At 41.1% G+C, this 243,793-nt stretch overlaps 16 protein-coding genes and 1 long non-coding RNA gene across 26 annotated transcripts; 8 read left to right on the top strand and 9 right to left on the bottom strand.

Moving 5' to 3' along the window:
• Positions 1-259: 259 nt before the first annotated feature.
• Positions 260-22,805, bottom strand: nol4la (nucleolar protein 4-like a). The gene is made up of 11 exons (XM_020637216.3): positions 21,726-22,805; positions 11,874-12,029; positions 8,793-8,904; positions 7,340-7,449; positions 4,470-4,611; positions 3,335-3,627; positions 3,016-3,201; positions 2,322-2,510; positions 2,102-2,221; positions 1,761-1,950; positions 260-1,023 (listed from the first exon to the last, which is right to left on the bottom strand). The coding sequence occupies exons 1-11, from the start codon at positions 22,065-22,067 to the stop codon at positions 806-808; spliced, it is 2,058 nt and encodes a 685-aa protein (XP_020492872.1). The 5' UTR covers positions 22,068-22,805; the 3' UTR covers positions 260-805.
• Positions 22,806-35,227: 12,422 nt separating this feature from the next.
• Positions 35,228-50,388, top strand: dnmt3ba (DNA (cytosine-5-)-methyltransferase 3 beta, duplicate a). Its single transcript, XM_020635811.3, has 26 exons — positions 35,228-35,337; positions 36,631-36,765; positions 37,445-37,590; positions 38,021-38,204; positions 38,312-40,029; positions 40,121-40,223; positions 40,391-40,450; positions 40,657-40,712; positions 41,872-42,000; positions 42,383-42,445; positions 42,580-42,729; positions 42,820-42,927; positions 43,433-43,559; positions 44,142-44,267; positions 44,382-44,426; positions 44,515-44,594; positions 44,746-44,858; positions 45,114-45,297; positions 45,669-45,753; positions 45,920-46,065; positions 46,209-46,299; positions 46,453-46,601; positions 46,698-46,783; positions 46,874-46,943; positions 47,298-47,416; positions 47,720-50,388. Exons 2-26 carry the CDS (start codon positions 36,642-36,644, stop codon positions 47,859-47,861), a joined length of 4,404 nt encoding a protein of 1,467 aa, XP_020491467.2. The 5' UTR covers positions 35,228-35,337; positions 36,631-36,641; the 3' UTR covers positions 47,862-50,388.
• Positions 50,389-58,267: 7,879 nt separating this feature from the next.
• si:ch211-197l9.2 (uncharacterized) lies at positions 58,268-73,720 on the bottom strand. The gene is made up of 9 exons (XM_020636008.3): positions 71,089-73,720; positions 69,910-70,134; positions 68,194-68,352; positions 65,201-65,272; positions 63,909-65,099; positions 63,398-63,517; positions 61,809-61,858; positions 60,561-61,725; positions 58,268-59,077 (listed from the first exon to the last, which is right to left on the bottom strand). Exons 1-9 carry the CDS (start codon positions 71,701-71,703, stop codon positions 58,922-58,924), a joined length of 3,753 nt encoding a protein of 1,250 aa, XP_020491664.2. The 5' UTR covers positions 71,704-73,720; the 3' UTR covers positions 58,268-58,921.
• LOC109986314 (oxysterol-binding protein-related protein 2) lies at positions 73,715-81,633 on the top strand. The gene is made up of 13 exons (XM_029277863.2): positions 73,715-73,854; positions 73,938-74,049; positions 74,420-74,495; positions 74,823-74,957; positions 75,395-75,492; positions 75,583-75,765; positions 76,564-76,671; positions 76,760-76,849; positions 76,932-77,049; positions 77,507-77,626; positions 77,732-77,855; positions 78,389-78,479; positions 79,472-81,633. The coding sequence occupies exons 1-13, from the start codon at positions 73,818-73,820 to the stop codon at positions 79,572-79,574; spliced, it is 1,395 nt and encodes a 464-aa protein (XP_029133696.1). The 5' UTR covers positions 73,715-73,817; the 3' UTR covers positions 79,575-81,633.
• Positions 81,634-82,232: 599 nt separating this feature from the next.
• Positions 82,233-87,963, top strand: LOC109985396 (proteasomal ubiquitin receptor ADRM1). Its single transcript, XM_020635712.3, has 10 exons — positions 82,233-82,370; positions 83,193-83,420; positions 83,505-83,621; positions 84,208-84,331; positions 84,448-84,534; positions 84,666-84,768; positions 85,152-85,393; positions 86,220-86,377; positions 86,662-86,764; positions 87,614-87,963. The coding sequence occupies exons 2-10, from the start codon at positions 83,211-83,213 to the stop codon at positions 87,715-87,717; spliced, it is 1,248 nt and encodes a 415-aa protein (XP_020491368.1). The 5' UTR covers positions 82,233-82,370; positions 83,193-83,210; the 3' UTR covers positions 87,718-87,963.
• A 280-nt stretch (positions 87,964-88,243) lies between these two features.
• LOC109985387 (CDK5 and ABL1 enzyme substrate 2-like) lies at positions 88,244-97,925 on the bottom strand. 2 transcript variants are annotated; one of them, XM_020635700.3, is made up of 9 exons: positions 97,348-97,925; positions 96,121-96,213; positions 93,242-93,319; positions 92,987-93,086; positions 92,732-92,903; positions 92,543-92,640; positions 91,478-91,584; positions 91,085-91,289; positions 88,244-90,468 (listed from the first exon to the last, which is right to left on the bottom strand). In XM_020635700.3, exons 1-9 carry the CDS (start codon positions 97,896-97,898, stop codon positions 90,328-90,330), a joined length of 1,545 nt encoding a protein of 514 aa, XP_020491356.3. In that variant the 5' UTR covers positions 97,899-97,925; the 3' UTR covers positions 88,244-90,327. The 2 variants fall into 2 exon arrangements, with proteins under 2 accessions (XP_020491356.3, XP_065817833.1); XM_065961761.1 differs by lacking the exon at positions 93,242-93,319.
• Positions 97,926-99,458: 1,533 nt separating this feature from the next.
• On the bottom strand, positions 99,459-106,753 carry xkr7a (XK related 7a). 2 transcript variants are annotated; one of them, XM_020635688.3, is made up of 3 exons: positions 106,218-106,753; positions 102,783-102,982; positions 99,459-102,579 (listed from the first exon to the last, which is right to left on the bottom strand). In XM_020635688.3, the coding sequence occupies exons 1-3, from the start codon at positions 106,751-106,753 to the stop codon at positions 101,630-101,632; spliced, it is 1,686 nt and encodes a 561-aa protein (XP_020491344.2). In that variant the 3' UTR covers positions 99,459-101,629. The 2 variants fall into 2 exon arrangements, with proteins under 2 accessions (XP_020491344.2, XP_065817141.1); XM_065961069.1 differs by lacking the exon at positions 106,218-106,753 and adding an exon at positions 105,208-105,827.
• Positions 106,633-107,576, top strand: LOC114920397 (uncharacterized). The gene is made up of 2 exons (XR_003808723.2): positions 106,633-106,772; positions 107,054-107,576. It is a non-coding gene; the product is annotated as an uncharacterized lncRNA (long non-coding RNA).
• Positions 107,577-108,286: 710 nt separating this feature from the next.
• Positions 108,287-120,587, bottom strand: LOC109985667 (ras-related protein Rap-1A). Its single transcript, XM_020636058.3, has 9 exons — positions 120,546-120,587; positions 118,113-118,272; positions 115,392-115,479; positions 114,018-114,086; positions 113,820-113,876; positions 113,581-113,721; positions 112,685-112,828; positions 111,132-111,251; positions 108,287-109,031 (listed from the first exon to the last, which is right to left on the bottom strand). Exons 3-8 carry the CDS (start codon positions 115,446-115,448, stop codon positions 111,162-111,164), a joined length of 558 nt encoding a protein of 185 aa, XP_020491714.1. The 5' UTR covers positions 115,449-115,479; positions 118,113-118,272; positions 120,546-120,587; the 3' UTR covers positions 108,287-109,031; positions 111,132-111,161.
• Positions 120,588-127,086: 6,499 nt separating this feature from the next.
• On the bottom strand, positions 127,087-146,008 carry kdm5bb (lysine demethylase 5Bb). Of its 3 annotated transcripts, none has more exons than XM_065961087.1 (29): positions 145,593-146,008; positions 144,035-144,112; positions 143,466-143,588; positions 142,277-142,447; positions 141,699-141,755; positions 140,733-140,888; positions 140,484-140,577; positions 140,032-140,153; positions 139,286-139,336; positions 138,858-139,016; positions 138,595-138,714; positions 138,338-138,496; positions 137,454-137,635; positions 137,184-137,346; positions 136,927-137,046; positions 136,629-136,823; positions 136,269-136,450; positions 135,999-136,123; positions 134,293-134,443; positions 134,040-134,154; positions 133,161-133,516; positions 132,328-132,466; positions 132,056-132,235; positions 130,585-130,746; positions 129,978-130,463; positions 129,800-129,884; positions 128,714-128,922; positions 128,371-128,625; positions 127,087-128,001 (listed from the first exon to the last, which is right to left on the bottom strand). In XM_065961087.1, the coding sequence occupies exons 1-29, from the start codon at positions 145,743-145,745 to the stop codon at positions 127,870-127,872; spliced, it is 4,680 nt and encodes a 1,559-aa protein (XP_065817159.1). In that variant the 5' UTR covers positions 145,746-146,008; the 3' UTR covers positions 127,087-127,869. The 3 variants fall into 3 exon arrangements, with proteins under 3 accessions (XP_065817159.1, XP_020491673.2, XP_065817160.1); XM_020636017.3 differs by having other exon boundaries at positions 140,032-140,150; XM_065961088.1 differs by lacking the exon at positions 141,699-141,755.
• A 1,699-nt stretch (positions 146,009-147,707) lies between these two features.
• tuba5 (tubulin alpha 5) lies at positions 147,708-153,398 on the bottom strand. The gene is made up of 5 exons (XM_020637835.3): positions 153,210-153,398; positions 151,820-152,045; positions 151,049-151,197; positions 149,250-149,930; positions 147,708-148,741 (listed from the first exon to the last, which is right to left on the bottom strand). The coding sequence occupies exons 1-5, from the start codon at positions 153,210-153,212 to the stop codon at positions 148,439-148,441; spliced, it is 1,362 nt and encodes a 453-aa protein (XP_020493491.1). The 5' UTR covers positions 153,213-153,398; the 3' UTR covers positions 147,708-148,438.
• A 1,632-nt stretch (positions 153,399-155,030) lies between these two features.
• On the bottom strand, positions 155,031-163,861 carry LOC109986854 (kelch-like protein 12). Of its 4 annotated transcripts, none has more exons than XR_002278090.3 (13): positions 163,277-163,861; positions 162,561-162,787; positions 162,155-162,308; positions 160,610-160,827; positions 159,641-159,790; positions 159,413-159,527; positions 159,202-159,308; positions 158,914-159,109; positions 158,652-158,810; positions 157,298-157,396; positions 157,030-157,216; positions 155,355-155,997; positions 155,031-155,180 (listed from the first exon to the last, which is right to left on the bottom strand). XR_002278090.3 is itself a non-coding variant. In XM_020637705.3 (12 exons), exons 1-12 carry the CDS (start codon positions 163,335-163,337, stop codon positions 155,871-155,873), a joined length of 1,800 nt encoding a protein of 599 aa, XP_020493361.1. In that variant the 5' UTR covers positions 163,338-163,861; the 3' UTR covers positions 155,031-155,870. The 4 variants fall into 4 exon arrangements, 2 of the variants coding, with proteins under 2 accessions (XP_020493361.1, XP_020493380.1); XR_010667552.1 differs by having other exon boundaries at positions 155,366-155,997; XM_020637705.3 differs by having other exon boundaries at positions 155,031-155,997.
• A 1,840-nt stretch (positions 163,862-165,701) lies between these two features.
• Positions 165,702-173,480, top strand: ptpn1 (protein tyrosine phosphatase non-receptor type 1). Of its 2 annotated transcripts, XM_020637295.3 has the most exons (9): positions 166,105-166,261; positions 166,897-166,987; positions 168,082-168,182; positions 169,824-169,922; positions 170,050-170,187; positions 170,278-170,487; positions 170,578-170,739; positions 170,885-171,045; positions 171,440-173,480. In XM_020637295.3, the coding sequence occupies exons 1-9, from the start codon at positions 166,205-166,207 to the stop codon at positions 171,738-171,740; spliced, it is 1,320 nt and encodes a 439-aa protein (XP_020492951.2). In that variant the 5' UTR covers positions 166,105-166,204; the 3' UTR covers positions 171,741-173,480. The 2 variants fall into 2 exon arrangements, with proteins under 2 accessions (XP_065817553.1, XP_020492951.2); XM_065961481.1 differs by having other exon boundaries at positions 165,702-166,261; positions 170,050-170,487.
• A 10,228-nt stretch (positions 173,481-183,708) lies between these two features.
• On the bottom strand, positions 183,709-185,230 carry cebpb (CCAAT enhancer binding protein beta). The gene has a single exon (XM_020637046.3). The coding sequence runs from the start codon at positions 185,027-185,029 to the stop codon at positions 184,145-184,147; it is 885 nt and encodes a 294-aa protein (XP_020492702.1). The 5' UTR covers positions 185,030-185,230; the 3' UTR covers positions 183,709-184,144.
• A 2,456-nt stretch (positions 185,231-187,686) lies between these two features.
• peds1 (plasmanylethanolamine desaturase 1) lies at positions 187,687-194,250 on the top strand. Its single transcript, XM_020660553.2, has 6 exons — positions 187,687-187,939; positions 188,866-188,985; positions 189,112-189,203; positions 189,349-189,493; positions 189,617-189,829; positions 190,798-194,250. The coding sequence occupies exons 1-6, from the start codon at positions 187,804-187,806 to the stop codon at positions 190,917-190,919; spliced, it is 828 nt and encodes a 275-aa protein (XP_020516209.1). The 5' UTR covers positions 187,687-187,803; the 3' UTR covers positions 190,920-194,250.
• A 2,394-nt stretch (positions 194,251-196,644) lies between these two features.
• LOC109985825 (ubiquitin-conjugating enzyme E2 variant 1-like) lies at positions 196,645-200,705 on the top strand. 2 transcript variants are annotated; one of them, XM_065960838.1, is made up of 4 exons: positions 196,645-196,729; positions 197,749-197,897; positions 198,363-198,488; positions 199,789-200,705. In XM_065960838.1, exons 1-4 carry the CDS (start codon positions 196,708-196,710, stop codon positions 199,933-199,935), a joined length of 444 nt encoding a protein of 147 aa, XP_065816910.1. In that variant the 5' UTR covers positions 196,645-196,707; the 3' UTR covers positions 199,936-200,705. The 2 variants fall into 2 exon arrangements, with proteins under 2 accessions (XP_065816910.1, XP_065816908.1); XM_065960836.1 differs by having other exon boundaries at positions 196,650-196,735.
• A 1,796-nt stretch (positions 200,706-202,501) lies between these two features.
• slc52a3-1 (solute carrier family 52 member 3-1) lies at positions 202,502-211,819 on the top strand. The gene is made up of 4 exons (XM_020635917.3): positions 202,502-202,791; positions 206,823-207,909; positions 209,486-209,609; positions 209,933-211,819. The coding sequence occupies exons 2-4, from the start codon at positions 206,906-206,908 to the stop codon at positions 210,140-210,142; spliced, it is 1,338 nt and encodes a 445-aa protein (XP_020491573.1). The 5' UTR covers positions 202,502-202,791; positions 206,823-206,905; the 3' UTR covers positions 210,143-211,819.
• The last annotated feature ends 31,974 nt before the right edge of the window (positions 211,820-243,793 follow it).

The following is a 243,793-nucleotide window of genomic DNA, read 5'->3' as shown; positions in this document are numbered from 1 at the left end:
GAAAATAAACTCACGTAGGATAATGAGTCTGTGCCTCTTCATCACCTCATGCCAAAACAATCTGGAAACCACTCCAACAGAGCAGGGCCGAGGTAAAGTTTTGACCACATCAATTGATTTCTTTGTAAGAATTTACAGGTGAAAACTGTTCAGTGTTGTCCTGTTTTTCTTTTGTTCTCTCTCATGGATTTGATTTTCTGCATCCTTCAGTATCTTTTTGAGGTGAACAGGTCAGTGGATTTAGCAGCGATTTCTGTCAGAAAACAACGCTCCAGGTTTTCCATGAAGCAGAAGTTAATTTGGAGAAAGGAGCCAATCAGATTGTGCCACTGTACAGCATATTTTACATCGTTAAAAAAAAAAGTAAGAACAAGGAGATAAGAAAGGCCTGCTGCTTTTTGACTCTTAATTTATCCAAAAGATCTACACAAATGAGCCAAATCTGGTGTTTTAGTCACAGCGAACACCTCTGAAACTCCCCTGCGTATCGATGCAGATCACTTTTTTTTTCACATTTATCATCACTTCCTGAGACGAATGGAGGTTGAGGTGTTAAGATGAACTGAATGGTGAATGAATGGCTACGGATAACAGGGCACTAAGGTCAAAGTGAACCGAATGCATAAAGAAACAGCCTGGGACACGTTCTTGCCCGTCAGAATACATATACATGTGGGAATAAGTAAAGGTATCATACCTAAAGGACCCACAGTGCACTGCAGTATCACTCGTGTTCTTTTTGTGTCTTTGAATGCAAGTCGGCCCCCAAATGTGTGACGGAGAGATGATTATCAGGCTTTAGGGCTCAGTTCTGCTGCAGGATCAGGTTTTCCAGCTCGTCTGCAGAGCGGAGCAGGAAGGCGGCTGACTCCCGGTATCCGGCGATGAGCTGCCTCACCGCTGTGACCTCGGGCGGGCTGAGCTGAGCCGAAGCTCCTCCACCGCCGCCGCCCTGACCGTGACTGTTGGAGCTGGCGGAGGTGGAGTTGGGAACAACGGACTTCATACTCAGATCTGTGGGACCTGCGGACACAATTATGAAGAAATATGTACATTAGGGAAAGGAAAGGAAACATCAGGAGTGCACAAAATAATGATAAAATGTGCTTAATCTGTACATTTCTTTATGCCACATATTAAACTATTTCTGGGCAAAAACACGTCAACTGGCAGAACGTTTTTTAGAAAAGAATCAAAGAGGATTTTAAAATCTAACAAAAAAAGAGATCCCTGAATGCTTATTTTTGCAGATCAGCCATTAAAGATAGAATATGTAGATTCTGCCGCCAGGGGGCTCTCAATATCAATATTTCAATAACAAAAGATGACGTTGAGGCTAGCGGGGAATCGCGGGAGTGCTCTTTGCTACTAACACAAATGACAAAAAAAAATGAACCTTATGTCCTTTAGTTCCTCTTTTGGTTTCTTGCCACATTGAGATGCAGATACAAAATGATGTGAGCATGCTAACACGTTCATAATATCGCTGGAAATACAGTACATTGGGTTTTAAAAGTTAAGGTAATGTCAACCCTCTAAATTCTAAGTTCAGCATTTTAGCATGCTCTTGTTGTTGGTTTTGCGTAAATTCAGCGTAGGGGAGAGACTGATGCGTTTCGTTTTTCAAAGTGTATGTTTTTAAACCCGGCTAGTGAACAATGGGAATAGCTGCACAAACATATCCGTCTTATCGTTGTTGGGATATTTGACTAAACATATTTGGTCTTGCTTGTGGCTCCAGATTAGGTCAAGCTCCTCACCGTTAGTTTGTGCAGCACCAGAGTTCTGCTGGTTGCTGCCGACTGTCCCATACCCTCGCAGGTTGTAGTTGAGGCCTCCGTTGGTGTAGAGCTGGTCTTGGGCAAAAGCTGCGCTGGAGATGGAGAACGCTGACGGAGCCACGGGGGCCGGGTCCCTCCCGTTGGGCTTGTCAACAGACGAGGGCTCATCCTACAGGAAATGAAATGTTTTCAGTTTGGGGGGTGGGGGGGGTATTCTAGTTTATGTTGTGCAGTTTGGTGTTAATGATGCGTAGCGTTATAAGCAGATTCCTGAATCCGTGCTGGGCAAATTCCAAAGCATCATCTGCCAAACTATTTACCGTCGCTGGGTAGACATCAAGCCGCATCCTCTTGGCAGCGTTTCTGGTTTCGCTCTCGCAGGCAGCAGCGAGGATGTTCTCAGCCATGGCAGAGGTGAGGTGAGGAGGTGTGGGTCGTATCTGGCCGAGGGGGAAGCGAGAGTTTTTGCACATTATGATTCTGAAACATTTTTTTTATTTTTTTATTAATGACTTAATCTTAAATTGGGGCACTTTGTACCTCAATACCGCCTTTTTTCATGCGGCGGCAGGATTTGAGGTAGGTGCGGATGCGCTTGCGGGAGCGCTCCTGGAACTCAGGGAACTGGCGGCTACAGGACTCGATGATGGCCTGGATCTTCTCCTTGGGCTGTTTGGAGATGGGCACCATGCGGTCCAGATTCTCATCCACGAACAGACGCACAAACATCTGACAGAGACAGGCAGAGGGGGAGGGGAGAGAGGGGATGTAGAGCAGAAAAATGAAGAGGGGGTGCGGAGTGTGGAGAGGGAGAGGGGTGTGAGAGGCGAAAACAAAAGAGAGGGAAGGGAAGGGGAGGCAGGGGATGGGGGAGCATTAGAGGAAGAGTGGGGGAGATAAAGAGGGAGGGGGAGGAGATAGAAACAGGAGATTGGAAATAGAGTCATTGCTCACATGCAGGACAATATTTTTTCAGTTTGCTTATTCACTCGTGTTTGCATTTTTGCAACTCTCCCGTTTTATTCATTTCCATTCAAATCAGAATCACACAGACTGTGGTTTCCATATGATGAACAGAGATGATTGAGTTCTTGCCTTTGTTGGCTTTTGATATGAGAATTTAAGTGAAAGTGAAATATCTCTGAATAATAACAGCACTCCTCCCGTCCTGGCCTGCATTGGATTCTCTCGATGTGAATGTAATGATACGGCATCAGTCAGACAGGTTACTTACATTGAAGGCTTTAAGTCTCTCGGGGTCCATCCCCTCAGCGTCATTGATCTTGTCACTGTCATCGTGGTCGTCATGATCGTCATCGTCGTCGTCGATTATCTGTGCCCGACCAGAGGTCAAGTCCTCAGCGCTCATGCTCAGTTCAGTTTTCACAGAGTCATAGCTTCCTGAGCTGTACGGAGGGGACTAAAGACACAGAAACACAAAAACGTCTTCATTACACATTGTGCAGGCTTCATTTCTTAACTGATTATTGAGAAAGACAACATTGTAACTTCATAAGAAACAAATATTTTTGGGTATTTCAGTCTATTCCTACCTTGTTGGCGAACTCTGTTTTGACGGGGTACTTCCGATTGGCTTCCGCCGGGTACGAGTTCGTCGGCGAGCTTCCTGCGGGCTGCAGTCTGTCGCTCAGATTGACCGGCTGCTGATCCTCTGAGGAGGACGAGGGCGAGGTGGTGCTGAAGTCCAGGGGAGCGCTGAGCCCGTTCTCTGTCACCTCCCCGTAAGGGGCCCCACCATCTGGGGGGTTCCCACCCACAGCCAGCACCTCCGGGGAGGTCAGGGCCGGCAGCCCGTTGGCACTGCCGCTCTCTGAGGAGTCGTCATCTGGGACGAGGAGGAGGAGGAGGAGGAGGAGGAGGAGAGGGTGAAGAAGCAGATACAGAGATGAGATTCAGCATTAATGTGAGTTTGTTTACTACTAAAGAGGGGATGTTGGAGCTCAGGGGGGTGGGACTTCCTGTCTCATGTTGGGTATTCGGGTCAACTGTCAGGATAAATGAAAGTTAGGGCAGAAGGAGGAATCTGGGGAGTTTATTAGCAAAGAGGAAGAGATGAGGATGAGGAGAGACTAGTGGGGGAAGGGCCACTTATGTATATATGTATTGAACTTATTGAACGAGGGCAGTAATCATCAGTCAACATATCAACAACAGGGCTCCGTGTAAATATGCCAGAATGTCCACTATCGCTTAATTTCCTCCACAGTCCTCAGGCGGCTTCTAACACCTCACAGGACAGCACACTACAAAGCTCACAGTTTACACACACATTTTATAACCACGTTTGTGGCCATGTGCCGGCTCTTCCTATTCCTGCACGTTTTCTGTGCACACCTGGAAAACTCCGATTTGCCCCTCTCGGTTGATAATAACAGATATACGACATTTTTCTAAAGTGCTACATAATCTGTGTAGGTTAACATCGGCCTTTGTCCTACTTCACTAAGCCTGCACCCAGAGAGAGAGGGGTGCACTGTGGATTGGGGCTGCGGCAGCGTGTCCACCCCCTGTAAGAGTGGATTTATTTGGATTAGTTCACTAAGAACGAAGCAAGCTGTTTCCTGTGTAACGCTGAACTGCTGCCGTCCTCTGTAAAGCGCGTACGTTCAAGAACCAAAACATAAACAACACAAGAACTCTGATAACCACACGGCCGTGATGTCTTACCGTCCTCTTCTTTCACGCTGGCTGCCGGGTTGCTGACTCTCTCCCCGTTAGGTGGGCTGGGCTCAGGCACTGGGGGCTGCTCAGCTGCGACCCATGTGGGCTCAGCGCTGTTCATGTCCTCGCTGCTCATCGAACTGTCATCCTGAGGGGAGCCGAAAGGGAAAGCAACATCAAAGTTTACATTATAACAAAGAGATACGGACACGGAGAAGGAAAAGAAGAGACCGTGTTTATGTGCCAGCTTCAGACTTTCCTACTATACATGGAAAGCCACATTTTTAGCTGTCATTGTTCTTTTTTTAAACCGCTGCCAATGCGAGTGCAAGGAAACAAATCCGTACAAAATAATTAAAAACACCAAGCAGTCACTTTCCAAAGTTATAATGATTTTAGCAGGGAATTCCCTCTTCATGCTCCAAAAGAAAGTCTTTCCTTTGTATGCTACAGTGGAGAACTATTTCCACAAGTCTCCGTTTAGCTTGAGCTGAATTAATTTAAGACAATATTTTTGCACCAAAGAAACACTGAAATAGTTTTGACTCTTAGAAGCAGTTTTAGACAGGACACAAAACCAAAACACACTCTATATCTTTATTCCTTAATGAGTGAAATTACACTTCAACTCTTCTGAAGTCTGGGAGGGGGAAAAAAAAGAAGAAAACAAGCGGAGGAGCCTCCCTGCTCAGTAATATGTTTCTTAAAGCGTTGCTATTTTTAGCTGTGTTACGTAGAGGCCCTAAAGATGCTTGTTGTAGCGTAACACCAGTGTGAGTAAACCACGGGGGTAAGGATTAGCAACAGAGAAACAGAATAATCTCACAAACTATTCAAAGAGCTTTGGCTTCAAACTATAGACATTACATCATCCGGCTGAAAGGCCCGTGAACACATTTCAGACCAACAGGCCATTTGAAATCATGCTAACATAAAGAGGCGCCTCCATTTGGCCTGCGTGCACGTCGTCGTGTGTCAGCTGGCAGAAGGGGGGCAAAAACTATGAGTGTGTGGTGGAAACAGAGCAGAAATACATCTTGTCATCTCATCATTCCCCCCACACGAGCACACAAATAGGCCTAAACTCCTGGGAATATGTCCGTCCCTCTGCAAGAGGGGTTTTGAGGAGGACCAAAATGCTCAGTGACAGCTCCATTAGGTACCAAGTGAGCGATGGAGCATTGAAGAGAGAGAGAGAGAGAGAGAGAGAGAGAGAGAGGGAGGGAGAGTCTCTAAATACAGTTTCTAAGTAGTTGGAAATGTAGCATCAATAATGATAAAGAAAAGAATTTCTTTAAAACGTTTCTTTCTTTTAAAAAAATGTTTATAAGAGGTCACCAAACATTTAGTTCAAACACTTAGTGTCCGTCCTCAGGTGTTTAAGGGTTCAAATTAAATCAACTTTATTGTCCCATCAGTTCAGACAACTTAAAACATAATCTAAAGTATTATTAACATCCCAAAGAATGGAGGTATGTTTGTAAAGAGCTACTGAACAACAAAAACACTCGACTTTTTAAATCATCTTTTTAACTTTTTTGGGTCATTTATGTGACAAAACATTGTAACATTTAGTGATTCTGGTCATTTAAAGAGCACAAACAGAAGATGCAGTCCTATATTTGATCGATTTGTAAGCCCAAAACAGTCTTACAAGACACTATACAAAGAGGCCACAAACCAAAAGTAGACACTGACCAATAATAATGCGATCAAAACAAAGCATCCTGACATTTCCTCCAAGCTAGACAAAAGTGTCCGGCTTTACAAGCACTGAAAGTTAAACAACTCATCATCAGTGCTCCACAACGTTTCAGGATTGTGAACGTACATTTAATTTAGCAAATGTTAAATTAACTCATCATAAAAGGGACAAATCAAAATAAATTTAGATTAATTCTCAACTAGTACAGACAGTCTGAGTTCGTGCAGGATGTTTTTAATATTTGCCGACTTCATGAGCTTTATAAGTGTTGGTTCTTTTTTAAATGCAATCCAAGTGACCAAACTTAGGAGCAAAAAGAAATTAAAAAACATTGAATGGGGTGGATCTCAGGCTTGTTTTCATCACCCCATATATGAAGTTTTTCTCTAAAGCCAAAGAGATAGATAGCTTGTAGAGTGAGTAGCAGCAAACTCATGCAGGCAGCATGTAAACAGCTGCTGCAACAGACCGGATACTCATTCTAAAACTCTGATCTGCTTTTAAAACAAACCGACCTAATCTGCTGATTTTGACCGTTCTCTAAACCGGTGCAGTAGATATCCTGTAACAAATCTCTACAAATGTCCTACAACAGTTTAACAACCCTCTGTGATGGTTAATAATTAAATAATGGCTCCTGCTCATTCTCAGTCTGCACACAGACGCGACAAACACTCTGAGCATTTGTTAATTTGTACTCACCCGTAAATCAGACCCCGGGTCATTGTTCCAGATAATCCTAATTATGTGCGAGTGAGGTCGACATTATCATCATCAAGGAGCGCTCCCTGCACTTTAGTGACAGTGCTTCCTGAGTGTTTCTGTCACAGCCACACATGGGAGGGGTCTATAAGTGACGTCAGCGTGCACAGAGGATTTACTAATCCTCATTTCACACAGAGCCCCTCCTCCAAACACGACTGGGATTGTTAAAAGTTAAAGGAGGGACGTCTTATTCTGCCTGCCCTAAGGTTTTTCCTAAAGCCTCAAAGAAAGAAGAAAATGAAATAAACAGAGGATTTGTGTTCAGCCAAAAGGTTTATAATTGTAGTTAAATAATAAGAGATCTCAACAGCTGATTTTCTCATTAGTCCATTAGGACCGTTTGTATCTATCCTCCAGCTTTGATTCACAAACAGTCATGGTGCACAAGCAGTAAAGAGACACTCACCCTCTCAGTGGCCGTCATGCACTGCAGTTTCATCTGCTTCAAGTAGGTGGCAGTCAGAGGCATGTTGTAATCAATGAGGTCCGGGACCAGAGAGGTGGGCCGGTCATTTTCTGACATGGGAAGAAAAAAACAACAACAAAACAATTACAAAATAGATATAAATGCTTCAATAATGATGATTCACACCAAGTAAAATAAAAGTAGGTCGATTATTTGGTACTTATACTTCCTTTGAGTATTACCACCAAACTTTCACATATACAAATTATTTTATAATAATACTGGTTATACTAAAATATGAGACATTTCAACTTTGATTCTTGAAGAACATTGTAGCCTATCTCTTAATCTAAATTTTGAAGAATGACAACATTATTTTGAATTTGTCAAATAATAATAAGTGATAAAAAGTTAACAGATACATGTTAACACACATCTTGAGTACCCGTTAATGTTTGAAATGGACACATACTGGAGTTTATAGGCAAGGAGAATTTATTTTCTTACTTTTCAGGCAAATTTAGATATATTTCTGTGATATTTTCAAGTGGAATTATTAGATGTCATTATGAAAAAAATACAAGAAAAGTGTGAGCCGTAAAGACCCAGAAGATATTTGTATCATGCCTGTGGGTTTTCATATGACTGGGTTAAGAAGCTATAAGTGATGCCATTTGTATTTTAATTACATCAAATCAAATACAGTTGTTTTAAGAGCAGCAGCTTTAACCTGTCCAGCAACCTCAGTTTGAAAACCTCAATAGCACCTGTTTCAAGAGTACAACTCAAGCTAGAAAGTACATCAGTAAATACAAATCCAACATAATAGATTTTAGTGGATTCTCTTCACTGAATGCCTTCGTAAAACTGTTCTGGAAGTAGTTTTTATGTGGTGAAATATCCTACCAAAGTTTGAAATCCAGGCAGAAGCGTTGACTGTATGAAGCACCTCAAATAAAACAATGTGGCTAAGAGCTGACTGCAGTACCAAAACTGACCACAAGAGGGAGCCTGTGATCATTTCTGTAGAATCCAAGAGATGTGGTCCTCTTGAGTCTTTGTTACATCATGCCGGTGATGGATACATACAGGATGTTTTATTTATGAGGGTTCGATTCAAAAACTCCAAAGTACAAACACCTAAGTTCACTTTTGCTCATAGTGAGTGTGAAACTGTTTTTGACATCAAGAATCCAACAACAACACCTCTGTGAAACATCTTCATAAATCTTATGATGAAATTATTCCTGAAAATCCAATAATTACTCCAGAAAAAAAGCAACAGTCCAGGTTGCTTTTAACCATCTCAGCATGCATTTCAACACAATAATTAACCCTCTCCTAAGCCAGAAGGATCTGAACACTTTAAAGGTTAAACTCAAAAATGGCGCATCAATTAATGATGCCTCCAGAATAAGCGAGACATCCACAGGTCGTATGTGTGTGGTTTTACCTTTGAACTCGGCTGTGCTGGGGTTGATGTGCATCCTCTTCTGACACTCTCCGCAGCTCATTAGGAAGCGAGTCACCGCCTCTCTGGGCAGGAAGGCGTAGGTCTCTGCTATCTGTGCCGAGGGAGAGAGCAGAGGAGACCGGGTTATGGCAACGGTGGAAAAAAAAAAATGGAAAAAAAGGAAAAAGAAAAAAGCAGAAGATTTGGCTCAGGCTGGGGCTGGAGCCAAACTTGGTGCAGGTGTTTTTGGGTCAGTGGTTATGTGTTATCTCGATGTGACATGAGGAGGTATCCTCCCTGTAGGTGCTCTTTTAAGCCTTCAGGTGGCCTAATTCCAGATGAAACCCTACAAATATTTCTAGAGATGTTCAGATTCCCTTTGCTTCTCACCAATACAACTTCTAATACCTTAACTTGAGTGTTGTACTTTAAAAAAAAAAACCTCTTTTACAATATTCAGTGTTAAGGTTTACCAGGCTGTTAATTGTTCCAAAACTATTTTAGATATGTATATGAATGCATGGACTCAGATCTGTTGACGTATGTATTATTAATTAACTTTTTTAAAGTGTCTGGGCTGGCTGAGAGTCATTAGCTCCCTTGGCACATGCATCACACCCTTCAAACTATCCGGAGAAACGTTATCTTGATGCATGTAATGAAACTGCTACGTCCTCTTTTTTGCTCTCCAGTATGTTCTTCTCCACACTGTCGTTTATACCGTGAATATGCTACACATATGTCATGTATGTGTATCACTGATATGAAGGGAAAAAAACTGACATCAAACTGTGGGACTCCATCTTGGATATGTTGTATGGTAAATATCACATTGTGACTTCAGCAGCATCCTTTTTGCTCCCCCCCCAGTTGACAAGAAAATTCACTAAAGGGCAACTTTAAAGAAGTCAGGAGAGGCTGTGCTGAAATCTTCTAGACATTTTCTGCAGTGCATGTGTGAAAGGGGCTGATGTGTTACAGTGCCATGTTGTTATGATCAGTGATAATTTACCTGCTGCAACCAGTCTATTTTTATTTCTTACGGGCTTAGTGATTCAAGTGTTGGATCCGGGCATTGACTGACATAATCGTTGATACCTGATACCCCTTTTTGTGCTGTACCGGCTGATACCAAACTACTCTATTTATTTGTTTTGATTTCCAAACACCAGAGTGATTTTTGTCGTCTTTATCCCTCCTCTCCCATCCCTCTCTCAGGTGCAGCTGACTCACGTCTCTACCTCTCCTTCATTCTTCCTCTTCTGTTTGTCTCCGCTGCGATGCCACCATCCCCTCCTCACCCCCTCTGGCGTTTCCCTGTAAAATGCGACCTTCACGTGACCATGGAGAGGCAGCAGGGGGGGGGAGCACCCCCACCGGCCCACAACCAACCAACCACCATCATAACCATCCCCAATGCCCGAACCTCCCCATCCCCTTTGCCCCTGACCCCCCCCCCCCTTCTCTACCCCTTATGCCCCCTTGAGGCAGCGAGAGAGGGAAAGGCCACCCAGAGGAACGTGCACCTCCCAGAAGGCCACAGTGACAGCTCCATATTATGCCCTGCCCCACTGATGCTGCCTCCTCAAAAGGGTACACTCTATGAGACGTGACAGGACCTCTCTACAGGGCAGGAGGAGCTTGATCTATTTTTATTTTTTTTCAATCCTGGGGGTTTGTGGGGAGGAGGGGTGCCAAAGTCCTGCCAACAACCCCCCCCCCCCCCCCCCCCCCCCACTAAACAAGGCACAGAAGCTGCATACAAAGACCCTTGTTGAGTCAGGACACCACACCCGACTACGAGCAGACCACACCTCATACAAGCTTTTGTTCTTCAAACATCTTGTGAGATGAAAAAAAAAAAAAACACAAGAACACTTTGTTTGCCTGGTGAAGGTGGATCGTTGTTCCCTTGGTAACTTATGATGCTAAAAATGAAACATTATGTTGTCAGGGATAAAAATTAAAGTCTATTGTCTCGCAGGAAAAGCTAATCATGATGGTCATGGGGTGTGTAACATGCCTTCAGTTGAGATGCTTTGAGGTTTGAGTCACTCAAAGGGAAACACACCTCACTCTAGATCCATCAAATACAATCAAACTGTGATTTTTTTTTAAACTCCAGTTGTGGAACAAATTTCACACAAAGGAAAATGAGAAGATTTCATCACGCTGTGTTTTGCAAACTTAAATTTATGAGGCGAGAGTCCACGTAACAAATCTATGTATTTTGTTATAATTGTTATATTTCTACTGAGAAATGTATCTGTTTTCTTTTTCTATTTTAATTTTTTGTTAAAAACATTCAAAATGTTTTACACGTGTGTGTGTGTTTGAACACAACTAAACCTAAACTTGCACATGGGGGAAAATGTTGCTGTGTGAAACAATGCTTTTTACTAAATACTAAAGCTAGCATGCTAAGATGCTCACAATGTTTAGCAGGTATTGAGTTAACCATTTTTCACCACTTTTACTATAATATAAGTGTTTGCCATCATGTTAACTTTTTTTTAAACACCTATGTCAGGACAGAGTTTGAATTTGTCTGAAGCTTCACTTTATAAACAATACCTGCAAAGCTAAGAATACTCCTATTAGCCTCATCAGCCTTGCTAGTTAGCAAATTCATGCTAAACCACCACAAAAAAACAGTAAACACTGGAACCTGTTGCTACATGTTGGTACTTTTGTTGTAAGCTGTTGATAGTATTTAAAGTCTTTTTTTTGAGCATGCTAATGTTAGCATTTCACAGAAATGCAAAGCTGCTTGCTCGTCTATGGTATAAAAGTGTACTATGCTATGTTTGCATGGATTTTTTTTCTTTGAAAAAGTAAGACAGATATTTTTAAACGCTGTCTTGGGGAGATTTTAAATAACAGGATGTGGGCAATACTTCCTGTGTCTTTGTTAGTATGTTTTTGTCCTGTCTTTGGTACAGATTCTGATGAAACAGCACAGATCAGAGGGTAATGTTGACTTCACTGTTAACATACTCCATATTGACAAGTATAAAGAGACAAAGATCTGTGTTGGCGGTGTTTGTTGCAGTGTTGAGCTACATTGTTGGATCTGCTCACCGCTTTATAGGTCTTCTTCTGTCCTGCATGTTTGGGCGCTCTGCCGGGGTCTGCACCCATCTCTACATGCATGGCATAAATGATGTCGAAGAAGTCTTCCACCACGGCTACACGCTTCAGGGAAGAGTTGTCCTGGGCTGAATTCCCATCTGAACACTGAAACAAAAAGAGAGAAGGGGGGCTTAGCTTAATGTCCCACCTCGGTTACACAGAGAAAACATGTTTGTGTCATCTTCAGCAGAGGAAATTTCGTAGCTGCAGATGGAGATTCCTGCAAACATGTGACGTGAGACAGATCTTTTAGGCACATGAGTCATGGATCATATGGAAACATACACACCGCACAAGGTTTCCAAATCATCACTTAATTCAAAGAAAAATTAGCTTTCTGTCCAGCCGTCACTCAGTCTTTAAATATATGTCTCAGGTGGAGAAGTCTCGGCCCGGCTCGGTCTCCAACCATCACCTCACATCTGCAATGTTTAAAAATAACACCACAGACACAGTGCAGGCCCAACACTCCCCCCTACCCCCACCTCTATACGCTGCTGACCCTGTCACCATAGAAACTGCCACTGATTTCTCCCGGGCAGGTGTGCTGGGCAAGGGGTCATGTGACACGGCGTACAAGTGGGATCGCTAGGACAACAGCCTCCATCCACAACACCACATGGGGCTTTCCTACCATTTTTGCATCCATCTTTTTTCTCCAAGTAGTTCCTTCTTTATAAAAACATTAACACTACCATCAGTTTTTGTTTTCAGTTTCCTGCACCTGCTGATATTTGAAAGTGCCTCTGCAAACTTATAATGGAAAAAAAAAAAGGATTTAGGTAATTCATTTTTTTCACCTCTTCCATGCAGATATGACACCGGCTCTGACATTTACTGGAGATGGTGTTTGAGTTGGGGTGTGATCTTTCTCTTGTTTGAGTGAGAGGAGGGTCCCAAGATCAAAAAAGTTGTCCCCCTGGCATTGAGAAATCACACACCCCTCCTCCCTCCTTTTCTTCTTCATGACATTTCTGCACTGTTCCTGGGATCTGACATTTGAATTTCTCTTGTTTTCCCCCCACATGCTCCCTCTCTCCTGCTTCCCTGCATGTCTTCATCCCGTACCTCCGTCCCGTCTTTCTTTCTTTCCTTCCTGCCTTCCTCTAACCCCCCCCCCCTCCTCCTTTTCTCTCTCCTTGCTCCTGCTCTCCCAAGTGCGAGGTAATGATCGTTGCCATGGCAACTAAAACCAGCTCACAGAGCGGGTTTGTTTTAATCCGGCCCTCTCTCCCTCTCTTTCTCCCTCTCCTCTCTCTCTCTCCATTCATCCTCTCTCTCCTGTCAGCGGGCTAAATGTAATGATAATAAATGAAATAATAGTGATCTTTCACCTCATCATCACAGCTGTAATCTATCGCACCCCCAGTGACATCATCACCACCTCTGCTGCTGCTGCTGCTGCTGCTGCTGCTGCTGCTGTTGGGACAATGGTGTCAGGTCCATTCACGCTGGATTTAGATAATCTCATACAACTGTGGGGTGTGCAGTGCAGTCACACCGCTGCTGCATCCTCCGCTGAATTCAACCCCAACATAATATCCAAACACACACAAAATATTCTGCAGGGAGTGCATTCTCCCACCTCAAGGAAACCCTCATGTTTTTAACCCAGCAGTGTTCAACCTGGAGGTAGGGCTGCAGCTATTCATTTTTTCTTACAGATTTTTTTTTCTGAATCGATATCAGAAAAACGTCACATTCAATCTCATAACTGCTTGTTTAGAGAAAAATAGTTCTCCGTAATCTGACTTTCAGCTCCAATGCAAACTTTCTCAACTTTTGTGAACTTGTATAATTAAGTTAACAAATAATTAGGAATGAGGATATTTGGCTCCAACAAGTTATTTTTAGTGTGCATATTTCTAGCCTTAAAATAACAAAACCCTAACCCTGTAAAAAGTATTTAACCCCAACACAATTTAACAAATAAAGACATAAGCTTTAGAGAAAAAAAACTGTTTTAAGAACCAGTCTGTATATATATTTATTTCTGCTTTAAAAATTGATATTTTGATATTGGACCTAATGGGATTTGTTTGCTTTTGGAGCCAGCCTCAAGTGGACACTCCAGGAACTGCAGTAGTTTTGCACTACCACATTGGCTTCATCTTTTGAATCTTTAAACATCAGAGTTTGCTGCTTGGGTTCTAGCAGAGAGTTTAATGCATGTCAAAGCTAGCAAAATGACAGCTTTCAGAGTTTTTCCCACCATTTTAAGATTTTTTTTTGAAGTTTGACATTAAATGTTGAGATATCAGACTCAGGATTGGGGAGAAAAATGGAATTGTAACATCTCTATTGCTTCACACAACACTTTGTGGGAGATTTCAAGGCCAGTATATAGTTTATTAAAATAATAACATGTAGACTACACTAAAATTGTAATTGGTTTAATTTAGTGCGTAAATTTGGACATAGCAAAACAAAAACAGACATAAATACAAACCTACAGCTTCAAGACACTGAAACAAAGGAACAGTTTGCATTTTTGCTTTCAAAATGACTCTAATGAGGGATAAAGGAGCCAAAAAAAAAGCTGATTGATATAAAAATCAATTAATTATTCTCCTCTATTGTGTTCTACAACTCCTCAAGTGAAAACTTTGAGGGATGGCAGCATTTCTTCCAACGTCCCACCTTCCACCTGAGGCCTTCTTGAGCTCCTCAGCACAGATAAGCTCTTTACTTTCCAAACACAACTCAACAGGGAGTTAAATATTCACCCCCAAAACACCACATGCTCCGAGTGTGTGTGTGTGTGTGTGTGTGTGTGTGTGTGTTTGTGTGTGCCTTGTGTGTTTAAGTGCACTACATGTCTACCGGGCAGAGCTTGTATAGCTGAAGCATCTCGGAGGAGAACAGCTGTTGAACTGCGCGTTACATATTTGGTCTCATCAGCTGCAGCGTGTCATTTTAAAGAGCAAAAGGAGACATGTCAGCATCCCTAATCGGCAACAACACAGAAAACTCTCTCCTTTCCTCCTCCTTCTTGTCCTCCTTTCCTCCTTCTCTCTATCTTTTTAATCCTGGAGGACTTTGCTCTCCCCTGCCACTGTACAACCAGCCCCCATCCCCTGTGTGCTCTCCCTGTCCCGCACCAAACCGCTCTGTTGCTAGGAGACTGGAGGGGTTGAGTCGGCTGCCCCCACCCCCGCTGGCAGTCTCACACACACACACCGAAACACACACAGACACACAGTGTAGCAGAGAGTCGCTGAGGGGAGAGAGGAGCAGTCCTGCACACAGGCAGGTCATAAGGAGGAGGGGGTTCATGGGAGAAGCAGCTGGGTCACAAAGACAGGCCGGCGAAGATGGAAAAAGATGCATCCTGCAAGAAATCACCACTGATGGAGAAATATTTGTCCAAAATTTCAATATAGCTTTGCACGTTACTGTAAAAGTCAAAGGTGCAACGTACAAGAAGATGGTGTGCATTTTTTTTTTTTTTTTGGAAGGTGGCTGCACATAAGTAGCTTAAGTTGTGCCAGGATATTTTATGTGTGTGCATGTGTGTGCGCAGCGGCAACTGTGGCTGTGTCAACAGTACTCATGACTCAGATTATCTCACTGCAGATGTGACAACAGGTCATCTTTTAAAGCCCCATCTCCCCTCTGTAAATCTATCAACTGGCTAATGGACACATAAATGGGGCAATCCCTGTGTCTTGAGTGTATGTGTGTGTGTGAAAGAGTGTGCGTGTGTGTGAGTGTGTGTGTGTGTGCGCGTGCTCCAAGGGGAAGACAGCGACAAAAGAAAAACTGGGATGAGAAAGACTATTACCTCCAGTGTCCCCATTCTTTTAAATAAAATCCATCCCCTCCTATTTCTTCTCTTTTCATGATCATCCTCCTCTCTGCCTCAATTATAAAACCCTGTCATTAAACCCACATTAGGTGCTCTGAGCTCTTCCTCTCTGTCCCATGTCCCTTAATGTGTGTGTGTGTGTGTGTGTGTGTGTGTGTGCGTGTGTCGTCTCTCTGCTGCTCCCCATGATGAGCTTTATTTGATAGAGTGTGTGACATCCCCAATATCCCACCGAGCCGGAGACACAGACGGTCCCAGTGGCCCGGCGGCCTAGCACTGTTGACGTTCCAGTCACTGACTCAAATGACAGGGTAAATGACACACACACACACACACACACACACACACACACACACACACACACACACACATAAAACACACAAGGACTCGCACATACATCATCACGTCCTAGAGTCCATTTTGCCATTTTCAGGCTATTATCATACTGTCCCACTTCGTTAAACGTCGGCCTCGGAAAGGTATTAAAAATTACTGTAGTGGTGTGGTAGGAAGATTATCATAGTCTTAAAGAGTCTGCGTGTGTGCGTGTGTGCGTGTGTGCGTGTGTGCGTGTGTGCACAGCAGCAGAACTCAGACTATCTCCCACACAGGGGGGAGGCCCCCGGGCCAGTTAAAAATGGTGTTAATTTCTCCTCCTATGGGAAAGCAAAGAACGGTCTCTCCATGGCAACAGAGAGGGTGCTGAAGGGAGGAAACACAGAGCATGCGATCAGCGACCCCCTCTTTCAACGAGCACACACACACACAATTATGCACAAAACTACCACATGCATGCAATTTGGCGGATTTCATCACCCGTTTATAAGAAATGAACACACATTGACTCAAACTAATTTCTTTATGAGTTTCCGTTTGACTCTCGTTTAACAAAGATTTGTGCTCTGGGATCAAACACACACACACACACACACGCACACATCTCCACCTTTACACACTTGATGAACGTGTCAATTACAGCCAAACACACACACACGCACACACACGCGCACACACACACACACAGGTAAATTCTTGTCCGGACTGGTGAGTATTTGCAGTTTTAACCCATGAGTGTGAGCACATGTTTGGCTCAGTGCAGGAGGGGGGTGGTTGAACAAAATAATAACCCAAACAGGACAAAAAGCAGGAAGCTCCACTGTGCTTTAGTAGCATTAATGCAAATGTAGCAGAATAATAGGGCCCGTATTCTTTTGACTCTGTGGCCCTTCCACCCAAGAGGAGCTCTCAGGGGAAATGTGGACTAATTAATCAGATAATAATGATGATGTTCCTCTTCCCAGCTGACCGTGACACACAAACATTAAGGTCCCATTTTACCAAAAAAGCAGAGTATAAAGGGTACTTTGTGATTTCTGTCAGAGGAGAGGACGTCCTGAGTCAAACCTGTGTTTAGAAGAATGAAAGCACAATTGAATCCTCTATTTCTTCAGCAGTCATGTTTCATGTGTTTCTGTCCTGTCACTTTAAGGCTGCAACTAACCATTATATTCATCATTAATTTATCTGCCAATTATAGTCATTAATCAATTATTCATTCTGTTGATAAATATCAGAATACACAGCGAGAAAAAAACGTGGTTTCATCTCAGAAATTCTAATTTGATATGATGAACAGTCAAAAGTCAAAGAATCCAGTTCACTATCATACTGTACAAGGCGAAGAAAAGAATCGAATGCTCACATTTAGGATGCTGGAACGATTCATTTTGCTGGGAGAAAAATGCCTCAAATGATTGTGAAATCTACAAAATAGTTGACAATGGAGCCGCAATAAAAGTTGATGGATCATAAATCGAAAATAATCTACATTTATTATGATTAACTTTACAATGTTTTGAGTATGTTTTATTACATTTCTTTGGTTCTGCTCTACAAGAGATTGATTCTTTCTTGTACCATCAGTCCTCTATGATCGTCAAATAAATATCTTTGCATGCTGTCAAGCTCTGAACTAAAATCTGCTATCATCATATGCAGAAGCCTCTGGTGCTCAGACAGTATTTATGAGCATACATAACAGATAACCGATATCCAGAATGAGACTTCCTTTTTTAGTTCTCTGGTCATTGTTCACAGTCTGACAAGCAATTTGCATTGCAAGAATAGAGAAACGACAATCCACAACTGGACTATTAAGTGTGTTCATACTTCCATGTTGTTTGTTTAAGGAGATTAGAAAAAGCAAAGTCATCAGTTGACGATAGCTCACGGCTTCCAGGATTTCCTCCTTTCCTTTTTTTAACAGAAATATTTTCTTCTATTGCTCCATGTATTATCATCCATCTATCCGTACTATTTTTATGATTTTTTTGATTGATTTTACACATGCTCTCCTGAAAAGTTCTAGAAATGGCTGATAGAAAATTAGAGACCGAGCTATGGTGACAGTTAGTGCCTTTACATGTATATATCAATGCTCTCTGTTATTGGACGTATTGACAGTATTAAGGAATGAGCGGTTAATACATACTGGAGGGCAGAAAATATAAAACAGTATAAACGTCACCCCCCCCCCCCCCCTCAAACTTGCCTGCTGTGAATTTTCTTGAACATTACCTGCTGCGTTTACTGAGGCAGAAGTTTTAACGATCCTGATAAAATCAGAGGGAAATTGAGTTTGTGTTCACACATGCAGCTCACCCGTTAAAGTTCCGGAAAATTGAGGAAGTTTTGTGCATGTGTGAATAGGGTTATACACACTGTTTTCCTTTTCCAAATGTGATTGGTCAAAACTACAGAGAACAAACAAAAACCAGAAATCTTCCCATAAATATTTTCTGTCTCCTACAGATGTTGCATTCAAATGCTAAGATCAACTTTGAGAAATTAAGTTCTTGCTAGTTGACTTTGGAACCTTAAATTTCAGCTTTAAGATACGTATTGAATTTTGGTCTAATGGTATGTAAATATTAGTTGTTTTTTTTACCAATCAGTGGAGTTGAAATATAAACCTTTGCACAAGCTGATGTGGATGCAGTAGCACCTGCTGCATGGTTGAATCCACTCTCACTTTTTAGGCATCATATGAAATGAACTGTTACATGTATATATATATATCTATACATAAATGTGTATGTGAGAGCACCAAGTCCACCAAACTCTGTTGGGAGAAAGGAACAGAGATATTTACAGATTTCAGTTGGCATGGTAACAAAAAGCAACAGCCCACAGTACTTCAATTTTTTTCAGTACAATGCTCATGTCAGCCAAGGGGAAACACACTGGGCGTTTAAGCGTCTCTTTAAAAAAAATGGGATGCACTCGTCAAAGGGAAGACTTGTGTTCGATTCTGAGTCTGTTTGTGGTGCTGCTTTCCTCCTCCTCTGTGGTGTCCTCTAATCAGGACATAATGAAGGCTAAACGAGGCAGCATCTCCAACACTGAGGGCTGCTGGATTCTCTGAGCAGCAGAAAAAAGAGGGCGAGACAACACGAGCGGGAGGACTGAAAAACATAAACGGAAAACAAATCTCTGTACTGCTTGAAAAAAAGATCGACACTGAGTCAGTGTGTCTGTGCCCTGCCTGTCTGTCCCGTCACACACTGAAGCCGCCTTGTGTGCTTTACTGACACACAGAAGAGACCTTCTCTGTCTGCACATCATCCTCCATCCACTCCTCCCCCACCCAGCCGCCCGGCATTTAGCCCCCTGCCTGCCCCCGTACACAAACTTGGCACACCCTGGGAGCAGCTGCAGGAGGATCCAATGCTTCAGAGACACGCCCCCCCCCCCCCCCCCCACCCTGCAGCCGCTCGAGGAGCCACTGACCATTATATGTGTATGTCTGCCCGTGTGTGTGTCACTTCTCCACTGGCCCAGGACGGCCTATTTATAAAACCTGTGATAGTGAATCTTGCTTTCTAATAGTCACATGCATATAGTTTGATTTGTTTCCTCTGACTCATCATTAGAAGCTGCTTGTGTTGCCTGATTATTTGTTTGTTGTTTAAATTTCCCAAGTGGAGCTGAGTCAAGGGGAGGTTCCCCCCCCCCACCCCAAGCTACAAAGTGAGTGTGCACTCCTCTGCGATAAACAAATTAGACTTTTTCAGCCTCTCTGATGGTTCAATCAGACCTCGGAGAATAATTTTAGTTTATTTCTTAGAGATAAATAAAACTAACTGGAGACAAAAGAACACCTAAGACGTTAAATTCAGAAATCAATGACAACAAATGCAGAAAAAAGCTAATCAACAAAGCGTTCAGGCAGCATCTGCACCTGCAGACACACATCACACCTGCCCTCTTGCCCAGAGGGAAACCTAATATTGAGTAGAGATTAGAGGAGTTTTGTAAAGGCTCAGGGCCTGAATCTAAATTGAGTATTCACACAGGTACAGCACCTGTGGAGGGATCAGCGCTATTCAACCTAAATCAAAGGATTTCATCTGCAATCGGTGCCAAAAACTCCTCCAGTTAGTTATAAACAAAAAAAGGGTCTCCACTCTTTAAGGGTCCAGAGAGACTCTATCCCAGCAAGGCGGTGAGCCGGGTGGGGGTGGGGGTGGGGGGTGGGTGGGGGGGTTATTCCCTGAAGGCACTTCTTTAAAATGGTGGTTTTCTCCCCACTGTCACAGCAGGCTCTGTACACTGTGGACACCCGTGCACAGAGACAGCTACTGGTTGCACTGCTGACAGTTCACCATGTTCATGTTTATCTTCACAAACCGTTAAAAAAAAAGCAGAGTGTGTGGTTTAACCCTCAATGCACCTGCAGCTGAGTGACGTTCAGCGGCTCGTGCGGTCACCTCACTTCCATCACCCCCCCCCCCCCCACCCAGATACATGCAGAAGTGAAGTCTGAGCTCCAACTGTGGGCGTATGTCGCTATCAGTCCCGTGCAAACCCTTTTGTTTCCGCCACAGCCCCTCACGTGGTCACCAATTACGCACAGCTGCTTCCTCCCTCATCAAATGTAGAAAATCGTTTTGAGATATTTATCTTGCAAAAACAGATTTAAAAGAGCTCATAGGGCTTAATGTCTGAAGGTGCACAATGAAATGCGGCAGAGGCAGACTATCCTGGACCACACAGGTGTTGCCAGAGCAACCATCAGCGAGTGCCTGCGAGCCGATCCGCATCCCGCCCAGGACAATGAAAAGTGGGGTGCGAACACTAAGACTCAGACTGTCTGACACACAATCATATTCTCAATTAAAACACGGATATTTGAGTATTTTTAGACCCTTTGTGTTGTATCTCAAGGAAAGACAAATGATTCTTGTCGACGCACGGACACGCTCCGTTTTGCTCGGTTCAGATGGGACAGTGAGGGCGCGTGCCCTTTGACAAATTCGCTTACAATCAATCCTGCTGATCCCACCACAGACAGGAGGGCCTGCCGCCGTCTTTGTTGGCGTTAATAGACCGAGGTCCATCAAAGAGCACGCGGGAGTAGCCTGACATACCCGACCCACCACGAACATGCCGTTGCATCCACGTGCGCGCGCACAGCATCACCATATCGGTCTCCACGAGACCTGAACAGTATACTGTTCAAACTAAATGTTGTCAATAGTCAATTATCTCATGTTTTGCGGCCGGCCGCGTGCCGCTGACAGGACTTCAACCTCACTGGCGAGATGTCTGATCATGATAGTCTACCTTTTACAATCGCGATTGCCAGGAGGCACCGGCGTTGCTATGGCAGCAAGGGATGAGAGTAGGGCTGCTCGGGGTTGGGATGTGGACAAAGTGAAGCTTTATGAGGAGAGTCGAGGGCGAGCCGGGACCACAAAACATTCATAAGTTATTGTTGTAATTCACGTGACTGATGCGTGTGCGAGCTGAGATAATGAGAGAACTTATAGGCGGTAACGGGACATCTCATGCGCGTGAACTTCACGCACGTTCTGTCTCTCTCACACACACACACACACACACACACACACACACACACACACACACACACACACACACACACACACACACACACACACACACATACATACATATGCACGCAGACACTTTACCGTTGACTTGACCGGGACATATAGCACGGGTTTCCCTGGAGCTCCTTTCTTGTTGTGCTCTCCTAACACGTTGGTCCCGACCTGAAATCCTTTGGACTTCACCCAGAATTTGAATTTGGCGTTAATGTGGCTGTTGTCGATATACACGCCGTCCGTCTCGTCGTTCTGCAACAGTGTCTGCATGATTTTGTTGTATTTTCTCCGGGTGACGGTCTTTGTTTTACCGGAGTCTCCATAAGTCCGGAGACACCAGTCCTGAAATTCACTGAACATCTCCGCCTCCAACACGACCGGGCTCCGGCTCCTTTTGGTCGCATCCACGCACGCCTTTTTCGTTGCCATCGCTCCCTCTCCCCCACTCTTGCTCTCCCCCACTCTTGCTCTCGCTCTCTCTCTCTCTCTCTCTCTCTCCTTCTCTCTCTCTGCCTCTCTCTCTGTTTAAATAGCCCAGGCTAATAAAGAAAATACTTGAACGGGCTGATTCGCCTCCGCTGGTCCCCGCTGTCCCGCGTCCTGGATATTTTCTGGTTCTGGTTCTGGGACGCTGCCTCTCCGTGATGCTTTCCCCCAGCCGAAGTGACCCGGACGGCAGCACACCTGTTTGCAGAGGAGCAGTGCTGTCCCGAACCGCAGCGCTGAAAAATGTCACTTCCTCACATCCTCAGCTGAGGAGCAGAGAGGGGGGCTGTCCTACAGTACGCCGAGCGGGTATCTCCCACCTGTGCGTAAAAGGGTAGAGGAAAAAAAAAAAACACACAGTCCTCGCTAAACAACAAAGAACAGACAAAAGCGTGGAAACAAACGTCGCTCTCAGTTCCGACCGACCTACTTTCCAACAGTATACACTATTTTCAGATGCAGGTTGCTCAACCCTTTAAAAAAAAAGGCTCACAATGAGCTCCAGCACAGCCACATATCCGATCAACATGCGCCACCTGGGATTGTTTCTGCTCCTCACACCTGTTTGAATGTGATCCGCACCGCACTCACTCTGTCTGTGCGTATCCCATAAAAACACACAAAGCACATCTGCATCATTACAGTCTTAATTTACAGCAGAGCGTGCGCTTTGCAAGTAGCAGCCGTAGAGAGAAAATGTCCGATTTGGAGACGTGGAGGGTGAGAGAGGGTGGGGGCAGAAATTTGTTTGATGCTGTCTGAAGAAAATGCTAGAAAAACACGGACAACAGTTTCCCCCTTTACCACGCAACACTTTGTTTTTACCCTTTTCTATTTTTTCCTTTTTAAAATGATGATGTGTCCCATTGATTAACCTTATGTTGGTAATGTATAACCTAGTTAGTCTCATGAGACAAATAAAAGATATCTTCAAAATAAGATATCCTCAAAGACATTTCTACTATGTCTTCCTGCTGTTATCTAATCCTGTAGCTCAGATTCATTTTGTTTAAAGGGAAACTATCTTTACAATGATTGTGTAACTGCAAAGTTAATGTAAAAATTATATAAAAAATAGTTGAACAAAAGTTAACATGCTTTAAGAGCAATATTATGATGCAACTCGTTTCTTGGTTTAAGATTAAGGAGATCTTTAAAGGCTACAACTATACAACTGTCCCAGTAGCCTTAAGGGAAAAAAAGAGAAACAGGATAAAAAAAAATAAACCTGAATGGTTCATATTTGTTTCCTTTGTTAATCTTATCCCAACTTTCATCAGTTAAGAAAATGAAAAAATGCACACGTGCAGACAAAGATCTGTATTTTTAGTTTTCTGCTTGTGATATGTCGTGCTCTCATTGTGTGCATGTGCGTGTGTGACTCCTCCTGGCCTGTGCATTATAGGCCCATGCTGGCAGTGGTGACTGCTGCTGTTGCCATGACAGCAGCGCAGCAGTGTCTCCGGCCGTGCAGAGGGTGAGTGGGATGCCCCGTCCTCATCTCTCCATCCTGACTCAGACAACCAAGCGACGCGCTGGACAAAAAAGAACAAGACCCACCCTGACTGATAGATTAGCAGCTCGTCAGTCAAAAGAAGAAAAAAAACTGAACATACTGTTTTTGTTTGTATGTTTGTTTGTGTGGTGAATGGCCGAGGAGCTTTGTAAGCCATTTCATTTAATTTCATCATTTGGTTTGGGGTTGTGTCTTCTCTTAGGACATCCATCCCCCGAGGGAGGGAACTCCTTAAAAAAATAGTCTTATTTTGAAAGGTTTAACTGTGGACATGGATTTGCATTTGGTTGAGTTTTCTTCTACATAGTATATCACTTCAGGGAAAAAATCTTGTGGAAAGTATATTACCTGATAATATAATACTTGTGTACATTTAAGGTACTTTTACTTATATTTGTTCTTCAGTTGGCCTGGATTTCAGCTGAAAATAAATTGTTGTACTCTACTGCATTTAGGCCTACCTGAAACCTTAATTACCTTAGTTAATTATTGCCTTTCGGATGATGATTTTATGAAAACCAAAAAAAAAAATTTAAGGGCCAGACTAAATGTTAAATGTTCCGACTCTGAAATAAAAGAAAATCCCAATAAAATTACATGGTAACACACTTTTGAGAACTGGGACAACATTTAATCAGTTTGGGTCAAAGAAAACCCAATACGAGGTTAACTTGATTCTGCACAAATCTCAGATGGATTCTGTGTTTTTTTCTGTTCTTCTATTAGTGTTTTTCTTTTTTTTTTACCCAAAACATTAAATTATTTTGTTTTGATCTTGTGATAAGGTAATAAAGCTATTTGTCTGTTTCCTGTGGAGTTTTAGATATCTGTGATTTCCTCTGCTGTTTTGGATTCCACATGATTTTGTAAGAATTCATTTGTTAAGGCAGTTTCCGGTCAACCTTGAGCTTTTAGTGATTTTTTATTATTGGATTTGTCAGAAAGAATCGTAGAACTTTAACAGGTTGAAAGTGTGAAAGTATTTTATATTTTTATGTATTTTAATCTAAAGAAGGTAAAGTCGTCTCATATTGAATTATTTTTTGTCATTTTAGAGGATTAAGAGATTAATGTGTCAAATACGTCACAAATAATGAATTTGATAGAGAAAAGCAAAAAATTATGAACATTTAAGAAAACATATTTTAAGTAAATACCTTAGATCATCTTTTGACCCATCTGATTTATCCGTGGGCTGTGCTATTCAGATTTGATGTCCTGCTCCCCATGAATTAATAATCAAATAATAATATCTAAACACACAAAACTCACAGGGGACAAGTGTCTTGTTAATAAATACCTTTGAGGCAAGTACACTTCTGTACTAGAATAAGATAGTGTTGGGTAGTTTTACACTGTGGTATCACTACTTTAGTCACATAAAAAATAATTCTAAATAGATCTACAACCATAGGACACAACTAATCAAACAGGCCTCATACTGCTCTCCTCTAACACTTAGAACCCCCTCCTCCTCTGAGTGGAGATCATCTCTCAGCACCACCATGGTGTGGTTCAGCTGTCAGACCTGCAGGCAGGGTCACGCCTCCTCACTCCTAATGAGGCAAAAGTGCTGTAATTATGCTCACAATCCCCCACTGAGCGCTTTCCTTTCACCACAAGGTGGACAAGTCCTGTCCTGGAGGCCCACAGCAAGGGTGGTGTCGCACTGAGATACCCCACGCTATAAAATAAAACCTATCACTTAAAACCTCACACCAGCCTGATGACAACAGTTTCACACCCATCTATTTACACTCTGACCTGCACCACTAAACTCTGGATAACAGGAAAATAATATCATCCTCTCTGTCTATGCACTGTCTACATCCCACATGTTCTAGAGCACATGATATCCAGTGGTGGAAGAAGTGTTTAGATTCTTCACCCAAAGGGGCACTAAACTGATTTTAGTGCACTCCACACTGCTCAAGCAGCCTACCTCTCCTCCATTTGGATTCTGCTGGACATTTTGGCGGCTTTTGACACACTGAACCACCAGATCATCCTCTCATCCCTCCAAAAACAAACAGTCTATCTCAGGCTCTGCACTCTCCCATCGTCATCCTACCTCAAGTACCACATGTACAGTGTAACCCCAAGAGTTTCTTTGTCTGAATTTTCTAACATCACTACTGGCATTCCTCAGGGTTCTATTCTGGGCCCTTGTTTTTTTTTTCTCACAGCAAGTCAACCAGTTCAGTCCATTATATGCTTGTTATCAGTTGTTATTAGGAGCATATTTATGTGGCAGTATGGCAATATACCTCCTAGCTGGCTGCTCTGCCTCTGTCATGCATATCAGGCTGGAACAGCCCAAACAAGCCGCGTACAGATTGCTGTTTCGCAACAGCGCCGTGAGTATGCCTTTGTTCTTAACACATTGCATCCAATAGTGCATAATATTGGTGTCCTAGTGTGTGAATTCACATTGCATGATGGTGTTGCAGAAGCGCGAGAGACACAGCTTGTAAGCACACAGCGGGAGCTCCACATACACATACACTCATGCATGTACAAAGACACAGTGCCGTTCCGCCTCACTAGTTCTGACGTTACACAAAGCCAGCTCGTTCCCCAGATTACACCTCTGTTGACCTATACCTTATGACCTATACTGCAGCCAGTCAGTAGGTGGAGCTCTAAATGTGCTTTGTGTGATTTGGCTTCACTTTCAGGGAGCTGTGGTGTCATCCGTCTTTTATACAATCAATTATTGAAACTACAAAATCAAAGTACACCTCAAACACGATTTCTGTCATTTTAGTTCATTCTTATTATGTATTTTGGCTTCACTTTTGTATAATGTGAGAAGGTGGAGACATGCTGTCAAGCCTTAGAGGAAATGTACATTACAGCAGCTAGCCTAGTGGCTGAAGAAACAAAGACAGGAGCAAAGCATAGAGGGGAGTCAGAAGCGATAGTAACAGCCAGAATGTTCACATCAGGATTAGGTTGGGGTGGATGTACAGTACGTATTAAACCAACACTTTCATCCAAGACACATGAATCCATGATGATTTATTTTATCTGGATAAAGTCACAAAACTTAACTTCCTTCTGTTATATCTATAATATATATATAGTACTTTTTTTTCCGACATCACTTTCTTTATTTCTTAACCTTAGTTTTGATGCCACAATTAAACTGCCACTATTTCACAATATTAAACATGTTTGTTATTCTTGTAACAAAAATAATCAAGGAAGGTCCAGTTAAGTTTCATCTGTTGTTAAAGACATTTGAATAGATAACAATCATGCAACTTCTGTCAACTATACTTCTTCCGTAGGGGCAGTTGGCCCCATCTAAATCTAGTGTTGTTGTCAATACCACACTAACCAATACCAAGTCAAGACCAAGACCAAAATCTATTTATGAAAAAACCCAACATGAGTGTAAACAAAGTACAAGAGCTCTCTTTTTTAAGTAAAGTTTGCTTTTAAATTAAAGCGTCAGCGAAACAGCACCATAACATACTTTTTAAGACTTCCAAAGATTAGTCAAAACATTCAGTGACCTAATGGTAGGTGTCTCATTCATAAAATGACTGTGAGCTGTACACTGACATGTGATTTATTTTGCCTGACTTTTTGCAGATGAGTTCCTAATGGTTCAACCAAACTATAAATTCATTGAAGCTATTTGTTGTTTAAGGAAGGGGCGTTTTTCGTTCTAGTCATTGTAATGACCTGAGTGGTGACATACTGTATCAGTGGTGGTCTTTACCGGTCTTGATTTAAAATCTGGAGTCCGCTTAGACTGAGACCAAGACAAGATTGAGTAAAAATGCTTTTGATTTCGAGACGAAAACTAGACCTTCAAATAGTGGTCTCGAGACCGGTCTTGAAACCAAGACCACTCTCGAGTACTACAACATTAGGAACTGAGGACCCAATTTTTGTCATTTTGAAATGGAATGTTTTCCCATTCATGCTGAGGGTTTCAGCTGTTCAACAATTCAGGGTCTCCCTGTCTTAAATTATCCTTCATAATACCCCCAACATTTTAAATAGGAGACAAGACAGCACAGGAAGGCCAATTTATCATCCAGACTCTTTTACTACAAAGCCATGCTTCTGTAGTACGTGCAGAATGTGGTTTGGTAACGTCTTGCTGAAATAAGCAAGGTCTTCCCTGACACAGAAGTAGGCAACATATGTTGCTCCAAAACCTGCATATATTTTTCAGCATTTATGGTGCCTTCACAAATAAGCAGGTTACACATGCCCTATGCACTAATCCACCCCCATACCGGATGTTGGCTTTTGAATTGTGCACTGAAGACTAGCAGGATGGTCTCTCTGCTCTTTGGCACAGAGAACAGGGCGTCCAAAATTTCCAAACAGAATTATGATTATTTTTTAACATTTTTTCAATTTCTCATTTAGAATTTTCCAAAAACAATTACATTTCTCTGTGTCAACATTTGACATGTTGTCTTTCTGTTTTCTAATCATAATCAAATAGAGAGTCTCAGTTGATTACATTTTGCACAGCCTCCAAGCTTTTTGGCAACTGGGGTTCTACATTTTTTTTTTTTTTTTACAACTTTATAGTAAGTGAGTTAATAAAAATAATGCATCATTTTTTAAAATAATTATTTACATCCTTCTATGAACAAAATCTATAGCACACCATCTGATAAATGTGGACTTTAAAGTCAAATTTTTGCCTAAAATGCAGAGGAGTATAAGAACAAAGTAATATAACATTTTAAAGGGCATCAAAGTTGTGCCTATACTTGAGTTTCCCCGAAGTTTCCACCTCTGATGGTATCACAGCGCTCAGCTGTCACATTGAAGGTTTTTTTTTTTTTTTCTTCAGGGCTGTTTAAACTGCTAACAAAAACGATGTCTGCAGATCTAGTTGTAAAGAGAATTCTTGTGTAGCTGTAGTGTAAACAAACAAAATCTGTCTTGGAGGAGGGTGCAACAACCTCAGCAGAGCTTAAGGGGGGACAGAGACAGTAAACAGAGAGACAGCCAGTGACACAGAGCTACAAGTGTTAGACTGAAGACGAGTATGAGAGGCAGACACACAGTGAGGGGGAGTGATGGTGAATCAGTTTACCCTGCTCTGCCCGGTGTCGATCTCACAGCGTGATACAGCCTGACTGACAATTTGAGCACTACTGCCTCCTGATGGTAGAGATGAAAACTGCACCTCCTTTGTGTGGTAACATCCTCAACTGGACCCGTCCTGCTCACGACCAACGTGACAATAAAACACACTTGTGTTTTAATAGTTCGACAGTAAAGTTATTCCATTTTGAAATATTCTTATGAATTAATGTTAGGCTATATGAGCCGATTTAAAAGTCGGTTCTCCTAAATCACAGGCATACTCACCATTGGTTGTACTGGGCCATAAAAATGGTTTCATTTGCTGATATTTCGGGATGCCCATTTCAAGGCACTGTTGCTGCCACCTATTACAAAGAAAGACAATGGAGTTAGAATTTGTTCCGTTTTTTATTCACTCATTTTTTAATGACTCATATCATTGAAAAATGTCTCTCTGAATCTAGATGGCATTAAGTCTTTCCAAATATTTGCCTACTTCTTACTCAAGGTTTATTCAAACATTTCAAATGTTTTCAACGGGAACAATTTTGTCTTTTCATAACCGGCCTACACTTTAATCACACAGCCTGCAATATGCAACGTTATCTCATTGAACAAAACAAGACTATGGGGAACAAAGGAGTAACAACTGGGTATAAAACAAAAGTGAGATGTTCGTGTAATCTTATCATCTTCCACTGAACCGCCATCTAATTACCGGATGGACTAGCAAAGTACATTATACTTTATTCAATTAAACAGCAAATCCCTATAACAGCTTTTTTTTCAAACTAACATTACTGTCGCTACTGTCTGATACTTTTCTTAAATAAATGTAACTGTCTACATTAAGGTCAGTGGAATATCATGTGCAGGACATGGTTTCTGCATAAATTTGGTATCTGGGAAATATTTCCATTTCCATTCACATTCAAAAGTTTTCCATTCACAACCCATCATTTTCAGTAAAAGCTTTCAAAAATGAAATTGTGAAGTAGGTTTCATAGAAGTAGGCCTTTAGCTGGGAGGGGGGGGGGGGGTTAACAATATGATCATACATTTTAGACTCTTTTTTTTATTGTGATGGTTAAGTTGCCGAGTTAAACTTTCTATAAGGATTACAGCTGCGTCTGCTCATTAAACAACACCAACAGAGAGAAAAACATATAGGCTACAATACGATTTCAGAAAGAAAAAGTCTAAATGATTGTATTAAATGCCTTAAGGACTTTTTTAACTGAAGAAATGAGTCTTTCTTTTGTTCTTTTTTGCAGGATCTGGGTGACCTCCCCCTTTCAGAATCAGACAGTTTCTGTTCTCCTCATACTGATGCTGTGTTTGATGTGAGATGAAGTGAAGCCATGTAAAGGAGACAGGGAGCGTGCTGACTGCATATTTAGTGTCATTTTTTACATCAACACTATCTCTCTCTCTTTTTGTCTGTTCAGTCAGACCAGCCAGAAGTTAGACACACCAGTCTGGCATGGTGATGGGGCTGCACAGCGACGTGAACACACACTGACAGCCTTATGGGACCATGAGGGAGGGGGGTGGAGGGACTTGTGGTGTGGGTCAGGGCCCGGGGTGGATACAGGCCATCGGGACAGCGCAGCCAGGAGACGACAGAATGGGCACAGTCGCCATGGAAACACAAGCGGCCCAGGCAAATCATGGCAACTGGTAACTTAGTAACAGGAAACGACGGACCATAGAGGGCGATGAGTGTGGTTAATCATGGGGGGTGGGGGAGATAAGGGCCTCAGCTCCGGCTCTCACTCCTCCAAAGTGTGAGCTTGTTTCTCCACACGTGCACTGCTTTGACTCAGGATTATAGAGCTGAAGAGGAGGCCTCCACCCTTCTCCTTTCACCCTCATTTTCTTTGTGAATCCATGAGGGGGCGTAAATGAGCACACAGCATGAGGAGCGGAGACTCAAGGCGGTGTACAGCCTTAAATTGAGCAAAAATGAGCTCTAAAAGAGTGCACATTTGATTACATTCATTAGATGGCCAACAAACTGAACACAGTTCATGATATTTTTGCCCTGTGACCTGCTAAATGTGTAAATAATTCACTTTGTGCAAGCACATTAACCATTCTCGCTGCATTCAAGTGTCAAACAACTACACAATATCATTTAGTGTCTGTACATTCATGTTTGTTCATTGCTTCCTCAAACAGAGCTTTTAAGGAGCCATCTCTTAAATGTCAGCCGTCATCGTTGAATTTACCAACGAGAAACTAAACAGTAAATGCTCTCAAAAGTGTTTCTTACACAACTAAAAGTGACCGAACACAAACTTGACTGTGGTCTCCTGAGAGAAGTTCAAGTCTCTGCAAGTTGATTCTGACAGCTTACTGACATTTACATAGCAAGCCACGGGGTTTTTTGAATAAACAGAATCATGCAAAAACTTTCTTTGACAATTTGTTTGTATTCATGCGATGTGAACCTCCCATTTTATAGCTAGTGTGTAAAAACAAGTTCCTCCATGAAAATGAGCTAAATTCACTGCACGATAGTGAGCTACATGTGACAGAACACGTCGTATTTCCAGAGCAATTCATATAGCAGTTTTCAAAATTGTGATAAACATGTTGAAATTTATGCAGAAATGTCAAACCAGTTTCCTCCACACCTCTCTTGGAGAAGTTACATGTCAGTAAGCCCAAACTCGAACACCCCTCTGTGGTCTGCCAGGCTTTGGGGGGCCCAGAGGAAGCCAGTTTCTTCGACACAAAGGCAGATTGTATTTGTGACCCCTGTGACCGAACCACAGCTCATAACTGAAGCGTTATCTTGGACACAACATCTGCATTTCACACGACGTGCATGAATGAGTTAAGTGGTCAGACATTCTGCTGGTCAAGTCACGCACAAGTTGTCAAAAGGCGACTGAAACTGCTGTGACAGCAACCAGACTACTTCCTGATCATTTAAAAACAGCTGATTTGCATGTTTGATCAACCCCAACTTCTCTCTCTCTCACGTTCAGGATCAGTCAGAGCCACCTGTGCCCAAACACTCTACAGCTCTCATTCTGCCCTCCTGATTGGCTGTGACGTGCTCATAGCGGCACCCCATGGCTGCATTGGCAGCCACTTTACCACAGCTGTGTGACACATCTGATTGCACCTGTCAGGCTTTGTCTTCTAATCCGTATCCCTTGAATGCTCCCCCTGACCTTTGTCAGTCTTTTTTCTTCCCTTTACAGACTTTCCTTTCCCTGTTTTCAGACCACTGTTTGTTTTGTCAATACCACACGACAGTCTAGTGCAGCGTGGTTTAGTTGAGATTTTGTAGCTATGAGCCCATTAGTTTAAAACAGAGGACTATTTTGTTATAGTCATTGACTGTGTCATGTTCAAAGTTTTCGTTTGTCTTATTTTAATCACATAAAGCATGGGTTGCACTTATTTAAAAGTGCAAATAGTATTTTTCTGAGCTTGTCTTTCAGTCAAGAAATCCCAATAAAACCCCAAACCAACGATGTGTCAGTTCTTCTCTTACTACTCCAACTTTAACTCTGTTTCAAGACTTAGGCCGATACACCAAAGAGACCCAGTCTTGATGAATTGCCGGTTAACAAGGTTTAGCATTTGGCAGCTAAAAAGCTAGAAAATTCCCTTGGTAAAGTTTTTGTTTGTTTTCCTTATTTTACTTAAAATCTTTCTAAATCTAAATTAATAAAGACTTAGTTTACAATGAAGAATATTAAAATGTACAGATTGAAATGTTATGGGCATGCAGGGTCCATAATTTATTGCAGATTCTACTTGTCTTCACCTCACCACTCTCAGCTTGATACACCAATCAGATGTCCTTATATTAAGCGATGGGGGTGTGGGAGTATAGTGATTGCAGGTTGCAATTGAGCCCGTCAATTTAGAACGATTCTGAATCACTTGCATACGGAAGGTGGTGAGCACAAAATTGACCAGTGTCATGCTCCAACGGGGATTCTGTGCATGCACTTATTCAATATGAAGAGTAACAACATTTCTACACATATATTAGTGAATGAGCCCTATTGTCTTTACGTGCTATTTTGACAAAAACTAAAATATCACAAGCAGTCTCAGAGTCAAATACACAATCAGAAAAACAAATAATCAACAAGCATTGAAGATTTTTACAGTGCAAAACTACTTTTCAAGACTTCAAACACTCCTCTACAATCACACCTAAAGCTAAAGACTGTATGAAAGGATGGCCAAGTACCGGTAGTTCAATTGTCCTGAGAAGCCACCACTTTAGTGCCTCTAACAGCTGAGCTTTTCCAAATGATACCCATTCATTTAAGTGTCAAACAGCCATTTCCCCAGAGTGCTCCCCATTTCATACCTTTCTACCCTGTTCTCAGACCTTTATGCTTTTCTTTTCCCTCCACACAGCATGACACTCATGGAAGGTGCAGTTAAGGGAACTTGTACACTGAGGGCCTGAAAAAAAAAATGGATTAATACAATTTAGACATTTAGACAAGGTCAAATGGTACACGAAATGATGAAAGTGCTTGAATGTTTTGAGATTGAGGTTCTCTATAGTTAATCATTTACAACAATGGCTAAACCCCAAGAGCTTGCAATCCTTGACTAATGCCAGATTAAATACTATTCAGATAAGAGCTGCTATCAGTGATAAGCCTAATTGAATATTTTCTTAGGGAATGCATATGGGAGCAACCATCTACCATCTATCATCTACCTTATTGCCATCTATACTCCACTTGAAAAAAGGCTTCTTGACTTGTTAAACTTTGCTGGACCCGTCATTCAAGCTTTTCGACCAGTAGAATTTATGGTGGGCTTTTCTCCTCCTTTTGTAAGCGTGGTCACAATTGAGACTCCTGAATTCCTATGCTGGACCTCTTAACCTATCAAATGATGACACTTTACAGAGAACTCCAAATTACCGATCCCTTTTTGGACATTTTGACTCTTGACGAGAACAAAAACAAGCATCCACACATTTTCTACCGTTCCACCGTCTCTGAACATCAGTCAAATGAAGGAAAGTGAAAATCCAATACTTTTCTCTTTCTCTATTCTTTGATTATCCCGTCCTTTGGGAGGAAGGGCCGAAGGAGATGTGGTCATACAAACAAAGCCCACCCTGACCCCTTTGACCCCGCTGTAGGCTACCACTAGAGCAGACCACCATGGGCAGCAGATGATCTCAGAAAGGCCTGGAGTTATCCTTATAATGACATCATGAGGACATTCAGGAACAATTTGTTGTTTTTCAGTATTAAAGCAGTATTTCACACTGTAGGAGTAGTTTCACATGAAGGGTTATACACCTCAGTATCATTCCATAAATATTGCAACATGGATGTCTGCGCAGACAAACTCACTCAGACAAACACATTAAACTCCCGACCTCCTCTCTTCCCCGTTCCTGTGATAGCACATACATAATACGTTTGAGTTTGAAGTTCAAAGCTGGTTGTAAATTGTGGCATCCCTCTTGGTTTTTCCGTCTCCATCGTTGGACGGATGAAGCTACTTTACATTAAGTCTTCTCTGTTGGAATGAAAATTAAACAGAGACTATGCAACATTTTAGCCGAGGCTACCAGTTTTTGTTGTTCTTGTTAAGAAGCCTATGAAGTAATTTCCCAATCAATCCAAGAAAAGACTTAATCGGGATGTTTGTTGATCATGTGTTAGTTACTTTTTTCCATGTCTATTGTTAGCCATTTTGGTACCAGTGTTTACGATTTTGAATATTACACCAAACTCAATGCAACCACCATATTATAACCAAGATATTTGTTAATGTGACCACAGTGTCAGCGTTACGCTTTTTACATGAGGCTATACTCAAAATGGCCTATAGGCGCCATGATGTCTGCACCTTGTCCATTGCGATAATCATTTATATTTTGGTTTTACAACTGAAGCGAGATACAGACAGTCTTTTTTTTTTTGATTGACCAATGCTTAAAAATGCATCCCACTGATAAAGTTACAAAGTATGATCAAGCAGGAAGAGGGAATGATGGTCTTGGACATACAATGTAACCACAGCGATACAACAGCCGCCATTACGGGTCCAACATGAAACCTTTAACCTATGTAATTACTGTTTCAGTGTTAAACATTTGGCCTTGTATGGCTTTAATTTGGTGACGAAAACTAATTAAATATTGACATTAAAAAGGGTTTAGCCTGAAGTGCGACGCAAACATTTTATTGCCCGAATATTTGGTTCCACTGTGCGAAAGTTGTGGGCTCGGTGTTTTGCTCATGCCGTGAAAGTAAATGGACTTATTCGTTTACAACCAAAGAGCTAGTGATGTTGGGCATATTATTCTACTACCTGATATATTCATCGGGTTGGTATGCACATTTTAATTGCGATGCTATGCAATGACTTGTTTAGTGCTCCACTGTGGGAGGGGGGGGGGGGTGGCCTATAGAAACTAATGGGGTGTTTCGCAATAATACCGTCACTATTCAAGAGGGGAACAGGCAGTTTGTTACTACAGGACAGCCCCCCCCCCCCTCCCCAGTATCGTTCCTCCAATGGATCCTTCCGTATAACGCGGACGTCACCCGGGCCGGTTTGTGCTGTAGGCAAGCAAGAGTCTGGAGGTTCGACTATTTCTATAGGGGAACGACCAAGGTAAGTTACTGACTATGGATCAAATGAAACGCTTGTTTTCTAACGAGGCTTCCTACCTATAGAAACAGGCTTTACAGATGATACACACACGGGTCGATTGCAATACGCTTTATTGTCCCGGCTTGATGTTAATTCAACCTCCTGCTTGCTCGCAACAAAGACCGGTGAGCTCGTACAAACAGCAGATGGGCTGGTGAACCGGAGAGGGGTTTTTCTTTTGACTTCCAGATAATGACTTGTATTAGTTTATATTTACTAGTTGCTGTACACTCAAACAATGAGTGCATGCACAGGTAGTCAGTTGTTATTACGCCTTAGTAAACGGCTGTTGGAGTGTATCTTTTTTTGTGGTTTAATCTTGAATCTTAAAACATAAATGCTCTCATGTGAAACCAGACTGAAGCTACTTCACGATGCGTGTAATGTGAAATCATGAAGACAAGCATTAACAATGGAAGTTAAAACGCCGGTCAGCGTGGAAGCACTTGCCCTTATTTTGACACGTTGTTTTTTTCACATTGTATCCTTTGGTAGTGAAAAGTGGAAGTTGTGCTGGGACGTTCGCGGCAAAATATGGACAACGCGAGATTTCATTATCACTTTCTATACATTGTGAAGGAAGGGGAGGAGACAGAGGAGGCAGCAGCAGCAGCAGCGTGGGCCACAGCCTTAGCACAGATCAGTGTCATGATGTACACAGAAGCAGAAAATGGTCCGATACAAGCTGAATTTGCAAATGCAAAGACTGACAGCCTTCGCCCTTTCTCCTCAATAGTCAGACAATAGAGATTAGAAACCACTCTTGGCCCAGTCTGATCTCCCACCCCCTCCACCTCGATGGTGCCAGCCATGGCAGTGCATGACAGCCATGTTTTCCTTATGGGAAAATGTTGGAAAGTTGCCATTTTAAAGGGGTTCAGTATGAATCACTGAAAAACTAAGCTGTTTATCACAGATTGTGTTGGCAGCATTACACTGATAGTGGTGGCACCAGAACCAAGATAATCTGATGTGGGCTTCTTTTTTTAAGCACAGAATCCAACAAGGCTCTGATTTAAAACATAATAATATAAAAATATATTTAACTTGCAATACACTAATGAATGAAGTTGTTCTCTCTTACATCATCAAACTTTCAATGATTGCTAAAAATGCAATTCAAAATAATGCATTCAAAATTTCGATTAAGATTATTTGGGTAAAACGCCCATATTGTTATAAGCATGGGTTGTTAGTTTGTCCAGCGCATTGTAAAAATCAAAATGGTTAACAGTTGTTTTTTTCTTCTTTTAGATTGCTGCAAGATGACAAGTCCAGCGGTTGTGTCTCCAGACTCCTCCAGCGATAAATCCAGTCGCCTTTACGTCTTGACCTGGGCCAACAATCAGCTGAAGACAAGCTTCAGAGATGTGCGGCACATGGGCTCAGGTAATTCGTCAGTACGACCAGAACTTATGAAGTTGTTCTTTCGCACCTGAACAGTGAACAGTGTGAATGTCAATAACAGATGTGATTTCAGTTTTCACTGGTGCACAGAGATCTAAAACTATGCTGATCTGTGAAGTCCGGATCATGTAAAGATACCCAAGATGTTCTTTTCTTTCATACCAAATTGAGTGTTGTGTTTAACTGCTGGCTCAATGTCTGTGGTGGTGACAGGAGAGAAAGAACTGGTTTTAAAAAATGTTTTTATGCTGTCTGTCAGTTCTTGTATAACCTGTTTCCAAAGAGTTTTGTTTTCAGTTTCATTACACTGCCATATTTCCGTTATACTTTAAGATATAAACCGTATATAACTGATGATTGAACAGTTTTATAGTTTTATTACAGTTCTGGGGTTGAGCTGTGTTGAGCTACTGCTGTATTTTAGTGGTTGCTTCTAAATCATTTCTCTGCAGGCAAACAAGCACGATTTCATCCTGAATCTGTTGTAGCAAATGCAAACAGAAAAGTACAGAGTGCAACAGGGAGCTGTCATATAAGTGTCAGTATTGTGCCGTGGAAAAATCATGCATCATGCTCATCATGGTTTCTCACAACAACAACAAAAAACCCCTCTCCCCTCCATCAACACTTTCTGTTTTCTTCATCATGTTTGATCCTATAGGGGCCTCTCACTGTCAGATCATGGACTGGGTTATTCCTGGATCTGTTGACCTGACCAAGGTGAAGTTTGATGCTAAAGATGAGGATGACTATAGGCACAACTTCAGGCTGCTCAGTGAGGCCTTAAGCAAGAACAGCATCGTAAAGGTATGCACTCCATTTCTCTAATCGGGTAGCATTGTAAATTATATAAATAATGATAAGGTGTTAGTGGGGGACTCAATAATAATGTTGAGCAGGCAGCTGTACATACAATTGTTTATTGTTCTAAACTATTATTTTGTTTTCTATTGTTCTCCAGAAAAATGTCCAAGTTTATTATCCCTCATAAATCTATGAAATGTCATCTTTATACCTTCATGTAAGAATAAACAAAACTGATATAACATGTCAAGTTGGAGATTTAAAGGTGCTGATAGGTGAAAGGTGTCTGTTAATATAAATCTCAGAATGCGTTCAATGTTTGCACAAGTGTACAGTATGTGCAATATATCAAATGAAGTACGCTGTTACCCTTGTTTACTATGAAAGAGATTGAATTGTGTTTGATGGTTTGTTTGTTTTGGTCGTAATTTAGGCCATTCCAGTTGAGGAGCTCATAAAAGGGGAGGTTCGAAGCAGCTTTGAGATCCTGAAGTGGTTCAAAGCTTTCTTCGTGGCAAATGTGAAAAGTGAAGACTACGACCCTGTGAAAGCTCGAGACGGCCGTGATATCAGCCCCATCCTGGAACATACCATTATACGTCCCAGGCAACGTAAATGTAAGTCTGTTGTTTTTTTTTTACCTTGTGCTATCAAAACAAAATCAGTGTGTTTTAATATCACCACATTCAGTCATTGTGAATTAATATTTTCTCTCCTTTGGCAGCGAAACCTAAAATGGAGTCAGACACGGAGGAGAATGGCACAGGGACAAAAACTAAGTTCTCTTTCTCTGACAAGTGGAAGGAAATGTTTGACTGGGCTGAGCAGAGTGCTCAGGGAGAGCACTACACATACTGCCGCTTTTGTGATAAGAACCTGGTGACATATCATAGAGGCCTTATTGAACTCAAGCGACATGTGGACACCAAAAAACACAACAAAAGCGCTGCAGCCTCCGCGAGTGTGAGACTAAGCCAACTGCCTGAGCCACTGCCTTGCAGCAAAGCAGCCATTCGATTTATTTACAAACAGTTTTATTCTGGCTCTGCTGAAGGCGAACAGGTGTCAAGCGATTTTGCACGCTTTAAACTGGGGCCGCAGTACCCCAAAGATATTGCATCCGTTTGCCAGCACACGCCTTACTGTGTATACATTTATGGAGGGGTAACACTGGAAAAGGACGACACTGTCTCTGTGGTCCTTGTTGGGTTTTTTGATGTCGAGGCCTCCAGGCACTGTGTCCGATTTGTGGATGCTCTTCAGTCAGTGGGTGGTGAGGAAGATCAGACGGCGGCAGCAGTGGTTGAAACCTTGGAGAAATTCAAGTTACCCTCAGATAATCTTGTGGCTGTTTACTGTGATGGTAACGGAGCGGCCTTGGAGCAGATCTGCTCGCAGCTCAGGGAACTCAACCCCAACTTAATAGCCTTGAGAGGGCTGTACACCGTCGCTGATGCTGCTTGCCATGCAGTCATTAAAGCGCTTTCCAATCAGGTTCAAGAGCTGATAGGAGATATTCATGCTCACCACTCGTCCTGCACTACTGAGAACAACAACCTCACAGCCCTTTTTGGTTCAGACAGTGTGCAAAGTCCATTGTTTCATGTCAACACCAGCTGCCTTCAGTTTTGCCTTTTTGTCAAAAAAATGCAGGAAATATGGACAGATCTTGTATTATACTTTGAGTCTTGCAACAAGGAAGACAACAAAGCCAAGTCAATCCACTCCCGGCTGCTGGATCCTAAACTCAGGGCAACATTTATGTGTCTGGAGCAGTCACTGAAACCTCTGCACAGTTTCCAGAGGCATCTACAGACAAAAAAGGAAGGTGCCAGAGCAGACATGCTGCTTATCCTAGAGGAGGCCAGTAGCCTGCTGGGGACCTACACCTCCTTCTTCCTTCATCCGCAAGCTGCTGCTCGCTTCCTCAAAGAACACGATCCTCAAATCCTTAAGAACAAGAAATTCCACTTGTTGAGCCCTGAGCTCAATCTGGGTGGTAAAGCTGTGGAAGACTCCCTGAAAGAGTCGAAAGCTGCAGACGCACTGCCACTGCTAACAGAGGAGGTTTTGTCCCTCTGCATTGCGCTCACAGGTTGCATTGCAGAAGAGCTGCCCTTGAGTGATGGGGTGCTAAGGAGTGTTGCGCAGCTGCTGAATCCCCAGAGCCGGGAGGAGGTGACAGGGAAATCTGTTGAGGAACTTGGGACCAAGCTGGGAATCTGCAGTTCCCCTGCTGAGGTCAACCAGCTATCAAGGGAATTCCTTAAGTATCAGCTGGCAGAGGAGGGAGAGAAGGAAAACCCAGAAGTGGCGTCACTAGAGAAACACTGGGCCAGTGTGCTGAAAGACACCAAACCAACCTCTATCTTCAGGAAGCTTGTCTTGACCCTGATGTCTTTCCCCTGTCCTCCACTTCAAGCTCGGCAGCTTTTTACTCAGGTATGCAGGTGATGGAGCTCATCAACATGTTTGGCTGTGTCTGTGTTAAACTTCCTTATGTTTAATTAATGTTTTTTTTTTTTTACATCAGGCTCTGGAGAGTGAAGACTTTGCATTGTTCTCGGAGAGTGAATGTGACATCACGTCTGACAGTATTCTCTCTGATAGCACCAGCTACAAGGACTCCCCAGAAGGTATGAAGAATAAAAGTCCATCAGGGGAAATTGAAGAAGGAAGTTGATCGTCCTGCATGGGATGATGACAATGATTTGTGAGCTGCACATGTGATACAGTTAAAGCAGAAATTCAGAAGCCAGTGCATTGGATCCAACTTACTTACACTTTAAACCCTGTTTTCTAGATTCAAATGGACATTCTCTGACAGTGAAACCATGTGAAGTCCGTCTTAGAAAGATAAATGGTAAGAAAAACATTTATTTGCCTCAAATCAACATTACCAGCATGCACTACTTGAAGAAAATGTCATACACAACATACTGTCTGGTTTTTGACAGGGAAAGTGTCATTTTACTCCTTTTAAAAGTTGAACTAAACTAATCATAATTTAGCTCATTGGTTGAGTATCTGTGATCCTAATATTTAAATATTCTTTGTTCCCTTCCCTAGAATTAAAAGATGATGGTGACCGTATTCTTGGAGAGAAGGGCGTCATTTGGAAAGAGGTAACCGTTTATTTTCTGTTCGACGTCTGTTTCCTAATCTACTTCGTCTACTTACAACTAATTGAACAAAGGGAAGGTTTAAATGACAGAAAAAAAAAACTTGATTGAGTTCAATGTAAAGACAACAGTAATGTCTTTTATTTGTTCTTAATTACTGTCAGCTGTACTTTATAGAAGAAACCAGAAAGCAGCAAAACTTACTTCTGCTGCATGAGAAATTACGTCCTATAAGACTCTTAACCCCAATTCACACATACGGTTTTGCTCAGTCGGACGGTTCGCGCCCATTCACACTAGATCCGTTTCTGGGACGTCAGCGCACCCATGACACATCACAGGAGAACTACAAGATCCCGCGGGAATGAAGAGAAAAACATGCAAACAACATGTTGCTTTGTCTTTCTGAGGATACATTGTTGTTCATTCGGTGCCTGTTTTGACGTCATGTTGATAAAGTGATGAAAAATACAATCGCGAGTCCTTATATTGTGTTTTATTTTGAAATTGACCGGATGTTCTGTGCATTTTCCTTGTCTGACTTCCTGTCCGGGCTGTCATATTCTGTCCAGCTTGACGCGTGCCTGCAGCGCACTCCGGCGAAAATAGACTCGCTGCGTATTTGAAACGGAGCAGAGCGCAGTGCCGCCGGTGGCTCGCTCCGGAGACGGACCGCAGCGCGCCCTGTGCGAACACAATGATTGACTAGAGTGGCAGCTAAGTACAACGTAGTGCGCGGCGCTGACGGACCGTGGCGAGCACGGAGTATGTGTGAATTGGGCTTTAAGCCGTTATCACATAAACACTCCTGAAAATATCTAGATCATTTCAGGAGGACTGCTCTGGATATAAACGACAGAGAAACTCAGAGTGAAGTCCAAGCGAAGAATTGGGCTGTTTGCATTCACACATATTGCTCCTCCTGGAAAGATCAGATTTTTTTCAGGAGTTTTCTGCAAGTGTGATAGCCCTATTAGTTTCCACTTCTTTCTCATGAATCTTTGACGTTTTATTGTTTTTTTTCTAACAGCCCTATGCACTTTTCAATCCTATTTCTTCTTTCACTAAAAGAAGGCATGAGTGTGTGAGAGTTGGCATTCATTTGCATTTGCATGTGCTTGAATTTACATCTTTGGTGTAATGGGAGTGTGTTGTCTCTCAGGGGAACGTTAGGGGGAGTTATGGCTGGGAGAGCAGCTTGCGCCAGAAGCCACAGGCCCGTACAGTGTTTCAGGCTGGTGAAACCAACGGGTCCAAACTTGATAAGGGTCCGGAGTCCAAAGATGAGGTGGTAGGTATACTCAAGTATACTACCAGAATACCCCTGGGCAATGAAAGGCCTCTGACCTCTGAGAACAGCTAGATCAATAAGAACAACTTAATGCAAAAACTGAGCATCCTGAACAAAGATCAAATATAACTGATGGCATGATTACAATGAGGAATGGGGCGGTAACACTATAAGCTACAAGTGAGACTGCTGAGACAGAGGCTCTTAAATCCTTTTTTGCAGAGCTTCTGTCAGATTCATCTCATTTATCTTCAAACTTTTTGCAGATGCAAGGTATCAAATTGTGAATCATAAAAATGAAATTATATTAAGGAGGAGTTGTGATTTTTCTTTAAATTACTTTTCGCTCTTACCTTTTTGTTTTAAATATCTCCAACTTTAGACTGAAGAGGAATCATCACCAATTAAATCAACTCCAAGAGCACGACGGAAACAAGCCTACCAGGTAACGTACAACATCAGCAGAAAAAGAGCTAAACAACATGTTTTTATAGAATTAGTGTTTCTGTGTTCGATTTTTATCTCGTCTTTACATTTCTTTTAATTTTCTTTCTTACTGTTTTTTGGGTTTTTTTGCAGGATGGAAAAGGCTTTCCGATAGGAGAGCTGGTGTGGGGAAAAGTGAAGGGGTTTTCCTGGTGGCCTGGGATGGTGATGCCTTGGAAAACAAAGTCCTCTCCTCCCAGTATGCGGCGTGTGGAGTGGTTCGGAGACGGGATGTTCTCAGAGGTCAGAAAGTGCAGTTAATGATCTCAAGCGGTAGAAACACTTCCCATGTGATGAAACAGATTCTAACAACTTTGTCACTTTTGGTTGCAGATGTACACAGAGAGTCTTCTACCATTAGGTCACTTCACAAAGTGCTTCTGTAAAAACTCCTTTGCCAGCTTGCCCGTCTACAAACAAGCCATCTTCCAAATCATTGAGGTGAGTGATAATACATGAAATCAAGTCTGCTGTTCCTCAAGTGTCGGTTACACACAGTTATACCACGTTTAGCTTCTGAAGAACTTGGACAACTACAACTAAATCACCCTCATGACTGGAGTTTGAGAGCAAGTTGTCTTCCCCTGCCTCTGTGGCCGGAGGACGGTTGGACAGTTCCACCCGTCCTTTATAAGCTTTAGAAAACAAATGTTGATTGACTTGTAGGAAAAAGACAAGTGGACAGTTAGCCACAGCAGCTATTTGGCTGAAACGAGAAGGTTAGAAACTACCAGTGAGAACAACTAAACTGTAATCTTGATTTTGTTCTATTTAATAATACTTATCATTTAATGTAAATAGAGTTATAAACCTCATTTGTTTCCTGGCTTTCAATCAACCAATGGCCTCTTAATAAGGACATATCTTACATATATATTATTTTTAAGCTGACTACTCAGACGTTATTGTTGTTAACTGTTTGTCATGTAATATGAATTATTTGCAGCTGGCAGGTGAGCGATGTGAAAAGACTTTTGCATCGGCAGAGGATAAAGAAAAAGAGCTGTCGCTGATGGTGGAATGGGCTCTTGGAGGATTTTTGCCTACAGGACCAGATGGATTCGCACCTCCTGGTGGGCATTTACTTATTAACTGATGACTAGATTATGAAAAAGGCCTCATAGAGCAGACTCAAAATATCAGACACTTGATTGTGTTTTAAAATGATCCGATCTCTGCCATTTGTATCGATGGAATCCAAAAGTACTGAAGCTTTGACAAAATGTGGATCCTTAGTTCTAAATTCAACCTAAATAAATCACTTCCTGTTTGTGATTTTGTGTGCAGGAGCAGATAGATGAACTGTGTGTATACGTTACATGTTCAACATTGTCAAAGCTCATACGGGGGGAAAAAAGTTTTTGGTATACCCACAAAGCTTTCAGGGTTGTATTTGTAATGTTGAAGAACTTTGTTGGGAGGTAAAAAAAAAAAAAAAGAAAGATATCAGTCCCCAGATTCTTAAATATATTGTAAACTTCTACATTCATGATCCGTTGCACCCCTAAAAGAAATCTGGTTTTGTAACAACTCTACACATCCACATCTGTCTGGATGTTTACGCAGTTTCACTTTAACATTGTTTTCTTTTTGATGTGTTAAACGTGCATCTTAAGTGACATTTCTCTTAATTTAATCTTTTTCTGCTCTTAAAGATTCTGCCCCAAATAATGGACTGCAGGACTCTTCTGACTCCAATCTGTCCGACTACCAGCCTCCAGCAAAAAGGAAATATGTTTACAAAAATAAGGCGAACACACAAGCCATCATCTTCAACAGAGGTACATTGACATCATTTATTTATGTCTGCTCTTCAAACTCTCATGAGAGGAAATATTGGGGCTTTAAGTATATGGTTTTATGTTATCATCATTATGTTCCCCTTGTCTTCCCAGAATCGATACCTGAAAAGGTCAAACAGAATGGGAAAACAATCGAAGGTACGTTTTAGGGAGGGAGAAGATATTATTTAAAAACTGTTCCATCAAAGTAAAATTCTCATTCTGACGTTGTGGTTTGTTGTTTCAGATGTTTGTTTGTGTTGTGGATCTTCTGAGATTGAAGTGGTGCACCCGTTGTTTGAAGGTGGCCTTTGTCTAAAATGCAAGGTAATCTAATGACCCAATGATCCATCCCTGTTTACTTTTCTGATCCGCTTCACTCCATCCCAGCCCTGTGTGTGAATGTCTAACCTCCATCTGAAACACAGCTGCTGTTAACATCCAAAATGCTGCAACACCATCTTGTCACTGTCTGCAGATGAACTTCACAGAGACGCTGTATCGCTACGATGAAGACGGCTACCAGTCGTACTGCACCGTGTGCTGTGCCGGCTTGGAGGTCATTCTGTGCGGCAACGCCAGCTGCTGCAGGTAAACACTGCTCGATGTTGACTCCTATTTAACTTAAATATTTATTTATTCTGAATCTTATCACACAAATATAAGATATCATCAAATCTAAGGTAGGGGGGGGTGAGGGTACTCTGAGGGGGGAAGTCACTCATTTGCAAATTTAGCCAGCACAAAAGCTGCGCAATCCTTTTGTCAAGTCAGGCCCAATGTTTTAAAAGATGTTAACCAGCTGACTGTCACATGTATGTTAACCGTTTTCTCTGCCTCTCCTAGATGTTTCTGTAAGGACTGCCTGGAAATCCTGGTGGGTCCAGGAACCTTTGACAAAATGAAAGATATTGACCCCTGGAGCTGCTACTTTTGCAAGCCAGCACAGTGCGAGGGGAACCTCAAACTCAGACCGGACTGGAGTGTCAAGGTTCAAGACCTCTTTGTCAACAACAGCGCCATGGAGTTTGTACGTACAACTCTTTCCTCTCTCTTTGGTCGTTTCCAGTTCACACGTTACAGTTTGTCATGTTAACCAGCTAATCCTCTGATGAAGCGGACACATCACCTCGTCAACATCCAGTGCCATCCAATGCAACAATGATAAAACCACTGTAGAGCTGTCTGTTATAAGGTGTTGTTCCCTCTGCTTTCTGGGAAAACGTAGCTCTATAGGAAAGATAAAGTCAACACTGATTAGAAGCCTGATGGGGAAGTTGTAAGGCTATAACTCAGAGTCTTTAAACCTGACTGGTTAACACAAAACACTGCTATGTAAGAGTTGAGTTACTGATAAGAGTTGTCGCTGAATATTCTTTGTTTCCTTTTTTGAAATCGCAGGAGCCTCACAGAATTTATCCCTCCATCTCTGCCGACCTGCGCAGGCCAATCAGGGTGCTTTCTCTTTTTGACGGCATTGCAACAGGTTGGTTAATTATTCATCTTATAAACTAAAAGTAAACTTGTGCATTCTGCTAACATTTGGCATTATTGCACTAAAGCAGTAACATTTTCATGGACAAACATGCATGGAGATTGCAGTGTATTCATCTCATGTTGACCTTCTTTTAACTACTGCGTCGTCATGACAGGATACCTGGTGCTCAAAGACCTCGGCCTTAAAGTCGAGCGATACATCGCTTCAGAGATTTGTGAGGATTCTATCGCTGTGGGGATGATCAAGCACGAGGGGAAGATAGAATATGTCAATGATGTTCGTACCATCACCAGGAAACACGTGAGTACAGGCTGGACGGTTTATTTTTCTCTTGTTTTCTGTTTACTCCCAAACCATCAATGAAAATAAATGTGATGCTTTACTCGTTTCTTTGTGTTAGTGTTCCACTGAAAAGCCTAAAAACCAAACAAAATGTGTTGCAGCTGGCTGAATGGGGTCCATTTGACCTTCTGATTGGAGGAAGTCCTTGTAACGACCTGTCCATGGTCAATCCTCTTCGAAAAGGATTATTTGGTATGCAGCTTCCACACTTGTATTAAAGGCTTTTTTGCCATTTAACAAGAAGAATCTGATAATGTGTTTAATGGGAAAAAATATCTGAGCTGAAGGCAGCATCTTCTGCTCACTTAAATCTTTTTTTAAATGAAATCTCTGTTTGTCCTGCAGAGGGCACTGGAAGGCTTTTCTTTGAGTTCTACCGCATCTTGACCCTGTTGAAGCCGAAGGAGGGCGACGACCGGCCGTTCTTCTGGTTGTTTGAGAATGTGGTTTTCATGAGTGCAAACGACAAGTCAGATATCTGCCGATTCCTTGAGGTGAGGTTATATTTCATGACCAGTGAAAGCATTGCTCTGTCCCATGAAAATGCCCACACAGACTATATAAAACCCTTCCTCCCTCTTTTTTTCCAGTGTAATCCGATTCTCATAGACGCTGTGAAGGTCAGTCCTGCTCACAGAGCACGCTACTTCTGGGGAAACCTCCCCGGCATGAACAGGTGCGTACTAATGATATTTCTCTTTTAATGCATGTTCTAACACTGGAACTGAAAAAGAAGAGTGGAGTTTACAAATCTGTTTCTTTTCAGGCCTCTTGCCACGTCTCTAGATGACAAAGTAAGCCTTCAGGACTGTTTGGAAGTCGGACGCACGGCAACGGTAAATGTTTTATTTTTCTCTCACTCTAGAAAGATGAAGTGCTGAAGTCTGTTGAAGTCTATTGTTGTTGAATTGTTGTTACTGAACGATGTGTCTGCACGTAATGAAAAGTCACATGTTAATTATACTTTGGAGAATGTTTGTGATAAATTGTTGTAAAGCCTTGAAAATGTAACATAATGAATAATGTGCTTTGTGCTGGTAACTTTGGTCAGTATGGTGTTTGAAAGGAAGCTGAACTATAATGTCTAAAACATCCTGCAGAACAATCTGCAGAACTCTCCTCTCCAAAACAAGTTATTCAACAGCTTTTGGAAAAAAAAAACGATTCTGATTCTTCTTCTCTTCCTTTAGTTTGACAAAGTCCGCACCATCACAACAAAGAGTAACTCTATAAGGCAGGGCAAGACGGGGCCACTTCCTGTCAACATGAACGGCAAGGAAGACTACCTGTGGTGCACCGAGATGGAGCAGTAAGCATTTCTAAAATCACATATATGTCTCTGTGAAATTAAATTCATACTGTCTAAAATGTAATCTATATACACCATTGTGTTGGTAAAGGATTTCTAATCTCAGAAAGAGTTTTAAGTTGAAGGGCATGTTCAAGAAAAGTAACAAACTGAGCTCTGAGCTGAAAGATGAGGCCAAAAAAACAACACGCCATGAAACCTCTTCCTTCTTAGGAGTGATGCTGACAATGTGTTGGGTCGTTATTGCAAAGGGACATTTTTCTTCATCAGCACTAAAACAGATGTAAATGCATTTGTTTGCAGGATCTTTGGCTTCCCCAAACATTACACAGACGTGAACAACATGGGTCGGAGTCACAGGCAGAAGGTCCTGGGTCGCTCCTGGAGTGTTCCTGTGATTCGTCACCTCTTCGCTCCGCTGAAGGATTATTATGAATGTGAATAACCACTGTGAACTGACTCTCCACACTCTGGTTGGAGAAGCAGCAGTAAACCTACTGCCTTATCCTGCCCTGCATGTCAAGGTATTTCAACCCCCGCTCTGTATCAGAAAGACCTCATTTTGTTTTTTTTACTGACTCTCTATGTTTTCTATTTTTTTTTAAACTGTGATTCGTAAATCATACACGGTCCACCAGCAGGCACCGACACTTTTTTAAAAGGTTCCCTCTGATAAATGATGGTGCTGTTATACAAACAATACTGTTGTTCAGGGTCTGGATCAGGAAGCAAGTTTCCATGGTGCGCCAGCTATCTTTGGGCTTGTCTCAGGTTTTTTCAGTGTCATGAAACTGGTTCATTTTTAACAGATCACCACGTTATCTCTCAGCAACAGTAACATGAAATGAGGAGATATCACTCCTGAAACAATGAGTTCAAAATCAAGCTACAAAGTTGCAATAGAGACAAAATATGATATATCTGTAGAGTCACAATGCCTTCCAGGATCATCATAAACATGCTGGCTTTTAATAAACAAACAAAACTATTAGCCAAATATGTATGTTAATTTTAGCTACATATAAGTTGGATACACTTTTTTATTGCAATAAAATATTAATGCTAAAATGTTATTCTGATAGACCTCAGAGCGCCACAGCTCTGCAGTGTTTTAGCCTCTTTCAGCTTATTGTTTCAGTTTTCTGGCCCTCAACGCTTCATGTTCTGGTTCATCATTTAAGGCTTTGGTAGATAAAACAACGGCCTGTTTACTGCATGACCAGCATCAGAAGACACAGACACAATCAGGGTCTTTCTAGTAAACACAGTGGACATATTTATCCCTCAGGACTTGTTGGAGTCCAAGAACAGAGCTCAAAGATCATGAATATTTGGTCAAAGTTGACATAAATCAAAACACCAAGTGTCTGTTCAAATGGCTTCTCTCAGTGGAGCTTGCAGGTTTAACATTTAAAGTTTTTTAATGTTTCATAAAGTTGTTCATCACGAGACAAAAGCAGCTAAATGCTGGTTTTCTAGACTCCTGCACATATGGTAGAAACCTTCAAAGTGAAACCAACATGGACTACAGCCTTTTATATCTGAATGATGAGAGACACATGCCAGCCTCATGATGCATTCAGGATCACTCAGTGAAACCAGGTGACCCAAAGAGAGCTGATGAATTTGCATCATGGTCCAGACCTTAGCTCTCTACCTCAACACTTTTTTATTGGTTAAAAATCTGCAGTTTGACTTTTTATATCCTGTATTTATTTAAGAATCGAATAGATTTGTTGACTTTGTTTTCTCTCTAGATTATTTGTTATTGTTTTACTGTATAATCTTTACAGGGATTTTGAGACTGATCTAATCATGTTCACTGTTAGCTGTAATTCATTTGATTGTTTGGACTTTTATGAGCTAATTCACCAATCTTTCTATCCAAATAACATTTTTCTTACTGTGGTGCACCAGCGACTTTAGTCCAGAACAACCTCACTGGGTTTGCACATTTGACCTCTTTTGAATGAAAACTGTTTAACCAAACCAAAAACATTTTGTGAACTGATGATGAGTTTTTTTTTATTATATATATTTTAACTCCAGTGTGTTAAGAACATCATGCAGAGGTTGGACTTTGACATGTTGCACAGTGTCTAATGTGGGAGACTTGTTTCCTTTAAAAGCTTCAAAGGTGATAAAAGGAAACAGTTTTGATCATTTCTTTGCCAGTTGCTGTCGTTCAGTGTCCTCGATGAAATAATTTGTTGCTTTACATTGAAACTAAATGTTTTAAATGTTGATTGTGGTCGATAAAAAAAAAACTGTTGCCTTTTTGAGACGGCACTTTGACAGATTGTGGTGAGCATTTTTCACATTTGTTGGACATATTAGAGACTAAATGATTGATCAATTAATTATGAGAATAATCACAAATTCATCTATGAATTCAGCACTAAAATAATAATAAGTAAACAAAGACAACCATACATCACAGTAATAAGAACATTTGCTTTGTGAAGCAGTCATGATGAAGCATACATCACTGGTGTGCTGGATTAAATCAGTTTGCATGAGTGTCTGTTATTCCCTAAACCTTACTGATTCTAGTTTTCTCTTACTGTTCACATGTCTCTAGATGATGATTGTACAAACATGTTTTTTTTATATCTCTGTTCAAATGGATCATGTTAACTTGCCTGGAGGTTGCTGAATCTTATTGTCTGTGTCTGACCACATGTTACTGTCAGATCATTTACCTCATTGGTTGATTGTTTAGGATTCCTGATGGTGCTAAGCTAACGGTGCTAACTTTGCATGTACATTTCGGTTTTGGTTTCTTAAGACCTAAGCAAACTTTTCTCCTAGGATGTGTTTGTGTTTGTGTGATTGTTCAGACTGTTAGTGTGTTTGTTTCTTATGAAATGACGAAGTGATGTCTGGAAATATAAAGGCGATGCATTGGACATTTCTTCTGTGGAAACAACTAATGTCATGTTAGAATGAATTAAATAAAATGTTTGACTCAGGTGGATGGGTTTTTTTTGTATAACTATTTATTTTATTTCTGTCAGGTCCTGTTGCCTAAGCACAATTAATTACACATAAATCAAGACAAAGAGTGTCTATGGCCACTTCTTAAAATCACTATATGCATTAAGTTCAATTTAAGGTTAATAATCAAGGACGTGTGCAATATCAGGAGTTAAATGACCTACTGTAGCCAATCAGAATCAATAATTCAACCAAACTCCTGTATATGTAAATGTAGTAATGAGCTCAGTGTTGATGCAACTTCAGCTGATGGAAATAGAATCTGGAGTGCTTGTCAAGGTTTTACATCAGGGTATTTAGCATGCCAATAATACATTTCACCACAAGGGGTCAGTATTGTTCTCCAATTTAATTCAGTAAAAGGCTGAATGATGGGATGGACGGCGGCTCACAGCTGCAGATGTTTGAGATGATCGGGTCCATATGGAGGAAACTTGACTGTTTGATCTCTTCATCATAATCTGATAGACAGTGACAATGACACTTCCCAAGAAAATCTGGTTCATGAGATGAAACAACCAAAACATATCAAACAACTGGATCCAGTGCTTGTTGTCCACATTTGAGCCCTTATTTAAATCATGTAGTTAAACTGGCCTCAGATGCATTAACTATGATACAGCCGGCTGCTCTTGAACGCTGCATTTCAGGGATTTCCTGCACATCTCTCAAAATCATTTTTAACTAAAGGTTTGTTGTGAAACATATCTTAACAGACCTTTGAGGTTAAAAACATAATGCAGGTCATTACTTAGATTCTGTCCACTGTGCCGTTAATACAGGACAAAATTGGACGCTCAAGAGGGTGGATGAGGTACTCAGAAGTACTCAATCTAGTTAAAGTAGCTGTACAGTGTAAAAATACTCCTGATCCCGTTTAAGAAAACAAACTCAACAGTATTTCAGCAATCGCAAAACAGCTTTAGGTTCTTGCAGGACATTTGAACTGTTAATGTAATAAACTGGGTCGTTAAATTGCTCATGATCAAAACAGCATTAGTTGTTTATTAGAATTAAATTCTGAGTTTGTATACAATTCAACCAGCTCCAATGATAACAAACACATTTTCACTGATGAAGTTAAACTTGATGCATTCATTGGAGCAGGTTAAAGTGTAATGATTTCAACAACATGCTACAAACATTTCAGAAGAAGGTTTTATTTTAAAATGTTCATGGCACATTTTCATGAAGTTTTCTTATATTAAAAAAAAATGAGCTGTTCATTAATGTAGAGCGGTATAAAGCACAATATGTTCCTATGAAGTGTTCTGTAGAGTAATAAAAATTGAAAATATTGAAATAAATGGCAGACACCTTCAACTCTATTAAAGAATATCTGATGTTTTGACTCATCATATGTCAGGTGAAGTTTACCTGTGGTATATTTGAGAACGTTTTGCTTCTCCATTACTTTACCGAACCAAACCTCAATCATAGTTTTGATAATACCACGTAATGTAGACTGATTTTTTATTTATGAAAAGGTGATTTTTAAGTTCACAGTATTATAAAGAGTGAAACGTTCATTTGGAAACAGATGATAATTCCCACGGCTTTAGTATCCTGTCCATGTGAGAAGGTGTGGGACTCTGATTGGTCGGTTTTACGTCCAGTTGTTTCACTCCGGGGACTTCTTTACCCTCCTGCACCAGTTTCATCACCTCTGCAAAGGAAAGCGGCTTCACCTCCATCTCAGCTGTCTGGTTCTCACTGATATCAGAGTCCGGATCTGAAAAAGTCCCCTGGTCCAGCTGCTGAAGCCTGCAGTCCACTGGGGTTACAAGACGTGAAGGAGAGCTCCGCTGTTTGTAGCTGGTCGGGTCTATCGGCTCCACAAACCTGGTGACGACAGAGAGGGCAGAAAGGGTCATCTTCTGTGGTGCAATGTTGTATTCGAAAAAATCAAACCTGACACTTAAATGTCAACATGTGTAGTAAAGATCACTATTTGTTTCCTTTCACTTCCTCTCTTTTCCTACTGCACCTCCTTTAGTACACTTCCTGGTTTCTCACTCTCTCCTCGCCCCCTTGATTGGTTGTCGTTTGCACTCTGTCACTAATTAATTAGATTGAATTCACCTGCCTGCTCCTTATTGAAGACTCCCTTACACTCATGTTTTCATCCTCACATGGGGCGACAGTTCAGCAATGGTAAGGTGGCTTTTACTCCTATTTTTAGTGACTATCTAGTCCATTTTAATTTGTCCTAAGCACTTTATTTCCTTCAGGAAGTTATGTAATTTGACTTGTTTATTGTATTTATATTATTTTGTCTTTCAGCCTAGATGTTCAATCCCATGTGTGTCTTCTGTTACCCCTTTTGATTCACTTAACTTGAAAAGAAATAAACCTGTTGCATAAAAATCAAGTCTTGTTGGATTCCTGCATCCTGACCCGATGCCCCCCATGGTGATAGTACCTCAGATTTGAACCCTTCTTAACATGTTTACATTTTTTTTTTTTTTAAGTTAATACAAAACCATTAAAATAATTAAGTGTGAAGAAGATTGCCCTGAGATCTTTTTAGCTTTGGCTCGTCCATCTGATTTGTTTCTTTTAAAGAAGGTCTATTAAACGCTCAGAATATGAACAACTCTTTTAGGTGTTGATATAAATAAAAACTTCTCGTGTAAGGTCATCCACAGTGCTAATGCTGCCTTCATGTGCCCCTCGGATAGTCCAGAGTTGTGAAATCGTTCGTTTGACTTCAGTGTGTTCACGTGATTTCAGTCCGGAAAGTTGTAACAACTACAAATAAAGCGTGAATGCCAAGACTGAGTTTTATTTTAGCAAAACATGTTATGTGCAATACGTGAATTCATAAAGTATCTTAACATTAATAAAACATATTTGCCCCCTCTATGTTATGACAAGTCAGGCACCTCATCTTTTGTTGTTCGGACTTGAGCAGGCGATCATGTGCATGTGTCCGACACCACGTGAATGCACCATGAAAAAACACCTGATTTATAAACACATTAAGCTCAAGCTGCGGAGAAACTGACTTTACATACCTGCTGTAGAAGAACAGTTTCATATCCAGCAGTTTGCTTTCCTCAGTGTTGTTTAAACTCTTCAGTCCGTCCTGAAACCTCCGATCAGACTCAAAATCATAAGAGTCAAACCTGGAGAAAACAGACTCCATCTAAACTCCCATTTATGATCAAATTATCCCTCTTACATCCGACATACAGGGCGGAGGAGCAGCTCCATATGTGGCTTTGTTATGAGTCAACAAATGTCGCTAAAGAAGGAACACGCCTGGCAGAGCTGTGGCTACAGCGCCCCCTCAGGTGAGACTATGTACTGCATGATTTTGTGCACGATCCTATGAGCAGTTAATATCGGGCAAGTGACTATTTTTGGTAATTTCCGGACAGATTACATATGGCCACCTCGGTAAGGTCGAGAAGCATGCGGTCCTCACTCAGCCAATCAGAAAAGATCACCCTACGTCACAGATCCCGCTACTGTGGCATTTGACCAATCAGCAGAGACTTGAATAGTTGTGCTAAGTGATTTGATCTTACGCCCGGTTCACTTAAAAACCAGAGTTAACTAGGTTTGTCCATTTTTGGACATATGCCTGATGCACTGAACAATTCTTACTTACAGCATTTTCTTGACAAAAAAAAGCAACACAACTCAGGTCATTATGTTTTAGTGTTGCCAAAGGTTTTTATAACACTACACGGTGATTCAGAGAGAATTTTAACCCATTTCTAGAAATATTAACGCTTGTGTGGTGTTCATATTTTAGCTATGCAGCCAGTGTTCGTGGGTTTGGTGGGCCTGCTGCACTTTCGGGTTTTTAATTCTACACAATCAAACAATTTTATGTTAAAATACTCAAGAGATGTTTACTTCATCCCAATTACAAGCAATATAAACAACATATATGGTTAATATTTGCCCTTTACATCCTCTTCTTCAGAGTCACTGTCAGACATGTGATCCTCACACACACTCTTCTCTCTTTACCAAAATCAATTGCAAGGCCCTCTGAGAAGATAATCTTTGGCCATCTTGATCAGTTGTGATAAGGAACCACACTGATAAAGCTATATTTATTTATATACAGTATATTATATTTATACATTTTAATTAGCCTCCTCCGGTGGACCCGAACATCCTGTATGTAATATAAATGTTTAGGGGGGTGTACAGTGTGTGGTCATTGAAAATGTTTTCTGATATATGTTCTTCACAGAGAATGAGCCAAGGCCAATGAGTCAGAGTTTGAAAATAATGAATCGTATCATTTTTCTTTAAATAAAACATGAAAATGGGTCCCACAGACCCGAACACCATACAAGGGTTAAAGCTATAAATAGTGAATATGAGTGATTTTTGTCAGTTTGTGACCTTTTAACGGTTGTTATGTTGTGTGTCATTTTTAGGCAATGTCTGCACGGGTGTTTTACACCAAGAGGAGGGAGACTGTTGTCAATGCCGGCCCACCCTGCCATCAGTGATGATGACGAGGAGGAAGGTGGCGATGTGGCAGACCCTGATTTTTGTCCAACCCGCCCACAACCAGGACATTCCAGGCCCAAGTGACATTGGCCCCTCTGCCAAGAAGAAATGCACCCAGCCTGCAGTGGAGGTGCTCCAGGACAGTGACAGTGAGGACGACGATGATGATGATGATGATGATGATGATAATGTGCAGCCAGCACCACAAGCCCAGAGGCCAAGCAAATCCAGTAAGTCAGCAGCCAGGCCAACCACCTGGCACAAAGTTGACCTGAACAACACAGCCCTTCCTGAATACAAGCACTCCCCCCGACTACTTAAAAATGCCTTTTCAGTACTTTATGAGGTACTTTGATGCCCAAATCATCAGTCATATCATTTACCAAACCAACTTCTATGCCGCTCGGATGGACATCCCTATTTTCAACACCAATGACAATGAAATAATGACCTTTCTGGCCATACTCACCTATATGAGATTACTGGGCCATGGAGACCAGGGTCCCTCAAGTTGCCAACCTGATGTTCAGGCTGCTGAGAAGGGTTATCCACTTCTATGACAACACTCAGATCCCTGGCACCAGTGACCGTTTCTTCAAAGTCCGGCCACTGTTCAACTTCCTCACTACTGCCTTCAGGCGTGAGCCACAGACCCCCAAACAGTCTGTAGAGGAGGTGGTGGTTGCCTACAAAGGGAAGACAGCTGGCAACCTGAGGCAGTATATCAAAAACAAGCCAGACAAGTGGGGGTTGTAAGTTGTTGGCCAGGGCCTCTGAGGATGGCCTCATCCATGACATGGTGCTATACCAGGGCAAGACTACCCTGGAGGCCCATGATGTCCCCCAGACGCCTGAACAAAAAGTCTTGGGTGCCACCACCAGCCAGATTGTCGCTGTCCTGGCCAGTACCATGTCCTGCCCCACCACCACAGCCATCTTTGCTGACAACTTCTTCACCACCCTTGAGCTAGTGCGATACCTCCGAGATCAGAATTGCAGGTACACGGGGACAGCCAGGGACAATAGAATCAGAAATCCTCCACTCAAGTCCATCAAGGAGATGGGGGAAAAAGGCTGTCCCTCATGGTACTTGTGACTACGTTACCAGTGATGATGGTATACTGGCCGTCAGGTGGAAGGACAACAAAGCGGTCACTCTGCTGTCAACAGACATGGGGGTGGAGCCGATGTCCTCAGTCATCAGGTACTTCAGTGAGACCGAGAAGAAGGAGCCTATGAGCTGTCCAGCTGTCATCAGGAGTTATAATGCGAACATGGGGGGCATTGATAAGAGTGACATGCTGGTACACCTCTACCGCACCCCCATGAAGTCCAAGAGGTGGTACCTGCGTCTGTTTGCATATGTCATTGACGTCAGTATCACAAATACCCGGGTTGTGTACAGGCGGGACTGTAAGGCCCTTGGAGTGAATGGCCAGCCTCTGAAAGACTTCAGAATCCAGGTGTTCAGGGGTGCCAGCGGCCAGATGCCTGCCACATCTAGCTCCAGAAGAAGCTCATCTTCATCTGTCGAAAGCCTGACCACCAGTTCTGATGTCCCTAAGCCTGTCCGGGGACACCACAGCCACACACCAAATGAGGCTGTGCACTTTGATCTGTCCCTCTTCCATGCCCCTGTACATGCCAAACGCCAGACCTGCAAGTACTGCAGCAGCAAAGGCAACATTTTAAGGTCACATGTGGCCTGCAGGGTCTGCAAGGTCCACCTTTGCATGAACAGTGAGCGTAACTGCTTTATTAGGGACCTTGACAAACTAGCCTAATGGTGTCTAAAGTGATACTGCGTATGTTGACAGGTGTCTGTATCAACACTTGTGTTGTAATGTTCTTAAAGTGATGTTCTAATGTTGAAACATACATGTTCCTTTCACCTTATAGGTGTTTTTCTTGTATTTTGTATATATACACTTCTTGGATTTTTTTTTTTACCACTAAAGGGCAAGGAACCAAATATGGTAACTTTGTTCACGTTGATTTTCTACATGACATTGAAACATTTAAAAAAATGTCTATAACAGAAATAAAGTTTTGTTATCTCCCCCAATAACACTCTAAGGTTGAATTTTTGAATTTCAAAGTATTTCAATGAGTGCCCTATAAAGGGTTAACTCAAGTAGTACTTTACAAACTCGTCACGTACTTTAGTCGAATATTTTCTTTTTGACGTACTCTATACTCCATTATATTTTTTACACTATTCAGTAACGGTTCACTATATTTTCCGCGAAGTTGTACTGTACATAAGTTATTTTTCAGTTAATTTCAAATATATTTCTTGAGAAGTACAAGTTTTATATTTTTTCTTTATAACCTTGAAGGGTTAAGTGCTTCGTTATTGCGTGACAAAATTCTTCTGCTTCTTAAAGTAAAATTAGAAGTAGAATTATTTCAGATAATCTCCTGCCTGGATTATCTGAAATAAATCTCGTCACAAATCTGAAAAACAGGTCAGCTATCTGAAGCACACCAAAACTGAACACAGGTCATTTGACTTTCTTGCTTTTTAAAAACTTTGCAGATAATAATCTTAACAAAAGATGTGCTCAGATGAGACCAGAAATTCCTAAACATGTCTCATTACGTATTTATTATTGCAACGTATTGTTGAAGAACAAATCCAGTTTGTTTTATGAAGTATAAGAGCCTCATAATATTCCAGTACCATTAAATCTACATATCATTGTAAACATCAAACCATTTATGTGTACAGCAACATGTTAGATCAATTTATAAATATTCAACAATGTCCTTAGAACAATGGAAGATGATCATTTTACCTGTAAGATTTACATCTATGTTTGTGAATGTGCAGTGCAGAAATGTGTTCCCTCCATAGACTGTAAAAAAAAAACTTTGTTTCATCTCACAATGAGTCATGATCTTGCCCTTGTTCTAAATTTTCATCTTTTAACTGTGAACACACTGTGGCTTAGTCACTTACATATTTTTATTCAGCCCAGAATTAAAAAAAAAACTTGAGAATGAAGAATATATTATATTTGAATTGTATTATATTTAAATTGTATGTTTAGAAATAAAACCAGTGGAGAGTTTCTATCTCTTTTCTGCACGTTTTATTTGTTCACCTTTTCACTTACTATGCGAAACTGATGATTGAAAACAGGACTGTCCACAGGGAGGTAACCCACAGTGTGTGTGTAACGTTAGAGGATGACCACGTGTTGCAGCAGAAACATGACCCCACGTGATAGTGTGACCCCCCCCCCCCTTCGTCCTTGAGCACTGTGAGGAGAGACAAAGTGTTTTCAGTTGATCTGCTCAAAGATAATCTGTGCCGTCTTCTCAAACTGTGAGTCAAAACTGTATATCCAGGTTTATTCAAATATAGAAATAACAAAGTGCTGTTCTCTGATGTGCTGGCTGCTGTCGTGCAGCGACGGTGAAAGTGAAGACAATTAGACAGACAGGCACGGGGATGATGCTCCTGACACGCGAGGAAATCTGATCTTATTAACTACTTAGCCGTTACTTTTTCCTCTTAGAGCATGTGACGCAACAAGCAGAAACCCCGTCCATGCTGATCCTGCAGAGTAAACATGTTTCTGCAGCTACAGACTTCAAAGAAAGAGGTCAGACTGAAGAACAACAGAGCAATTTGATCCGATTTGAGAAGTTTAATCAACAAAACATTATTTAACACGTTATTCACTACAAAAAACTACAAAGATAATATAAAATCTGCAATTCACAATATAAGTGCATAATCAGTTTTACATAAAGTTTGAACATTGTAAATATAGGATTTGGTTTGATAGAAATTAAGAGAATGCTAGTTTGTGAAAGAGGAGTTTGAATTGCACCATAAGAAAGCATCAAGTTTTAAAGCTCTCCTAAAAAAAATCCTACAAACAGTCCACCAGTTCTCCCAGTTCAACCATCCTGCATCACAGCAGTGTTTACATTTGAAGATTAGATTTTAAATTCCTCCTCTGGCCGCTCTCTCAGCTGTCATGAAAGGATCATTGTGGCTGCTGATTCGCCGCCCGCTCACTCACAGGTGGAGTCTCCAGCCACACTCGCTGGAGGTGAGTATTTGTGATGGGGGAGTTTGCTCTGGTTTGATGTTTGTCTCTGGACGGAGCGAGATGGACGAGCAAAGCAGAAGGTCAAAGTGCTGCCGGAGCTGCAGTCGTCGTTTCTGTCCTGGTTAAAGAGATGGACGAGATAAGAGATAATGGTATCAGTGTGTGAGGCTTACTGGGCCTATTACAAAAAAAGCTGATTTAACGATCAATTTGCAATATTTTTCAGGTAACCAAGCAAACAGTTAGTGTGGAAGTTATCAGAAAACACCCGTACAAGTTTCTAGTTCCCAACTAGGCATCATTAGATTTTTTGTTTTTGTCCAGCAAGCGGTCCAAAACCAGCCACATATTACATTTTTAAACAATAAAAAGCATTTAAGAACTACTGGCCAGCAAATGTTTTGTATCAATCATACATAAATAGCTAGTTGTGGATTAAAGTTATCATGCTGGAGCTCATGCTCAAGTGTATCATCTCGCCTTTCTGTTGCCATGTTCGATTTCTGGTAGTTAAGGAGACTGTTACATCTCATGACCAAACTCATGATGACTCGTGATTTTTTCCCAAGTTCTATTTTCAGGCGTATTTTTTTTAATATTTGTTTTTGGGCTTTTTGGGCCTTTAATGGAGAGCTAGGACAGTGGATAGAGTTGGAACTCAGGGAGAGAGAGAGAGGGGAATAACATGGGGGGAAAGGAGCCACAGGTGGGATCCGAATCTGGGCCGCCCTCTTTGAGGACTATAGCCTCCATACATGAGGCGTGCGCAACCACTGCGCCACCAGCGCCCCCACACTTTTTCCTTTATTGATAGGAGAGCTGAAGAGAGACAGGAAATGATGGGGGGGGGGGGGGGGGATTATTCCATAATAATGGCCGAAGTCAGATTCAAATCCATGGCCTCTGAGCTTAGGGTTTTCTAGGGGTGTCTGTGGCTCAGAGGTGGAGTTGGTCGTCTTACTTTCAGAAGGTTGGTTTGTCAATCCAAGCTCTTCTGGAAGACACCAAACAAGTTGGTGGCGTTTAAATGTGAATGTAGTAAGTTAATACTGAAGGGCACTTTGTTTTAACACTATATAGCCTCCTCAGCATCAGTAAATGTGTGTGTAAATGGGGTGAATGTGACATGTAGTGTAAAAGCGCTTTAAGAGGTCAGAAGACTAGAAAGGCGCCCTCTAAGTAAAGTCCATTTAGAGCATTTACCAATTTTACTGCACATTTGAACTATAGGCTACAGAGGGAGTAGTCGAACCCTGATACATCGCCTTGTGTGATGTCACTTAAGTCGGTATATTCAACTTGTCATAGCAGGAAAAGCCGGGGACTCACTTCTTACTTTAACATCGTCTCAGTTCTGGAAAGTTGTCTAAGTAAATGCATGACGTTGACGTTGACATAAAAGGCACACTACCATGGTCTTGAAACTAGCACAGCTAAATGGAGTTCAGCTGACATGAATGTATTCGTTTATAGATGTGTTTTCCTCCTAAAGTTGGTGTTTCTGTCAGTTAATCCACTGTTGAAAACATGTTGTTTTAGTAGTTGGTTTGTTTTTAAGGTATCAGAACTGTGTGACAGACGTACACATTTGTTCCACTGACCTCTGAGGCGGAGCTACTCTGGCTGTGTCGGACACTCGGGCCCAGACCGCCCCCTTTCTCCTCCCTCTGCTTCATGAACCTCTGGTTGACGATCCTGGTCACGCTGTCGTTCCTGTGCAGCGGAGCGGCAGGGGGTCTCGCTGGAACACGTTCCAGGTTCTTCGGCCCGCTCTTTGTCTTCTGCGCGGACCCCGGAGCCGGTTTGTCCACCCGGCCGCTCACCCGACGCAAGAACTCTGTGACCATGCCGTAACGGTTCGCTCCTGCGGATTTGCTGGGAGGCTTGGTGCTGCCGACAGAGATCTGGCTCTGACCTCTGAGGCTGCTCTGTCGGGACCATGAGAGGCCGGTCTGGCTTTGATGAGTCATGTTCCAAAGTGCTCTGTCTCTTGAGGTAGACTGAGTTGAGGAGGAGGAGGAGGAGCTATAGTTTGTGGATGAGGACGGAGAGGATACACTGGACGCAGAGTGTCTCCTGTACAGCTTGGGTGAGGAGGCCGAGGTTCTGGACCGCTCCCCTCTGCTTGGTGACCCATCTAGTGACTTGGAGATGTGGTGAGAGCGGGCGGAGAGCAGGGAGGGGCTGAGGACTCTGGATGGACTGCTTCTTGAAGTAGCTAACCCGTGTGTCCTGTCTGTCTGCAGCCCCACGCTGACCATCTGAGGCTTCATGTGGGTCTGAGAGCACGAGCAGGCCCCCTCCTGCCTACGCCCCTGTAGTCTCCCTCTCACCTCCTGTGAGCTGCTCTGCACCGCCTGCTTCCAGCTCGCCGTCATCTCCTTCATGTCGTCACTCAAGTTATTAGCCGAGCCCAGGCAGAGCTGGGAGAAGGAGGTTAGCGGCGTGCACCAGGGAGAGGCTGAGTTGAAAGACTCTCCGTCTGTGACCGGGCTTTGCTTCTGCTGAGCCAGCTGGACCCTGCGAGCTGACGGGGGGCTGTAGTAGATTCTGAAGGCCGACTTTTCTGGGGCAGTGTGGCTCCTCTCCAGGGACATCTGCTCAAAGTCGAGATCAGGGAAGCTGAGCGGCATGATTAGATGGTCCCACGTCTTAACCGGGTCCTCTCGGTCCAGATGGGCGGCCTCCTGGCACACATAGCACCAGTTCTTCTTCCTACAGCTGAGTGGAGGAAACTGTCTCCTCCTCCATGTCGAGCTGTAAGTCCTGTGAAAACAGCAGGTGGTACATGAAATATGACCAAAGAGACCAAGAGATCAAAGTAAATAAGACATAAAGAATACACTGACCTGTCAGCCTCAGAGTGTTGTTTATCATGAAAGATATTGCTGATGGTCTTCTGGACAAAGAGAACAGCACACACATTTTTGTCATGACATGTTAATGAACTTGACATATAGAGCCAAAACTTTATGCAGAATCTCAAGAAACATCTAGTGAAATGATTTTTATGACTAAACACTCCCCAGATGATCCATCCAATTATATTCAGTGATACTCTTATTCAGTTTTTACTACAAACATGAGGTTTATATTTGAAATATCTCAGTCTATTGGCTAAATAATGACTAAATGTGACACTTGTGTGAATAGTAATAACCTAGGTGACTCCTTAACTGTTGCTATAGCACCATTATCAGGTCGAAATATGTCTAATGCTTCATTCTTTTTAAGGAGGAAATATAGCATGCCAATATAGTAACAGAGATGGTGTACATACTCCGCATTCTGCTGTGTTTACGTCTTAAAAGAAAAGGAAACCCATCTGTACAGCTTTCTACTTGCTGATGTAATTGTCTGAGGTTTAAGATATTTGCATTGATATAAGAGACCTTAACCATTAATTAATTAACATTGAACAATACTTTTCAGTTTATTTGAGGCGTCATTATTGGATTGGTTCGTCTGGCACTTAGACGTAAAACCAACTCAGATCATTTGAACAAACAGAAACCTCTGTGGAAAAAAACCCAATGCCAACATTGAAGATGCTAAAAATGAATTTCCATGAATGGCCACTTGAAGCTGGCTGCAAAAGCCAAGGCAGTCCGTTTAACAGCCTTATTAAAAATGCCCATTTTGACAGCAAAAATAAATATACAAAAACAACTTGGGTTCAGCAGTTTGGTACGGTTTGGTGCTGTAAACCCTGATCTTGCTCGAGTTTCCGCAGCTAACTGTACTCTTACTTGGTTGGCAAGGTGTAAGCTGGATGGTGATAGCTGCATGTGTAGCCCGCAAAAGAAGAAGAACGTGACGCAGCAAACAAAGGGCAACAATGGAGGACATCCAGCAAAGAAAAATACAGTTTTGGAAATGATACTATGGAGTCTTGATTTTTCAAGGCAAACTAGTCATGCCTCTGAGGAAAGGAGGGATTACTGTCTAGCCAGTGGGATAAGGAGTAAAAACAACCATTAAATAAATTAATCCTTTTCTTCAAAGCAGATCTTGAGCCGTGCTGTGCAAAAGGCGCACAAACACTTTAATGGCAAAGACTCAAATGACAGATTACATGTCTTATCTGACGTGCAATGAAACTTCCTTTTTTAATTTTCATCTGAGCAACAAAGTGAAGTAGCAGTATATGGAGCTACAACTCTGAACCATGAACCGTGATGTATTAAAAGTCTGGACAATGCAGTGGATCAGCTGCGTGTTTTCATGCAGTACATCTGAACATGCGTGTCCTGTTTGGCTGCAGCCCCTTCAAGAGATTAGCCTAAATACTTTGGCATGAGTCTTTTCATGATGCCTGTTGAAGCGAGAGTCACGACCACTTGTGGCCAGGGAGACAGATCATCGTCAGGACATCCCACTGTATCACACAGACTCCCACACAGCAGGGAGGATCTGGACGGGTAAACACTATCCTTACCTCAGCTGTCTTGCCTTGAGTGGCCTTGGCCTGACTGCCAAAGTCTGTTGGATCATCCTGGAGCTCTGTGCTGAGGTCCTGCAACAATCCCCGCAGCACAGACATGCTTTTGTCTTTACCCTGAATGGAAACAAACAGATATATTTAGTGATTAAAAGCTCATATGAGAAGTTTTTACCAGGTTATGAAACAGACAACCAGCCATGAGATAAATTACTTCTTCATTGTTATTATAAGTGCCAGAAACCACTGCAGTGGTGTAGGTGTCAGACACAGAGATTACCATAACTGATACATTTGACAGTTAATATAAGCAGTATGAGATCTTTTGTTTAAAAAAGAAAAAACACGTGTATATGCTTACACATGAAAAAGTACAAAATAAGCAAAGAGAAAAGAGGTATCATTTTGTCCACAGGGGGCGCCAAAATCGACGCACACCAAAAGTTCCTTACAGGAGCTTTAAGTTAAGAAACTCTTAGACTACAAACACAACTTGTGATGAGAATACCTCTTTTCCCTCGATTCCAGGACCTTTGACTTGACACCACTGATGGACGATCCACAGAATCTGCAACGAAAGGCGCATTTTTGGGTCCCTGCAGCTGAGGTCTGACTGGAGGGAAGATGCCGGTCCCGTTTGATTGTCTCGCTCTTTAACCTCTGTGGTGCGTAGATCGTCAACCCACGCCTGCTTACTCATTGCATCCGCGTCACAATCTCGGCTTTCTCCAGAAAGAAAGGAGAAGGAGTTGGATTCCAAAGCTTGTCTCTCCTTGTGAACAGAGAGTTTCCCTGAATCTTCTCCTGTAAGAAGCATCTCCAGTCTCCCTATGAATCCCATCAGCATGGCCTGTAGAAGCTCCAAAGCCTCGTTCAAAGGCCCCGGGTAGAACATATTCTGAGCTTTGCCGGTCAAGTCCATCTCTGTTGGAGAGCTAAACGCACTTGAAGGCGATGAGGAGTGGCCATTTTTAGTTGGTGGCATCAGGAGCTGGATGGCCGAACTCAAAATGCAGGAATGATCTCTGAGAGCCAGAAGAGTTTCAAAGTCATTTACCGTCATACCTTTGAGATCTCCGTCAAGTTTCTTGTTTTCAATATCAGGAGTGTCTGAAGGGTCCCACTCACCACCCACAGGACCTTCTCGGGTTATGTGACAAGCAGCCGTCATCCTTTCAGTCCGTGATTTGTTACTACGCAAAGATTTCTCGTTACTTTTACTTTTCTCAGTATCCTTCTCGTACGTTTTGCATCCTTTTTTCAAACTTTGATCCCTTCCTTCTCTGTTTTTCGCCTGTGTGGAAGCTGACATGTTTTCCTCCCCCACATCCCGGTTCTCTTCTTCTTCCTCTTCGCAACCTCCTCCTGCTTTTACTATTTTCTCTCTCAGGTCACACATTTCAGCTCGCAGTCCCCGGTTCTCCACCTCAAGTTCAACAATCCGCCGGCTCAGGAGTGTCGCCTCCTCTTCCACCAGTTTTAGGTGAACTTTGACTTCGGCCTCCCAGGCACGGGCCGAGTGTCGTTTGCCTTCGGGCAACGCGTTGGCATCTACGTCACCGAAGGCTGAGCGGTATTTGGCCAGCTCCTCCCGCATTGCCTCACTCTCTGATACCAGCTTGGTGAGCTTCTTGCACATGAGAGCTAATTCCTCTTTGGCAAAGTGGAGTTGGCACCTGAGATCGGCGCTGTCATCCGGCTTGAAAACAAACAAATAAATGAATATTATTCTGACAAAGATAAATTGCATGTAAATGTGTTCATAGGTGCTACATTCGAAATCGAACATGAACAACATACCTCAATCTGTTGAGAGAGTCTTTTCTCAGCCCTGCTGACCGCTGAGCGGATGCTCTTCTTTTTCAGAGTGCCCTGAAAAGTAAAAATATGACAAAGAGGTGAATCAACTGAGCAACTTGTTATTGATGAGCCATTTTCTCAAAGCAAATGAACTGTCTGGATTAAGCAATGTACAAGTCCTGCTACAGCTTCGGAGACATTTTTGTAGCCAACACTGGACAACTTTGACTTAATAGAGACTTTAATGAAATCATGCCAAAATCTCAGCAGGATACATTTCTCTCTATGTGTATTATTTCAGTTATTTTGTGGGGATTTTTGCCTTTATTAGGTAGGACTGATCCAGAGAGGGAGGAAATATTGGGATCGGCCGCTGCGACGAGGACTATAGCCTCCGTACACAAAGACACAACATAACCACTGCTAGGCTATTTGACAACCTATATTTTGACTTCCAAATGAAGAAAGGTAAAAATGTCTTGCTGATGGATCACCACTCTTGTGACTGTCCGTTAAGTATAAAGAAAGTATGAAGCTACAGCATCAGACACTTTCATTGACTTACAGTACACTCCAGATATAGCTAACCTGGAGCAGCTGAGTTCTGATAAAGCATGATCATTATTATTTTACTTTACAAGCTTATATGGCTGGATTAGTGTTTAGCAGAGATCAGTTACTACCTGGAAATTAGTTCACTTCAGTTTTTTTAACTTCAACAAACAACATACAAAAACACATTTAATTAACTTCAGGAAAGCCTGATGAGCTCTTCCCCCAATTTTCATTCTTTATGCAAACTAAGCTAACCTGCTGCTGCCATTAGCGTCACATTGAAAGACATTGGGCTATACTGAACAACTTTAGCTAAACAGAGACATAAATTAAATCATGTCTCAAGCTCACTAAGATACATGTCTATATCTTTTTGCTGAGACATCATTGGGAATATAGACTTTTATATCTGCCTGGTCAGTATGAAGCTAAAGCAAGGAGACACTTAGCTTAGCATAAACACCACCTACAGCTAGCCTGAACCTGTTGAAGGAAACCAAATCATCCAGCTCCTGTAGAGCTCTCTAATAAGACTGTGACACCTTCTGTGTTAAAACATTTTTTTATAACTCCATAAGGTTATGTGCAGGTTTATATTTGACAGGGAGCTGAGACTTTCTGAAGTTTAGTTCCCTTCAAATGTTGTTGTTATTTGGTGAGGCTCAAACAAGCGAGATATAATGTGCTAATTTTAACATTTAAAATGATAAAACTTCTGTTTATTAAATATTATTTGAATGTTTTGGACAGAGCCAGGCTAGTTGTTTGCACCTGCTTCCAATCTTAAAGCTAATCTATGCTAAATTAAGCTAAACTAAGCGGCTGCTGCATTTGGCTTCATATTAATGGGACAGGCTAGATAATGGTAGGCTATAGAACTGTAAAGAGACAGTTGCATTTCACTCAAAGTAAAACATTATGTTTTTGTTCCTGAGAATAAACAGAATGTGAAATGTCCATCGTGCAAGTCTGCTTCTTTCTGAGATGCCTGAATCTTCTCTTCTCTACATGGCCGAGTTTCTTTGTTGAGTCTGAGCATGAGAGGAATGTTAGCTGCTGTCTGGCAGCATTGTCTCGCTCATATAAACACTAGACAGGATGTCACTTTGTTAATAATAGCCATCTTCTGCAGGCTAGAGTCTTTTCACTTCAAGGTCAGTGGGCCTGTAGGCTGCAGAGAATCTCAATACTGTGACCTGAACTGTAAAAAAAATAGGTATGATCAAAATGAAAAGGGTATTTGAAATAAATGGTGTCGCTAATCATAATAAGATTTTATTAAACTGTTTACTTTCCTAAGTGTTGAAGCATCGTCAGGCATTTTGTGTTTCGAACAGCTTCACAGAAAATCCAGTTTTATTTCCTGCAGTGCCTGAAAGGGTTCTCTCTTCTTCACATGGATCTACACTGTTTGTGCTCCTAGATTAGGTAATCTAAGTGGATTTCCCTGTTGGGATCAAAGGGACTAGCAGCTGTCTCTGATGAGTAGCCCAGACTGAGATCATGCCAAAGCGCCGAAACCTGGATTAGAAGAGCACAATCGTTATCACGGGAGCCTCCTGAGGCACGAGGAGGCCGCACGAACAAAAGATGGACTAGAAACTCAACCTGTCAGGGTGTGGTGTTCACTGATCGATAAAAGCTTCAAAAGGGGATGGTTGTAGGTCAGTATGTTGACGCTCAAACAGCCGCCTTTATGAATGCCATAATACACACTGATCCAGATTTAGCTTAGCTTAATAAAAGCAGAAAGGGGGACAGCATGAGAGAGAGAGAGAGAGAGTCTATTTTTGTAATCTCTCGCACCCTCACTCCCTTTTCTCTGTAGACTCAGCTGAGGATATCAGCTGCGCCTGGAGTTCAGGCTTCAGCATACCAGGCTGCTTCACCCTTGCCGTGGCACCAGGCAGCTGCTGGCCGTGCCCTCTTCCTCTCGTATCGCTGAGCCTCACCAGGGTCGTGTGTCACCTGACTTTACAAGGGGACAACTGGCCGGGATGGGTGCAGCTGTGTGGCAGCAGAAATGTGGTGAAGGATTCCTGAGCAGAGGGATGGCGGCAGCTTGTGTTTCTGTCAAGATTTCATCCATTATAAAAGTGGAACTGCTGGACGAAGATGTCGCCTACTTTACTTGAAAGATACTTTTTCAGCAGAAGTGCACTGGGAAAAACGTTCCTGTCTAATAAAGGATTTTTATACGACATCAGAGTGACTTTCAGTTAAGACCGCCTCTGCACACTTCAAACTTTGTTTGTCATCAGGACAGTCTAACTTTTTTATAAGCTATTTGACTTTTGTCCCCACCTGATTCCTCTATTTTTTGACCCAGTGCAGCACTCACTTCTAACCGTTTTCCTGACATTAAACTAAGTGTGATCATTTTTGACTGAAGGGCAGGGACGCTTCATATGTTGAGATGTTCTGCTTTTATATCTCACCTCTCTGGCTTTCTCCACCTCGGCCTGTAACACCTGTTTGGCCACTTCTAGTTCCTGTGTCTTCTCCCGCAGCGCCTCGTTTTCCCACTCCAGCTGAGAGTTCTTCTTCTGCACGGCGTCCAGCTCATTGTACAGCCGCAGAGAGACGCTCTTTGCAACCTGAAAACAAAGCAAAATTCCGCAGGTTATTGTAGCTCCAATAATGGACACATTATGAGACAGTGGGCCCCCTGAGAACAGAAACATAAAGGTCCCAAACCCCTCCTACATGACACCAAGACTCTTTGTAGTCTTCCTCTGTCTCTTTGTAGTTTGTCTTTTTCATCATCTTTTGTCCCATTACATGGTGTAGTCATTTTTGTCACACAATACAAGATGAGAGTCTCTTACTGTTAATATTGGTTGTCTTTTTAAATACTTTCTAGTTATTGTTTTTTTACTGAAACTACAAAACTTAACTTTTGTTTTTTTACTCTTTGGAGTATATAATTTTTTTTATTTGTATTGGATCTGTCTGTGGTCATTTTACACCTCTTTTGTAGTTTCATCCCTTTGTGGACTTTTTGCTTGTGTTGCTTCTTTATGGCAGTTTTTAAAAAAAATGTTTTAACCTAATACCACATGGTTATTGTCACTTTTTATCTCTCAGTTGTCATCTTTGTGGTCTTTCTTTATCTGAAGTAGTTTAGCATCTTGTGTAATATTGCCCATTGATATTCATTTAGAGTCTCTTTGTGCTAAAACAATGTCTCCTGGTGATAGTTTTGTGTGTTCTTTCAGTTGGTTCAGTTGGTTTTTGCATCTCTATATGGTTTGTATCTTTTAGCGGTCATCCTGTTTGTCTTTGTGGCAATATCATGTCTCTTTGACATCAATAGGAGCCTTTTTTGTGTGGCTTGAGTCTAGCTGTGCAGTAATAGTTTTGTAGCCTTTAAATGAATTTCTATGAAGAATTCATTTCAGAAGCAACTAGCACATGTTCAGGGACCCCTTGCCCCCCCCCCGATCAGGCAAAGTGCTGTGAAGAAATCTTCTGGTCCTTGATATATTCATAAACATGATGTTATGACCGCAGCATGTTTGTTTTACAGCAGTTGGTTTGTGAAAAAAAAAAAACCGGAAGACTTAACAAGGAAAAGCTTGTGACAGGAATTCATGACTGGATTGGGGTTAGAGGGGGAGAGGTGGGAAAGTTTTGGGAATTTAACACCACCACACACAGCCGCGCTCTCACTGCCACCACACAGTCTCATTATTGACCTAATTAGGTTTATTGTGCTTGTGTGCTTTCTACTCATGGTGAACAACTCACCACATAATTACACCGTCTCAGGACAAAAATACAAATGGGAAGCATGATGAAGACATTTCAAACTAATGAAATTGTTGTGGCCCTGAAAAAAGCAGCAGGGAGGTTTTTACGGCATGCAGGCGGATCTGACTCAGGCTGCTGTCAAATGATTAAAGTCCTTCAGCGTTTAAGAACAATCCAATCACTGTTCAGAGAGCTGAAGAGAAAAAGCTAAGTGGGACTGACACAAAATCTTCACTTTGATGTTGGAAACTGGAACTGCTGTGATTCAGGCAAAAGCCAATTTTCGAGAAGGAGCTTTTATTGGTTGTGGTTGGTTAGTGAGTTTTTATTTTTATACCACCACATAATCACTCACACACACAGACAGAGGGACTGTGATGAAAGTGAAGATGACGTCTGACCTTAATATCATGCTCCAGGCTCCTGACCAGTTCCCCGTCCACCTGACCGGTCTGAGCTACCCGGATGCTGCGGCGCTCGGCCTTGCGGAGTCGGTACTGCAGGATGCGACAGGTCTTGTTGGCCTGCTCGAGCTGCAGCCTCAGCTCCTGCAGCTGGTACACCTCCTCCTCCTGGAACATGTCGCGGATTTCCAGCATCTCACAGCGGAGCTCCTCCACCTCATCCTACGCACACACAAAAAAAAACAACAGCACATAGTAATTCTTATCTTTGTAGGAAATTCAAATGCATAACACTATCTTTGGAACACAAGGTAAGTGAAAACCAATGGCAGAAACAGTTTTTTTTTTTGCTTTCTATGTTAATGATATTCTGAATGAGCGCTACATTTGACTTTTAAAATGAACCAAGACTTTCACTGAAGTCAGACATGTGCAGGACAAAATCAGCAAAAGATAACAGGGTACCACTTTGTCCATAGGGAGCGCTAAAATCATTGCAAACATAAAAGTCTATAGAAAAGGGTCCAACTTTGAGTCCTGACATAAAAAGGATTCCTCTAATAATTCTTCACATCCAGCATGTTACAGGTGTTTGGTTTTACTAATACACCAATGAAAAGGTGAAGCAAATTGAATGTTGATAATATCACAGGTGTTATGAGTCACTGATGCTTAAGACTACAAATCTGAGTATTGCCCTGATGATGTCAAAGTGATGTCATCATGGGGGGGGGGACTAAAACTATCATGCATCCTCATAGAAAATAAATTGTGAAAACAGTAAAATAATACTCAATTGACATAATGAATATAATAAACAAAACAAATCTAAACCTGTTGAAGGGAGTCTGCCCATTTCTGTCTGTTTTTTTTGTGTGACAGTGACAAAGGCAATGATTCCCGTCTTGTTTTAATCGTTTTTCTCCCCATTTCAACATAACAAAGTGAAAATGTTGACTACTGATTCGTGCCTCAGAGCTTCCCTTCCCTTGTCCTGGCTTCTCTAATGAAGAGTGACAGGAGCATTTACAGAAAATCCCTCTGCAGTTCAGTCTGAAGGCCTTTTATAGATCGCACAGAGAAACAACACACAAGCCATCATACAAATATGTGCGAAACTGAATAATCATGCAAACGTCATGCAACTTGAGTTTTAGAAAGTAAAGTTATACTTACTTTTAAATACTCGTTCTCTGATCTCAAATCGTCCACCTCCCGGACAAGATCATCGGTTGTCTCTCCCATCATGAGCTCCAGAAATGTCCCTGAGGAGTCAAACAAACCGAGTCCTCCTCCAGCATGCGGCTGGAGGGCGCACGGATCTCCTGCTGCCTTTACGCACGGGTTTGCGTCTCCTGTGTTCTCGCTGTCCGGCCTCACATAAGCTCTCCCGTCTACCCAGCTTAATTCGTTGTTGCAGCGCGGAGATTCCTGCTTGTTGCCCTCGGAGGTGCAGTCTGAGATCTCTGAGCTGCTGTCGGAGGAGGAGAGTTTCCCGGACAAGCAGCCGGAGTCTTTGCTAAGGTCCTCTGAAGCGTTACTGGCGTCGGAGAGTTTCCTCTGCGCAGCAGGTCTCTGCTGACCATCCACCGTGGCACCTGTCGACACTTTCCCTGCTCGTTTCCCCAGCGATCCCGCTGATTTAATCTCCTTTCCAATGTCGTTCCCTGACTGTGAGTCTTTGGAGAGTTCATCCTTCTTCTTCTTCTGGACAGAAACCTGCTGCTGCGTCCGGGGTTGTTTTTGGCTACGGAGAGAAGTCTTTGCGCTCTTGTCTCCGTCTCTACTCATTTTCACAGATTCAAACAATTTCAAAGAATATCACTGTAGGTTACAGACTTTTCAGCCCAAAAAAAAAAAGATCACACAAACTCCACAGATGCGTTAAGAGGTTTTTAGTTCTGCAGCTCACAGCGCACTGACGAGATCCGACTGGTTCCTCTCCTCCATCCTGAAAACTGAAACTCCTCCAAAAAAACCCACAGAGGAGAGGAGGAGGCAGCTGAGCAGGCAGACACGAGGACTAATTCAGTTTGTTAATGACTTCCGGTCATCATTTCCAAAATAAAATCACCCTATTGACCGTTAGAAATTACTCGACGATTTATTTTCTTCTCAGAAAATAAAGTATTTGTTTCCCACGTAGTTTATATAAGGTCTAGGAATGACGTCTTAAATATATATATTTTTTAAAACTACAACAATGTTTAGCCGAGCTAGCCTGAATAAATAATTAAACTATAAGTTACTGAGGAAAATGAATTGGCTATATTTCAAGAAGGCTATTCATCCATTTTCATCAGATCGTTCTACAACTACTCTGGTCTCCTTATAACAGCATCATGTAAATCCTCCCCGCTTGATGAATGTATTTTAGAGTTAATTGTGAGTATTTCAGTTGTTTTCTAATCAGTGCTGGCTGTAAAGCAAATTGCCCCTCAGGGATAATAAAGTTGACCTTGAACCTTGAACATCCATCCATCTCCCATCCAGGCCCATGTTTTTTTACACAGTCAGAGCTGTGTTCAGAGTGTAGTGCTCATTGTCCTCATCTATTGCCTTTCTGTTGGCTGTGTATCTGTCACATGTGGAGCCTTGCTTTTTATTTCATCACAGGGGCTTTTTATCCTCAAGCTTTTTATATTGTTGGTTTGTAGAGTTTGTTCTTTCGAGGTCTGAAAGAATCAAGTGTGGAGGCTTTTAGTCACATTTTATTGTGCCAATATTTTGCATGCAGCGATGTAATAACTGCGAGATTCATTATGGTGCAAATATGAAAATATAAATAAATACACGAGTCCTAAAATATCAATAAACACAGGCTACATTAAAATACAAGGAGTGCAAAAATGGAAACATGAATGGCCGAATAAACAAGTTGAGTATTTACAAATCACTTCAAGTCACTTCAAATCAAAGTCATTGAGGTTTTAGATATTTCATGTATTTAGCCTAGTTCAGATTTAATGTTACATCTCTAATGTTAATGCATTTTTAGGTGAGTTGGTGTATAAAGATGCCACCTTGTGGAATATTTGTAGCACCACAGGCTGAACTTCATGTATTGTTGTATTGTGTGCGTTTCAGTTCATTTGTCGATCAACAAACTCGGATAATCACATTTGTTGTTCATACAGAATTATTGAATAACACCACAAACATCTTCACAGGGCGGGTTTCAATATTTTTTTTTTATATTTCAAACTTCAATTAAAACATAATCTTAACCTAAGGGAAGATTGATGTCCACCCAGCTTCTATTCTAATGAGATTTTTGTAACCTCACTCACACTGTTAAATAAATCTGTGCTTCAAAAGAGACGCTCCACTGATCTGTTGTTTTTGTTTTCAGGTTTATTTCCAGACCTCTGTCCATGCTGGGATGTGACTGGCTGGCGGACCTGTCAATCACGGTGTCCTTACCGCCCACTTCCGCCCCTGTTCCAGTGGCAGTTACACCTCGTATTGTATAGGCTATCAATAGAGCATTAACTTAACTCAACTCGCAGGTATACATAATGAAACGTGTTTTAATCTTCGTGTCGTTGTTTGTGTTGGTAACTTCGTCTAATATCTTCTCTTTACCCTCCAAATGACGTTTTAACTCAGTCCAGCACCAAACGCTAACGGCTAGGTAGCTTACTAGTCAGCTAGGTTGCTAACTATCAGCAGATGCTCTTTAAGGAAACAGGACTTCTGGTCGTGAGCTAGAATGCTGTTGTTTTGATATTCACAGCATGGACAAGATAATGTAGTGGCACGATTGCTCTGCTTGGTGGTAACGAGTCCGTGCTGTTGCAGGTTGGCAGCCTGTGATGGTTGCAGAGAGGCTGGAGCTGCAGGGACAGGCCGACGGTGGAAACATGACTTCTGAATAACGCTCAGTTACTTTTCTCTGCTCCAGAATGAACAGCGAGGAAGAGTTTTACGACGCCGAGACAGGTGAGAGAGTCACAGAGACGTTGTCTTGGAGTGAAATACGCGCGCGTCGTGGGTCCTGACCCTCCCCCTCTTGTCTCCTTCAGGGCTGGAGTCAGATGATTCCTGTGAAGTCAGTTTCAAAGATGCCCTGGTGTTTGACAACAAGCAGGTGACTGGTGGCTGCTGCTCACAGGAGAATGGAGTGTGGGAGCGCAGGTAAGGAATCCTGCACATGTGTGGTATGCATGTGTTCATGTGTGTGTGTGTGTGGCTGTGTGCATGTTAACACAAGACCACACATGTATTTGGGTGGGGGGGGGGGGTTATCATGCTTGCACTCACATGTGGAAGCAGATGAAGCCAGTGCAACTGCATTTTTTTATTCTGAGCACCTCCTCTGCAAAACTACTACTGTTGGAGTGTTTTTTTTTTTTACCTTTTCTAGATTTCTAGATGTAGTACATTGTGTTCTCTAAAGACTTGCTTTCACACTTTTGTGCCACACTTTGAGCCAGAAATACTGTCATACTTTTCTTTTTTGTCCCACATCATCTTTTTAACCTTGCTTGGTCCAAATGTGCCCCAGGAAAACTCTACCTGCTGACATGATCTCCAAGAACAATTTCAGTGTTTGGAGTATACTGAAGAAATGCATTGGCATGGTAAGTCCTGCACAACTAATCAAACTAAAATATGACTTATAGTTATATTCAGCTATTCAGAAAAGTGTCATCTGAATTTCTGACGTCAAATTAGAAGATTTTGGGTCTGACATCTGTGTGAAAGAACCCAAAATATCCTTAAATTAAAATTAAATCAATAGAATACACATTATTTGTTACTTCTTCAGCTCTTAGGATGTGCCGTTTTGATTGATGATTGGAAACATTTTGCACAACATTGTCACACTGTGAATGTGACTTTTGAGAGCTTACCTCTGTATTTCTCCTGCTAATCTATCCTCCCTTTTGATCATGTTTGTCATGCAGGAGCTGTCTAAAATAGCGATGCCAGTCGTGTTCAACGAGCCGCTGAGCTTTCTCCAGAGAATCTCTGAGTACATGGAGCACACTCACCTCATCCACAAAGCCTGCAGTTTGTCTGACTCAATAGACCGCATGCAGGTAGAGATAACATATCACTCTTGGGTTCTGTTTTTTCTTTAGTCACAAAATGAGCTTACTGTTATTTGTTTTTCATCTCAGTCTTCTTCTGTGTGCATACTGTTGTAATTACACCTGGACAGACGAATGTCCCGGATACTCAAGTTTCATCTTTTAACAAAAAAATATTCCATTTGATCAAATATCTCATTATTTAGCCTATTCAATGTTAGAAAAAAATTGCAGTTTTGCTCATTAAACTTTCTATGCTCCAAAGTGATGCTTCAGAAAGGTTGTTTTGTCCAGCAACCGTCTAGAACTGAAATGTATTCAGTCCTGTTTTCACATGTAAAAAAGAAAGTCAGCAAAAAAAAGCTAGAAGATGAGATTGTTTCATGATTAAAAAGTGAGTTGAACTTCACATATTCAGTCCTCTGAACTTCATATCTCTGTGACAGGTTGTTGCTGCATTCGCTGTGTCAGCTGTAGCATCTCAATGGGAAAGAACCGGAAAGCCGTTTAATCCTTTACTAGGGGAAACATATGAACTCACAAGGTATTGGAGGTGAAACAGCACTGGACAGTTGTGATTTCAGGAGGACATAAATGAACCTGATGATTTTATTTCATTTTGTTTTTTTTAAAGAGAGGACGAAGGATACAGATTGATCTCGGAGCAAGTGAGCCACCACCCTCCTGTAAGTGCCTTCCACGCTCAGTCTCTGAAGCAAGAGTTCGAGTTTCATGGCACCATCTACCCCAAACTCAAGTTCTGGGGCAAAAGTGTGGAAGCGGAGCCCAGAGGAACCATGACGCTAGAGCTACTGAAGTGAGTGTTATATGTAGACATCTGCACGCTCACATGCTCTTTGATAAGTTATGTTGTAGTTGTGAGGTTTTGTTTTAGCTTCCTTTGATTTGTTTAACATGATCTGTCAGTCACTGTTTTATTTATGAAGCTGGCCCTAAAAGTTTTTGATACCTTCTAACATGATCACATATTTACACCATCACTATATTTAAGTCTAACTTTGTTTGAAAATGTGAGAACTCAAGAAGTCATTATGCCAAGCATCTTTTAATAAAATTACTTATTTCTATTTTGCAGACGATAGTAGAGAAGAAGCACCTCTAAAGTTCACAAATTAGAATCACAAGTGTCTGATAAACATGAGATAGAACTACAACTCTGAAGTAGAAGCTTTAGACCTCTCTGTGGAAACGTTTGGTTTCATTTGGACAGAATCAGGAGAGCTGTTTCACTGTGTTTCAAGTCTGTAGCTTATCAAACTAATAAGCTGCTCTGTGTTCAAACTTAAAGGGAAATTTCGCACATTTCTAACGCTCATTCACGCCAAAGAATGCGTCTAAAGAAATGCAGGGAATCTACTTGTACAATTCATCTTAACTTGGCACATGTAGGCGCTTCCAGCAGATAACCTCGTCTTTCTTGTTTAATTCAGCACGCAGCGAGAAGTTTATTGCTTTCACTAAATATTCTACAAATATTTACCCAGGGGCAAACATTCCCTTTGAAGACAGACATAGAGGTGATATCAGTCTTCTCATCTAGATTGAAAAAAAGAAACCATTACTTTAAGATTGTGTTGTTTTCTTTTTCTCACAGACATAAAGAGGTGTACACCTGGACAAACCCCTTGTGTTGTGTTCATAACATTATCCTGGGGAAACTCTGGATTGAGCAGTACGGAACTGTGGAGATCGTCAACCACAGGTATGATGAGAAATGTTAAACTCCAAGATCTAACCGGGTCAGTGTAGCAAATACTGACAGAATTTTTTTTGTTTGTTTGATTTATCAGTACGGGAGATAAGTGCGTGCTAAACTTCAAACCGTGCGGCATGTTTGGGAAAGAGTTGCACAAAGTAGAAGGTCACATCCAAGACAAAAGGTAAGATGAGCACAACAACGATGTTCAGCTGTTTGGATTCATTTTATCTTTAGTAAATTTGACTTCTTAACTGTTTAACCAGTAAGAAGAAGCGGAGAGTGATCTATGGGAAGTGGACCGAGTGCATGTACAGCATGGACCCCAAGCTTTACGAAGCAAACAGAAAGAAGACGGGGGCGGACACTAAAAAGCTGAAACAGGTGCGAGACGCTCAGATGGACGGTACATTCTGTTCGGACTGAACTGTTGTTTCGAGTCTGTTCTCTCGTTTGTCTTTGACTTTGTTTTTTTCTGTCTCACTTACGTGAAGTAATCTGTGAACGCTCCTCCTCACTCTAAATTCTTTTCTCAAACAACATCTTTTCCTTTCACAATAACATGCAGTGGCTTTAGTAGAAGGTAAGGTAATCATGTATGTGATCTTCGTAGTGTGCTACTGCTGTTGTCTAGTTCCAGTGTAGTGTATGATTAGATCATTGCCAGCACTGATCCATTATGTCTTGCAATGACATGCATTGTTGCTTGAGAGACGTCTTGAATTTGTGGCAACTGTAGTTCTGTGAATCACCTGTTTGCATAAGAACCATACGTACTGCAGGCTTTAGGAAGCTAGTCCATGTCTGATAACGTCATTTATATGTGTGTGTGTGTGTATAGGAACAAAGCTGTGAAGGTGACGAGGCAGATGAGATGCCGGACGTTCAAGAGACTGTGACTGTGATACCAGGAAGTGCCTTACTGTGGAGGATAACGCCGCGGCCTGCTCACTCCGCACAGGTCAATATCACACAGACAAACTGAAGAAATATACTTCATAAATTGGTTTAAGATTTCCATAAAACTGTCATTGAACTATCCTGTGCTGTGTTTCCTTCTGTGTAGATGTATAACTTTACAAGCTTTGCCATGACACTAAATGAACTGGAGCCCGCCATGGAGAGACTCCTGGCGCCAACAGACTGCCGGCTGAGGCCCGACATCAGAGCCATGGAAAATGGAGACATAGGTAATGTTAGCCTTTGACTTCAGACATACAGAGAGGAGTCAAAGACAGAATTGGTCAAATCGACGGTATATAGCGGGCATAGAGAGGATCAAAATACTGTTTCCTCTCAGACCCCAGTGTTGACATTCAAGTAGGAGTGATCGATATAAATCGTTTAAGATAATATCTTAATTGTTGTTTTGACAATGTGCAAAATGACATAATGGAGTATGTCACTAATTCAGTAAAAAAAACAATCAAAACATGCCTTGAGGGGTTCACACATATCCATCTATTAACAAGAGCGAGATACAAAATGCTGTCAAGCCTGCACAAGGCTGTGAAGGAGAATTTCCCTTTTGAACAATAAGTTTAAGAAGTCTGATTTGCAAAACCTTTCCAGACATTTTTTTTCAAGATGTATTTCCCCCACATTTTAGTGGATTAAAGCGCTGATGAGAATGGAAGCTGAAACTGTCTCCTGCCTGCATGATTTCATGAGCAGGATCCTTTTTGATTGTGGAATGACTTCTTCATTCATGTTTCTTTTTTAGACGCAGCAAATACAGAGAAAGAGCGATTAGAGGAGAAACAAAGAGCATCACGCAGGGAACGCTCCAAAGACAAGGAGGAGTGGTCAACACGGTCTGTTTCTTTTTCTTTCTTTTTAACTCTAATGTTTATTTTCAAGGTAACTCACTTTTTTTTCACTTCCACCTAAAGACTCTCTGAGACATGTTCAGAGTGACATAAATTCTATGGCAGCATAATGTGTTGTTCAAATGGTCAAACTACTTCCTTTTACTTAACACATAAGTTCCTGTTTTACTTGTTTGATTTTTATGCTGTAGAACAACTAAAGGCTACATCAATACATCACTAAATACAGAGTCAAATAAATGAAAAAAGATTACTTGAGATTTAATTGAGACAGTTGCATGTTGAGGAGATTTGTCTCATGTCCGATCAGTCATTTATAATTAGTGCCCGACCGATATAGCTTTTTGGTGCAGATACCGATATTAGGAATATCTTACTTTGATCTATCTTTGATCTTTAGATATATATATAAATATACACATTTATTGCATTTATCCCTCAAATGCAGTTTATCAAACACTTGTGGGAAATATATACAGTATGAAGACAAGACGATCACTCAAACAGAAAGTAACAACGTGTGTACGTGCATCACTGCTCGACACTCTGGAGAGTGATAATGCTTTTTGTAATCCAAATTGCACACTCTGCTGGTGAAAGAGGATTGCTAGTGTAATTCAATGATACTCAAATTAAATACTATTTGACTGGTGAATAAATCTAGTAATATCAGCTTATACGTGATCAAATTAGGCGACACTGATAGTCACTGAATATTTTAATATCGGCCGGTAAGTCAGTCGGGGTCTATTAAGGATGTGAAAAAAACAGAACAGAAAGACGTGCTCTTTTAAATAAACCTATCTTAGAGTCTACGTCTGTTGTCATCACAAAATAATACAGTTTGTATTTGTAATCACTTTAGCAAGTTCTCAAATGTAGCCTAAGGATAACAAACTGTTGGATGGTGTTTTATCATTTGATGCAGTTTTTGCCTGTAGCTATCAACAAGTGCTGAATGTTTAATGTCTTTGCAGGTGGTTCAAGATGGCAACAAACCCTCACACCGGAGCTGAGGATTGGCTGTACACAGGTGGATACTTTGACAGGAATTATACCGACTGCCCCAACATCTATTGACGCAGGAGGTGCTCAGAATGAAGATCTCCTCTCTGATAGGATTCCCTTTACTTCTCAGCATCTTAAACTGTGTCTGCGACGCTCACTGGTACTGTGTCTTTGTGTGAATCAATGAAAAACTTACATCAGAGTGTTTACCAGATTATGACTGTGAAACTCGTCCACAGAAAGAGAATTGTTATATAAAGAAGATTTTTTTTTAGAGTTTACTTACTGTAAATGTTGACATCTTTCATCTTTATAGGCCCTAATTATAATAATAGTCCATATGTGTTACTCACCTGCTGAGGGCTCACCTGTATGCTTGGGATCATGCAACTGCAGGACACAAAGCTCTGACCTCTAAAGGGTATTTTAGTTCAGGTAATAGGCCATAACCTCACCTGTAGATGCTCCACACACTTCAGTCCAGTTGCATTCAAATATCAGGGGATATTTCAACACATCTGTTACTTTTATATACATTTATAAATATCACCTATTTGAATTTTAGATGTCTATTTTAGTTAGCTGCGTACATCCCTAACATGTCACAACTGTGATTATTTTCTGTGAATGGAGACTCACAATAGAGACAAAAGCTGCTTATAACCTCATTTACCTGCACAGTAAACAGATATCGTTGGTACATTATAGCGTCTTCAGCTGTAACATAAGTCATGTGTATAATTATTGGTGCATGCATGCTAACCAAGAAGATTATTTACACAAGTTAAAGCCATAAGAAACCTTTTGTGCACTAAATATGATGGTGTAAATGCATTCACATAAAACAGTAAAGCGAAGGGACGCAGACTGATTGGTTAAAAGCCGGAGGTTTTAAGAGATATAACGTACTTACATTGTGAGCCTTTTAACAGTCAAAACAATAATAATGCTGTTATTGTTCGTATTTGTTTGTTTCTAACTGAGGCGTAATTATGTTTAAGTTCTGGATCTACACATCCCATCGTTGTGGGGGCGTAAACAGGAAGTATAATGTTGCCACCAGTTAGCTCCCTAGTTAGCTGTAGTCTTCTATTTGAGCCGTGTTTGTTTTTTAAGCCTGTATTTGTGAAAGTTTTTTTCTATAGGCACCTTAAAAAGTGCCAAAATTAGCTGTCTTCAGTTCCTGTTGGTTATGTACCAATGGACATACACCTACCATTCAATAGTTTTATTCTGAAACTTTAGTTTTTCTTTGTTTTTTTTGTTTTTCTGAGACGTTTGTAGTAGGATTTGTTAGAGGCTTTCTTTGGACATTTGTTTTTAATGCGATAATGTTACCAGGATGTTTAAGTCAGATCAGATGGTATGTGCTTTTATTTCTGTAAGATTTATAGTTCATGGAAGGAGAAAATTTGAGGCAAATTTTGACTTAATTCTCTCTGTGACAGTTGAAAAACATTTGGTTTGAAGAGAAAGCTGTTCCATTCTGACTCCTGGCATTTATAAAGTACTCTGACTGTTTTCAGAAGTCCCAGGTTGATGCCCTTGCACCATTTTCCAGCAGTCAAAGCTGCAAGCAGCATATAAGACTGACCAGGACATTGCAGCCATCATGAACCTATGCAAACTGCTCCATCCGCCCTTCTACAATGTGAAAAAAAACAAATAGAAATCCTTCATCCTCCTTAGCTAGTGGCCATTGTGTGCTTCAAACACTACAAAGGCAGCCGTTAATGAATGTGTTGCACCTACATCATACAGGGCGTTTGTCTGGTGGTATTTAGATGTTCCTCTTTGTTTCTAAGCACTTACCTTTGCGTAAACTGCACATGTGAACGCTCACAGTCCAATGCACATATTGCGTTGTGAAAAATCCTTCATGTCTTCCTTCCACTGCTCTAGACTTTACTCTGAGTTCAAAGCACTTTGTGAGGCCTGCAGACACTCAGGGCCGCAGGTTTTAGTCTCAGTCTCGTACTCTTCATTCTCATGTTCTGTATAGCATCAGATTGACAATGTTTACATCGTAAGTTCATTGATCTCCTGTTTTTATCTCCACATACGGTTATTCACATTCAACCATATGTAAACATGGCATATTTGAGAAATAAATTATGGACTATTAAAGTTACCAGCCTTGTCATTGTCTGAAAAAAGATCGGTTTTATTTGTAGTGTGAATTTTGATTCAGACACCAGTGTGGCCGACATTAATGCTGTGTTTAGCTTTGTCTTTGTAATGCTTGTAGAAATGTTGTATATTTGTATTTATGTATTAGCACACATAAGAATACATCAAAATAGGATTAACAAAAAAATAACAAAATATAATATATTTTTATAGCTCCTTTTCACAAGGTGAGATTGGATAGTCCTAAAATAAAAGTCATTATTGGGTAAATACCTCCAATATAGTGTCCAAAAATATTAGTTAACATTTAGGATCATAGATGTGAGTTGTATCTTGCTTTGTTAGCTTTGTTAAATATTAAACTTCATCTCCCACAATGTAAAATAAACTTCACCTATTTTTAAAAACATAAATTAAGGTGTGTTTTACAATAATTAATTACTGATCCTTACCATCAATATTTATTAATCACTGATAAGTAATTTTATAATTTATAAAGCCTTTTATAATGTGTTTATTTGTATTGAAAGACTAACCATACAGCTTCAGTGTAATGGTAATGATACGTATGACACACATTGTGACGTCTCTACCGAGCATGCGCAGCACATTTAAAGCCTTCACTATTGACACATGGATCGACCAATCACACCAAAGCACCGGCGGAAACCAGCCAATCAGGATTATCGTCTGTTTGTGAGACTGCTCTCAGGCTAAACGGAATTTCAGTGAGAACATGTAAGTAAAAAAACAAACATATTTTTTAACGATATAATTGAACATTTGTAACGTGGAGTTGGTGTGTGTTTATTTCACCAATGTGAACGTTTAAAACTGCATCTCGGTCGTGACCACCATCAGCTGAATATTAGCTGCTAGCTCGATGATGCAGAGTCATCTGTGGCTACAGTGGCTGCTCCAGTAGCCTGGTTATTATGGGAGCACTGGGATGACTTGTTTATGTCGTTTTGTTCGTCCGTAACAAATCTGATTATTTATCTTTTTATCTCGTATACTAGATAGTTTAATTTAATCTACAAGATCCGTTTTATTAAATTTAGGAAAAAAAAAACAGAAGCTGTTGATTGAATGTTATAGTAGGTTAGAGATATGTCCAGAATTAACTAGCAATAAAAATGATTATTTTAAACATGCATACGTGACTCTTAACTGGATAACACTCATAAGCAGTGACACAGAAAAATAAAGACAGCCTCATACCTTGAAAAGTCTTCTGTGTGGACCACCATTAATCTCATTTTGTCATCCTACAAAGAGACACAACCCCAAATGCATAAAGTCAGATAAATAGTCTTTCTATTATTCAGACATTTATCGGCAATCTTAAACAAAGTCCCTGTTATATTGAGTTATTTTGCAAATTTGGAATTTATATTTAAACACGTCAGTAATAAAAAAAAAAAAACCTTTGCATGTCACCTATTGATTTAAATTTAAATTACTTTTCAGAATGAGGTGAACAAATCGTGTATGAATATATATTTTCCTACATGACGTGTTTCTGTGCATCGCTGACCTTCCTCCTCTCTGTCCCCGCAGTGGTCTGTCCTTCTCATCATGGCTTCTGGAGCTCTCTTCCCCAGCATGGTGTCTGGGTCCCGCGGCTCCTCCAGCAAGTATCTGGTGGAGTTTCGTGCGGGCAAGATGACCATGAAGGGCAGCACGGTGACCCCCGACAAGCGTAAAGGTCAGGTCTACATCCAGCAGACCGACGACTCCCTCATCCACTTCTGCTGGAAGGATCGGACCACGGGGAACGTGGATGACGTATGTTACTGTGAATGTCAGCATGTCTGACTAGTTAGACCAGTGTTCTGACTTTGCTAACAATTTTACATGATTTGGTTTTAGGACCTGATCATCTTCCCTGATGACTGTGAGTTCAAACGGGTGAACCAGTGCACCACTGGGAGGGTCTTCGTGTTGAAGTTCAAAGCAGGCTCCAAAAGACTTTTCTTCTGGATGCAGGTAGGCAGCAGCATTGTTTTACAGGATAATTTAGTCTCTTATTAAAGCTAAATCTACCTGAACGTGGGAAAAACAAAGAGAAAGTGGCAGAAATCTTTCATTTTATATCATAAATTAAAACACAAGGCTGTGATGATTCAAAGTTTTTCATAGAAAGACTAAAACAACAGTACGTTGATTCTAATGAGCATCACATGTGAAGCCAAAGCTTGATCCTTTGTATCATAGAGCTCCAAAACTATGAAATCACGGTTATACTGGTCTATATGTTTCTGAACATGAACAAGAGCACCATAGTTTTAACTTGATATCCCAAATACTGAGTAGGGCTACTTGAATTTGCTGCTTTAAATTGTCCACAGAAAATAAACAATTGACATCTCTGTGTGAAAATGTTGTACTTTTTTCTTTTGGTAACACAGAGACTTTAAAGGGAGCATCGTCAGTGTTGACTAAAAAGGTCTAAGAAATTGTATTTTATCCTTTCTGTTAGTTTTCAGGAAGATACGAGCACTAATTGTTAATCCAGTTTTGTTTTTCATCAACCTAGCACAACACAAAACCTTTTTTTTTTTTTAAATCTCAGGAGCCAAAGACGGACAAGGATGAGGAAAACTGCCGTAAAGTGAACGAGTACCTCAACAACCCACCCATGCCCGGGGCTCTGGGTAGTGGTGGCAGTGGAGGACATGATCTGTCCGCTCTAGGAGGTAACAAATGCTCACCACCTAATAATGTGCGACCACCTGAAATATGATTTAAGAAAAAGCGTCTTTGAAATCTCATTATGATGCTGGATGCCCCTTTTTGTTTTTCTCATGTACAGGTGAGGGAGGTCTGCAGAGCCTTCTGGGTAACATGAGCCACAACCAGCTTATGCAGCTCATTGGACCAACAGGACTGGGCGGGATCGGTGAGTAACTTCTTCCCTTAAGTCTCAAGCTGCACATCTGATGGTGTGACCAGATGCTAATCAGAGAAAAGAGAATATCTTTGTAAACACAGCTTCATGCTGATTATGGCGGTTTTGTTTTTGACAAACAGGAGGTCTCGGAGCGCTTGCTGGTCCCGGCTTGGCCAACCTCCTGGGCAGCAGCAGTAGCAGCAGCAGCAGCAGTGTTCCTGCAGCAAGCAACTCCTCCACAAGGTGTTTTATACATCTTAAAAATATCAAAGAAACATCTCTTATACTTTCTGTTTAATATTTTTAATTCAGCAGGTTGACAAAGAAGGCACGATGCTGATGCTATGAGGGGCAGATATGACGTGAGGCTGAAGAGAGTAACAAAATCAGCTGTCTGAAACAGCTTTTCAAAAAGAACGGCATAAAATAAAAAATCTTTGATACATTTTTTTGTAGGTAAAGGATTTCCAAAATACTACCTTATTCTGTTTCTGATGGTCCCCCACTCAATCAATGGAATTGGAATGAAGGAGGCAGTGAATAATTTGCTCTCTTCTTGCTATTTTATCTGGTACGTTATAAACGGTTCACATCATAAAATCAATTTTCCCCTTCTCTCCTCTCAGTCCCTCCACAGCCGTCACCCCTACCTCTACCTCTACCGCCAGCCGGCTCGGCTCCTCCCAGGTGCCCACCACCCCCATAACTCCCTCAGCCACCTCAGCAGCCTCCCCCACGGCCACCACCCCCACCACCCCAGCGGTGTCTGCTCTTGCTGCGGGGGGAGCAAACCCCACACAGCCTATCCAGCTGAGAGACCTGCAGAGCATCCTCGCCACCATGAACGTGCCGGCCGGCGGACAGGGCGGTGAGAGACCAACTATAGACGTGTTGCTTCATGTGAACTGAAAACTGAGCTCCCCCAAAGTGTGATTAGAGAAAAACTTTTACAACCACCTGAGGGGCAATACATAATTATGACCCAATTAGTGTCGTTTTAAGTAATTATGCAGCAGATAATACGAATTGTGTATGCAACAGTCCCTGTAATGACATGTAATTTTAACTTAATACAATCAGTCTATTGCAGGAGCAGGAAGCCCCAGCAAACACTGCAGTCTGCCACTGTTTTGATTAAATGTTATTGTGCTACACTACATTAGGCACAGCGCTCCTTCCTGCTTCATGGATATTATTTATCACCCTCACCTCATATAAAACTAGAGAGAGCAGAAGGTGTAGGGACAGTAAATAAAAGAGTCTAAATTAGCTGTGGGGCTACGAAAGGAGCAACTTTAATCAATATTCTGTGACATGACTACCTGCAAGTGAAAGGGTGAATGTACTCTGTAGAGAAATATCAACTGAATCAGCAGCTGCAACCAGAGTCAGCTCTTTGTTTCTTAGGTCATTTTATGCTGCAGCCAGGAGAAACAAAAAGCCCTAAAACTTAAAAGTACTGCACCCAACAGCATGTAGACAACACTTAGTGACAGCCTATTAACATATTTGGCAGCAGAGGTGCCAGAAATGTTCAGGAGTTGGTAAAGAGCACAAACAAAACAGCACTCAAAGACTTACATTTAGATGGAAAGAAAACAGACTCAAACTGAAAGTGAATGTGGCTCAATAACAGCTGGCTGTGTAAATAGTAATCTGTTTGTTCGACTAACCGTGGTGTTTGTTACCTGCAGTGGATCTGGCGAGCGTCCTGACACCTGAAGTCATGGCGCCAATCCTGGTGAACCCGGAGGTGCAGCAGAGGTTGATGCCCTACCTGCCGTCAGGAGAGTCTCTGCCTCAGAGCTCAGAGGAGCTCCACAACACGCTCAGCTCGCCGCAGTTTCAGCAGGTCCCTGTTCACTCTTCGTTGTCCTATTAGTTTGTAAACATCAGCCTTTTTGTGCGTATTGTAGACATAATGTTAGTACATAAATAGTTAAACATTTCTATCAGATAACCTTTTCAGTTTTTGCCAGGGTAAACAGTTTCAGGCTGCACATGTGATGAACACATAAACCACTCTTGGGTCATATTTACAGCTTTGGGGTAAATTTGACATTTAACCATTTGTCCGTCCTAAGGGCACAGTGAAGTGCTTAGTCCTTATTGTTGATATTTTTCTCCTCTCTGCAGGCTATGAGCATGTTCAGCAGTGCTCTGGCGTCGGGGCAGTTAGGGCCTCTAATGAACCAGTTTGGTTTGCCTGCAGAGGCTGTCGACGCTGCGAACAAAGGAGGTCAGTGTTGAATCACACAGAGACACTGTTAACCGTGTAGGTTCTCCATTAATGCGAGAAAACTCTCTTCAAAATGTCAAGTAAAGAGCGTCATAATGTTTAACACTGATGAAATGTAATCAAATACATTTCACCAAAAACTATTTAGAAACCGCTGTTTTCACAAACGGGCACTAAACCAATGGTTCTCTAAATGATTCTACCATACAGTCCTTTTTATGATACTTTTTAAACATCTGTATTAATGGAACAGCTACAGTGCGGGGTTCAGTACAGTACACACAAAGATATATAAAACTTTCTTTAGGTTAAAGGTTAGATGCATTGTTTCAGTTAGATGCGTTGGGGTTTTATATTCTGTAAAGCACTGTGTGACATTGGTTTATAAATTAACTTTATTATAATTGTTTCAAAGTAATCTGTAGTAAGTAAATTAAATACTTTTACACAAGTGTTGATGAGACATGGACGGGGGACATTTTTCTCAAAATGTTGGATGGGGAAAAAAAGGAAAGCTTTAAAGCTTGACCCTCACCTGTATTTGAGCTCAAGCAATTAAGCCAGTATTAACATATGTCTGTTAGATCTTAAATTATTAATTTATTGAATTATTACAAAAGGTATAGATTAAATATTGAAGCCAACAAATGATTATTTTTAAGACTTTTTTTTTTCCTGTTGTCTTTGTGTATCGAGTCTCTTCGGTTATAGGGAGTTATAATGGCAATTGTTTTTTTTTTATATACACTTAAAGGTTGCATTTGAATGTATATTACATAGACTAAATAAAAAAAATCGGACAGTTGTGTGCAGTACCTGATATTCACTTCTTCACATCTTTCTCTGCAGATGTGGAGGCTTTTGCCAAAGCCATGGAAACAGAGACAAAGTCTGACCAGGAGGGAGACTCCAAAGACAAGAAAGATGACGATGAAGACATGAGTTTGGACTAAAAAAAAAAAAAAAAACTCTTGAGCATTTCTATTTAACATATTTATTTTGCTGCTGTTTTGTAACTATTAAACACTAAGGATAAATATTATGTTTAATATAGTAGAAACAGTCACTCAGACTCTCGATTGCTGATAATGCTTTGTTCATCCTCCAACAGTGTGTTCAATAATATAAACTGAACATGTGTTCTTCCTGCATGTCAGCGACTAGTCTGTGCTGTCAGTAAAATCATGGAAAGAATAATACTCATCTGTCCTGTCTTTGTTTCATGCTGTTTGTTGAACACTCACTTCTTGCTGTGCAGACTTTTATTTATTACCTTCAGAACCCTGAAGAGAAGAAATCAGCTGCATGCAGACGATACATTATTTATTGAGTGGGAGAAAAAAAAAAAAAACGCACACACTTTAATGGCTTTTCACTGTCGGAAAATATATTTCAAAAACATCCATTTAACAGTATGAAAACAATGAACATTCACCATTTGACACCAACCATACAAGTAGAACACTTTGTGCACTTACATAGATCTGTATGGACTTTTATTGCAACACAATTTTCACGACTGCAGATGCACACATTAAACAATCACCATCCACACCTGATCATCTTTCACAGACAAGAACGTTTATAGATCTCGACAGCAGCAAGACTGAGAAAAGTCAACAATAAATATCACATGGTTAACTCTTTCACTGCCACTGTAGTTACAGGCCAAGAGTGAGTACACAGGTGTAAAACAATGTGGCACTTGTAGAAGCAACTCGGACATCAAAAGTTTTTTCATCAAAGCTCTACACTCTGTACTGGTTATTGATGACAATGGCCCACAGATGATTTCAGTAACATGAGAGCTACAATAACATTTTTTTTAAACTAGTGATGCACCAATCCCATACTGGTAACTAACTGGTTATCAGTTCTAGCATTTGATAGTATTCAGAAGCTGGATATGGTAATGTGAGGGCCATTTCTGGGCTGATCTATTCAATTCAATTGATGATTGTCAACATTACTACGTCATGCATCATTAGCCTTGTTCAGAGTGCGATTCCACAACAGCGCTGAAACGAAACTAAACAACGTCTAGAGAAAAGGCGGGGGCTCGACACACACACACACACACAGCCGATCCTGTCTAACCCCTGTAACGCCTCTATAACTATCTTCAACAGCTAATGTAGGATCAATTCATCCCCCCATAAGGCTCTGTAACCTTCATACTGAAGGTGAGACGTCACAGGGTTGTGTGTATATATAATACATTACACTGAATAGGCAGTCAGAACAGGGCTTTTGTTTTATGCTGAAGTTTGTGGCTGATCAGTTTGTTCAATCAATTTCAAAGCTTTACACTGACAGATTTCTTTAGCACTTTGCTGTTGCACAATTATATTAACAAATAATTAAGTTAACATGAAAAATGGCACGTCTTTATCTGCTTATGTTTTGCATGTTACTTCACAATTTTAGGAAAATTATGGAGCTTATTATCTAAATACTCCTAGTCATATTCAGCATCAACAGCCCAGAGCTCGCCATTTAGAGAGAATATTTTGAGATCGGTGCATCCCTATTTTAAACATCTCTTTGGGTTAGATACGATATGATGAGACATTCAAAGATAAGTAGAAAGTAAAATTCCTGAGAACTGAATATTTGACAAACAGCGTGACCAGTGCATTTTTCCTAAGAAGACAAATCCCTGGGTATTATCACAAAACAAAAACAAAACATGTACTGTAATCACATGCCTCCTCAAGCCTGTTCATCACAACAACACAGTAGTAATTCTGTAGATCTGTAAAGTCAGAACACAGAGCTGGCACAGGAGTGGGAACTCTCTAAAATGCAAGAACAGGATAAATATATGAATGTGGCTCCATTATTGTGGCACAACAGTAGAAAAATAAAATCAGCATAAATTAAAAGGCCTCCTCAATTTCCAATTACAACCAAATATTACATTTCACCCATAATCAACCTACAGTGTCGTGTTTCAGTTGAATGGCTAAAAACACTTCAGTATCACAGTGAATTAAAAAAAGGCATACACAAAAATCAACAGTGAGTTCTTTGTTATAATAAATACTATACAGGCTGGCTGTGTATAGTAAAGAGAAAGGTGCAGGTGAAGTGTTTTCAAACACAAATATCACAGCGCCCATGTCATTTATGGTAAATACAAAGTGAGAGTACAAAAAAAAAAAAAGGTCGAGAGTTAAAGAAATAAAAGCACCATTAATGTGCTCATTGACCATCTCTAACATAGAGCTCATGGATCAACATCAGAATGGCACACATAAAACACACATCCCATCTTGTCCACTATATTTGCCAACAAGTGTAAACCAGTCATTCTTCATATACAGTGAGTGGCTCGAGTCTCAAATGACAGACATAAATAGTACCAGAAGAAACACCACAGCTTATTAACTGGTCCATCCACACATGCACACACGCAAGGTCATATTTAATTTAAAGTTCTACCGACTTTACCACACACACACACACACACACACACACAGACACACACAGACACACACAGACACACACCTGCTGATGTTGGTAATGAAACCACTGGAGTGTCAGACTTCCCCGGATCCGGTCTAACCCTGCTGCACCAGCCTGCGGTAGTGCGGCATGACCTTGCTCTCGGGGAGGTAAAGTCCCATCTCCAAGGCAACCAGCACGGGGAACTCGAGAGGAATCAACTCTCGTCGGTTTATACGGAAACGCTCCTCAAGCTTCTGCTCGTCCACAGGGAGAGAAACAAGAGAGGGTTTAAAGAAAGCCATGTTATGATGTGATTCTAGACTAAAAGGATACAGAGGATTATAAACACCACAAAACAAATGTGTGTTTTCAGTCTGTTTGATTCTCAGGCATCCAATAAAGCGTTTGTTTTCTGAATACTGATGTGATGAATGGTTTGTTTTGAATTTGATTTTAAAGCTAGGATGATCAAAATGAACATATTCAGTCCCTGTGAGGCGTTTTAAGAGGTTATAAAACAGAAACTTATATTGAGGTCTCTATATGAGCTACAAAAGCAAATGAAACTATTATTTCTTTAGTCAATTCTAATGTTTTGTAGCCACTGGGTCAGTGTCAGGCAGGTGGGTGACAGCATGCTTAAGAAACTGTGAATATTTATCACAGAATATATCAGCAAAAGCACAGAGTGACGCATTTGATGGTTAAGAGACAGCAGGATGAGATTGTCGAGAAAAACAATGACTTTGTCTTCTCCGCTCCTTTAACAAGAAGGGTGTTGGTTGGGATTTGGGGTAAACAGTTTACAGGTCAACATCTGTGTGTTATGATTTTACTCTGAGATCTGTTTGTGTGGAAAACTTTACTCACATCAATCAGCTGTTTAACTTCTGGTTTCCGCAGATCGCTGCTGATCTTTGCAGCCAGCAACACGCACGCCGCCGCCACCAGCTTCCTGTTCTGCTTATTGAGGCGGCCCTGCAGCACCAGCTTCTCAAAGTAAACAAAAGCCATCGCTGTGGTAACCGGCTGCAGACCGAACTCCTCGCTCACGGCCCGCATCTCCCTCTTCAGACTAGTGGTGGAGGTGGGAGGTGGGGGGAGGGGGGAGGAGGGGGGGGGGGGCGCAGTAACTTGTTAGTTTCATAAGAAGAATCACACGGTGTGACTTGTTTTTCAGCAGATAAAAAAACCACGAGGAGGAACAGAAAGGTTCCTAAAGGACAGTTTGTGAATTGAAGTAGAAATGAAATGTATCTGTACCTTCTTATCTTGCTCAGAGTAAGTTTGATGTGAGGAAACTTCTCTTTGAAAGTCTCATTCATGTCCTTCTTCAGGTCAGATGGTTTCACGTACTCCACCACAGTTGTCTGCAGCAATAAAGAGCAGCCGTACGTCATTTTTAGCTCAAATAAAACTTTACAGTTCTGCTTATGAACAGCCCCTGTAAGGATCATTTCCACTCGCCCTTATGGTACAAGTTACAATCTAATGACAACATCAGCTCAGCAGCTATAAAAGCATGTGAATGGGACATAATAGATGTTTTCTCTATCACTAACCACTGTAGGTTTAGAACAGGAGAACTGCTTCATTTATCCATCAGAACAACTTACAAGTAAAATGAAACAGCCTATGCTTAATAAAGTATCTAGAAGGAGAAAGGAGAATCCGTTGGGGATATTGTGTTTTTTACTTTTCCAAATCAATTTGTATTCCTTCCCAGCAGTATGAAACAATATTTTTTTATTAGTTCTGCCCTGAGGCACGAACATGATAGCAGGATTAACTCATTCTTAACCTTTTTTTGCTTGAATCTTCTGAATTTGTCCATCATAAGAACTTCTACCTACAGTAGCGAGACTTAAGAGTGGTTGCCACATGTCTGATGGTGACGAACGATTACGGTACGGTGTAATGTCCTTTTAAACAACCTCCATTACAGTAAACAAGAGTGTTTTGGCTCAAAAAACTATCAATATTGACAACAATAGGGAAGAGAAAATATTCTCTTAATAAACATTTAAGCCACCTTTTTGGATCTGCAGATACCCTGTAGTTTCATTTGTTAAATTTATTATTAAAAATACAAAGAGACATTTTCCTATCACTTCATTTAGCTGTTCTGTTGTTACTTTCACATTAAAAGCAGTTACCAGTTTATATAATGGCACAGAAATACACATTCACCGGCAGAAACCCTCCATGAAAACCTAAGTTGCCTTTGTCTCATCTATTTTTGAATCAGCCGGCTTCAAGAAAAGATACATTATGAAAAGCTTTATTTGAGTCCATGGTAACGTATGAATGAAATGTACAAACTCTCACCACGTATGATGCAAATATCAGAACCCTCTTGTGTCTGCCACAGGGCCACTGAGGGTCACTGAGCACGTTGGGATCGTACTCCACCACCTCCTCTGTACCTGAAATCACAAACGATTGCACTGTTTTATATATCTGAGGCCAGTTCAAAGAAAGAGAAGCAGGCATGTGGCTGTGTGTGTGTCTTCATACATGGGTCTTGAGCAATGCCGTTGTTCGGGCGAGCAGGAGTGAAGTTCCTCTGCCCGTTGCCACGGAAACGTGGCTGAGGGGTCTGAGCTGTGCAGCTCTCTGCTGTTCCGTTGTTGTTTTTCTGCCTTACCAAGGCATTGGTCGGATAAAGAAACTGGGCATACGACACTGTCTGAGGAGGGGAACAAAATAGTTGCAAACTTCAAATAAAGCAGATCTATAATTAATTCCAGCATATATCAGAGAGACATTCACCTTGCCATAGGCCCCCAGCTCCAATCCCTCCAGGGAAGGCAGCAGGTCAACCACCACCACGGACGACAATCTTTGTCTCTGAGCCTCCAGCTTTGCTTCACTGTTCAGAAAGAGTCACATGTATTTTACTGTAACAACACTGTACAAACACTGTCCTGTCTTGAGATTAATGATCAAATGGATGAAAAAGAAGGATGTGGAGGGGGAAAAGCAAGGGATGGGTGCTCTCTGCTTGGGATGGTGCCTTCTGTGTACCTGAGGTGAGCACTCTCTCCATAGGGCAGCACTGAGAAAACAGCATAAAGCGACCGCTTGGCACAAATCAGCGCAATCCTGCAGGACACAGCAATCACAGCAGACAAAACAGATGGTGTGTGAGTCTACAAGCAACTACCACAGTGAAAGCTACTATAAAGCTCCTGTACACAGAGAAATCAGTCACTGAGCCATTTATACATTGACCTACGTCACTACCAAAGCCAAACATCCATCAACTAAAATCTAAAGCTTAGAGCGGGAGTGGGACGGGAGAGACCTTGGAGATGGATGTGCAAGTGTGTGATTTGTTAATAATATTTGAGAGTCACATAGGTTAGTAAAGCTAAACTTGACTGGGGATTCATTGTTAAAATAAAATCAGTTGAAAATCATTTTTTTCAACTGGGGTCAGGTCAGGTCGGATATAAAGAGACAGGACATGTAGGTAGTATCAGGAGAACTGAGAGTCAAACCAGCACCCAACGCAACAAGGACTGTAATCTCTGTACATGTTGTGCCTCCTCTAGTAAATACTACAACTCTCTAAAATATGAAGAGATACATCAGTACATCTCAAATGAACAAGGAAATGTGTCACATATTCCCATTGTCAATCCATTAGCCTGTTTCAAATTACATGAAAAGTTTTAAAAGTCTATTTTTGGTTTCCATGAGAAAATATTTCAACAGGAAATTCTGACCTACCAAAGCCCACAAGGTCAATTTTTACTATTGTTTGAATACAGACCAAAATCAAAATGTATTTTATTGAGTTACATGAATATTGATAAACCCCGATCCACCAACTTGAAAAATGTTTCATTTTTGTATATAAAACAAACACTAACAATTTAGTAATCTAGGTGGATTCTTGTGGTTTTATATTTTTTTTTATACAGAGATCTTTTTTCCACCTACTGGTACTTACATTAAGCTTCTCCGGTCTGTTCTGTTAATATTTTCTATTAATTTTCCTGGTACTTTTGTTTATTACAGAAAAAATAACCAGAGTTTTCTTCCTTGTATCTGTTCACAAACTTCAAATCTGATTGTGATTAATCAATTCACCCGTCAACAGATTTATTAAGGAGATTATTGAAACTCTTAACTTGCAAATTATGTTTTCATTTAGTTATTTTTTATTTATAATTATCATATAAAAAGTGGATGATCCACCCTAAGAGCACTACATGGCAACACAACCACTGAAGACAACAGTGCTTCAGGCGACTCAGAAAACTGCCCAATCACCAGAGACTCCTCACAAAATAGAAATCTATAACATACAGTCAGCAGTCAGTGGGTCTCAGGGAGAGATATCACATCTCTTCTAGGTGACAATATTGCAATACTGAAATCTACCCCGGTTAGTCCCAGTTATATAACCAATACACCTAAGCCTCAACTTAGTAACATGAACCAACTTTGTGCTTTATACAGAAGTAGAGAGTCAAACCTGTCACAAAACCTATGATTGCCTAATTCCTGTGTTGCACACACCAGCAGAAAACACATGACACAATAAAAACAAATATGAGGCTCAGGCCATGAAATGTTGGAAAAAGTGAAATGTAAAAATGGGAATAAAACCACATGATATTGGCAAATAGAAATATTATGGCATGTTTTTCAACTGTGTTCATAAAAAATAAATCCAAACAAAGACATGATCAAGCTCTTCTTTTCTAACACTTGAACAGCTGAACAGACTGGTGTCCCTGTACCAGTTTAACTGGTGTTGAATCCACTGGTTAAGGCTCAGGTTACTTTATTTGAATCTGTGGGTAAATTTGGTTGCAGGGAGAGCCACATATACTTAATAAAGCACAGACAACACAAAACAATATGCAAATGCATTGTACATTGGAACAAGTGCTGTGCCTTTGGGCTGTTGTTCATCACATCAGTCAGACTGTTTGTGTATGTTTTGGACTGTGTGGAATTACAAACACCCCCATTTCCATCTGGCAACAACGACTGATAAACACATGTGATATTCAGTCCTGTCCAGCATTGGGGATACTTTACTGTTGGTTTAATAGGGTCTTAGATTTCCATACTGCAACTCTTCTGGCTTTTGCAAAGCATAAAGGAGTTATTCAATTCACAGCAACAAAACCCCATAAGCAGCTGTACTGCTGTTATTGTTCTGTATAAACCATGTTACTGTGCCAGAGTTAAGCAGCTTATTTCAATCCAAGCAAGAGGTGTGTAACACTGCTCATGAGTTAAAGTCCTGTTTCAGATAAAACAGCCTTTGTTTTTTGTTGTTCTTTTACTAGGCCTGTCCCTGACTAAGGGTTTACGTTGTCGAACCTGATTCATCAGACTTTGCTTATCGTCGGCTGATTGTCTAATGTTCCATTGTTGTTATTTTTCACCCATTGCTCCATATTCTCACTTGAGTTGAACCACGTCATGAAACTATTTGTCTTCTAGACTTGGAATAACATTTAACTTACTCATTAAGTCTACATTAAGGTGGCCTTATAACCATAAAACACACAGAAGGCACAACACTGACAGCCCAGTGTGTGCAGATTCAATTACCACAGTAGACCCAATCTACGCATCTATCAGACCACCACCAACCAAGAAACAACATCTTTAAACTTACCATTTACCAAGATTTACTGTATTCTCCTGATTGTAGTATTCCAATGAAATCCTCAAAACATAGTTCTTTTACCAATACTTCAGGGGGATTTTTTTCATGCACACACCGAGGAGACATTGATGTCCTGAATGGAAAGATGCTTGTGCCCACCTATTTTATTTTTTACACTTTTCTCACAGGAAATACTGCTTGCAGATTTATGCCACTGTATATAGTATGTAAATGTATTTGCATATGCAAATTACTTCCAGGGACTTACCTGCATCCCCTGGTATCATACTGCCTCATGCTCTTGATGAAGTGGACCTTCTTTGGCACCTTGGGCCCAGGAGAACCAGAGACATTCCTCAATCTGTGTAAAGGTCACGATAACGCACAAAAGACTTAATTAATGCTGGTGTAGCATAAACCTCACAAAAAGCCTTCACAAGACAAGGCGCACTTTGTAAACTGAAATGAATGTAAACCGCTTTGCATCTCAAATGAGGTGAAGCCACCGAGGTTAACATTCCACCCAGCTTAAGGAGGATTAAAAATGTGTAAGTCACTTTACACACAATAACTTGCATCAGGTCACATCTGACAGACTTTTGGTTATTGTATAGAACATTGGAGAAAAAAATTATTGTTAGAAATCTACATGAGACACAATCAATAATGGACACCAACCAACAGAAGTCAATATTAAAAAACAATACAATAAAACAACCCCTGTTTTTCAATCAATCAGTATATCCATTATAGTTGTTTTTTGTTGTTCTTTGACTAGGCCTGTCCCCGACTAAGGGTTTACATTGTCGAACCTGATTCATCAGACTTTGCTTATCGTCGGCTGGTTGTCTAATGTTCCATTGTTGTTATTTTTCTCCCATTGATCCATATTCTCACTTGAGTTGAACCACATCATGAAACACATCATATTTGTCTTCTAGGCTTGGAATAACATTTAACTCTATGATAGGACTTGATTCATCGGTTTCCTTACTCATTAAGTCCACATTAATCAATATATCCATTATAGCTATAGCTGACATACAGCTTATAGCCTACATCAGGGGTGGGCAACTGGCGGGCCCCATCAACCCTCAAAGTGGCCCTCAGGTCAATTTTGACATATCAATTAATTGGAAACATGAAGAAAACTTGACAAAATCTGCCATGAAATCATGAGAACCAGAAATATGTCCATAATAATATTTGCTCACTGGTATATGTTGAGTTAAATTTGAGACATAATTGACTTTAATCTTTTTTGTATTCTACAATTTGGCCCCTGTGGCAGTGAGAATCAAATGAATGTGGCTCCTTGCTGTGACCAAAGTTGCCCAATCCCTGCCCTACACCTTTATAGGTAGAAGATAATACACAATAAATGCCGGAACACTAGTCAGAGCTACTTAGAAATGAAAGTGAATGTGTCTCTTTATAGCAGAAAGCACTCCGTTCAAAGGCCCAAGAAGAGACACAGTCCTTAAAAGATGCTCACCTCTGCCGTGTATCCTGAGGATTCCCGGAAGGTACCGGGCTCAGCGCGATGGGTGTTGACCTGACCCGAGAGCACGGCTGGTGTACAGTGGGCAAAGGGGACAGTGGGGTGTCCGGCGTTAGCGCCTCGGCCACACTGCCTACCTCCAAAAATACCTCGTTAGCCCCCACAGCAGTTGCCCCGACTTGCCCGGGGGACATTACCAAAGAAGGTCGGGAAGGACTAACCACCCCCTGAAAACTGGAGGACGAGCCACTGCCCGCTACGGCGAGCTCTGTCACCTGGGAGACCGATGGCTGGCTGACCGCCGGTAGAGGTACGTCAGTTGTGCCGCCGACGTCTCTCTCCCTGAGTCGGAGCTCCTCGCCGGCGTTCTGGTCGGTATTTCCATCGCTGGTTTGACAAAGGGGGCGTCCGTCGAGTGAGATATTGGTAAGAAACAAGAGGGCCGCCTGCCGCCGTCTTGAGTCCTTCGCCTTTCTTCGGTGCTCTCGGTGTAGCTTCGCTGGTTTGCTGCCGGTAGATTGTAGACTGCATAAGGCCGTCGCCATTCTAGTTTGAAATGTGGCAGTTGAACGCAACGAGAGAGCGATACCAGTACATAAGCCCCGCCCCTCTGGACGGTGATTTGCTGTAGGGAACCATGTGAGAACTTGTATTTGATTGGATAAAATAAATTATTATGCGGGGAATGTTCGTGGTTCTCTTTGTTGATTGGTTAAAGTAAAACGGGGGGGGGGTTCAACTGAGACAAAGGAATAAACACCAAATTAATAGATTAACTATAATTTTTTTTATACCCACATGATCTAATCTAAACTAATGTTTTTCTCCTAAAACTAGTTAGCACTAAATATTATCACTTAATTGATCAATTAGAAAATAATTTGTTTTTTCCAAGTAGTGAAAAAGTTATTTAGTTGTTGGTTATACAATTTGTTAATCTGTAAATGGTAATTTATCATGGATTAATCATATTCTAATATGCCAACAATACTGTTTAACTTAAATATTAAATGATACTCAGTGCTTCTTAAATAATCTAAATCAGCAAATTATGATAATACATGCGTAATAATTGGATTTCCATTGGCAGAGTTGACTAACTATAAATAAAAAGTATTTTTGAGTATTGACAAGACCCAGACAGTTTCAGATCATCAAAACCTTCACACATCAGAGTGTTGGTTCCTGGGAGAAACAGGCACAAGCTTTCTATTCAGCATTTCTAAACAGGTCAGCAGAATGTGAAACTGAGATCGTGAGCTCAAAGATGAGCTCCAACAAACAGGCTGCTTGTTCTCTCATTTCCCACCAGCAATAAGAGTTGATGTGACAGTTTGCTAAGATTTCAGATTTTGGTTTCACACCCCATTGATTTGCAATGAAGCTCGAATGACTGTATTTTCTCTGAGATGGAAGTGTGAAAGCTTTTCCATCTCCTGAGTGAAGTGAAAATAGAATGGGCTAATGGAAATACTGAATCTTTAATCATTCCCTGTTTAGTAGAATTACAATGATAACAGCATGCCAAAGAGTGTGTACAGCTTATTGACCTCTATATGAATATACAGCACGTATAGTGGCAAATTCTGTGCTGCTAATCCATCTATCTATCTATCTATCTATCTATCTATCTATCTATCCATCTATCTATCTATCTATCGCAATTTAAGCTTGTTGGTATCTCAACAATAAGGAGAATATCAATTAACTTGTGTGCAGCGTTCATCATTCATGGATCCAAGATGATCAGTCAAGTGACTATATTATTCCTGCAATTCTTTCCTAAAGCGTCATAATGAGATTCACATTGACACTAATTAGGGAAATTGACAACTGTTGGATGGTTTTCTATGATGTTTAGCAGAGGCAAAATCCTTTCCCCCTGTAGATGAATAGTAACTAAAGACTATAAACACCTGAATAAAGATGGCATTCACATCAGCCGCAGTTTGTGTTCGGTGGAAATCAGCAACTATTAGCACATTAACATGCTAAACTAAGAGGTTAAAAAAACAATCCACCTGTTTAACATCAGCATGATAGTATTAGCACTGTGAGATAGCTACAGTAGCTTGCTATGTATAAAAAGGCACCAACAGCAAAGGTCAGGTAAACACATTGCTCTTTATTTTAGCAACAACAACTTAATGACATTTTCTTCACCTTCTTGTTAGTCCTTTTTTCTTCCTTGGAACAGCAACAGTCTGGTATGACCAGTTTAAGGCTTTTTGATTCTAGCTTTATGTTTGAGGTACAGCCTCGCCCATCTCCTGCCACAACAAGCCCATTTGATGGTACACTGTGTGGTTGTTACATGGTGGTTTTAAACAGTTAGCACCATAGCTGAAGCCGCTCTGGCTTTGTGTTGTAACAGTGCTATTTGGGCTCTTCATTTATTCCAGTGTCATCTGGGGAAAAAACAACAACAAGCAGACTGGACAGTGTTTATAACAAAACTGTCTCAGTGTCACAATTTCTAAATAACTTAAAAGCACATGGCAGGACTCCCCCCTCCTCTCCAACATACACCCAAACACATGCTAGTGTGTGAGCTCACACACACACACACACACACACACACACACACACACACACACACACACACACACACACACACACACACACACACACACACACACACACACACACACACACACACAGTTAAGAAATTTCCCTTTTGTGAGTTTTCTATAGAAAAGCAACCCTGACAGCAGAAAGAATGGTAACACTGAATTTTACTGGTCGTTTTATTCTACAAAATGTTCCTTCTTTGACACGAATAAACTTCAAATACAGACACTGCTCAATCAGTAGACCACCTAATAATCTATTTTAATTAATGCTCAGTTGTTGTAACCTTGTGCACACATTTGGAATGTGTCCACATGCATGTATGTAATTTACCTTTATGAAGTATAAAAATTGAAATAAAAAGTTTATAATGAATTAATTATTTCTTGGGTTTATATTAACAGATCTTTTTTAATCTAAAGAAACCAATGATTTATATAACTATTAAAACTAAATGGGGATTTTATCTGTTTCCTTCAATGCAGGATTTGAAATAATGATAAGAAAATAGCAGACCTGTAAAATAAAGTGTTACCTAATGAACCACATGCCTTCACCATCAATAATATCAAAGCTTTCTGTACAGACTGAAGTCTGGAGCTAATCTTTTTTTTTAAACATTTTTCATACAACATCGTATGGACACAGTACAATTACAGACGGTGCTGTCCTCAGTTAATCCCACTCAATTGTACAACTAAATTCACATGGAAATGCATGTCTGTCCTGTTTCTTTTCATGTGAAAAATGGGCGCGTTATGAAAATACAACTGTTGAGTCCTATCAGTAGAGATCATCCTGGAAATGCAAATCATAATGTAGCGGTTTTTCCATTACATACACATTCTGCAGAAGATGTACTTTATTTCAAATGTGATTGCATGTCCCAAATACAACAGGCTGCTTGTAAACACACACAAATCTCTTTTGTTTTGTTCTAGCTTACCTAAAAAAACAAATACCACAGGAATGTTGGAAATCCCACTAACAGGGTAAAAATGCTTGAAGCCTTGTCACAAGTAATCACATTTTTCAACTGTTTTTACATTCAACTCAAATGTTGCTTTTGAACCACCATTTAGACCTGAAGCAGCATTCTCAGAGACTTCTTCAACATGAGTGAATAGATATGGAAAATTATGATCGTGATCCTCAGTACCTGTACTGTATTTATTGTAGACGTGTTAAAATGACACTGTGACTCTTTAAATATTAACCATGATGTGTTGGCTCTAGCTGCCATAAGTAATCATGCATGTTGAAGGCTTGTCTCTGTTGTCCACCCCCTTAAGAGGATGTGCTGAAGCACCGTCACTGAGGAGGACTTTGTGCCTCTGATTGAAAATTGTGCAGCTCAACTTGTCTGCCTTTCTGTGCTTCTCTCTAAATTCACTCAACAGCGAGCAATGCAGCTAACACCAACCTCCTCCTGTACCACAACCTGACCTGAGAAATGATACAGAAACTGAAATATGCACCATCATTAGACAACATCCCAGCACTTTGCCTTGTGTGAAAAACAAAGACACCACACCTCCATTTTTTCTTTGCCTGTTTGTCCCCACCGCCTCAGAGTACAGAGCGCAATCAAGTGGGCGTGGAACTGAAACAGGCTGCTTGGTGGGAGTCACCCACCTGCCTTTTTTTTTTATTTTAGGCAAGGTGTCAACATGGCAGCGAGCCGAGTCAAAGCACTGTCAGCACATCACACGGTGGTCTCGTACTCCATCACTTCTTTGGGTGTGCTCAGACAGCGGTACTGAATCCTTGGCGTGACCGGGGCGGCGCTTTCCAGCACGAGGATGGTTTTGCGCAGCCGGCGGTCGATGAAGTGAGCGTCCCAGGCGGGGTACTTCTTCCTTGGCAGGTCTATCCGAATGACAGGCCCCTCAGTCCTGGGTGTGAGGTTGGTCACTGGGGCCTGAGCTCCCCGAGAGGGTCGTACCTGAAACACATCTCCATCCACCCCTGGCCCCTGCTCAGACCCTTTAGTTCTCTGAAGGGTCCTGGGGGGGCTGCTCACTACATCAGGTGGGAGGCTGGAAGCTGGGGACACTAAAGCCTCCAAAGGCACCTCCTTCTCCACAATGGAACTCCACCCTGAGACTGGGCCATCAGGGTGCAGCAGACAGTAATAAACAAACATGAAGAAGGTGCCCAGAGCGTAGCTGCTGGCCACCACACACACCATGGTGACAGCGTAGAAGTCTGAGGTAAGAGGGCCGCGGTACAGGTACCAGGCTGTGGTGAGCGCCACGTTCTCAACAAAAACAGTCAAAATGTAGATGAGCATCCTGCAGCGAGTGCGGCCCTCCTTCACACTGAACCAGCAGAACACATACACAATGCCCACCATCATGTTGTAGATGATCTCCTCCCATTTGGACATGCAGAAGTCTGTTTCGCCCTGAATGATCCAAAATGTCATGATGCACCAGTGAGATACGATGAAGATGCCAAAGTAAAGCTGGAACACTGAGGCGAACAGGGCGAAGGCCAGAGTGCGAGCCCCTATGGTGAAGAGGTGCCACAGAATCTGAACTATGACGGCCTTGTAGGTCATCGGTAGCTTATCGTCTCGGGAGTCCCTTAGGACTTTCTGATAGGAGGCGATCATCCAGGCGAGGGAGATCAGCGAGGCAGAAGCTGAAAGGCCTGCCGGACAGAGGGAAGGGGAGGAGAGGGAATATGCAAGAGAAGTTAGACAGGGTAGAAAAGGCTGTGGGGGAACTGTCTTCCCACTTACCACAGCAAAAGGACACACTTCCCTGTTCTGACAAGTGACTCAGAATAGCAGCATGGGCTACAGAAGTGTGACTGACAGATGTGGTGATGGGTCATTTTTTTTGGGCACTCACCCTGAAGGGGCAGCACCTCTTTGGCCTGGACCATGATGCTGAGCTGCAGCACCAACTGAGGGGCGCTCTTCAGGAAGGACTCCAGCAGACGCAGCATGCTGATATCAGCGCTCTCGAACATCATGCGCCAGTAGTAGTGACGGCGCTCGGCATCTCTGTGCCAGCGGCTCTGCACGCCCAGGTAGAGGGCGTGGACATACCTGTAGGTGAGAAATCAAGTAGTTTATTGTCAAATGCACATCGGTTACAACCAGCAGCTGTGTGATGAAATCTTCAGGACTTGGGCTCCTCATCACAATGCATGTGCAAATATATTGGAGGTTCAAATCCTACAGTTGTTACTTTTACAATGAGGAAATGATTCAAAACAAGTGGGGATAAACGTTTTGCATCACAGCTTTAATTTCTTCTGAACAAACTCAAATCACGATGATGTGACATCCCTTGTGATGTTTCCTTTTCTTACATAGGAGATCAGACTTTGTAGGCCAGAGAATCTGTGCAGTATGACGTTCTTATCATGCTGTTTGTCGCACACATAACCTTTGAATGAAAAGACTGAAGAGGAAAACAGGCTTTAACCTGATAAGTAAACAGGTGAAGCCTGCAATATATGAGGATATTACAGTTAAGTTGAGTGAGGCAGCAGTATTACCAGTGAGTATAAAGTGAATTAAATGGATCATGAGTGCAGTTGAAAAAGACTGAAATAAAAAGAGGCAGACAGGTTTATCATTGGCTTAAATTTTGCTTAAAAAGAAGAAGAGAGATTGGACAGATTTTACGTCTTAAGCTTCAAAAACTTTTGGACATCAAACACCAACTCTCAGAAGTCATAACTCATTATTCCAAACTCTGTGAGCTGTCAGTAGTTCCTGCCAAAGAGCTGGTTTCGTCTCCTCTAGGATTTAGATTAAACTGAAACTGAACTAAGCAGCTCTGTGGTTTTAATTTTAGCGCTGGCGTCGGAGGGGGGTGAATGTGGAGCTTGTCTTCAATCACTTTTCTCATAAAATCAGTGAGAAACAGGGATATATGAGCGGAGGCAGAAAGAAAAGAAATCCCAATAAAATCCTTCAATCCAGATTTCAGATTGTAGGTTACGGAGGGGGGGGGGGGGGGGGGGCGGGCGGCTGGGCTGGGCTGTAAATCCCTTCCTGAGCTTTGCTAACATCTAGTCCCACCCCTGTCCAAGCAGTGATAACATACATTGATTTTCTCAGCAAATTGTTTCTCAGAAGATTTTTCTTTTTATGATTAGTCCATTTGACTCATCAATAATGCTATTCTTCAGTTAAGCACTGAGCTGCATACTTTTAAAAAAATCCTCGTCTGGTTTAGCAGAGGTGAGTCAAACTGAGAGAAGATATGTTGAATGCAGCATTGTGTTTATTAAAGCAACCAACTTTTCTTTATTATATTGCTAACCTTACAGGTCTGCCATAGGAAATGTTTGTTTGTGACCCCTCGGTGCCTCACTTTAATAAGTAAAGCCGTTTCAAGAAAAAGTAATTGAAAAGGTCTGATATAAACCTTTACCTTCATCATTACACAACACCTAAGCTTTTGAAAAAGAGTGCCATGGAAGACTGAAGCTATAAATGTCTCAGTAATAGCCTCAGGGAGAAGGGTCGGAGGAGCCCTATGTCAACAAGCCCAGTGAACCATGAGGGAATTTGTGTAACCTTTTTTCTTGTTCTGGTTCCTGCTATACAAAGTGTGCCTTGGGATGTAACACAGTGAGAAAATAGAGCACGTATATACGAGCAGTAATGAGGGTCAAAGATACACACACACACCCGACACAAACACACACACACACACACACACACACACACACACACACACACACACACATGCAGAGTTTCATGGTGTGTCTGTATCTGTAACACAGCACCACCTCCCTTGTCCTGTGCTGATATTTAATTCTAGTAGCCGGCATGAATTGATCCCGGTTCAACCTGACTATCAGTGTATCAGTGACAGATCATTCCTGAGTTAACAGCTGAGGGTAAAACACACAGCAGTAATCCTCTTAATGTGCAGACACCCCTGGTCAGAGGGCAGCACCAACGACGAATGGAGCACATGCACACACACACACACACACAACAGCTTTAATGGCATTACCGGTAATTCTGTGCCGCCACAACATTTTAATGTGCTCCTGGACACACTCTCACACACACATACATACACGAAGAAGACTCCAGGAGGAAATAAGGGATCAATATATATTACCCATAGGGCCGTCTAAAGAGGCAGGAAGAGAGAGAGCGACCACAGAGAAAGACACAGAAGCCTACAGATAAATCAAACAATTGATTTGCATCCGATTTCATCATTACACATGATTCATCTTTCTGTAACATCCCAGTGTGTCTATAAAATGTCTTTTGAGTATTTTGTCTAACCCTCCTCCCACCTCAGTTCAGCTGGATGACTCGCCCTGACTGGCAGCAGTTCAACCCTGTCAAAACCCATCAGAGCACTGGAGGCTTGAGCACCACTGCCTCACCATCACTGAGTGAGCAGCTGACCCACAGACCTACTAGCATCCATGTGAGAGTAATGCCACAGAGTGTGCACTTTGCTTTGTTTTTCTCTCTCAGAGCACACGCTGGCTAATTAAACATGTTTGGGCTCAGCTGAGAGACACAGGCGTACAGTCTCAGGAGCTGCTGGGAGATTTGAGAATATGGATTTTTTTTTTTTTTTACGAACATGAAGAGAGGGAGCCCCAAGCCAAGCACTGAAAATACTCTACACAGCGATGGGGAGGTGGTGCACACACATCAGGAAGCAACTCTCATGACATTTGTTCATTTTCTCCCGTTGTCAGACTGCTTCTCGCCTAAAGCCCAACACACACACACACACACACACACACACACACACACACACACACACACACACACACACACACACACACACACACACACACACACACACACACACACACACACACACACACACACACACACACACACACACACACACACACACACACACACACACACACACACAGAGAGAGAGATTGGTGTTGATGATTTTTCCGGGGGATGATTGACCTAAAAGCGCGTCAGGGGGCTATAGTAAGGGGGGGGGGGGGGGGGGGGGGGATGGGTGGAGTCTACTTCTCCCGGTTTCCAGGCTGGGCAGAGATGTCAAACAATACAAAAAGACATTCTGACACTCTGGGCACAGCTTTGCCTTAAAGATTAGGTCTCACAATCGTTGAGCTACAGGAAGGGGCGTCGGGCTTTGGTTATGCATGTGCACAGATATATATACACACACACACACACACACACACACACACACACACACACACACACACACACACACACACACACACACACACACACAAAGGCAGAAGCATATTGTGTAGTTTCCCACTCCACAGTTATATCGCTATGGGTGTCCCAGACTTACCTCCAGACCTGTGCCAGCTGAAAAATGTGAATGATGGCCTGGAGGAGCCAGATGAATACCCTGCAGCAGCCCCGGGCTCCTCCCCCGGTGCCCGGCCCAGGCAGCACCCCGGCCGCGGCGTTGCGGCCAGCGCCCCGCTCGCCGCTGTCCTTGGTGCTGAAGTCGCTCTCCTCCGCTCCCGACGCGGCCACCACGGCCGCCGCAGCCGTGCCGCTCTCCACGGTCTGCGTGAAATCGTAAGCGAACCATCGGAAGCTCAACACCTGCACGACCAAAGACGGGACTATCACAAAGACCAGAGTCAGTGCAAAGTACCAGTAGTCCCTCCTAAGGTAGTAGTCCGCGGCCAGCCACAGGTCTGAGGCCCCGTCCGAGAAGAAAACCAAAAGGGCGCACAGCGTCCAGCAGCAGTCCGGGAGAGAGTAGCGCTGCTCGGGGTGATCGCGCAGCGGAGGCCGTGGGTCTGACCTGGGAGGACACTCGGGTGGGATTTCGTTTCGCAGGGAGACGGGAGCACCATCAGATTTCGCGGCCATGTTTGTTGTAGGGAAGAGAGTGAGTAAGAGATGGGAAAATGATGGAAGGGGGGGAGGGGGGTCGCGTAGCCTGTCGGTCTGTATGCATGCGTGCGGGAGAGAGGGAGGGGAAGGAGGCGGGGAGGAGGGCCGAGGTAGGTGGGAGAGATGGGAGTCACCGCCGCTAATCGATCAGCGGAGGGAGAAAAAAAGGATTTTAACAGCGATATAAAAGCGGCAGGTTTGAAGCTTCCTCCATCTTAAGGGGTGCTTCAGGTGTTTGGTTACAGCTGAGGTTAATATCGGTCATTTTCTGCACAGGTAGCACGAACGGCGAAGACACAGCAGGACCAGCTGAGACACCGTCCATTTGGTATTTCCAACCAGGAACCATCATGCTGTTGCCCGGCAATGAAAGTACACAGGATTTACTGAAGTAAAAGTACCAGAACTATAATTACTTTAAGAGAATTGTATCTAGTGGAGATGGAGCTGTTGTTTAATGATTTACAAAGTTAGTTGGATCACAAGGCACGTAAGGTCTGGTCAGTGGTCACATATCTGTATTGGAGTACAATCTTTTCAACAACTGGTTGTACTGCTGTAGCCCCATAAACATCTGAAATGTGACAACACCAACACACCAACTGTGCTTGGCTTCTTTTAAATCTCTTCTTCAAATCTTTTTGTGTGAAAGCTCCTGGAAATGTTTGACTTCTTTAAAAATCTTATCCAATTCACATTCTTCACTTCCTCTGTTCCTAGATGTGTCCCATGTCTGGTTTTATTTTATACAAGACTTTGAAACATTGTAGTGCAAAATAAATAATTATTTTTTACTGTGGTTTGAATCTTGAGCATATACTTTCCATATTTCAATGCTCTTTTGATATATTCTTTTAAAAATAGTAAGTGGTCAATAAAAATGATCAAGACTCAGTATAAAACAAACTGAGTATAACTGGATACCTAATAATTGTCCTTCAGTTCAGTAATGGAGTAAACTTTAGTTACAGGCTGCTTTGGCAAATTAGTTATTTTTCAAGTCAAGTGTTGGGATACCTTAAAGAGGCAGTCGTGTCTCCCCATCTTACTCAAGTGGAGCAGCTGAGTCTCTTCTGCCTCCATCATGTGATCACAGTTTCTATTCTGCCCTCAGTTTCTATTCTGCCCTCAGTTTCCTCTTTCTCTTTGCTCCTTCCTGTCTCGACTCAAACCTGCAAAACTCCCCCTCTTAAGCTCTGGTGACTCCAGCCACGGCTTTTCATTTCTGCCGACAGGAAACACTACAGTTACACTTAAAGCCTGTCGATGCTCTCCTGGAGGTATTGATCCTCAGACTGCTGAGAGTCCGGAGCAATACATTACCAAGTTAAGCCCCTGCCTGCTGTGGAGCAAAACATGAATGACAGTGAGAGCGGATCTGTGATTAAACTTTGATTAAAAAGAAACTGCAAATATCTAGAAAATCATATCAAAATCTTTAAATTCATTCATAAAAACCCCCAATATGAAACGTATAAAAATGTGCAATAAAGGGAAACAAGACAAAAATAATGAAAATGTACTAAAATTTAATCATTCATAAAAGCTGGAAAATCATCTGTGACAGCAATATTAGAGTTGGTTTAGTACAATATATTTCAGCCTCAAGACAAATCAGAACCATTTCCCCCATCAGTCTATAAAATACTAATTTTCTTAGCTTTATTATGCAAAAATGGAAGTAGAATATATTATGGGAAATATGGAAGGCTTGCAGCTTTCAATAAAAAACAAAGTCACTTAGGAAAGATGTTATCTCATCAATACACATCCTGGTAAGTAGGAGCGAGTAACTTATGGACAATGACGCATCTTTGTTGACACGGTTAGTGCAGAAATGTACGAGAAGGCCAACATTTCACATGGTTTCTTTTGCAAAACGTATCGTCACAAATATGCCAAAGATCGATGTTACTTTGAATAAAACATTTTAGTTCCCATATATGGATTTAATAAACCCATGGTCTCTTCTTTCACACTGATATTCCCAAAAGAAAGACACCACGGAGAAGAGAAAAAAAAAAGAAGAAACCAAACAAAAACAGAATTGTCACCAGGCTGACAGTAAAACAACAAAAAAAAAAAGGTTTGATTTCTTTGCCGTTAAAAAGAAGAGTCGAGTATCTTGAGTATGTGCCGTCTCCTGCTGTTTTGCGAGTGGTACAGTATCTCTGTCAGCCTTTTTCAAAACGCTCTGGAGAGGACTTGGAATGCTGGCACGATCCACTGGGAAACTGTTAATCATTACACGTTTCTGCAAGCAGGACAAAAACAATGTCAGTACATATCAAACTAGATTTACTGCCTTGTGGTCGTTTGTTTCTGCCGACCAGTCAAGTTGGATTTTGCATCTATGAGTATTTCCCACAGACTGACGCTGGATACGGGATACATTTGGATGTATGTATAAGAAAGTACCCTAACATAAAATTAACAAGATTTAGTAGTGACCTAAATTAAATGGAGGTAGCACCCACTTCTTAAATGAAGGACATACAGCTAGATAAAATCTCCCTTTATCTGTCTCTCTGCAAAGCATGTGTTTATCAGTAGACCCTTCTGGCAACAGCAAAAATATATATATACATGAAAAGATAAAGAAGGGGGATAGCTCAGGGACATTAATTGATTCCTGATCTTGACCTTCTCTTACATAGATAAAATACAAATAAACCAGATGGAATAAATATCCACTCAAGGCGTTGCTGAATCATCACCTTCACAGAAATGGAACAGACTTCAGTTCACAGTGACCACATAAATCGAATCAGTCTATCTCTGAGTCCAAGTGGACTAAAGATATTCCCTCTAAGGGTTCCTGAGATATCACATCAAGCAGCATAAGAGAGATGTACGTACAGAAAGAAGGAAATAAATGCCTTCTGCTACAGTATCAGAGAGGCATAAAAATGTGTTGAACACGAGCTGTTTGAGTAACAGGAGCCTCATATTAGAGCAGAGGTTTTGAGTGACATGACAGCCACTGGTCAGGTTGGTCTCGAGTAAGGGTACCACTTATAACTTGTTATAGCATGTTAGTAGCTACTGTTTTTTTCCCCACACATGACAGCTGTAGCTCTGGCAACTATCATCTTCAAAAACCAAAGTAAACGCAAGTACATAAGCCTTAAAAGATGGACCAAAGGAGTGCCGGTTTTGCATAGCAGTTAGAGTGTGTGCTGCATTTACAGAGGCTACAGTCAGCCTGTGCTCCAGTCCGACCCTTGACATTTGCTGCATGTCATCCCCTACTCTCTTCTCCCAACAATTCATATCTGTCTTCTCCATCCCATCCAAATTAAGACAAAAATGCCCCAAAACATATCTTTAAAAAAAAAAGGACGTAAGTGCAGAGAATAGACAGACAGTGAAGTCTTAATTCAAACATCTCTTCTCCAGTTCTTGTCTTGAGATTAAAGCAACATGCAAGAAACTGGAGCAATTTCTGGTGCCAGGTTAATGGGCGCAGTTGGAACGAGTTTAAGTGCTTTTATTGCAGCTTGCTTCTTAATGAATACTGTATTAGTCGGATATAAAAGGCCGTTTTATAAGAAGCCTTGCTAGACTAGTCTAAAATAAGTGCAAAGAAGAAAAGAGTTGTGTGCCAGTTATAACAATTATACTCAATGTTTGAGGGGATAAATACATTCTTAAAGAAACTCTCCCCTCCGGTAGTTACATGCCAGTAGAAAAACACTATGACATATTATATACTCGTCCTGTTTCTTTATATAGTTTGTTAGTTATTGGATTGTTGTGAATATATGTTTCTTTACATTTCTTATATCGTACATGCGCTGACATACTTGTCATCTAAAATGGGAGAAACTGTGGTGTGAGCCAATTTCCCCCCTCAGGGATCAATGAAGCATTTTTAATTCTTCCATTTACACTTACAAAGCTCAAACAGCAGGTGGAGCCACAACGTGCATGAAAAGCTTATATTAAACTATTATATTAAAGATGCGTCACTTGAAAAGGTGAAGGTCTACATTTTATCAGCTTGCTTTCTATAATGTCTTCCTTTAATTTCCTAGAAGGTGGGAGAAATATTGCTTGTATAAAGGGATGGCAGCACAAAGCAGAAAGAAACTAATTCAATTTCCTTCCCTAAAGGTTTACTTATAAACCTGCTGACGTGCTTTAATGAGTCATCATGCTTCAAGGATATCAGTGAGGCTTTCTACATCCATTTGCTGAGATCATCTTTGGAGTGCGACACAAAAACATGCTTGTGTGTTACTTGAATAATTGCTGCAATCAAGCTCTAAACCTTCAGTGACAATCCAGAGCTCAGTAAGCAGCAGGAGCCCTTCACATGTCTGGAATAAATTTGGTTTCAGCACCCACTCACCTGGCCCGGAGCTACTGTGGGAGGGCGTTTTTAGAGCAGTGTGCAACCCGACTTCTTTTTTGTCTTCTTCTTTTCCATCGGCGTTTTCCTGTTGATCTGTCTCACCAGATCATAGAAAATCTACAACAGAGGAAGTTCAGACATGTCAACGCTTGGTTTGAGCAAAGAGTCGAGAAATAAAGTCTTGCAGTGAAAAGACCCAGGTGGTATATTTTTCCAGTGGAATTTATGTTAAATATGGCATGTTTTAATTTCAAACATGTTTTTAACCAAATCTCTCAGGACAGAGGATGTTTCCCATCAATCAAAGTATTTTATGTAGAAGTGCAGACATTTTAAATCAGAAACTGAATGAGATGATTCACTGATCAACACCGGATTTAACTGAAATCTTTAGTTTTGTTTATTTTCAGTCCGCAGTATAACAGAAACAACACGGGCCAGAGTACCTTGAAACCTGGTAGACAGATGAAGAATGGACCAAGAAAGTACCAACTTCATTTTTTATTGTTCAGACTTAAAAGTAAGTTTTTCCCATCACAGCTGTTTTGAACGTCACTTGTGTGTTTTCTGCTTTTCATAACTTTAGTTATTTGAAACATTTCCAACTTCAAATTAAATTATTATAAAGATTGCACCGCTGAAATGAAGACGCTTTAGTCGGGTACTTCCATATGTTGTTATTACTCATATCTTTATGAAAACATATCCCGACATATGAAACAAGGAAATCATTTCAAGTGAATGGACTCTCCCCAATCTACTGCCCGGATGTGAATCTGTGCAGTGGACGTACGGCATCTTGAAGGAGCGGCCCAGGTAAACTAGCGTATAACCACCCGACTCTGGTCTTAATCTAAACCTGTGTTTGAAGCTCCTGGGAGGAATTCTAGTTTTGTGTCTATCTTAGCGACCCCTGTGAACAAACCAGTGCATCTTATATCTTTACTGATGCACTAGTTTTGTTTCTTTAACAAATCACACCACACTTCATTTTAACAGTCAAATGTAGGGGTGTTGAAATCAAGAGTTCTAGGATACCCTAACCCTATCACGATGCGGACAATTCTGGACCAAATAAGTTATTTATTTTGGTTAAAAATGTAGACATTTTTGTTGATTTCTAAATAATACTTATATTATACTAATATTTATCTGACCACTCATCTTCATTGATGATAAAAAGTAGCCATGTGCAGTAACATAGGAAATTGAGGATGCAACCCGTGGTGATGCATTGTGATATTGAATTGAATCATTGAGAGGATAAGCTAATCGAATCGTGACACCAGTGAAGATGCACAGCCCTAGTCAAATGGATCACATCGAGAATCTTTGCGGTGAAAATTTTAAAAATAAAAAGGCTGTTTCTGCAGCACAGTGTGACACCAACCCAACAGCAGCAGAAGAAGTATTACCAATTTAGAAAGAATGAATATTTATGCTGTGGTGTGGTTTCATCAGTATTAGTTTCATAACCAGCCATAAACTCCTCATAGGAGCTTTAACCAACCAGGGACATCAGTCGCCGTAGGAACATCCCCAGTTCTTACCTCATTAACATTGATCTTTGATTTAGCTGAAGTCTCTAAAAAGGCACAGTTGTTCCACTGACGAGCCAGGTTCTGACCCTGCTCCTTGCCAACCACACGCTCATCCTCCAGGTCACATTTGTTTCCCACCAGGATCATGGGAACCTGATCGATTAACACAAAGGTCACGGATTAGAGTCTGAAAATAACATCTTGCATTGAACAGCATTCATTCATTCATTCTCACACGGGCTATTATATAAAGAAATCCCTCGTGGCTTTATCACATGGTTCTGTTCTTATATATTTATCAGCAGAATATTTTCACAGAGAGAGACCTTAAAGAAGAGCAGCGCAACAAAGACACGCACTGTGAATAAATAAAGCGCACACTCAGCATGCTGTACATCCTCCCTCTAAATTAAGAGATGAAGAAACCAAGACTGATAGTGGCAGATAGCGTCTAACTGGTGCTCTGACATTTCCACCCTGTCACAAAGTTCCTGCCCCCCTCCCTCACTCTGTCCTCTCTCCCACAGAGCAGACTCTAATGAGGAAGTGATGAGCCTGAGAAGAGACACCGAAAGATTATAAAAGACACACCAAAAGGTTATCACAGGAGAGACAAACTCCCCAAGCTGACGAGGTGCCTCATGCTACAGAGGCAGTAGTAACACAGTGCACCATATTTCTTATTAGTGCAACAGTTTAAGTCACTATGTATTCATGTCTCATTGAATCTTTAACATGTATGCATGTTGAAGACCTAGGTGTTCTTGATGTATCCTTCAGATTCACCTCAAGTAGGCTCACTTTGATAACAAAACAGGTCTGAAATATTCACAGATCTTTGATGCTCTTCATTAAATGCCCTGCTCTAAACTTTCTGTTGAAGATCATAGATTGATAACACTCACGTCCTCGGTGTCCTTTACTCGCAGGATCTGTTCCCGGAGGTCCTGTAAGTCGTTAAATGTCGACTGCGCTGTAATGGAGTACACCAAAGCAAAGCCTTGGCCGTTCTTCATGTACAGGTCCCTCATCGCTGTGAACTGTTCCTACAGGAGCAAGAACAGAGGAGGGGAAACATCAGCAGCCTGTTTGAATTTATCTTATGAGACCCCACCATCTGAAAACCCTCTGAGACTGGACTTACTGTTCCAGCTGTGTCCAGGATTTCAAGCATACACTGCTGCCCGTCCACCTCCACTTGCTGTTGGACAAAAGAAACCATAATTATTTTTTATTTTTTTAAATGATGCAAGTTAATGCATATTAACAGATAACCATTATGGGTTGTTTGACAAATTTTGAGGAGTGGAGCGAGGTGTGTGAAGTCTTTTTCTGAGCTCACCTTTCTGTAGGAGTCTTCTATTGTGGGGTCATACTTCTCCACAAAAATGCCTTGCACAAATTGGACTGTCTGAGGAGGACAAATGAGACAAAGGAAAAAACATTAAGACAGTGCATGATCACCAATTACTCATCCAAAATCTAGCTCTCACAACAGAACACACACTTCAAATACTCATCTTCCTTTATATTCGACTAGAAACCCCTTTAATCTTTTAACAAGGATCATCCATATTCTTCAAGCTGGACATCACATGACTCAGGCTTCTTAAGTCCTCCCACTCTCTTTTATCCTTTGTTGTCTTTAAGAACATCACACCCACCAATATTTAGCCCACAGGATGAAAGCTCTGCAACATAATGTGTATTTTGCAGCGCTAAGACTCAATCTGAACCCTCACAGAATACATGTACGTTTTCAGGGTTCTTGCAGCTTTTTAAAAGAACAATCACTTATAGGGTAACTAAAACAAAACAAAAAGCTTCATAGTCTGCCTGCACAATATGATAAAAATATGTGATGTGCGTTAACATGGTTCAATATGAAGAGTTATTAAGTTGCTATGTCAATCTGTAGTAAACTATAACACAATCCATCTGGTCTCTGACATCTACTTCATATAATTGAAATGAATTCTTCTATGCAACATAAACATCTAATTATCTCCTTGTTGTGGTGAAATCTCATGTGTGTTGGGTTTGGCTGTTGGAGTGTTAAAACAGGAATCAGAATTCTCTCATGAGTTTTTTGATTTATAATAAACTAATCAGTTTTAAAAGGAACATATAACTAACGATTAAAATCATGCAACAACATGAGCTTCATGCGTGAAGTAGATTATTTTCTTTTTTGGTTAATCATTATTTAATACTTCAGCGTTTTCATCTTACATGTTTGAATTTTCATCACAACATGTTGCATAAATATTCACCAGAATGCAGGGATTACATGTTAGTTGCTCAAAATTTCCTGGGGGAGGAGCCCCAGACCCCCGTGTGCGTCACAGTTAATACGTTTATTTAAATAAACCCTGCATGGTGTGGACCTGCTGGGCTACCTACAGCTCACCTAAAATGTTTTACCAGCCCACCCTTACTTGAGAAAGAGCTTAATTCTCCTTTGCAATAATTCCTTAACTGATAAGAATTGGGTAAGTGAACAAACTTAATAAATACAATATATTATAAAGAAACAGAGTATAAAAGATGCTTTAAAATGTGCATGCTTCCAGACCACCCTAGCTGGCTCCTTTTACCCCACTGGCTGATTACTCCATATGTCCCTGGAAATCCCTGATTTGTTGTTAATTCTATGATAACTATACACAATTATTGACCCCGCTCAGTCCCAGCCATGGCAGCAGCCGTCACTCACCAGTGCAGATTTTCCCACGCCTCCCGATCCCAGCACCACTAGCTTGTACTCACGCATGGTGGGCAACTTCACTGGACAGCACAAAGGTCTGTGGAAGGACAGAGGACGTGAGACAGAGGATCTTTGTCTCTTTTTCAGCATACAGAACAAAAAAAACCTACAGCTCGAGCTTAGTCTAAAGAAGCTTTAAGTTCTTAAAACTTTCCTTTTTCTAAGACGAATCTCTCAGTTTACCGAAATCAAAAAAATAATCATAAATAATAATCACTGAAAAACTTCTATATCCTTTCCATTTACAAATAAAGACTTAGACACTAAATCAACAGCGACAAAAGTAGTGAGGCTAAGTCAACTAAGCTGATGTAAGTGTGAACACCCTGTCAGTACAGTAAAAAAAAATGACTGGTGACATCACAAGATTAAAACGCTGTTCCTCTGCCAAAATAATGAGCTCCCTTTCCCACCCACCACCAAGGGATTTCAGCTGTCATGACAATAGGGGCGTCGCCTTTAAAAAATACTTAAACAAAAAGAAAAGAGAAGAGCAGGGAGAAACCAAAGACCAGCTCCTTCAGTCCAGAAATGTAAGACCAGTGTTTCACCCGATAGTAAAACTCGGATCACAGAATAATTAAGCGATCTCATTGTAACATTAATTAGCATAATTAGACTAGTGTGATGTAACGGGGAGCCGTGGACTCACAATAGATCCTGAAAATGAAAGAACAGTCAGAAGGTAATAGCTGCAGTGCCCTAAATAACTTCATCTCATTATGATTCAGAGGAGAAAGGCCACAGAGAATGACCTATCATCAGCTCCATCAGCCTGACACAGATTAAACAGAGTAGATGGCCTAGAAAATGACGGCAGCCGAGGGAAGTTTCACAGACTTGAAAATGTTTCACATCATAGGAAACTATTGTTACCAAAAAAAAAATCTATTATCAGTCATAGATTATCCAGTAAATAAAATAGGACTAACTTGTTGACACTTTTTCCTCTGTTATTTTTTTTTAAATGAAGCATCAAGCCATTAACCGACAGAGAAGCCTGCTCATTTATTTAGATTATTTTTTAGCATTTATTTGAGAGACAGGACAGTGGACAGAGTCAGAAATCACAGAGAGAGTGTGGGGAATGAAATGTAGGAAGAGGAGCTACAGACCGGGTTTTAACCTGGGATGCCCGCTTCCAGGACATCAGCCTCTGTACTTGTGGCACGCAAACTAACCACTAGGCCACCGGCGCCCCAGCCTGCTGTTTAATGGTGTCATCTTCCACCTCAGCTTAACGTCATTTTCATGTCTTGATTCCTTTCTGCAGATTTTGTGTAACACTTTGGATTACTTGTGAAAATAATGTCAGCCTATCTGCCTCATTTGCTTAATACTTTAAGAGTAGGACGGAGTGGGTATGTAGAATTGGAAGATGTTAAACTGGAGTAGCACTCTCAATGAGGGGTTAAAAATGTCAATACAGCATTGTGATTCTATGTTGTGATAATTTTAAAGATTCTCAGAAATAAAAAACTTTGAATAGTTCCTCGGTCAAGAAAATGTCTTCACTGATAAGCAGATGCAAATGTCCTCGCTCAGAGAGAACAAGTCGTGCTTTCATGTCAGATGTTACAGACTGTGGTCAATGGAAATCTAGATGCCACTGTTCTGATTTAATGAAGTGCACTTTTTAGTTCAGATATTGAGTATATGATGCACTTTATGCCTCCAGTTTGTCCTGAAACTGGATTTTTTTTTTAAATCCCAATATATCAGTATGAACACTGTACATCCCATAAAGCCTGTAACATCAGGAGTAGTTTTGTATTGCCTTATTCTTGCCAATAATACACAGCACTTTTTACTTAATTTATTTAGAATTGAATCAATCTGTAGCTGATAATCACATATCAAAAACATTAACCAGCATGTAGAGAGACACACGTGGTGAAGAGCGCTTTCAAAGTGCTGTGTTTTTTTATACTATTCTGAAATGCAAATGTGGTCTCATTTGATGTTCAAATGTCAAAGAGGGGGTGATGCTCAGTAAAATCTCATTTAAGAACCTCTTTGAATCTAGTGATCATACTGTGGGACATTTGTCGAATGTTGCAACAAACAATACAAAAACCACTCTGTCACACTCGGCTGGCATTTGCAATTCTAACTACAACGTATGAAGCACCAACAGAAACCCACAGTGTGAGAAAGGCACACGAGGCTCTCCACAAAGAGCCATTGTGATGACCCTCGTCTACTCAAGCACACCATACAAACAGAAAATGGAGATCAGAGGATGCATACATGACCACAACACTGAAATAATTACCGAGGCGAGGGAGTGCACCCAAGGGTGAGGCCAACATGTGCCTGACGCATTAAATATCTTGCATGAAGGCAAACCGCTTTGTGTCTGAGATGTAAGTTCATGTGGGTGTCGCAAAACTTACTCCAACGCGGGGCCATCAGATAAGAAATCGGTTCTTTCCCTTGATTAGATATGAGCTCGAGCTTTTCAAGTATCAAGCATCTGCCGACATCGTTCTCATGAATGTTGTTTGTGAAATCTCCCCTTGTTCAGAGTCCATTATGCTAACAGGTAATAAACACCTAAAAGTATATGACTGTAAAATGTCAACAGCTACTTCATTTTAGAAACTGACAAAGCCTTGCAAAAAAAGTATGGGGGAAAAAAATTGATGTTGTGAAAGCAGATTAACCTACTGTGTACACGGCTGCTGCAGATAACTTCCTCTACATCTGGGGAGGGTGAAGGGGGGGCCGGCAGATCCACAGGTACTCCGATGTCAGCGGGCGAGTGCTGAGAGTCTGCAGGGAGCCACAAAGCTAGGGTTCACCAAAATGTTCACACACGAAGCTTGTCCTGAATCAAACCAAACAATGAAATTATTATACTAACATTATCCTACATTAATGGTCAAGATAATACTGGATTCATTAAACCAGAAAACTCAATGTTATGCTTGTAAATGATAAAAAAAAAAAACAAGGCTTTTTTGAGAGGCAAATTTTACACAACAAACACGTGGAAAAACAGGAGAGAACTAATAAGCTGTCACACATCATGTTGAGGATTCTTTTCAAGCTCTGTGTGGGTTTACTTTATGGAGTGAGGAGATGAGTTGTAACATGTTACATAACAAACTAGATCAGGGATGGGCAACTTTGATCACAGCAAGGAGCCAAATTCATTTAATTCTCACTGCCAGAGGGCCAAATTGTAGAATACAAAAACAATTACAGTCAATTACATCTCAAATTTAACTCAACATATACCAGTGATCAAATATTATTATGGACATATTTCTGGTTTTCATGATGAAGCAAAGTCTATCTTGTCCAGCTCTGACCATCCTCTCTTAAGAGGAATTTGTTCTTCTCCACTCAGGTCGGAGGTAAAGGCTGCCCAGGGCTAAGGCAAACAGATTCAAATTTTCACATGTTCCTCGTGAAATTAACACTCTGAATCTTCTTTAAATCCTTGACTGCACTTTCAAGCAGAGCTATTGCACTTTATATTTATTTATACCATTTGAGTGAAACTTCTTAACGAACATGGAGTTTTTATATTTTATATTTCTTGGTTGTATTTCATCAGGTTGTGCTGCACTGTCCTTTGTCTGTTTATCTGTTGTGTTTTTGTGTCCAGGGACAATAAAGATCTGAACTTCATGGCAGATTTTGTCACGTTTTCTTCACGTTTCCAATTAATCGATGTGTTAAAATTGACCCGAGGGCCACTTCAAGGGGCCCGCATGTGACCCCTGAGCCGCCAGTTGCCCACCCCCTGAACTAAACTGTCAACTTACTTCTTCAAACACCTGTTGCTGATAGGACAGAAAATAAAACAAAACAAGAAGTATGCAACAACATGAGCTTCATGCGTGAAGTAGATTATTTCCTTTTTTTGGATAATCATTATTTAATACTTCAGCGTTTTCCTCTTTACATGTTTGAATTTCCATCACAACATGTTGCATAAATATTCACCAGAATGCAGGGATTACATGTTAGTTGCTCAAAATTGCCCCCCTCTAAAGTATGACAAAGCTAGAAGATCTGTAAGTTAAGATGCAGAAATTAAAACCTCAGTCAGAAGTTAATAAAATAATCAGAAAGTGTGTCAGAGCCAGAACAACACAAACATGACCTCCTTTCAACAAAACCTATTAAAAAGTCCCTCTTAGTCGGTTGCAACGTCACAAGATGAACGAATACCCCGATGTCGTCGTTTAATAATTAAAAAACGAAACTAACTTCTTCTTCTTCTTCTTCTGGTCTTTAACGTGAGTCGGTTTCGACATGAAGGGTGTGGCTTTAGTTTCCCAACACACCGTTTAAACCAACCAGTCAAAAGCTCGGTACAAGAAAACCAATCAACACAACTTTAAAAAAAAATGTTGAATTTAAACGTCAGAGTTTGAGTTATCGTAATCCGTGAGAGGTGGGGAAGAAAAAACACAAAAAAGTTGCTTAATTATCTTGTCAACAGACACGTTAGCATGAAGCTAGCAGCCACTCCGCAAGGATCCAGGCTCCGGGTGTTAGCATGCTACAGACACGACAACAAACATCACAGCTCGACACACAAGAGGGGAACAAAACATGTGTCACATTTTCTTTTCTTTTTTACCGTTAATTCTTTCCTATGAAACGTGAAAGAGCAGTCACGGGTAGTAGAAGTTTTGTTGACGCCGGGGATGAGAAGTTTAAAGTTAGCCCAGTTAGCATCGAGCTGAAGTCTACTCGGTTTGTGTTTTCTGTCGCTTCAGTTTGGAGACGGAAACGTTGATGAACTACTTCAAATGTATGTGAAAACGAAAAGAGACACACTCGGAGGATTAAAACCTGCCCTGTGTTTGCGTCGACAACCCTTTAATAAAGTCATTATCTGACTTTACGTTCACGCTGCTCTCCGTTAGCTTCTAAGCTAAGCTAGTTTTTCTGCTCACCATAATTATTTCGCTGCAGTGGAGCTAAAAGTCTTTTTTTTTTCAGTGTCTCACCGGAGACAACTGCCTGTTTTATGGACTTGTCGTTGAACTAATTAAGTCAAATGCTGGATAATTAGGTGTTTAATTGCTAATTTTACACAAGAAGGAGGGGGGGGGAAGAAAAGCTCCTGAAGACACTTACCGTGTTCCGCTATGTGTGCGCTAAATCACACTGGGTGAATGTACGGAAGGGGTCGGGACGGCGGCTCCTGATTGGACCAGGATCAGCCAATCACAGCGGTCCGGGTTAAGGGTACAATTTAAACCTGTTAAATTTAAACACATTTTAATTCTCTCTCTTTTTAATCGTATATTGACTGTACAGCGAATAAAGCTACATAATAATAATAATAATAATAAAGTTTATTTCTAAAGCACTTATCAAAAGCAACGTCACAAAGTGCTTTACAGAAAAAAGAAAAAATCCCAACAAATACACAACAATAAAATCATGAAAAATAAAACAACAGTGCAGCAATCATTCAGTTAACAGAGAGAAAGAGAAACAACCGAGACAAAGATTGGCTGAAGTTGACAGTAAAACAAATAAAACATCCTGGATGAAACAAGGATTATAAGAAGGCCTTACGATAAAAAAATTTGTTTTTAAAAGTGATTTAAAAGAAGATACTGATGCAGCTAGTCTGAGCTCCTCAGGCAGGATAGTTTATTGTACTGCCAACACGTCATAAAGACAATAACTTCTTCATTCAGCGCCTGTTGATAGCCTACTGATAAAATACCTGTGGAAAAAAGACCAATTTGCCAATTTTGTCACAGCTTGCCTGATTTATTGGATTTGATTTATGTATTATATAATTATCTCTCTCTCTCTCTCTCTATATATATATATATATATATATAAACACTTACACACCACAGATACTTACAATATATATGTACATATTTCTCACATAAATTCTCACTTAAAGGGGGCTTTATTTTAGTAATGACAGTGGGAATATTATTAATATTATTTATCCTATAGGGACAGTACAATCAACATTTCTGTAAATATGCCATTGTTAACCAAAAGGATAGTTTCCATCTGTAGCTCCTGGCCAGATTTAAGATCAACACAATAAAACAAGAAAGAGTCAGAAAAAAACACATAATTAGGGAGCAAGCAACATGTTGAGATGAAGCATTGCAAAAAAAACTGCAAATATAAATAAGATGACAGTATTGGAGTGATCAGGTAAGTAACCACAGCCATAAAATACACGAAGCATGCAGAACAAACATGGAGCAGCATTAGGCGAATCATTAAATTAAAAACAACTAGTCTTACGTTTTCTTGAAAATATAATTTAGGTGTGGATATTCCTGAAAAAAAAAACAACAATGTGTAATCCTACAACATATAATGTGTGTCAGGTACATTCTTCGATTTTCTCTTTCTTCTTCTCCATGTTCAAGAAGCTGAGGAAATCGTAATATCTCCAAAGTCTAAATCAGCCAAACGAAGAAAGTAACATTCACAGCAGCAGAGAGGAAGAGCCTGGATTCAGAAAGTAGCACAGCTGCACTGAGAGCTGATGTTTGGCAAGTGAATTTTTCAGGTGAAGTTTGAAGTTGGATCCAATAACAAGTGCTTTGAAGCCCCCCATGTGATTTAAACAGTTCCTGTGTTTGTAATTCTTTGGCATTTGGATTTGTATTGTGCTGGGATTTGTTTCTACATCTATAACATAACCCAAATACAAGATGGTTTGTCTGGCGTCTATACAGTCTTATCATACGTTTACTTTGGAAAGATGTTGTGAGTCTGTTTTTTGTTGTTGTAATTTTACATAGAATTTAAAAGATGAATGTAGCAACCTTTAGTTTCACGCACCTTCTTAGGCTGAAAATGGATATTCTGTTAATACAGTAAAATACAGATATAAGGCAGAATAAATCAAACATTCAGATCACCTTGTGCCTGTCAGTCGTCAGTGGACTCTGCGATGATGTCATCAGTTTTGCACATGTAAGCTGTGCTAACTTTGTGTTGAAGAGTCATTGGTTTGTCTGTTCTGGTTTCATTGTTTCTTTAATAAGCAACAAAGCGCAGCAGAGTTGAGCCATCTTCCATATTATTTCCAGTTTACTCACATGACAGTTTCATGTGTGCACAACACTTGACTCACTGAAGAACAACATATAACTCATTCATTTCAACACCCTGATGGGTGGAGAGATGAAGTAGAGTTCATGTGAGACTGAAGCAACCCAGAAATATGAGTCTTAATTTCCATAACGCCTATTAAAAACTTTAAACACTAAATTTGAACCAATGTGTCATCAACATTTTATGGGTTGTGTCTTTAACACGGTTTATGGATAATAATTTTCCTAGAAGATAAATCCTACTGATTTAATTCATCTTTTGACATTTGACCTTTTCTTTAGTGCCACCACCAGCAGATCGTTTGTTTGTTTTTTCGTTTATTATGATAACTCAACATATAAATAATTCATGAGCATAAAAATTGAGACTTAAATTTCATGGTAATAAAACATGGTCATAATTATAAAACACATTGTAACTTTAGTTTGAAGGATGCTAAATAATTATTAATTATTATTACATACTATTATTTTATTTATCTATGTTTTGTGACAGATTATGACCACAAGGTGATGGCCTGACTTTTCCCCGATAGCACCACCATGACATAGTTCCAGTTTTAGTGAAATGTACAGATATATGTTGGATGGATTGCCATGAAACTTCAGACTTCAGCTGGATGGAATTGTAATCACTTTGATTAAGCACCTCAATATATATATGTAAATAAAAAAATGTCACAAAACATAAATGTATGACCTTATATCTGCGAGGCTTATTCCCCTTCCAGCAGTGTCATGGTGGCAGCGTGTCTGTGCTCCCTATCTTAACATCCTTCCAGTATAAAACATTAAGGTTAATACTTAATACTTTAGTGTTTATTTTTCCACAGCAACAGATGTTGGGGGTATACTTTCCTGTGTCAATATGCTGAACAAACCCTCCTAAGTAACAGGTAGCATGAGTTACCATTCAAAAGCCCATACTTAAACTGCAAATATAATCCTCCTCCCAGTGTCTCATACTGCCAGTAAACAAGCGTCCTACCTATTAGCCACGTGAGTTATATTTGACATGTTCGTTTTATTGACCGAGATCTTGAAAAAGATGAACGTTACACATTCAAGCACATACTGTAAGCACATTAGCAGTTAATACAAAGCACCCGTGCACTGCTAACATGATTTAGACTCTCAGTTTGATCATATTTTAAATACACAGCACTGTTTTGCTTTCAGCTGTGGAGTTTGTCCTCGTCCTGCTTGAATAGCTAACTGAACTTTTGTTCCTGAGTTTCATGTAATCATAGGTGTGTCACATTATTGACAGTATCCAAATAGCTGCCTTCAGTTGATCATCCACTTTTATGTTGACATATTTCCTCTGTCATTGTTTTTTTGTGTGTGTGTGTGTGTGTGTGTGTGTGTGTGTGTGTGTGTAGGGCCTCTGTTGGCCACATGAAAGGCACCCAGCTGGTCACAGCACAATGACTGAATGGATTATATGAGTTACTCAACCTGCATTTCTTCCTCATTACGCCCGCTAAATATGGAGTTCATGACAGACCAAAGGCTGTCCACCATCAGATGACTTTATGACAGTAAATATCACTTAATGTCCTGCATACATGAGGACAATGTTGCTCGGGTTACTCCATAATATGTGCCGCCCTGTTTATCAAAACAAACTAATTAAATAGTTATTACCACAGCCGTAAATTTGATATGGAGGTAATAAATGACAGCCTTTAAATCATTGTTGTGTAAAGTAAACATAAATATATGCAGTATCCTTCTGGAGACTGATCCTTTGTACGCTGACCTCATCAAACAATCTTAAGAGTACCATAAAAGTACACAAACACATCCATGCATCATTGGCGACTTAGCCTAATGTAAAAGTTATTAAATACAAGAAGCACCACCATCAGTAGATCTAATATATAGTATATGATATGATGAGTATTCAGCAGTCTTTAGCTCTAAGAGGCAACAAATTACACAAATCAATTAAAGATTCAGACTCATTTCTAATTCTTTCTCTTTTTCTTTCAAACTTAAATTGTGGTTATGAAAAGAAATCCCCCTCTATAGTGTATTCTAAAAGTTAGCCCTTGAGCCTTTGAGATAGTTCTAAATGTACACTACGGGCTTTAAATAACCTGCAATATTATCATATCAAGCCTAGCAACAATCTCACATATAAAACGAGTTATATCCCACATAGTGTTTGGAGCTGTGTCACAGTAAAATACTTTTGCCTAATTTTATTTTCTTACCCATTCCCCTCCATTGTAGATCCTTAGTTCCCTTTCTTTTCTTTTTTTTTTTTTTTTTTTTTACGTCTTCCTTTTTTTAAATTTTTGTTCCAAAGTTTTTTCTTCCTCTGTGACCTCATCATGTTCTCTTTTGTATTTTGGACACATTAGAAATGTAATTCCTATCTTTGGAGAAGAGCAGGGGTTACATCATAAGCAATGAAATATATAATTACACATTCAGGTTGTACCAGTAAGTTATGACAGTGTTACAGTGAGTCAGCATGCAAAACACCAGGGCCAGTATTCACAAATATTCTGACAGTCCTCTCAGAGACATACTTACTCAGAGCAACTGAGCGAGGAAGGGATTGAAACTTTTATCTTAATGAGGAGGTGTGTTCGACACCATTGGTACATTTTTCAGAAGCTGTGATTGGTTAATCCCAAAAAATAGAGAAAATAAAATGCTCTCTTAGTGATAATAGACCATAGTATCTAGTCAGATGTATTTATGAGCACTATGACATTAACATCTATGCTGAATAAATTGTAAGCTGTACTTGCCCAGTGACATAGTTACATCAGCATGTAAAGAGCCCTTAACCTGAGGTCAGAAACACCTGTGGAGTAAACCACATTTACTCTGCATGTCTCACTTTGCACTGACAACAGTCTGAGATGGACTGAATCATTTGCAGAAATATGTTGTGTCTGTTTAGCCCAACTTTGATTCAATAAGAATATTCTTCATTCTTCATTTTCTCCTCATCTTGAGAAACTCTTCAGCCTCCTGAAAGTCCTCCTCACTCCTCCTAACAGTTTAACACCTTAGGAGCTCTCTTTAGGGTTAAGTTGCCTTTTCAATTACTTTTGTCTTTACAAGGATCTAAGTCTTAGAAAATGTCTTGACCCTTAGAATTTTGTCACTAGGAGCAGCTCTTCAGGAAGCTTTGTGAATACGGCCCCAGGAGCCTTAAACTGAAGCAGCTCATCTGCATTCAGCCATCATTACTTTTACCTTTAAACATCTTACCTCCATGAAAAAGCCACTCCAGAATTATTGTTAATGTTATTTAATGATGTTATGTTTTTGCCCCTTACGCTCTTGTACAATCAAATCAGTGTTGTCAGTATTTAGTGGCTGTAGTCTCAGCAGCCATAACCTCCATGTTTATCTTATTGTGAGCTCATCTTGTCATTCTGCTGGTTTTTGGCTCCCCCCCTCTGTGAGAAGCAGATTAGAGCGGGCCATCACACTGCCAATGCATCCGAACATAAAGCTTAATTACCGATGATTCGGGCTCCACACTGGTCAAACTGCAGGTGGATGATGAATAAATGCTGTGCACATTTACAATACTGTGTTTCTCTGTGGCCTGCAGAGTGAGTAGAGAAGGGAGTCATTATGTCATGAGCACGTGGCTCACTGGCTCTGAGCGGAAATATGCAAAACCAATCAGGACAACCTGAGGGTTGTTAAATGAGGAACCACATATATCTGTTGTGAGGGCCTTCATGAGAAGTTGCTTCAGATCACTAATTAAGTTGGAGGAGAAATACTTCTTTAAAGACTCTGGTTTGATAGACGCAGCTCTCTGTAGACGCCAATATCTTCATATTTAACTTCAGGTGTGGGGGTTAAAAACAAGACTTAAAGGAAATATGAGTACGGTACTTTGAATGAAGTTCTACATATTTTAAACAGCAGGATTCTTTTTTTCACAGTTTTAGTTACGACAAAAAGCACACAAATTTACCTCTCCCAGCTGAAGAAGTCCTGCTGAGCTCTAAAGTTATCTAAGGGAAGTCAAGAACAGCAGCGCTTGTTTTTAGATGCAGTCATCTCAGACACTGAAGTTTTGTGTTGTTAAAAAAAAAAGCTGGTTCACTCGTAAAAACAGGTTTATTCGTTTTCATTGTCTCGTTAAAAACAAAGGTGGATTTCTTTATTGAGAAATGAAAACTCAATCCGTAAATCGAGTCATAAAGAAGGACAGCAACCTTTACAACAGTAATCTCACTAGAGCAGAAAAATGTCTCACTTATTAGTGTCTTAAGATGAGATATTAACCTTCAGCCTCTACTGCAGCCAGAGTGTGCTCAAATAAAGTCTATTACAGAGTTCAGAGTGGAGACATTCAGATTAGATCAGTTGAGAATTTGTTGAGTAATGCTGGCACAACGGCCTTCCTGATATCTAACAAACATTACAAATAATGTAACGGTTTTTTTAATAACCTTCCCAAAACACTTTGTATCACATTGAAATAAAAACAATGACATTTTTGGGGTAAATGAAATCTAAAACCCCGTGTGTGAGAACATCTCGTGGTGTCTTAGTTTAAACCGATCAAGTGAAAAAGGCAAGACTTCTCAATAGAACAAAAGGTTTTTATTCCACAATATATAAACTTGTAACATCTTCAGCTAAACCCAGGTCCTTCTCTCAGTAACGCTCTGCTGGGTTACACTCTGGGGCTTTCACCATCGCTGAAGCACCAACACAACTCAGCCAAGATCAAGCCATTTAAGTCAATTCGGACGAAAATTATTGCTCAGATAAATAAACCTATTCTACAAAAAAGGGGGAATAATTATATTATTAAGATGCAGGTACTAAACACTGGATTTCAAGAAAAAAAATGCAATAGTCTTTTTTTTTTTTTTTTTTTTTTTTTAATTCTGTGGGGAAAGTGTATGAAAACCATGATCTCTGTCCCGTTAGCTCTGGTTTAACATGCAAGGAGGTTCCAGAGAGGATAATATGAACCCTCGTTACCGGGTGCGTTGTGTTGTAAGACTCCTTGGCGCTGATGTAATAGAATCCCATGCAGCACACTTCACATCCTGGTTTGTTTTTTTTTTCCCATTGAGACAACCACAAACAGTTCATAAGAAGAAAGAAATATATATAATATATATATGTGTAAAAATACAAAAAAATAACTAAACATTATAGTTCTGGACAACAAGTCAAAGAGGAGATAGCACCGTTGTTACAAAAGGGGTCGGACAGACGGGACGGGACGCGGTGTGGTTGAGGGGGGAGTAGAAGATCAGTGACACATCCAGACTGGTGGCTCCATAAACAGACTGACGACAGGGCAGACATCTTAAGCGGTCCTTCGGGGGGGGGGAAAGCATTTTCTTCATTTACTCGTGTCCATCGTTCATCGTACACGTGACACAAATGTAGTCCTCCTTCTCTGCCATCTCAGCTGTAACTCCGACGCAGACTTGGTGGAACCACTGGTTACAGCTGCCGTCACACTGGACCCAATCCACCTGCAGACAAACACACACACACACAAGATGCTTTCACATAATGGATCAAAAGCTGTACGTGTATGTGGTACATCATTGTCTGACTTTCTCTTTCGAGTCTGTTAAAAATGTTGTGCAGATCCTCTTCTTCATCAGCATCGTTGCTTTCATCATTTTAAGGGAAATTACATTTGACCTTCATCAAAGATCCTTTAGGTGTTGCCTACATTTAATAATGATGATTCAGGTTCATGGAGTATAGAATCAATTCATGTTGTAACATTATATTTGATGAAGATTCCACATAATGAGGTCTCCCTAAAGTTAAAGGATAATGACCCCTGAAGAGACAAAAGCAGAACATTGAGGCTTCACAGGAACTGTTCTCACCTCATCTCCCTCAGGGAGTTGACATCTCTCTGCCGGACACACAGCCATCTCCTCATCAGAGTCATCAGACTGGGAGAAGTCAGAGCGCGGTGAGGACGAGGTCGAGGTCGGCCTGCGCTGCAGGTTCTTTTTATTCATCTTCTGTCTTTTGTGAGAGTGCTTTTTGACCTTCTCCCTGTGCTCCGCATCCAAACCTTCTTTCTCCAGATGCCGCTTTGCTTTATTTTCTGAGGCCATCACACTGTCAAAGCCATCCTGAAAGTAGAGATCAAACATTACAACTGACAAAGTGGCAGTTTTGTGCAGTACTGTGATTGGTCTATCTTGTAGAAAGAGTTTAAACCTGGTTGAGTGGCAGATTTTTTCCCTGAGAGTTGAACTGCGTGTGTTGGTCACAGTCTGCGGACTCGTCCTGTGGCGGTGACATGCATCTGTTGGTTTGCTGGCTGCTAGCTCTGTCCAATAAAACGTGGTAGAGGCTCTGGACCTCTGGTAGAGACACCTGCAGCAGGAGCCCGTCCACCATCAGTTCCTCCAGATCCTGACTCAAACCTGTCGCACAGAAGAAAACTAATCATGAACAATAATAATCTGTACATTTTCAAGCCTTTTAACCCAGCAGTGGGAAGCAGTTCAGTTAGCGACATGATGTTGAAAGCAGCAATTAATCCAAGTTCTTGTCTGGCTGATCTTTAAGATAATGGGGAGGACTAAAAACTTCTCCTTCTAGTCAATTATGAGCAGTCTGAACTCAGGGAAGTGCAGAGAGTAAAAATCAGAACTCATATCTTCCACTCTGAGGTACAAGCTTCTACCGTCTAACAGATGAAACCCAATCCAAAGTGAACCGTTTAAATCATTAGTGCCCACTCTAATGTTTCTTAAGGCTGTATTGGTTATGTAAAAGCACCACGGCGTTCTCATCTTATCCTCTTTATTGTTGTTTCTTAAATGCTAATCTTGTGCATTATGGGTAATGTGCAGTTATGTATTTTTGGTTCACATTGGTAAGTGCTTTTCTCTGTTGTTGATTCTACTGTGGAGGCAGCTACATGTGTTAAAGATACATTTCCCAAAGACAAGTTTCAGTGTATCGTATAGTATAGTTTTGTTTCATTATGGGCTTCACAAAGCTGGGCAAAGTCACTTCAGCTAAGTTGGATTAAGTTTAAAGAGAGAGACAATTGAACTCTTTTTTCATAATTAATGTATGAAGGACTTCGTTCAGAGACAGCCTGTGTTCAGGCCAATTTCTGCTCATCTGCCAGGACATCCCAGAATGCTGTGTAACAAATATTTTGCGGGTTTCTGTGGTCTTAGAGCTTTTTTGGTGGAACACATTGAACCGGGCTCATGTCAGGTTTCATGTGAAGAACCCCACTGAACCCCATGAAGTCTCTATTGCAGTTCGGATTAGGACGACACTGACCCTGCAGCGGGATGCATCTCTGCTCGGTGTAGAAGACGGTCTGAGCATGGCTTGTCCTATTCCACTCTGGAGTCAAACATGGAGCCTGAATCAAACACATCAAATCTCAAAGTTAGCATCTGCAAACCGTTTCAACAGCTACAGAAAAATGGCAGTAAAGAAGTAGAAGAAGAATGACCTGAGAGTTGTTGTGGTTGTCGTGGCTTGCCGATGCCCAGCGGGTTAAAGTAGGAGGGGTTCCTGGTCTCTCTTCTAGTTCTGGGAGGTTACATGACTGTGAGATCAGCTGTGATTGGTGCTGCCAGTTAACTGTCCTATCTACCAGATAGTGAAGGGCGTCGCCTTCTGGCAGTCGCACTCCCAACCGCCGCAGAGACGCCAGCAGCGAGAGGACTTTGTTCATGGGGGGCTTTTCTGATCGCTGGCACTGCGGACAGAGCCATGGCTGTGTTTCACATGAGTCTGAGGAGTCTCTGACGCACACGCTGTGGAAGGCGTCCCTGCAGAGTTCACACTGTAGCATTGCACCCATGGGCGCCTTCTGACAGACACACACCTTCAGGTCCATGCTGTCGGCTGTGGGAAGGAGCTTTGACTCATTAGCTGCCCTGAGATTAGAGTAAGCCTCCATCTCCCGTACTCGCAGCTCCTCCAGAGTTGCCATCTGGTGAAAAAACACAGAGTGAGTCTGACTAACTTCCTACAGTGATGGTTCATTAATCTCATTAACTGCCATACTGGGCTTTTTTTTTTTTCTTTGCTTGGCTTCGAGTAACTACACTCACTGCAGAGGTAGAATCCTTGGTCTCTGAAAGAGCTTTCTCCACATCGCTGAGAGTGTTGAGCCGTGGCGTTTTCTTCTTGTTACTTTTAGGCGACTCTTTTCCTTTTTTTGCTTTCCTCTTTGGAGAACCCACATTTCCGACTTCACATCTTGGACACAGGACCTGTGTTGAACAAAATAACTGTCAGGCTTTTGCATGAACCGGCCAAGACGAGTAAAGACCAGAGTCTAGCAGATCTTTTTTTCTCTTCATGGTTATCTTTACACACAAATCTTTTAGTCAGAGCAGCTCACATCTGTGAAGCCCACATATCAATACATGGCATAAAAAACATTCTATAATTAAAGCAAATAACTTCAGTTGGTTAAAAACAAGTAGCTGATTCACCCTCATGTCCAGATGGCAGATATAATATGAAAGCCCTCTTCATTTGTTTTTTGTCTAATGATGATACATTTCATTTTTTAAAGACTTAATGCTGATTTTTATGTATTTGTAAAAAATGAGTAGAGGGAGAGAAAAACCTAAAAAAAAAGCAGAAGGGGAAAGCGGGAGAAGATGTCTTTGAATTCATTTTACATGACGTTTACATTCTGTTTGTGTTGTAAGACAACAGAACAAGAAAAAAACAGTTTCCATAAAATCTGTTATTTAGTCAATTACAGACTTTATGGTTTTAATTTGACCAATAGTCACACCGGTAAGTAAGACATAGTCTGTCTTTGGACGTCTCCCAGAGACAGAAAGGTTTGAACTGTGGTCCTGTGTAACAATTTGTATAGTGTTCAGCAAAGTCCACAATGGTCAGTTTGTGTGCAGCTCTTTTAGCGCGCTCTGTTTTTGCTTTGTGGAGTCTGCACTAGCTACAGTACTGTAGTTGAGCTCTCAGCCTAAGGGCAAAGTTGTAAGATATACAGACCCACAGACCACGAGTCGGGCTGCCTGACTCTGCTGGTCACTTGTTGACTTTAATTGAGGAGTCTTTCAATCAAAGCAGCACTCCACAGGCATTATTGACTGAACAGTAAACCACTGTTTCCTTTCTGCAGGACAATGACCTCATGACGGAGGAAAGATGTTCAAAAGTGACGCTGCCGGCCTCGTCGTGTTTCCCAGCACAGCTTGCAAAACAAGATGAATTTGGGACACATTTTCAATCTCGTCAGGCGGCGTGCTGTGGGTGATGGTGTCAGCATTTTATACTGGTATATTGGTCACACCCGTATATATAGGACACGGACAACGTTTTAGATGAAAACATGTTAAGTGCTTCTTATACTCCAGATTTTATGGTATTTTAACCTGCCTCATTAAGACTGCATGTCTACATGTATGAGTCTGTCATTCACAAGCTGCTGTGCTGCTAATAAAATCTGTATCCTTTTATCAGGATGTTGTAAATATGTTTCATTTCAAGAGTTTATACCTAGTGGACTTATTTACTCTTTCTAAATCATTTGTGAGATTTTACCTCCAGTAAGGTGAGGGTGGAGTCTTTGGGAAGGAAAGTTGCAGCTGCAGATTCCTTCCATTCTTGCACTTCTACCATTAAAGACTCGAGCCGGTCTAAAGGCTCCAGGTGGACTTGGATGGCTTGTCCTCTCAGCACCATATCAGAAAGGCTGTCAATCATCAGGACACAGCCACTGGCCTGAAAAATAACATGTATTTCAGGGTTAGAACACAAACCAAATGAATCCAAACAGAGAATAGGTCATTAGTTGTCCAAGTGGTTGTGTTAACCTGAAGCTCTTTGGCTTCCTGAAGCCACTCTTGTGCTTTTCTGATGGAGTCTTTCAGGAGGAGACAGTTTGGGAGGTAAGCGGGGATGGCAGAAGCCTTTTCAGCAGCAGCACTAAGAATTTCTATGGAGTGTGGAGGTCTGTGGTGTGCAGAAAAGAAAAACACATTAGAAACTGAAGGTAATAAAGCAGGACAATAACGCATCAATAACAACATCAACACTGATGATCAGTGTGTGGTGCCAAGAAAACTCCAAATGTTTTAAAAAGTACGACTCTTAAAATGGATTCATCTTGAGAATTGTTGAAAATCTTTCTAATATGATAGAAAGAACTACAAATATTTTCTAAGTCAAGCTTCAAAGCTGCAGTAAACTAAGCATGGTAGAGGAAGGTAAGCTTTAAAAATATGGATTAATTGAAGCTCCTGTTGAAATCTTTGTTCTCTGCCTTGGGAGAAAGAAAAGATGCATGTTCCTGACAGCCATGCCATTAGACCTTTTGAAAAAGCACTTGTGACAGTTAATACTGAACAGCAGTGAGAACCAGTGGAATGACGGCAGAACTAAACGTGATGCTCACTTTTTGTTGATCTTGTTGAATATTCTAGCAGCAGCATTTTGCACTAGCTGTAATTAAATGAAGCAAAATCAGGCGCACTGATGTTTTATAACATTTATCATTTACAATCAGTGCAAACACCCTGACATGAGGATACAGCTATGATACAAAGTGACACAAAGTACTAAGAAATGATATATCTTTGTTTGGATGTTTCACCACCCTGTTGCTCAGAGGCTCACATCATCACAGATCAGTCAGTGCTGCCCTCACCTGGCTTTAAGCAGGCTGCTCGCCTTGTCCTCCCAGTGCTCCGACACAGTGAGCAGCTCCTGCAGGCGGGCCATGGCTTTCTCCACTAACGGATGGGGCTCCAGGCCGACTCCCTGGTCGATGAGCCTCCTCATGGTCTCCAGAGTCAGGGTGGCAGGCTGAGCGCTGGCCTGCTGCACCCCCTCCAGCCAGCGTGCCTGCTCCAGCCGCACCCGGAGACGAGGCAGCTCTGGGAGCTCCACGTCAAAGTCGAAGCTGACGTCCAACAGGCTCTGGATCTCAGCCACGCTGGGGACTTTGTCTGCCAGGACCTTCTCACTGTGCTGCTGGAAGTCTTCGATGCGATTCAAGAGGTCCTACAGAGAGACATGAATCCAGGAATGCAGGGAGTTAGAATAAACGCCTTCACATACTTCTTTCCTAAGATGGCAAACTATGTCTTTGTCTAAAGATGCGTCGACACTGTACGGATTAAATATAGGCTCATAATCTTTAAATCTGTGAGAATATTCTGTTGTGATTGAAAGTATGTGCCTAACACTCGTTGGTTGATACTGTGTATACGTTTAATGATATGTAGTATTGATTTTAGGGGTGTGTGTTTACTTTACTAAAAGGTTAAACATTATCACCCTCGCTAGTCAACAGCAGAATGAATAAATAGTTGATTAAACAAATTATTATTTTTATATGTTGGCTCTCGATGCCTGTCAAATGTTATGGTCAAAGTGATGCCAGTCTTTCGCTGTGAAGTGAATATGTGAACTGGCATCTACAGGGGATTTCAGGGGCAGCCTGTCCTGAACACTTTTCAGGAGAGCAAACGTGAAAAAAGGCTTTTGTAAGATTACATCATGCATCCGTCCTCAACCATCTTACCTTCAACAGGGGGGCTTGAGGGAGACTGCAGGAGAGGTTATACAGCTGCCTAACAAATGAACTCAGCTCCTCCACAGTCAGCTGGCTGCATGATTTCCCGTTCCCACAGCGATACCTGAGGGAGAGAGTACGCTGATTTAAGAATGTGAACTCCATTAAAAGGCACTAATAAGATTTCCTGACTTTAAGAAACACATTGAAGACAGCTAATCTATAAACTCATCAGTTGTAGTAAGAGTGTATTAATTCCTACCTGGTCTGCCTCTTTCCATTTAGAAGCTGCTGTGCCACAGAGGCACACTTCTCTGCATCCTTCGTGACCATACGTAGCCGACGCAGCAGGTCGTTGTCAGGGAACAGTTTGGACTCAGACGCAGCAAGAAGAGAGCGAAACACCGGCAGACCTGAGGAGAGAACATCAGATGAATAGGAGGCAGACACATGATGTAAATAACCGGCTTCTACCCGTTGTTCATCCTTTCTTTTTTTCAGTGAAGATCAGTTATTGGTTATAGTTAACTGACATCACTGTCAGTTATTTCCCCATTCATGCAGAGTAAAAGTGTCTGAGTGATCTGTTTATATGCTGACGGCCAAGCTTCATCAGTCAGCTGCAGCATAGCCCTTCATTCTTATTGGGTGATGTAGGATTACTCAACAGAAAACTTTAAATCATACTTGAAATATATGGTTGTATTAAAATGTAAATATCTACTCAGTCTTAGGAGTAGGGTTGTCACAGTTCTTAATACTTTTATACCATTAGTTTAAAACAATGTGATCGATGTTATTTATATAATAAATAGTACCATAAAGGGCAAAACCTTATTTTACGTCATATTTTTAAATCAAAGCTGCGTTCAGAGTGGGGACTTAATTGCACAAATTCAATGCCAACATATTTGTGTAATTTAGACAGTGTGCGGGAGTAAGTTTGCAATTTTCAGTAAAAAAAAAAAAAACAACAACAACACTTTACCCAAAATTGGGTGCCTCTGAGCTCTGTTTTAGTTGCCATGGTAACAGGAAATCAATATTGTTGGATCCTTTGACTTGTATCATACTCAAGTTTAAGATTCTGGTCTTGTGACAGCACTACTTCGGAGCAGAAAAACAGGATTGTATGCGTTTTGCATGTTTTGCTTTACACTGGCATAGTCATTAACAACTTTGCATACTGAGGAGGAAATGTGGCTGAGGTGAGCAGAGGGAAGCAGAAAGAAGAAGAGACACTGTGGCTGCATCATGTGATCAACCAGGACAAAAGATAGCAAACGATGGTGTCATATACGTTTTTTTTTTACTGCTGCTGAGAGAGTTGGATCAGGTTAGAGATAAAGTGTTACACGACTCACTGAACTGTACACAATACAGTTGTTCATCACACAATTCACTTCGGTCAGAGATATATGAGCATATTTATTCCCGAGTTGTACATCCTTATATCCTTTCCTAGCTTCTTCTCCTCGCCTCTTAAGTCTCTCCAACATGAAATGGAAGCGGAGGAGGCGACACACAGTAAGAGTGGAGGGGACTGGCATTTAACTGAATGTGACATCTGTGTCCTGGAGCTGTCATTTTAGAACAACATCAATTAAAGACGATGTGTAGCACAGCTTCATCGTCTGTCTTATCTTTTGTTATAGTCTACTACTTTACAGCCACTGACAGATCAGCAGAACAGTTTCATGAAAACGGCAACGTTACTTTTATTTGATTCTAAACGAGGAACAATATGCTGTTGGTTCTCTGCATGCGTCACACACACTAAAGAGCTCCCTACAGACAAAAATGTATCAACTAAACCATTTGAGATCATTTAAAAACAAAATGCCAAGTGTTCTAACAGCTAACACATGGCTGCATGGGAAAAGAAGACTTACTTTTACCCAGCAGAGTTTGTTTTTGAAGAGAGCTTGTATTATTCTTTTTGTTTGCTAATCTGGAATTAGATCTTACCTTTTTTCTTTTCCAGTTTAGCCTCTAGAGTCTCTGTGACGAGGGCAGACCAGTCATCGTACAGCTCAGCCTGGTGCTTCACAGCATTCATCATGGGGAACAGGTCATCCAGTGTGTATCTGTAGCTGCAGACAGAAGAGAAACAGACACTTAAATGGACTGGAGCTGCAGAGAGTTTCAGTAATAAATGACATTTTCATAAGACACACAGTATTTATGTACACACGCCATATTAACAGAGGTTAAAAAATGAACTCCAGAGGGACCTACTTCAGTGTGTAGTTTGTCACAGGGCAGGAGCAGAGGTCAGTGATGTGGTGCAGACAGACCAGTACTCCTGGGTTACAGGAGCAGGTGATGGCAGACAGGTAGCAGGTGGTCCTGCACTTGGCACACTGCCGCTCGTCATCCTGGAGGTGATCATATTTGGCCTCCTTGCAAAGAAACACGCCCTGAAGGGGTTGGACAACAGAAAAAGGTGTTAAGGGAGAAAATCAAGAAGAGATGGCAACATGTGCTTGTGTTGTTCACACATGGAAGTGTAGCAGAGAAAGCACGCTAAATAGAAAATCAATACAATACAAAACAAAACATCATGTCGTATTGACATGGTTATGTGGACTATCCTACCATCTTCTTCACTTTCTCCCTCAATATCTTCTCCTCTCGGATCATGGAGACCATGTCTTTGTGCACGGATGATGCCAGGACCACATCGAGTGTGTCCGCTTTGGAGGCCATGTTGCACACCATCTCGTCATGGGAGAACACATTGTACCGGTGCAGCATACGGTAGTGGTCCACACACTGCCTGCCCATTGACATCTGGAGTTCCACAGAGGAAAGGAAAGGGTTAAAATGGCAGTTTTTGTTGTGTTTTATTAAGTCACAGTAATATCACGACACAAAAATAAAAAGGGATATATACCCAGTCCACGGTGCAGAAGTTGACCGCCTCGGCAAAGTTGAAGCCCTGGTTGAAGCCGCTGTGGTAGGCTCTTGGAAATGTGATGACAAACTCACCAGCACACTGGTTTGTTCTATAAATCTGAAGGACAGGAGAGACAAAGAACATAATTAATGTTCCTGTTAAAGAGTCTAGCTGAGCGTCTGTAAACTTCAGCTGTGCATTACTGCAGATAATAGACAGTGAACATTATTGTATAAGAAAAAAACAAAACCTACTGGAACCCCGTGGGCCATTAGGGTGTTGGGGTTCATGATGGTGACCAGCTGGTGCAGCAGGTCAGGCTGTGACTCAAACAGCTCCGGGGCCAGTTTCCTCATCACCTCCTCCAACTGTTCTGCTGCAAAACCAGGAGCTCCGTACCAGGTTTTGGGCTCTCCCCTGGTGCACAAGATATAAAAATAAGATGTAGGTTGAAATGAAACAAACACAATAAGGTGTGAGGCCTGATGATAGCCATCATATCACTTTTTTTCTATATTAAGTACCAGTGCAGGTAGTTGATGGAATAGCTCCAGTGATCCTCGATGTGCCAGCAGAAAGAGGAGAAGCACATGCCCACATAAAGCCACGGAAGCGTCATCCCACAGATGTCAGCTGTCACATGAGTCAGCACAGAAGGTTTCATCATTGCCAGGTTGTTCAGGTTCCAGCCACACTTGAGGTATTTCTGCAAAACAAAGAACAATAATAAGATAATTTCTTGTTTACAGCTTATAAACACAAGAGACCAATAAGTGAAAGACACATAATCCAATGCAGGGATGATTTTTGTTTTGCTGCATTGTGATCTATAGGAAATGTTCCTAATAAGGGTGCTGGTAGCTGAGCAGTTAGGCCCTATATACGAAGCAACAGTCCTCCAAGCAGGCGGCCCAGGATCGAATCCAATCTGCAGCTCTTTGGATGCTTATCATTACCCCCCGACTTCGGCCCACCATTATGCCTCAAGGGCATTTGCATCATCACCATGACGTAACAGGGCTTAAAAGTCCCACTTTGAACTGGAAATATAAAATGGGATAAACAAGGGCTGAAAGGTAGGGTCTCAAACAATTGACGAGTGTTTTTTTGTGTTTGATTTGGAGCAGTTTGTTCCTGTTGTATGACAGTGAGTGTGCTGAAGTAGCATGAAGAACAGTAGAGGAGGGTGGGTTCTATGATAACTTTGCATGAGGCATTACAGTGCAAAGTATAGCTTTACATTTATGCAGTCTGATACAGAATGTTTTTATGTTTAAATCAATGACAACATCTCTGTGATGCATTTCAATCTATTTTATTCTGTTATAGATGGACAAAATGTGTCAGTAATAAAATTTAAACTATGCATGCATCCACAGTTGGCGGTTGCTTTTTCTTGCGGGCATACCTCATCAGCTGGGGAAACCTTAAATTTCCCGTTTGGAATGGGGAAGCCACTCCCAAACTCCTTTGAGGCGATATCAGCTCCATACTCGACAGTAACATCCTCTTCAATGGCTCCAACCAAACGCCAGAACTCTTTCTCCACCAGCTCTGTGGGCACCATCTGTAACAAACACATGAAGGAAACATTTAGGTCAAATACTAAAATACTCACTGTGAGAGAGAATGACCAGATTCATCCTGAAAACGCTTCCTACTTACATGAACAGGCATGTTGAAGTAATCAGATTTAAACGCATCAGCCATTTGTCCGAATGCACGCAGGGAATAGTCTCTGTACGCTTGTTCAAAGCCAAACGCCTCGTGAGGTTTGTTGCATTCCTGAGTTAGGAAAAAAACAAAAAATACATCAGTGATGAGTAGACGGACTTGTTGTTCTCGTCGTTTGGATAACTTGCAGAGCCCAATACTCCAGAGACAATTTTGATCATCACATCAAAAGAGGCATCACAGTTAGTCCTCACCTGAGCCAGACACTTGGGGCACCTCCAGTCTCCTTTGGGGACGTCTTGCAGAGGAGGGATCAGGCAGAAGGTGTGGTAGCTGTCGTCACAGCCGTCACACAGCAACAGACGGTCTTCTTCTCCCCCGCTGCCACACACCAGGCACACAACCAGATCCACCTGAGAACAAAGGGCATTTTTCACCAACTTGTTTGTCTTTTTTGAGTCATGAAAAAAGCTTTGAAAGAACCAGAATTTGCAAAAATTATTTGAAGATTGATTCCTTTAAAAGTGGAAACTCTAATGAAAGTGAAACTGATGGTTTTCTTTCACAGGTTGTCTAACATTAAGCCCCTTTTACACTTCACATCTTAATTACACTGGTACATACTCAAGAAGAGGTTTAATACACTTTATTTACAAATGTGCGCCCGCTTTGGACATATTACCTGGTATGTGATTGTTTCTGTAGGAATCACTGGAGCCATTTTTCCTTGTTGCTTTAATGAGACAGAGAACATACGGCTTATTACAAGGTCATTTTCTTTTTCTTTTTTGCAGAAACTTTAGCTGCTGGTTATCACAAGCAGAGAGGATTCATATGAGGGTCACTTCAGGGATGAAGGAGATTAGACTACAATAACCTCTTATCATTGTCACAGTTAGGGTAGGAGTGAAGATTACACAGGGCGAGAAAGCGGGCCTTTTTACTTCTGGCTAGTCTGCATCTCAAACCACTTCCTGAGGCGGTTTGAGCACTCACTTTTCACTCGGTCTTACTGTTAATGCATCTACACTTAGTTTGCTTTCGATGAAATGGCAGACCAATCCACGCATTAAGTCAATGGTCTCAACTTCTAATTCTGCATATCATTTTTGTTTTTGGGTTATGAAAGTGTTGATCTGCTGCAAAACACCATGTTCCATTATTTCTTTCACTTTGTACCTCCTGTTGCTGTGATACATATGAGACAGAGCTATCATTCCTCCTGTAAATACTTCTTATTTTTCTCTGTATTTCTATTTGTGTACCTGCTATGAAGGACTACTTTTAACGATAAACAATTAAAGCTGAGCTCGTACTTCAGATGATGCATTCAGCCAACAACCATTCATTTTCGATTTAGAAATGTGGTCTCTCATGAAGGTACATCTCATCCGAGGAGGCAATAAAAGAAGAGAGGCGTCTACTCACCGGACTCGGAGGGACGGGAGCGACGTATTTCTTGTAGCGCGACTTGGGTTTCTCTGCTTCAATTACTGGTTCTTTACTTTCAACTGGTTCCTGTTTCACTGGGATGGGAATCTCTTTCTCTGCTGCAGGAAACATTTCTTACATCAGTACCAAGCACTGGACTTAAAAGTGCTTCTATATTAGACACAGTTGATTTTAACCCCCCCAGTATCTTTAAAATGATTATAATAACATTTAATAACAAATATAAAAGGAGCCTCTGAATATAGAGCTTACTATAAGCTCCATATTGGCATTATTAAATGTTTCTTAATAGACAAATGTTTGTCAACAGTTAGTACTTCCCCTATGAATCTATACACACAGAAATGCTTAAAGTTCAAATGGTTACAGTTGTGTTACAGTGAAAGTATGATGTAAGTGTTTGTTCACTTTGGGAGGTGGAGTCTGACCTGGTTCCTGCTTGGCCACAAAAGAACCCATCCTGCGCCTCAGGTTGGGCTTGTTATCCCCAGGCTCACCTGGTTCAGTCTTCACACAGGTAGCCTGCAGACAAAGTGAGGCGTCAAACTGCAGGCAACATTAAAACCACTTAATTGGCGATGGGAGTGCAAACAAATAAAAAGAATAGCAAAGAATGCAAGAGCTCATCGAAGCCAGCTCGAGTCAGGTGTTTGACATTCTTCAACAACAACACCCACCTCACACTTCATGCGCTTGGCTCTGCGAGCATTGGGACAGGGTTCGGGGGTCTGGGCGGGCTGCCTCTGAGCCTGGTCCTGCAGCTTGTGCTCTTTTGTGTCCACACTCTCAACACTTTCTGCAGTCTCCACCGACTTGACTGGCTTCTGAACGCACTGCAGGAGAGAGCATGTTTATTAAAACCACAGCTCACTAGCTACAAAATCATCAGAGGGCCTCAATGAATAAATCCCCGTATGCTGACACGAGGCAATCAGCAAGAGATCGTAAGTCTAAGTGTCTACAACAGGAAGTGGAAATGTTCAGTGGGGTACATTTAAAAAAATTACAAAATTAAAAGGATCTCCTTATGGTTACAATTTCAGTTCTCAGCAACAAAACAAATGAACGGGACGATATGTCCCAAAAGTGTTGGGAGCTACAAAACATGGGTAAACAACAGGGCCATACTCTCTCTAAGACACAATATAGTATACACTATTCACACAGCTGAAGGGGCCATAAGAGTGTGGTTAGTTGCAGTGTTCAGCCCAAACAGGGAGCTCTGAAATTGAAGAGCAACATGCCAATGAGACGTCCAAGGACAGATAAGAGCCAAAAGAAGGGCATACAAGCAGTGAATATCAAAGTTTTAGGAGTTGTGTGTGAGTTGGTTGTTTTTCCAAATTAAAGTAGCTTTTGGGAAGGACAGAAATAAGAGAAAATCTCCTGAAAGAAAAGGAAGTCTTAAAATAAAGCTGTCAACATAGTTTGACTTGTAGAGTTGCAGATCATTCCTTTGAGGTTATCCTTTCATTATAAAACTGGTTAATGACTGACCTAAGAAGGGGTTTCATTCACAACCCCACATCTGCAAATATACCGACAACAAGAAGCTGCACTCACAGCGTACTGTCCAGCAAAAGATTAACATGCAGTTTGTTAATTATGAGGCCGAGCGGCTTCTGACCATGACACAAACATACCTGTTCAAGTTCAGGATCAGCCTCCAAACGCATCAGTTTGGAAGCTGCCTCTGGTGCCTGAGGCAAGAGAGAGCTTGGATAATTAAACAATTTAGAGTGACCTGTCCAGGAGGTCACGCAGCACCAATCCAACAACAGCGGATAAAGCTCTCCCGCGACATGTTTTGAACGATTAGGGTGCAAAAGCTTCTCAACGACATGGCGAGGCACCAGATCACATTAGTAGACTTTTCAAAAGAAACAGGTACACGGTGTGAACGAAACTTTGAATTCTACATGTAAATAAAGAAAACACACATTGAAGTTACAGCCCAACACACGACATGCATATCCTAATAATGCTTTTTTTTTGTCCATTTATCTTAAAGGTCTTAATGGAATCCATCCTGCCTTCAATTCTTTGACAGGGCTCTTATAAAATATGAAACAACTGTTTAAAAATAATTAGCGTTTTTTTATTTTATTTCAAATGATAAAACAGACAGAAATAAAATGCCTATTTAAGCATTATTAGGGTTTGTATAGCAGATGAGTCACACACTGGTTGGCCGTCATATTGAACAATGTGTCCAACTCACCAGCAGGTTTGCTCCGCTCTGAAACAGGTTGTAGGGATAGAGCGTTTTCTCATAATGCCCTCGCAGGTGTGAGCCGACAGCTTTGCCAGGAGCGAATCCCATTTGCATTGCAATCTTAGTCCATCGCCTGTCCCGACACACGATATCAAATCCACCCTCCTCTGCTACCAGCTGAAATGACACGGGTTAAAGTAATGGTGTGAGTTATTTCACCTCATTTTAAGGTTTCTATAAATATACACTCACCTGCCACTTCATTTAAAAAAATACCCATCTAGAAAGAAATGTCTAATACAACAGGTTTGCAAAAAAAAATCTGCTTTTGGGACTAAAAACTACCGGATGGTGCTTTCACTTAATTCCTGAAAACTTCCTGGAATGTTTGGAGCGAGCTGAATGTGTGAACACAAACAGATCACATTTTCACTCGACTTTTCCTGCCAGCTCCCTAGCAGATTTTTTTTTTTGCATGAAGTCGGGGTGAGTTGATGTGTGAACACAGCAGGAAATATTCAGGAAAATTCACTTATGTAAGCGCCCATGGAACAGCGCCACAACATATAGACTGTACGCACATGACCAGTGCAGTCTCCATGCACAAAATGAAAAGCTTCATTATGTATTCTGTTTGCCAACATCTTCTTCTCTTAAATATGATTTTTTTGGACGAGCCTTTTTATGCCTTTATTACAGAGACAGGACTGCCCAGGCTGCCAACTTTGAGAACTGTATCCCCTGCACATGAATGCAAACTGACCACGAGGCCACCGACGCCCCATGTTCTTCTCCACTCTTATGTTGATATTGTTAATGTGTGGAATTACACATAGCATTGATATGAAGGCAAATTATCACATTATAGTCGGACTCTGTTGCTTTGTGCGCCACTTCCACGATGTCTTGTTCCCGGAGATCTTGAACTTGAACTTTCCAGGAGTTCATTTGTGAAAACGACTTGTCAGACAGGTATTAATTAAGCTACAGCTTTGTCATTAAGGTTGTACTTTGTTGTGTTTACAGTAAACATTATTAACATTATAATGCTTTTATAAACATTGTAAAAGCAGAACATTCAGGGCAAAGCTGTAGTACTGTCGGTCGTATCAGACTGTACAGGTGTAAGGCGGTCCTAGTGAGGCAGACATGGAGTGTATGTGAAAAGCAGTACTGAGTGATGTTAATATCCCACCTTATTCAGCTTATATAAATCCAAAATCTTCCTCTCCACGTGAGGAATCTTGAGGGCACATCCCTGCAAATCCCAAAATTTGGCAATCTGGTCCAAGAAGTTGAGCTTGACTCTGGTCTGTGCCTGGGAAAATGAACAATAAATGACGACACTGGGCTATAAATAGATTTAGTCGAAGGAAATTAACTGAGAAAAAGAATTGAAGGCATTCATTGAAAACCAACACAATCTCTGGGGAACACTGTAATGGAACACATTTATTTGAGACAGTGGACTATTTCCCCAAGAAAATTAGGAAAAGAATCCTGTTGATTAAGATAAACAACAACCATCCATGGTTTCATGTCTTATAATTTAACCTTTGGAAGAAGTATATATGAGTTATTATGCGTTTGTATAACACTCTCACTTAAGGTTATTCATCACTGTTTGTTGTTATCGTGAGCACGGGCTGCATAGACAGTAACATGAGGTCAAAATTAAATCAAATCAATGTCCATTTTATGAAATGACTTCATTAGTCAAACATAGATACAGTCATGTAATGATCACTGATTCAATCCACTCACCTCCAGTTCATTGAGCCTCTGGATCCGTGGAACAAAGTGAAGTCTGTCAACATCACAAGCAAACGGAGGCTGCCAGCCCTAAACGACAACAAAAATACACACAAAGGCATCAAAAGGTCGTCACAGACAAACATGTCACAAGGATAGATTTTTTAATCGGCAGTTTTGACAGGTTTCAGTTTCGCGTTGATAATTTTTGTTTACCAGGTCTACTTTCTTTCAATTCAAAATGGTGTCCTCGTGACAATTGTGCTTCAAAAGATCTGACCCAAATTTTAGAAATGTTCAGATTCTTTACCAACGGTGACATCGCCAAACTAAAATAGTCAGTTAAAAATGTCTACGGCTATCTTGAACATATTTTAACTAATTTTGGAACCAAGTTTGTGCCATAGAGGCAAAAGACATCAGCTGATACTGCAGGAATACTGTGATCCTCTTTAATTTACATCTCACAACACTCATCAATAATCTTGCAAAGATAACACGTGATCCTGCATTTACCAAAAAAAAAGTAATGTCCAGAGACCCAAGTTCTTGTGTTAAGTCAGTAGCCAACATCCCCCACTGGCACACAAAATGGCCAGATGGAAGACTCACTCACCAGCACAGCTTACCACAAAGCCAACATGGAGGACAACACCCTACAACACAGGCTCATACATGAGCAGTAGCTCATCTATAACACACTTTAAGTCTAAAAACCTGCAAAACAACTGAACTGCTGTGTCAAATCACGGGTTAAAAAGACAACTTCCAAGAGTCAAAACTCCCTTTTTAAACACTTAAAAGTGGACAATAACAGTGTGTACTTCTTGTCCCATCGTGGGGTCATTTATCTTATAATCCATCTATATCTAAACCACCTGATAAAAAACACACTCTTCAACAATAATAATCATCATAACACTCAGTTAGGAGTGATGGGTCACAAGTACACTGAGTGACCCAACTGCATCATGATGCTACTCAACAAATAATCCATAATTAACGTCAACTGCAGGGCTTTGGTGACTTTTAAAGGACGAAGAGGAACACAAAGCTTCACCAACCGTGTTTATTTTATTTACGTTTTATTATCATTTACTACACAGCAGAGAGAGAGAGAGAGAGGCTTCCGCATTGCCACCTATTTTTGTCAAAGCGTCAATTATGACAGGTTGGGTCGGTGAGCTACCAGCTAGCATTAGCATGCTACTCGTGCTAAGTGGCCCATTGATCGGGGACCATTAAGGCTTTGTTGACAATCCGCGAACCACGGTTATATTTCACTCCTAAGACGCGGACACGGTCTTTACTAAAGCCAAGTAGCGTGAAGTTAAAACAGAAAAATAAACCAGAACGACCACAGTGAGGGTAATAATGTGGAGAGGGAGGGGGGGGGAATAGGTTGCTAAGCTGTGGCAGCACAAAGAATGAACATAGCCGTGAATCCGCCATGTTGAACAGTCCCTTTAAATCCCGAAGCGCTTGGACCGTCTAACCGCCGACTCGACGGTCGAGCATCAGTGTGGAGGGGTCTGTTTTAATCGTTTCCCCCCCCCCACCCAGCACTTACCGGAGGCGGTCGGACTTTGCAAATGCCAGTTTTCTCGGCGATTGGACGGATCTTGTTGATGAAGGCAAACGGGTCTTTGAATTCTTCCCAGCTGGGCTCGAAGACCGGGCACTCCGGAGGAGGCTTGAACTCGTCCGGCCGAGGCTGGCTCATCGTGTCGGACCGACCCGAGCGGCGGCGGCGGCGGCTCGGACAGAAGAGAGAGGTCACTCACTTTGTAAAAAAAAAAAAAAGTACCTAAAAAAAAAAAAAAACAACCCCTGGAGTGTTTCTTGTTTAATTTAAAATGCCGTTTGTTCGCCGTCAGGCTCGATGGCAGTCGGTCGTCATCAACACGATATGAGGCAGCTTACACACATACAGGCTACTAACACTCACACACACACTTACACACACACACACACAGCCACTGAAACACACATCCATGCACAGAGAGGAGAACGTTCCAAGGCAGTGAGCACGTCCGCTGAAGAAACTAGACACCACTCAAGGTCCCATTAGTGCGTGTGGGATTTCTCTTTTGGTAACGTCTCAAGATGCTGTTAGAGAGACACGTCATTTTGATTTCAGGCAATTTGATACTCATATAAATTTGCTGACTATTGTTTGTGTTGTGTTCACTTCATTTGTCTGTCTACTCGCCGTTATATTGTGTAGTTTCTGCTTATTATATGTCTACACTCATGCACTTTAACGTGTGTCAACACTGTCCATTTGCAACTCTGTTTTTTGCACATTTACATTTAATCATTCATATTTAATTTACAACCATTTACTACTCTGTTTTTGCACATTTACATTCAATCTTCCATATTTAATCTTCCTATTTAAGACTAGTAATGCTTAGTTAAATCCTGGTTGTATATATTCACATTCTTAGTCTTGATATTTTTAGTGTTTATTTACTTTGTATTTAATATTATATTGTGTTTAAATTTGCTAACATTGTGTTATTTTTTACTCATATTGTGTGTTTGGATAACCTGCTGCTGTAACGCCACAATTTCCCAGTTTGGGATCAATAAAGGAATTCTATTCTATTACTACCCATGTTATATAAAGACACCATATTGTTGGCTTTGAATAGTGCCTATTGTTAGGGTTAGATGTTTTTTTTTAAATCCTTATTAGACCATCGTCACTACAAGATCCATACATGGATTGAGCCTTTTATGATTCTGGATAAAACATGTATATAGAAGGCTTTTTCTTTGGCGTGCTTTGCTGATTTGTGGCAATAATCATCCAAGATTGTGACTATAGGTCTGTGTGCATCCATTTTGCCACTAAATGTATTTGAAATAATTTGTAGCATGCTTCGTTTTTGATTGATTGTAGGCCACTTTATGTCCACCACTGACTGCAGTCAAAATATAAATCTGGAATTAATGAATAGCCTTATATTGAAAATAATACACCCAAGGTTAATGTATTAGACTGTTTGGATTTGGCTTGACTATAACTGTGGTGGATATTCCAACATTTAACTTCACTATTAGGCTTCACTAAGTCTTTTAGATAGGAATGTGTAATGTTAATGAAACACTAAGGTCCTTGTGTGTGTGTTTTTTTTTTCTGCAGATAAAGAAGCGATTATAATGGCTGCTCCTCAGTCTTTATCCTATAGCTCGGCTCTATACATTTGTAAAGAGAAGTTGAAATGTTCGTGTCATTTTCCAATTCGTCACTAAATCTGATATGTAACAACATGGACACTTGCTATGCATCGTGTTTTCAAGTCACCTTTCACGTCTTTGAGAACTGTTTTATGTTTACACTTGTGCGGATGAATATAAGGTGACACCTTAACGGCTACCGGGACTCATTTTTTAAATAGCCATTCCGTGCAGTTTGATTGGATGCTCTTCACGAACGTTTTGTAACATCTGCAGATGTATATTCTATAACCGGAGGTTTATTGTCTCTTAAAGTCATGTTTAAAGAAGTTAAAGGTAATAAAACAACTTCAAGTCATGTAGATAATGGGTTCCCAAACGTTTCAGCTCGGGACCCCCAAAATAATGGCCATGAATAGACTGGGGACTCAACAGCATACAAATCATACAATTATTTATATAGTAATTTATTGTAAGCAAGGCTAGAGGCAGAATACAGTATATATAGTATGTATATTTTATTTAATAAAACTCTTAAAAATACTATATAGGCCAACATAAAGACGCCATGTAGGCTATTCTAAATTTCACCTCAATAAATGCAGAAACAACATTTTATTATATTAAAGAAAAAGTACCTTTAATACAGAATGGTCCCTGTCACTCTTATTGGATGATTGTCCCATTGCTATAATGTCAGCTCTATGTTATAACTAGTGGAGATTTTTTGATCAAATCTAATTAGTTTTTGATATTTTTAATTCTTATTTGATACATTGATTTGATTCAGGACTCGTTTCTCAGTCAAGTGCAGTCCACTTTCTGATAAGAGGAGAAGACTCTAATCTGGAGGTAATTAAGAGAACCAAACAACATTCAGATGTATTGTTGCAATTTTTCAAAATGTTGGTATTTACAAAAAAACACATTTTTGGTTTATTAGCCAAAAAATCCCATTGTCCCTTTATGAAGCCATTTTTTTCCCCTGAAAAAAAAAAAAGCATTATTAAAGTCATCCAAAATCCTGATAGCTAGAAGTAAGTAAAAATGCCTACCACACAAAAGCATGTGTCTCAAGTGGTTACAATGAAACTAAAATGATAAAAAAATGACAGTGAGAAAGATCATAGATTTGTTTCATCCTTGCTTTGAAAACAAAAGAAGGGATACAGTATGTAACAGTGATCGACTCTATACAGAAGTGCTGTGCAGCAGTAACCGCCCTCAGGTTCAGTATTCTTGGTCGTCTTCGTCCTCAATCTCAGAATCTTGGTTCGAATGAGCCAACTCCTCGTAATCCTTCTCCAGACAGGCCAGGTCCTCTCTGGCCTCTGTAAACTCTCCCTCCTCCATGCCCTCACCCACGTACCAGTGGACAAACGCACGCTTGGCGTACATGAGGTCAAACTTGTGGTCGAGACGAGACCAGGCCTCGGCGATGGCAGTGGTGTTGCTCAGCATGCACACAGCTCTTTGGACTTTGGCCAGGTCTCCCCCAGGAACTGCTGTGGGGGGCTGGTAATTGATCCCAACCTATCGAGACAAAGAGAACGATCAAAACAGTGAAGTATCTCTGTAAACTGTAACTGTAACCCAGCAGCTATTGTCTTAAGACAATGTCAACAAAGGGAGCAATGGACACCTTTTGGGAGTTCTGGTGAAGCCAGGGGTTCTTAGGATGAGTGATTATTAGCAGTGCCAAGGCTTCTTTGTCCATGTGTGCTTGCTATTGTATACAGTGCAACTTCAATTAAGATGCAAGGATGGATTTTGAGTGGAGAGGCAATGCAGGTCTGGATTTTTAGCTACACCTATTCCAAGATGAATATATATAGAAATAAATCAATGGTTTTCTGATGTTTTCCTGGATTGCATTACATCTCTTTTATCTCTCAAAAAACGATTTCTTATCATATAGCCAAAGCCCACTTAAACGCTATAGTGGTTTATACTACCATGACTACAAATCCAACACCAGAAATACTGTCCCCCACCTGCGGAATCTGTCTATGGAGATTATTAACCCCATATTGTTTCTCACCTTGAAGCCAGTGGGGCACCAGTCGACAAACTGAATGGAGCGTCTGGTCTTTATATTTGCAATGGCAGTGTTGACATCCTTCGGAACGACATCCCCTCGGTACAGCATGCAGCAAGCCATGTACTTGCCGTGACGAGGGTCACACTTGACCATCTGATTGGTTGGCTCGAAGCAGGCGCTCGTGATCTCGGCCACAGTCAGCTGCTCGTGGTACGCCTTCTCGGCAGAGATGATGGGTGAGTAGGTGACCAGAGGGAAGTGGATACGTGGAAATGGGACCAGGTTGGTCTGGAACTCCATGAGGTCTACATTGAGAGCTCCGTCAAACCGAAGTGAGGCTGTGATTGATGACACAATCTGACCGATCAATCTGTTGAGGTTGGTGTAACCAGGACTCTCAATGTCCATGTTGCGGCGACAGATGTCGTAGATGGCCTCGTTGTCCACCATGAAGGCGCAGTCGGAGTGCTCTAAGGTGGTGTGGGTGGTCAGGATGGCGTTGTACGGCTCCACCACAGCTGTGGACACCTGAGGAGCCGGGTAGACTGCAAACTCCAGCTTTGACTTCTTCCCATAATCAACAGACAGACGCTCCATCAGCAGAGAGGTGAAGCCAGAGCCGGTTCCACCTCCAAAGCTGTGAAAGACGAGGAAACCCTGCAGCCCGGTGCACTGGTCTGTCTGATGATTTGAATAAAAAGATGAGACTTTGTTCAACATTATGCAAAATATGCTTTCTTGCAAAAAGTTAGACGAGAAGATATCACTCTCACTTTGGTCCATTCAGTATGCAGCAAAACCTGTAGACTGTAAAAATGGGGGAACTAAGCATCAACCTCTGGTGTTGAACAATAAAGCCAATGTGCAAAAAAGTGCAGTTCCTCGAGTGTCCACTTGAGGCCTCATACACTACACAGAAATAGACCTTTACAGTGTGATACACTTTGGGGTGATTTAAAAACAATAACTCATCCATTTAGATTTTATGGTTGATAAAACGCATAATTAGGGGAGTGACTTATTGGCAGCAAGCTAGCTGTTTGCTAGAAGGTTTAGGGCCCGCCTCAACTCCATCTCTTTAAAGTAATATTTTGAGGGGGGGCTTTTTTGCCTTTATTGGATAGAACAGCTGAAGAGAGATAAGAAATGTTGGGTGTTAACGTCGATGTTGGAGAGAGTCGGGGGGGTGACATGCCACAAAGGGATAGGTCAGATTCAAACCCACAGCCAGTGCTACGAGGGCTCAAACCTCTGTACAAGGGGCATGACCGCAAGGCGATCCGGCACCCCATGACTCCATCTCTTTGCCAGTTTCTAGGCAGACGGAGAGTTAGATTCAGATAGCATTTTCAGTATTGCTACTGCCATCGCAGGGCTTCAAAAGTGCGCTTCAGAAACCAATGGGTGATGGCGCTGAGACTACGTCCATGTTTTATACAGTCTATAGGGGAAACTTCTAACTTGCCAATAGGTATCAAAATCTGTGTTTCAGCACCGGTTAAGATCACAAACCTGCACGTTATTTTGTGTTTTTCATCTGAACCCTGATCTGAAGTGTAACATCGATGACTTAGAAAAACATGATATTAAACTAAGTGATATGGGTGTTCTCATTTCACTTTCTGCAAGAAACATGTAAGGTTATTTTCCATAAAGTTCATAAAAAGCGGCGTAGGAACGTAATATTTGGTATTACAGTTATAGCCATCATAGTTTTTAAAAATTCTGCAGAGGAAAATGGCCAAACAAAACAAGGAAAATGATTTTATTTGTCTTTGTAGCTGAATATTACTGCTGACCATTTTGCGAATCCGCTCCATGACTCCATCAATGATCTCCTTTCCCACAGTGTAATGGCCACGAGCGTAGTTGTTGGCTGCATCCTCCTTTCCGGAGATCAGTTGCTCAGGATGGAACAGCTCTCTGTACTTCCCAACCCTCACCTCATCTGAAATGAAAGGTTTATCCACAAAGGGTCTTGAATTACCTTGGCAGCACTGACCAGTCCTCTAAAACAGACATGTCCAGACGTGCACTTCAACATCTTCACAGTCACATTATCATTAACCTTAAACCCTATTGACTTATTGATGGTTCTGCTCATGTAGACACCTACATGGCTAAACTTCCTTTAGTAACTTTTTACTTTATGTTTTTCACCTGTAGCTCTACGTATAAAGACTTTATCTATATCATTGACATTTAAATGGAAGACCAGTAAAGGGCAGGAATGAGCAGTTTATGATTGTGTGGCTATGTTGGAAATATGTAAAACATGTTTTGTCTTGAAACTGAAGGGACTTAAGGGAGAAAAATGGTTCTGCTCAGTTTAAAAATAAATCATATACTGCTTGTTATTTACACATTACCTCTCTGTAAATGTTAGCCAGTATTGAATAAAAGGCAAAGGAGTCATCCCTGCACCTGTTGCTTGGATACCAGTGTTCCCATCTGCAGTACATGCATGACCCATGTGGATGGGTTGAAACTCACGTAATGGGATGATTGGAGGGGCCATAAAGACGACAGATAAGAAAGAGGAATATCAACAGAAATACAGGAAAACTAACCGACCACCGTGGGCTCCAGGTCCACATATATGGCTCTGGGAACATGACGCCCAGAACTCCCAGTGTTGAAGAAAGTGTTGAACGGGTCTTCACGAGAGTTCGGTTCTGCCGGACTGTCCAGGAAGACGCCGTCAGGCCCGACGCCATGCTCCAGGCAGAAGAGCTCCCAGCATGCATTTCCTGTCTGCACACCTGCCTGACCCACATGGATGGAGATGCACTCTCTCTGAACAGAAAAAAAGAACAACACATGCAGAAGTTAAGTTGACCGTCTCAAATGCCCATCCAACCACTATGTGAGGAAGCCAGAGTACTGGAAGGGAACCTACACACCCACAGAGAACATGCAAACTCCACACAGAGAGGCTCTGTCTGATGGGGATTTGAACCAGGGACGCAGCCCGTGTCTCAAACTGTTCTATGCACAAAGTTCAAGTTAACAAGTCTTGTAGAAGTTTTTCTTAACAATTTTTTGCAACCAATAACATTGATGGTTGAAGGCACGGCCATCTGTCACAAACCCATGTCACTCATGAGGTAGCCTAATATTATATTCCATGGTGGTTCTGCTGCCTTTAGGGCTAAAAAAATTAAACGACCAATGCAGGATTATAGTTATGAAGTATTTCCCTTAAGGGCCTAAATATTCTGTCGGACATTAGGCATCTGTTTGTTTATAATAGTGATTTATGGTCATTCCTTGGCTTCAAACACATCAGCTAAGTGTGCTATGCAAACACGTCTGATCATACCCTTTATTAGCCGTTGCTCTTGTTCTCTGCTTTTCCAGTTGTTAAGAGTAATCAAAGGCAAAACACGACAGGCTTATGCCAACACTGTACTGTTGCATTTTCTAAGTGCTTCCCGCAGTCAAGTTTCTACATGTTGAGAATTTCAGCTTTTGTTGTCTCTGCAGGAGGAACATCCCCCAAGATGATTTTCTGCTGTTGAGTGACATTTGGAAGTCATGGGCAGACTCAAGTTTGAAATTTGAATATTGATTAAAAATACACAATCTTTAAGATTCACAGTGAATAGGTTTTAATTGGGAGAGTTTTAGTTTCTGAGGTTAACGATGAAGCTCATATCTCCTCTGGCTGGATGTCTCAGCCTGTCAGTGATTGTGAAATCATAAAACCATTAACTCTCAGAATACAAAGAGAAATGTCAATCCATCATTTAAGCCTACAAAATCCTGCAGACTGCATGTTAATAAACATGCAACACAATGAGTTTTTCATTAATCAGTCTTGCTTAATGCAAGCAGGTAATGATTGATGTTTTATAGCATTGATAACAATTACATCTACTCGTGCTCAACCTTTAGAGCCAATAAAAGGCAGAAGGCAGGATAAGTTTGCATATTTGAAATAAATTAAAACGATCTTACCATTTTGTTCCAGATGACTGAAGTTGATTTCTGTGCAGGATTTGTTTTAGTTAATCTACCAGCAAGGCTCCACACACATAGAAGTTCCTCTTGCTGTGGGACAGGTAACTCTTCTCTCTCCACCAGTTCTGCTCCGCTCTGTCCCGCCCGCCCGCTGGCAGACGCTCTTTATATCTGCTGACATGCTCATAGTGGTGTCAGTGTGACGGGCTTTTTTTCCAGGCTTTCCACAGGAGAGAGGAGTGAGCAGACAGATGGAGGGAGGGATGGATGAACACTTTTTCTTCTTAGATGTTGTTTTAGACACTTTTCTGCTTGCTACTGACCTGCACAATGAAGAACAGTGCTCAGGTAAATGGATTCAGTGGATGGTAAAATGTGCTTGGTTATGATTTTTAATTTTTAAACAGATAAACGACCAAAGTGACCAACAGTGTATAAAGTCATTCAAAACTGCTCCACTGAAGCCAACTATTATGTTGTATATCAACAAACTTATCTTTCGCTATGGGTTTTTCCCCCAGCTGAATAATTACTTTTACTTTTATACTTCAGGCAAACTCAGCAGAAAATACAAGACTGCTAAATAATATTATGGATTAAGAACTTTAACTTGGGAGTGTTCTTTCATTTCACTTAAAAATCGACACTGGGACCAATGGTAATATTCTCACTTTTGATCATTTAATAAACTTAAACTTTGGAATAATAATGATTTTATATTTGACTGTAGCACTACATGAAAAATCAGAGATCAATCCTGATTCAGAAGTTGTAATGTTTGCTGCTTCTTAACCCCAGCTCCTGCAGCCACACGCCCCATGTTTCTTGGGGCGAGACACCACCTTGTCGCTCTTGCTACTTCATCTGCAATTTTATGAATGTGAATGAAATTTACAAAGAAACCTCTGCCATCAGTGTGTGTGTTGGTGTGACCTGTGGTGTAAAAGCACTTTGAGCAGTCAGAAGACTAAAAAAGCGATATACAAGCTCAAGTCCATTTACATCTTAAGCACTCTGTCTAATGAACTATGAATGGGAAAGTAGCTAGAGATTAAGCTTCTGAGAACCATTCATGTTTAAAAAGAATCATTTTTGACAGTAAGAGCTGCACAGCGATGTTTGGTTAGCAGTCGTGTCACAGCCGACACGGCGCACAGCTTTTTGTCTGAATCCCTAGCTGGAGGGGCCGGTCTGTGTGGAGTTTATGTGTTACTCCCAGTGCACATGAGGGTTCTCTAAAGATATTCTGCCTTCTCCACAGTCCAAAGACATGCAAGTTAGGTTAATTGGTAACTAAATAAATGTGTGTGAGAGAATATTTGATTGTCAGCCCTGTGTACCCGTCACTCGCCCAAATGACCACTGGAATTGTCTCCAGCCCTCTGCGACCCTCGACCAGTATAAAATATGGATGATGGATTTTGACAACGAGAATCTGCACTGTGGATCATTTGACTGACAGAGCAAGAGCTAGTGTGGCAAAAAACTTTAGGGAAAGCAGACCACTATATGGAGACCCAAACAGATACCGATGCAACTTCTTATTGAAATATAAATAAATTGGGAAGTTGCCCTTTAAAACCAGTAATTTCTGTGTCTTTTCTTTTCATTTCATTTCTGTGTTTCATTAGATACATTTTATATTACAGGATATATGGATGCGTATATCCTGTACACATCTGGATGATTCTGCAGGTTTCCTCTCTGGGTGCGAGTGAGGAATCTTCTGACCGTAGATGTTACCGACTCAGCTAATGAATATTCTGTGTATTTTTTTTTTTTTCCCCCCACAGATTGAGACGCATCACAGACGAAACGTTTCGGTTCTCATTATGTTTATTCACTTCCCAGGCAACAGTGACGTTCTGACTTTTGTGTCCTCCACGAACATATCCAAGGCCATAGGATGAGGAATAAAAACAAATCACATGCACCTCATACTTACTGCTTTGTGATTCTGCATTCCCACTGAATGGAAGGACAAAAGATCAACTGTTACAATTCAGTCATTTTCTAAAACCATATTCATCTCTAAATATAGATTCTGAGAGCGACAATAAGTATTAAACTTTATAATAAAGTGATTTGAATCTAAAAGCACAGTTTACAGGAAGAATTACAAAAAAGGGCTGAACTACAGACCCGTTAATGACCTCGCAGATGCCAATGAGTACACTCGATTTTAGCCATTGTACTTTATCTATCTTCAAAGTCGAATGGGTGGCAGCGCGGATGTTGGATGCAGGCCAAAGTCATAAGGCGAATAGCAGCAACTGGAGTCTTCGTCGGCTCCTTCCTCTTCCGTTTTCTCATGATGAGTAGAAATATATTGCACTTTGAAGACGAACTGAAAAAATAATCTCACAGGTAACGACAGCAACATGTACCACCGAAGAGAGTCATGCATGTAGTGATGGGCTTCCTGGAGGCCTCTTTTTGAGATGACGTCTACTGCGGTGAAGCTGAATCTCCGTTGCACAGGCTTTGTGTCGAGGTGGCAGCCCAAACCGCTGCCCGTCATTTGAGAGTACCTGTTTGCATACTGGCGAACAAACATCCCCCTCTGTGGCTCTGTTAAGTGGCATTTGTAGCAAAGTCTAGCTGCCTGTCCTTCTGTCTGCGTCCCCCCGCGTTGGGCTCTTCATTCTTGGCAAAGATTCACTTTTCTCGTAGAACGCAGACTCCCGCGTCACACCGCTGTGTCGCCATCGAAGTGACAACCTCCCAGGAGTCGATGACAGGGTCGTAACATTCAATACTGCTGAGGAGAGAGTTCCCGTCATAGCTATAGAGAGAGAAGAGACAAAACACAACAATCAGCACCGCTTCAGTGAAAGATCATCTGGTTTAGCTCAGTCTGTAGAGCAGGCGTCTCATGTACAGAGTCTACAGTCCTGATCGCACCAAATCCTAGTATAGCATTTTCTGATTTAGTCTTGTGGTTTTCTTACATCATTGAGGGTCTAAGGAGCATTCTTTGGGTAAATGCGGAACTTTCAAAAATATGCATCTGATTAGGAGTTGTTACTGTTGTACATGGAAAGAGAGCCTACTAAGCCAACAGTTTTCAAGCTGACTATTCATTGGAGTCAGTACAGCTGCACAGCAGTGGGAGTACCACTGACATATCACAATCTTTCAAGTCTGTCTTAAGAAAAACAGGTCCATGCAGAAACATTCAAACAGGTTGTGCTTGCACTTATAAGTCCTCCGCTTCATGCATGTCATAAGACGTTTTCACTGACACACTATTGAAAATATCTAGATAATTTCAGGAGGACTGCTCTGGATATTCTCTTAACCTGGCTGTAAACATATGCTCCTCGCGGCGGGAGACTATCCCTCAGAGGTGGGAGGGTGGGCGGGGAGTCTCCTGAGGTAAGACGTGATGTTAAAAAAAAAAAAGAAAAAAGACGAGGAAGTAGTGAACGAAGCAACAGAGTCCGCTACACGATGCTATAATGACAATATTTGCCTTTATATCAATGCTACATGTAGTTCAGTGTAATCACAATGTCAGCAAAAGAACGGAGATGCATGTAACGCAGCTGTTCTCACATCAGCTCACTCGGACTTGATGCATGAAAAAATACTGGGGGGCTGACAGGAGAAACTTCAGGTGAAGTCTGAGTGAAAAATGTGGCTGTTTGCATTCACACGTTTATAGTAGTAAGAGAAATATTTTGCTGGATAGTTCTAAACAACAATTTTATCGTGCGGCTACTTCCTAGGTTAGCCTGGTTCAAACTTTCCGCCTAAACAAGTCCAACCGACTCAGTAAACCCACTCCTACAGAAAGACGGGCTCTGTTTCTCACCCTGCGATGGCGTAGAGACGCCCTCGTAGAACGGTCGCTCCTACGTAACATCGAGGAGTGGTCATACTGGCTACTGTCGTCCAATAGTCCGTTCTAATGTTGTAGACTTCAACAGAGTCCAGATGTGAGACGCCATCAAAGCCCCCGACGACGTAGATGTGGTCATTTAGTAACGCCACACCAGCTCCTGAAAACAGCGAAGCCTCGGTTAAACCAACATCCACAGAGAAAGCTGTGATATTTGACTTGTGACTGTTTCCTTCTTTACCTGACCGCTTGGTTGCCATGGGGGTAACACTGGTCCAGTGGCCTGTGTGTGGGTCATACCGCTCCACTGAATTCAGAATATTGAGTCCATCGTATCCACCTGCCAGGAATAATCAGAGAAAAACACAAGAGCAAAGCTGCAATGAGTGGATTGATGGAAAATGAATATGCAATCATTGTGATGATCAACTGAGTCATTTTTGTATAAAAATATAAAACTTATTAACTTAGTCAAACTTATTTGATAGGATTGTGTTTGTTTTATGGAACAGTGAATTAGAAATCTTTAGTTCTGGAGATCTTGCCAGACAAAATAAGTAAATTCACGCCGTCATCTTGATTCTTGGGCGTTTCAATATTTGATTTTAGACATATTAGAATTCAAACATTGAATGATTAAAAAAAAAAACTTTTAAGGTATGGACGGTGTATCTCTTTGCTTGCTGCAGCCCTTGATGGATTTTCTACATTTTCTGATTATAATCTTAACATTATTAAGTGGTTAGTCTGCTCAGGTAATGGCCCCCAGATATTCTTTCTGAATGAATAAAGTATTGATGTTTTTTACACCAGGTCTTACAGACGTGTTGCACTATGGGTTGTTTTAAGTCTTAATGTTGGAGCTAAGCTTGTGTCTTCAAGTCCATTTATTATTCATTTAGAGAATCTTTCAGAGGCAGTCAACCATCAAAGTGTTTAAAAAGGAGCGACGAGTGAAAACGAGTCTAAAGTATCCTGACGTCTTCGCTGAAGAAATGGACTGAATCATCTGTCGAGCATTCTAAAAGTTCTGTTCACAGGAGACAAGTGGCTGAAATGAAAAAAGTTTGATACAGGGCATGACAGGAGAGAGTTAGTATGTCCACTTCGGTTTGCCTTTATAATATTGTTTAAGTGTCATTTATAGCACAGAAAAAGCTATGAGGGTAAAGACAGTTCTCTCAGAAACACTCGCCCAGTAGGACTCATGTGAAGGCTCCTTGTGTCTTTACAAAAAGTCTTAGTTTTCTAAAATCAGATGTTGGATGAGTCATTTCTTTTGTTTTCTAATCAGCAGTGTCTTTAGATTATGTTGATATGGTAATCAGTTTGAAACTGATGTGTCACATTTTCAACAGGTAATATTTTATTTCAGTAGAGAGCATTTACAGCAGCAGGTGGCTGCCTGAAGAAAAAGCTCTGCACCTTTTTTTTAACCGGCCGCTCTGATCTATTCTATTATTAACTTATTAACTATTCAGAAAGGCGCTGTTGACGTCGTCGCTAGGTGGACACAGGGCATAACACTAGCAACTGAGCCACAACACTCATTTTTGATCTAGTCCCAAATAGTCATCAAAGACTAAAGTCCATACCCAGACAGTATATGAGCCCACTGGCCACCACCAAACCAGCTCCTTCTCTGGCCGTCTGCATATCTCCCAGCATGCTCCACTGGTCAATGTTTGGGTCATATCTCTCCATGCTGGTGTGACGTCGGCTGCCATCAAAGCCCCCAGCAACATAAATCATATCTGCCGATACGAGAGGAACACAAAAAGGTTTGAGTGCTGTTTCAGGGAGAGAACAATGAACACAGGAGATTTTTCACAGAAAGGTAAAACCCGCCGAATTCACCTCCGAGTGTTGTGGCTCCAGCGAGTCCACGACGCACATTCATGGTGGCGACGGTGTACCAAACCCCGTCCTCGTCTGCGGTGTAGTCCAGACACTCCACTGAGCTGAGCCTCGAGCGACCGTCATAACCTCCGATCACATAAACGCGATCATGAAGAGACACCGTGGCGACGTAGCGCCTTTTCCGTGCAATGTTCTGTTAAACAAAAGCATGTATTGCCTTAGCCAAATCCCCTGAGATAAAAAAAAAACACACACAAGACTTTTTTGTATATATTCAATACTTACAGGCAGGAAGCTCCATTCTTGTGTTTTGGGATCATATTTTTCAACGATGTCGATGGGTGATTGTTGGCTGCCAAACCCTCCTATAACCAACAAGACTTCTTTGGCACCTGAAAGGAAACAAAAATCCTTTTTACTGTCTGTGCTGATTAAAGAGAAGACGTATGGGAGTCATGCTTATAACTATATTGCAATTTAATACAAGGATTCTTACCTAGTCTAGCTTGTGTGCGCGGGCCCTGCATCTCACTCCTCAGCTCGGGTCTCAAGTGGAATTTCTTGGCTTCATCAACAAGGTCTCGACATGGCAGGCTACACCGTATGAGGGGCTGAAACGTGTCAAAACCTGCTTAATTACGGTGCTAACAGTGATCAAAATGTCAACACATAATCCTTTCGCTGGAAGCCCGGTGTGTGATTAACTGTGTGTCGTCTGGCTCACCTCGGCATCAATGACATCTGTAATGTAGCGGGGGGTCAGGAGCGGCAATCGGACAAACTCGAGCATGTCTGGAAGATAGGGCTCTCGCTCTTTTCGGTTGTGTTTGACCCAGTTTAACACGGCTTCAAACACAGGCTCCTCTGAGTCCACCTACACACAGACAGTATGTAAAGTGAGACTAATATTCTAATCCACTTGTAAACCAAACGATTAGCTGACAACTGTAATTAAAAGATCTTGCACATTGTTTATAAGTGATGCAACAAATGTATTATCAATTGTGCAGCACTTGCCATCATTTTTGGAATTGCAAAGACACAAAGGGCAACAATGCAATCTGCTTAATGTAAGAAAGCCATAAATTCTCACCCTGAAAACACAAGAAGATGACACAGAGAGAGTAGCTTTACTGAGAGCAAATGATGTGTGGCTGTGATAAACATGTGAGGTCTCGTTTTATTTTTAAAAACAACAAAAATGACAGGAAGGGGCCTTTGAGAGAATTGATGATCTATAAATCTTTGTGCGATAATAACGGTGTTTTCACAAAGCCAAGCATGTGGTTGGGAGGAGGAATTTCCTGAGCACAAAGGCAAACTTAAATTAGGTTTTCTTTCCCTGCAATTTCATTGTCAGCCCTGAATCCGCAAAACTGAGCGGAGCTGGTGGGGGCCACATGGACTGAGATTACAGCACGCTGGTACACGCTCTTCTCTTTTCTCTCTAAGGTTTTTGAATTACGCTAAGAAAGCTGCGACAGTCTGGATGATTGTACTTTTCTGTTGCTTTTGGGCATCTTAACACCAATTCAAACCATAATTGTAACTGCAGATTTATATATAAAGATCCACAGGTACGCTATCATGTCATTTTGGTTTCACATACTTTAAAAAGCATATCTTAAGTGTGCAGATTAAGCAGCCTTCAACATACAGACATATAAGCCTTCATGACATGTGGTGTTCCTACCTGGATTTCATCACATTTTATGAGCTTTTCCACTTCTGTCTGGCTGAGCAGCATGAACTCTTCGTGCTGAACCACCTCGGAGAAATGCTTCTGCGAGAAGAGCTCAGCGGCCTGCATCAGGTCGAGGCAGTTGTGAGTTTCGGCAAAGTCTCGGATACCCAGACAGTTGGAAGGATCTAGCTGACTCTCCAAAAAATCGCAGCACGCTCGTTTCACCCCTGGGGGGGGGAAACAAAAGACACACATTGTATCAACACATGTATCCTTTGAATTCTGACAAATCCCTTTCGACAGGATTCTCATGTCACTCAACACCCGTTAATTAGGAAATGCAGACGCACGTTCACTTGGAAAGTGGTGCCATGCCGTGCCTCAGGGTTTCTGCAGGGATAAATTTAAGTCCTTTATAAGACATTTTAATGCCACATAGAATTACATTTAATTCCCGGCTCTTGCTAATACCTGTCAAAGCACATTGTAACAATAAATCCTGATGAGATCGTTAATTTAATTAATGTGACCAAGACTTAAATTAGGACATAAAAGGATGAACTGATGGGATTTAATTTAAAATGATTCATTTATTGAAGGTTTGAAGATGACAATGAGATTTCAAAGTTGCTGTAGCGTGCACTAGTAACAGTATTTTCTCCTGGTCTTACGTCGCTGACTCATACTCATACACAAGAGAAGAGACACAACCCACATCCCACAGTCACAGCCATCTCACTTTACGTTTAGAGTTGTTTCATTTCTCCAAACTAGGGCTTTGAAACATTTACATGTACACTGATACTGGAGCCCTGTAACAAGGTAGAAGTACTCTATGAGACATTTGATCATAAGTTTCCTCTAAAATATTACATTAATCTATTTTCAGTTGCACAAATTAGGTCTAAACCTCTCAATTTCAACATTAATTATTCAGAATATTTTACAAACCACAAAAGTATAAAACCTGTACCTGCCATCAAACTTGTTCAGCTTTTAGATACATTCTGTGATTAACCAGCTGCTCGATCCGGTTTAGCTGTACTGCCTTTGCCAGCTTTGTTAATAAAGTAGTTGTTATTGTTGCTATTACAGAAAGTGTTGTCTGTGGCCAGCTTTGAAAAGTGGAACTAATGTGGCTTGTCACGGCCCTGAATATTAATAATGTGTATTAAACAAGTCTCATATTTGACAGAGTCTCCTCCTTTCTTTATGTCACACTCTCTCTCTGTCTCTGTCTCTGTCTCTGTCTCTGCGGTTGATCAGTCACTGAAATGCTGAACCTTTTAATTTAACGTGAACTGGTACTCAGTCGTACAAACGTGATTTGGAAGTTCCTCTATAAATACCACGTGAGGAACAAAACCTTTCACACAACAATAAGAGTTTTCTAAATTAACATAAACCTCTTCAGTACCTGATAAAGACTGTTGCATGAGGTCAAATAGTTCTATGCTTTCAAGGCATTTCAGGACCTGCAGATACCCTCTACCTGGACTAATAACGATTTTTCATTTTCATATCATGGTACATAGAAGGAACACCTAAACTTACCTTTGAGCTGCAGTAAGCACGCAGCAGGGAGCAGCTCTTGTACATTCTCCACTGTGACTAAAACCGTCTCTGTGTAGACAAAGTCCAGCAGGATCTCCATTGTCGAAGCAGTGAGCCCCTGGATGTCCACAAAGGATTTCCCCTTCTCTGCAAGCTAGAGCCACACAAACAGACACAGTCAGGTGGAATCACAAGAAATACATCGTTAAGGGATAAGTCACACATAGTGGGCATTGTTCAGAAGCAATTCTCTGAACTGTATCAACAAACACAACCACAAAGAATAAACAGATACTATTCAGAAGTAATAAGACATATTTTCACTTAAGCTTTAAAATCTATCCAGCCATACTTGTGGAGAAAACATAAAGTCATGATTCAAGTGTCTTTTTTTTTTTTTTTTTACCTCGCTGGTGAACATGGCACAAAAGTAGTCGCTGCAGGCGGCCAAGACAATCCGGTGAGCCGGGAAATCTGTGTTTTCCACCCTCAGAGTGATATCGCAGAGTGTGTTGCTCTTCCGAAGTGCGTTCATTGCGTTGAGGATGGATTTTGCGTGGGAGTTGGTCATGATGTCCTTGGGAGCCATGCTGCCTGGCGAGTCTTTCAAGGATCTCAAACTACTCAAGGAATCTAAAACAGATGTGGAAAAAAAGAAATCAAGCGCTGCTACGATCATTTGTACAAACGGCTCTTTAGTGTATCTGTAATCATCTGGTTAGGGAGTGTTTGTTTATCTGTGCTTTAAGGAAGACTTGGTAAAGTGTTAAACAGAGGACTTGGGGGAGAAGTTAAGAAGCACTCAGAAACAAAGATGTGAAGTTAATTCATGTTCATGACAGCATTGTTTAGAAGTGTTGGAACTTAGCTTGAGGATGCTCAGTTTGTGACACTTTTTTTACAAAATGAAATCACTGGTCTGTGAGCATCTTAAGAATTTCTCATGCATCATATTAAGTAAATTAATCCAAAAAAAAAGAAGGTGCATTTCACCAGCAACAGGACTTTTAGTTAAAACACAGCATGTACTATGTGCATGTGTGACTTCTGTGCATTCTGAGTGCAGCTTCTTTCATTTTTAAACAAGACATTTTGCATTGAAGGACTGCTAATGCAACTTACCGTTAAAAGATTTGAACACTTTTTCCACCACTGGGAGGCAATAATAACTATAGCTACACATTAGCAAAGCAGACAGCTGAGGGCTAACGCCAACGCTAGACGACAACAACAACAACAACAACAACAACTAGGGAAAAAACACAGCCGTAATAAAGTGAGCTGGCGTGCCAGAAGAAGACAACACAAGAAGCGACACACACACACGCACACACACACTCACACACAAGAACTTGTCATGAATTGACTTAATACCTGTCGCTGCGGTAATTCAAAAACACGTTTAGCTAAGTTGCGTTGCTAGCTAACGTTAGGAGCCACAAAGTCCCTTGTCCCAGTTCTTGCTGTCAGTCACACTGCCTGAAAAAAAAAAAAAAAAAAAAAAGCCATTGAACTAAAAAAAGCTAATCCATCGTGACCTCCGCTAGGTCACACTACGCGCGGCCTCCTCGAACACTACAGATGTCTGATATTTCAAAAACAACTCCACATCATCATCATCATCATCACCGACACGCGTTTTTACCACCTAGAATATTTCGTTGACTTCACAGCAGCAGGTCACAGCGGCAGGCTTCACGCAGTGGACGTAAACACGCAAGCATTACGTGAGGGTACGGTTTTTTTTTTTGCTTTCAATAAAACTTTATTTACAACGACGCCTGATTAAGCAAACGAGCGTTATCAAGTAACATCTAATAAATATAAAATGTAGTCTAGCACCATGTGTGAAAAAGAGCTAAAACGTTAATATAAGATAGAAGTTGGATACATTTTAGCCTTAATTTAATTTAACATTTAACTGTCTATTTATTTATTCATTCATTCATTCAGTCACTGCACAATAATAACTGTATATATTCTTTCACTGCACTATAACTTCACTTATTTGTACTATAACTCTATATTTATATTTCTTTAATTAATCAGTCACTGCACAATATTAACTATATACTCTTTCACTGCACTATAACTTATTTGTACTATATCTCTATATTTATATTTCTTTAATTAATCAGTCACTGCAAAATAATAACTGTATATACTTTTTCAGTCACCACAACTGTCTATTTATTTATTATCATTATCATTCATTCACTGAGTAGCAATTGCTGTTCAGTGGAAAATTGGAAAATGTTTAGAAATTAATTTGTGTATATGTAATTTCTATCAGCATATGTACGTATTGCTATAAATGTCAAATAATCTGATATTGTATAAGACCTTTAACCTTTTATTGTGATTTATGGCTTACACATCCATCTAAGATAATTCCTTACAATATGTATAAAAAAGTTGTTACTGTGAATCTTTTTTGTTCACTGCATGGATAAAGCTCATCAATTGCTGTAAGATGATCTTTATTCTAGGTTACAAATTAAATGAAAATATTAAGTTAATTGGGTACTGGTTTGTTACAAAGGTGTCTTCTTTTAAATCACATACTATGGTATGCATCAGGTACTGGTAGTAGTAGTAAATATTTATTTTGGTCTATGACCACAAAGCATAACACATACACGAACAATAATAATTAAAAAAAAAAACAATGGCCGAAAAGGTGTAGGATGAAGCCAAGGCTTATTATGCCTACCCTTTGAACATTTCATTTATACAGTATATCAAAACAAGAATAGCTGCAAAAAAACAAAGAAACAAAGTTACCTGATTTCACAAAACAGAAAACAGTTGTCAGTTCACCAAATCAAAACAATAAAAGGTAGAAGTATATGTCCTATTACCCTAACTTTTTCTGGTCTAATGCAAAGATTCGTAAGCCATTATACTTTTATGGTACTTTAGGAAGATATCCACCAAAAAACTGTTTTTTTTATCACCTTCTCTTATCATTATTATTATAAGTTAAGCTAACATAAGATGTACTTTATTCATATCAGCAGGGAAATGTAGGTGTTCCAGCAGCCAGCATACATACAAACACACAACACAACACATATATACAACATATCCCACCCATACAAAAAAACATGAGCCCACAATACATAGCCAGGATAAAAAAAAAGTGGTATGGATGGGCCATGTGCATAAGTAGCTGTTACTCATAGATAACAGTACAAAATACTAGCTCTGCCAGTGCATAGTATGATAGATAAATAAAGTTATATATATATAATATATATATATATATATATATATATATATATATATATATATATATATATATATATATATATATAGTTGAACCGTGTTTAATATACCGCCTTTTTAATATATATATTTTTCTTTTCTCTGATAGAGAGAGTAACACATTCTTGGAAATGTTAGAGTTAGTTAAATGTTTATTACAAAAAAAAAACCTTGAATAAAGATAATATTAAAAATGTAAATAAAAAGCGGGTGTAATAGTGTGCGTTCTTACGTAGTACGTGCGCGCTCCCGGAGCCGGCGGGCATGCGCAGCAGCGTTCCAGAATCAAAATGCCTTCCGCGCGCTCTCGCAGGTCTGTCTTTACAGCTGCCGTAAGAACGGTAAAGTAAATATCTGCTGGAAACAAACACAAACCCGGGTGTAACAAATACCGCTCAAATTGCCGCTACGCCTCGATACCAAGAGTGGAATATTACCTCCTTAAAGAAACAGTTTTTTTTACTCTTTTTTTTTTTTTTTTTTTTTTTTTTTAAGCCACCGGAGTTTGTCAGCTTCACCGTGTAGGAGGAGCCAGCGGCCGCGTTTCCGCTAACACCAGGCCGAGCCGAGAGAGAGGCATCACTGTCTCAAATCTATGCTGCCCTACTGCGAATAACAGAAACAGCGGAGGGACAGTTGTCAGGGCACTGCTTAGTGTACAAGTTGTTTGATTGCTTGAGAGGGGGGGTGGGTGGGTGGGAGGGGGGGGGTCTTTGGTTATCAACATCAGAGTGAACGGAAGAAGAAGAAAAAGGCGAAGGAGTGGCAGCTGGACTGTCTGCAATGGAAGCCGAGTTTCGGGAAATCGATGAAAACGGGAGTTGGAGCGCCGTTTATCAGGTAGGAGGGGGGGGGGGGGGTCTCCTGGAAAAAAAAAAATCAAGGTGGAAATGGGACTGTGTTGATCAGGCTGTCATTCTTACGTCAAACGATAAGCAAGGCAACCGTGAGCTGCAGGTCACCCTTCATAGTCTGAGCCTTGCACAGTCTCTGTTCCGCTTGCTGTCTAACCAAATCCGTTGATTGATGTCTGACTGGGTTTGAGTCCAGCAGCGCGTCCCATCTCTTGACTTACATCTGCAGGCGATGAATGATTAATTTGGTGTCTTGTTATAAATAAACCTGTTAGAAGTGGAGATGATGCTCACTCATTAATAACAAGCTCAGAATGAATCAGCTGACATCATGATATTCCTCACTGTTTATTCTGTCTTACACCACTCCTTCACTTAAACCCTAAAAAGGTTGAGACATTTAATGAATTTTGCCATTATCTCTGTATAGAGTGAGTCATTGCGGTTTTTCAACATCATGTATGAGAAATATAAAGACAACAATGACTAAGACCCTGTTAACACACTTAGACTCCTTATAGCTGTGAAAACAGGACCTGCATCATTCATGCTCCACCAGACCTTCAATGCCATGTTAATGTAATGATTTTCATTCATATTTTGTTATTTTCTTTCCCACAGGATATTCGTCAGCAGTCATGTGAACTCCCTTGCAAGGTTGCTAAATTACCCGAGAACAAGAACCGAAATCGTTACAGAGATGTCAGCCCATGTAAGTTGCCCCTTTTCTTTGTCTAAGTGTACGCCAGACAGAGTATGTATTCAAGTGGTGAAACAATCCTTTAAATGAATAGTCACCTATTTATGATTTGCACATTTGCACCAGCTGTGGCTTTTTCTTTGGAGTTGCATCAGTGATGAACCTAAGTCGGGTCGCCCCACAAGTGATTATGTTCTGCAAATATATACTGTTTGACCTCTGATGCAACAACGCTAATATTTATCTGAAGCAATGCTATGTCAGTGTTGCACTCTAGGCAGAGAATTGCATCAATCTGAACTATTTTAAGACTTCAAAAACATCACTTTTCTTGTCAAAGGCAGACACACTATACACACATTTCATGCAGATTAATCCTGGCAGCATTTTCTAAAACTCGATTTATGGACTATAGGTTTTATGTAGACTTTTGATGAACTATAAGTATCTTTTGTATTCTTGTTAATAGTGAGTGTTAATAAGTGTTTTTTAAAGAGACTTTGAACATGAATCAATAATGACAACATGAATGTAAATTTGTCAGGGTTACTTCAAACGCTATTTGCATGAATATTTCTATCACAAAGAGACACTGAGAGCATTGCAATGAAAACAAGAGAGACCAGAACACAGTCAAACTGGCAAGTATAAAAAAGTCCCACATGATCTACCTTTACATCAGATCTTTGATACCTCTGTAGAGGTAAATAAGTGCTGCATGAGTCAGATTCTCTACTCCTAACTGAACCTTTTACATGTTAGACATTTCCCCATGAAGTAACAAACCAACCGCTTGTGGTTTGGTTTCTTCTCCATCACAATAAAAATATATGCAAAATGTACAGAGTCAGGCAGGTTTGCAAATAGTTACTGTAAATGTTGTGAAGCGTGCTTCTGTCACCTTTAGTGCGATGTGAAAATCAGCAACCTGGAACGGATTCATCCTGTTTAGGGTTAAAGTCTTCTCTGCATTAGAGTCAAAGGAAACAGCTGTGTTCTCCTCAAACACTGACGAGAACGTTTGATCTAAACAGAAGTGTTGTATCTACAGTCCCCTGAGTGCAGATTAAAAACACAAACTTTTTGTTTGTTCTTCTTCTTCTCAGTCGACCACAGCAGAATATGTCTGCAGCTGGGTACCAACAACTACATCAACGCCAGCCTGACCGCAGTAGAGGAGGCGCAGAGGCACTATATTCTCACTCAGGTAAGCGTGGACATGTTTCAGCGCTCTCCTCTAAAAATGATGCAGTCGAAAAAAAAATCAACATACCTGCTAATGTCTTTGATGTTGGGTAATAGTTGTTACCGTGTGGGGTAATGGGTGGTGGTTGCCTTTTTGAAAATCCTACATGGGAAGATTTGGAAGCCATAGGTAGAGAAAAAAATCATCAAACACTTGGACAATTTTAACAGAATACAATTCAGCAGCACTACAAACAACATGCTCTGAAGGATCCTTAAGTTAAATCAACAACCTCTAAAACTATTTAAACAAAAACTGAACATCTAATATTTACTGTATTATGATTTATTGCAGGACTGCTGTATTAGACTGCATTTATTTTAGCTAGGTGTGCCTTATAAATCTTAAATGTGTGTAAACATTAAATGGATGGCCAATGAAATATGACGCTTTAGTGTTAGCCAATGATAATAATGCCGCCCCGCTGGCATTACATCTTTGTACTTTCATACCGATTCCTCAACAGCAGGAGTTCCAGACTGTGGTTTCTTATTGCACTACAGCGTTGCAGAAACACAGTGTTAACAAACAGCCGGGGCTTCACATACACATACACCCAGACCTGCTCACATACATGTGCACAGTGCTGCTTCACAGTGATCCCGTCTTGCCTCTGATGCCTGCTCAAAGGTGGAACGACTTGTTCCCATCATCACGCCTCTGTGACATTCACATTGAAGGCCAGATGTTTCAGCAGCCTTTAACTGGTAATATGAAAAGGGCTTGTGTAACACGTGGAGGCGAAATTCTGGGGCGAAGTTGTTCCACCCCTGATCCGCCATCAGAGGTAGGTAACAAAGGCTTAATAGGGGGAAGATGGGCGGAACAGAGCTACGTGTACATGAGCACGTTTGTGTGTATTGTGAAGCTCCTGCCATGTATTGACACTTTGTGCCAGTTGCACTTCCACAATGGCATAACGCAGTGTGCAACCACACGCTGGGACCTCGTTGTGTTAGTACTAAAGTGCAAAGATGTAATGACGGCAGAACTGTGCTGTTGCACTGTTGTGGAATTGCAATTGTAAAGTTCTACTAATGGAAGTTGAAATTGCTGACGAGTACATTAATAAGCATCGAAAATACCCGTTATCTGCTCACAGCTACACAAAGTAATGTTATGAATCCTCTTTTTATTTTAAACGTGCAGAGGCAGCTGTGTTTCACTGTTTCAACTTTGGTTCGTGTGCGTCTTCTGCATCTAGCAGGGAAGAAAACATACATTCAATATCATGCATTTAATGTTACCTGCCATGTTCCCCTAAGTGCAACTTCTGTGTGTCCTTGGAGACAAACAGTGGCTCAAAAGTATGTCACTAACTGCTACTCATAAAGCTAGGGAGTATCTCAGAGGAGTGTATCAGTATTTCCATCGGCTATTCTCGTCTCTCATCTAGACTGTGCTGGCTAGACAGTGAAAGGAAGAGAAAAAGTCGATCAAACAAAAGCTAGCATCACGACAAAGAGGTAGACATTCAAATCAACTGTCCCTGCTGAAGTGTCTTTCTTTAAAGGTAGCATATCAGATGCCTCATCTTTAAATAGATGCTCCGTTTAAATTTAGTCGCACTAAAATTAAAATCCACTGTTCGTTCTGTTTCAGGGACCCCTTCCAAATACATGTGGCCACTTCTGGGAGATGGTGTGGGAGCAGAGGACCCGTGGTGTAGTGATGCTGAACAGAGTCATAGAGAAAGGATCTGTAAGCAGTAGTTTTCTCTCCCCGTACAGTGTGCCTTCTTAATGTGTTACCATGTGGGTACTATGGTGTTGTCTGCCCCTATAAAAACACTGCTCTCTCTTGCTGTTCTCTCTTCATTTTGTGGAAGATTAAATGTGCCCAATATTGGCCACACAGAGAGGAGAGAGATGCTATCTTTGAAGATACCAATTTCAGGCTCACTCTTGTCTCAGAGGACATCAAATCTTACTACACAGTCCGTCAGCTGGAGTTGGAAAATCTGTCTGTAAGTCTTTTCATCTTTTACAGCTCATTTCTGTGCGTAAAAAGTCGATGTCTTTTTTTAAGATACGAGGTCCTTTCATTTCCTTCACAGACTCGAGAGACTCGTGAGATTTTACATTTCCACTACACCACCTGGCCTGACTTTGGGGTGCCAGAGTCCCCCGCCTCCTTCCTTAACTTTCTGTTCAAGGTGCGAGAGTCGGGTTGTTTAAACTCGGATCAGGGAGCAGTGGTGGTGCACTGCAGTGCCGGCATCGGACGCTCTGGGACCTTCTGTCTGGTGGACACCTGCCTCTTATTGGTCTGTACACAATGATGTCACAATGGATGAAGAGAGTTAAGAGTAGAGCTGCCAAAGCTGAAGTGTGCATGTTTTTGCTGTTGTATGTAGATGTCCATGCGTAAGGACCCGTCTTCAGTGCGTATTCGCGATGTGCTGCTGGAGATGAGACGCCATCGAATGGGTTTGATCCAGACGGCAGATCAACTTCGCTTCTCGTACCTCGCTGTCATTGAAGGTGCCAAATACATCAAAGGAGATACATCTCTGCAGGTAAGTCATCTCTGTGGTGCTACTCTTCACCCGGTGGTCAGTCTTATATTTGCCATACATGAAAACTGTTCAAACAAGTCTACCAGTGTTTTCTTAATATAAAGGGTGTTTTCAAATACTCAAAAGGATTTCTTTTTTTCTGAAGGAGTCATGGAAAGAGCTGTCAAACGAGGAAGATGATCCTCCAGAGTTCACCCCTCCTCCTCCTCTTCCTCCTCCCAGAGACCCTTATAATGGCAAAGATGAGCCGTCCTTTTTCCCTGAAAATGACGAGCTCATCCAACAGATGGAAATCCGTGTTCTGGGGTAAACGTCTAATGATTTTTTTTTGTCAGTATATTATACAAATCGTTAGGTTAAAAAAAAAAAAAAGAGAGATCAGGATTAGGCTGCACTTTTTGAGTGTTAAGTCATAATGTCTTATCGGCGTCACTCGATGACCTGCCAGGTGCTAAAAATACAATGTACTGGAGGAGATTGTTTTTTCAGCTTCTAGCTATTTAGTTATTGCACCTGGCAGTTTTGGTTTAACTGATTTGAATTTTGCTGAATTAGAAAACCCATTATAACAATGGGAGATCCAACAATTCTGAAAAACGTTTTAAAAAAAGGTGTCTGTACCTTTTTGAAATCAAAAATAAAACCAAACCAAAAAGCTTCAGGATGTCTTAAAAGCTATACTCTACTTTGTCCCTACCAGGTCCTCACAAGAGCCAGAAGAGCCAGAACTGAGAAAGAGGAACGTCGCTGCCCCTCAGCCTCCTCCTGACACTGCGGACCAGCTCGATGGTCATGTGGAAATCCATGATCAAATCTGGAGAGCTCCGACCAAATCCCAGCAGCAGCTCGAGTCCGAGGATCAGGAGTTGCCTGAGTCAGCCAAGCAGCCAGAGGAAAGCTCTCCTGTGCCGGAGACCTGGTCCCCGCTACTCACCAACGTGTGCCTGTGCACAGCACTGGCTCTCAGTGCTTACGTCTGCTATCGAGCCTATTTCCACTGATGTCTCTCCCTCTGCCTCATTTTGGTTCCTCACTGTCTCTCCACTGATGTCGCAAAGTGGACTAGATTGACCAATCAGCCTGCTTTGACTGTACAGTGGGCGGGTTATTTGGACTTTTCAGCTTCACTTGTTTATTTTACAAAATGCAGTGTGAGGGGTCGGCTAGTTGGAGACCGAAGGCTGCCAATTACCAACTAAAACTTTTATCAATAAGTCATCTTGGATGCTCAGGGCCTTGGTTTTTTTCAGGTGTCACATCCCAAATACATGTGCTGACTAAAAAAAAATAGACTCAAGAGATAGTATGAATTGCAGTCTGTCGAGGAAAAATAGCTTTGTTTTAGCTCCTGTGCTCTGTGAATCAGGATGAGTGGCCTGTCAGCCCTTTTTACACGTGTCTCCTCACTCATTTACCAAATGCGTTCTTCCATTTCAGCCTTTAATGAGGCGACCGTTTGGATTTCACTTTCTTTTGATGACACAAATCAGAAATCATGGAGCCAGATTTTTAACCAGCCTGAATGAAAATATGCCAGTAAGAGAGATATAGTTAGTTTTTCTTTATAATTCATCGATATGAAACCTAGAAGAGCGACGAATTAAGGAGGAGCACAGAGGTAGCGACCCTGTGCCTGCTGGATGCATGCAAAGGTTGTCTGTCCTCACTGGTGGTCCCTGTTGGGCTGCAGGAGGCAGAGTACAGACCATACAGAGTGTGTGTGTGTGTGTGTGTGTGTGTGTGTGTGTGTATATTTGCGTGAGTGGTATGCAGTGGAGGTCTCTACTGATGCTTGGGACTTAAAACAATAACAGTATGTGGAAGATGAAGACTGGGATACCTGATTCCCTCTGTGTTTAAGCTCCCTGGTGGCTGGTGCAGAGAGAGGGTGGTGTGTTCGCCTGGCATTTACGATTGTCGTGGGAGGGATCAGCAGATTTTTGAAAACATTGTAACACCTGGTTTCCTCCGGCACTGTTCTTTACTGTGACAGTGGACAAACCTGTGTGAAGGCCAAAACAAAATGTGGAACAGAACTTCAATACATCTGATTCATGTTGTGATGTAATGTGTGTTCAGTTCAGGAGTGCAAGTTTAACGGGACAGAAAAGGTAGCACCATTTCTTGAAATAACACCCAACAAGGCTTTTTCGCCAGCAATACAAACAATGTGTCACCCTTTACTTAATCAAACCGAGTTTGAACAGGGATTTTAAATGAACCAAAAAATCAAACACCAGCACAGGGATGAAAATGAAACACTGTAGTGATGATCTGTTGAATCATGGCGCGGCCCTGAGCTCGCAATATTGTTTTCTATGATTTTTTTTTTTTTGTTTTGTTTTTCTTTTTTAGCATGCTGCATTCGTGAATCAACAGGTTTGTCCTTAAAAGAGATTAGCTGAGATGCTAGCATTCAGTTTACCTGTGTGGCTCCGTGGGGAGTCTTGACAGCTGTACCTTTCTTTAGAATGTATTCATGTCCTCTACAGGGACACACTCTTATTAGATATAAATATATATTTTTTTCAAAATCAGGTTTCAGTGTGCTGAGTTTTTTCTTAAAAAAAAAAAAAAAAAAAGTTTAATTCAGCTTTAGCAAGGGATTAAATCTCAGCACCTGTGCAGCCATCGCACCAGGTTTTCCTGTTTTTTTTTTCTATACTTATGCTGAGCTCAAAGACATGTATTTTTTTAATTTACATTTGTTGTTTTCCTTTTTAAATAAACAATGAACTGTTGATATATTGTTTTTGTTTTGACTTAACCATTCTCAGTCATTACTCCGACATGAACAAGTTACAAACCTGTTGTTAAAATGCTTCAATGTCTTTTAAAGATGTCAGGAGACATTTCAGTCTGTGTCTTATGCACCTCGCACGTCCTTTATTATGTTTCAGAAAATGTATTCAGCATGATCAGCACTCAGCTTTTAGAGGAGCTGAGTTTTCAAAGGAAACTGGGCGCTCTCGGTGGCAGGGTTGTGAACTCCAGGGTGCTCTTGAAGATAAAAAGTTAACTTTTAAAGGTGTGTAGTTAAGATGCAGTCCCACTTCCATCCTAAATAAGACCCAGTGTGGTCGATGATTCATGATTTTATGATAAATGCCCTGAATAAGTAAGACATTCTTGCCTCTGGTGAGGGTGCCTGGAGTTAGTCCTGTTGGCTTCTCTGCCTTTAAAGAGCTGAGTTTAGTGTGATCAAGACACCACAAGGGGGCACTGTAGGACCGTGAAACTTTAAGCTCCCTGGTTGCTTCTCTCAGTAAATATGACGCCTTGGCTTTTCTTGCAGCCCACTCTTTCCTGTTTTCTCATTGAACCTGGTTTTGCTCATCAATTATCACTCACGGAGATAATTGATGAGCAAAACCAGGTTCAATGCGTTTCTGCAAGCCACAAATAACGCTCTTCATTCATTAACACACTAATCATTTTAAGCTAAGCAATAGTGATCTTCTCATTAATAATAGTAATCACCCTCCACAACGAGACCTGGTCCACTTTAAAGTAAATATTCAAACTATTCATTTATACAGCTTTAGGTGTTTGTGTAACGACCAAAACAGTGATGGTAGATGAACGCTGAGGGGAGGAAGGGAACATGTCTTGAGACACATGGGTTGCTTGTGTAAATTCCACCACACTGGTGTAGTACAGATGATTTGGCAACAGTCTTTGGCTGGGACTTCCTGTTTGGGAAATAGGAGGTCGACACTAGCACGTACAGGAATGCAACTAACTAACAGAGTGAGTAATAGCACTCCCTGCAAACGCTGTGCTGACGTCAAACGGACAGACAAGCAAGATGGTACACGCTGCTCTGTACTGCATTAGGAAAACTACAATCAAGGTGTGACCAGGGAGCGGAAGTCGTCTTAAAGCCACAGTTGATTCTATTGTTACTTAAGGCTGTCTGATCATGACTCATGCAGTTTGTGATGGAGGATTTTTGACATTTTATGACTTTGTTTATTATCAATAAAGTTAGCTGCCATCTAAGTATGACATCTACTAGGATTACATGCTGAACATTTTTTGGGTTTAGGTGAGAAATGGACATTTTGTAAAACAATACGAACCAACGTCAGAAGTTTACTGTGTGTCATTCTACAGGAGCTCTTACTCAGCCAAAAGGTGCAAAATGCTGACTCCACATTCACAATCGACCAAAAAGGATATCTGCCCTGTCCCCCTGACTCTTCCAGCATGTGGCCTGAGTTTAGTCATTAACCTGGAACTTCCCAATAGCTGGCCAGCTGTGAGGATGGGAGGGGCGAGCTGTGACTCCTTTGTACGCTGCAGATCATCAAATCATCATTCGCAAGGAGCTGAACAAGGATCAGGAAATTCCTAAATACTCGTGGGGTCGGATGTTTCCAAGTGTGACTCTGCAAAGGCTGAGTCATGTCACGCACACACACACACACACAAACACACAGAATACACAATGCTGTACAATGCCAGCGTTAAACCAGGAAGTGGGAGTAAACTGTCAGGTGTACAGTACCATGTTTCTTCTTGTCCTTATCATTTCATAACTTTGAAAAGCTGGGGGCTGAGTTACACAGCTCTCAGTATCAGGCAGAGGTGGGAAAAAACCATTACATCTTCTCAAACTAGTGCACAGTAAAGGTAAAGGTTTTATTCTACGATGTACTTCTACTCCAATTCATGTCAAAGGAAAATATTGTACTTGAACTCCCTTGAATAAATCTTTTGTAATATTTAGTATATTTAATATATACTTAAGAAATATGCCTGTTTGCCTTTTTCATGGAGAAACTGTCTAATTTCTTTACAGAAAATACTAAACTACAGCAAATTAGCTAAGCTTAGCATAAAGACTGGAAACATGGCGGAGACAGCTAGCCTGGCCCTGGCCTTGGTATAAAAAAAATCCACCTACTAGTACGCAGCTCTGAACCTAAAAATGAAGGAGAAATATGAAAGAATCAGTATCTTTGGCAGCTCTGCAGTTTGGTTGTGTAATAGATTCTCGCCAATAACTTCAAAGCACGTCCTGCATTTAAAAACTGTCCAGCGTCCGGGTCTCGGTCAGTCTTGCGGTGTTTGCGCACATACGCAACACTTGAAACTGAAATGTTCAGTTTGCGTCAGTATGTGTCAACACACGCTGCAGAATTTGTCACCTTTGACTTGGAAAAAAAAAACATGCACACATGCAGCTCATCCTGAAACATTTAGTGAAGTTTTGGGTATGTGTGAACACTAGTTTAAAGAACATTTCCCAAACGTTGAACTATTCTCTTGAGATTCACAACCTTTTGGAGTTTTGGCCTCTTCATAAAAAGCAGTTTTGAGCTTTTGGAAGCTCCATGAAAAAGAGATTTACCTTTGAAGCCTTTCAGATGGTTTGATATAAATAGCTGTTCAAGGCCTAACAACAAAAACAACAACATTTTCAATTAAAGGATAGATTAAATAATAATTTCCTTTTTAAAATATATTTCATGAGACCCTTTTGGAGGGCCCGATCAGAAGCAGCAGAGAACACTATCCAACTCAGCCATCTACGGTAATACATCTATATTCAGGTATACACAACATAATTAACAATCTTATACTTTAGGGGCGCCAGGGGCTGAGCGGTTAGTTTTTTCGACCCATGTACAGAGGCTGTGGTGCTCAAAGCGGGCGGCCCGGGTTCAAATCCGGCCTGTGGCTCCTTTCCTTCATGTTATTCCCCACTCTCTCTCTGTCCCTTGACTCTATCTACTGTCCTGTCTCTCCAAAAATACAAATGTAATATTTACTTCTATCAGTGGAAGAAGGCGATTCTTTCATCAAATCGAGTTCTTTCACTTTAATTTAGATATATTTTGCTGATATTCCTTCTGAAATGATGTAAGACTTTGAAAGCTGAATTTTTATTAACATAGTGGTTTTTGGAGTACTTCTTCATCCCTTTCATCGGCCCATGTGTTACCCATTACATAAACTCTGATAAGTGTTGTTGCTCTAGAATATACCAGTAACGTATTTAATGCTGTTGTTGTTGTTGTTTTCATTAAACTGCAGAGTGTCAGTCACAGTATGATGTCTTTGCTTTACCCGTGAGCAGTTCCTCTTCCTGTTCCGTCCCCCCACCGTCCCCCCCCCCCCTGCTGCTACAGCGGAGCACCAACCGTCACTGACATCTCTGTCACTCCACTGTCATAGGCTTATTACATGCATATAGGTCATAGCGTATAAATGCTTTGAGATTTGGAGCTGGTGCTTCCCCTCTTAGTGCGCTTGAAGGACCCGCATCCTTCCTCTTGACATCACAGAGTCATGACGTGGTCTAGGACATACATGTAAACAAAGCTCGACCTGCCTCCCTAACCACAGCATATCACCACTGTGTTCTTTTGGGTTATTGTTTATGTTTTCTTCACAGCAACTGTGGAAAAACAGTTGCGTGATTGTGAGCTTTATTTTCTGATGCAGCGCTGCATCTGTGACCGAAATACACACATGCCAGACAATCACTTTCTTTGTTTTGGAATAACTTTTTTTTGGGGGGGGGGTGGGTGTGATAGAGGTGAAAGGTTAGATGTTGTGAACGTGAGGATTGTCACATCTTTGAGTTGGTGTGGGTGCTGAATGTTTTCACTAATGCCACCAGCATCAACACACCCTGCTTCCTGTTGAGTAATCACTACATTTCAAAGCACACACATGAGTAACTCTTTTATGTCTGGTATCTGGGATTTAATGAGTGTACAGTTGGTTATTTACGGTTCATTTACTGTACTGTACTTTAGTAATTTGCAGCAACTCGCCAATCGAACTCTTTTTTTCCCCCTCATTTTTAAAACTCCCCCTTGAGGCGGTTTGAATTGCAATCACAAGATCAGGGGAGAACAATCTTCACACAGCTGTTTTCTTTCTTTTTATGAGTCTGAATTAATTCTTATCATCTCATTATACATAGAATATATTGATTTGGGTTAGACTGGACTTTAAAACATGTATCGACCATTTTAACTGTATAACTGTGTGTGACATCTCACACAAGCCTAAATAAATGATTGAATAGAAGCTTCATGTGTTACATATTTTTACACACCTTGGATTAACCATCTTTCAGTTTACGTCCTAATTTGATCGACTGCACATTTGAAACTAAGTATCCCTCCCTCGCCTTACGTAGGACAAGTTTTCATTTCTGCAAAATTCACAGTGAATTTTCCAGGCCCTGTTGTCAAAATAATACAGGATGTAAGCTGAAGTGAAGAGTATGTCAGAGTGCCTGGTAATCTAGGAAAGTTTCAGAGCACAGTTTGAGGAATAGAGTAATGGGCTGAACTTTCAGAAGGGAAACTTCTGCACCTCGAAAGACTCGTTCTTCATCTTCCTCTTCATAAAGTCCTGCTATACCAAAGTTCATGAGTAACAACTGAGCGCTTCCTGTCTGCACGGAGGGCAAGTGTGATTTAAAGTTAACAGCGTTAAATCAGTGTGGGCTCATGTGTGATGAGAGGTGATTTGAATGATATTCTGAGGGGAAAATGTGACAAATGTATTATTAGATATGTTTTTAATATAGAGTTTAAAAAAACCCCAATTTGTTTCAGTGGTTAAAAGTAAACTTACCACTGAAATTTATTTTAATTTAGGGTATTGAAATCTACTTATGTATTAATGCCATTTTTAAACCAATGTACTATTTAAGATATATCATTAATCCTTTAAATATACACACACAGACTGAAATACACAAACAGGATCCTATGGACATGCGCTAATGGAGAGATGTCAGAGTGAGGGGGCTGCCTTCAGCGAGCGCTCCTGAGCTGGGGGGGGGGGGCTTTGGGGGGTTGGGGCCTTGCTCAATGGCATGTTGGCAATGCTCAGGAAGTGAAATGCCACTATCTCCAGCCACAAGACTAATCTCCAGCCAGATCCACATCCACACCGGGACTTGAACCGGGCACCATCCGGTTCCCTTCCAAATCCCTACAGAACAGACTGAGCCACTGCCGCCCCTTATTTCACCTCATGTTGATTATACATAAATAAACATAACTTTTCTCTTCTCAGCTTAAATCACTTGACAGCTAAACTTGATTGTTGCTTTTCATTGTAACTTCTTCATAGTTAATTAAAATATTCTTTTTTGCTCAGCCTTGATTAAATACTACATAATAATGATTTGTACCTATCAAAGAATGCTCACTATTAAACCCATAGCATAAATTCATGATATAACACTACATTTCTTTATCCAATTGATTATTTACTGGTTAATGAATGTGCTTTGTTTACACCACAGTTTAAATGCAGGATTTTCTGTGAGAATATTTTGTATGTGCACCAGAGTATTACACCTTTTGAATAAATAGCGGGATCGTGTCTTATCTCGTGCTTTTTTGAAAGAATGAATGAGGAAATACTTCAAAAAATTACAATTCGAGGGCGCTGGTGGCGCAGCGGTTAGTTCGCACACCCGCCCAATGTATGGAGGCTGTGGTCCTCCAAGCGGGCGGATCATCTCTCCATTAAAGGCACAAATAGCCCAAAAATAAATCTTGATGGTGTAACGTTTAAAATACATTTTGCAGAATGAAAAGTTTAAATAATTTATATTCTTATTGATTTATGTGGTTTCACTAAGAGGCTCTTTAGAGCTCTTGTAGACGTCTTATGAACAATTTTCAAAGATGTAGCAAATCATCGATTATTGTTAATTTGGTCCCTAATGGAACAAGTCTCCAGATAAAACAAGCAACAAGAAAAACTAAATCAGTTTCATTTACATGTTCATGTCTAAACGGGTTCATTACTGACACAGTTCCTCAGTGAGGAGGGTTCTGTTGATCCCTCTGCACCAGGCATCAATTAAACCTTCAAATATCCCGATAGCTTTGAAATTAACTTTTCACACCCAAGAGCTTCCCTTTTTATTGATCCAACGCCCATTTTGCAAGATGGTCTGGTGTTACACAAGATAAAGGCCGTGATACTTGCTGTGTAGTGGCCACAAGTGACTTCTGCACGTCAGTTTTGTGTTTTCACAGTCATCTACAGCAAAAATTGCAGAAGTTAAGAAAAATGTTGAAATCTGGGTGCACCTCGAGACAGATCATGTCCTGGACCATTTACCGTAGGCCAACGCTGCCTGGCTTCCCGTAACAACCCATGGTCCGGATATCCGCTACCCCTTTCACTTAGAGGAGGAACTGTAAGTGAACAAGCAAAATCACAGAGTTAAATTCACCAATACTAAGGAATATCACTCCATAAAGTCAGTATATCTATACCAGACAACCCAGAGTGGGCTACTTTCAATAGAGTATTTCAGACGTTTTCAAGAAATCCCAACAACCTTTAGTCTTTGGTGTAGAACTAAAAATTGTAAGAAGGTTTTTATGAGTCATTTCTCTTAGTAACAATTCTTCATAACATCAAGTAAACACGATATGTGATACGAGGTCATAAGAGGTTGCTTAAGAGAAGACTCTACAACCAAAAGGTTTCAAAAATGTCTATAAAGATAACGTACAGCTTCATGCTCAAACACAAACCTTTTAAAGTATCCAATGATTTCACGCTCCTTCAGTTAGGGGCCATGTGATCATTACTTCTAGCTCTGGTTAGACGTCAGTCAGTGACAAGGAACAAGATTAAAAATTAAACAGCTTCTACAAATTCAGAAGGCACGGCCTCTTAAGCGAGCGAAACCATTCAACTCGACCGCTCTTTAAGTTTCTCTTTCAAAACGACAACAACAATTAAAAAGGTCTGCTGTCACTTGAGAGACCATCGATTAGTTGAAGTGTCACTGGGTGAGGGTCTCTGGGAGGTCAAATAGAAACTAGATGGTTTCTTTCTGACACAGGCAGTCAGTTTAAAATGACTTTAATCTTTCCTTTTACATGATACTGTAAAAATTCAAACAAAAGCCCATCCCAGTTAAAAGCCCAGTCCCTTTTGCTAGCCTGGTGGTGACGCCCGTTTTGACAAATAAAGAAAAGTCTCAATTAGAGGTGATTCAATTACTGATGATTCGTTTGCAGATCAAATATAATAACAAGTCCAGCTTGTTCATTAAATGACTAAACAGAAATGTTTTTTTTTTTTACATTGAAGGCCTTCAGTAGGATCGAATGAGCTTCAAGCTTCGTTCCAAAAACAAAACAGAGGTCAGAAGTTATCTACAACCAAGACTGACTTTTATTTTAGAACTTCTTGTGAAATTTGTTGTCTGTAATAAAAAAAAGTCAACATCAACAGTCTTTTTTTTTTCCAGAGGATTGGTAAACTACACATGGGTTAATAAAAATCTACTAAAATATGAATGACTTTGTTATTATAAATAAATGCTGCTCGTGATTTGCTCTAAAAGCAACTCTGTGTTTGTTAAACCAACAGCTACTTGTTATTGTGTCATTACAAAGAAACATGCAGATTATTTCCTTGATTCTTTGTTTTTTTCTTTAAAATGGACACTTTTATTATTAAAGCCTGTCATTACTTTTGATAGAATAAGGTGTCATCTTCAAAGGTTTTACTCAGTCTAAACTAAAAGTCAAAAATCACAATCACTGACCGTCACTGGTGACAATAACACGCATCAAACTCTTCATAGAAGCAAGAAAAAAACAAATCTAATTGTTGGTTGAAAAATGACTTAAGCAGTAGCTTTATGAATAACTAGTTGCTGATTCATATTCTGTTTATAAACTTACTAATAGACTTATTGTTGCAAAGCTTGCTATACATGTTGCCTAATTAGCTTATGTTTTGAGATGCAACAAAACCCTTAATCCATCTGTTTGCTCCATGCCCATGATGCAATTTTACATCAACCTCATTGTGGTATGTTGTACTGTCGGCAAAAAGCCTAAAAGGGTTAAATGAGAAATGATCCATCGACTTATCTGGAATCTTAAAGAACACAATCTAATAAAAGTGTTACGTAAAGTGTTTTTTCGGGAATAACCAACAATGCCAAAAGAAACCACACAATACATGAATCATAGGGAGAGCAAATGTTCTTCCATTACTCCACAACTTGTACAAAGTGGACTTCTGACAGGTGTGTGTCTGTGTTTGTATTGTGTTATCAGAGGAGTTTTTTAGGAGGACAGCCTGCGGAGGGGCCTATGATGCAACAAGGACTTTACGGACAGACACTGCCCATTGACGGTAAAATGAGGAAAGGGGGCTGGGCTAAACTTTCAAGAAAGGAGGTCATCGTGTGTGGGAATTTCCCTCTCTCCTGTCAGCATACGATCCAGGAACAGGGAAAGACTGCGAGGGGGCTCCAATAGGAAACGAGGGGTCATTGAAGGAAGAATGTCTAGAATGTTTTAATGGATATCTGCCAATGCTGACAGCTAGAGAAAGCTCTGTGCAGAAAAAAAACAACGTCTTTATAGTGTTACATGTTTAATGACTATCACATTTGTTTTTGCTTGGTTTCTGTGGTTGTTTTAGTTCTGTCTTTAATAACCGACAACTTTTCAAGATATCACACGATTTAGTGTAATTTGTTCTGTACACTGGAGTAAGACCCAAATCCAGGCTACATCTTCTCAAAGCTATTGTCTTGTACAAGGAGGATAACAATGTCTTATTTAGATGTGGGTGTAGCATTCTTTAAGTGATGATGTGTTGGAAAGGGAGGATATTGCACAACGTTTTCAAAGCTTAACTGTTCCATCATTGAGTATGTTGAAACATCCAGTATTTTCAAAATGTCATCCCTCACCGCACAAACAGTTTTTATACATAATCTGGAGGATACGATGAGACTTTTTTCAGCGCTGAAATAGAGAATGTGTGCCTTACTATAGAAACTAGCAGGGTTGTTGTTTTCTTTTCCTCTCTGCTGTTTGAAGTTGGGAAACATTCCCCCACCCTGAATTGTCTTGGACCACATACACAAATCCCACCATGCCTCTTTCTTTATCTTCTCTGGCTGGGCTTTACTTTGCTTGTGACAGATAGGTTTCATATTGTGGACACAGTGAAATGCAGACTATGGGCTTGGTAAATTCCACTGCAAACCAAATGTCGGCTTATCTATCATGATTGTTGTAACCTTCTTCGTCACTCCCATTTTTTAACTTCTACATTTTTCTGCTGAATGTTTTCCACTTGAGGGTTAAACAAGGTTTGTTTAGGATTGTCTCCAAACCAGCCAGGTCTTCTTGGCTGTAATCGAGACCTGAGGTGGTGCGAGGAGGTTAGTTGCTGATTAATTTCCATGTAACCTTGAACCTCTCTCTGGGCCAGTGGACCCAGCAGACTATTGACAGAGCCCTGGGCTAAAGATAAAGCTAACATTTCTGTACTGCGTGCAGTGGGACTGAGTCCTTTTTTTTCTTTTTGCTGCTCTCAGCAGTATCGTTTCAGTATAAATTTGGTCTGGCGTATTTCAGGATCCGAGGACTTTTGTGTCAAATCAATGAGTAAACAGAAGAATCCAAATAGCATAAAAGAGTTACGCAATACTTGTCAATAGTGTGATTCTTACTTTAATTTTGGACAAGCTGATTTTGAAAAATAATCCCACCTTTATTGTATGTAATGGTACGAGCAAAAACCCCTTTTTTGAATGTATTGGCCTCATTTTTAATTCTCCAGTAACCAGGGAGATTTCTATTGCTACAACTGCCCTGAACGCCATTTTTTGCTTTGTGCATTCTCTAAATGATAAAATAACATAATGATGGATATATGAAGCATTAATAAAATGTCTGCAGTCACTGGTGATGATTAAATAAAAAGAGACATGTAGATGTCTGTGTCCGTTTTTTCCACATCACATTAAAATATTGCAATTTTTTCTTTATGTCGAGCCAATGCTCATCTGCAAGATGTTATATTTGACACGCAATAATATGGTCTGACTATCAAGTGTGTGACTATTCAAGGCATGAAAAACACCCCTGTCTGCCTGTCTGAGCCTACACCTGCTGCAAAAGGACAGAAAATAAGAAATAACAAAGGAAATTGTTTAGACAAAGTATAAATCTGTTTAATTCAATAAAATATCAAGTACAATTAAAGCATTTCCCGTTTTAATATTAAATAATTCGACTTATTTCATTCATTGCCAATACTATTACAAAGAGTTGCATCATTTCACTGCAGCACAACTCTTCCCTTGACAACCACTGCTCCAGATACACAAAAATGTAGAAATTCACTCGCATGTATGTAAAACCTGCACAGAAATACTGCATACACAAAAATTACATCTGAGAATGAGCGCTGAGGTGACATGAGAAGAATCGTGAATGATTGCGCAATCCATGCATCCACTCCTTCAGTCCCCCATTCAAAGTGTCCTTGTAAACTGGTGGTCTTCACCTGTGAAGCGTACCGTTGCTCAGTGGAGCCCCCCCGGCTCTAAAGTCCATGAATGATCAGTCAAGCTGGGGGTCTCTTAACATTGTCCAGTGGCAGAGAGCAGGTTACGCAGGGTGGCGAGCTCTCTGGACAGCTGCTCCACGCGCTTTTGTAAACGATCATTCTCCGCAGCCAGTTCCAGCACTTTATGTTGAGTCTCCAAGTTGCGCATTTTGGCTTTGTCTCTGCTCTTTCTCACGGCGAGGTTGTTCCTCTCCCTCCTCACCTTGTACTCGTCACTGTCCTTGTCCAGGCGTTTCTTCGCCTTCCCGCTGGACATTTTGTTGCCGCTGTGTGAGGGTGACCTGCTGCTACCTGAAGGACCAGGTGTGCCGGGGGGGCTGGAGCAGGTCGAGGACGCAGTGGAGATGTTTCCAAGACTGCCGCTGGTGGGCTGGTAATGAAGGTAGGACCTCATGTCAAACCCAGACGACCCGTTCTCCATCTTAACGTTTTCCTGACCCTCGTCTCTCTCAGCAGCAGCAGCAGCAGCAGCAGCTCTGTATCGGCTGAGTTCAGGACTGAGCACACTATCCACGCGGGTCTCTTGCAGCTCAGTGTAACCCAGCGCGTAGGGCTCCCTGGGGTCCCTCAAGTTGTCGCACTGACTCGTCTCCAGCTCGCTCAGCAGAGAGTAGTTCTTGTAGCCCTGCAAAGCTGCAGCTCTCTTGAGCTTGTTCTCCGCCAGGAAATCGGAGAAAACGTCCCCCTGTTGCTGCTGCTGCTGCTGCTGCTGCTGCGGACAGTGCAAAGCGGAGTCCAGGTAAGCACTGAAGTCTATCGCTCTCTCACGCTGCTCAATGCCCAGCTCCGTCATCGAGTCCCCGAGCCTCCAGTATGAGCCGCCGCTGATGGGACTAATAATGCTGTCTCTACTGTGGATAGCAAAGCTGCCCTCGTCGTAGAATCCGGCCACTTCCATGGATTTAACACCCACTGGATTGCAGGAGCATGGAGGGCTGAGATGAGACGCCCTGAGTTTCTTTTATTCTTCAGTTGTGAACTGTCAAAAGAGTGGCGATTGTTTGAGTTTAAAGCCCCGGTGTCACTTGCCTGTGGCTGACAGCAAGTAGAGCAACCTACTGAGGGCAGGCAGTGAGCGTGGATTGGGGGGAATTGACAGATCTTCCTGTCTCAAGGGGTTTTATTACGCGCGGGGGGCGGGGCTCAGGTGTGTGACGCGCGGCGAGGAGCCAACGGACAACCTGTGCTACTTTTTTTTAAATTTAAGAGTCTTTCCCGCATTTAAGTGTTTTAGTCGGGACAAAATAAAAACATTGCCTCGCTGTTTTAATGTGTCTCCTTTATGGCGAAGACTCGGACTCAAAGAAATTCAGAGCAACGCCAAATGCGTAAGACTGAGCCAAGTGAAAACAGTCTAAACAGACTGTGGTGAGTACTGACAGCAGCCCGGCCTTTCACGCCCTCTAGAGACAAAATGCATTAATTAGACAATAACAACAATCGTATTCTGTCAGTGTCCAGCATTTTACAAGTTTATGTGTAGCCTATAAAAATGTGTGTAGCCCAATAAAAGAAGCCTCGAAGGACATTTGACTTCAGCAGCATTCAGATTAGTTCAAACTAATGTGTGTGTTTGTGTGTAAAGCATCCTTTTCAGTATTGTTGGACGGGGGGGGGGGGGGGGGGGGGGTCACGGCTGGAGTTTTGAGAAATGTAGTCAGGCTGGTTTCAGATCAGTGTTTTCAACAAGCTCCAAATGTCAGCTTTTAAATACTTTCCTTAACTTTCACATGACGCACCATGCTTTTTTCTTCAGAAACACTCCATGTTAAATATAACAATCAATACAAACATTATCACAAACAAAAAGCGTTAATAGCTGCACACAGCGACTTGGTCCAGCTGTCCAAACGGTCTAAACATTATATGCACATGCTCATTGGGTCTAAGAGCTAAAATGCATACAGGTTGTTTGACTGGCTTCCTATGGCTGAGTTGGTTTGTATTTTATGCAAGGTCATACTGCCATCTTGTGGTCAGCTGCAGGAGTGTACACAACATTATAACAGCAGTGTTTTCCACGCTTTGAATATCTTTTCACCAACATTTTTCATGGTGTGCAGCCAAAAACACTTGTCATCTGTTTGGGAATGTATTCAGAACATTTCCCAGAATTATAAACACACTGACTCACTTTTACTGAGCAGGTGGTTTCAGTTTCTCTCTGACTTTTATTTATTTATTCAAATTGATTGGATTAACAGCTGTCTGTTTTTACCGAAAATGTTAAGTCTATAGAGAAGACACAAACAGTATAAAGGAACAACATTTTCCTGACTCACAACCTGCTGTGTATCCATGTTGTCGCCTCCCAGGTCCGAACGCAGATATCACACCAACTTCAGCATAAACCCCAAAAAAAGAACAAGAGAGTAATTATGTGCTGGGATAAGATCATTAAGGAACTTCTTTATAAATGGTGAATTGTGAAATATATATATATGAGCATCATAAATGCAGTGTATTTAGTAGTACAATGTTTACTTCATATGTAGTTTGGTGTAGAATGAAGAAAAAATGAAATATTTAAGTCATACACAAGTAGCCTATATAAGTATTGAAGGAAAATGTACTCAAACAGTATGCTATACAGTATTTAGATACAAGATCACATATTGTGTGAACTTCTTGTTGCACAAAATGTTTGCCAGTGTCTACTGGCTGAGCATTGCTGTAAAGAAATAAAGTACAATGGTATTTAGGTCCCATTTATTTTTCCCATTTTTCTTAAATAATCTACTCTATTCCATTTTTAGAGGAAGGTACGAGACTTTTCACTCCAACACACTCATTTGACAATACAATATAATTGATTGTTTAAAAACAGGAGGAGTGAATGGGGGAAAGTTAACATGTAGTTTGTATTTTATCTACAGATGATGCAGCTCATACAAGGCTACTCCAATTTATTACAAAGGGAAAAAAACATTGAGAATTGCCTCCATTTTCAACAGCTATTTTAAATCCCCCAACACTAGGCCTCAGAGAGCCATCTAAAAGCTCAAAATATTAACGAAATTTAACACCCAGCAACTCGATAGTACCAACTGTTGCAACAAATGGCAGTAAGGAGATTTTGGTAAATGCTTGAGTCAACTCTAATTCTCAAATTCTTCATTATTTCAAGAAGTGTCAGGTATAGATGTAGGCTCTACAATTGAGGGACACGGTGGAAAAGTAAAAGAGAATAAAAAGTTAACACTCGTGAATTGGACCAGGGGAGAATGTCTTATTGTGGCCTTCTCTTTTTTTTTTTTAAGTATATAACTTCACTTAACATTTTCACAGTATGGCTGTTTACACCTCACCTGACAGTTTTAGCTGCAGCATCTCAAATCTGACAGGTAACAGATGTCGCGGTAACACCTGCTTTGTCGTGTCCCCGCACAGACAGATCCGCTCCACATCCAGCAGAGGGCTCAGATCAGAGTACTGTGGACACATACAGGACGGGTGGGGTCAGGAAATGCGGTCCTCTAAAATCGCCGCTCCCATTGGACACTCAGCAGTCTGTGGAACATTTTCTTTTCCCGGCGATTGGCTGCTGCGCTCCATCGACTCGGACGTGATTGGCTGAAAACAGTGCGCTGTCTGTGGGCTGAGAAGTTGACGATTCCGTTGGTTCCTCACTGTGAGTACAGAAATTGAAGGGGCTGGGCCCACAGCGGAGAAATGGCGAGAATGGTGAACGAGAACGGCTGTGAAGGGGAAACCCAGAGCCCAGAGCCACAGGGACCAGGCCGGGGTGCTGTGAGATGGGGTCCGCAACACGCCGGGGCCCGAGAATTGGCCAATTTATACTCACCAGGTGAGTCGATACCACTCTATAGCTCCTTCTTATGGGCTTGTTCACCCGGTTCAAGTATCCACGAGTGGCGTGACATAACGACAGGTTTTGCATACCGCGTATTAGTTGCCAAGTAATAAACCAAAGAGTCTATATGCTACACATCGGTGTATCTTTAACTGCGACTGTTTAATGACACCGAACAATCAGCCACAGTTCTGTGTTTGCCACAGTCGCACTTTTGTCGTTGCACAATAGGAATCATGTGAGATTGGTGGAATTGGTGTTGGAGTGGCTGCTGTCCTTTGACATTTCGAGCATCAGGCAGATGTTAGAAGAATTCACTGCCTCTGCTTAAAGCTCAGAAGCCTCATTTGGCCATAGAGCTGCTGCTGCTGCGACCTTTCATAACAGTCAGCCAAAGCTCTCTGCTACTCAAAGAGCCATATCACAAGAAAGTAAAGGTGTGGAGATAGTTTTGATCTCTTATGAAAGTACTCCCACACTCGTTCATGTGGTAGAGGCTTGAATGCAAAGAGTAAGTCTTCACGCCCATTGTACAAATACTAAATGTCTACTGAGCTCCCTTAAACTTGTGGAGGATCATACTTTGGCGGCTTTAACTATTTAAACATGAAGCTCGTGCCTCACATAGACTGTTGGTTTAACATTAAAGTTCATCTTCTCTCAGTTGTCATTTGGTGACAGCAGGTATTTCAAGCCAAGCTGCTCACAGGTCAAGCGAAGTGCAGAGGAATGCTGCATTGCTGACTGTCTCTGTTGTGAAGAAGCATCTGATAGTAAATTCTGCTGACAAGTTAACTGAACTTTGGTCATCTCAGTTTGAAATGTTTGATCATCAAGTTCATCTTTATGACTGATAATCGTATCGGAAAATGTCAAACAAACAAAATCATACTAATAAATTGTCTTTTTTTTTTTTTAAGGCAAAAGATGTCAAGAATGGTTAAGCGTTATCCTCTGCTTTTCTCTCATGGCCTTCAATTTCATTCACCTACTTGCCAATTTCCATCTGGGACACTTGTGGTACATCTTGTTGAGCATTGGTGAGTACTGACAGGCGGATTATATAATGTTCTGATGCTGCATTATCATCAGTTCTGTTGTTTTTCAGAGCGGCAGTCGGAACAAGAGTTGCTTGTTCCTTCATTTCTTTTCCCTCTCATCCTTAGTGGCAGGAATTCTGACCGCGGACTTTGCGTCTGGCCTTGTGCACTGGGGGGCTGACACATGGGGATCAGTGGATCTACCCGTCTTTGGAAAGGTAACGCATCTTTGAGTTGTTTTTTTTCTCTAAACTTTAATCTGTTGTTTGTAGTGTAAATGTTCCACAACATTTCCCCCGTGTTTACAGTGTGCTCTATTCTTTGTTTTTCCCTTCTATTCGGATGGTCTGATCCGTCCTGCAGGCTTTTATACGACCATTTCGAGAGCACCACATCGACCCCACAGCCATCACCCGTCACGATTTCATCGAAACCAATGGTGACAACTGCATGCTGACCATAGTCCCTCTAGCAAACATGGCCTTCAACTTCCTCACCCTCTCCCCTGGTGAGTTTTCACTCGACAAACCAAGCCTGACATTTTATTCTACTTGAAAACTCCCTGTCCTTTCCTCATCTTTTACTTCAAAATGACAATACATAACGGCTGTTTGTGTCTCCTTTTGTGCAGCGGAGATATATCAACTCTACCCGCTGTACTGCTACTTGTTTGCACTCGCCATCTTTGTGACGCTTACCAACCAGATTCACAAGTGGTCTCATACGTACTTCGGCCTGCCTCGCTGGGTGACATTCCTGCAGGACTGTCACATCATTCTTCCCCGCAAGCACCACCGCATCCACCACGTCTCCCCCCACGAGACGTACTTCTGCATCACTACAGGTTTGTCTGTTTTTGTTGTTTTTTTTAAATCATGTGGATTATAAATAAAAACAATTGCCTGGGCATAGTGTTTCATTCCAGTCCTAAACCCCGCCCCCTGACCACTTCACCATAAATCTCAGCTTGTCTGTGCTTCAGGGTAGTATAGTTTAGTGTTTTCAGATGCAGACTCTAAACAAGGTTGTAAAAGAAAATCCCCAGAATGCTTTGCATACTGTGGCAGTGTGGGGAAAGAATCACATAGCTGAGCAAATAATCATGTTCACGTTTTATAAGTTTTCTTTTGAAATATGTTCTTACTTTAAGTCTGAATATTCCAATTGAGGTGTGAAGTGTCTTAATAAGGTGAGACGTGAGTAAACAAACGAAGCTTAAAACAAACAAACAAACAACAGGAGTACACAGTCAGAAAAGCCATCAAAGGTTAAATGAGCTGAGTTCAGAAACAGGCGGGTGCATTCTGTGTTCAGGTGATCCTCAATCCTGACTCTAATCTTCCATGCTGATCAAACGGTCCAGTTTAAGGTGGCTTTGTTGCTCAAACCAAAATGTGGTTGTGGAGAATAAAGTTGCAGAGTGAAAAAAAAAAAGTGGGTTTGAAGAAAGCCGTACATTCATTGTATATATGAAGGAGGGAAGTAGGGAAGTGGAAGTTCAAGTTTGATGAAGATGCCGAGGAATGTGTAGTAGGGTTGTTGTTATTTTTTTATAATTTTCTTTTGTTTGGTGCAACATAAGCACATTTCAAAATTCAACAAAAACTTAAATCAAAATAAATTCTTTGAGTGATTTTTTCCCCCTCTGAGGTTTTGGTTTTAACTCCTTACCCTTGTACCTGGTTCCAAAAGGGATCCTATCCAGTCTGACACTAGGGTCCGAGCAAACGGCACACATTGAGATTGAGCTGAAATCTTTACATTTATTGCATGAAGGTTGGGCAGATTGTCACTGAGCTTTCTCTCCCGCAGGATGGCTGAACTACCCTCTGGAGAAGCTGGGTTTCTGGAGGAACCTGGAGGATCTGATCCAGAGTGTGACGGGAGAGAAGCCTCGAGCAGACGACCTGAAATGGGCTCAGAAAGTCAAGTAACGCTGCAGGCTGACTGCACCCTACCTCAGAAGATGCTGGCTCCGTCCAGACTTCTCATCCCCCTTTTTTTTTTTTGCCTCACTTAAACTTTAATCCATAAGACAAAAAAAAACAACTAACAAACAGTTTCCGATGCCATAGCTTTAAGTCTTGCACATTTTGTCTGTCAAGAGGAGGGCTCTCTTAATGGAATATTCTTCATCACTCACAGAGATCATTATTTCAAAATGCAATATATCCTAAACTCGTTGTGTATGTCACTTATCACATTTTTTTAACAGTGACTTAAAGATGCTTTTTGCAAAGAAGGTGTCTGACACACGATTGAAAATATCTTTCAGAGGAGAGAAAACGATTCTCTCAGTTGTCAAAAAAAAAATCTGGGAGGAAGAGTTCTTGAAAGAGTGAACACTCACTTTTTTTTGTCACCTGCAGAGACACAACTGTTCGTTTGGAGTGGATAAATCACAGTATTTTTTAGCACTTTCTTTTCTCTGGATCACTCTTTGCATCTCCACTGTTTAATCACCAGTCCATGTTTCAAGTCAAAAAGGTGATTTGGTCCGTGGTAATTTGCAGGGCTGAGTTGATGTAGGATGTTTGGATGCTTTACCAATGTTTATAGCTAAAGAACAAACTGCTTAAGAAATGTTACATTTTTTTATCCTTGCACATTTGGGACTGTTAAAAATGGGCAGTGATTAGAAATATGTTAATCAACCTTTTATTTAAAAAGTCAAATAGCAATAGCCAGTAATTCACATCAATAAGACAGAGCCATGTTTAATAGTTAAAGTCAAACTGAGTCAATGGCTGCAGATACACTGCAAGAGTCGATACAAAACTTTCTCCTTCTCTATCTTTTGGATTGGAGTTTATTTATCATTTTGAGGCTATTTAATTTGATTGGAGAAAAGTCACGTTGAAATGTAACTGCAGTCAGAGTTGATTTGAAAATCTCGACAAATACACAAACAGTGGTCTCGTTCTGCAGAGTCAATCCGGCCCTGCTAAGCTTTCTCCTCACATGCTGATCACGTGTCCTCTGAGGAGCATTTTCAGTTTATATTTGACAGACAGTTTTGTGAGAACGAGGCATGTTCACTTTTGTCCAGCTGCCTTACACACCACAGATGCAGTAATGGTGTCTCTGTTTTCTTTGTTGTTGTTTTGCTGTTTTGTCTTTTGCAGCATTTGCGTGTCTTTGCAACAGTTATTCTGTCTTTTATAGGATGTGTGTCTCAGTCGATCAGACGCAGATATTCCAAAGTTGTGCCAACTGTTTGTAGCCTTGATATCACTCGTCACATCCTGCTTTTCTTTTGTATCGTGGGTAGGAAGCGTCGGCTCGAGAGTCTTAACATTTTCGCGCGTGTAATGTTGCCACTGTGTACCGTCTTGGTAACCATGACAAGTTGAACTCGGTGATGTTACAAGGGCTTCGGTGAAGACTGACTAACCTGGAACAGATGAGATTATGTGATTGTTTTATGTTTAGCTCTTTGTGGTTTGTAAATGTAATGTACAGTCAATAACTATGCAGTGTATTAAGAGGCCCTTAACTCTACGTCTTAATCATCTGATTAGGTTGAAATGCCTTTCTTTTTCTCATTGTTTAAACATGTTGGGAAAGGTGGACAACTGGAGCTGAAAAACATAGCTTTTAAAAAAAAAAAAAAATGAACTGCATGACAAATTGACTTTACTGAGTAAGATGTCACTTACACAATCTTAAGGATGCATGCATAATGCATACCGCATGTCGGCTTGTGCAAAGACATTTTATTGGGTCACCTGCTTTCCTGTAATTGGTCTCAAAAAATGACCCTGAATCTTTACCAAATGGTACCAAGTTTGAACTGTCGTCTTCATTCTGAGGACATCCTACAGTAGCAGGGGTTTTCAGAATTGAATTGGAGATGGTGACCTTGTGTCGATCATGCCAAAACAACAAGCTTCTGCCGTTATATTCAAAGTGAACAATTTAGATTTTTAAGCCAAAATTGTTTTTTTTTTATTTTATGTATGTTTGTATTCCAGAAATTGAATCCTTCATACTTGATTATATACAATGATTCACCATAGGTCAGCAGCAGAAGTACACTGCAGATTGCTTAGTGCACTTAGAGTATTGTGAGGGGGGGTGTTGTGCGTGTAAGGTAGTGCAATACATGCGACTGCATCATAGTTTAAAGTATCAGGCAGATGTTGTTTGGGCACCGCTAACTGCATTAAGTAGACACATTTGAACCTTGACTGACAACTTGTCTCCTAAAGAAGACATTTTGCTTTGGCTCTAATGGATGTTCAAGTGCTTCAGCTAATAGCTTTTTTTATAATAAGATGCAAGAATAATGTTTTTAAGACATTTTCACTGCTTTAAAATAAGACAATAGTTTATTATAATGTTAGAAATACTAGACAAGACATCATGTAATCATATAATTAGTTTTAAGACTGAAAGCTCTTGAAAATGATTATGTGGGAATGACTGTAGAGCCCATGTATGAAATACTGTGTGCTCTCAGAAAGACTTGTAATGATAGTTGAAGTCTGGCTATAAGGACAGATCTGACCTGCTTTCACGTTTTCTTTCTTATTGTTTTCAGATGATCTCAGGATTCTTGTTGGAGTAATTCACGTCGTTTAAAAATGAATTTGTTAAAAATCAAACTCTCCATTAGCAAACCTCTGGCCGTTGTTTACTAGATTTAAGTAGTTCAAATTATTTATTTCTGTCAAATTCTGTTGGCCAAAGATAGTGACCGATTTGAAAATCATTATAGATTCTCCTGCAGCCATATATCATGACTACAGTTAACTCTGCCTCTTTTCGAGGTAGAATTTGTGATTAAGCCGAGGGTTCGTTTTTTTTTTGTTCATGCTTAGAGACGATGGGTTTTCATCGGTGGAATTGAAGGGGATTTTGCGACCGTGTGCGTTTGTGAAAGCAAGTGAACTTGTTGGTAAGTGGTGAGGGCAGGCGTCGTCCGTTTGTTTGACATGCTTTGTTGAAAACACTTTTGTAATTACCTTTGGATTCATGAATTTAATTGCCTTATCCTCCCCCCATTAATGTTCTGTAAATCTTAACCAGCGATATGGGTAAGACATATTATTAACCGACTTTAAATTGACCATCACATGCCTCATACTTCTTCACAGGCAGGACTCATGTGGATGTTGCTGTTGGTTAAGGAAGCAGGTGGTGATGGACTTTTGGATATCAAAATAATGCCTTGATGCCTTTTTGTTGTCTTCAATTTGGGAGACTTACAATGTATATATTAAACTGTATTTATAACTAAACTAAATAAACTGTTGATACTTACTCTACTTGTGTTCTTTAATAATTGTCTTTCTTGGCTTTAGTTTAAAGATGTTTAAGTGTTATAATCAGGATGCACATTCTTCCTTTAGTTACTTTCCTCATGTTTTGCCTCTATGGGCTTATCTGGGCTTCCACTGTTAAATAAGAGGATAAAAATGTGCCTTTCAAGGATGACCTTTTGACAAGTCCCAATAAGGAAAGCCAAGGTGTAATTACTAAAAAAAAAAAAGGTTAGATAAACAAAGTTAGATTACATTTTTCTATAATAATAATCTTCTTACTACTTCAACAAGTCAAAATACTTGAATTTCAAATGCAGCTGCCTTCAGCCGCCTCGTCCCCCTTTCTGTGTTTTTCGTCACTTTTTCAGATTTAAACCACTTGCAGTATATGATTTAAACATTTAATACATTTTCTACTCATATCCTTCATAACAATCACGTTTCACTCTCAAATTCTGAATTTATAATTGTATTTTTTTTGTTCATCATTCGGTTTCTTTCACTCCAGCTTTTAAATAGTTTCTGTAGTCCAGACAGAGGACTAATCTGCCCCACACAGGCAAAAGACCTGAACTCACCAGAGTGTAGAACTGAGAAAAATGACTTTTAAGTATTTTTGTGGTCCAGCCAAATGAGTTGCAGGCAGAATATTGGAAATGTGGCAATTCTTTGTCTTTTTAATGAGGTTATTAATGTTCATAAAAATCTTTAGCTCAAACATGACCTTTGACCCTTATTTGGAAGTTAAGGGACTCTGCCTTTTGCATTGCCTGTACAATAATAATAAGGTGTCATGCCAAGGCAAAAGGCATTCACTTCCATTTGTTACTGTGTTTCACTTGGTTGCATTGTTAAAATAACAACAACCAAACACTATTTCTTTGCTGCACTTCAGTCAAGCTGCTGTGTGTGTGTCAGACGTGCTTGATGACAGATATTAAAACAAAGATATAACACCTTAACTCCACTGCAGTGAAACAGTGACTTCACTTTGATCCGCAGCGAAAACAAAGGCAGAAGACCTTAACTCAGTTTGAGCAAGTGAAGTTACAGCACTCCGCCTTGGTTTCTCGAGGGCTTTTGGAAGTTAAGGCAAATACAACCTACTATTTTCTCAAAAAAAACAACAAACAAACAACACAATTGACTCAAGATATCTGTCCACATCAGGGGTGGGCAACTGGCGGCCCGGGGGCCACATGCAGCCCCCATCAACCCTCAACGTGGCCCTCAGGTCAATTTTTAGACATCAATTAATTGGAAACATGAAGAAAACGTGACAAAATCTGCCATGAAATCATGAAAACCAGAAATATGTCCATAATAATATTTGATCACTGATATATGTTGAGTTAAATTTGAGACATAATTGACTGTAATCTTTTTTTGTATTCTACAATTTGGCCTCTCTGGCAGTGAGAATGAAATGAATGTGGCCCCTTGCTGTGACCAAAGTTGCCCTCATCCCTGGTCCACATAATAAAGCACATCTGTAATGTTAAAAACGTTAACAATTAAAAACGTTAATGTTTAGACAGGCCTATGGGGAATCAGGTCCACCCAGTGTACCTACTCATCTATGTTTTATTGTTCCTGGTTATAGCAGGATTTTATAATGTTGTCCATGACGTACTCATTCTTTCTTTTTCTTCTTTCACTGTATATATGCTGTTTTTTGTGTTTTTTGTTGATGTAAAGCACTTTGTGACCTTTGTCTTGCGAAAAGCGCTATATAAATAAACTTTATTATTACTATACAAACTAAAAAAATACAAACAAAAAAAACAAAAACTACAAATCCCACTGTTGCATCCACCAAAGTGCTCTGTGGACAGAAAGTAAAGCAGCAACTTAAGTTACGAGAACATCAAATCGACTGAAGAGACAGCGCACAATGTGTACGAGTCTGTATAGCAGCCTGAGTCTCCGCTGGTCCTGGGTCAGAAAACAGTCCTAAAGCAACATATAGATATTTAAACAGACAAAGCATGTTTATTTCAAACTAAAACAACAGTTTGTATACAATGTTCCAAAAATGACAAAAACTCATTTTTGAAAAAATTGAAGTTAATGCCAAACAAACAAACAAACAAACAAACAAACAAACAGCATCACCACCTCATGCTACATACTGTGTGTGTTTTTTTTAATAACTCTTTTCAGTGTAGATACTGTGTAATGTTCCATCATTATATTAACTGATGTAAATATGTTTGATTTGATTTTTAACTTCTATTTTTATTTGTATTATTTATAATCCCGTCCCCTGTTTTTCTGGAGCTGCTGTAATGCACAAATTTCCCCCACGGAAACAAACAAACAAACAAGCAAACAAACAAACAAACAAACAAACAAACAAAAGGACAGCAGCTCCGCGTCTCGGTCACGCGCACGCACCGCTGACCACAATGGCAAAACCACGTGCGCGTGCGCGTGCCCGCTGTGTAGCGACAAGATGGCGGTCGCCGCCGGATCAGGTAAATGTAAGAGAAATCAGTCACCATAATAAGCTTTACTTAAACGATCGGCTTCATTAATTCAAATCGTGTCGTTAACAAGTCCAGTGACTGCGCTGTTTATTGACTGGATCACTTTGTTCATGCGATCCAGGTAATAAACAGGATTAAGGAAACATTAAAGCTAACGGAAAGCTTCAGTCAGTGAATCGGCAGCGACACCGTTAGCTTAGCTTATGACAAGTCCACGACATGCTGTTATTATTATCACTGCCGTTACCGGGACTTCAGGTTCCGTTACATTCAGAATAAACATCCGGGTACAGTAATCTGCTGATGGAAGAAAGTGTAACTCGCTGGTTTGTGTTTAATACCGTCATTTAGCTTCGCTTCGCTCGGTAACCGGAGCAGCACCACCCAACCATCAAAAAGACCCTGATGATTTATTTAACATGTTCTCCTTCAAGAAACCCGTTTGACAAACTGCTCAGCTGGATTAAGAGTCAACCTAACCCATCCTGCAGTCATCTGTTCATGTTAAACCCGTGTGCCCATCTACGATGACGCGCATTTTCTGAGCCTTCTTCTTAAATCATGTAAACACTGAACATGCAGAGAGTCAGGGAGCAGATGTGTAGGAGAGGGAACCTGCAGCCTGCACCTCTTTCACTGGGCGCCTTGTCATTTGCATGGATCAGTTAAGAGGACTGCACAGTCATATCTGCCTGCACAAGGCCACATGATGCAGCACAGCACAGGCCAGATGATGTTAATAACATCTACCACTGATGTCAGGCTGCTCAAAGCTGGCCAATCAAGGCATTCCTTATGTCCCTGTCACACAGTGTGAGTCATGCCATGACCTTTTCATATTGCAAGTCATCGCTCAGGCAGACGCCCCCTTGCATATTAACTGGCTTATTATCGTAATTGCATACAGGTTTTTTTTTTGTTGGGTTGCAGTGGTGCACGTGTAAGCCTAACAGTCTTGACTTTGTCTTGTGCGTGTGTGTGTGTGTGTGTGTGTGTTCACAAAACAGGCGTTAAAGTTCCCCGCAATTTCCGGCTCCTGGAAGAGCTGGAGGAAGGCCAGAAAGGTGTTGGAGATGGAACGGTTAGCTGGGGTCTGGAGGATGATGAGGACATGACCTTAACACGGTGGAGAGGAGTGATCCTCGGCCCCCCACGGGTGAGTGACGCACAATTGTTATTATTATTTTTTTGAACGCTTTAATGTGAAATGTTCAGTTTGTTATCAGGAGGTTAAAAGCCGGCGGTGTCTACGCGTCACAGACGCACGAGCTAAGAAAAGTCAAATCTACAGAGAGACGCGAAGAGTGTAATGAGTGATGCCGCGATTCGCTGTGAAAGTGAAATTGAGGCAGCTACAGGAAGCAACAGGTTACGCATCATAGGGCACAGTTCTCAGAAAGAGAGAGAAAATCAAGACGGAAGCTTTCAGCTGTATGCGGAAACGACACAAGAATAATCTCCTGGACCTGAATGAGGACAGATTTGTTTTTAACCTTCAGGTCATGCATCACCTGTGTTCTCCGCCACCATAATGAAGTTGTCTGCATTGATTGTAATCTGCTGTTTGTTGATGTTTAAGCGTGCTGTCCAATCACCTCTTACTACCCGTCTCTGTCCACAGACAAGCTATGAAAACAGGATGTACAATCTCAAGGTTGAATGTGGGCCAGAATACCCAGATTCACCGCCGTTTGTCAAATTTGTGACAAAGATCAACTTGAATGGCGTGCACACCTCCAACGGTGTGGTATGTACATCTTCCAAACTTGTCATTATTATTACAGCTTGTTAGGCACAGTTTGGATGTCTCAGCTGGAAGCAGGGAGTCGATTTGAATGCCCTTCATCCTGAATGCATGCAGTCGAACAAGGAACGGCATCTGGCTCGTTTAATTTGTAACAGACCCAAACCCAAAATGAATTACTTGTGTTTAAGACCGTTTACATACATTGTAATATTGTAGACTCATCAGTGCAAAGAGTTGTTCTATGATTTAATGCTTGAATCCTCCAACAAATGATCCAAACGTTACATGAATGTTTGAAGAAGTCATCTACATCTAGATCTTCATGTCGGCTCTTTTTTGGGTGCTTTCCAGTTGCAGTTCAGTCCAAATGTCATTTTTCTTTTCTAAAACATGTGGTAGTATGACTGCTTGTTTTGAACCTGAACACATTGGCCCTGCATAGACCCGATGCAAATGTAGTATATCTGTTATTCTACAAATTAGGAGCATCAGTTGTTTATTCGTTTATTGACAGAAACATAATAAAAATCCTTTGATCAACAACAAATCATCAAATTCTGAGAAAAAAAAATCAGAACATCTAATGATAAAAGAGTAAACCTCTTTTAAAGTCTTACAGTGTTTCACTCCTGGATCATCCACAACACAAAATCCACTTTAAACAAAACAGATTTGTCACAAAGGCGCCGTTTCTTACCTCCGCTGTCATTCCGTCTTTTTTAAAAAAATCTGCCATGGCATACTATTGGTGTCCCAATGGATATCGCACATTGTGTTACAGTGTTGAGGAAGTACGAGAGTCACAACGAGTAGACAAACAGCAAGAGCTTCACATACACCATCTCAGCCGTGCACACACACACACACACACACACAGTGCTGCTCCTCCTTTCCGTTTCTGACATTTTACAGTGACACAGTTTCGCCCCTGTTACACCTCTTATTACTACCTCTGATGCAGACAAAGCAGTGAGAAGACTTCACCCCAGCACGACGCCTCCATGTGTTTTACATTGCGAATTAAGGTGTAACAGGGGTGTAAATATCCAGCCTTGAATTTCCAATGTAAACGGAGCAATTGATAATTTTGACATCTTTTTTAACCTCTAATAGATCAAACAGTTAATACATTGAAATAAAACGGCAGGGTAATCAATAGAGAAAATAATTACAAGTTTTAATCCTAAAAGATGTCCCCAGTGGTCCCACCAGACTTGTCCCATCAGAAATACATCATCATCTTGAGAAGTTCATGCCTAACGTCACATCCATCCTTGCTTACTTGCTTCCTGTCGTGCAGGTTGACATGCATGCGGTGACTGCACTGTCCAAGTGGCAGAACTCCTACAGTATCCAGATGGTGCTGCTGGAGCTGCGACGGCTCATGACCTGCAAGGAAAACATGAAGCTTCCTCAGCCACCTGAGGGCCAGATCTACTCCAACTGAGCCCCTGCTACTTTTGCCTCCATGTTTTTCTCTCCCTCCCCCTAAACTCTTCTGTTTTGCTTCCATCCCCTCTGTCCCCTATCCTGCGCCATGTGACATTCCACCTCCTGCAGACACTTTGGCTGAGCACACACACACACACACACACACACACACACACGCACGCACACACACACACACACACGCACACACACTGCAGAAGACTTAGTATACAAAAACAGAAACATGCAAACAAACACAAACACATGCACACAAACTCTCACACACACACACACACACACACACACACACACACACACACACACACACACACACACACACACACACACTGCAGAAGACATAGTATACAAAATCAGAAACATGCACACATACACAAACACATGGACACACACACACACACATTGCAGAAGACTTAGTATATAAAAACAGAAACATGCAAACACAAATACAAACACACACAAATAAATGCACACACACACACACACACACACACACACACACACATATATCTGCAAACACACTTTATTCAGAATTCATGAAAGTCATTCCAGGCACTGCCCCCCCTCCCCCCACCCCCCACCCCCCTCCCACTCCCTCTCCCCCCTCCCATCACTGGAGCTCTGGGTGGACTTTATGTGACGAGGCAGGCGGAGTCCTCGGTCCACACCAGATCTGATCATTCGAATACTGTACATGTTACTAATCTTTTTTTATTATTATTTGTTAAAAATGCAGATTGTACAATAACATAAATAATCTTATTGAGTGTACCTCTTTGTGTGTGTTCTCTTTTTGTGACATTGAAAACAGGTGTGGTTGCCGTTAGTGACAAGGACAGGCCTCATACTTCAAGGTTTACATGTGAAACCACAACCCAAGAACAGATATATCTAATGAAATATTTTGATGATGTCAGCTCACACAAAAAAAAAAATAAGCAGCCTTGTGGTTAACTCTCTTGCTGATCAGGAAGTGATCACCATAGACACACAGATCTTTTTCCTTTTCTGCATAAAGTGAACATTACGTGCAGTATCTCTATCTGATCTGAATGTGCTTAGTAGCACAGAAAGCAAATCCACAGTAGATCTGCAGAAGTCCCATGATCGACTCTAGACATGAAGTCAAGCTACCTCTTTTGGGGCCTGAGTAACGTCAGAGCCGTTATCTGACTCGTGAAGCTGTCTGTGCTGCTTCATGTGGTCATTTGTTTGACGTTCTCCACTTCGTTCATAAATCTAAGTTCATGCGTTTGTGTCGATGTAGATCACTACGTGTCGGTGCTGATGGGCTGCAGGCAAACACAAATTATATCCACAGCATTGCAGCAGAAGCAGCTTTCCTTCTGTAAGGTGTTTATTTATGTAACTCCTACTTTCAAACAACCAGCAGATTCAACAGAAAACACTTCTAGAGGCTCATTAAAGATACACTTTTTGGGAAATATCTTTTTCACTTTCTTGTCCAGAGTACAATGAGAAGATTTATACCTTCCTTATATTTGTTATGAAGCTTATTATTATTATTATTATTATTATTACATCATTATTTAGATTTCCTTATCTCTGCCCTTTGTAACGCACCTTATGACTCTATATTAATATGTGCAACATTAAAAAAAACATTGTATGAAAACTGCAGAGTTACTCTTCTCCTGTAGATAATCTACAGTCTCCTTAGAGATGTACTTACAGGTGTAGGTCCAGTTAAGAGAAGAGAAAACCAGTTAGGTGGTGTGGGGACAAATACAGGGGAGGACAAACGTTTATTTAATACTTGCTACGCCTCAAGCTAAATCCAGAGTAATCGCTGATCTGAGAACTATTGTTTGCTAGAAAAACATGTACGAGCATTTAAGGACATTTAAACTGACCTAAAATGAGCATGAATAACACTAACTAGTTCAAGGTAAACAAATATGTTGGATGATTTTATTACATTTCCAGACATATACAGAAGCACATGTGTTAGTAATACTTTAGTAATCATGCATTCAGTTTATATTTGCCAGTTGTTGACCTCAGTGTTGCCTTACTGGAGCTGCTTGTCAACAGGCAAAGCGGGCAACTGCTTGGGGTCCCGGGCCAGTAGGGGGGCCCCCAGAGGGCTGGCGTACTTGAAACCACGACAGCAGCCCAAAATGTGAACATTTCACAACGACAGTAGGACACTTCCCTAATGGGGCCCCATCTGACTGGTTGGAGGGCCTCCCAATTGATTTTTTTTTTTTCCTAAGGCCCCAACAGACCCTAGATTCACTGCATCATTCACCAGCCCTTTTCCCGAAACGTCAGCAAACACGTCACAACTTGTACAAACTAATAACGTTATAAATGACTACATCTCTGTCTATATATGAATCAGTCCAGTTCACTCTTTTAACAAGCTGCAGATGTTTTTAATCAAGAGACATCACAATCGACCATCACACTTACTAAACAGCATGGTTCATGTAAACTTCCTTTTTCATAAGCTGTATCTCTCCCCTGACGCCAGTAGGGGGCAGTGCAGCCCCGGACAGACAAAAACAACAACTGCTGCACATTTAGTGTTCTGTTGGAGCAAGGAGATTGCAGGTGAGCGCAAATGTCAGGGGCACCTCGAGTTGATTCAGCACCTTCTTGACCTAATAAAGAGGTGGGTGCAGTAAAGGCAGCTCGCTGGGTTCTGTCACTGCCCTCTCTGTTATCCAGTGGAGCTGTATATCAGCGGCTGGAGTGGACTCTGACCTACCCAGGAGCCATGTGATTCCCATCAGTGCTTCTGTGTAAGAGCAGCCCGAGGAGATCTGTCACTAAACCTCCATGTGAGATGACAGCAAGTCGTTTTCAAAGCCTGCAGGGACCGAGCACACTTGTGAGTACACGTCTCTGTTTAAGGCAGCGTGTTTGTTTATGGGATAAGTAGTTTGAGTAGTTTGTTTTGAACTCAAATGAAACACTAAGACAGCCCTTTAAACACATTTAAACTGATAATGTTATTCAAAGCCTTAACATAGTTTGCAGATCAAAGTGTTTGCGTAATTCCACATCATGTGCGCTTTTACAAAAGTTGTTTTCTGACTTGACATGTCAATCAATGAGATCAAATATGGAGTTTCATGGGAGTTTGCTCCACAGCGAGTGAAAGGGTTGTTAAATGTGTATCAGCTTATACTGTGGAAGTGAAAGAGATCACATTGAGCTCCCATCAGCTGTCACGTCTGTGAAGACAGAGTCGGCAGGTTGCAGTCTGCAGTGTGACTCGCTTTGTTGAGGTAACACACATGAAAGTTGTAAACGTCTGCTGATAATAACTAAGGAGCTCAACCGGCCTCAGCTGACATTTACTCCAATGAAAGTAGCACTTAGAAAACAATGAATAATGGATTTATCAGTCACAGAAAGGCATGTTGTTTTGTCTACAAGGTCAACTTTCTCTCCATCTATGTGATAATTAACAATTCTACTTCACTCTATTTCTAAGTGTGACATCGTAATTATCACTTGATAGATAAAGTTTTTGCTGATTAAGACGATTTGACACAAATCAGATAAACCATAATAGTAATGTGACATTTGATGATTAATCTTTAACACAGGATTGGCTGTTCAACATGAGTTCTGGTTCTGTTCGAGGTTTCTGCCTCCTGAAGGAAGTTTTTTCCTTTGCCACTGTCACTTTAATGCGAAATGTTGCTTAGTGCTGTGCTCATGATGGACTAATGGTGGTGTCCTTGTAACATAATATAACAGAGTAAGGTCTTTTACCCGCTCTTTTGTAACCTAACATAACTAAGAGTAAGGTCTTTTACCCGCTCTTTTGTAACCTAATATAACAGGGTAAGGTCTTTTACCCGCTCTTTTGTAACCTAATATAACAGGGTAAGGTCTTTTACCCGCTCTTTTGTAACCTAATATAACAGGGTAAGGTCTTTTACCCGCTCTTTTGTAACCTAATATAACAGGGTAAGGTCTTTTACCCGCTCTTTAGTAACCTAATATAACAGAGTAAGGTCTTTTACCCGCTCTTTAGTAACCTAATATAACAGAGTAAGGTCTTTTACCCGCTCTTTAGTAACCTAATATAACAGAGTAAGGTCTTTTACCCGCTCTTTAGTAACCTAATATAACAGAGTAAGGTCTTTTACCCGCTCTTTTGTAACCTAATATAACAGAGTAAGGTCTTTTACCTGCTCTTTAGTAACCTAATATAACAGAGTAAGGTCTTTTACCCGCTCTTTAGTAACCTAATATAACAGGGTAAGGTCTTTTACCTGCTCTTTAGTAACCTAATATAACAGAGTAAGGTCTTTTACCCTAACATAATATAACATAGAGTAAGGCCTTTTACCCTAACATAATATAACAGAGTAAGGTCTTTTACCTGCTCTTTAGTAACCTAATATAACAGAGTAAGGTCTTTTACCTGCACTTTAGTAACCTAATATAACAGAGTAAGGTCTTTTACCTGCTCTTTTGTAACCTAACATAACAAAGAGTAAGGTCTTTTACCCTAACATAATATAACATAGAGTAAGGCCTTTTACCCTAACATAATATAACATAGAGTAAGGTCTTTTACCCTAACATAATATAACATAGAGTAAGGCCTTTTACCCTAACATAATATAACAAAGAGTAAGGTCTTTTACCCTAACATAATATAACATAGAGTAAGGCCTTTTACCCTAACATAATATAACAGAGTAAGGTCTTTTACCTGCTCTTTTGTAACCTAACATAACATAGAGTAAGGTCTTTTACCTGCTCTTTAGTAACCTAATATAACAGGGTAAGGTCTTTTACCTGCTCTTTTGTAACCTAATATAACAGAGTAAGGTCTTTTACCTGCTCTTTAGTAACCTAATATAACAGGGTAAGGTCTTTTACCTGCTCTTTAGTAACCTAATATAACAGAGTAAGGTCTTTTACCTGCTCTTTAGTAACCTAATATAACAGAGTAAGGCCTTTTACCCTAACATAATATAACAGAGTAAGGCCTTTTACCCTAACATAATATAACAGAGTAAGGTCTTTTACCCTAACCTAATATAACAGAGTAAGGTCTTTTACCTGCTCTTTTGTAACCTAACATAACAAAGAGTAAGGTCTTTTACCCTAACATAATATAACATAGAGTAAGGCCTTTTACCCTAACATAATATAACATAGAGTAAGGTCTTTTACCCTAACATAATATAACATAGAATAAGGCCTTTTACCCTAACATAATATAACAGAGTAAGGTCTTTTACCTGCTCTTTAGTAACCTAATATAACAGAATAAGGTCTTTTACCTGCTCTTTTGTAACCTAATATAACAGAGTAAGGTCTTTTACCTGCTCTTTAGTAACCTAATATAACAGAGTAAGGTCTTTTACCTGCTCTTTTGTAACCTAATATAACAGAGTAAGGTCTTTTACCTGCTCTTTTGTAACCTAATATAACAGAGTAAGGTCTTTTACCTGCTCTTTTGTAACCTAATATAACATAGAGTAAGGTCTTTTACCTGCTCTTTAGTAACCTAATATAACAAAGAGTAAGGTCTTTTACCCTAACATGATATAACAAAGAGTAAGGTCTTTTACCCTAACGTGATATAACAGAGTAAGGTCTTTTACCTGCTCTTTTGTCATAATGTAACAAAGAGTAAGGTCTTTTACCTGCTCTTTTGTCATAATATAACAGAGTAAGGTCTTTTACCTGCTCTTTTGTCATAATATAACAAAGAGTAAGGTCTTTTACCCTAACATGATATAACAAAGAGTAAGGTCTTTTACCTGCTCTTTTGTAACCTAATATAACAAAGAGTAAGGTCTTTTACCCTAACATGATATAACAAAGAGTAAGGTCTTTTACCCTAACATGATATAACAGAGTAAGGTCTTTTGCCTGCTCTTTTGTCATAATATAACAAAGAGTAAGGTATTTTACCCTAACATGATATAACAAAGAGTAAGGTCTTTTACCCTAACATGATATAACAGAGTAAGGTCTTTTACCTGCTCTTTTGTCATAATATAACAGAGTAAGGTCTTTTACCTGCTCTTTTGTCATAATATAACAAAGAGTAAGGTCTTTTACCTGCTCTTTAGCAACCTAATATAACAGAGTAAGGTCTTTTACCTGCTCTTTAGTAACCTTTAGTAACCTCCTTGGTTCCTCTTCCACCATTACTCACCTAACCATCAGATTGATCCTGTGATGCTCAGTGGGAGGCTGACATCACCGCAAAATGCTCCTTATGCACCGATGCAGATATTGATGATCTCACAATGACTTATCAGTTTTTTGTTCACTACTAGAGCCAAAATGATTTTTTAATGGGGATTTTTATGAGAGTATTTGTTGAAGTTATGTTAAGATTGTTGAAGTGGTACTTTCAAAAAGGATGTGAGTACTTCATCCATAACTGAAGTTATAATAACCGACTGTATCTGATTCATGTGATTTCAGCGAGAGAGGGGATTGTGAGTCAACAGTGTCTTGTGTTTTCTTCTCCTTCACATTTTCGACGTTACTCTCAAAGTCATGATTAAGGAAACACTATGAGACAGATATCTAACTGATTATCTGACAGGTGCACGAGAAACTTCAAGGATTATGAATGAAAAGGGTCAAACATCTCGAGGAGTTCACAAACAATTTTAGTTTTTTTTTTTTTTGCTTCTTTGAGGGGAATTTTGAGATGTTTTGAGTGATAGAGCTCTGACGCTGGTTAACTTTTGTTCTTGTCCAGTTGCAAAACCCCCAAAAATAAGTCAGAAAATATCTATTTATTTGTTGTTTTGCTGAATAAGCATTTGTAAATCTAGTGTAAGTAACATTCAAATCCTTAAAAATGTATCTTAGGCTAGAATATAAAGTGGTTAAGTGAGTTTAATGTTCATTTCTTTTTTGTTTAAGGTATGACAGACAGGGGAGGTGGGACTATTTTGGGAAGCGCCTTCTTCTTCTGCAGACTCTCCTCAGACTGATCTGGCTCTAGCATGGCTCTGTTGGTCCACCTGCTGGCCTGTGGCTTTGGCCTGGGCTCTTGGGTGGCAGTTAACGGTCTGTGGGTGGAGCTGCCCCTCATCGTCAACACGCTCCCGGAGGCCTGGGAGCTCCCGTCCTACCTGACGGTCATCATTCAGCTGGCCAACCTGGGACCTCTGCTGGTCACCCTCATGCACAAACTGTGCCCGGGTCGCCTTAAGGAGCATATTGTCATTTACTTTATCCTCTCCAACGGGGTCCTGGCCTGCATCCTGCTTGCCTTCTTCTGGGACAGGACTACGGTGGTGGCCGGTGCACTGCATAGCACGGCCTTCTTCATCATCACCTTCTTCCTCTCTTTGGTGGACTGCACCTCTTCAGTTACCTTCCTGCCTTTCATGATGCAGCTTCCAGCTAAATATGTCACCACCTTCTTTATCGGAGAAGGGCTAAGTGGCTTTATACCTGGCGTAGTCGCTCTGGCGCAAGGTGTGGGCATCGCAAAATGTGTCAACTCCTCTCAGACTGCAGGAAACCACACAGGAGAGGACATGTGGACGATACACACAGAGTACCTTCCTCCTAACTTCTCCCCCAGGGTGTTTTTCTTCTTCCTGGCAGCCATGACGTGTATAAGCCTGGCGGCCTTCACAGCGCTGAACAGGCTTCCTCGCACATACGAGCTGTCCACAGAAAACCTCGTGCCAGACACGGTGGCATCTGTCAGCTCTGGGCTGGATAACCCCGGAGCAGAGAAGGACGGACAAGATGTGAAAGGCCAGGGTGAGGGGTTAGGCCAGAGCAGGCCTCTGCTTGGCTACAGACACTCTGTATACCAGCTGACCTTCATCTACTTCCTGGTGGTTTGGGTTAATAGTGCAACCAACGGCCTTCTGCCCTCTGTGCAGACGTACTCCTGTATGCCCTACGGGAACCTGGCCTATCACCTCTCTGCTGCTCTGTCTTCAGTCGCCAACCCGCTGGCTTGCACCATTGCAATGTTCTTCCAAAACAGGTTAGAAGTCCTACACATGTAATGTTTTTATTACACTGATCACAGTTGTTATATCTCTGTATAAATAACAGTCACATGCATGTTTGAACATTAAAACAAGTTTTACCTTCTTTAAAAAGTGGGCGGGGCTTCCGTTACACCAGTCAGTTTGTGGACTTTGTGGTATTTCAGCTACAGGATCATATTTGTGTAAGAGTTGAGTGCTTAAAAGGAATAATGGATTAGCAGGTAATTAAATAACGCTAGCACACGCTTGCAGAGTTAGTAAAGTGTATCTGTTACTCATGGTAACATGGTAAGTTTCATTGGGATGATAAACTTAACACTGTTCAAGACATAGACTGTATATACAAATGGACAGCGTTGCCTCCAGTTGAACAGGATGAAGCCAGAATATCCCTGACCGCTGACATGTTGCAAATTTGTAAATAGAGTCGGCACAGGCTGGAGGAGTTGCTGTATTGACGTCACGCTGCTCCCTCTCATGAAAACACACATTTAATGTTCTGATAAAACGGCAAAAATCACTCAGGTGGGTCCGGCCCACAGCGGAACTGATTCTTGTGTCAGTTTGAAGGAGACACTCGTGGGTTATGGAAATTCAAATGAGTGTTGGTGTCACAAAAAAACAACAAGATAGGGATGGTAGTTTCATTCCCAGTACTGTTGTCAGTTTGGTATTTCTGATTTGAGCACCGGTTTCTTTACAACTGGGATCTTTGCAGGAAAATGTCAGTGCTAAAGAGAGGTGGTCGCTTTCCACTTCAGCAGATCTGTAACAGCAGCAGCACTGATAAATATGAAGAGTGTGAATGTTTTTAGAAAGAAGAGATTAATACCAAAAAACACACAAAATGATGACTTTAGAAGAGAGCTGTGGTGCATTCAGAGATATGGAAGAAACAAATGAACCATGATAAAGCAGCAGCAGTGTGTTTAACATTGTTTCACTTTGATTGAAATCATGAAGGCCACAGTGTAACTGCTTTACTGGATGTGGTTTGTTTTTATAATATTTAATGTAAACTAAGCATCAGTTTTTTTCCATAGAGATTGATAAAATAGTTCTGAATTAGAGACTGCATTGAGTTACAAAAGTTGGTTTTCTCAGGAACATGATGTGAGGCCCTCAGCTTTGTGTTCATGACGCTTCAGCAGTTTGTGTTACTGTCCCTCCAGTGCAGATCAGGAAGGAAACACATAAGCATAAAAAGAAGGAACTGCACACTGAAATGACTAACTTGGAAGAAAGTCCCTTTCTTTAACTGACTCAGACTTATTTAGACAAATCATCTTTAAATTAACCGACCTGATGGTGGACTTTTATTAGCATTGGTAGCTCATTTGAAAAGCCGGCAGTATGATCACAGCAATAAAACTGCTTTCTGTGTTCCTACAGGCACCCAATCAACTACTATATAATGAGTACTTAAATAGTTAATATTTCAAGGGTTTTATTACACTCAGTTTATGGCTTTACAGGATTCTAAAAGTCAATCAAAGATCCTTTGAAAATCTGTAAGTGGAATGTTAGAAATGAGGAAACGGCTGCTGATAACCTTTTTCTTGTTTTCAGGTCACTCGTCTTTCTCGGAGGGCTGACGGTGTTGGGGACGGGATTTGGCAGCTATAACATGGCCATGGCAGCTCTGAGTCCATGTCCGCTACTTCAAGGCTCTGCGGTGGGAGAGATGATTATTGTAAGTGAAGATAAATATGTGAAATAATAAGATGTGGAGCGTGGGAGAACAGAACACATTTCTAAGTAGCTTTATCAGAGGAATGTCCTTGGCAAAGTTCAAACTTCTCCTTTTACAAAACACCTGAGGATTGAGCAACTCTGCTCACTCTCATAACTAATGATGTGGTAACATAATATTCACAGGGAGCAGTGAGCAATATTTGAAAACCATCGTGCCTGAAATCCTGACTTTCTTTTCCTTTTAGACACAGCTGATGTTTAAATATTATCAGATGAACTGCTGAGTCCACTTTGTTTTTTTCTTTTTTTTACCCTCTACAGGTGCTGTCTTGGCTCTTCTTTACGGGGACGCTGACTTATGTCAAAGTAATGGTGGGTGTTATCCTGAGAGACCGGAGCCACAACGCCCTGGTCTGGTGTGGAGCTGCGGCGCAGATGGGCTCATTAGTGGGCTCGCTCACCATGTTCCCGCTGGTCAACGTCTACCAGCTGTTTCAGTCTGGAGACTTCTGCAACACTAAATGTCCCTGATATTTCAATGGAGGAGACAGGGAAGAGTTTGACCGTCTCTTTCTGAGCGTTTGATTTGGGATCAATACCACTCCTATATTTGCTTAAGTATGGGGAAAGACGCAGGAGTCAACTAGCTTAGCTGTAAGAATGAAAAAAGGGAACATTGCTATTCTAGCTCTGCCAAAAGGTTCCTATCAGCACTTATAAACCAGTGTATCTTGTTTAATCTGTGTACAACTCTTGAGCTGTTTTCACACATGCACTACTGAAGATTGTCTAGAAAATTTCAGGACAATCTGCCCATGAAATCTTTATGAGTTGCTTATTGACACGTGTTGCTCACAGAGTGAAGTGTTGATGGTGGAAGGGACAGAAGGAGACACTGTGGGGACAGTTTTTCCCTTCATATCAAAGCTATGTGTAATTATACGTATTCACAGTATCAAGCAGAAAAGAGAATGAAGCAACTTTATTACGTGCTCAAAGATCACACTGGTGATGTAAAGGTCATCACTCCAACCCACGAGGGAGCTGGTAGGAAAAGAGCCCGGCAAAGTTAGGGTGAAAATTGTGTCTGTTCCTGTGAACACATGCAGCTCACCCCGAAACGTTTGGGATCATTTCAGGACTTGTGTGTCTATGAAAACACCATAAATGTAAGCTGCTGCTTTTTTTTTTTTTCCACAGTTGCTCCAAATATGTTCACTTCTTCTGGCACTCAGCATCAGAATCAGAATCAGAAATACTTTATTAATCCCAGGGGGAAATTCGGTGTTACCATTGCTCTTCACACAATACAGCAGTAGGAAATAAAATAAAATAGAGATAATAAAATAAGCAATAAAATGAGCAATCAGTACCAAGTAGGGCTATATACAATAATAGGATATATACAGTATATATACAATAATAGGATATATACAGTATATATACAGTAATAGGATATATACAGTATATATACAATAATAGGATATATACAGTATATATACAGTAATAGGATATATACAAGATAAAGCAATATTTACATTATGAATGTGAACTATAAACAGATACTGCACGTTGTAAAGGTGTAAAGATATTTCACAGTGTATTGACCAGTTTGCAGACAGATTGCACAGTTTCAGAGTTCAATAACATGTCCAGGTTAATAATCCAGTGTCCGGGTGTGTGATTCTTAGAGGGAGGAGTTATAAAGTCTGATGGCCACAGGCAGGAATGACCTCCTGGGTCGTTCTGTGATGCATCGTGGGGGGAATCAGTCTGAATGAGCCGTAGATTTAACATTTGATTTTTGTACATTTTGAACAGGATACAACCTGTTAATTAACTATAGTTATGCTAGTAAGCTTATCTTCTACTCTGGGCAGATTCAGGCTAGCTTTGCCCCCCATTTCTGTTCTTTATGCTAAGCTAAGCTAACAGGCGACAGGCTCAAGCTTCATATGCAGCCTACACATAAAGGCGGTATTAATCGTTTCTTTAATGCGCAGCAAAAAGGCACATTTCCCAAAATGAGGAACCTTTTCTAAAGGTTCATCTAAAGCGCCACAAACCTTGCCCCAAAATGTTTATTTTTTATTTCTTTGATTTTGAAGCCATGTTTGCATTTAACTTTATAAGTGTGTCATGTAATACACTATCATGGACTAAACTATGAACTTGTATAAACATTAAACAACAGAAGTCGAACACTGAGACACCTCTCTTTTATTCATTCACAGAGTTTCTTGCACCTTTCTTCAAACTGTTTGGCCACCAGGTGGCGTAAGAACACTTCGGACATTAACAGTTGTTACTGCAGTGACCACAAATCTTGTCCATGAAATACATTTAAACTGTCCACATGGAAAAAAAAAAACACACACACACACAAAGGAGTGGAAAAGGCTTTGAAGCATGAGAGCTAAAGATTACATTCTGACATTATTACAACTATTATACATTGAAACATGTATAAAATGAAAACAGGTTGTTGATGCATTTTATAAATATGAATATATTAGTGAGACAATCAGCACTAAGACATCTATATTGTTACACTACCAGCTTTATATTAGAGTTAATTTCCACTTCTATTAAAGCAACTTTCAGAGAAATGTAATTATTTTTAGATTTTTTTCTGGGGCTTTTTGCCTTTATTTGGATCTGAAAGTGAGAGTGATAGGAGATGAGGGGAGGATATGCATCAAACAGCATCAGGATTAGGAGTCTAACATGCAGCCAGTGAGACAAGGACCGAGCCTCTGTACATGGAGCCCCTGCTCTACCACCTGAGACCAGCATCCCATGCTGTCATTTGTATTTCTTATTCTCTTGAATTGATCTGAAAGATGTAGATATTACTGTACTAATAAGATTGAGATTCATCATAAAGAAAACACATGAACACATGTACATAATAATAGGTTGTTTGGATCAAACTAGTTATATGTCATCTCTTACAAAAGGTGCAATAGTTTTGGCCTTTGCCACCTTTCCTTTGTGTTGTCCCCCTAACAGACATTTGCCATTTAAACATCCCACATAGTTTTTCCTTTCTTTCTGGCTCTTCTAAATTTCATGACACCTGGACAATCTTTTATTCTACATATCAGTCAGTGAAGTTTTTCTCTGCTGTTTCCTTAAAGCTCCTGTGAGGAACTTCTGGTTTGTGTTGATTTTGGCGCCCCCCAAGGAACAAAGCAGTACATCGTATCTCTTTGCTAATCTCCTAACAATAGTGGAAATAGTAAACAAAGGCTGTTTCTGCAGTGAACTGTAGTTCACGTTGATGACAAAAACTCCTCACAAGGGCAAGACAAATCAATACATTGATCCTAATGAAGTGGAAACAGCTGGGCAAAACTACTTGTGTATACGGGGAACCGGAGGCTAAGTGGTTACTGTAGTTCCCCAAGTACAGAGGCTGTTGTCCTTTAAATCCGACCTGTGGCTCCTTTCCTGCATGTCACCCCCCCAAAAAAAACTATTCAGTTATTTTTAACTATCTAAAGAACTTTAAACTATAACTCCAGCTATCCATCTATAACATTAACGCATTGTTGCATCAGATTTTTAAATGCAATCATTGAATGCATCAGTAAGAGACGATGAGAAAGGCTCCTGCATTGTCTCGCTTTATGCTGATAAATTGATTTGATCATACAACGTTTCAATCTAACCGACCTTCATCAGTTATAATGCATTGTCTTTAAGTTTGACCCTCCTTTGACGCACACATCACACACTCAGGTGTTCAGAGATTTTTTTCAATGCATCAGTTAGAGCACAGATGCTTTTACTTTTTTGATGTTTAAATATACTACCTGTACAAAAGGAAGTATATTTTACAGGCCAAGCCAATAATTTGATGCATTTTTAAGTCTTGCAGTAACGCCTTTCAAACGCAGACTAAAATGCTCTGAGTAATAAATCACTGACAGAATAATGAATCACCAACTGGTCACAGAAATGCTGATAACAAACAAAAAGCAAGAGAAGAAGATAAGCAGCCACGAGAAACCAGACAGACAACGATCCTATAATACGTCTGATCCGGGGCCCCATCATCCCTATCAGAGATGCTGCTGCACATCCTCAGAGGAGGACGCAGGGACGCTGGTCATCCATGGGAACCGCAGAGTGGTTTCCCATCGGCAGCTGTTCCTCCTCTCTGAACCTTTGCCCTTCAGAAGGAGAGCGAGAGGTTCCCCAGCCTCGAGGAGGAGGAGGAGGAGGAGGAGGAGGAGGAGGAGGGGGGGCTCTAATTACTGATGCTCAGCGGGGGCCAATGGCTGTTGCTCCTTCCACTGGTCACTTGGGAGCTTCCCTGACCCCGGCACTGAGTAAAAACAAAAAGATAAGGAAAGGGAAAATGGGGCTACAATTAGCCCTATGTAGCCTCCGGGGCGCAGGATCAGTGGAGGGGAAGCACAGATGGGACTTTCTCACTTGGATTTGTTGAATGTACTTTGCGGTGTTGTGTAATTCTGCACAGAAATCACTGCAGTCGGTTGGCTGTCGATGCAGATTTGAATGAAATTGTGATCACAAACAATACATGAGAATGATTATTTTGTCTCCTCCTTCACCTTAGGGCTGTCACAATACCAAAATTCTAAACTTTTGTAAATATCACATGATATTAACACTTGTTTGGTTACCACTGCAACAAAAAATACAAGTCCTAGGCATCCAATAATGGGAAATTTCTTGTTTTTAATTGCCAAAAATGGCAAATAATCCCCTGCACACTCTTTGAATTGCACAAAAACATTGGCAACTTTTCTACATGGAAACATTGCCGATGGTTTTTAAAAATGTTTGCTGGCCTCAATCCTCCGACGTGCCTGTCATATGTAATAGATGTAGATTATATACTACACAATATATATAGAAAATAACAGATTGGATTTGTTTAAAACAGGTGGTATCAAAAAGTATCAAACATTTTTTACATGCTGGGTTCATCAGAAGATTGCACATAATGCTGATCTCCAATGTTTACACGACCTTGAGTATTTATATGTAATCAAAAGGATTTGCCTCTAAGCTTCATTAGCTAAATTCCTTGATTGGCTTGGGGGGGCTTTTGTGTTCGGGACAAAACAAAGCAGCAAAGAAAAGTGTATCATTTCCCTGCGAGTGTCAGATGGTCCCATCGCTCCTCCAGCTGGTCAGGAGGGGCCGCGGCCACCTGGATGCTGGGTCCCGGTCTTGTGAGATCCTGCAGACTCCTCTGCCATGTGAAGACTCCACTAACTACGCTACAGAGAGGTCCATCTGCTCAGGACGACACCTCCCAAAGAGAACCCCCCTCCACTACCCCCCTAATCATACTACTACCACCATCACTAAAGCTCCCTTCCTTCAGCCTCCGTGCCTTTCAGCTAAATGAGCAGCGTGTCAAATGGAAGGAGGATTTACCCTTCCTTTAACGGGATAAGAGAATGAATCCACAGCACCATGATGCTATGACTGACGAGCCCACCTGCACTCCTGCTGAATCGACACAAATATCACCTGTGTGAGACTTTGCATGCAGGGACTACAGGGATCACTGAGGGGCATGTTAACATCTTAAACGGTTTAAAAGCACGGCCACACAAAGGGAAGTGTCTTTTCATTGGTGTAAATAAACAAAACAATGTTTAGAAAGTGTGAAAATTTGCTTGGCTGAACCTGCAGCCAGACAGATTTTGGCAGCTGATGTTCAGGTGAACAGCTTGTGGGTAAACCGATTGCTGATGCATGCAGACGATTCACAGACGGGCGCAGCTCAGACAGCATCTCTCCCATCAATTTCCACACACACTCCATTTAATAAACGCCGTCCATTTATTTGAAATTGGATGTGACAGCCCTATGTCATTTCACTATAGTGTCTCAGAGCAGACAGTGATGCACGCGGGCCCACTCCTCGTTTTCTATCAGCAGGTATTGATGTTGCTTTAATGAAGTGCCTAGCACTCCACCCTAGGAGGAGACAAGTCTGTCAGCATATGTAAATGCTTCCTGCCTGTCATTGTTGTGGAGGGTTCAGCATGGGTCAGCATGGATTCCCCCTCTGGGAACCCTTTGTTCTGGGGCCGACTGTGCCACATGAGGGGACCAATTACAGAGCGGCACAGCAGGACGGGGGTGCTAACTTGTTACCCTGCTGTAGTGAGCTAATTATTACCTCCACACTGTGGGTAGTAAAGAGACGGCAGAGCGGTGACAAAACCTAGCTTGTGTGTATGCATATCGTTTCTGGATAAAGTGGTATATATTTCCAGGATATAATAAGACATTTCACTTCATTGGTTTACATTGAGGGCACCATTATCACAGTATGAGAAAAGGTCATCCTAATTTTCCTGCCATAAATAGCTACTGAACTGCTTAAATCCCAGCGGAGCTCCTTTGCATTGTCAATGCAAAGGCAATTTACAGGCTCCACACTGCCAACCACATAACCTTGATGTGTTGTCAAGAAATGATTTATGAAAATGCATCCCGCTCCCCTTGTCCCGAGTGAGACCTGGCTGGACCCGGAGTGTTGACACAAAGCCCACACGGCCGCGCAAACAGACACCAGCAAAATTATCATTCATATCATAACATCTCGATGGGCTTTTGTTCCCAGCTCCTGATGAGATACTGGCTGTCTGTTTCTCATCAAGGGAGTGCAGCAGATTTGGCAGGTTTCTGCCGAGCAGCAAAATGTTTCAGCTGACGTGCAGAATGATGCTTTATGCAAATGCCAGTGTGGAGATGAAACAGAAACAATGAGCAGGTCAGCCGATATATGTAAGCACACCTCAGCAGGAGCATCCTTATCGGAAGTGTTTTAGAGCAGCTGTTACATGTGCAAAAAAAATTGACCTTTGAAACGTTTTGTGCAAAGTAAAAGCACAAAATAATTTGGGTTGAAAAAAAAGCCTTTTAAAAGAAAAATGATATAGCCTCGAGCCATCAGTCTGATTCCAAACAACGTAAAAATTGGAAAAAAAACGCTGCATAAGGCAGTAGCTTCATACAACTGTTGGTAAAATTCATGCAGCAAAAGAAAATCAAAAAAAGCAGTTGTTGGAGCATTTCTCTTTAAAATGTATTCCTCCTGATACTGATGGAGGCTCAATTATTGCTTTCTTTTCACTTCTTTATCCACATGTAATGCTGTATGGCTGTTAGTCATCCATGAAGAAAAATGTCTTGATTTCACCTTTCAATACTGAGACTAGGTTTGCACAAAAAGAAAACAAGAAACTCAAACCGAACTGTTGCAACAAGTGAACTTTCACCTCTCTAAATGACTGTATAGAAATGTGTATTATTTTTAGATTCTATGACGTAAGGCTTTATTAATAAGACATTTATTATTGCATTTATTCTAGTATGAATATTCTCAGAATAATACACGACAGATATTTTTGGAAATTACCATAAAAAAGTCAAGTTCCCAAAACGGCTCCTTGGGAGACCCCCATTGAGGAACACTGTTTTAGAGGGTAAACTAAAGGGCATATTTTCTGACAATATTCCAAACACACCTCTTGATGCATATAGACACCCTTCCCTTCTTGCTCTTAGCCCCCTCCTCTTACATCCAGCCCATTCATCTCCTTCTCCCCACCCCCAGTGACCAGTCTAGCCCAGCTGCTAGGGGCTACCAGTCCCCCTCGTGTGTGTGGGGCCAGTCAAGTGGAAAATGGCTGCTGCCGAGAGAGCCCACTTTAGAGAGCCATCATCCTTTGAAGGGGCATGATGGCCTTTGACAGCCACAGTGTTAACATGGAGCCCACACCAACACAGCTCTGCTATTATCGTGTTTACTAAAGCAAGAGGAGAGAAGAGAGGGATCAAGGCGAGACCCTGTTGGTTGATGTTTGAGTCCAGGGGTGACGGGGTCCTTGTCTAAGCCGTGCCACAGTGGCATTGTGGGGAAACATGACATTGGATCACTCGCAGACAGGTGGAGATTGTGCTTCAACATGTCAGTTGAGCTGTTAGTGGACAGGTCGCTCAGTGCGCGTTGAGTTGTTGTTCTTTTCAGGCTTTCTTCTCTTGGTACAATATGACTGAAATGTAAACACTCACCTGTTTGAGGCAGATTAAGACACGTAACACTTCTTGGTTACCTGGGCACAAAAATAATCCCAATCACTGATTCACAACCTTTGAAGCATCCCTTGTTGATTTTACGCAGCTCTTTAAATGTTTGGGGACGTTTATGTGCAGAAAGATTTGATTGTGTTGCCTGCACTGCAAACAGATGTATGATTGGTTAACTGGGAAACCAATGAGAGTGTTAAACATTAAAAAAAAGATGATGTTCTGTATTGTAAGTCAAATATCTGATGAGATTGTGCCACTAGACGGACCGCTGGTTTGGGTATTTGTTAACCAGTGAGGTTAACATGCAGCCTCATGCCTATGACAGAATCATAGCCGTGCTGATATTTAGTACTAAAGCACTCCCTCATGTGAGGTAATGCTTGAAGAGCAGTGTTCTCGTTTACAAGTTGTGCAATGTTGTTAACACGACAAATGATATCAAGTCACTGCATCTGAAGAAGCTACAGTATGGAGAGTGGAAACCTGGAGGGAAATTAAAGCATATTTCAAAGTGAAACAACACATTTTAGATTAAAAACAAAAAGATTATTAGATGTTTGTCAACATCACCCTTTCTTTTTTCGTCCATAAATTTAATGTGGAAACACATTTTGAATGTTTATTTCAAACATTTAAAAAATAAGCATGATCATACAACAGCGGATGGAAATAATTATTTACAAAAAATGAAAAGCCTCAGGCAAAAATCTAGTTTTTGATTGAACGGATGTTGGTGTTAAACTACAGACAGTGATGTTAGCTATAGGAGTTGGATGAATGCTATCATTCTCCAATGTTTAACAGTAGCATGTGTTGTTTCAAATGTGTGGTTTACCTCGAAAAATGTCCTTCCCAATTACTACAATCACACCTGTTGTTTAATTGCTGATCAATCAGAAAGCAGTGAAATGATAATGATGTATCAGTCTGTTTTATGTTTTTTTGGAATTAATTTATATATTAATGTTTATTTGTATTGGGACAGGTAAAGAGAAAGTAAACCGTTGCCACACACTACAGCCTGACAACACAAAAACAAACAAGCACAACAATAAACAGACAGTACAGTACAGGATACAAACTATCAAATAATAACACAAAAACAGGAAAAGCACGATCATACACGACTGCAAGACAGAGCCCTAATTAAAAAATGTTTCAGTTTCAGTTTCATATGACTCCAGTCTGGTTCCAGTTTTACTAACAACCTGAACACAGCAACATGACGTAACAAAAGCAGCTGAGCTTTCCCCCCGTAGAGTGACATCAGATGAAAATGGCTGCTGTATAAAAATATGGTCAAAGGGGGTAGATCTTGCACTCGGAAAACATATAAATGACTGAAGCTTTATTGGATGTTGAAGGGAAAGGTTACTTCGTTAACCTAATACATTTAGTCACACATGAAAGTGAAGTGACAGCCTTGGCAGGACAAACGAAAGACAGCATTGAATCATGCAGTGTTTGTTTTGGTGTGAATATGCACGCTAGAAAAAAACCCAGTAATATGCTCATTAGCTGATGCAGTGCGCTATAATCCACCTCTGACCTCGTGCAATGTGTGCAGCCCAATTTATGGATGCAGGTAGGATCAGCAGAGGATAAAAGCTTACACCATTTCATCCGTCCCTGCGCTCCCTGGCTCAACTCCAACTGGGGCTGATCTACGGCTGTAACTGTCCCGCGCCGCCCTCACAGCTCGGGCACATGTTGCTGCAGGACACACGCGGAGCTCACAAAGAGCAACAGTGATTTTAACTGCAACAAATGGTCGAGGTTTGTCATTACCCAGATTTTTGGGAAAGGGATCATTACCTGCCACAGATGCCACTGTTGTTTTGTGTCTCCATTTGTCCCGAGGCTAGTATAACCCTGCTCCTTGAAAAGAGCAGGAGGTGCCTTTGTGTAGACGCACACCTGATCTTAGCAATCAATTGGCAGCTTTACCCTCACTCAAGTCTCTCAGGCACTGCCTCGAGGCCGTCCATCTGTTGCTGCAAGGATGTGGGGCTATGGACGAGAGCGTCAGTGAACAGGTCGGAATATTTCTCTCTTTCTCTGTGCATGGTGTGTCAGGGAGTGGGAGGCTGCAGAAAATCTGTCATTTGTGCCTGTTGACAACTCGGCTGCTCCCAGAGGTGCAGCGCTCTCGCTCTCTCTGTAATCATGAAACTGATATTTAAAGCTGAAAGAGGTGACAAACAAATGTGGCAAGTTGCTGGGTGTGTAATTAGCACAAACAGAGGTAGCATTAGAGAGCCCGGAGGAAACACTCAGACCTATAGATCCTAATGAAACATGCATGTTAAGTCTTTTATCTTCCCGGTAAACAGATGTAAAAAATGTAGATGAAGTGCAGACATCTGAGGTAAAAAGGACAAAAAGATGCATTTGTTCTAGCCCAGTGTGAAAACAGATTTTTATTTCATGCTGAGTCTTCATTTTACCGCTGCTCCTGAACACCTTATCCCCTCTGAGAACATTAGAAAACGCTTTTGATGGTGGTGTAGAATGCCCTGAGCCATGAATAATAGTCCTCTGTTCATGTGAGAAGCTCAGACCTTTTTATTTGAAGTGTCTTGTTTTCGTGAAATTCAATACAAAAGCAGAATTAAAGGACAATGGAAATGATCAGATAGTGTAATGTCCTTTTAAAAGTTCAGTGGAAGCAAACAAGACGTACAGGCAGTGGATGAGGGAGTCACGACTTATGATTTTGAAGAAAACACGAAATAAACTCTCCCGCTCTAATGAACTTCAGGGATACTCACCAATGCATGAATTGTTGTTTTTGTGTAATTAAAGTCAATACTTAATACAGCATACTTACCATTTAGTTTTATGTGTTTTTTTCCCCAAAGCCCCTTTTGTTTCTATTCTGTGCTGTTAGCACATCATAATTCTTAACTGCTTTATGACTCCATTTTCTCCTTTCCTCTAAAATGCTTCATTGGCACTGTTTTGTTCCCCACAGTCTTGTTATCTTCTATTGTACCTGCATTTTCAAACCAGTATTGGCTGCTGATTCAAACTCATAAAAATGACTATGCACTTGCTGGATAATAAAAATTTTACAAATTCAGTGCTGTTTAATGATTTGGATATGAGGGGCTTGTGGAATGTGTGTGTGGGTGTGTGTGTGTGTGTGAGGGCGTGTGTGTTACTACGGTCCAAAGAAGGAACCAATAATGAGGATCTTCATTTGGTATAAAGTCAAACATATCATACAGCAGCCGTTGCACCTCATCATTTTTCTAAGGTCTCCAAAGGCAAATAGTGTTTTTATTTCAATTTTAACAAATCAATGAAAGACTAGAAGGACACCCACAAGAGTCCAAAAGTACAGTCGTATATTATTATAACAGTCTGCAAACACATCCACTTTATATGTCTGGGTATCTTTAAAACACTTTAATGATTCATTTAAAACATGTTTGTGCCTGTACTGCCCAGCCGAGCACGTGTTATGTACACCTGAACTGGAATAATTTCACATATTTAACATGCGCGTGTGAAAAGCACAACACACTTTGTCACTGGAGTGAACATGAACATTTCAGCTGGTTATCAAGAACTGTGTAGTGAAAAACCGTGTTCACATTGAAAATTGGACTTATTTGTGAGTTGGATTTTAGAAACAGGTTAGACAATATTATTATTTCATCAACAATAAAGGTCGTTCATAAGTTTCATGCAGATATTGTCAAGCGACTACGGTATTTCTTTCTCTGGTCGATGCCACGACAAATGTTAAAATAATTGTGTCAGAACTTTCCAAAAACAACTCTAAAGTGAGAACTATATCAGTGTCGTTTGTCAAAGTAACAGGCTGAAGACATGAATATAATAAGTTAAAGCTGGGAGTTCTCTCTAAAATATGATCTTTATTCTTCATATTTATAGCCTTTATTTAAAGGGTAAAAGCTGACTGACTCAGTTTTGACCGTCAGAAGAATATCTGCCTTCAAAGAGCTCATGGGAACATGATTTTTGATACCACTGACCTTGTAGATATTGAACATCTCTGATTGATGTGAATGTGAAGCTGGATTCAGTGTTGAAGAATGAAGAAACTGTTAAATAATGAAGTCAGGGTGAACATAAAGAATGTGCTTCCACTACACCTGTTGTGATCAAATATTTAATTTGGATGTACTTGTGTTTAATCTGTCTGACATCTGAATGTTTTTTTTTTTAATTAAGATCAAAGGACTGAGTTGTTCGACAGTAGCCTTGTTGTTTTTTTTTTTTTGCGCTCACATGATTTATTTAATTATCCCACACAGTTTATTGATCTCTCTCATGCCTGCACTTGTGCTCAGTCAGTAGAAGAGTTGGAGATGAAAAAACGTGCCGCTGCCCTGTCTGCCTTGACGCTCTCACTGAAACGTGATTTTGTTTATTATGTGGGATTTCGTCGCTGGAGAGAATGTCATATGCTAAGTTAACCTCTGCACGCCTCGATGGCCGGGTGCCAGATACCAAAGGACACGAACGCGGAGACACTCTCTTTGATGACGACAACTGGCAAAGTCCCCAACCTTTAAAACAACTCTGAGAGCCTCTGCTGGATGTATCGATGGTGTGAGTGCACTCAATAAATCTGCGAGGGTCTGATTCAGACACCCACACATCGCTGTCCAGTGTCCTTGAAAGCAGCTAATGCCATATCAGATCAGGAAACACAAGATGTGTCCGCTGTGCCACGAGTCAATGAGAGCACTTTTAATTGTGTGGATCGCGAGTGATGTCCATATTGAGTAAAATACTCACAGATCATATTAAACCCACCCTCTGAGCTTTTCTTCTCATTGGGCGGCCGACTGTGAGGACAGCCAACAATCCCATTGAGAAATTAGCAGGGTCTCCTGTGCTTTCCTCTGCTTTAATGAATAATTCAGCTGTCAGGGTGAAAGCAGAGCGAGGAGACCTTGTGAGTGGCGACTGACTCAGCACTCTGTGGCCTGAGGGTGACACTCTAAACCTGAGCGCTGCTTCCTGTTCCCTTCATAACAGGTAGTGTGGATACTGTATGTCTCCTGTGTTGGAGGCCAAATGATCATCCAAGAGCAGAGAAATCAGAGACGAGGGAAAGGAAGCTTTGCTGGGTGTTGGTCTACTGATCATCAGGATCAGGTTTAAGTTCTGCAGATCAAGACAGTTTGGTATTAAAGACATTTGAAGTCGCCATAGGGGTGTGTTGCTTTGTTGATGCCTTTGTTTGTCAGTCAGTTGACCCCCATGATCCAGACTCAACTATGTCAAGTTTTAAATGGATTTAAACATTTGTTTTTGGGCTTTTTGTGCCTTTAATGGAGAGATAGGACAGTTGGTAATCAGGGAGAGAGAGTGGGGAACGACATGTGGGAAAGAAGCCACAGGTCGGATGTGAACCCGGGCCGCCCGCCTGAGACGACAGCCTCCATACATAGAGCGCGCGCACTAACCACTGCGCCATCAGCGCCCTGGATTCCTGTTAAATTTTGAACATGCATTCATGATCCCCTGAAGATGTCTCCTCAAGACTTTGGTGATCCCTTGACCTTCCTCCTTGTGACACCAGCACGTCAAAGTTACACGTACCCTGTTAATTATCTCAGCGTCCACAAGATGGATCGGAACGAATTAATGTGCAGACGTTCTTGGTTCTCCGATGATGAATCATAAACACTTAGCTGATCATCTCTCTTTTTCTCTCTACTTCTATTTTAGTAATCACCAGGATGCCAAAGTGGTCACTTCTCCTCTAAAGTATTTCAGTATCTTTGAGTTCAACTGTGTTTTGAGGCGACACACTTCATCGACTATTTCATGAACTGGTCTACATTTGGTACAGAGATTAGTTCTGATCGCTTCACGATCAAGTGTATGAAACGTTTGTGTTCCCATGACTTTTCATCCAGCGCTATCATCAGCTCAAATGTTTCATTTGATACTTACTTATACTTATTTAAAACTCAATACTTTGAATTATAATTATTTTTTAATTTATTTTGGGGATTTTTGTGCCTTTAATGGAGAGATAGGACAGTGGATAGAGTTGGAAATCAGGGAGAGAGAGTTGGGAATGACATGTGGGAAAGGAGCCACAGGTGGGATTCGAACCTGGGCCGCCCGTTTGGAGGACCCAAGCCTCCATACGTCCCGCAAGACTTTGAATTATTGCCTTCAAAATACATGTGCATGTCCTAGCAGAGTGACATCATCAGTGGTTTATTTAAAAAAACAAAACAATTTTTAGTCATAGAGCCTTTAGTAAACAGAGCCTTTAACACACCTTAGTTTCACAGCTGTTTCTGGTACACCACTTCATTACAGTTTACAGATAGCTTCGCGTAAACAAACCAACTAGCTAACAGTGAGCATGGCTTATCTGGGTCATCGGTTAATCAAAGCATGTATGGTTAAGAAAGAACAGAATATATTCTTTCTCCTTAGCCACGTTAACAACTTGACAGGAATATTGTCTTTTTTTTTTAAGGAATAAGAAAAAAAACACAATTATTCATGCAGGTTATTGACTCAACGATCAGCACATGAAGTAAAACGTAGATGATGGTGAGGATCGACCTGCACAACTCTTTGTAGCCACATCAAATCCTGCATTCCTTCCACCCAATTTTCAACACCAACCTTTACTGGAAAGTATTTTTCGTCCTGATTTCCTCTCTATTTGACGCATCACGCCTGTGGCTCTCTCCGGTTTCCATAGCCAGCGGAGAAGGAAGACATTTCAGCACAGTTACAAAAGATGATTCCACATCCAGGGCACAGAAGCCCCCCCGGGCCCAGTGCGTTCACCTCTTATGGTCCACAGAGCTTTGAGCAAACATCTGTTTTGCTCTGGAAGAAACCTTTGATCTCTTGAGCGAAGACTTGCCATCAAATTAATGAAGAAAGGGATCCTCACTAATACAGAAAATGTAAGTGTGAAGTCTGGTTTCCTGTTATTGATCAGGCGTGTAAGTGTAAGGTTAAGGATGATTCATTTCTTCAGCCTCTGCTCGTGAGCTTATCACGCTGGATCGATGATTTTCAGGTTACAGGAGACCGAAACTCAGCGAGGATCACAGGGAAAATATGACATACTACACCCACTGTGAGTCCATTAAACATAACATCACAGGGAAGAACTGTTAACGTGGGCTGTAGTTAATATTCACAAACACTGAGGTCATTATGGCAAGAATTTATTTATTTATATGTTGTTAATAATATTCAGATTTTATATTTTCTCTTCCTCTTTGCTGTTAAATTATATCTTGTAGAAATGTGTTATTCAAGCAACTCAAATAAAAACACCATCTGAGGAGATTCCTCTCTTTCCCTTTAACAAGTATATGATGACATTGTTCTTTCCAGGAATCAATCCTGGAAATAAGCGACCCATAAAATGAAGTGTTAATGGGTTTTGAAATGCTTCACAGTTCCAGGACTTTAAATTAGCGGAGCCAAAAAAAAATAGAATCAGCATAAAACTGTCTTTAGAGTCTTGACCTTAGATTGTAACCTCCCCGGGGTGCTAAAACATTCAAAGGTCATGACCTGACCTCTGTGCCCTCTGTTTGTGACACTAACACAACAACATAGAAGAAATAATTATGTTACAGTTATCAGCGTTTGTATGGAAAGAAAAACTCGACTGACACTGTTCAAAAGCAGAAATCTCTTATGTTTATCTTAACCTGATGATATGTGGGTATGACACTGTGGAGCACAAAAACATAAAAAAACGTATATAAAGAATATGGACATAATGGGGCGCTGGCGGTGCAGTGGTTGGTGCGCGCGCCCCATGTAGTGGAGGCTATTCCTCCGGGCGGGGGGCCCGGGTTCGGATCCGGCCTGTGGCTCCTTTCCCGCATGTCATAACCCACTCTCTCTCTCTCCCTGATTACCAACTCTACCCACTGTCCTATCTTTACATTAAAGGCACAAAAAGCCCAAAAATAAGTCAAAAGAAGTTAAAAAGTTATGTTCCAGTTTCTTTGAGTCAGCTGCTTTATTATCTCAAAGTTCCTGCAAAATTAATTTGATATAAAATCCTTTTAAGTATTAGTCAAAGAAAGCTCTCCGCTTTTCCCATTTTCCCATCTTCCTGCATATGTTGGTATTTACATATTTATTTTATCCAACTGTGTGACTCACTGAATATAATACATCAGCTCAATGTTAACAACTGCTGTCTTCACTGTGACTAAGAGTATCAGCAGTTTAGCACTCTCTTAAGCTACAACCTTGAAATTAGCATGATTTCAATTTCTCCTGTTATGGATACAATTCTTAATATAAATATGTGCTGCAAGAAAGCCGTCAGTGACTGCAGCCCACATTAAATATCCATCCATCCATCCATCCATCCGTCCATCCATCCATCCACCCCCATCATGTATACCTTTTTATTATTATAGGCAGAGTCACAGGAGGCTGGAGTATATCCCAGCTCACACTGTGTAAGGTAGGAGTACAGCCTGGACAAAGCTCAGCCAATCCCAGCCAAGATAAACATGGCACATGCAGTAAAGAACAGTTTGGTTTTGCTTGCAGTTTGGGTATAAAATGCTCAATTTATTCTTGGAATGACTTGAACCATTTAGTGGGTAGTAAGCAAGAAGATGAGCTAATGGACCAAACATTGGTGATACTGCCCTCGGTTAAAAGTTCGATATTGGGTCTTTACAAATTTTGTTTCAGCTTCAGTGAGCTGTCAGTGTGTACGGAGGAAATGGAGCAGATGCACATGGACGCCCCAACAATTCTTTGATTCGTTGACATTTGATAGCTGACTTGACAATCACTGTGAGCCAAATCAACAAAAACAAAAGCCTTACTGTCAATCTTACGAGGAAAAGCACAGCTCCAATTATTAGTGATGTAGAGAGAAAGATTAAGTGACAACAGCTTTCTCCCAGACATAAAAAAGAGCCTTTTATTGAGAATTCAAACAGGTGTCATACTGGTTTCTGAGAGGCAAAACAAATGACAGGCTACTGAGCCGTAAATAGCGCAGCAGACGATGGGAGATTGGCCATATGTCCTCTGTGTGTGTGAGCGCCAGATACACTGGCTCGGTTTGAGATAGGATTCTGTTGGGAATGTCCCAGTAAAAGCTCCACTGGGACGGAGAAAGGAATCAACTGCGACATCCGTTCACTCAATTTGAGTCGGCTGAAATGCTTAAACAGTGCGTTCGTCTCCTCTGAGGTTTCGAATGCATTAAAATGACAGTTTTGCTGAGTGTCATCCGTCAACGCAAAGCAATTAGATGAGAAGCACAATCAGGACGTGGTTGGAGCTGCAGGATCATTGTTGCTGGGACGCAAATGTCAAACACAGAGTGGATCTAAAATGTTGTCAACGAGTGGTATCAGTTTGAAATTCATAATTGTGTACCTCATTAGCCTCTTCATATTCCTCAACATTTACTACCAAAGAGAGTGCAGTGTGTGTCGTGTGTGTGTGTGTGTGGGTGATAGGCAAGGATGGGGCGTTCTCCGAGGAGCATGCACCTCCATCTGGGCCAAAGTAATTGGTCTGCTATTCATATTCAGCAGTGTAATGGCCTCTAGCTGTTCATACAGACACACATGAACTAGTTACACCGAGAACAATCACAAGGCGGGTTGACCCGAGTGTCACTTCTTCAGGAGAGGGTTATCTGAGCAACATGGTGAGAAAAAAAATGACTTGATTTGATGGGATGAAGAAAAAGATAGATCCTTTATCAATAGAATCAAGTGAACATTATCCATATGGCTTCCACTCTTCAGCATTTATACAGTCACTGAGGTGCAGAAACACTGTGGGATGTGCTTCTTCTTGCACCGTGAAGGTGAACGTTGCATTATGATGAACTGCCATTAATAGAACCTGCTGCACTTTGAGTAAAAAAAAACTGCCCTCCTTTCCCCGAGAAAAAGCCTGCAGCACTCCTGCACTCGGAGATGCATGCAGTGAATCACCACCTGCAGTGGCAGCTAATAGTGAATTATTATCATGATTATGTTAAAGCGCCAGAGAGGAGTGAGTGCATTGATTTTGACATGCACAGCAACACGTTAACTGTATTTGTGCATGTATGCTTGCCTGGCAGCCAGAAATAAACAGGATCTATTTCACCATTAAAGTCTTCCTTCACTGATATCAGAGCGGTGGGACTTGTTCAAAGCCCCCTGCTGTAAAGGTAAGCTGCCATTGCTGGTTTTCCTGTGTAAAAACACCTATAATTACCTGCATAATGGAAGGAAGCACCCTTCATCATCTGATCATTCCTCAACAAGATAAATACGGTGGTCAAGGCATTTAGAGACAAATGCTATCCTCTTGGTGGCGAGGGTTTGGAGTGGTGTATTTATCATGGTTTGAAGTGGTGTCTGAGTCTAACCAAAGTACTGATTATTCAGAGTGAAGAGGAGCTGCCAGCCCATTACCTCCCAGGAAATAACAATGTGAACACCCGCCTCCCCGGCCTTTCCCAATGTAGTCTGTCAGAGCTTGTCAGCTGCAGCACCATTCATTCAATCTCAACAAGCAGCGTGCTCCAGGATTCATTCCCCGTCCGGCGCTATCGCACCCTCCTTTTAGCTACCACTCTGCCTACGCTGCCTTGCATTACCTCCCAATGTCTTGCAGGTTGCCCCCCTTCCCTTTCAGCCCCACCCCACCCCACCCGCTCACTTCCTCCCATTCTGCAAGCCTGTGCTGCTGCTCCACCCCTCCACCCTACTTGGTCCTGATGAGCCATTGTGAGATTCAAGCAGATGGATGGGGAACAAAGGGGGTGAGAGGGGGGCCCCCTCTGCCTGTCCCCCTTGTATCACTGCCAACCAGGCTCTGGGTAATCTTCTCAAGCTTTCACGGCAGAGCAATGAATAACCTCAGCCTCCTCTCTGAAACCCAGGCTCGGCTACAGCCCCCCTTCCCTTCTTATCTTACCCTCTGCAGACTCGCCAGGGCCGGCTGCTCCCCGGATAGCATCTCTCACCCTCGCTTTCTACTCACTGTCTCTGCCCTGCACACCCAATCAGGGTTTTCGTCTTTTTTTTTGTTTCTAGGGGCGTGTTACAAGGCCCGGAGATTAATTGGGGCTGTGGCTGGATGACATCTGGTCCCAGCTTCATAAAAGTCTAGGTCCTTGAGGTCTGCCGGGTTTATAATGAAGTGTATATAAGTTAATTTTCTCATCAACAGAGCGTTAATCAGAGCTTCCTCAATAGCTATTTTTTACACGTATCCGGGCACAGTTCAGAATACAATTTGCTAAATTTGATTACCAGAAAAGGAACTGCTGATGGAAACTCTTACGCTTTAAACCTTTTTTTAAAACCTGTTTACAAGTGGCATTTCTTCTTTTAAGACACATGGGGAAATCCAATATACAGTATGTATTTTTTTAGTCAACAGATCACACCTGTTGACAAAGTACAAAGTGACAATGAATTGATCCAACCAACAAGTATTGACCGTGTATCCGTGCTTCATCTATTTCATACATCTATGCCTCTGCAGAGCTCTACTGCTGTCCAAAACTATTAAAAATGCACCAATGAGCTGCTCTGTTGCCCAGGGTGACATGTCCTTTTATTGTGTGTGTTAATAATGAACACTGTATAGTTTCCTTTGACTAAATCCCACATACACCAGCCTCCCTCTGATAGGCCACCTTAAACACACGGTTTACAACTTGAGAAAGTGAACTTTTGCAAAAAAAAAAGAAAAAAGAATGAAATATATGAACAGAAATAATAACTATTACATCTGCTACATATCTGGAACAAGTGGGGCTGAGACAAGCTGAAGAAGACCAGTGTGCGTTCTGGTCTTTTTCCAGAGCTATAAATGATTAAGTGTTTTTTAGACACGCAAAAGATACACATATGTATGTTTATGTTCACAAAAAGATAAAGTGAAATAAAAGACAGATAATAAAACAAAAATATTGAAAATTGATGAACAATAAACTCATGAAAGAAAGCTAATAATGGAAGGCAATACATCTTAGTTTAAAAGGCATCAAGTTCTAGTATTGAAGACTTTCACATGGTAGATTTTGCTCTTTTCTCAGGATTTGTTCAGATTAAGAAAATCTAGAAACAGAAAGGGTTATTCGTTATAATGCCACTTATAGCAGACATAAATGTATATAATATACTTCTGTAATAATACTCTCTTCCTTGTGTAACTACACCACCTATACTAGAATTCTGGGTCGATTTCTAGCGCCGAGCAGTTCCTCTCCACTAACAAAAACAATCCACCTGTTCTGCTTCACAGGAGCAGCTCAGCCACTCCGCGGCTTCCTTCCGTGGCCCTGTTAAAATATTGAGCATGTACTTAAGTGCTATTTGGCCAAGTGTCATTTAGGCTGAAGGGCTCTCCATCCTCAAAAGACGTCTTGAAGTGACTGGATCAGAGCTGGTGGTGAACCCGCAGAGGAATACACAGGTGTTGAATTATTCACTCGGCATGAAATATTGATACTTTTGTCCCGCAAACTACTAACTACAACTATGAGGTGGAGCTGCATTAACGCTGAGAGAGAGAGAGAGAGAGAGAGAGAGAGAGAGAGAGAGAGAGAGAGAGAGAGAGAGAGAGAGAGAGAGAGAGAGAGAGCAGGAGTGGTGTATGAGAATCATGCTAACTTTACGTTACATGTTTAACTGATACAACATAAAGGCCTTGTTTGAGATCATTGAAGCTGATTAAGCGACAGGTCTTTCTTTTGTCTTTCAGTGATTGTAAAGTTTGCATTCAATTAATAAAACTTATAGATTTGATAATCAAAGCCTCTGAGAGCCACCTCAGACAAAATACAGTCTAAAATAATCATGAAATAATTGCTGATTCTCTTTATTATTCTTTTTAATATATATATTCTTTAATGTAGTGTATTTTGTGTTATCCTACACAACAGTTTTTACAGTTCAGTCACTTCAATGTGTCCATCTTTGTTTCGATTCTAAACTAAGGTTGTCAAAATGTTCGATACATTCATACCAGGTTAATATAAATGACCAATAGCGTAACCCGTGCACAGACAACCTATATACTTTATAGTGCTGGTCGTTTCCTCAGGTTCGCCCAGCATGGATAACCAGGTGTTTTGAAACAATACAGTCCCCGTTATTTTTATGATAATGTGATGATGATGTGGAAAAGTACAGAAGCTTTAAATAGACTACAGAGCTTCAGTCATTCTTTTAACCTAAGCTTCAAGTTGTAAGAGAGAGGGAGCACTGTCTCTATTGTACAAGAACGTCGCCAACAATTTTGCCAACAGTATTGTTATGATTAGATTTTTGCAAGTTTCATATCTTAGTTTTATATTCAGTTATTGAGACAACCCTATTTTAAACAGAACATAGTTCCCTATCATATAATAACCGGAGGTATTGTAAACCCACTGTGGGTCTTTAAACTCAGCCTTTTGTGTGCAGAGGTGATCAGCTTTAAATCATTTGTTCAAGACCTTGTCTGTTAGCTCTCCATTTTCCTCTGTAAACTGTGATGACATTCTCTGATTAAATCATAGCTGTATTGACTTTTGAGAACCACTTGCTTAAATCTACAAAGATTAGCCTTTTGATTAATGATGAACACTTAATCCTTTGTTCAAATTGGCCTGTTCAGAAAGAGTTGTAGTCTAGAAGACTAAGACATTCATTTTGTGACACCTGCTGAAAAACAGCCTGGAAACCTGAAAACACACCGATGCTGGTTTGCATCCTTTTGTCCTTTTGGAACGTGGCTCTTTATGCTGATAAAATGTAGACAGCGTACAAAGCTGTCAGGGACCTGTAAGCACTATAAAAGGCCAAATAAGCTCCGAAAGCAACAGTGGAAAAACATTAAACTAGAAGAAGAAAAAAGAGATCGATTACAGGAAACAATTAAATTAAAAGGTGATCAGTTTGATTATGATTATAATACTATTTTTATCATACAGTGATGAAATACCTGAGGTAGTTATTGTACCTTCCAAATCTCATACTTTGATGTAACATGTTGGGTGTTTATGAATTGATAACTATTATTTTTTTCTGTATGTCTTTATAATTTTCTACTTTGTACAAAACTTTGTTATCTCTGTTTTTAATAGTTGGTACACAAAAACCTCATCATTTGCATGGCTTAGAATAAAAATAAAATCAGTTGCTGCACTATTCCCTACTGAGGGACAACACACGATTGTAACAGTACGGGTTGTAGCATGTTTCTTGAACAAACCTGCTGCAAATGATTTACTTTTATAAATGTGTCATGAAAGTGTTCAACATAGGCTTTTAACAAATGTGCTATTTTTGTTGCAGTCTGTATTACCTGTCAGGGGAGCGTATATTCATGTGTCACATAAAGAGAGCCACCATCAGAGGTTTGTGGATATCTATGAAAGACAATGAAGAACACAGAACTGTAGCCTTATTTAGACAAAAAAGGCTTTGCTGGGACATCAGACATCATCGCGTGACACTTTAGTCACAGCCCGAGCACTTGTTTATACATAATTCCTTTGTAGTTTCAGGAGCCCAGTCTGCCGCTGATCATATTCTCCTCTGCCTGTGTTCAGAAGCTGACCTGTTGTGCAGAGATGTGCATATTTACTCTATTCATAGGCTCCACACAGCACACATGCTACAGGCACATATTCATTACTAAGTAGCCTGTGGCGACTGTCATGTGCAGACAATAGTGGAAGACAAAAGCAGTGTATCTACCGCACAGGGAATCTTCCACACTTGTAGCCACACTATGCAGATCGCACGCCCAAACAGCGTGTTTTTTTAATCATATTCACATAATCTTGTGAGAGTCGTATGTGGAATCACAGATAAGCCTCCTTATGTTGCTCAGATATTACTGCAAATGAGCATGTCTGAGAAATGTAACACCTTGCACAGACTCTTGCATTTTAATTTCTGCGGCATCTGTGACCGGTCCGTCATGTCCCTAACCCCCTCGGGGGACCCCCAACCTATCTGCCGCAGACCCCCAAAACCCAGGAGGAAGGGAGGGGTGGGGGTGTGGTGGGGGCAGGGACACATTTGATTGATGATGGTGTGAATTAAACAGAAAGAGATGGAGAGAATCCTTTTATCAGGCCAGAAACACGAGTGGATTAAAATGTAGTTGTACAACCCCTCTGTATAATGCAGCAGCCGGGCCGCATATCACGAGGCGCCAGAAGCCAAGATGAGAGCTGCTCGTTATTATTGTCCCCCTGACTCCCTCCCTTAACACAACACACCAAACTTTGGCAGAGCAGGGAAACAAGACCGAAACACGTGAAACAGCACAAAAATAAAGCTTACACACATTCACTGAATGAAATGAAATTGAAAACTAAAACTTTTTAGGAGAAAAGCTCAAAGTCCCACACCTGAGGAATTGCTGCCTTTTTTTTTATTTTTTAGAATTAAATTACAAGAATATGTTTGGGTTGGACCAGTGCTTAAGATGTTTGAGGACATCATCTTAAAATTGAAATGAGCATACAAATGTTCATTCTGAATTGAGTCTGTCTGCAGAAGAAAAAATAGAACTAACTAACATTTCAGTTGCAGCTCCAGCTGAGAACATATTGAGATCTAAAAAATACTCTGGAGGACTACACAGTTCTGTCATATTATTTCAAATAGAAATTACAAACGTTTTAGCCTGGCATTTTTCCTAAATGATTGTTTATTGATAGGTTCAATAAAAAAATAAATATGCAGTTGATGCAACAAGTTTGGTATGAAAACTCACATCTTTAATCAGTCACCTGTGGTTAACCGCTCTGTCCAAGAATTATGTTACTGCCTTCTTTTTTCCATCGTTTAAAGCTCCCGTAAGAAACGTTGGTTTGTGTTGCTTTTGGCGCCCCCTGTGGACAAAGCTTGACGATTTAACTACTTGCTGAACATGTCCTGTTCCTGTGATTTCTGATAAAAACAATTTCGTCCTTCTTCATTTTAAATCTTGAACGTTAAACTCACAATACCTTTCTGTGTTGGAAAAATAAATGGCTGTTTTGGCAGGCTGATTTTCATCGCCTCGTCTGCCGCCTACCCTGCAGCAGCGGTGGTTGCAAGCATTTAAAAAAGAATATAGAAATTCATCAGCCTTCTCTGTGATGGTCTTGTTTGCTTTTGTTGGTCATTTAGCTGCATCAGTATTCATTTAAGTCTGTTTCATTACCAGCCAAAAACTGCTCACAGGAGCTTTTAGTCTGCACAAAGCCGGTATCGATTGATATAGGGCGCAATATCAAGAGAACGGATTTTGTTTCGATATGTAGAAGGAAAATAATGCAAAATGCAGAGAAAACAAATACATTTCAAAGTGAAGATAGAATACACAAAATAGAGTCCGTAACAGGAGGAAGATTTTTAAAGCTCACTGTAAACCCTGCCAAGGCTTTGTGCTTGTTTATGTGGAGACAGAAGCCAACAGTTGCATGAGGCCAGCACACCTCATGAAGTGTTTTACAGGGATATAGCTTACTTAACAAGACGCTAATGTTCCAGAGCTACTGCATATTGTAAATAACTCTTACCCGCCTGATAATCATATAAAAACTGGTTAGGGGATACATTATGATTCAGTAAAAGTTGCTGCTCCGGTGATGTAGTCTTTCATTTTATATTGACACATTTTCCATAATATTTTGACAGGACATCAACACTTTATATTTGCATTAAAGGCAGAGGTGTCAAACAACCCGCACAAACAATAACTATAGCTGTGTTCATGGAAAAGCGGAAAAATTGTTCTCAAGCAAAATTATTTGAAGACTTCTTTTTTTTTTTTGTCTGTGCCTCATGAGCTTCATGCCATGTGTTACAAGCCCTTGATTGTCCTTAAAACAGCATCAGTGAGTCAAGCCCTTGTTGACCCCGTCCGAGGCTCTAATGGACCTGCAGCATGTCTCCGTCTGGCGGCTGCCTCAGTGCCCGACTCCACTGCTGCTCTGCTGATGTTTTGTGCCACTGCATAATTTATTGCCCTCTTTGCAGGGCCTCCTCTTGCACATCCCCTTCTCGTGGTGCAGGTGAGAGTTCAGCTGTTGGCTTTAACACATCGCTGAGAAAGGGCCTCAGACCTGGCTCCACAGCAGCAGACCCCACATGTGACAAATGCAATTAGAGGGAAATATGCAATTACCGCAATCCCCACCCTCTCATGCGGCCAGACAAGGACAATTTGTCAATGAGGCCCCAGTGGTATCTCCAGAGCCTGGATAGGGACCTGAACGTACCATTGTCCCTGCCTCCTTCTCGACACTTGGCCTGTGGTGTTGTACGTCCTGAAGCCCATGGGAGGCCTGGCAGAGGAAGATGTATGGCCACAGAAAAGATACAGGGTTCAATAATCAAAAACAAACCCCTTGTCTTTGAATGCTACCCCCCCCCCCCCCACTGTAGACCACAGAGGGGCTACGTTTAATAACTACTGGCTGCAGGAAAACAGTGCAAAGACATACTGAATCATGGAAACAGTGAGTTACAGTTGAATCTATTGGCGTTTATTTATTTTATTTGAATATGAAATGAAAGCCTTTATATTTTCAACAATGCACTTTATGCACAGCTGTAACGTTACTGTGACTTTGTAACAGGTTTTTATAGAACACCAGAACATACAAGCTTTTTCTTGTTAAAAATTATTATTCATACAAGCAAAAGAGAAGTGCTGAATACACAATGTGAAACTATGTGTTTAATAACCTATGACCTATTTTTGACTGTGATCTAAGTTTTTTTTGTTAATAGTGTAGTTAGAAATGTCTCTAAAGGGTTTTTAGTTATGGTTCTGGAAATGGATGATGAAGAACCGGAAAAATTTGGTTTGGAGGTGGGATTGAATAAAATACAAGCGCGATTGATTTAAGGGCCATGTTGCAGATGCTAATCGGAAGATCTGGGTAGTTTTATTTGTGCAAGTTAAACTTTTATGGCTTTGTGTTCTGCAGAGCCACTAACAACAGAATGGATTGGGCGTCACTTCTGAAGCTGCATTTATTTTGTCTTATGTGTACATGGTTAGAAGCGATCAATGCGGTGGCTGTGGCTCAGTGGTAGAGTCGGTCTGCTCTGAATCAGAAAGTTGGTAGTCCAATCTCAGCTTAAGCAGACCACATGTCAAAGTGTCCTTGGTCAAATTGCTCCCAAGTGCCAAAGCCAGCGGCATGTTAATGTGTTAATACTGGATTAGTTGCTACTGATTGCCACTTTACATCCTCTCCATCTGTGTATCAATGTTTGTGTGTGTGAATGTGACATGTCAAAGCTCTTTGAGATGTCAGAACACTAAATTCTGCTACGTTGTGCTATAAGTACAGTCCACTCATCATTTGTTTGTCAACAGGGCAAATTTTAGCATCAAAATTCATCAAAGCTCAACTTGAACAAAAATGTTCAAAGATCTTCTTCACCCTGTGATGATGAATTGATTCAGTTTTTTCAGCTCCGTATTAAATGTTTTGACCATTCTGGATTTTGGTCCGACTGATCTTTAAGGTCAAAACTGAATGTTTTGTGTTAAACCTGATAGGTAAAAGCTGTTTCTTCCCTTACTTGTCATAAGGGTTAAAGAGAACCATGGATCCCCATTATCTCACCCCTTTGCTTTTGTCTCTGTCAAGACATTCTTGTCTTCTTCCACAAATATTTATTTAGAGAGCAGTGTTGTAAATGTGGAACTGAGATAGTCGACACTCTGTGACATGAAGTGCACGACCTGCTGCCTGCCTTTGTTCCCCCCTTTGAATGGATATGATAGATAGAAGTAGAGCAATGGAGGCGAAGACCATGACAATTTGAGCACTGACCTGGTTTTCACTGTAGTCATCATAAAACACAGAGCGAGCGTCCTGGGGACATGTAATAACATCAGGCCTTTGGTGTAATTCACTATCTCAGTGTGTGGCAATATAGAAAAAGCCATTACATTTGCCTTGTAATTTGCCATCGCTCGGCAAGGGATTCAGGTGACTGCGACCCCCGTTAATGGAGTTCCAGCGATAAGGACAGGTCTGTTTATTAGCCACATGCGGTCAACCGTGGCAGGAACAGCTGAGCGCGGGCAGGTGTCGGGCCCCTGCGAGGGCTCAGGCACCGCTGGCAGGCCTCGGCGCTCATTTCACGCACGTTACCGTCACACTAGCTCGGTCGAAAAAAAAGGAGGTCGCCGGGTGCACAACAATATAACTGCTGAGTGATGAGGTTTTCCTCAGAGTCACATGGAGTCAACCACTCCTGGCAATTTGGTTTGTTTGTAGAAATCAATGAGTCATCTGCAGTTTGGTTTTAGTCAGGCTGGAGGAGGAGCTCCATGAATGAAACATCAGGTTTGTTTTTTTCTGCTTTTGGAGGCCTCTTGATTTCCAAAGAGCCACAGGAATATCCAGAATTGACACTCTTCCACCCGCACTGCCAAACTGTGGTAAATAACAGGCGAACATTTCATTAGGAAACAAAAATATAAAAGATCACACACACAGCGAAGAAAGGTTATCTCTTGCAGCGTGCGAGCTAGCAGACATTTACTGAGCCTTGAGGAGAAAATGAACTTCAAATTAAAATGTCTATTTGATGCATTATCCTAATAGGGACGGATGGGAAAAGAGAACTCTATGGTGCTCTCATCCTTCAGCCTGAGGGGACAGACTTGGGGAGTTGTCATTACCAACTTAGCCCACCAAGATGAGCCTGTTGGGAGGTGGATTCACAGAGATTGTCTGCTGTTTTGACAGGTGTCTGTGCTGGTTAATTTATCAGGCAATTATGGAATAAATGGAGCTATCTTTCCATGGGAAACATGATTGATCCGGTTACAGTGGTAGAGAATTACAGTGTTTAACTTTGAGGATTGGGTTGAGAATAAAAAAGTAAGGCAGCCTAATTTAACTGTTGAAGCATTTAAAGTGCCTGTTGATTTGTTCTTAATATGATTTTCTTTTCTAAAACTGCCTGGCTTGTCAAAGGAAATCCTGTAACACTAGCTCTAACATCATCTTAAATAAAAAACTTTGTAAAGTCAGAGGAGAGTATCCACACAGATACAAATTAGACAGAATTGATCACTGACTAAACCTAATAATAACCAATATACCAATAAATCAACAAACTGAAAAAAACTATTATTCCTGACACACAAGTTGACATCTTCAAATATTGCACGTTTTCACAGTACAGATATTCACTGCACTTTTCACATAAGACAAAAAGCGTCAAGTTGAGATAATGGAAATAAGACATTTTTTAATGCGAAAACAAAAATGATTAGAGAATCAATTATCAGCCATTCATTTCAGTTTCAGATTCAAGAAACCAGAAGGACTCCAAGTGTCCCCGGACTTAAAAGAAGGAGCATCACAGCCGTTATCGCAGGGCCAGACAGCAGACGGACAGTCTGCCTTTATGTTGCCTATATAAAGTGTGACCCAGGAGCCAGGGCTTTCTGTAAGTGTGCCAATGTGGACGTGCTTCCAGCAATAGTCATGCTTCTGCCAGCTGCATCGTCTGTGCCTGCACAAAGCATGCCCTTTGAAAAGCGCTCAACACACACAAAAGCAGTGATGCGTAGCCCTCATGCATCGGTGTGCAAATGTGCATGCTCATGTTGTTCTGAATTCAACTTCACCACTAAAACCGACAACTGATGAATTCAACAATTTAATTTGGTCGGTATTTGTATTTGTCATTCTGAGTTTAAACTATTCTCCGAGCAAATCCTTTCTTTATCCAGATCTTGCACAAATTCTCAGATAGAACAGAAATAGTGAGTCTGATTTAGGAGAGATTTGAGGTGAAATCTAAATACGTGGCAGCAGATTGAAGTAGAAGCAACAGAGCTCATCTGTCCTCTGGCAAAAGACTTACTGTGAGTCATACCAAGTGCACACATCACTGTAGAGACACTCAATTATGATTCAAATCTCCATAGCGGGGCAATAAAGCCATTTGTCATGTGACCATCTGCAGTGCATCTCCTCTGATTCTGCCTGAATGTAGTTAGCTGCAGCTCACAGTGAAAGTGCAAAGAGTGGAACGTGTGGATTTATTAGTGTCAGGCTCACACTGTAATCACCACAGGATCAGAGCTGTGCCGTTAGATTCATTTCATTTTCTCTTTCAATTTTTTCTGAATTTTGTAGCCTCCTTTAAAAAATAATTTAAAAAAAAGAATCTCTGAGAGCTTGGTGCCCTGAGCTATCTTTGTTTTACTTTTTTCTCCTTAGATTTAAAACAATGTGTGAAGGTAGAGAGCAACACCAGTTTAGTCCCAGCACCGTAATTATCGCCTGCTTTCGTCTCCCAGGGATGTTCATGGACAAGGGCCTCATAACAGGTGACAGAATGCCTGCCAGCCGCCCCCGGTTCCCCGCCCCCACCTCAGAATGGTGACTATTATAAACCAAAAACGTATGCTCTCAATATATATGCAAATGATGCTTGGTCCCAAGGTGAAGTTCGCAGAGCAGCAACGCCGCTTGCCTCTGTTTTGCTCATTTGCAAAAATGTTGAGAGTAACAAAGACCACAGGAAATTGAAAAATTGTTACTAAGTATTAGAAAAAGCAATCATTTTCCCCAGGCAGCCTAATCCTGTGGAAATTGATCTCACCTCTCTCTCTCTCTGACATGCACTGGTAGGAAAAACACATAAGAGGAAATGCCTCTTTCAATGTTGCCAGCTGGAAAATTTGTTTGGTTGCAGATTTCTTTTTTTCCCCCTTTCAATAAAACCACACTGTCCTGGGCTCACACACACCGCTTCCTTTGTTTGTCCCTTTGGCAGCAAACAGGTGAAGTGAATCCTCAAAAAGAAAATGAGTAGCCAGTGTGTAATTGTTTTGCAGACTTACTCTCTCTGCTGGATGCTCCATGCATGCTGCATGCATGCAAATCTGCCCATTTGTTGTCTAATTTTAAACACACTGATACCATCTCACTAATGCATTTGCTCTTCCTTTGCGTGGAGGTACAAATTGGAAACGACAGTCTATTACCCACTGCTCTGACCTTCGTGATGGAACATAATGTGAAAAGACCTACGATGCCTTTATTCGAAGGAGGGAGGGCGAGGACACGCTGGTGATTAATTAACCCAATTAATTTAGACTAAGATTATCTGAACAATTAATTCTCGATAAATCAGAGCAAGGTGTGATGATGACTATTATAGTTAAGGTTTAATTACAGCATTAGAAAATGAAAGGGCATTACTAGGAACACACTGAAGTGCTCCTGAACATCTTTGGTTGGGAATTAAATGATTACAGCTCCCTTGTGAAATAGAACTTAACATTCGGGAGAGAATAAAAACCATGAAGGAGAAGAATCAACAGCAAACTTACTCAAAGAAAGAGACGAGTTATGTAAAGTACATTTCTATTGTTACTTTCCAAAAGTTAGATGGTAAGTTAGATGTACTAATTAGGTGATTGAATGCTTAATGTATATGCCGACAGTTTGCCAATTTAGCTTAGCCTTTAGACTGAAAACATTGAAAAGTAGCTCAAAAATCAAAATCCGCCTCTTCAGAGGGGCAGAATGTCTGCTCCAAATTTAACAACAGAGAGCTGCAGATCATGACCTCATGATTGATTACTTGTTGTTGTTGCTGTTGTTGTTGTTGTTATCTGTTCCCGAAGTGCGCCTTGAAGTGGGGGAAAAGGAGTTTCAGGTTCCTGCAGCCTGGTTTCTCCTGCAGGATGATCTGTTTCTGAGGGAGCTGGTCTTTTTAAATCTTATTAAAGGAGATTGAAAGTGTTGGAGGAAGATGCTCCAGGTTGTATAAGCTTTGAATTATGACTTTTCTGCTCTGTGACTCAGGATATCTTGATCTGTGTCTGTAATTTCTCTGGGTTTTATGTCTGTAACTTGTTTGTTGTGCTGCTCCCCCTCTTGGCCGGAACACTTTAGTAGATGAGATTCTTAATCTCAAAGAGGTTCTCCTGGTGAAATACATTTCAAATAAATAAATAAAATGAGAAAAAGCACACACAAAATCACAAAATGTTATATTTCAACTTGTACTGTAATAATCTAAATATGAATCTACTGCACAGCTTTAAGTTGCTCAGTAGTGAGTTTCAGCTCTTTGCCTTGCCGATCTCTTACTTTACTGTTTTCATCACTTGTTCACTTGCTCATTCGTTCTCGTTCTATTTGCCTCATGTGGCAGAGACGGCTGGTGAAAAATGGGAGGATGTGGTGCCAAAAATGTCCCCAAAAAGTGGAAACCAAATATCAGAGGTAAAAGAAACAATCATTGTTTGACTTTAACTCATCAGGTGGACAAAAAAAACGAACGATGATAAAAGCTACTGTAATAGAAAAAACAAATGTTTGCTGATAAGGTTATCAACTGAAATCTCCTGCAAGAAACTTTAGGATTGTCGACGCTGATACACCTCGTCTCTTATCAGATCTTGTCCTTTGCGTAAGCGCTGTTTTACAATAAACAAAATCTCATCCTGGTTTTCTTAACAGTTAAATGATCACTCTCACTCTTTGCCATGGAAATGTAAAAAAAGGCTCTTTCTTGTGGTCGATGGTAATCACTTCGTCTGAGACATTAAAAATAACTATAGAAATACTTTATCTTAATGCTGATGGACTTGTTTGCTTTTAAGGATCTTAAAAAAGCAGCGATATTTATTCCAGTCTGTTTCATAACCACTTTAAAACTCCTTACAGAAACTACAAAAGATAATCACGTCAAATGTTTTGTGATGCCAGCTTGCCTCTCTGCCTGCACGTCGTAATAAGTTAGTTCTTTTAGTTAACAAGAAGAAAACGTCTCTGTGTGCATATGAGCAAAATTGTCAGTTTTACACCAAGTTTTTGTTAGGGATAAAAAACAAGAAATAACTTCTTAGTTAGAGCTTTAGAGTTGCTTGTGGATAGATTTTCTTTACTTTCATGTGAGCTACTGGTTTCAGGTTCACCCAGTTTCCAGTGTTTGTGCTAAGCAAAGTAAACCCGCTAGCTTGCATTAGTTTCATAAATAGCATACAGGTATTAAAATTGTGTCTTCTCATCTTATACTTTGGGGAAAAAAAAGAGCACTATTTCCAAAATGTCAAACTCTTCCTTTAAGACCAAATGTTTCAAACTGTAGGCTGCATTCTGGTTAGGCCTTCTTTCCACTTGTGCACAGAAGAAATCGTGTTAGCCTTGGAAGCTGATACATTTGTTCTTAGTGGCTGACATGAGAGCTCCTTGCTGAGCATGGTGATAGTGGGGAGCTGGTAGAGATTTCATATGGTTTATTGCTCCCACTTTCGCTGGGGTTATTTATTGAACCGCCATCACGGCCACTGCTCTCCACAGCCACCCGACGCCTGTGTGCCCCTCAGTGTGATGGAGGAATTTATGCCACATGAACAGCATACTGAGCCTGAGTTTAAGCGTTATTAAGAAGCATCATTCATGCATGGGATACTATTTACAGTAATACATTCACACGTGCTGCGACTTCCTATGACGGCTCTTGAAGGAAAAATGATGATGGATTGTGCGCAGGGTGTGAGGCTATAAGAGAGAGCGAGAGGGGGAGGGGGGGGAGGGAGGACGGAGGAACTAGGTTTCAAGTATTCCACAGGCTAAATGAAGAACAAACATGCTCCATACAAGACAGAGAAGGAGAAAGATTATCATCTACAGATGAAAGGCAGAGAGAGAGAGAGAGAGAGAGAGAGAGAGAGAAAGATTCATTCACTGCCACACAGCTGTCTTATTTGCAAGGTGTTGAGAAACCATTTTTTTTTTTTTCCTTCCAAGAGGATGAAAAGATTCTTCTGAAGCCAAAGGGGTCTGCTATCATTTTTGGGCAGCTTGAGCGGTAGAGATGTTATTAGCATAAATTATCTCCCCCACCAAAGAGATACGAACATGCTAGCTCCTTTCTGCTTTTCACACTTAATTGCCCTATTTACTGAACAGTTGCCCATGGACAACAAATGCACACACGATCCGAGATGCATGGCGGACAACAGGCAGACACAAGCCAAATAGGGCATGAGTGATACACTGAGCATTCTGCCAAACAGCATTAGATACAGTACGGCTGGGGAGGCAGTTAAGGTCCATTCAGGCTGCATGTTGGACTAGAAATCCACAGTAAATGTTAAATATTGGTTACATGACCTTATTCGCTGAGCCATGTCTGATAAGTGTCTGTGTTAAAAGGTTTTAAAAAAAGAGGCTTTCTGTCAAATGCATGCACGATGGCTGACACAGCATGTCTTTAACGGAAACAACAAACTAGATTTTCCTTTTAAACAAATACTTGTTGCATTTAATATTTGCTCACACTCTATTTGAAACTTTCAAAAAATCATCAGCAGTGCTTATGTTTCTCAGGAGAAAAACAGTCTCCCGCTGTTGCAGCTCAAAAAAGCCCCGTTGAAGTGACCCAGTAAGCAGGAGAGAGGTGAATTATAGATGGCTGTGCTTAATGGACTCTTAGCTTCTCTTCACCTAGCCCAACAAGCTCAGAGTGACGTTATATAAGCAGAGCCAAGCATGAGATGCTTAAGTTTCAGCTTTAATGCATCAAAATCCAGGTGGAAATCATAGTTCTCTCTTATATCAGGAGTCTGAATTAGCCTGAAAGGAAATGATTAAACAGACCCCACGTGTCTGTAAATAGAGACAATAAATGTTCCTGTAGATGGGGTAATTGTCGGGGGGGGGTCTCTTGTGGAAGAGTGTGAAGGAACAAATCAACTAGATTGACTTCATTCATTCGGCTGCTCAGGTCATCTCCATAACCCTGGAGGGCCATACAGGATGTTAATGAAAGCCCCCACCACCCCCACCCCCCGCCCCTCCCCTCCCATCTGACCAGAGCTGAGCCCCTGCTCCAGCACCGCAGCGGAGTAGAACAAACCATTCCTCCTCCAGCCTGAGGGGGTCTGTTACTATGGTAACGTCCTGAGGCAGTGACCACATGTCAGATGGAGTCTGGGGGCCATAAGTGGACGAAGCTCCGGCATGAGGAGGAGGAAACAATTGGCAAAGAGTTTCCTGCTGTTGTAACAGCAAGTAACGTGAGAAGTGTTTCAATCACAGCAGGATTCTCTTTTTGTTTCTCACATTTC

The sequence above is a fragment of the Labrus bergylta genome, chromosome 12, assembly GCF_963930695.1.
Source record: "Labrus bergylta chromosome 12, fLabBer1.1, whole genome shotgun sequence".
In the NCBI taxonomy this organism is placed as follows: domain Eukaryota; kingdom Metazoa; phylum Chordata; class Actinopteri; order Labriformes; family Labridae; genus Labrus; species Labrus bergylta.
The sequence above is the reverse complement of the archived record's forward strand: the minus strand, read 5'-3'. Positions and strand labels throughout refer to the sequence as shown.

Bases quoted from the DNA above. Each gene is read 5' to 3' on its own strand.
- nol4la (XM_020637216.3), bottom strand. From the start codon at position 22,067: ATGGCAACGAAAAAGGCGTGCGTGGATGCGACCAAAAGGAGCCGGAGC. The intron at 4,612-7,339 runs GTGAGTGTCTCT...GGCTCCCCTCAG, and splicing joins GCATGACGGCCACTGAGAGG to GATGACAGTTCGATGAGCAG. The intron at 2,511-3,015 runs GTAAGTAACCTG...TGTCTCTGTCAG, and splicing joins AGAGACTTAAAGCCTTCAAT to ATGTTTGTGCGTCTGTTCGT.
- dnmt3ba (XM_020635811.3), top strand. From the start codon at position 36,642: ATGACAAGTCCAGCGGTTGTGTCTCCAGACTCCTCCAGCGATAAATCC. The intron at 44,859-45,113 runs GTAAACACTGCT...TGCCTCTCCTAG, and splicing joins GGCAACGCCAGCTGCTGCAG to ATGTTTCTGTAAGGACTGCC. The intron at 46,066-46,208 runs GTGAGTACAGGC...AATGTGTTGCAG, and splicing joins GTACCATCACCAGGAAACAC to CTGGCTGAATGGGGTCCATT.
- si:ch211-197l9.2 (XM_020636008.3), bottom strand. From the start codon at position 71,703: ATGAGTAGAGACGGAGACAAGAGCGCAAAGACTTCTCTCCGTAGCCAA. The intron at 65,100-65,200 runs GTATGTTGTTCA...TTTGTTTTCAAG, and splicing joins GACTCTCTCAACAGATTGAG to CCGGATGACAGCGCCGATCT. The intron at 63,518-63,908 runs GTATTCTCATCA...GTTTCCATTCAG, and splicing joins CTGGAATCGAGGGAAAAGAG to GGTAAAGACAAAAGCATGTC.
- LOC109986314 (XM_029277863.2), top strand. From the start codon at position 73,818: ATGAACAGCGAGGAAGAGTTTTACGACGCCGAGACAG. The intron at 75,493-75,582 runs GTATTGGAGGTG...TTTTTTTTAAAG, and splicing joins GAAACATATGAACTCACAAG to AGAGGACGAAGGATACAGAT. The intron at 75,766-76,563 runs GTGAGTGTTATA...TTTTTCTCACAG, and splicing joins ATGACGCTAGAGCTACTGAA to ACATAAAGAGGTGTACACCT.
- LOC109985396 (XM_020635712.3), top strand. From the start codon at position 83,211: ATGGCTTCTGGAGCTCTCTTCCCCAGCATGGTGTCTGGGTCCCGCGGC. The intron at 84,535-84,665 runs GTGAGTAACTTC...TTTGACAAACAG, and splicing joins AACAGGACTGGGCGGGATCG to GAGGTCTCGGAGCGCTTGCT. The intron at 86,378-86,661 runs GTCCCTGTTCAC...TCCTCTCTGCAG, and splicing joins GCTCGCCGCAGTTTCAGCAG to GCTATGAGCATGTTCAGCAG.
- LOC109985387 (XM_020635700.3), bottom strand. From the start codon at position 97,898: ATGGCGACGGCCTTATGCAGTCTACAATCTACCGGCAGCAAACCAGCG. The intron at 93,087-93,241 runs GTACACAGAAGG...CTTTCTGAACAG, and splicing joins GGAGAGAGTGCTCACCTCAG to TGAAGCAAAGCTGGAGGCTC. The intron at 90,469-91,084 runs GTGAGTAAAGTT...GTGGACGAGCAG, and splicing joins AAGTTAAACAGCTGATTGAT to AAGCTTGAGGAGCGTTTCCG.
- xkr7a (XM_020635688.3), bottom strand. From the start codon at position 106,753: ATGGCCGCGAAATCTGATGGTGCTCCCGTCTCCCTGCGAAACGAAATC. The intron at 102,983-106,217 runs GTAAGTCTGGGA...TCTCACCTACAG, and splicing joins CAGCTGGCACAGGTCTGGAG to GTATGTCCACGCCCTCTACC. The intron at 102,580-102,782 runs GTGAGTGCCCAA...TCTGTCCGGCAG, and splicing joins AGAGGTGCTGCCCCTTCAGG to GCCTTTCAGCTTCTGCCTCG.
- LOC109985667 (XM_020636058.3), bottom strand. From the start codon at position 115,448: ATGCGTGAGTACAAGCTAGTGGTGCTGGGATCGGGAGGCGTGGGAAAA. The intron at 113,877-114,017 runs GTGAGCTCAGAA...TTTGTCCAACAG, and splicing joins TAGAAGACTCCTACAGAAAG to CAAGTGGAGGTGGACGGGCA. The intron at 112,829-113,580 runs GTGAGTGTTATC...TTAATCGATCAG, and splicing joins GAGTAAAGGACACCGAGGAC to GTTCCCATGATCCTGGTGGG.
- kdm5bb (XM_065961087.1), bottom strand. From the start codon at position 145,745: ATGAGCCAGCCTCGGCCGGACGAGTTCAAGCCTCCTCCGGAGTGCCCG. The intron at 144,113-145,592 runs GTAAGTGCTGGG...GTTGTCGTTTAG, and splicing joins GCAAAGTCCGACCGCCTCCG to GGCTGGCAGCCTCCGTTTGC. The intron at 139,337-140,031 runs GTGAGTAGACGC...GTCTCATTAAAG, and splicing joins CTCCCGTCCCTCCGAGTCCG to CAACAAGGAAAAATGGCTCC.
- tuba5 (XM_020637835.3), bottom strand. The intron at 151,198-151,819 runs GTTAGTTTTCCT...CTTTCATTTCAG, and splicing joins CCTGGAGCCCACGGTGGTCG to ATGAGGTGAGGGTTGGGAAG. The intron at 148,742-149,249 runs GTGAGAAACAAT...TTGTCTCGATAG, and splicing joins GGTGCCCCACTGGCTTCAAG to GTTGGGATCAATTACCAGCC.
- LOC109986854 (XM_020637705.3), bottom strand. From the start codon at position 163,337: ATGTGTAGCTATAGTTATTATTGCCTCCCAGTGGTGGAAAAAGTGTTC. The intron at 159,791-160,609 runs GTAGGAACACCA...GTCTGTGTGTAG, and splicing joins TAAAATGTGATGAAATCCAG to GTGGACTCAGAGGAGCCTGT. The intron at 159,110-159,201 runs GTAAGTATTGAA...TTTGTTTAACAG, and splicing joins AAGAATGGAGCTTCCTGCCT to AACATTGCACGGAAAAGGCG.
- ptpn1 (XM_065961481.1), top strand. From the start codon at position 166,205: ATGGAAGCCGAGTTTCGGGAAATCGATGAAAACGGGAGTTGGAGCGCC. The intron at 166,262-166,896 runs GTAGGAGGGGGG...TCTTTCCCACAG, and splicing joins GTTGGAGCGCCGTTTATCAG to GATATTCGTCAGCAGTCATG. The intron at 169,923-170,049 runs GTAAGCAGTAGT...ATTTTGTGGAAG, and splicing joins GAGTCATAGAGAAAGGATCT to ATTAAATGTGCCCAATATTG.
- cebpb (XM_020637046.3), bottom strand. From the start codon at position 185,029: ATGGAAGTGGCCGGATTCTACGACGAGGGCAGCTTTGCTATCCACAGT.
- peds1 (XM_020660553.2), top strand. From the start codon at position 187,804: ATGGCGAGAATGGTGAACGAGAACGGCTGTGAAGGGGAAACCCAGAGC. The intron at 188,986-189,111 runs GTGAGTACTGAC...TCTCATCCTTAG, and splicing joins GTACATCTTGTTGAGCATTG to TGGCAGGAATTCTGACCGCG. The intron at 189,204-189,348 runs GTAACGCATCTT...TCCGTCCTGCAG, and splicing joins ATCTACCCGTCTTTGGAAAG to GCTTTTATACGACCATTTCG.
- LOC109985825 (XM_065960836.1), top strand. From the start codon at position 196,708: ATGGCGGTCGCCGCCGGATCAGGTAAAT. The intron at 196,736-197,748 runs GTAAGAGAAATC...TTCACAAAACAG, and splicing joins CGCCGCCGGATCAGGTAAAT to GCGTTAAAGTTCCCCGCAAT. The intron at 198,489-199,788 runs GTATGTACATCT...CCTGTCGTGCAG, and splicing joins TGCACACCTCCAACGGTGTG to GTTGACATGCATGCGGTGAC.
- slc52a3-1 (XM_020635917.3), top strand. From the start codon at position 206,906: ATGGCTCTGTTGGTCCACCTGCTGGCCTGTGGCTTTGGCCTGGGCTCT. The intron at 207,910-209,485 runs GTTAGAAGTCCT...TCTTGTTTTCAG, and splicing joins GCAATGTTCTTCCAAAACAG to GTCACTCGTCTTTCTCGGAG. The intron at 209,610-209,932 runs GTAAGTGAAGAT...TACCCTCTACAG, and splicing joins CGGTGGGAGAGATGATTATT to GTGCTGTCTTGGCTCTTCTT.